Below are 288,358 nucleotides of genomic sequence, written 5' to 3'. Positions count from 1 at the left end.
AATTAGGTGGCTAGAACATCATTCAAAGGGCTTTAGGAGAAAGTTGTAGGTTTGGTCTATAGGCTGACTTTCAGATATATACAGGACTGACTCACAAAAGCATTATTTCACTAGAGGCTAATACTAGAGTTAAGAGTTCAAGAACACCCCTGGGGTTCTGATTTGGGCTTTGTAAAATTGGAAATAAGAAGCTGTCATGGAAACCCTATCTTAACATGGAGGAAGAAAGAGAATAGACACTTAAACATTGCCTCTTAACACTGCCTCTCTTAAACCTTCCAAATATTAAACCAGTTCACATAACAGGACCTAAATCAGATAAAGAATCTAAGTTGCAAGGGAGTCTGGAAAAGAGAGTTGACACCTTTCCAACCTAATAAGATGGTCAGTTAGAGGATGAGTGAGCCCTTACTCAATTTTTATCAAAAGTGGAAATCTGGATGTCACCAAGATGGTGACGTAGGAGGCTCCTGAATTCCCTCCTCCCATGGACACATTGAATATACAGCTGCACACAGCATTTCCCTCTGAGAGAAATCTGGAAACTAGCTAAGTGACTCCTACACATCAGGCAACTGAGAAAAACCAGCATCAAAACAGGAAAGTCTGAGACACACTCTCAACAAAAACTCCACCCCCATCACAGTGCCATGAAATTGGGAGGGAACTCCCAGCTCCCAGCTTTTCCCTGAGGAGTGAAGGATTTGGGCCATACATCAGAGCCCCAACTTTTAAGGCTTCCTTCACCCAAGAGATGGGCCCCCAAATCACCTAAGTCTGAAAGCCAACAGGGCTTGCATTCATGAGTCCCATAGGACCATAGCAATCGAAGAAGCAGTTGTTAACAGGCATGGGTGCACTGGCCGTGGCTTTCCCCCCAGGGCTCAGTGCAGAGAGAGCAGGCAAAAACATCCATCTCCCAGTGTTTTTCTGGAAGGAATTTGATTACATACTTACCAGGCTGGTAACTGAGGGTTCAGCTTCTAATCAGACTTAATCTAGCTGCAGACTGTGATCCTTCCAGGAGCCCAGAGGAGTCAGTGTACACTTCCCCTGCCTTCCCCTGTCTTTCCCTTCTGTCTCACTCCAACCATAAAACCAAGACGCCACCTTCTCCCTGGAAGGAGCTTGTCCACGCATTTGATGTTCCAACTTTTGAGGCAGCCACTCCAGCGAGGCCTGCAAATCACCAGCTCTGATAGCCAATAGGGCTCAGCCTTCACAAGCACTACAGGACCATATTAAACAAACAAAATAAAGCAATTTTCAAATGGGCAAACAGACACTTCCTGCAGCTGTCCCCCCAGGGCTAAGCACGGAGGGAGCAGGCAAAAATACCTCCCAGTTTGTCTTTGGAAGGGATTTGACTGCATACCTCCCCAGCTGCTGCTTGAGGTTTGGCTTCTAATCACAGCGTGTGCTAACTGGGATCCTCTAAGGACCCTGAGACAGCTGGTGGGCGCATCCCTTGATATTCCCCCCCCCCCCCCAGCTTCCTCCAACAATAAAACCAAGTGTCCATTTTCTCCCTGGAAGGAGCTTATCCACATATGTAGCACCCCAACTGTTATGGCCGTCACCCAACTCTTATTGACTCCCAAATCTACCACTAGCTGACAGGGATTGGCATTCGTGAGTCCCAAGGGACTACACGAAACAAAAAAGAAGTTCTGGTTGGGCACATAAACAATTCCAGAGACTATTCCCTCTGGCTCAGCACAGAGTGAGTGGGCAAAATACCCGCCTTCCAGTTTCTCCTTGATAGAGGCTGGACTGCATATTTAACATCCTGACTTTCCCAGCTGCTGCCTGAAAGTCGAGCTTCCAGTTAGCCTGCACTGAGGAGCTGAAGGGCCAAGCAATTAGTAGTCATCCTGGAGCCTGAACAGGCATAAGGACATTTCCCACGCCTTTGGGAAACTGACAGGTCTTGGCATATCCTCAACTCCTGGGAGCCACTAATTACCAAGACGGTGCCTTAGACGATCACAGAGGTTTGAGAGGCAACAAGGAGCTCTGTTCTGGCTAATTGGCAAGGTTCATCTACACAAGGCCGGTTTGTCAAGATGGAGAGAATTTCCTGTTTTATCTAATGTACAGAAACCAACACAGAGTTAAGGAAAATTAAGAGACAGGGTTATATGTTCCAACCAAAAGAATAAGATAAATCTCCCCAAAACCAACCTTAATGAACCAGATAAGTTATTTACCCAATAAGAATTTAGATAAGAGTTCAAATTAATAGTCATAAGGATGCTCACTGAGGTAAGGAGACCAATGCATGAGCAAAGTGAGAATTTCAACAAATATTATTTGAAATATAATTTCAAAAAATATTAAAAAGTACCAAATAGAAACCATAGAACTGACGAATACAATAACTGAACTGAAAAATTCAGTAAGGGGTTCACTAACAGACTAGACCAAATTTAAGAAGATTTAAATCCTGTCATGCATCTTCTGCTATCACAATAGTATGAAACAAGAAATCAATTACAAGAGGAAAACTGGAAAATACACAAATGTGGATGTGAAACAAAATGGCTCCTGAACAACCAACCAATCAAAGAAGAAATCAAAGGGGAAATCAAAAAATAACTTGAGATAAATGAAAATGGAAACAAACATTCCAAACTTACAGGTTGCAGCAAAAGCAGTTCTACAAGGGAAGTTTATAGTAATAAATTAAGAAAAGATCTCAAATAAACAACCTAACTTTAAACCTCAAGGAACTAGAAGAAGAACAAACTCAACCTAAAGTTAGTAGAAGGAAGAAAATAGCAAAGATCAGAGTAGAAATAAGTAGAGCCTAGAAAGACAATAGAAAAGATCAATGAAACTAGGAGCTGTTTTTTTTGTTGTTGTTGAGAAAATAAACAAATTGACAAATGTTTAGCTAGATGAACTAAGAGAAAAAGAGACAAAATCAGAAATGAAAGAAGAGACATTGCAATTGATAACAAGAAATACTAAGGATCATAAACTACTATGAATAATTATATGCCAACAAATTAGATGACCTAGAAGAGATGGATACAGTCCGAGAAATGAACAATCTACCAAGACTGAATCATGAAGAAATAGAAAATCTGAACAGATCAATTACTAGTAAGGAGATTGAATCAGTAATCAAAACCTCTCAACAGAAGTCCAGGACCAGATGGCTTCACTGTTGAATTCTACCAAAGATTCCAAGAAGAATTAATGCCAGTCCTTCTTAAATTCTTCCAAAAACTAGAAGAGGAGAGAATACGTTCTCATTCATTTTATGAGGCCAGCATTATCATGTCACCAGAGCCAGACAAAGACACTAAAAAGAGAAGAAAATTACAGGTCAGTATCCCTGATGAACATAGATGAAAAATGTCAACAAAATATTGCCAAACAAAGTTCAACAGTACATTAAAAGGATCATACACCATGGTCAAGTAAGATTTATTCCTGGAGTGCAAGGATGGTTCAACATATGCAAATCAATAAATGTGATACATGACATCAACAAAATAAATAACAAATGTTATATGATCATCCCAATAGATGCAGAGAAAGCATTTGACATAATGAAGTATCCTTTCATGATTAAAACTCCCAACAGATTAGATATAGGTAGAATGTGCCCCAACATAATAAAGGCCATATATGACAAGCCCACAGCTAACTTCGTACTCAAAGGTGTAAAGCTGAAAGCTTTTCCTCTAAGATTAGGAAAAAGATAAGAATGCCCACTCTTGCCATGTCTATTCAGTGTAGACCTAGCCAGAGCATTTGAGCTAGACAAAGAAATAAAAGGCATCCATATTGGAAGAAGTAAAATTGTTTCTCTTTGCAGGTGACATGATATTTTATACATATATATATGTGTGTGTGTGTGTGTGTGTGTGTGTGTGTATATATATACACACACACACACACATATAATTCTAAAGACTCTGCCAAAAAACTAATAAAAAAATTCAGTAAAGTTACAGGATACAAAATCAATACACAAAGATCAGTTGTATTTCTGTACACTGACAAAGAACTATGAGGAAGAGAAATTAAGAAAACAATCCCTTTTACAAAAACAACCAAAAGGAAAAAAAAATTTAGGAATAAATTTAACCAAGGAGGTGAAATATCTGTACATAGAAAACTATAAAATATTGATGAAACTAATATATAAAGAAAGAAAGCAGAAATAAATGTGTTCATTGTCTTCACTGACTGGAAGAATTTATATTGTTTCAATGTCCATATTATCCAAAGTGATCTACAGATTCAATACAATGCCTATCAAAATTCCAATGGCATTTTCCACAGAAGTAGAAAACAAAACATTTCTAACATTTGTGTGGAACCACAAAAGACCCCAAATAGCCAAAGCAATCTTGAGAAAGAACAAAGCTGGAGACATCCCACTTCCTGATTTCAAACTATATTACAAAGCTATGGTAATGAAAACAGTATGATACTGGCACAAAAACAGACACATAGATCAGTGAAATAGAGCAGACCACCCAGAAATAAACCCATGCCTATATAGTCAGTTATCAACAAAGGCACCATGAATATACAATGGGGAAAGTATATAGTCTCTTCAATAAATGGTGCTGAGAAAACTGAATATAGACATGTAAAAGAGTGGAACTGGACCCCTACCTCATACAACACACACACACACACACACACACACACACACACAAAATAGATCTACTCTTCAATAAGACCCAATACCATAAAACTCCTAAAAGAAAACATGGGGTAAGATGCTTGCCATTAGTCTTGGCAGTGAATTTTTGGATTTGACACCAAAGCAAAGACAGTAAAGCAAAAATCAACATAAAAAGCTTCTGCACAGCAATGGAAACCACCAACAAAATGAAAAGGCAGCCTACCAAACGGGAGAAAATAGTTGTAAGTCACATATCCAATAAGGAGTTAATATCCAAGATAACAAGGAGCTCATACAATTCAATAGAAAAAAAAAAGCGATTTAAAAATGGGCAAAGGGGGACTTCCCTCGTGGTCCAATGGTAAAGAATATGGCTTCCAATGCAGGGGATGCAGGTTTGATCCCTGGTCGGGGAACTAAGATCCCACATGCCACGGGGCAACTAAGCCCACACCACAACTATTGAGCTCACATGCCTCAGTGAGAGAGCCCACGCTCTCTGGAGCTCACGCACCACAACTACAGAGCCCACGTGCCCTGGAGCCCATGCGCCACAACTAGAGAGAGAAAACCCGCATGCCACAACTAGAGAGAAGCCCAAGTGCCACAACGAAGAGCCCACATGCTGTAATGAAAGATCCCTCATGCCTCGATGAAGATCTCGTGTTCTGCAACTAAGACCCAATACAGTCAAATAAATAAATAAATAAATAAATAAGGAAAAATAAATATTTTTTTAAAAAAATTTGTGAAGGACCTGAATAGACATTTTGACAAAGAATACATACAAATGGCCAACAGGTACATGCAAAGGTACTCAACAACAGTAATCATCAGGGAAATGCATATCAAAACCACAAGACAGCACTTCACATTTGTTATGATGGCTCTTATCAAAAAGACGAGATAGCAAGTGTTGACATGGAGAAAAGGGAAATCTTTTGCACTGTTAGTGAGAGTGTAAACTGGTACAGCCACTGTGGAAAATAGTATGTAGGTTCCTCAAGAAATTAAAGGTGGAACTACTATATGATCCAGCAGTCCCACTTCCAGGAATATATCCAAAGGAAATGAAATCATTATCTCAATGAGATATCTGTACTCCCATGTTATTGCAGCATTATTACAATAACCAAGGTATGCAAACAACCTAGGTGTTCATTGTTCATTGATGGATGAATGGATAAAGAAAATGTTATGTGTATGATTGTATGTATACATACATATATATGACATACATGCACACAGTTATAAATGTATACAATGTTATATATATATATACAGTGGTATATATATCAGTATATGTACACAGACATGATGTTATATGTATATATATGTATATACATGCAATGTTATGAATATTATGTATACATATACACACACAATGGAATATTATTCAGCCTTAAAAAAAAATAGGGAAATCTTGCCATTTGGGACAACATGGATGAATCTGTAGTGCATTATGCTAGGTGAAGTAAGCCAGACAAAGACAAATACTGAATGGTATCACTAATACGTAGAATCAAAAAAAAAAAGTCATACTCATACAAGCAGTGAATGGTGGTTTCTGGGGCTGGGGCCAGGGCCGGGGGTGGGAGAATCAGGAAGATGTTGGTAAAAGGGTACAAACTTTCAGTTATAAGATGAATTCAGTGTGAGGATCTAATGTATAACATGGTGAGTATAGTTGTTAACACTGTATTGCATAATTTAACCTTGCAGAGAGATTACAACTTACGTGTTCTCACAAAAAAAAAGTAGAAATTTATGCAGTGAGGACCCACCTTGTGAAGTTGTTTTGTTAAGGATTTGTCCTGCAGCCTTCAGTCACATGTGGAGTCATGTGTTGTTAAAATCCTACAATTTCTGTTGTAGATTACAGGATGCCTGGCCCTCATTCTGATAGTGATCCCACTCTGTCTGTGCCCAGGAAGTAGGTGACCAGTAGACTGGAGACAGGACTGCTGTGAAGGGCACTGAGCTCATTCTCAGGACCTGTCTGGTGTACCACCCAGATGATTAGCCTAGACAGGCCTTCCTATTTCATAGTAGGGATACTGACCATAGATCTGGCACATTAATAATCCTATACCTCATGTATGACACAGGACCCTAAGACACTTAAAACATTGGGGGTACCTCTACAGTGGTGGGATGGTAAAATAACTCTGGGAGGAGCCCTGATTTGTGCATTAAGTGTTTTCAGAATGTAAGTTCTCCCTCTGAGATCATGGCCAGCCGATGTGGAGCTATCAACATGACGCCATTGAAAATGGAAAGAGATGTGCATAATCAGCTCTTGAGGACCTTCCAGGGAGGGCTGCGGCACCTCAGGCTTCCTAGCAGAGTGGAAGAAGTGTTCACTTAGGTACAGCTTTGGCTTGCCCTGGAGGCAGACTGAGGCCTGTTAGGACACTTGCTCAGTGTGGTTCTGAAGCTATTACCACTACTGAGTAGTTTTGGAGTAAAGGGAGAGGGTTAGAAGGCTAGCAGTGGTGTTTGATTCAAGGTGTTTGGTACAATCTCTGTGACTTCTGTCTGAAGAGGGATAGAGGGTGTGTCAGTCTGGGGTTTCCAGACTGGCTGGTTGGGCCACCTTTAGAAAGCTGCTGAGTACACACCCGATTATCCTTAAATCTAGGACTGCTTCTTTCCTTCTCAGAATTTACATCAGTTCGTTATAGATATTCATTAGCATCTCTATCTGTGCAGTGCCTTTCCATGAAAGAGCCATGAATATTTGAACCCTATATGCTTTTACTCGTTATTGTAGTCCCAATATCTAGTAGTGGCACCCCAGACCAGCACATAGTGGGAATTTCCAAATAAATATTTGTTGAATTAATGAAAAAGTAAAACTGTGCACATTTTGAATACAAATAAAGTGATGTTTGACGTCTTTGAAAAGTATAAAATGCACAGAGAAGTTCAGTTCTGTCTAAAAGCAGTCTACCAATTGCTTGATTCACTTACATGCCCATGAACTGCCCCCAGATGGTCCTGGATTATATTACAATAAAATAACTAAATTATCCTTTTGGATTCCTTGTGAGCAGTGTTCAAATACAGATATACTTTCCATTTGTTTTGATAAATAGACAAATGTGTACCTTTTAAATCTTCCTTGTAAGTCAGGTGCCTTTATATCCGTCATCTTCAGATATTGTGCAACCAAATATTGAATGCAAAGAAATCTGTCCTGGGTCTCAATAAAGTAATATTTCTTTCTTTTATTTATGATAAAGGCCTTCATATTATTCACATCTAAGAACACAGTAAAATCTCAAAGGAATGAATAGTGAGAATGAATAATGATAACTATTACTAATATAAATGAGAAGTATTTTGGGTAATTCTTCAATTGTGGAAGGATTCAGAGGTGCCTCTTAGCAAGACACTGAACTTGAGAAGATGAAATCTACTTCAATGACTTTCTGCCCCCATTTCTAAATCAAGCTGCCAATTTCATATCTACAACTGAGATCATTCATTCAAAAATGTGTTGTATAACTACAGTCTCTGAAGTCCTCTTTGCCCACCTTTAAATTGCTGTGATGCATAGAGGGCTATGAATTTCTTCAAGGGAGATAGAAAAGAAATCTAACCAAAAGATAAGTGAAAATTAATTTCAAAAACACTTAGTGCAAAGAGCCAAAACTAATAAAGAACTCTGAAACAGTGGATGACAATACCTTTTTGATTGTCAATCTCATCAGTTCATCACAATTTAAATATTTTAAGAAAAATTCAAAACAGTTTTGGAGGGCTTCCCTGGTGGCCCAGTGGCTGAGAATCTGCCTGCCAATGCAGGGGACACGGGTTCGAGCCCTGGTCTGGGAAGATCCCACATGCTGCGGAGCAACTGGGCCCGTGAGCCACAATTACTGAGCCTGCGCATCTGGAGCCTGTGCTCCGCAACAAGAGAGGCCGCGATAGTGAGAGGCCCGTGCACCGCGATGAAGACTGGCCCCTGCTTGCCACAACTAGAGAAAGCCCTCGCACAGAAACGAAGACCCAACACAGCCAAAAATAAATAAATTAATTAAAAAACAACAACAACAATAAAAAAACAGTTTTGGAAAAAAATTTAGCCTTACACACTAGATCCACACCACTTGGTTTGTGGACTCAACAGTCTCTTTCTTGTGCTGTGTCCACTACCAAAGACAGTAGTAATTGATTAAGAAACTTTTCATTTGGAGAAAAACTGTCAAAATAGGTAAAAATCTTACAATAAAGGTTGACCTAAAATGGAAGCCAAGTTAAACTAAGGCTGGATTTCCACCAGATGGGAATATTGGGGCAATATTTTTACATATTAGATAAGGAGTTGATCTAAATGATTTATAAAGCACTCTTCCACCCTAAAATTGTCTCCACACACAAAAAGAAGTGATGGATGTTTCAGTCAGTGAACTGTATCATAGAGCCCAAGTGTACCATAAGGTTACCGGACTGTCTACATATCGTGATGTCACTTTGTAAGCTTCACAGAGTCATGGAATGTCCAACCCTCTATTTAACAGATGAGGAAACTGTGCTTACTCCTGCTTTGTATCATCATGTTGATGGCTTTTCTGAATGCTGATGTGCTTTGCCCACAGCTATAGAATCATACGCAGTTACAGTAGTAGATACAGGGCAGATCTCCTGCTTCTAACATAACTGCAGTTTTTCTACTACTTTTTCTACTACTCTACCTTGCATGTTAAGTTATGGCCCCGTAAGGAAAAGAGACCATGTGTATTTAACTTTCCATGCTTTCAGAAAATAAATACTCTTAAAATATGTTTGCTGCTCCTGTTGCCGCAGAAGGCATTTGTGTTCCTGAATTGCAGAATTAGGAATTTTGAATAAGGCAGACACACACTTCTCTAATACTGCACCTTAAAGTATCTTGTGTTATGCTGAAAGGTACTTTTACTGCACAACAACTTGGAGGCGAGGGCGAGCGTGAGAGTATAAAGTATTAAGCACAGGTAAGTCAAGAGGTAAGAAATGGTTATTTGTGAAAATCGCTGTAGAGAGCAACAGCCAGCTCGACCCACCACCAGTCCCTCCCATCAGGAAACTTGCACAAGCCACTGAGATAGCCTGATCCACCAGAGGGCAGACAGCAGAAGCAAGAAGAACTACAGTCCTGCAGCCTGTGGAACAAAAACGACATTCACAGAAAGACAAGATGAAAAGGCAGAGGGCTATGTACCAGACGAAGGAACAAGATAAAACCCCAGAAAAACAACTAAATGAAGTGGAGATAGGCAACCTTCCAGAAAAAGAATTCAGAATAATGATAGTGAAGATGATCCAGGACCTCGGAAAAAGAATGGAGGCAAAGATCAAGAAGATGCAAGAAATGTTTAACAAAGACCGAGAAGAATGAAAGAACAAACAAACAGAGATGAACAATACAATAACTGAAATGAAAACTACACTAGAAGGAATCAATAGGAGAATAACTGAGGCAGAAGAACGGATAAGTGACCTGGAAGACAGAATGGTGGAATTCACTGCTGTGGAACAGAATAAAGAAAACAGAATGAAAAGAAATAAAGACAGCCTAAGAGAACTCTGACACGACATTAAACGCAACAACATTCACATTATAGGGGTCCCAGAAGGAGAAGAGAGAGAGAAAATATTTGAAGAGATTATAGTCGAAAACTTCCCTAACATGGGAAAGGAAATAGGCACCCAAGTCCAGGAAGCACAGAGAGTCCCATAAAGGATAAACCCAAGGAGAAACACACCGAGACACATAGTAATCAAATTGGCAAAAATTAAAGACAAAGAAAAATTATTGAAAGCAGCAAGGGAAAAACGACAAATAATATACAAGGGAACTCCCATAAGGTTAACAGCTGATTTCTCAGCAGAAACTCTACAAGCCAGAAGGGAGTGGCATGATATACTTAAAGTGATGAAAGGGAAGAACCTACAACCAAGATTACTCTACCCAGCAAGGATCTCATTCAGATTAGATGGAGGGATCAAAAGCTTTACAGACAAGCAAAAGCTAAGAGAATTCAGCACCACAAAACCAGCTCTCCAACAAATGCTAAAGGAACTTCTTTAAGTGGGAAACACAAGAGGAGAAAAGGACCTACAAAAACAAACCCAAAACAATTCAGAAAATGGTCATAGGAACATACATATCGATAATTACCTTAAACGTGAACGGATTAAATGCTCCAACCAAAAGACACAGGCTCGCTGAATGGATACAAAAACAAGACCCATATATATGCTGTCTACAAGAGACCCACTTCAGACCTAGGGTCACATACAGACTGAAAGTGAGGGGATGGTAAAAGATATTCCATGCAAATGGAAATCAAAAGAAAGCTAGAGTAACACTACTCATATCAGATAAAATAGACTTTAAAATAAAGAATGTTAAAGGAGACAAGGGAAGAACACCACATAATAATCAAGGGATCCATCCAAGAAGAAGATATAACAATTATAAATATATATACACCCAACATAGGAGCACCTCAATACATAAGGCAACTGCTAACAGCTATAAAACAGGAAATGGACAGTAACACAATAATAGTGGGGAACTTTAACACCTCACTTACACCAATGGCCAGATCATCAAAACAGAAAATTAATAAGGAAACACAAGCTTTAAATGACGCAGTAGACCAGATAGATTTAATTGATATTTATAGGACATTCCATCCAAAAACAGCAGATTACACTTCCTTCTCAAGTGTGCACGGAACATTCTCCAGGATAGATCTCATGTTGGCTCACAAATCAAGCCTCAGTAAATTTAAGAAAATTGAATTCATATCAAGCATCTTTTCTGACCACAGTGCTATGATTAGAAATGAATTACAGGGAAAAAACGTAAAAAACACAAACACATGGAGGCTAAACAATACGTTACTAAATAACCAAGAGATCACTGAAGAAATCAAAGAGGAAATCAAAAAATACCTAGAGACAAATGACAATGAAAACACAACAATCCAAAACCTATGGGATGCAGCAAAAGCAGTTCTAAGGGAAGTTTATAGCAATACAATCCTACCTCAGGAAACAACAGACAGTTCAAATAAATAATCTAACCTTACACCTAGAGGAACTAGAGAAAGAAGAACAAACAAAACCGAAAGTTAGTAGAAGGAAAGAAAGAAATAAAGATCAGAGCAGAAATAACTGAAAGAAACAAAGAAAACGGTTGCAAAGATCAACAAAACTAAAGGTTGGTTCTTTGAGAAGATAAACAAAATTGATAAACCATTAGCCAGACTCATCAAGAAAAAGAGGGAGAAGACTCAAATCAATAAAATTAGAAATGAAAAAGAAGTTACAACAGACGCCACAGAAATACAAAGCATCCTAAGAGACTACTACAAGCAACTCTATGCCAATAAAATGGACAACCTGGAAGAAATGGACAAATTCTTAGAAAGGTGTAACCTTCCAAGACTGAAGCAGGAAGAAATAGAAACTATGAACAGACCAATCACAAGTAATGAAATTGAAACTGTGATTAAAAATCTTCCAACAAACAAAAGTCCAGGACCAGATGGCTTCACATGTGAATTCAGTCAAACATGTAGAGAAGAGCTAACACTGATCTTTCTCAAACTCTTCCCAAAAATTGCAGAGGAAGGAACACTCCCAAACTCATTCTGTGAGGCCATCAGCACCCTGATACCAAAACCATACAAAGATACTACAAAAAAAGAAAATTACAGACGAATATCACTGATGAATATAGATGGAAAAATCCTCAAGAAAATGCTACCAAACAGAATCTGATAACACATTAAAAGGATCATACACCATGATCAAGTGGGATTTATCCCAGAGATGCAAGGATTCTTCAATATATGCAAATCAATCAATGTGATGCACCATATTCTCAAACTGAAGAATAAAAACCATATGATCAGGGGCTTCCCTGGTGGCGCAGTGGTTGAGAATCTGCCTGCCAATGCAGGGGACACGGGTTCGAGCCCTGGTCTGGGAAGATCCCACATGCCACGGAGCAACTGGGCCCGTGAGCCACAATTACTGAGCCTGCGCGTCTGGAGCCTGTGCTCCGCAACAAGAGAGGCCGCGATGGTGAGAGGCCCACGCACCGCGATGAGGAGTGGTCCCCACTTGCCACAGCTAGAGAAAGCCCTCGCAGAGAAACGAGGACCCAACACAGTCATAAATAAATAAATAAATAAATAAATAAATAAATAAATAAATAAATAAATAAACGAATGTGAATTTCTTTAAAAAAAAAAAAACCATATGATCATATCAATAGATGCAGAAAAAGCTTTTAACAAAATTCAACATCAATTTATGATAAAAACTCTCCAGAAAGTGGGCATAGAGGGAAACTACCTCAACATAATAAAGGCCATATACAACAAACCGATAGCAATCATCATTCTCAAAGGTGAAAAACTGAAAGCATTTCCTCTAAAATCAGGAACAAGACAAGGATGTCCACTCTCACCACTATTATTCAACATAGTTCTGGAAGTCCTAGCCACGGCAATCAGAGAAGAAAACGAAATAAAAAGAATACAAATTGGAAAAGAAGTAAAACAGTCACTGTTTGCAGATGACATGATACTATACATAGAGAATCCTAAAGATGCCACCAGGAAACTACTAGAGCTAATCAGTGAATTTGGTAAAGTAGCAGGATACAACATTCACAGAAATCTCTTGCATTCCTATACATTAATGATGAAAAATCTGAAAGACAATTTAAGGAAACAGTCCCACTTACCATTGCAACAAAATGAATAAAATACCTAGGAATAAACCTACCTAGGGAGACAAAAGACCTGTATGCAGAAATCTATAAGACACTGATGAAAGAAATTAAAGATGATACAATCAGGCGGAGAGATATACCATGTTCTTGGATTGGAAGAATCAATACTGTGAAAATGACTATACTACCCAAAGCAATCTACAGATTCAATGCAATCCCTATCAAATTACCAATGGCATTTTTTACAGAACTAGAACAAAAAATCTTAAAATTTGTATGGAGACACAAAAGACCCCGAATAGCCAAAGCAGTCTTGAGGGAAGAAAACAGAGCTGGAGGAATCAGACTCCCTGACTTCGGACTATACTACAAAGCTACAGTAATCAAGAGAATATGATACTGGCACAGAAACAGAAATATAGATCAATGGAACAGGACAGAAAGCCCAGAGATAAACCCACGCACCTATTGTTAACTAATCTATGACAAAGGAGACAAGGATATACAATGGAGAAAAGACAGTCTCCTTAATAAGTGGTGCTGGGAAAACTGGACAGCTACATATAAAAGAATGAAATTAGAATACTCCCTAACACCATACACAAAAATAAACTCAAAATGGATTAGAGACCTAAATGTAAGACCGGACACTATAAAACTCTTAGAGGAAAACATAGGAAGAACACTCTTTGACATAAATCACAGAAAGATCTTGTTTGATCCATCTCCTAGAGTAATGGAAATAAAAACAAAAATAAACAAATGGGACCTAATGAAACTTAAAAGTTTTTGCACAGCAAAGGTAACTGTAAACAAGATGAAAAGACAGCCCTCAGAATGGGAGAAAATACTTGCAAATGAATCAACAGACAAAGGACTAATCTCCAAAATATATAAACAGCTCATGCAGCTCAATATCAAAAACACAAACAACCCGATCCAAAAATGGGCAGAACACCTTAACAGATATTTCTCCAAAGAAGACATACAGATGGCCAAGAAGCACATGAAAAGCTGCTCAACATCACTAATTATTAGAGAAATTCAAATCAAAACTACAATGAGGTATCACCTCACACCAGTTAGAATGGGCATCATCAGAAAATCTACAAACAACAAATGCTGGAGAGGGTGTGGAGAAAAGGGTGCCCTTTTGCACTGTTGGTGGGAATGTAAATTGATACAACCACTATGGAGAACAGTATGGAGGTTCCTTAAAAAAACTAGATATAGAATTACCATATGGCCCAGCTATGCCACTACTGGACATATACCCAGAGAAAACCATAATTCAAAAAGAGACATGCACCCCGATGTTCATTGCAGCACTATTTACCATAGCAAGGACATGGAAGCAACCTAAATGCCCATCAACAGACGAATGGATAAAGAAGATGTGGTACATATATACAGTAGAATATTAATTACTCAGCCATAAAAAGGAACGAAATTGGGTCATTTGTAGAGACGTGGATGGATCTAGAGACTGTCATACAGAGTGAAGTAAGTCAGAAAGAGAAAAACAAATATCGTATATTAACACATATATATGGCACCTTGAAAAATGGTACAGATGAACCAGTTTGCAGGGCAGAAATGGAGACACATATGTAGAGGACAAACGTATGGACATCAAGGGAGGAAAGTGGTGGGAGGGGGTGGTGGTGTGATGAATTGGGAGGTTTTGATTGACATATATACACTAATATGTATGAAATGGATAATAAGAACCTGCTGTATAAAAAAATAAATAAAATTCCAAATTTCCAAAAAAAAAAAAATTGCTGTGGAATTTCCCCCTTGTTTTGAAAACTTCTGAGAGCAGTTTACAAAGTCTGCCAGTAGATGAAAGATGCTTTTTAAATATTCTTTAAAAAATACAGTGCACTGAGAATTAAATCACCAGGCAGCTCCCAACTATAAGGCAAATGAAACTACAGATTGCAGTTATAGGATACATTTCATCCGGAGGAATTCCAGAGCACTTTATAACCTGTTTAGAAAACATTTAGGAATCAGCACACCTACAACTGGAACACTGCTGCCTGTGGGGCTATCTGGCAGCTCTTTAGCAAGACAGCTGAGCCACACTCGGACAGGGGCAAGGAGGCCCCAACCTGCCCAACCGCATGTCGGCAACTGATTCAGTGCTGTGAAGCTGGTATGACAAAGCATGGTCTTGAAATGCGAATGTCTAGGAAATTACATCAGGACCAGCCATATGGGAAATTATAGTATTTTTCTCTCATAGCATAATGAATAAAGCATGGGCTTTGGAGTCAGACCATCCTTGGAGCAGAACCCAGTTTGACCATTTTACTAGCTGTGTGACCTTGGGCAAGTTATGTAACTGCTCAAAATCTCAATTTCCTTATATGCATTACTTTATATAGTAAATGAGATGATATAAGACCTTAGCTCAGTGCTTGGGACATAGCAGATGTTCAAGAAATCTTCGTTTTCTTCTTTTGCTTACTGATTAGAAAAATCATCTTTTCCTTTTAAACAGTATTTTGTACCTAAATTTGCTTTCTTATGCTCACCACCATTTTAGATACACCCATATACACACATAGTATATAATGTACATGATATATGTATATCAGGATACTATTATTTTATTTTTTTAATTAATTTTTTTGGAGTATAGTTTCTTTACAACGCTGTGTTATTTTCTACTGTACAGCAACGTGAATCAGCTATGCGTGTACGTATATCCCCTCTTCTTTGGATTTCCTTCCCATTTAGGTCACCACAGAGCATTGAGTAGAGTTCCCTGTGCTATACAGTAGGTTCTCATTAGTTATCTATTTTATACATAGTATCAATAGTGTATATATGTCAATCCCAATCTCCCAATATGTGAATTCATGTATGTACATAAAATATGATGTGCAAATATGTACATGGAGAGACTTTCATTTGTTACTATTGCCCTGCACCCTGCCATTGTTAGAGGAAGGCCTGGAGAGAGAATGAAACCAGCAAACATGTAGAGGATGGCTTCCCTTAGGAGCAAGGGGAGGCTTCTGCCTTGTCAGGTGAGGCGGCTGAGTGCAGGCGCTCATAGTGGGTGCATGTGGTAGTGGGAGTCTTAGAGAATTTTTACTGATTGCTTCAATTGTCTAAATTTTTCAGTGAAATAGAAGCAAAATCAGCTGAGAGTGAAGGTAGAAGGTTTGGGATGTTTGAGGAGAGAGAGGTGGGTAAAAGAATCTCCTAGCAGTGGGAATAAATGGCCAGGGTAGATATGGCAGGATTTCTGGCCAGTGTTACAGACTGTCTCGAGGTTCGTGGTCATGATTCTAAAGTGAGACCAGTCAGAATGTTTGTATTTCTCTTTTGCCATGTTCAGCTTCATCGCTGCAAGCATGGAATAGGCAGAGAACTCGATTTAATCTGGGCTTGAATTTACTCAGGGTTTAGTATGGCCAAAAAAATATGACGACAAGAGAGGGGCAAGGGAGTGGAGTGTGTGCAGGGATTATAATAATTGGCCTTGAATTTAAGCTGTGACAGGAGGGGAAAGAGGACACCAAGGGTATGAGGGAGAATGACAAGATGGCAGAGTCAGTAGATGGGAGTCACTGGTAGGGTTGAGGGGTCAGGAGTCAGGATCCTAGGGGAAGATAATGGTCAGATGCCTTGCTACATGAAGTTGAGATTATCGAGGGTCGCAGTTTTAGCCGTGATAAGGTTTCGGGTGTGCCCCTCAGCGTGAGTGGCTGAGATGGAATAGAAGACAAGATAATTGGAAGGGAGAGGGTCACAGTGCTAGGACGCTACTCTGTTGGAAGGACTGTTAACTTATGTATTAAAATCACGAAGATTTACATCAGTAATAGTGTGAGAGAAAATTGTATGCATCTAGGACTTATATTAAGAAATGATGGGGAATGACCCAGGAGCTGGTAAAGAACAGCAACAGTAAGGGGGATGTCATCGATTTAATAAAATTCCATGAGAAGCAGAGCTCGTGGGATCTGATGGTCCTTCTTGACCTTTGTTGATGAAAATAAGGAGATCCGGGGGGAAATTAAGAATAACACATGATCTCACCACCCAGAGGTGATAGTATTTTAGAATCTGTTTTTGCAGATTCTTTTTATTTATTTATTTATTTATTTTTGGCTGTGTTGAGTCTTCGTTTCTGTGCGCCGGCTTTCTCTAGTTGCGGGGAGCGGGGGCTACTCTTCATCGCGGTGCGCGGGCTTCTCATTGTCGTGGCTCCTCTTGTTGTGGCTCGCGGGCTCTACACGCGCAGGCTCAGTAGTTGTGGCTCACGGGCCTAGTTGCTCCGCGGCATGTGGGATCTTCCCAGACCAGGGCTCGAACCCGTGTCCTCTGCATTGGCAGGCAGATTCTTAACCACTGCGCCACCAGGGAAGCCCTGTTTTTGCAGATTCTTAAAGATACTTATCCATACTGAACGGAAGGAATAGTAGAGTCAGTAACATGGAGAATCTGTGTGTCTGCTGCCCTCTTTATCTCACTGGAGGCGCCTACTAGTGATGTGAGGAAAACAGTTACGGGGTGATCAGATGGAAGAGGAACAGGGAAGAAAGGTTAGGCCACCCTCTCCCTCAAGGAGTTAGACATGGAAACTCCAGAAAAATTCATCCACTTTCTTGGTGCAGGCACAAAAAATATGTTCTGGAGCCAATCAGAGAACATAAATTGTGGGAATTTGGGACTAATGTCCCTAGATATGACTGAATATTCTTTTGCTACCTGTGACTGTTGATATTATTCTGTGTTATCAGATTTAGGAATTTTATCTGTTGGAGCTTTCATTCCCCTTGCCCCAAGTTCCCCCCACAGAGGCAGAGACTATTCAGTCCACTATCTCACATGGTGGAGAGCAAACTGGCTGAGGAGTAAAGTCCTGTTCTCCAGTCAGCTCTATCAGTAATAAAACTGATCTTTTGATCTCCATCTCATGAGCCTTGTTCCTCAAATCGTTCTGAAAAGTGGGAAGGGAAAAGAGGGAAGTTATGTGTTTGTCCATCCATTGCACACACACACATACTTTCTCCCTTATGTTTTCTGGCTTTAATGTCTTGTTTCAAAAGGTCTTCCCCGGGACTTCCCTGGCAGTCCAGTGGTTAAGACTCAGCACTCCTACTGCAGGGGGCACGGGGTTCGATCCCTGGTCAGGGTAAGATCCGCATGTTGTGCAGCATGGCAAAAAAAAAAAAAAAAAAAAAAGTCTTCCCCAAAACGAGATAATATGTTTTCCCACAATGTAGTCTAGCACATTTATGGTTTCATCTTTCATATGTAAGTCTCTAACCCAGCTCAAATTTCTTGTATGAGATAGCAACTTAAATTTATACTTTTAAAATTCCCAAAGCCATTTTTGATAGCCTAAGTTTTCCCCACTGGTTCAAAATTACAACATACATAGCCCAAATATTAGAAAAGGTCACCTTATCTTTTGGACATCAAATGAAATGGCGTTGAACTGGAAACCTAGAATTCCTCTACTCTTTGGATATTCTTGTGGAAATTTCTGTTCTTCTAGTCATCTTGGGCTTAAATTGAATGGTCTCAGCTTTTGTTTGTCTAAAAGAAAATTGTATTTAGTTTTTTTTTTTTTTAGAGGATGCAGGTTCTAGATTGAGAGTTTTTCTTTTATCACTTTAAAAATATTATTTTTCTGTATGTAATATTTCTTTTTGGACAGGGAAGGAGCTACTGCTAAGATTTTTCCCTCAATATTTGTCTTTCGGAATTGAAAATGTTGTGATTTGGTATGGTATTCCTAGTGTTTATCTTACTTAGGATTTGTTGAACATCTTGAGTCAGTGTCTATAGTATTTACCAAATTTCAAATTTTTCAAACAACATTTCTCCACATATTTTTTTCTATGCCCCTCTCTCCTTTCCTCTTGATTCTTCAGTCATATACATGTTAGAACATTTGGAATTAGATCACAGGTCGACTGATGCTCCTTCTTTTCCAGTCTATTTCTTTATGCTTCATTCGGATATATGTTGTTGATATTTCTCCAAATACTATGTTTAATTTGCTGTTAAGCCAGTTCAGTGATATTGTCACTTCAGACATTGTGGTTCTCATCTTTAGAAGTTCCTTTTATTTTTTAATATCTAACATTTCTCTAATTTTATCCATATTTTTCTTTAAATACTTAAATAATGTCATATATAAACTTGTGATATACTTTTATGTTTTTTTCTGGCATTTCTGGCATTTCTGTATCTGATTCCATCGATTGAATTTTTTCCTGGTGATGAGTTACATGTTCCTGCTTTTTGGCATATCTAGTAATTTTGACAGGATACTGGACATTATGATGATCACTTTGTTGAAGGTCTGGATTTTGTTGTCTAACTCGAAGGGCTGCTGGGCTTTCTTTTAACAAGTAATTAAGTTATTTACAGATCAGTTTGACCTTTTTGAGGTCTTTCTTTTAAGCTTTGTTAAAGTGGGTCTAGAATAGCCTATACTCTGGGAATAATTCTGTCCTACTTCTAAGGCATGATGCGGCTGGGTCTCCACTGAATGACCTGATGACCATTGAGGACTTTCCACTCTGGTTGCAACTGAGATAACTCCCTACCCACTGTGAGCTCTGGGAATTGCTCTCCTTCAAGTCCCTCATCATTCTTCATTTTATGTTGTGGAGTTTTACTCTATGCATGTGAGGCATAGTCCTTACCAAAGATTCAAGGAGAAGCCAGTGTAGATATCTGGGGCAAATTTTTCTGCGTACCTCTCTCTTTTTCTGGAACTCTGTCCACAAATTTTTTTTTTTTTTTTTTTTTTGACTAATAAAAATTTGAAGGGATTTTTATTTATTTATTTATTTATTTTCTCGGTGTGGTCTGACCTTTAATTTTGATTAAATGATTACACTATCCCAAGTTCACAGCTTTGTCCCCAAAGTCATCAACTTAGGTTCTTTTTTCTTTTTTTCTTTTTTTCCACACACACACACACACACACACACTGTATTTTATTTTCACAAGAGATAAATAGACTGACACCAAGCATTGTACATGGATGACCACAACAAAAGCAACAATGATTGCAATTACCAAACATGAAACACACTCATACTATGTCATAATATTAACATTCAGTCCAGTAATCCTCCACTGTAACAGCTCCTTTACTTTGCAGTGAAAATGGATTTGTATATTCTTTGCCTCTGAGTCCTTGTGGGGTTTTTTTTTTTTAATTCAAACAGAAAGTCACAAAAATTATACTCATCTTCATCAGTTCACTCAGTCCCATGTAATTAATTTTTTTTTCATCTTGATCTTTTGTTAGCACTTTTATGAGTTCATCAGTTTTTCATTAGAGTTCTGAAAATGCTTATTCATTCAGTTCAGCAGTACAGTCAGTTACCAGAAACCTGTACTTGTCTGAGTCTTTTCCATGAATTTCTTGAAGATGAAACCCTTTTATAGGAACATACTTGCAAAAGCATCAGAGTACACCCAGAACTGTCTGTAAATGACAAAAGACTTAAAAATGACCACGGTTAAAGATTTGATGAAAGTTCATAATAATGCAGTTGACAAGAAAATTAGTTATTTCTGAGATATACATTTTAAAGTAATAACTAGGATTATGACTTATAACATTATACCAGAACATATAAGATTTTTAGAAATTTCATGTAATGTCTGAAACATTTATATTAACATATTTCCATACAAATAACCCAATGAAAGTTTAGTATTAGTTGTTTTGTTTGTTTTTTTATACTGCAGGTTCTTATTAGTCATCAATTTTATGCACATCAGTGTATACATGTCAATCCCAATTGCCCAATTCAGCACACCACCATCCCCACCCCACCGCAGTTTTCCCCCCTTGGTGTCCATATGTCTGTCCTCTACATCTGTGTCTCAACTTCTGCCCTGCAAACTGGCTCATCTGTACCATTTTTCTAGGTTCCACATACATGTGTTAATATACGATATTTGTTTTTCTCTTTCTGACTTACTTCACTCTGTATGACAGTCTCTAGATCCATCCACATCTCAACAAATGACTCAATTTCGTTCCTTTTTATGGCTGAGTAATATTCCATTGTATATATGTACCACATCCTCTTTATCCATTCGTCTGTTGATGGGCATTTAGGTTGCTTCCATGACCTGGCTATTGTAAATAGTGCTGCAGTGAACATTCGGGTGCATGTGTCTTTTTGAATTACGGTTTTCTCTGGGTATATGCCCAGTAGTGGGATTGCTGGGTCATATGGTAATTCTATTTTTAGTTTTTTAAGGAACCTCCATATTGTTCTCCATAGTGGCTGTATCAATTTACATTCCCACCAACAGTGCAAGAGGGTTCCCTTTTCTCCACACCCTCTCCAGCATTTGTTGTTTGTAGATTTTCTGATGATGCCCATTCTAACTGGTGTGAGGTGGTACCTCATTGTAGTTTTGATTTGCATTTCTCTAATAATTAGTGATGTTGAGCATCTTTTCATGTGCTTCGTGGCCGTCTGTATGTCTTCTTTGGAGAAATGTCTATTTAGATCTTCTGCCCATTTTTGGATTGGGGTGTTTGTTTCTTTAATATTGAGCTGAATGAGCTGTTTATATATTTTGGAGATTAATCCTTTGTCCGTTGATTCGTTTGCAAATATTTTCTCCCATTCTGAGGGTTGTCTTTTCGTCTTGTTTATGGTTTCCTTTGCTGTGCAAAAGCTTTGAAGTTTCATTAGGTCCCATTTGTTTATTTTTGTTTTTATTTCCATTACTCTAGGAGGTGGATCAAAAAAGATCTTGCTGTGATTTATGGCAAAGGGTGTTCTTCCTATGTTTTCCTCTAAGAGTTTCACAAATTTCTTTTGTGTTGGTCTCCCTTAACACTGACCTCCAACTGGTCAACTCTAGAAGATGCTACATACTGTTTAGTTTTTACCTCTTTCTGTCCCTGGTCTGGAAACTGCCTGTTGCCCAATGTCTGAAAACAGTTGTTTTTCGAACATTTTTCTGGTTGTTTATTTCCAGAGGTTAAGTCTTGTTCTTGTTATGTCTTCACTGCTGGAAAGAAGTGAGAACTTTTCTATTAGTCTACTTATTCATTTGTGTGTGATCTTTCTGCTGTATTTGCTTTTCAGCTTTCTAACATGGCCTTTAGGAATTTCACTATAATATATTAGATCCATCTTCTAGTTATTCAGTCTCTGTATCTAGGTGTTCTAATTGGTCCTTATTCAAATTTTTATTGTTCTTTTTTCATCCTTATGTTTTTAATTTTTCCTTTACCACAGTAAATATTATTCATATTTATTTTGTGCTGGTTTTCACATTATCTTATCAGTTTAAAGGTGTTGTAATTTCAAGATCTAAATATGCAGGATTTTTCAAAACTTAGCTCTCCAAATTTTCAAACGATACTTATTTTCTGTCTATAGTCTAGGTCGATACAAGTAAGCTTCCTTTTCAATTCCCTGTGTTTATGTGCAGACTTTTTTATAATCTGCCTTTTGCTGAGTTTTTAGCCCTTTGAGATCCTAGCTTTATGTAGGAGTCTCAAGTTTTAGCTCCTACTTTGCAAGGGCCCACAGTCCTATCAACTCTCTTTGCATGAACTTTATAAAATAAGTCCCTCCCTGATTCATTACAGTAACAGCCACTTGGGCAGCAACAACATGAATTCTCATGCTTATTACCTTAGTTTTCAATTCACTGTTTTTTTCTTACACCTTGAGATTTTCTTTTCATCCTTGCAAGCCCTGTTATGAATTCCAAATTGTTTTTATTTTATTGTGTTCAGCATCTCTACTTACTTTGAGGAGGAAATGTTTCAGTTCCACAATCAAACTGCCTGACCAGAAATTCTATATTATTTTCTAAAGCATCAAAAATGAAAATTGCTTCTCAAGGAATCACATATAAAAATGAGAGTCATAATGGTCAAGAAAGATTTCCTCGCTCTTCTTTATCTTTGGAATTATCTGTTAATTTTATTTGGGGAGGAATATATTTCTTACCTTTTTTGACTTATAAAATATCTTACTGAAGTTGAACATGCAAGGGTGTTCTGTGTTCAGTTTTTGAATGGCACTGTGCAAATTAAGGAGTGATAAAATGTAATTCCTAGTTTGAAACAGTGGTTTGTAAATCTGACTCTATGTTAGAAAAATTTTTAGAGCTTGATGAACATAATTTGAGATTGTGATTCAGTAAATCTAGGGTGCAGCCATGTATAAATGGAATTAAGTCTTAATCCTACTTCAAACATGTCCTGAAACTCTCATGGCCTCAAAAATCTTGTGCCCCACCGAGTCTAAAATGTCGCTAACCAGCATCCAACTAGCCCTAGAATTTGTTGATAGCAAACAGAAAAAAACCCATAATATTTGAATCATAACATTTTTATTTAGGGCATGCAAACTAGTGTTTTCTGTCCTGCCACCCTCTGTGGTAAAGTGCAAGTTGGCATCATTTCATTTTTGGAAGATACAGAAATTTAAAATTTTTATCCTGCTGCTAACTGGAGCTAAATGTCCTGCTTGTTTGTTTTATTCACTTCAGCTTATTTTAAATGGAGAAAAGTTTAAGTTCAATATACACATGCTGAGTTCTACTTTGTACTTCTTTCAGAAATCTTCTTATTGTTTTCTAAATTGCTATATAGTGCTTGAATTTTTATTTACAATTTTCCATTTAATCTTTTTTTCTCAAGAATATTATAAACTTCTTGGGGGTCAAATACCACGAAGTAAATAGCCTTCAGTTTTACCACTGTGTCTAGTAGAGGACTAATACACAAGTACTCCATACATGTTTGATTTCATGGTCTTTATTTGACATCCATTTTTCACATAATTACCAACTCCCTACTCTCCTCTCATTTCATTTATTCACTTTTTCTCACTGTACACTTTCTTAAAACCCTAGATAAATGTCAAATCTGGGGGAGACCACACTAATATATTAAAAATAGTAGCCCAGAAGTAAGTACCTGTTCTGTTTATGAGTGAGTAGTTGGTATTGGATCAACCCATTGGCCAATAAACAACAAATAAGAAATGGAGTGTGTGTGTGTATTTAATGATACTGGAGAGGAACTAAGCAGGAGAATAGAGCACAAACCAAAACACTGATTTAAATGGGCTGAGGATACCCATATGAGGGCTGCCAGAGGGGTACAATCCCAGAGAAAGTGGAGCCGTAAAGAAGAGAGGATAAAAATTCATGTATAATTTTACCTTAACTTACTGACTCCTAAACTGCATAAACAGAGAAAGATTTTACAAAACCAAGAAAATAGCAGCAGCTGGAACTTGAAGAGTTTAGTGGAGATCTCAGTACTATTCAGGGGACATACAGATGGATATTCAAATCCTGTCAAATCAGAGGGTCCCAGTAAACAGCCATTTCCTTGAAGCCCCAAAAGGTCATATCCTAGGATTAAGAGCAAAACCGAAATAGGCCAGACCTATCAAAGACTAAAACTAACCTTAAAATATTAAGTGATCCCCCCCCAAAAAAAAAAAAAAATTAAGTGATCAACCTGAACTCCAAATACGTTTAAAAAATATTTTAATGCTTTTTTGGAGAAAGAAAATATGAAGAGCCTCTACAGTTTCCCATCCACAATGTCTAGCTTCCAATCAGAATTATAAGCCAAAAGAAAAAAACCCTGATAGGAGATACAAATATGATTCAGATATTTATATTTTTCAGAAAAGAATTTTAAAATGAATGCAACTAATATGTTCAAGAAAACAGAGAAATGTGTTTGTAGTTTCAGAATATTCTTGGATTTTATAAATGTAAGTCGAAGAGAAATTCAGTTTTAAAACAGAAAAACATAACTTTTGTAATTACCAAGAGAATGACTGTATCACTGAAAAACTTATAATGGAATAAAAAATTGGAATAATTTTTAAAAGCTTGATTTATGCAAAGGAAGGCAAAAAATGAAGAAACACATAATAATGTATGAAAACAAATAGCAAAACCATAGACTTAAACCCAAGTGTATGAGTAATTAATTGAAATTCTTTTGGTCTAAATACTCCAATTAAAAAAACAAAGGTTATCTTGCTGGCTAATAAGATAATTATATATGTTTATAGGAAATACACTTTAAATATGTAGAGAAAGAAATGTTGAAAGTAAAAGTATTGAAAAAAATGTATCATGAACACATTAACCAAAATAAAGTAGGTGTGGCTTTATTGTATAAGAAAAATAGGTTTTAAGGGGAAAATATTACCAGAGATAGTGAACGATATTTCATAATGACAAAAGTCAATTCAATAGGAATGTGTAACAGGTCAAATTTACATGCATCTAATACTGTAGCTTCAAAATATATAAATAAGGTTAGTAAAACAAAAAAGGAAATATAAAAAACATAATTAGATATTTTAATAATCAAAAGTGTAAATACATATAAGATGAAAAAAAACATGAGTAACCAACTTGACTTAATTGGCACCAGTTACGTTTATAAAACATTGTAGTATGCAATTGCAGGATAGACATTGTTTTCAACTGTGCATGGCATATTTATAAAAATTGGCTGTACACTGGCATCAAAGCAAATATCAACAGATTTCAAAGGATTAAAATAATTCACAGTATATTTTCTAACTAGTTTAGAATTAAACTAGAAATAAATAAAAAGGTAACTAGAAAATTTCATTTTTTGTAAATTAAGTAATATACTCCTAAATAACCAGTTCCACTCAAGAGAAATGACTGCATATGTTCATGAAGAGAATGTGTAAGAATGTACATAGCAGCTTTATTCATAATAACCCCAAACAGAAAATAACCCAAATGCCTTTCACTGGGTGAATGAACAAAATATGGTATATTCATGCATACCAGTTAAAAAGAACAAACTACTGCAACATGGAACCTACCAGACAGATGGATTTTGTAGATATATTGTTGACTAAAAGAGGCCAGACACAAATGAGTACACACTGTATAATTTCCTTTATATGAATTTCAAGGACAGGCAAAATTTATCTGTCATGATAGAAGTCAAAAATAGTGGTCATTTCTGGAAGAGGACATAGTAATGATTGGGACAGCACATGATAGAGCATTTGGAGTGAAGGAGAGATTTCTACATCATCTTCTAAGAGTTAGTCACAGATGTGAGTGTGTGTGTGTGTAAATTTACTGTAAGCATGTTATACCCTCTGTTATAGACTGAATTCCAGCAAAACTTCACAAGTTGAAGTCTTAACACCCTCAGAATGTGACTGTATTTGGGGATAAGGTCTTTAAGAAGGTAATTATAGTTATATGAGGTCATATGAGTGGGCCCTAACCCATTCTAACCAGTGTCCTTATTAGAAGAGGAAATTGGGCACGCAAAGAGGCACCGGGGTCATGTGTGCACAGAGGGAAGACCCTGGGGAGAGGTGGCAAGAGGGTGATCATTTGCAAACCAAGGAGACAGGTCTTAGGAGAAACCAACCATGATGGCACCTTGATCTTGGAGTTCCACCCTCCAGAACTGTGAGAAGAGAAATTTTTGTTGTTTAAGCCATTCAGTCTGTGGTATTTTGTTATGGCAGCCTGGCAAACTAATACAATCCCAAAATAGAAAATAATAGCTAACACTTTAAGTGTTTACTAAATGCTCATTTAATCCTCTCAACTTTTCTATGAGATAAATACAATTACATATTATCTTTATTTTACAGAAAATACTTAGAAAGGATGAGTAACTTGTCAAAAATCATGAAGGTAGTAAGATGCAGTCCAGTGACTTGACTGTATGCTGCCTGACTCCAAGTCTATATGTTTAATTCCTAGATTACAATATGAAGTTTCTCTTATGTAGGTAACTAGTAGACAGAAATGGTTCTGCAGAAATTTCCAGGAATGTTCTTGGGCATGGGTACCGTGGAAGAGAAAATTCCAGAGCACAGGGGATTGCCAAAAAAAGTCAAATTAAAAGGACCTCTAGTATTGAGCGTGTGGGTGAGGATAGCTACCCTGGAGGTACCCATCCTCTGGGTTAAGTGTCAGCAATAACGGAGAGACTATTCACACTTGCAAGTAGATCCTTGATTCATTCCATTCTAACTCGTTATGAATGTTTCCCACCATATCCGCAGACCTTGAGACTGTGTCTCATTTCCATTATCTTATATGGGACACTGGGTAGATGCTCAACAAATGAATGTTGAATTAAATGGAAAGGGCTGACAGATCGTCCAAAATGACCTTGCCCTCCTTTACACTTTTTCCTTGAAACTAATCCTACTCTTATCTCAGATCTCTCATGGTGGAAAATAAATCACAGGCTCACATCCTACTTCAAAAATTCTGATAAGTTTTATTAACGCTCATCAAATATGCTAAATCTGCCAAAGGTGCCTGTTGAAAATAAAAGTGTGATTCAGCAGTGAATTTTTGGTGCCATATTTTCTCTGTCCTTTTAATATCTTTATTCTCCTCTAGAGTTTTATTTTATCTCTGTGTCCTGCGTTCCCTTGCTCCCTTCCTCTCTGTGCAGTTGTCTCCTTGTCTTTTTCTTCCAGTTCTTCTGACTTACTCCCTTTTGGGGGCACTGTCACTGGTTCAGCAGCTAGAGATTGATAGTAATGTTTTGTTCCTGCACCGTAATTGCTATGTCAAGTCGGCAGGCGTAGCAGGCTGTCACAATTTTAACGCCGACTAAAGAGATTTGCTGTGTGCCAATTAATATGGGGGGGTGGGTGGGAGGAGGGATGCCTCAAGTAAGGGTGTGACTGTCTCTCAAGAAATGCCTCCTTCCCTCACTTTAAAGATGGAATCACTAACCATACACGAGCACACTCATTCACAATGGTCAAAGCAATGTATCTTTCATGATATTATTGATTTTGAATAATCTTTTCAGAACTTTTCAAGATAATGCTATTTAATTTTTACCAAGTTATTTTAAATGAATAAGAGGCTATAGTACTATTTTTCCTTATGGATAAGGAAACTAGGTCACAAGTATTTTCAGTGATCTTTCTCATCATCGTGTAAAGAATCATGGCACAGTTAGTATTTCAGAGTATTTTTCCATTAAATCAATTTCAGACTATAAATCTTTTCTCAACACACACACACACACACACACATACACACATAAACAGTTAATTGATGTAAAATTAATATAGAGAGCTTACAATAATTTGGCTGTAATATTAAAGTTTGTCAATAAAGATCTTTAGTGTGGAATTTTCCATTCCATTAGGCAGTGAGTCCCTAAGGTGGATATTTTTGAGTAAAGCACTGATAATATTTGACTTATAGGGAGCCAGAATATATATTTTAACCTAAGGGAAACTTAATTGTCTCTAAATATACTTTAAAATTTTGCATATGACCAGAAGTTTGGGTAGTCTTGCAATATGTCAAGAATATGTCTTTGCTTTCAATTTACATAACTGAAAAATATTGTGAAGGCTGTGAATTCCCTCTTAGAGTTGGAAGGAATGTTATGAAATGATCAAGAATAGCAAACAGCTCTTAGTGAGAAATCCAGGCAAGCTTGGGTCTGGATGGTACGTGGTGTGCACATCTCTTAAGATACCAAGGACAAAGCAATGATGTCGGGAAGTCGAACAGGATGAGCTCTTGAGGGCCCTTCCAGGTCTATCCATCTATGAACATAGCTCGTCAGTAATGCCTCAAATAAGTTCACATTTAGCCCATGGGCTTTAAAGATTTCTTCAAGTGGGTAGGTTTTGCAGTATGTGCTGTGGGTGTCTTAAGATAACATGAGAAAATGTAAGGCCCTCGGCTGCTGCTTATCTCTAGGCTCCCAGAAGTTAACACTTAGGGATTTATAGCAAACCCACTGCCCTGATGGAAACAAAAGGTCACTCATCTTGCTCAGAACTAAACCAGGAAGTGCTTAAAGTTAATCTCCCTAATAACATACCAGAGACAGCCATGTGGTGAACTGAAAGCTGGTGCAGAAGTCTCCCAGCAGTTCTGCCTTAAATTGTGTTGGCTTCCAAATTCCTGAATTGCTGAAGTTCAACGGAAATATACCCTTGTCTAAAAAGCGTCATGCATATTGCTTCTGGATTATTATTCATGGAGGTCCCAACAATCAGATTAGGTGTATATGAGTCATGTGTCATTAAACTAGCTCTACCAGTTCTCCAATGTCAAGGAAATACAAGTTTTCAAATTCAGAGAAATGTAAGGTTTGATTGTCTTCACAGTCCTGATCAAGAGGTTAAGTAGTTTATATAGAATATTTTTGCCATATAGATTTATTTTTGTGTGTGTCTATTTTTTAGCTTTATTGAAGTATAATTGACAAATAGAATTGTAATATATTTAAAGCATATATCATGATGATTTGATATACCTAGACATTGTGAAAGCATTCCCACATCAAGTTAATTAACACATCCATACTTCATATATTTACCTTTTTTTTTTTTTTTTTGGAGAAAACACAAATCTACTCTGATAGTAAATTTCAGTTATACAATACAATATTATCAACTATAGTTACAGCCCTATTTAGCTTCTAACCAGAAGTTTGTACCCTTTTATCAACGCCTTCACTCCTCAGGGAGAAGCTAGGTGTTGGGGGGTGCTTCTGGGATTGAATGGTGCTGTGCCGGTGTGGGATTTATGGTAAGAGTGTGTGTTAGCTTTTCTTACCTGTTTAGATGTGTTTAGAATTTGTCAGTTGTCCAATGTGTAGGAGTCACTTAACTAGTTTCTGGATTTCTCTGAGAGAGAGATGATCTGTGTGTTGCTGTATATTCAGTACATCTGTGGGAGGTGGGACAATCAGGAGCCTCTTATGTTGCCATTTTAATGATGTCCTCCTCCCCAAGTAGATTTAGATTTGAAAGAATCTGTAGAAAAAATTTAGTTCAAACTTGATGTGTTGCAGATGAGGAAATGAGCCTGGAGAGATGACATGACTTGCTTAGTGGTTCAAAAACAAAAATGGCGGTCACTGATCTGACTTCAGTGAGAGTAGAACATTTCTCCTGTGTCTTTATGTGACAAGAAAGTTAATAGTAGAATGAGATCATGGACTGATGACTTCTGAAGTTATGGATGAACAATGTTAGAGGCCACAACTCTTTCTGGGGGGTTTTCCCATTGAGACGACCAAGTTTCTAGAATTTCCCCCTAAGAACTTGGATGAGATGGAACAATATGTGGAGGCAGTATATTAGCGTGGTTGGGAAAAAATAGTCTATAAACAACCAGTGAAAGAGAGTTCTGGTTCCTGATCTTTGTAAAAAGTGTAAATAATGTAAGAATATATTCTTTCTTTCTCTATTTTATTTACTTATTTGGCTTCACCGGGTCTTAGTTGCAGCATGCGGGATTTAGTTTCCTGACCAGGTATTGAACACAGGCCCCCCCGCATTGGGAGCGCAGAGTCTTAACCACTGGACCCCCCAGGGAAGTCCCAAGAATATATTCTTTAAAAAATGTAGAGAGAATCACCAAACCCATTTAAAGTCTTTTAAACTTGCCCATAGATTTTTACAGTGTCTTGTGGCACATATTAACTCTTCTCTCTAGGTGAAGAAATGTGGACATGAAGTAAAATCGAAGGATGCTACAGTTTCACTTAGCTAAAGAACACAAAATGAGAGCATGAACACTGCTAAACTGTGCTGGGATTTAGCATTTTATCTGTGATGTTTTATCAAATCCCTGCCATTCTCCTGAGTAAATGAAAGCTTGAATCTCCTTACTGATGTCAGAACAGATTTTAATCAACAGTGGAGGGTTTGAATACTTCTGAATTTTCCAAGTGGAATGGTAGTGTGTGATCTCTAGAGGGAAGCAAGTGCTCTTGTAGCAATCTTCAACTCCAAGTCAGTTTAATTTAAGGGGTTTAATATCACAAAGGATTGAGAAGTCACGCGCTGAAGTAGTAGTGGTCCTTTGAGAAGATAACATGAACATTGTTCTTCTCAAGGCGCTGAAGTGATGATGAGAGGCATAAGTGTCCTTACATGCTATTAATGTGAAAAGCAAAGTATATTCAAGCTGAATTTGCAGTGTCCTTAACATGACAAGTTTATAGCCTCTCAGAGATTAACAGCCTGGCGGCCAAAAGTGCTTCTGTGTTACACACTGGAGCTCCACAAATGAAACAGGTGCTTTTTTGATTTAACCTGTGAGAATGTTAATTTGTTCCCTTTCCCTATTTATTGGCTTTTCACAGAATCAAGCAATTAACCACTTCTGCTGAGAAATGGCAGGCTGTAACATATCTTTTTCTCTGCCTCTTTTTAATATACACAGTAAATTACTAACAAAATAAGTATTTTATACACATTGAAAATGGCTAGCTGGAATGACCCATAGTGCTAAGCCGCTTCAGAATGCAGATTAAGTTCTGCACATTTTCAAGCTGCTAATCACTTTGCAGAATTTCCAGTGCATGGCACAGCTTCAGCTATGTGATTCTGTTTACTTTGTTGATGGTGTTTACCAATTACCAAACTGTTCTTCATAAAAAACAACTGGCCAGGAAGCAAACGTGTTTATCGTTCTGGCCCACACCTGCTGCAGGTAAGAGGTGAAAGTAACTTGCTCATTTTCAATTCTCTTTCTTGTCCGCAAAAGGATTGCTTAGACCTTTGCCTGATTGTTTTTAGGTCAGTTTTTAATATCTAATGTGTAGAGTGGGACTAATTGACGGATTATAACTCTAGCTTTTCTTGTGAATTGTCAAGTGACTCAAGGAAAGTTATTTTTGTTCTCTAGCTTATGAATTCTGTGTGCGAACAGAAGATACCAAGTATGTTGTACCCATTTCAACATAAGCTTGAAAACGAAATATAAAATTTTCCCAAACCCGAAGTGCTATATAAATGTTTAATGATGTTAGCACTGATTAAAAAGCCCAATAGAGATACATTAGTCTTGCTTTTGACCATCTAGTCTGCCTTATTTTGCAAGAAATTCCAGATAAATAACATTGCCAATTGCTCTTGATTAGACATTTATACAAGTAAGTACCTTGGTACCGCTGTTTTTGATTCATGTCTGAGTAGCCTTAGGGCCTAGGTATCAGTGATTAACTTTAATTTTCAGCAAAGATACCTTGCATTTTACATTGGAACATTTCTTCAGGGAAACGTACGGTTCCTTTTGAGAGTAATTTCACCACAGTCACTGATATTCTGGGTAAGTTGCTGCCAGATGTTGTATTTCATGCCCCACGTATTTACTCCATAAACAAGCTAACAAATGAGGTTTGAGTAGTTTACTGGGGGAGAAGGAGTGTCTACTGTGAAGGGAGATTTGGGGATGAGATTGGACCCTAAACTGTTGGGTGACAAAGAGGAGAGGCTCTCTGATGAAGAGACTGTTGGGGATGGTGGCGGTTAGCCAGAGTTTGCAGCGTGAGGGCTGGACAGATTCCACTTGTCAGGCAGGAAGTTTTTCCAGAGAAGGAAAATGGATCTCCCCAGCTCCCACAGCATCTTCCCAGAGAAGGACCCTCTAATGATGGCCACCTGCCTTTGAATACTTTTATTTGAAGCTAAGGAAACCACCCAAGTCCGTTTGAAATGAAATGATCTTTGTTTTATCTTTAGTAACCCATTAACTGAACACTTTGAAACTAATAGTCTGCCAAGATAATAATGTATGATGTTTTTTCTCTAATCACTAGTTTTGATTATTGGTTCTCTCTTTTCTTGTCTGGTCACCAGCATTCTAATTCAGTCTAGCCTGCCCACTGTCTCCCAGCCCTGGCCAGGCTTCAACCTCAGGGCTAGGAGAAGAGAAGGTGTAAGATCTACTCTTTTCTACTACTCCTATTCACACTTATGTTTCTGATTCTTCAGGACTGGGACAGGGGAGGAAGAGTGGAAGGAAGCAAAATTATTTTTGCTTCACAAGTGCTATTGTAGTGCATTTTTTATTTATTTCATCTGTGTATTAAGTCCCTAAATGTAAACACTGTCATTGAGTTATTGTCTTTTTTTTTTAATGGAGGTAGAGTTGACAATATTATATTAGCTTTAGGTGTTTGACATAGTAATATGATATTTTTATACATTACAAAATGATTACCACTATGAGTCTAGCTACTGTCAGTATACCAAGTTATTATTCCCTATGCTGTACATTACATCTCTGTGACATTTATTTTATAACTGGAAGTTTGCACCTCTTCATCCCCTTCACGTATTTTGCCTGTTCTTCCACCCCCATCCCCTCTGGTGACCACTAGTTTATTCTCTGTATCTGTGAGCATGTTTCTGTTTTGTTATGTTTGTTTGTTTTGTGTATTAGATCCTATGTATAAGTGAAGTCGTATGGTATTTGTCTTTCTTTGTCTGACTTATTTCACTTAGCATAATACCCTCTAGGTCCATCCATGCTGTTGCAAATGGCAAGATTTCATTCTTTTCTATGGCTGAGTAGTATTCCATTGTGTGTGTGTGTGTGTGTGTGTGTGTGTGTGTGCGTGCACACACACCCCCCCCCCACATCTTCTTTATCCATTCGTTTATCAGTGGGCACTTAGGTTGCTTCCATACCTTGGCTATTGTGAATAATGCTGCAATGCACATGGGGGGATGCATATATATTTTTGAACTAGTGTTTTTGTATTCTTTGGAAAAATACCCAGAAGTGGAATTGCTGGATTGTGTGGTAGTTCTATTTTTAATTTTTTGAGAAGCCACCATACTGTTTTCCACAGTGGCTATACCAATTTACAATCTCATCAGTAGTGCATGAGGGTTCCCTTTTTTCCACATCCTCAGCAACACTTGTTTCTTGTATGATGTATGAGGTGATATCTCATTGTGATTTAGATTTGCATTTCCTTGATGAGTAGTGATGTTGAGCATCTTTTCGTGTACCTGTTGGCCATTTGTAGTCTTCTTTGGAAAAATGTCTATTCATATCCTCTGCCCATTTTTAATCAGATTGGTTTTTTTGGTTATTGAGTCATATGAGTGCTTTGTGTATTTTGGTTATTACCCCTTATGGGATATATCATTTGCAATTATCTTCTCCTATTCAATAGGTTGCCTTTTTATTTTGTTGATGTTTTCCTTTGCTATGAAAAGGCTTTTTAGTTTGACGTGGTCCCATTTGTTTATTTTTGCTTTTGCCGCCCTTGCCTGAGGAGACAGATCCAAAAAAAATATTGCTAAGACCAGTGTCAAAGATCATACTGCCTATGTTTTCCTCTAGGAGTATTATGATTTCAGGTCTTACATTTAAGTGTTTAATTGATTTTGAATTTATTTCTGTATATGGTGTACAAATATGGTCTACATTCATTCTTTTACATGTACCTGTAGTTTTTCCTACACCATTTATTGAAGAGACTGTCTTTTCCTCATTGTATATTCTTGCCTCCTTTGTCATAAATTAATTGACCACATAAGTGTGGATTTACTTTTGGGGTCTCTAGTCTGTTCCTTTGATCTGTTTGTTTTGATGCCATACTGCTTTGATTACTATAGCTTTGTAGTATAGTTTGAAATCTGGGAGTGTGATACCTGTAGCTTTTTTCTTCATTCTTTAGATTGCTTTGGCTATTTGGGGTCTTTTGTGGTTACATTAAAATTTTAGGATTATTTGTTCTAGTTCTATTAAAAATGCCTTGGGTATTTTGGTAGGGATTGCACTGAATATGTAGATTTCTTTGGGTAGTACGGGTATTTTAAAAATACTAATTCTTCTGATCCATGAGCATACTGTATCTTTCCATTTATTTGTTTGCCTTAAATTTCTTTCATTAATGTCTTACAGCTTTCAGAGTATATAGGTCATTCACATCCTTGGTTAAATTTATTCCTAGGTATTTTATTCTTTTTGATGCAATTGTAAACGGATTTTTTCCCCTAAATTTCTTTCTGATAGTTTGTTATTAGTATATAAAAATGAAGACATTTCAGTATATTAATTTTGTGTACTACAGTGTTGCAATGTGGTAATTATTTTGTGATGTATACAAATATCAAATCACTATGTCAAATAAATGTTATTTATTCTAATAGTTTTTTTGGTGGAGTCTTTAGGGTGTTCTATATATAGGATCATGTCATGTACCAATAGTGGCAGTTTTACTTCTTCCCTTCCAATTTGAATGGCTTTTATTTCTTTTTCTTTTCTGATTGTTGTGGCTAGAACTTCCAATACTATGTTGAATAAAAGTAGTGAGAGTGAGAATCTTTGTTTTATTCCTGATATTAGGGAAAAAGCTTTCAGCTTTTCACCACTGAGTATGATGTTAGCTGTGAGTTTGTCATTTTGTTTTGTTAATGTGGTGTATCACGTTGATTGATTTGTGAATATTGAATCATCCTTGGATCTCTGGAATAAATCCTACTTGATCATGGTGTATGATCTTTCTAATGTATTCTTGAATTCAGTTTGCTAATATTGAGAATTTTTGCATCTATATTCATCAGGGATATTGGCCTATAATTTTTTTTTTGTGGTATCTTTGTCTGGTTTTGGTATCAGAGTAATGCTGATCTCACAGAATGACTTTGGAAGTGATCCCTCCTCTACAATTTTTTGGAACAGTTTGAGAAGGATAGGTATTAACTCCTCTTTAAATGTTTGGTAGAATTCCCCTGTGAAGCCATCTAATCCTGGACTTCTTTTGTTTTCTGGGAGTTTTTTGATTACTGATTCAATTTCATTACTAGTAATTGGTCTGGCCAGATTTTCTATTTTTTTCTTGATTTAGTCTTGGAAGATTGTATGTCTCTAGGAATGTATCCATTTTTCTAGGTTGTGCAGTTTGTTAGCATATCTGTGTAGTAGTCTCATGATTGTACAATTGACTTTTGAAAAACACTGGTTTGAACTGCATGGGTTCACTTATATGTGAATTTTTTTCAGTAGTAAATGCTACAGTACTACATGACCCACAGTTGGTTGAATTTGTGGATGTGGAACCACAGATATGGAGGAATCATGTATAAGGAGGGCCAACTATAAGTTGTACACAGATTTTTGACTGTGTGGAGGGTCAGCACCCTAACTCTTGCATTGTTCAAGGGTTAAATGTATTTCTGCAATATCAATTGGACCTTCTGCTCTTTCATTTGTAATTTTATTTGGGCCCTCTCTTTTTTTTCTTGAAGAGTCTGTCTAAAGGTTTGTCAGTTTTGTTTACCTTTTAAAAGAACCACCTCTTTGATATTTTCTAATTTTTTTTGGTGTCTATTTCATTTATTCCCACTCTGATCTTTATTATTTCCTTGTTTCTACTAACTTTGGGGGATTATTTGTTCTTTTTCTAATTCCTTTAGGCATAAAGGTATGTTCTTTGAGGTTTTTCTTATATCTTGAGGTAGGTCTGCATCGCTGTGAATTTCCCTCTTAGGACTGCTTTTGCTGCATCTCAGATTTTGGAAAGTTGTGTTTCTATTTTCATTCATTTCGAGATATTTTTTGCAGTATTGTTTATTACAGGATATTGAATATAGTTCCCTGTGCTATATAGTAGGATTCAGTCGTTTATCTATTTTATATATAGTAGTTTGTATCTGCTAATCCCAAACTCATAATTTATCCCTCCCGCCTCCTTTCCCCTTTGGTAACCATGTTTGCTTTCTATATCTGTGAGTCTGTTTCTGTTTTGTAAATAAGTTCATTTGTATCATATTTTAGATTACACATATAAATGATGCAATAATTGCCTTTCTCTTTCTGACTGACTTCCCTTAGTATGATAATCTCTAGGTCCATCCATGTTGCCGCAAATGGCATTATTTCATTCTTTTTTAAGGTGGAGTAGTATTCCTGTGTGTGTGTGTGTGTGTGTATGTGTGTGTATGTATTTGTACACACACACACCACATCTTCTTTATCCACTCATCTGTCAATGGACATTTAGGTTGCTTCCATGTCTTAGCTATTGAAAATAGTGCTGCTTTGAACATTGGGGTGCATGTATCTTTTCAAATTACAGTTTTCTCCAGATGTATGCCCAGGAATGGGGTTTCAGGATCATAGGGTAACTCTATTTTTAGTTTTTTAAGGAACCTCCATACTGTTTTCCATAGTGGCTGCACCAATTTACATTCCCACCAACAGTGTAGGAGGGTTCCCTGTTGACCACACCCTCTCCAGCATTTATTATTTGTAGACTTTTTAATGATGGCCATTCTGACTGGTGTGAGGTGATACCTCATTGTAGTTTTGATTTGCATTTCTCTAATAATTAGCAATGTCTATCATCTTTTCATTTGCCTCTTGGCCATCTGTATGCCTTCTTTGGAGAAATGTCTTATTTAGGTCTTCTGCCCATTTTTTGATTGGGTTGTTTGTTTTTTTTGTTATTGAGTTGTATGGGCTGTTTGTGTGTTTTGGAAATTAAGCCCTTGTCAGTCGCATCATTTGCAAGTATTTTCTCGCATTCTGTGGGTTGTCTTTTTGTTTTGTTTATGGTTTCCTTTGCTGTGCAAAAACTTATAAGTTTCATTAGGTCCCATTTGTTTATTTTTGCTTGTATTTCTGTTGCCTTGGGAGGCTAACCTAAGGAAACACTGCTACGATTTAAGTCAGAGAATGTTTTGCCTATGTTCTCTTCTAGGAGTTTTATGGTGTCATGTCTTATATTTAAGTCTTTAAGCCATTTTGCATTTATTTTTGTGTAGGATGTGAGGAAGTGTTCTAACTTCATTGATTTACATGTGGCTGTCCAGCTTTCCCAATCACTTGCTGAAGAGACTCTTTTCTCCACTGTATATTCTTGCCTCCTTTGTCAAAGAGTAATTGACCACAGGTGTGTGAGTTTATTTCTAGGCTCTCTATTCTGTTCCATTGATCCATAGGTCTGTTTTTGTGCCAGTACCACACTGTTTTGATCACTATGGCTTTGTAGTATTGTCTGAAGTCTGGGAGGGTTATGCCTCCAGCTTTGTTTCTTTTCCCCTCAGGATTGGTTTTGCAATTCTGGGTCTTTTATGGCTTGATATAAATTTTAGGATTATTTGTTCTAGTTCTGTGAAAAATGTCATGGGTAACTTGATAGGGATCACATTAAATCTGTAGACTGCTTTGGGTAGCATGGCCATTTTAACAGTATTAATTCTTTCAATTCAAGAGCATGGGATATATTTCCATTTCTTTGAATCATATTAAGTTTCCTTTATCAGAGTTTTATAGTTCTTAACGTGTAAGTCTTTCACCTCCTTGATCAGGTTTATTCCTAAGTATTTTAGTTTTTTTGATGCAATTTTAAAAGGGATTGTTTTTTACTTTCCCTTTCTGGTATTTCATTGTTAGTGTAAGGAAATGCAACAGATTTCTGTATGTTAATCTTGTATTCTGTTACCTTGCTGAATTCATTTATCAGTTCTAGTAGTTTTTGTGTGAAGGCTTTAGGGTTTTCTATACATAGTATCATTTCATCTGCACGTAATGACAGTTTTACCTCTTCGTTTCCAATTTGGATACCTTTTATTTCTTTTTCTTGTCTGATTGTTGTGGCTAGGACTTCCAATACTGTGTTGAATAGAAGTGGTGAAAGTGGGCATCCTTGTCTTTTTCCAGATTTTAGTGGGAAGGCTTTCAGGTTTTCATTGTTGAGTATTATGTTAGCTGTGGGCTTGTCATAAATTGCTTTTATTATGTTGGGATATGTTCCCTCTATACCCACTTTGGTGAGAGTTTTTATCATGAATGGATGTTGAATTTTATCAAATGCTTTTTCTGCATCTATTGAGATGATCATATGGTGTTTGTCTTTTCTTTTGTTGATGTGGTGTATCACATTGATTGATTTGCATATGTAGAGCCATCCTTGTGACCCTGGAATGAATCCAACTTGATCATAGTGTATGATCTTTTTTATGTGTTGTTGGATTCAGTTTGCTAATATTCTGTTGAGAATTTTTGCATCTTTATTCATCAAAGTTATAGGCCTGTAATTTTCTTCTTTTTTTTTTTTTTTGGTGGTATGTTTGTCTGGTTTTGGTATCAGGGTAATGGAGGCTTCATAGAATGACTTTGGGAGTGTTCTCCTCTCTTCAGTCTTTTGGAAGAATGAGAAGGATCAGTATAAATTCTTCTTTGCATGTTTGGTAGAATTCTCCAATGAAGCCATCTGGTCCTGGACTTTTTTTGCAGCAAGTATATATATATATATATTTTTTTTAAATTACAGATTCTATTTCACCTCTAGTGATCAGTCTGTTCAAATTATTTCTTTCTTCTTGATTCAGTTTTGGTGGGCTGTATGTTTCTAGAAACTTGTCCATTTCTTCTAGGTTGTCCAATTCTTTGGCGTATAGTTGTTCATAGTATTCTCTTATAGTTTTTTTGTGCTTCTGTGGTATCTCTTGTTATTTCTCCTCTTTTACTTCTTATTTTGTTTATTTGGGACTTCTCTCTTTTCTTTTTGGTGAGTCTGGCCAGAGCTTTATCGATTTTGTTTACCCTTCCAAAGAATCAGCTCTTGGCTTTAATGATTTTTTGTCTATTGTTTTATTAATCTCTATTTATTTCTTCTCTGATCTTTATTATTTCCTTCCTTTCACTGACTTAGGTTTTTTGCTTTTGTTTCTTCTTTTTCTAATTCTTTTAAGTGGTAGGTTACGTTGTTTATTTGAGATTTTTCATGTTTTATGAGGAAGGCCTGTATTGCTATGAACTTCCCTCTAAGGACTGCTTGTGCTGCATCCAATAGATTTTGTATGGTTGTGTTTTTCAAGGTTTTTTAAAATTTCCTTTTCCATTTCTCCAGGGACTCATTGGTTTTTTAGTAGCATGTTGTTTAGGCTCTAGATGTTTTTGTCTTTTCCAGTATTGTTCTTATAACTGATTTCTAGTTTCATACCACTGTGGTCTGAAAAGATGCTTGGTATGATTTCAGTCTTCTTAAACTTATTGATAATTATTTTGTGGCCTAGCATGTAGTCTGTTATGAAGACTGTTCCATGTGTACTTGAAAAGAATGTGTATTCTACAGTTTTGGGGTGGAATGTTCCATATATATACATACACATATATACATACACACTATATATATATATATATATATATATATATATATATATATATATATATATATATATATATACACACACACACACACACACACACATACATATATATATTTTATTTGCTCTAGTGTATCATTTAAGGTCAGTATTTCCTTATATACTGTCTGGATGATCTATCCATTGCTATATGTGGAGTGTTAAAATTCCCTACTGTTACCGTATTACTGTCAATTTCTCCCTTTATGTCTGTTAACATTTGCTTTATATACTTAGGTGCTCCTGTGTTGGGTGCATAAATATTTCTGAATGTTATATCCTCTTCTTGGATTGACCCCTTTATCATTATGTAATGCTCTTCCTTGTATTTTCTTATAGTCTTTGTTTTGAAGTCTGTTGTCTAATATAATATTGCTACCTCAGCATTCTTTTTGTTTTCATTTACATTGAATATCTTTTTCCATCTTTTCACTTTGTGTGTTTTTAAGTGAGTTGTAAAGTGAGTGAAATGAGCCTCTTGTAGGCAGCATACAGACGGGTCTTGTTTCTTTATCCGTTCAGCCATCCTGTGTCTTTTGACTGGAGCATTTAGTCCATTGATATCTAAAGTGATTGTCAATAGGTATGTCCTTATTGCTGTTTTGTTAAATGTTTTCTGGTTGCTTTTGTAATTCTGGTTTTTTTCTTCTTTAAATCTCTACTTTTGTGGTTTGATGACTCTCTTTAATGTTATATTTGGGTTCTTTTATCTTTATTTTTTTATGTATCTATGGTAGGTTTTTGCTTTGTGGTTACCATGAGGTTCACATCTGTTTGTCTGTCTATCTGTTTGTCTGTCTATCTGTTTTAAGCTGATAGTCACTTAAGTTTAACATAGTCTAAAAGCTCTAGGATTTTTTATTACCACCCTCCCAATATTTTATGTTTTTGACATCATATTTTATATCTTTTTATTTTGTATATCCCTTAAGTTAACTACTTATTGTAGTGATAGCTGATTTTTTGAATTTGTCTTTTAACCTTCATACTAGCTGTTTAAGTGGTTGATCCACTGCCTTTACTATGTATTTGCCTATATCAGTGATATAGAGATTTTTAAAATACATTTTCTTATTTCTAGCGATATCCTTTTCTCTTTCCCTTAAAGAAGACCCTTTAACATTTCTTGTGAGGCTGGTTTAGTGGTGATGACTCTTAGTTTTTACTTGTGTGGGAAATTCTGTCTTTCCTTCAATTCTCAGTGATAACCTTGCCAAATAGGGAATTCTTGGTTGTAGGGTTTTTTTTTTTCTTCCTTTTAGCACTTGAAGTATATCATGGCACTCCTACTGATCTGCACAATTTCTGCTGAAAAATCAGCCTTATGGGGGTTCCCTTGTATGGTTTTCTCTTGCTGCTTTTAAAATTTTCTCTTTTCACTGGGTTACTATCTGACACAAAAGATATTCACTGGCAGGGTTCCCTCATGCCTGGTCCAGTGGCATACAGCTCAAAGTCTTTTGATGCTTGGCTTATTGTGCCTTAGAGGCAGCCTTCTTGTGTCAAGATGGCTTAAGGTCAGCTGCCTCAACAGGGGTCTGCTTGTCTTGTAAGAATGTGTATCCTTGCCCTCCCACTGGTGAGGCTGCTTGTCAGGTGATTCCATTGCAAGTCCCTCTTGACCGTTTTGTTTTCACTCTGCTCAAATACTCCCAGATGGCACATCAGTCCATGGTGTAAGTAGACATTCAGTAGAATAAAATGACAGTTTCTTAATCTCTGTAATTGACTTTTTTCTGCAGATAACATTACTTGGATTAGGAGAGGTGGATTCAGTCCATAACATTCTCACCCATTACTCACTTCTCCCAGGTCAGTCATCTTCTGTGTATATATTTTGAAGGCTGTGGATGAGAGTTCTGCTACCAGCTTCTCAATGAGTCCTGCAGAGTTTCGCTAGGTGGGTTTGTAGAATATAGAGGCATTTAGTTAGTACCTGTTGTTTTCAGCATTGGGGCTATAGCCTCATTCTAGGGAAAATCTTCTTCTACCTCTGGTTTAGTATGAAGTGACTAAAGGAACCCACTAGTTATGCCACTTTTCTCTATATCCCAAAGACAAAATTATTTGTTGTGCTTGAACTAGATTTTAAACTTAAAAAAAAAAAAGCTTTCATCTATTAATAAAGTAGAGCTTCTGAGTATTTGGTCTAGGTGGTGGTCAATGCGGAAGAAAGCAGCTCTGGAGGAGCCCAGACTAACCTTGGTGATCTAGCCATCTCACCACCTCTAATCTCTACCTTCATTGTATTGGGCTTTGTGTAGCAAACACACAGGAAGAGTGCATGATGATAGTAAATGTTTTACGTTAAAAACTCAACTCTGCAATTTGTCAGTAGAATGTGTAGCTCATTACCTTTCAAAGTTTTAAATTTTCTCAGTTTAGCCAGAACAAACTTGTTACACTGTTGTCTACCTTTTGCTATGTGAAAAGATAGGATAAATCTGACATGCTTCTCTTTGCCATCTACTCTGGGGGTCCTGGGAGATGAAATGTGGCTTAAGTTCTTTAGGGTATGTGGTAATTAGAGCTGCCATTTATTGAGCATTCAATGGTACTAGACATGTTCTAAGTTCTTTATCAGTATTCACTCACTGAGCCCCCTATAAATCCTTTACTGTAGGTTTGGTTGCTATTCTTATTTTACAGACGAGGTAACTGATGCACTAAGAGGTTAGGACACCTGTCTAAGGTCATGTAACTTGGAAGGAGCAGATATAGGAATTGATCTTAGGCAGTCTGGCTCCAGAGCCTGCACTCTTAACCACAGTTACATTGCCATGGGAATATGTGAGTAGTCTCTTGAACAGACATGTTTGTCATAACCTCTTTATGAAGAATTAAGTATTCTCTTAGCCTCTCAAGTTACTAAAAAGAATAAATTTTTAAAAAGTTAAATCTTCAAATTAAATTTCAAAACCTCCTAGCTTTTACTTTGTGAATGATTTTTTTTTTTGTTATGAAATAACTTTTGCTCCCCATCCAAACAGTGAAGAAAAACTAAGGCATCTACTGTAATCACGTTAGTGAGTACGCTTTTATATTTCCTAGTCCATGGGTGAAGAAAGACGAATCAAAGAGATGGCATTCCACACAGGTAGTTAGTTGCAGAGCTTTACTAGCTTTCAGGACTGTTTCCACTGTTGGCTGCTTAAGAGTGCCATTTTCATTTATTCGAAACATTTGTTTACTATGTGCTAGGCTCTATATTAGGAGCTTGGGACACAGACATAGATTAAAGAAGTTCAGTCTAGTTGGGGCCATCTGTAGAATGAAGTAATTGCAAAAACCACATGGTAAGCATTAGAATATTGGTGCCGTGTGAGATGTAGATGACATGCTCAACTTGACATGTGGGATAAGATAGGAAATGCTTCACAGAGGAAATGATGGAGCTGGATTTTGAAGAATGAATAGTACAGGCTGGAAAAAGGGAAAGGAATATTCAGAAGGACTAGCAAGTACAAAACATGGAGCTCATTTGGGCAGTTGCCAGCTCAGCAGAAGTGAAGAGGGCCTGGAGTGGGAGATGAGTAGAAAGAGGAATGCAGACAAGGAATCCCTACCATAGAAAGTCATCAGGAGTTTTACATCGGTGTAACACTGGATTTGAATTTCAGAAACTTCATTCTGTCTTGCACTAGAGCCAAAGAGGTCAATTACAGGCTATTTAAAATTCTAGGGCAGTCAAAATTCAGACCCAAAAGAGGGTGGTGGCAGTAAGGATGAAAAAGAAGCAAAAATAGGTAGTTAAGAATACTGCCCAGATTCCCTTGAAAAAAATCAAACAAAAGAGGGATATGAAAGAAAGCCATGAAAATTAAATTTCCCTTATCCTGATGATTATTTGATGTGGCAATTCTTGTTAGACACACCCTAATTTCTCTGGGCATTTTCATGGATATTAGCATCTCTGACCTCCAGCAAGTGATTTCTAATCCTATGGTTCCTAGGATCTGAGAGTGACTGGCATGGTCCCTCACCTTCAGACATCAGTATACCCTCCCTAGTCTCTGCTGTGTTCCATAGGCCCTACTACTTCTCACCGTTGCCTAAGTAAGTGTTTTATCATGTGTGCTGTTCCTGTTTGAAAAGCTTTACCTCCGGAGTTCTTTCTTAACAGCAAAAACCTTGCTTCTCTTTCGGGCTGACAAAATGCTACACAGCCTTATCATTTGTCTAGCTTACCAGAAGGAACATATCATACCCTGCTTTACTTTCACAGTCCTAGAAGAGGCATGTGGTTGTTGAAAGGATTAAATGCTTTGTTTTTTTATTTTTCTTTCTTTCTTTTTTTTGCATCTCCCTCCCTCCCACCCTCCCTATCCCACCCCTCTAGGTGGTCACAAAGCATTAAATGCTTTGATACTAAGTTCCTTGCATATGTTAAGGGCCCAGTATAGTTCTTCAGCACTTACCATAAGCACATAATGCCAGTACAATGTGATAACTTATGTACAGTATTCATTGTATTGGAATTACGTGCTTGTATCTTCCATTTAATTGTGTGTGCTTTGAAGCACTACTATGCATGAGATTTTGCATGTACCAATGATTTCTCACAACATTCTGCTATGGTTCCTGATATAAAAGCACTTATTAACATGGTTTATCGCCATTGTTCTCTCCCTAATATGTACTGGCCACTAACAAATGATTAGAAAAATCAAGAATTTAAAGAATAAATGTTACTGTTGGTTAAGAATGAACAATTATATGGTATGTCATCAGAAGACTGTCAGCCTTTCCCAGATATGATATTTCTTACTCAGAACCTTAATATAACTTTGACTTTCAGTTCTAAGACATGGGAGTAGCTTATCTCTGTGAAATATCTTTAAATGATATGGTTTTGGTATTTAATAACTAAGTCATCTGGGATGGGTACTTTGTACCACTTTGGCCGGTTAGCTCTTAAGTCACATGTCTTTTGCTTAACACGAAGGAAAAAAATACAACATAGAAGTGCTGTGAAAGAAATGTTTGCATTCATTTGAAAAATAAAATACCAACTCTGCTTTTGTTAACATTCATTTTATAAAATACCTTAAAAGAACAGATAAAGTACTGGCGTTTACATAATAACCAGAATTGAAAAAGGATGAATAAAATATAAATTAATTGAACACATAACTATTTTGCCATATTAGACAAGTTTAAAAAAGGCATTAAAAAAATAAAATAGTAAATTGGGAAGAAAACCCTTCACTCAACTGCTGTCATTTTCTGGAAACTTTTCCTAGAAGCATTAAAATTCCAGGTCAACAGGCAGTACCTGTATTGTTGAAAACATACTGTAATTTGCTTCCAAATCTGTCAGCATTAAGAGAAAAGATTAAAATTTTAACCAGGTTAGATAATTCAGTGCAAATTAAAGCTTCAAGTTGAAGATCCGAGAGGAAAAATAATGTCCAAACTGTAGGAAATGCTTCTGGAACTGAAAGAGAAAAAATTCACATTATGAAGAAATCTTTGAAAGTGTTCTTGTGTGTGAAATACTGAGTTAACCAATGGGCCCTTTGAAGTTGCAGTTAGGGCTCTATTACTAAGACTATTTGCAATATAGGCAAGGGAATATGGATGGGGAGGGGCTAAAGGTCATCTTTGTGGAAGGAAGTTCAAGATCACCATAAGCACTGCTGATTCAATTCTAGAAAATTTGGCCAGGGTAGATATTACAGACATCAAGGGGAAAAAGAGATTGTGGAGATTAATTTACTGGACTATCTTTGAGAATAAGTATTTCTACCCCCAGAATATGTTGGGGGACAGGGGAGAGCAGGTTAACGTTGGCCACAATCTGTTTTAATTATATGAATTATATGTCATACTGGCTTTGAAAATAATCATATTACCAAGTCTTGAGACATGGGAGGAATGTCAAACTTTTTGGATCACAGTGAAACCAAACCTGGTTCATTTCCAACCATTAATGGCTAGTCACTTTTATAATTTAAAAATGTATTTTGGTTTAATTATTTCCTAAAAAAAAACTTCTGAGTTTGGTAAGTCGTAGGTAATAGGTAGCAATAGGTTTTTCATGATAGTGTTTGATAGAAAGTTTCCCTCTTTCCATTCCATACAAAATTTTGATTCGTTCTTTTTAATGATAAAACTAATTGTTGCTATTGAGCACTAGATACAGAGAGATTTTGGTGGAGGCTAGTAAGTTTTCTTCGCAAAATAGATTTTTAAAAATTCAGGCCTAAATTTACTATATTGTCACCAGTCTTTTTCTAATCCTCACTGGAAATTTTCACACATTTTTTGAAAATTGTTTGAATGAGAATATACTATGCTTCCTAATATTCGTATTTTACATCCTTCTCCAAGAATGTTATAACAATGTTATCACAATGAAGTGGCAACTTTTGGCTTTTAGACTGTACCTAAGATCAGCAAGTCATAAAAAAAAAAACACAGTGCTATTCCAACGTGACATCAGAAACTAATAAAATAAATGAAAAATCATGATGACATAACATGGAGTTCATAAAGCAATGGAGAATTAGCCAATGCAGTTTTTAAAAGTGTAAAAAACTGCCCTCATATACCTACTTACAGGAAGAACATCTAAAGCAAATTAAAAATTCTCTTCCAGGGACATGAACCAGCTCAGAATCAGCTGAAGAAATTAAAATACGAGCACAAACTATCCAAGGCCTGTGACTCCTCAGGTACCTCATGTCAGGAGATCAAACTGTCAAGTAAGGGCACATGTCAGCTCACGAAGGAATGCGTTAGTTCCCTCCCCAGGTCAACGCAATGACTACACAAGTCCTGACTGTTAATTTCCTTTGGCTCTGCCACATGTTTGGTTACATGCTTTCAAATCCTGAAGAAAGGTTCACTATCAGATGCATCTTTTTACATCACACTGTGTGAAGTTAAAGGAGTGGCAGAAACGTGCACAAACCTGCAATCAGTCCACGTTTAGAAAACCTTCTGTGGGTTCAAGCATTTAACACAGACCTGGTTTTGTCTAATTTCTTCACTAACTTAAGAAGAAAAAAAAAAAAAAAGCAGATTGCCTGAAAATTCTAAAGCGCTGGTGGAAACCTTCCAGGCTTTGTCCAGCAGAGACACTTTTCACCATCAAAAGTGCAGACAGAGGATAACAGAATATTACAATGGAATCAGTTTGTGATGGTTTGTGCTTTAAGAACACAGTGCCTGACAGCGTGGAGCACATCATAGATGCCCAATAAATATTTGTAGGTTTATTAAAAGTAATAACACGGTTTCTGAAGAACCAACCTCCATTTTGCAAAAAAGGCAAAACTATATAAATTTCTTATACCTGACTGGATGGAGCAATGTGGAGCAATGAATGAGAGAATTGAAAAATTAAATACGAACTCTAATTTGATGGGAGAGAGAAAATTACTAAGAATTTTGCAAAAGAAAAATAAACACTGCCACAGTAGCATTAGCACTTAACAGTGCGCCAAAGATGTAACATTTCCACTGCAATATGAACTGGTTCCTAAACTTTTTAGGTACCAGAGTGTAATCACTCAAACAGGAAATGAACTCTATTCCACTTTGGGAAAGGTATGGCCATAGTTTTATCTGAAAATTATTAATGTACTTCTGGGAGACGGCCCTCTTATTCAGCATGCCTCAAAGTAATGCGGCATAAATATCAGGGGACCTCATTATATAACTTCAATACGGCATTGTCATGTGCAAGTGTATTCTCCCACCTCTGCGGTAGTTGCTTTCTAATATTTTAGGTTTTTTTTTTTAGAGTCGTGACACCCCTGGGATGACAAAGATGAGAGTGTGGAAGATCACAAAGCTTACACAAAAAGGGAAGCTCTTCTATATTATATGAAAACCCCTTATAAAAGGCAGTTCACTGACCAAAAAATGCTTTATACATTTCAGATTTTCCCCATCTCTCAACAGTGATGGTTTCCAAAGAAAAGACTCAGTAGTGAAGGCCACACACTTTTTTTGCATTAATTTGATACGTTGAAAATCAGAACCTTTAAAGCATCTTGTAAATGGGAGAAATGGAACTGGACCTGGGTTCGGGGGGGTGGGACGGGAGCGATCACAATGAATATGTGACTTAGCTGTTGACGCAGACAGCAAGGGAGTTGGTAGAAAATGTTACAGCAGACCTGACCACTGTACAGAGGGTCTATCAAGAACACAGTACAGGTATCAAAAAAGTCCCCAAACAAAACTAAAAAACAAACTGCAACTTTGCCAACTTGTAAACAAGGAAAAGCATTTCACAGATTCAAAGTTCAAGGGAAGTAAACGTCTTTAAATTATTTTTGTCAGTTCAACCCTGATTTAAAAGTATGGCTAGCAAAAATAAGGAAGCCGCGGCCATTGGCATCCTGAGCAAGAAGCTGTCTTCTGAGAAGCAGCACTTCCGAGCCTTTCTCTTCTCAAGATGCCACGTGAGGAGGAGACGTTCTCTCTTGAATTCCATCTCACTTTTCTCCTTTCCACACATCTGGAATATTCAGCAATTGCTTCGTGTTCTGGTGTTTACAGTCCTGGCTGCTATAGATTTAGACGTGGGGAGACGGGAGGGGGGAAGGCAAATTCTCGGAGGATGCTACGGGCCACTTCGACATTATTCTGGGCTATCTCTAAGGCTCTCTTCACTTCTTCAAAGGCATAACCCTCTCCCATGAGTTTTGCAATTTTTGCATCGACATTTTCCAATGCTGCCTCAGGCCCGTGGGGTTTTCTGTGGTGAATTTCTGGTGCAGTCCTGCGGGGTCGTGGTTTAGGAGGCCTGGCTGGTGCTTGTGAACCATCTGCATACAGTTTTAAAGAGAGATATCATTTAAATAATGAGATAAAAATAAAGACATTATACATTAGTATGAGCTCATTATTTTATATGAAAACAGTTTTTCATTGTTTCTACAAAAAGCATTTTCCATTTTTCTATACTACGGTTGGATAGGTTATATTGTCCCCATTTTGAACGTCAAGAAAACTAAGGTAGGGTGTGTTGGAAATTTAACTGGGAAATTAACACAAATTTTTTCCCAATTTTACATATTGTTCTTTAAACTGTATGAAATAAAAGATACAGAAGGAAAAAACAAAAATAACTGAAAAAGAAAAGCTTTCACTTCGGCAATACAGTTCACCCTTCTCTACTATGGTGGAGGCATTTTCTTGGGAAGTTTCTACTAGAGGAAACTGTTACAAGCTCGTGGATACTCCTGGCAGAACATCCCCACCAGGTCCTACACCCCACCCATGTCAGAGCAAAACTTCTGAGAAATATGCTTTGTAGCATATTTTTCAAGTTAATAATGCTGTAAAGTTGATACCTTGCTGAAGCTAGGGGGCAAATAATGAAATAGTAGATGCTTTGAGTCTGCTATTAGTCAATAGGTTGGACAGAAGTAAACTCAGTGCTTTGCTGAAATACTTTATCCAGATTCCAATGTAGAACGCTTAGCCTGAGAAAAAGCAAAGCCAGCAGAAACATTAGTGGAGAACTCGCTTCCAGATCAGTCCCCTGATAATAGTTTCTCAGAGTTAAACCAAATGACATTGGTATCCATCAATGGAAAGTAATCTTATTAGGAGAAAAGAAAGTTAGTTAATAGACCATCATCCCATACAGATCACCAGGACATGGGCTAGTAACTTGAGGTGGCACTTTTATCATGGATTTCCATTTATCTGTATCTGGTACTTAATATCAAAAGCCTAGATTTTTAAAAAAGGTTAAAAGTTGTCAAATTTATTCCATGAAACATTTATGGGTTTAAGATAAAGTAGACGCCAACAGTTATTTAATGTTTTTCTTCTTAGACCACTGACAGGTGCCAAATTCAAGGACACAGATAAATGAAGAAGTGAGGCTAGAACCCTCTTGACTCCTGTCCTCATCCTGTCCCTCTTGGTCTCTGCTCCCTTGCCAACTTTCCTGATGGCCTATGGAAATATTATAAGCTGATACTTTCAATAATAATCAAATGTAAATCATAAAGAATTATCTGATACATTATTTCATATTTTTCTCGTAAGTATGATATTTTTCTCTGAGAAGGTAACTTGTAAAAAAAAAATATCATCCTGTTTGCAATTCTAGCAATATCAATATAACATACGCAAAACAAAAGCCTCCAGGATGAAAATATTTAGTTCTACACAAAATTGGATGATAGTCTTATTTTTAATTGTTCCTTTCTTACAGGATGATATCTAGTTTGAAAAAAATATTATAGCTGTAGATAAAGCTTACTCTGGTCATACATAAGAACACACAGTTTCTGGTTCTTGCTAAAGTCTACACTGTTTTGTATATCTGTAACTAAATATCTCAAATTATTATGGTCTAGTAAATTGCATTTCTTACTGTTTTGAGGTTTCATTTATTTTTCTATTAAGTATTTCCATTATGCCATGCAGAGAGGGACAATAAATTATGCTTTGCTTCTAATTACTTCCAAAAACTATTAGAGATTCTAGCAAGCTTTCCTTTAGTCAGTTACCACAGAATTTATACCTTTAAATATTGTCTGTTCTGACTTACTTTTAGGTGAGAAAAGTATCTAGAATTAAACACAGGTTTAAATTCCTTGTATTCTACTGGTAATTTTCGAAGAATTTTTCTAATGTTGTTATTTTGTTTCTGTCTAAATACTGAGAAGGGCACATGAGTATCAAGCATCTCTGAAAAGTACAGCTATGAATACTACTAAACTGGGAAAGATGCTATGGCAGCGAGAGACCCGTCTAATGGTATAATTGGAAATTAAGTCTTAAGATTTAGAACTTCTAGATGTAATAAACATGTGTCTTTGATCTTGGCAGATGGCACCTATCACCAGGAAAACCCCCCAAGAAATCTATCCACTCTGTGAGGCTGCTATAATTAATACTGGCCAAATGCAATGGAATTTGCAGATGATAAATTTTATTTGAGAAAGCTATTCTTTTCTTGAAAAAAAATAAGTACTAAACATAATTCAGGAAGGCTAAGTTAGGTTAAACCAAATGTTAGGGAAAACATACACACACACACACACACACACACACACACAAAATGATTAAATCAAAACTATCTAGCTAGAGGAGTGAAGGTATCTCTGATCTGTTTGAAATACCAACTAGAGGAAATGATTCAAACCATCTCTGGAAGGAATCACAATAGATTTTGAAGATATTTTCAGTAAAAAAAAGAAAAAACTTTGAAGCAAAGATTAATTTTTCCAAAAGATAGATTGTTTTTTTTCCTTTTAAATACAAAACTCATATATCCCAACTCATTTAATCCTAGTCCTCATTGCCCTAACTCAAAATCTGTTTCCCCAAAACAGTGCTGACATCTCTTTGGAATCTTACGAATGCCCAGAGTTGAACTGTATCATGTATTAGAGCCCACAAATGGAAGTAACATGAAGCTTTGTTGCAACTTTTTGCCACCTGTTACATACATTTCTATTTATTGCTGAATATTTATTCAATTTGCAATGTTTTAATTTTTTGTTTGTTTTAACTGGATAGTGTAGCTCTGCACCAGGTAACCGACAGCTGCAACTTTTCAAGCTGAGGATGGCGGTGAGGAGCACCGAGGTCGGTTAGATGCATCTCAGTTTGGCCGCTAAGATTTTGAGTGACTTTGAGGTAAGCAGTTTACTTTCATAATTCTCACTCTCCAAATCTACTTTTGTGTCTCCATTTTTAGAGGCATTACTTATCCCTTCTCAGTCAGGTAGTATGGAATTAATTAATTTTTAATGCTCGGTATGTGTGCTGAGGAGAACTTTAAAAAGAAAGGACAATGAATTGACATCTGTAATGATAACCACTATACTACAATGCTAGAGAACAGCAGTTACTATAAATTAATAGGAATTCAAATGTGGAAGAGGACAAAAACCTGGAATTTGTAGTGAGTGCCTAGTTCTGTATGAAACTTTTAAGCAAGATATTAATAAGAAAGATCTGTTACAACCTGAACTAATAGTAAAAGCCATTAAAAAAAAAAAAAAAAAAAGGCAATTTTCATGCCGGTCATTACAGCAAAGCACTTAAAGCCAATCCCCTTTCTAGACAACTCTTCTTAAAACTCATGGACAGCCTTCACTGTCTCCACTTCTTCTTTCTCACAACGTCTAAAAGAGGAGATACCAGGTCCTTATTCCCTTTGGAATGTGTAGATGCAAAGGAGCAATGAAACAGCAGATGACCCTCTCCCAGAGCTCTCCCAAAGCTGCTGTGTTGTCGTTCTGGAGTACACTGGAATGACTATGAATTTTACCAACACTATGGGGATTTCTGTACCTGAATACATGTCATCCTTAGAAATGTGATTGGAAGGACATGTGTTATTCTGGTGCTGCTGTCCGTGCTCATGGTATTTTTGAACTCCTATGAGCAAGGGCAACGACATCCAAATAAGTGCAAGAAGGTGTGGAGCCATAGGCTATAAACAGTACATCTTCCTGGAGCACTAATTTTACTCAAGGATATGAGAGAGTTAATATTTTTAAATATGAAAATAAATGCAGATATACCAAGTAAAATGCAAAGTTTCTATGAATTATTGAAATGACACAGACTTTGAAGCAATTTCCTGCATGCGATTGTCCACTTTTAGTTAAATCCCTAGTCCCCATGTCATTCGGCGTTAGCTCTTTGGTGGGGAGAAAGATTTGAGAAGCAATAGCTTGACAGCATATAAAAATGGACTATCATCAATCATACAATAATTTAAAGTGACGTTAAAAAAAATGTAATGATGTGGTAAGAAACTTATGATACTACGTTGTACTGTGGAGTATGATCTCCACTGTGTGAACATGTGCATGGACAAATCATCATTAGAAAGAGGGCTCCAAAATGGCAATAATGTTCCTTACTGATGACGGGGTTCTAGGTGACTTTTCTTGTTGTTGTTGTTTTTTTTTAAATTCTACCTTGTTCTCTAATGTGCATGTACCACTTTCATAATTTAAAAAAAAAAAAAAGCCTCAGATCCCATCTGTTGGCTTTACAGGTCTGAGCTGTAAAGCAGATCCCATCTGTTGGCTTTACAGGTCTGAGCTGCTCAAGAATCTAAGACAGAGATTGATTCTGCTGGTATAAAAAGTACAGAAAGTACATAGTGAGTGGCTTCCTAAAGTCATGTGAAAAATGAGCACAGTCCAGGTTTTGAAATCTCTACTACAAGCTTAGAATTCTTAGTACCCTCTTCTATCAATCACTACTATTCCTTTGCTACTGTCTTGATTTTATGATTGGCTATCATCTCCAAACTCAGCTTAGCAATCGTTGTTATATGAATGTGTGAGTTAAGTTTTTAAACCTAATTTTTGGCCTGACTACTGGTGGGATAACAACAACATAAATGGGTGCACAGCTTACTGATTCAAATCCTATCAATCAATCATTTACTAGCTGTGAGACCTTGGGTAAATTACTAAACTTCGTTGTGTCTCACTTACTTCTATAAATTGACATTAATAATACCTATTTCAGAGGGGTTGTGGGAGATAAAATTATGACTAGATCTGTATTGTATAGTAAATTTACATTTATTTATATTTTACATATAACATAACATATTACATTGTATTATAGAAACTACTCAACATTAATATACAATATATAAACTATTATATAAAATGTTTTACATGTGCAACTATATAATAATGTTAGGTATTACATTATCTCTGTTATCTGTATTTAAAACTGTATGTAATATTTTTTAAAATCTGAGACATAATCTCAAATTATTTAGTAATTCAATGATGATACTTGGGATGGACAGCAAGACTCTTAGACTACAGATATTTTCAAGTATAAGAAAAAAATATTGGAAGAATCGATATTGTCAAAATGACCATACTACCCAAGGCAATCTACAGATTCAATGCAATCCCTATCAAATTACCAATGGCATTTTTCACACAACTAGAACAGAAAAAAAAATCTTAAAATTTGTATGGAGACACAAAAGACCCCAAAAAGCCAAAGCAATCTTGGGAAAGAAGAACAAAGCTGGAGGAATCAGGCTCCCTGGCTTCGGACTATACTACAAAGCTACAATAATCAAGACAGTATGGTACTGGCACAAAAACAAATTAGATCAATGGAACAGGATAGAAAGCCCAGAGATAAACCCACGCCCATATGGTCACCTTATCTTTGATAAAGGAGGCAAGAATATACAATGGAGAAAAGACAGCCTCTTCAATAAGTGGTGCTGGGAAAACTGGACAGCTACATGTAAAAGAATGAAATTAGAACGCTCCCTAATGCCGTCCAAAAAAATAAACTCAAAATGGATTAAAGACCTAAATGTAAGGCTAGACAGTATAAAACTCTTAGAGTGTTCTGCCTATGTTTTCCTCTATGACATAAATCACAGCAAGATCCTTTTTGACCCACCTCCTAGAGAAATGGAAATAAAAACAAAAATAAACAAATGGGACCTAATGAAACTTAAAAGCTTTTGCACAGCAAAGGAAAACATAAACTAAATGAAAAGACAACTCACAGAATGGGAGAAAAATACTTGCAAACAAACAATGTGACTGACAAGGGATTAATCTCCAAAATTTACAAAGAGCTCATGCAGCTCAATATCCAAAAAACAACCCAATCCAAAAACGGGCAGAAGACCTAAATAGACATTTCTCCAAAGAAAACATACAGATGCCCAAAGGCACATGAAAAGCTGCTCAACATCACTAATTATTAGAGAAATGCGAATCAAAACTACAATGAGATATCACCTCACACCAGTCAGAACGGCCATCATGAAAAAGTATACAAACGATAAATGCTGGAGAGAGTGTGGAGAAAAGGGAACCCTCCTACACTGTTGGTGGGAACGTGAATGGTTACAGCCACTACGGAGAACAGTATGGAGGTTCCTTAAAAAGTTAAGTTAAAAATAGAGCTACCGTATGACCCTGCAATCCCACTCCTGGGCATGTATCCAGAGAAGAACATGATCCGAAACAATATATGCACCCCAGTGTTCCTTGCAGCACTGTTAACAATAGCCAGACGTGGAAGCAACCTACATGTCCATCGACAGAAGAATGGATAAATAAGATGTGGTACATATATACAATGGAATATTACTCAGTCATAGAAAAAGAATGAAATAATGCCATTTGCAGCAACATGGATGAACCTGGAGATTATCATACTAACTGAAGTTAGTCAGAGAAAGACAAATATCATATGATATCACTTATATGTGGAATCTAAAAACAAATGATACAAATGAACTTATTTACAAAACAGACTCAGAGAGAAAAAACTTATGGTTATCAGAGGGGAAGGGTTGGGGGAGAGGGATAGATTGGGAGTTTGGGATTGGCATGTACACTCTGCTATATTTAAAATAGATAATCAAGGACCTACTGTATAGCACAGGGAACTCTGCTCAATATTCTGTAATAACCTAAATGGGAAAAGAATTTGAAAAAGAACAGATACATGTATATGTATAACTGAATCACTTTGCTGTACACCTGAAACTAACACAACATTGTTAATCAACTATACTCCAGTACAAAATAAAAAGTAAAAAAAATTTTTTACTAGACCTGTATCTTACAGTAAATTTACACTTAAACTACTCAAAACATTAAAATACAATATAGAAACTATTATATAAAATATATTTTACATGTGCAACTATAAATATAATATATGTTATGTATTAAATTATCTCTGTTATCTGTATTTAAAATACTTAGCATAACATTTGTCCTGTAGTAAGTGCTTAACAAATTTTAAAATTGATTACTACATACAATCTGAGACATAATCTCTAAAATTATTAAGTAATTCATTGACGATACTTGGGATGGACATCAAGACTCTTAGACTACAGATTTTTTTCAAGTGTAACAATATTTGAGAATTAAAAGAAAAAATATAAATTAACTTATCAAGGCATAAAAGAAATCTCAAACACATCATCATTATGACTTTGTTACTCTCCTGTAAGTTGGAGCAATTATTTCTGGAACTCATTTATGTAAACTTGAATTGCTTCCACTACAGATATACTATTTAATTTTAGAAAGACATGTTTTTATACTATTGAATTTTAGAAGGACATGTTTTAGTACACAGTTTTCACTAAATTACAAATAAAATATCTTCATATACACTAAGGTAGGTAATTATGATTGTTAGGGCCAAGGTTATAACATAACTTTTTTAATACATCCAGAAAATGGTTATAAGAGAACTACATTAGTATTAGATTTGTAAGAAAAATGACCCCATGTTCAGCGGTTTTTAAAACTGAAGCTGTATGTAAGGAAAAACATTTTAGGTAGTTGAACTATGGTAAAACTCTGTAACGCTGCAATTTCCTTTGTTGAAACACAAAACAAAATCTTAAAAACACAGTTTATCTTAAAACATCACTTATAACAATACACAGTTCCAACTCTTATGTGAAATGAAGCCATGATTTCCAGCTGAGGTCTTAATATAAAATTCATTCAACATCTGGTCACTTTTCCTTTAAGCTAGTAAAGAAAAAGTAGTATTGGAATTAATTCCTTTTATGAGACCTCCTTTATTTTGTAGGTATACTTGGCAATAATATCTGTTACCAGTTACAAACACATTTAATAAATACAAGTCATATTCTGAAATTCTAGTGTTATTTTTAAGTATTACCTTGAACGTCCTTTTAAATAAGAATGTTAAAAATAAAAAAATCTCAAGAGCTCAGCTGCACTTCATCAGCATGAGCACAACATCATCATTACGACTTTGTATTCCAATATAAGTTGGATTCCCTGGGTTTTTAAAGAAAGAATGGTATTCAAACTGTAGCACATTATATCTTACCACAAGAGAAAAGCAAACTTAAAAATGTCTATAAAACTCATGCATAGCTAGTACAGACATGAACCCTATGTGAAGAAATAAGCAGACTATTAGCAAAAACATTTGGCCCATATAAGGTATATGCAAGTTTAACACAAGCCGGTAAAATCCACTTATTCTGATTATCATTATGACATATTCATATCATTAAATATTGTTACATCTACAAACTTCAGAAAATTATAAACTTTTATGGGGGGAGAAATAAAACATTTGGAAGGCTCTTTGTATATGTAGACATACATTTACATGCACACATCCTCTTTAGAAAAAGGAAAATATTTTCAAATCAATTAAAATTTTTGAGTTAGAAATATTCTTTTCATAGAAAGCTTATATACATAAGTAAGTCACCATCAATTATTCACATCAGCATAAAAAGAGGAGAAATGGAATGTACAAGATGCGGCAATTATACCAGAATCCTCAACGATCGTCTTAAAAAGGCCTTGATATCAATAAAAACGCTACTGCAAAATAAGCACTATTAGTATCCCAAAGGCACACTGCATAGTCTTAAGTTTCTGATGGAAAGATCTAATCCAGAAGGCAAGCTGAGTCCCTCTCCTGGTGTGAAATAAACTAGTGGACAGCTTGGTAGTAGCCCTGTGAAGCAGCATGTGAGCAAATATCTTGTTGGAAAAAAGTATCTTATTTTCTGTGGTTTGACTGTGTTTGTAAAGAGAGTTCAGGGAGTAGGCTGAAATAGTTGATGTTACAGCTAGCTGAGGCCCTCAGAGTAATAATCAGGACTATTTTATCACTCAGGTAAAGCCAGTTCAGGCTTCTGGTAAATGCTATTTGGGGATGTTTCAACAGGGTTTGTGACTTAAAGTTCTTCCTTGAAATTTCTAGTGTAATGCTAACTGGAATTCCTACCAGTTGAAATCATATATGTGAATGATGTTCCTCTGGGCTCAACAATACCTGCATGTTATGGTGCAAACTGTAAAGAAGCTGTGAAAATAGAGCATTTAGGCCACAACTCTTCTCATAACTTGAGTATATGTTTCTGTTAATCCAGAGCTGGTGGTACTGAATATGTTATTTTAAATCAGTCATGGCACTCTTCTCAAAGTTGTATTTTAACATTATTTCCTTAAGGGATTTGCTTCCTTCTCCTATATATATTGTCAGATACTGTCTCTCCTTCTTCTTGACTTTCACATTTTTTCATCATTCTGGAAATCTACCCTTTCAAATGGAAATACAGTGTTTCAGTGGGTACCCATGGATATATCTGAAATATTGGAATGACTAGAAGTAAATTGGTAAAAACAGCACAGACCAAAATTTGAAATGGTTAATAAAATTTTCTGTTTTTCTGAGTTATATTCAAATGTAAAAACTTAAAAAACTACAGAGGGATTTTTGCATCTCCCATGCATGTCATCAAGTACAGAACTACCGTGTTGATAATTCTCAAAGCAGCTAAATAATTACCTTGATTCAGAAGTTACAGAATGGACAGCTCTCACTATTTAACAAATCTGTGAACTGAGGTTTGAGCTTAAAGGCAAACCAAATCCAGCAATACATAAAAAGGATCATACACCATGATCAAGTGGGATTTATCCCAGGGTTGCAAGGACTTTTCAATATCCATAAATCAATCAGTGTGATACACCATATTAAATTGAAGACTAAAAACCATATGATCATCTTAATAGATGCAAAAAAGCTTTTGATAAAATTCAACATCATTTATGATAAAAACTGTCCAGAGAGTGGGCATATAGGGAACATAACCTAAACACAGTGAAGACCATACAGGGCAAACCCACAACTAACATCATACTCAATGATGAAAAGTTGAAAGCATTCTCTCTAAGATCAGGAACAAGACAAGGATGCCACTCTCGCCACTTTTATTCAACATAGTTTTTTGGAAGTCCTAGCCATGGCAATCAGAGAAGAAAAAAATAAAAAGAATCCAGATTGGAAAGGAAGAAGTAAAACTGTCACTGTTTGCAGACGACTTGATACTATACACAGAAAATCCTAAAGATGCCACCAGAAAACTACTAGAGCTCATCAATGAATTCTGTAAAGTTGCAGGATACAAAATTAATATACAGAAATCTGTCTCATTTCTATACATTAACAATGAAATGTCAGAGAAATTAAGGAAACAATCCCATTTACCATAGCATCAAAAAGAATACAATACCTAGGAATAAACCTGCCTAAGGAGGCAAAAGACCTGTACTCTGAAAATTATAAGACACTGATGAAGGAAACTGAAGATGACACTAACAGATGGAAACCGTGTTCCTGATTGGAAGAATCAATATTGTTAAAATGACCATACTACCCAAGGCAATCTACAGATTCAATGCAATCCCTATCAAGTTACCAATGGCATTTTTCACAGAACAAATAATTTTAAAATTTGTATTGAAACACAGAAGACCTTGAATAGTTGAAACAGAGAAAGAAGAACGGAGCCGGAGGAATCATGCTCCCTGACTTCAGACTGTACTACAAAGCTACAGTAATCAAAACAGTATGGTACTGGCACAAAAATAGACACATACATCAATGAACAGGATAGAAAGCCCAGAAATAAACCCACACACTTATGGTCAATTAATATATTGGGTTGGCCAAAAAGTTCGTTCAGATTTTTCTGTAAGATGTTATGGAAAAACCTGAACAAACTTTTTGGCCAACCCAATATAACAAAGGAGGCAAGAATATACAATGGAGAAAAGATAAGTGGTGCTGGGAAAACTGGACAGCTATATGTAAAAGAATGAAATTGGAACATTCTCTAACACCATATACAAAAATAAACTCAAAATGGATTTAAAAACGTAAATGGAAGATCAGATACTATAAAACTCCTAGAGGAAAACCTAGGCAGAACACTCTTTGACATAAACCACAGCAATATTTTTTGGATTCATCTCCTAGAGTAATGGCTATAAGAGCAAAAAACCAAATGGGACCTAATTCCTGTGTTTTTTTTTTTTTTGGCTGCACCACATGGCATGTGCAACTTCCTCAACCAGGGATCGAACCGTGCCTCCTGCAGTGGAAGCGCAGAGTCTTAATCACTGGACCACCAGGGAAGTCCAAATGGGACCTAATTAAACTTAAAAGATTCTGCACAGCACAGGAAATTATAAACAAAACAAAAAGACAACCTACGGAAGGGGAGAAAATCTTTGCAAATGATATGACCAAAAAGGGATTAAATTCCAAAATATACAAACAACTCATACAGCTCAATATCAAAAAAAAAAACCCAATCAAAAAATGGGCAGAAGACCTAAATAGACATTTCTCCAAAGATGATATACAGATGGCCAAGAGGCACATGGAAAGATGCTCAACACTGCTAATTATTAGAGAAATGCAAATGAAAACTACAATGTGGTATCACCTCACACCAGTCAGAATGGCCATCACCAAAATGTCTACAAATAATAAATCCTGGAGAGAATGTGGAGAAAAGGGGACCCTCCTACACTGTTGGTGGGAATGTAAATTGGTGCAGTCATTATGGAGAACAGTATGAAGGTTCCTTAAAAAACTAAAAATTGAGTTACCATATGATCCAGCAATCCCATTCCTGGGCATATATCTGGAAAAGACAAACTAATTCGAAAAGACAGATGCACCCCAGTGTTCATAGCAGCACTGTTTACAACAGCCAAGACGTGGAAGCAACCTAGGTGTTCATCGACAGAAGAATGGATAAAGAAGATGTGATATATATACACAATGGAATATTACTCAGCCATAAAGACAAATGAAATAATGCCATTTGCAGCAACATGGATGGACCTAGAGATTATCATACTAAGTGAAGTAAATCAAAGACAAGTATCATATGCTATCACTTATATGTGGAATCTAAAAAAATGATACAGAGTTATTTACAAAACAGAAACAGACTCACAGACATAGAAAACAAACTTACAGTTACCAAAGGGGAAAGGAGCAGGGAGGGATAAATTAGGAGTTTGGGATTAGCAGATACACACTACTATATATAAAATAGATAAACAACAAGGACCTACTGTATAGCACAGGGAACTATATTCAATATCTTGTAATAACCTATAATGGAAAAGAATCTGAAGACGAATATACATATATATATATATATATTCAGTTATATATATATATATATATATATATATATATATATATATATATATTCAGTTATATAACAATCACTTGGCTGTACCGCTGAAGCTAAAACATCATTGTAAATCAACTATACTTCAAAAAAAAAGTCAAAATACAGTTAATGAAAAAAATACTGATATAGGACAAAGTTTACATAGGAAAAACTTCTGATGTCTGTAATTATGAGACAAATATATTGTTTCAATTGCTCAAAATATGTGTATGTTCAGCATAACACAGATATCAGCTACTCTTCCCTCCTCCCTTCTATCCATCCACTCATCCAAGAAACATGTGCCTAGGCACTGTTCTGGACACCTGGGGATAAAGCAGTGAACCAAACCACGTGTGTATATTCAAAGCAATACTCTAGCAGATGAGATAGACAAGCAAATAAATGAATGAAAGGTGCTATGAAGAAACATAAAGCAAAAGAAGGGGAGAGAAAGTGACTGTGTAAAGTAGGGGGAGCTATTTTAGATATGGTGGTCGAGGAAGACCTCCCAAAGAAGCAAAGCAGCAGCATTCCATTAATAATGGTTATGAGTACGACTTGTATTTACTAAAATGGTACAAGCTTCTACTCAATGACTGGCAGTAGAGCACTGCATGATAGCCCTAAATAAGCTACGAAAATGAATATTTTGGTGCTAACACTAATTCTAAAGAGATTTCTTCCTTTAATGGAGAAATAAGAGAATGCAGCAGTTCACTATATAAAGACATCAATCCCATTTCTCATATCTGATAAGGCAAAACAAAAGTTAGAGAATGAATAGATTTTGAATCACAGAACATGCTTTACTGACATATCAAAGTTAATATTAAGGCTTAATGTTTTCTTTTCTGTGAGACAATTTTGTAAGCATTCTTCTCATAATACATGCTTTATAAGCAAATGCAAAGGTGATAAAAATACTTTCTTAGGCTGGCAGTGCTCATTAAATTATACACTGAATAAAAAGGTGCTCCAAAAAGCATTGTACAAACGTAAGGTATTATTATTACTATTATTAGCCAACTCACCTGAAGATGAAGGAAGCTGATCATAGTCCTGTGATGTTCTGTTGGATTTGACATTTTCACCTGGTAATCTCCTAGCAGGAGGCAAAGGAACCTGGCCACTTGCTGGATCAAAGAAGGGATCTTAAAAAGAAAGATAATTTTCAGATTAAAACTATTATCTCTTGGGCTTCCCTGGTGGTGCAGTGGTTGAGAATCTGCCTGCCAATGCAGGGCACACGGGTTCGAGCCCTGGTCTGGGAAGATCCCACATGCCGCGGAGCAACTAGGCCTGTGAACCACAACCACTGAGCCTGCGCTCCGCAACAAGAGAGGCCACAATAGTGAGAGGCCCGCGCACCGCGATGAAGAGTGGCCCCCGCTTGCCGCAACTAGAGAAAGCTCTTGCACAGAAACTAAGACCCAACACAGCCAAAAATAAATAAATAAATAAATTAATTAATAATAATAATAAAGGAATTCCTTAAAAAAAAAAAAAACTATTATCTCTGCTAACTGGCTAAAGAAAAAAATTAGAAATTCTCTATAAAGATCAGTTTTTGAAAATAAGAAAACATTTCATGACTGATAGTAACCATTTTCTAATTTGCGTATTTTCTAATTTATTCATCACTTGCTCAAATATGCTTTTCCCGTTTGTTCCTAAATAATACACACTACTAACTTTGTAGTTTTCAGATCTCTTATTTGATGGTAAAATTGTTGATGGTAAAAACTGCTTCTAATTTTAATTTTCTGTCCCAGTCCGTCCTGTACAATGAATAGAAACTGTTGTAAAGTCAAAGAAAAAAATGGGTTTTGAATTTTGCCTGTAAGAATATTATATCAGTTAATCTGTCTAAGCATTAGGCAGACATAATCTGTAAAATGTACCTGACATTTGGGATTTGTGAGGATTAAATGAATTCATGTCTATGAAATCTCCTGTACATATAATAGTGCCTTTTAAAATACTACATTGGGCTTCCTATGCAAAAAATTGTTAGTTGGCTCACTGAACAATAAATTCAGTTATTAAAAATTATGCTATTATTAACATTAAGGTTTGTATAAGTAGTAAAATGTGTTTTTTTTTTTTTTACCACCTTGACAGAGAGGGGGAGTCTGAAATAGTGAAAAATATGAATTGAAGACAAATTAAAGATTATTGTACTTCTTAATTATATTTATTAAAAGTAGAATAATGGCAGAAGCTAATGGAAGCTAGTGGCAGAAAAAGATTGTATCAGTGCTACTATATTAAATCATTAGGACTATAAACCTACCTGGTTTAAAATTAGTAGTATATGAGTTTAAATCCATAGAACTGATTCATTTTCTGAGTAGATGAACATTACCTCTGCAACCTCTGGTTCACTGATAATTTATCATCTGCCACCACTGCCATCTCGGGCTCCTCTGTTTTCCTCTCTCATAACACTTTCTTTTATGTCTGCCAGTATCTCCAAAGGTACTGTAAGTTCTTTTCAGGGCAGGGACCTTATCTTACTCAATTGTGTTTGAATTATATCTCCTAATAGAAACACAGTACCAAGCACACTGCTTGGTAAATAGCCTGCACTTCACAAATATTTGCCTTTAACTACCAAAATTAACTCAGATTCAGATTTTTCATAAACTCAAATTCTGTGAAATTTGTATTGCTAACATAAGGCTAAAATTGTAACTATTAAAGAAGACCTGATAAATATTTCATTGTTTTAACTTCCATTTGAGTTTGATATTAAAAATATGTAACAATTTGATTATTTGAGAAGGAAATACATGCCTATTTATATTAATTTTGACTAGTTGAAGCCCCTATTTGAGTACAATAATTATCTCCAGCTTTACTGGAGACGTTTTTTTTTTTAACCTAAGCAAGGCTACTTAATTTGCTTTCATTAATTTTGAGATTAAAATAAGTCTTAGATTCTGAGTTTTCAATAATTGAAAAGTCAATGGTTCAGCCTCATTAATTTTGCTGAAACATTTTAGGAAGGAATAAGAAGATAAATCAAATTCCATGCAACAAATGTTTGTTAGTCTTTTGATTTGGAAGGCTAACCAAAGGAACCAAATGTGGTGATTTCTGCATAAATTTAGAAATTTCCCAAAGATTTACAGTTAAATATTCAATAAAATTTACTTTCAATTCTTCATTCTAAAACATCACTGATAAACTATTAGGTCAGAGAAAAGACTGTCTTTTATAATTACACTTTTTTATTTCCTTAGGGGTAAATTTATAGGTTTGTTAGATATACTTATGCTATTTCTAGTCATCTATTTATTTAAGACTAAACATTAGATTCTGGATACATTATTGAGTCATAAATAGAGTACAAAATATACAGTAGTATGCTATTGCTCCATTAATCTGTTGCACCTAAAAGGTCACTAGGTACACTAAAAATATTACCAAAAATAGCACAAAATACTTAGTTCAGTTCTGAATCACTACAATGCTTCACGTTAAGTTTGGCTAAACTGGGCTTCTGTAGCAAGTTATAAAGTTGGAAGCATTCCTGCTTCGATGGGAAAAGATATTATATAGAATACAATTACTACAGAGAGTACAATAATTACCAAATTTGAAAATCAATAAGGTGTTTAAAAGTAAATTCTCCAAAAATTCATTAAAGTAAAATTTTATATCCACACTTAGGATTAAAACATACAAATTGAAAATACCATAGCAAATGTACAATTTATATAGTAATACATGTTTGAGAAATGAATGAATGAATAAACACAATGGGACTAGTCTACTCTAAAAAGCAAAGTACAAGTGCCTGTGATTTACAGTATGGTAATGCTAAATTCAAAAATTTTAAGACTTATTTTAAGAAGAGATTATTAAAAACTAAGGAAACACTGGGAGGAAAAGGTTTGCTAACTAACTGTAAAAGAAGTGGGGAACTACGCATCAATCAAAATTATGCCGTGTAAGAAGGAAACCTATCAAGTGGTTATCGCTGGGAGGAGGCTTTATGGAATTTTTTTCTTAGTTCTTTTTTTTCCCCCACCATCTGAAACACTTCCAATTTTTTACTCAAGCATAGGAAAAGAGGCAAATAAAACTGAACAGTTAAAACAATGGCATCTTTCCTCTGGGGCTGTCCAAAAGCCATCTGAAAGATTTATCAGCTATTCTGAAAATTTTAAAAGAATGTCAATGCTAGATCTAATTGATAGAAGAGGATTTGAAGACCTATTTAGGTGAGACAAAGCTCCTCACTCTTTAACTCACATTCATAAAACCCCCATATGTAGTGATCTGGCCACTGATCAAGTCCTCAAGTGTTTGTTAGAGAACTCACTACCCCTCTGAGATATAAGAAGTATTAATAATCCAGGAAGCTTCTTAACAGGAATGAAATTTCCACTCCTAATTCTTCTCACTGGTCAGTCTTTGTCTCAGGAGACATGGACGAAATCTAATCATTCTTTTACAAATACTGTGGTTGAAAGCAACTCTAATACATACTCAAGATCTTCTCTTCTCTTCTGTCGGTTAAACATCCTCAATTCCTTTAATCTACCATAGTTTACACGGTGTGGTTTTTACTTCCCTCTCCCATCCTGGCTGCACTCCTCCAGATATAGCCTAGCCCCTGGGTTTCTCCAACTTGAGCATGCATCAGAATCACCCCCAAAGGCTTATGAAAACACAGATTGCTGGGTCCTACTCCCAGAGTTTCTGATTTAGTAAGTCTTGGGTAGGTCTAAAGAATTGGCATTTTTAACAAATTTCTAGGTAGTGTTAATGCTGCTGGTCTCAAGACCACAGTTTGAGAACCACGGCTCTACCCATCAGTCCTTCAACACCTGCACACAGCAGTCTCCACACTGGCTGAGCCTGGGGGAGCACCTTGCCTCACTCGATCTCTGATTTGAACTCTGTGAGTGCAACCCTCAGAGGGCATGAGAGTCCCTGGTAACTACGTCATGAGTGTGCTTCATAAAGGTCACAGTCAACCAAACCCCTAAAAACCCTTTCCAATAACTGTTGCTAATGATCCAAGTTTTCTTTGTATTTTACTTATGCAACTGCATTTCTGGATCCCGTGGAAAACCTTCCTTCATCTCTAATAAAGTCAATTTGGCTGGCTTTTAGAGTTGAATTGTGACTTTAAGATTGGATAAGGACTTCGAAAGAGATTCCAGGTTAGAAATACAGTGAGGAAAAGGTTCAGAAAGGGCTGCCAAATACGTTGTGTATTTTGTGCACTGCACAAAGACATGCAGTAATGGGACTGAGCAGACTTTAATACAGCCTTGGCTTTGTTCCTGGAGCACTGGCCCTGGCACAAAGCAGAGGGAGGGGTGCCTATTTCAACCCACCAACACAAAAGAAATGCCTTTTTGTAATTTGGACAAAAGCACATATATGCTAGCAGTAGCCCTGGGTTTGGAGACAGTAAAGTGTAAAGCTTTTTTTGAGGACTCTTCAGGTTTTGTTAAGATATGACTGGCCTGTCCAGAGTAGACGGCTCATGTACAGCAGTGGGCATTACTATTTTGCCAAAAGAAATCTTGCATGAAGGCCTAAAATAGAAAACAGATAAAAGCGGCATCAGAGCTGTGCCCCTGCTTCGCTTCCCCCGCCTGATCATACAGGAGTCCTAAGGCTCCTTTGCAGAAACACAGGACCCTGTAGTTTGAAAACCACTACTATAGAGCAGTCACTGGGCTATAAGGCTGGAAAGGTGGACCCGACTCAGGTGTGCAGGGCACTGAATGCTGGAATAAAGAGGTAGCTTTGAGTAGGTGTTTAATACAACATCATGGGGATATCCAACCTTTGTCTTTAATTAGGGATAAAGATTTCCTCAAGGAAACCAAATTCTTCATAATGCCAGAAAAGGCTTATCATTACACTGGACTAAAGTTTTACAGATTAAACTAAACTATAGTGAAAATAATAGCAGTAAAGTGCTCATATAGTCCATTTAAATTTAGCAATCACCGTTGTTTACCTTGTTTGGTTCTACAGCTATTAAGTTAAACTTTTGTTTAGCATTTATAGAGTATTCTTTCATGAAGTTCAGTTCAGGATGAAGAACTGCTTTTGTGAATTTTCTATCACACTTCTTTAGACAGCCTAATGTGTTGAATACTTTGCAAAATGATACAGTCAAGTGCTTATTTAAAGCTGAAAGAACCTTTCATGTTCTACGATATCATTATGTTAAGAAGAATTAAAATATTTCTTTTGAAAAAGATGTGGTCTATACATGTGGCTTAAAATTGAATAAAAACAGTTGACTCATTGGATCTCATAAAGGATCTGACAACAGACTAGAAATTTGTCCTGTTAATTATATGAGACTGGAAAGGGGGGAAAAGTTGCCATTTTTTCCTCAGAAGTATTTATTATCGAGGGCTATCAACATTACTTGAATGGAATTAGAATACTTCCATGCATAAAAGGAGTTCAAGAGAGAGTGAGTCAACAGGTTCAGATGACCCTGCTCTGGTCCCATGTTAGCCTCACACCACAGGTTAAGGATAACTGCTACTGAGCCTACCTGGCAGCCAAGCAAAGCTATATATGAAATAAATCAGTTTATACAACTTTCATTCTAATGAAAGGGGGCCTTTTTATTTTGAAGTAATTTTTTTAGTAATCTTGAGAAAAAACTTTTTGAAGATTTTTACAAAAGCAAAATGAACAATGAAATTATAAAGAACTGAAATATTTTACAATTAATTCTTTTGATAAAAACAGGTGTGTGTTTGTGTAAAAAAGTGTAAGAATTAAGTCAAGCCTGGAAAGCTTGGCTTAATTTTAAAAGAAGGCACTACAATTAACTTTCATTTAACGGGGCTTAAATTACATATATAAAAGGTGATAGGTACCTTATAGGAATCTGGCTAGAAATTATCCAGAAGTTTGCCTTGGGAAAGGTTAAGTTTACTAAGATTTAGAGATATTCATTTTTTAAAAAAAATTTATTGGAGTATAGTTGCTTTACAATGTTGTATTAGTTTCTGCTGTATATATTCATTTTTACATGTTAATTAAAGTCCATGTATAAAACAAAGATTTGAATAAGTATAAGTGAAAAAGATAGCAAAATGTTAGCGTGTATATGTAGCTATATGAATAAGAGCCTAATAGTTAGTTATCCATGCTTTCTGCTTGGATTAGAAGGGTTATGAACCTTGCTCTTTGATTGGTAGCATTCAGTGAATTAATGTGATCCATGAGGGCAGGGAGGCATCTCACAGAGTGGGTGACACAGAGGACAATTCAATATTTATTGACGAAACATTATTCCTTGAAAATAAACTACTTTTAGAAACTGAAGCTATATATTCCAAGTTATATGTCTATAATTTTGTGGGTCATATCTACAAACTGCCTCAAACTTCTAAATTATCAAACCAAATGGAAAAAAAAAAAATGAGAAAAATGTTAAAGATGAATGATAATGGTTAAGATTCCCAAGTTTTCAAAGAAGCATGTAGGTGGCCAAAGGACAAAGGGAGTATTCTTAGAAGGCTTTCGTGATTTATCTCATACACAGATGTAAAGCAGTTGTTAAAAAAAGAAAATCTTTACCCTATGTTTAACCAAACCAAGTCGAGGAGGCAGACATTTCAGAGTACAGATCACAGTATCACCAATAGGACTGACGGGAACAATTAATATCAGCAGATTCAACATAACTGAAATTGTTTTTCCTGATAATTCTGACTAGTGGAGGGGATGATTTATTAAGTCTTTTTATTTCTACTCCTCACTTGAGTTTTTTTTAAAAAAGCTATGTATTAATTTTTCCTTGAAGACCAATAATTTTAGTAGATACATTGAGGCATTAAAAATAAAAACAGTAACAAAACAATAAAATGCAGATATTTCAGAAAAACGTATCTATTAATGTTACAACAATATAATTTACCAAGATATTATGTTTTCGAATAAAATTATGACCCTAAAGCATACTTAGTAAAAAATTTTAAACACATTGTTTGAAAAAAATATTGCACTCAGAATTAGGAGAAAGTCTAAATTTGTCTCCATCACTTTTAGCCCAAACACAGAGCACTTCTGGTTCTCACCTTTTGTAACATACAGGTGTTATTTGGACCTGATAATCTCTTCAGCGCCATTTCTAAATTCTATGATTCCTTGTTGCTTTTGCCATTTTTGTAATCCTTTTGGCATTAAACCAAACAACTAACAGACAAACCTATCCAACTGCTGTTTTCCCCACCCAGGGATTTTTCAGCTTGGGAGCTAGAAACCAATGAATCACTAATGCTTATTTGACAGTATCATCTTAGAAATATTTTTGCTTTCAGTGAAAAGGTTTGCTTGGTTTTTCCCTCCTACCTGAAGGAAGGAGGAAAAGGTCCTGTCCTGAGGATGGTCGGCTGCTGGAGCCAGGAGGTTTTGAATGTTCGATGAGACTATGCCTTGCGGGAGGTGGGGGAGGTGGGAGGGACGGGGGGAGGGCATCAAAAGCATCTTCACCTGCATTGAAAGAAAGGTCAGTATCAACAGCAGAACTTCATTAATCAAACCACAGTATCAGGCAAAAATAATGATTTTCTCTTGCTGCTTATAAACAACTTCACCTGCAGTGTTTACCCAGCAGTTCACTGACTTTGTTAATGGGAGCTGATTATTTTGTAGGAGGTGTTTGGAGAGAAACACAGGCACACAAACACACATGTGTGCATACAGACTTTTTCGATCTCTCAGCCCTTTCTATTAAAAAGCAGTATTTCAGGTTATGAAACAGCTTATTACTCACTTGTAACCTTTATAATAAGACATTGGAGGTTTGAACTAAATATATTACAGATCACATCATCAAAACAATTTTTGTGTAACAATAAGAGTTCACAGCCTCTAATTAGAAAATCACACTATGCACAAAAATTTAATGTCACAAAATAGTTTAGATTATCTTTTAAAAGTTTGCTCCACGGCATTTTAATTCATTTAAACTAATGCTCCATATATTTCATTGTCAAAATATACAGAATATGCACCTGCAGTAGAGGAATATGATCTTTTTCTACTTATCAGATATCTCTAGGGAGAAACAGTTAAATATATCAATAGAACTACCTCTTGTGGTGGTCCCAAAGCTAGTTACTTATATTTGCATAGTTCCCAACTTTAGTAACTGTAGAATACTGCAGTATGCTTTTATGTCTACTTGTGTTTCCCCTGCCACGTCTTACTATCCTATTCATATTTTCCCTCATCTTGATTCTTTAAAAAATAAAATTGCAGTGTATGTATTTTTGTAAGCAATCACAAATACTTTGTGAATGAAACAGGGTATAAATACCTACATCTTCTAGTAATAAAAATTCTCATGGATTTAAATACATTGACTTAAATATAAAGGTATATTTAAATATAAACGGTTTCACCACTCATCCAGCTTGCCTTGCAAAAAGTATTCAAAATTTTTTCTCTAATGATCATAAATATTTTTCTAATGTAAAATATATGAAGGTATAGGAGAGAGAAAGAAAGAGCTTTGTTATCATTCCAACCTTCAGCTATTTCCTACATTATCTATCTCATTTATTCAAATCCTTTATCAATCAGCCCCTAAATGTCAGGCACCATGCTAGGCACATGGATAATGTGAAGATCAGAATCATAAGTCCTCGACCCCGAGGAGCTTAGATTCCACAATGAGATCTAAGAAAAGTTCACAAAAGGCTCACAGGTGAATAGGTCCCAGAGGGAGAGAGAGATGCATTGTAAGAGGGAAGAGGAATGCAGAAAGTGGCACTCAGCAAGGTGTTACCAAGAACAGGAAGGCCTGGGCTATCAGGGCCTCAGAAACATTTGTTCATCAAACACAGGGATGGCGTCTACTAGGCAGAGGAGTGAACAGCATAAATAAAATATGAGATGTACATGAAGAGCCCAAGGAAGGATGAGTTAAAAAGGTTGGAACATTTATCTGCATTGTCCAATATGGTAGTAACTATCCCCATACAGCTATTTAGTTTAAATTTAAATTAACTAAAATTCAGTTCTACAGTCACACATATAGATCTTTTATGTCACCACATAAAGTTCTATTGGACAGTGCGGATCTAGTCATAAAGACTTGGGGAATAGGTCAAAAACAGCATACAGGAAGAAATGGAAGAGAAAAAGACTAGGTAAAGAAGGAAGTTGGGAGGTGCTTGTAATCCACGTAGGTGAGAGTAAAGCACTGAACTGCAGAAAGAACAGGAGCAAGACATTCAACTGTATAACTAACTGGAAACACCAGTTGATGGTGTTTTTGGGAAAAAAAAAATGGAGAGGTTCATTTCTAAGTAGCCTAATGATTCAGATAAGCTTATAAATGAACCTTCATTATACATTATTTTATGCTATGGTGACTCATTATTGTAAAGCCTTAACTTGTGAAGGTTTCTTAATTGTCTTCCTCTAAAAATAGGGTGAGAAGCTTCCTACCTAGAATTAATGAAATAAACAGACACCTGCACTGGCCAATTTTAACATAAATACACACCTGTGTGTACCTTCACACATGTACACACACACACGCATTAAGTGTACTTCATGGTAAAATTTGAAACAAAGAAATTGAGATTCTTTGGATGTGTTCTAGTTGCAGTGATTATAAGACAGAATTTATTTTCAGCTCTCTACAATAAAGTATATAATTTCCCATAATGTAATTAGCTAAGTGAAAGTGGGTCATTTTATATTGAAAGAAAAAGTAAGTACGCATTCATTAAGAATTATACTTAAAGAAAACCTCAGATGAATACTCCACATCTACTAGAACACAAGCACCTGGGGGAATGAACAATGCCCTCATAAGATTTTGTAGACTGCATTTAGTACATGAAGAGACAACTGGATAAAACCCTAACTGATGCCAGCTATTTACACCACTGCTTCAGTCATCTAAATGGAATAATGGTCACAGGAACTGAGAGCCACTATCACCTGGAGATTCCATTCTAATTCAGACAAATTCATAACCTAGTGAGTCTACATTGCACTGAACTAAGAATTCTGATAATTCAGATATTAATTGAAAGAGGTGGCAGGGAGGCTTGCTTGAAATTGTTTTAAAGGTTTCAACCTAATGGAGGGATGAGAAGATCATAATCAGAGGGCGTCCTGTTGAGTGAAGAACCATGCTTTGGATTGTCCCGAGTTGGAGGCCTGGCAGGTGGTAATGGCACTGGATCAGAGGCTGAATCAAAAACATCTCCTAGAGGATAACACAAAATCTTAATGTATTTTCAGTACAACAATGGCATGGAATTTTACCTTTAAATTCTGACCATTAAGACACAGAATACAAAGAGAATATGTCTTATACATACCCTTTAAATATATGCCTAACTCAGGGATGTTTGATTTCTTCATCTCTGAAGACGTACCGTGTGTTCCATTCAATATACAGTGACCATTATCACAAGACCTGAAGCAGAAATCAAAGGACAAAAATCATAAGGATAATTACTTTCCATTTAAAAGTCATTTGGGGGTGGGGAGATGATGGGAACTAGCAACGCTGCTCATGTAATAAAGTTAGGATATAAATATAATTAATTTCCTTTTCTGGAGAAAGTAAAGTAATATTATCTAGATACTTGAATACTTTTACAAAGCAGAAGTAAATATTCCATGGAAGACAAAGGTTTTTTTCTTTTTTTAAGTGAAACTAAGAATTACAAGGGCCACAAAATTGCTTATACCCTAAACACACCTGTGGAATTAACATTTCATTTTGGAAGATTTCAATGTTACCTTACCAAGGTTTTGAAGAAGAAAATGTAATATGCAGGCAAAAAATATGTAAAAGTCCCAATGACATCATTACTGGTTAACGGTACTTCGCAGTATATTTTTATTTCTGTAAATTAAGCTTTCCTTATTATAAACTAGAGCCTGTCAAGGAAGGAGAATTATTAAATATTCAGAAAGTCCATTAAAATTCAGATAGGCATATTCAAAGACCTAGAGTCTGGAGTATAATTTCACCACTGCCATGAACAAAACTGGCACTTCTGACAACTGTAGAAAAATGACTTTAGCAAAGGCCTTGGGAACACAACAAATATTTTAATCTGGGTGTCTGTAAAAGGATAATACTAAAAAAAAAAGTATTTTTATTGTCGGTATTAATGCTTTCAAATCATACTGTGAACACAATGCACAAATCCGGGGGCACAGGAAGGTAGCAGCAGGAAGAGAAGGCATGGAGCATATTTTGTCTTCAGAATATAGCTGTGTAGCAACTGACTATCTGCTCACCAAGTTACTGTGCTCACAAAGAGCTATAGAAGGCAGAGTTTATATTTTACCTTCCCCTGATTTACTCTGAATTCTTGGGGCAAAGTAAAAGTACGTACATAATGGAGGAGATATTGGACATTTGAATAGTTATTGCAAAGTGCTTCATCTGAAATGCATTTCCATTCTCTCTCGTGGCCACATCTCTTTAAGGGGCCAGAGATGGTTCATTTAAAAATAGTTATAATGTATTGAATTTTCATAGTAATGATGGATTTTTACTGAAGTGGAATTATTCATCTATGAATAATACGGTTTATGAATCTATGAATAATATGGTTTAACTTTTTCCATATACTGACAATTTAGTTCTCCTGATGTTCCAAAGAGAGGAAAAACATAGAAGGAAAGGATGTGTCTAAGTTTAAAGAGTGCTTTGTAGAGGACCTAAGAAGATACTTCATCCATTGACTTTCAAGAACAAATTAGACAGAAAATTCACTCCAATTAAGATTAGGGATTGTCAACATTTATTACTTCTCTGTAACTGTAGAAAGATGGTAATGGTGGTCATAAATCAAATTTATTTTCAGGATTTGGGAGGCCTGCCACCAAAAATCTCATCCAGTATGATGTGACAATTAAAATTTAAAGTATTACAATTATACCACTCACTTATCCAGTGATGAAAAAAAAATGAGATCCCAAAGAGACCAAAAAAGCTCATCTTATTTCAGTTTTTAAAAATTACTACACATTTATAAGAGCCAAGGGAACTGAAAATTGTAAAAATTTATACTTGATGTAAAGGAATAACTTTTTTCTCTAATAAGAATAGTAGACATTTGGTTCTTCCAACATAACAAATTATTATCTCTCAGTTATTTCTCTGTCTTCTCAATGTTACCAACAAATGTCCTAAAGACCAGCAATCAGCAAAGAAACGTTTGGTTCTTGCTTTGAAATATGAAGCCCTGGACAGCAAAGTGTTAATAACCATGGTTAATAATTCTGCATAGTGTTGATAATTCTAACCTTGTAACTCACTAAGGCAGATCTCTGGTTTAAATGGAGCTTTGCTTCTCTTTTCCAAGTACTGCAATACAATACTTGAAGAAAGGCATTAAAACATTTTTTAGACTTTTCATCTGAAAAGAAAGGAACACTCCACTCATAAAGTGCTTTCTGTTGATTGACTTGACCTCAAAAGGAAATGGCACACTAAGTGAAGATGACATAGATGACTGAAGTGTTAAACAGCTCTCCTGTTCCTCAGTCAGTAAAGAGATACTGAAAGGCAAGAAGGCTGGGCCGCCAGCAGTAGCTGAGCCCTCTTCTGTATGTGCCAAGCAGAGCTCCAGGGATGTAATTAGACAAAGAAAACTGGAGCTCAGAAAATAAGTCTGAAACTGAGATTTGACTTACTGAGTACTTCATATATGTCAATTAGATTTAAAAAAACAGAAGAATAAGATTATGATTTACTAATTCAATTATATAAACACAGAATTGTCCTTCTACTTAAAGACAAACTAATATTTCAATACACACCACCCATTTTTAATAACTCCTATACCTCCATGGGGCTGCCACTTCAAAGACCAAGGATGTCTCCATAACAGTGAGACTAAACAACTGACAAGAAGAAAACAGAACACAATTCCTCACATTCTTGTTTGATCCAAGGAAAAGTAAAATAGTACCTGATAAAAATAGCTAAGGGAAATAATTTTTTTCAGTTCTTCGAGATCTGAATATAAGTAGGTAGCACATCAAGAAAGAAAATCAATATAGATTATACTAGTCCTTACTTCATGAAGAACAATTCTAAGGAAGGTTAGTATAATACCTTATTTTCTAAGCACTAATTTTTCTTCATGAGATATGTGCTTAGAACTGATAAAATGCATTGAAAATAGCTTATTGAAAATTCATGAATTAATCACCACTATATGTAACCTACAGCAAAGTTTTATACTACAGTACAATTTGTTTTTTGGGGAGAGGGGCAACAAATTATTCCATTAGACTTACTAGTCAACTAATTTAGTCAAAGGACTTCCTAATTAATAGAAATCGCCATCTTTTCATTTTCTCTGAAAGGTCATGGAGAAAAATAGTATTATAGGGAGAGGAGGCTTCGAGCAAGAAATCAAGGGTTTTTATTAAACAGATGTGATTCAGTTGTTTAAAAACAAATGCCATAAATGATAATGCTTACTGCAGACGTGAGGTGATAAAAAATGGCCCATATTCTTACCTAGGAGGAGGTTTTACATTATGACAATGAGATGGTTGTGAATTCAGGGAAACAGGATGGGATGAAGGAATCTTGTATTCATCGTCATCTTCCTCTACTGGGTCTCTTGTTTTCTCTGAAAGGGAATTTGCTAATGGACCAGTACACCTACCAGAGGGGAAAAAAAAAGTCCAGTCTAGTTTTAGCATAATAATTCAGGACAGGCAAGTCTGATGTGACATATTCAAATCAAAGAAACTACTTTGTCACTTGTGTTCATTTTTCAATTACAGGGTAACATCAGAAGGGCTGTTCTTATACTAAATACAAATGAAAAGGATTTTTAAAACTTGATGAAATAAGAGTTTTCATACTTATAATTTTAAAATGGCACAATGAGAGAAACTAGTAACCTGTCAAATAAAATAAAAAGGTCCTGGAGTTGTAAGTGAATGCATAAAATTATTTACACCAAAGCTATTAAAATATTAACATTTTGTTCTTATTTACCTTAAATTGGTAAATTAAGATGATATAGGACTTCCCTCGTGGCGCAGTGGTTGAGAATCTGCCTGCCAATGCAGGGGACGCGGGTTCGGGCCCTGGTGTGGGAAGATCCCACATGCCGCGGAGCAGCTAGGCCCGTGAGCCACAACTACTGAGCCTGCGCGTCTGGAGCCTGTGCTCCGCAACAAGAGAGGCCGCGAGAGTGAGAGGCCCGCGCACCGCGATGAAGAGTGACCCCCGCTTGCCACAACTAGAGAATGCCCTCGCACAGAAACGAAGACCCAACGCAGCCAAAAATAAATAAGTAAATAAAAAAAAAAATAAAAAAAAAATTAAAAAAAAAGATGATATATATGCAAGGTTATTCTATATATTAATGAAGTATTTATAGAAAGTTCAACTGTCTCTCGTGAATATTACTTATAGTTGAAAAAATCCAGTTTAATTAAGTGAAACAATTCTTTCTCCTGTGAAGTTACAATTCAGATAGTTGTTGTTGGGACAAAAATTAACAAAGATCTAAAAATGACTGGAACAATTAGAAGTAGATAATAAGGGAACTTTATAAGTCTTTAAGGTAGAGGCCATTATTTTTATGGCTTAAATTCCCTGGCTAAGTAAAAAAGAATGCAAATATGTAAAACAATTACCTAATATCAAAAGAAATTCCCAAGCATTTTACTCATCCATTGAGTAAACAGACAAAGCCAATTAATAACAAAACAACAAAAACGTACTTTTTTTTTTAACAGTTGTTGCTAATGGAGTTTATCCTAAGCTGACGCCAGTGAGAAACACCAAAGTAGAAACACACAAACCTACCCTGACCAACTTTAGGACAACCAACCTGTTTGCAGGACACTGGAGGTACATACGGATCCAAACCTTTTTTTAAATCATGAACCTCAAGACAAATCTGTTTCGTTAAATTTTTTTTTTTAATCTTTGTGACTGCAATTTTGAAGCACCTTCTGTAGAGGGAGCAAGAGGCCTTTGGTATATGAACCATCAAGCCTGAAATAACTTTTGCATTTTTATTTCTCCTAACTAGTTCGAATGAAAACAACTTTAAGGGCTTTTCTCTGTGCCCACTGCAAGAAGACATTTTGAAAAACCTAAAGGTTTTCAAATTTCAACTATATATCTGAGTCTCTAGGAAGTTCAGAGATGAAAGAAAAAAATCTCTCCTAAGATTTTTCAAAAGTGTGTTTTTATCCGTCTTTGAAGACTTTTTCAATACCGATTTTTGAATTCTGTTTGAGCGACCTTGGAATTCAAATGACAGTTTAAGGTGAAATGAAAGCACAGTGATACAGCGACAGAAAGTCCACTGTCACCACCCAGAGCACAATCTAATAACCTTATTAATAACTTAAGGGTTACACCTACTATGGTGTAACCTTGGAAGATGTACATCCCAAATGAAGGCCAGTGAGTACACGGACTGCAAAATGGTGATTTGATGGGAATTAGAGCAGGGATTTCAAACATTACCTTTTCATAAATTCTTATAAACATGGATATAAATTTAGCTAAATCAAGGGCCAGAGTGGGTTCTGTTAGCAAAAGAAGTAAGAAAAATACACATCCTTTCTATGTCCTACTATATTGTCATGCACAAGGAATTTTTTTCCTTTGCAATTTAAGCATATACTGTATAAAAGAAAAACACTGGGCTTCCCTGGTGGCGCAGTGGTTGAGAATCTGCCTGCTAATGCAGGGGACACGGGTTCGAGCCCTGATCTGGGAAGATCCCACATGCCGCGGAGCAGCTAGGCCCGTGAGCCACAACTACTGAGCCTGCGCGTCTGGAGCCTGTGCTCCGCAACAAGAGAGGCCGCGATAGCGAGAGGCCCACGCACTGCGATGAAGAGTGGCCCCCACTTGCCACAACTAGAGAAAGCCCTCGCACAGAAACGAAGACTCAACGCAACCAAAAATAAAAATAAGTAAAAAACAAGGGTATCTTTCAAAAAAAAAAAAAAGAAAAAGACTTACTGACCAAGTATTCAACAACCACATCCATGTCAGGAGTGTTCTATCTGCCTGGTGCAGCTTAGTTCCATAGATTTAAGAGTTTTCAAAGAAGCACTGCACTATGACACAAGAATGGATGATTTTTGAAATCACGTTTGTTCTGGCTGATTCTATATTTTATCTTCAATGATAAAGAATTTAATCAGGGTAATTTCCCCCTACTCTTTAGCTTTGCTGCAAATCAACAGATGGAGTATCCTGAAGAAAATGAAAAGCAAAGCTTATCTAATATTTTATGGAATTATAGGGGCTTACTGCTAAAACTTACTAGTCGCAGGTAATTAGCTTAAATGGGTTTTAGTGACTTATACTAGAAGTGAAGAAAGTCTTCGAGTGGCATTTGTTGCGTATCTAAATCTGAAAAAAATGCCTGGATATCTTGCTTATCACCATTTTAATAAAGTTCTAAAGAGTCATATTTTATCTAATTATATTTTTAATGCAAACTTTTTATATTAGTATAATATTCTAGTTAAAATAAGCCAAATTATAAGAATATCATTCCAGTGACTTTATTCAATATTATATAAATTTTTGTACAAAATTGATCTTATTCAATTCTGAAGGGAAAAATAAAAGCAATTTCTATCATGTAAAGGGAATGTAAACTATGAACTTTGGGTGGTTATGTATAAATGTAGGTTCATCATTTTTAACAAATGTACCACTATGGTGGAGGATGGTGAAAATGAGGAAAGCTAGGCATGTGTGGGAGCCAGGGGTATATGGAAATATCTGTACCTTCTCCTCAATATTGCTATGAATCTAAAATGGCTCTAAAAAAATAACGTCTTAATAAAAAAACAATAAATGAGGAAGGTACAAATAGATGAAGAATTTGTATATAAAATACCAAAAGAGAAATCTCAATTTATTTAAATAATTACATTATTTGTAATTACATGCGGGATTTCTTTTTCCCTTCACAGACTCATTCAAAAAGTAGGTTCAGTTTTACTTGCAACTAGATACGTGGTAAAAATAAAGAATTTTCATTAGCAATCATGTATGTTTACTTTTGGTAGTGGCGAAAGTATCTCACGGGACATAGGAAAATGTTCAGTCATTGATTTAGCTCATGGGAAATTTTTAGGATACCAGAGGAATAAAATAGATCAATTTTATTTGGCTGGTTCCACGTTAAAACTGCTAAGTAAACCATCCTACCATTTACACCAGTACTTCATTCCCTTTATATTATCATCAGACAGTCACAGAGTGTTCTGCACTGCGGCTGTCATTCCTGAATTAATACACTGGTAATGCACAAGGACACATAGTCTTAAAGATACACAGCCATCCTCCCCACAGCCTTTGCCTCTTGTTAAATTCAACGTGTGTTATTTAAACTTTAATGAGGAATACATCCACTATCTGCATGTGCACACTTGAAACAAACCAAGAATATATTTTCCAATGCTCTTCTTAATTAGTGATTTTTGCATTTTGAAGCTGAAGGCTCACAGATACAGTCCTCTACAGCCTTCTACATTCCCGGTGTGAGAGGCATATCATCAGAGGGGTGACCTTCTGCATATCCCACTGGCTTTTCCTACATAACATACCTCAAACATCTCCCTTGCCAAGTACTTTTCTTTCCTTCATTTGAGCAATTCCTGATACCTTGACTAGTTCAACTTTTCCAGAAATAAAGCAAAGTAGAAATATCCATCTTTACTGTCTATAGATGAACCTCCTGTGACGTCCCACAAAACAGTAATTTTCTTTGAACTTTAATCTTTTATATGTATTTGGTTAAGTGTTCATACATTGACATTGTGTTTTCTATATATTCATCTATGTCTTTCTTCTATTTCTGTCTAATTGGAAAATGCTTAAGGGCAGACCCTGAGTCAGCCAAGGCCTGGCACGGTGTGTGTCCCACGAAGCACTCACAGCTTTTAGACAAAAAGAACGAGAGGCTATTAGAGAAATACATGACCAAACTGTTAGGGGAAAGAAAATCATTTTTAGGATACTTTCATAATGTAGAAAAATATTTTAAATATATTATTTTGCTTGCCTTCTACATGTAAAATCTTATTTAATAATCTCTGAAAGCAAGGTTTTGAAAAATATCTTTTTTTTTTTTTTTTTTTTTAAATTATTATTATTATTATTTTTAAATTTTATTTATTTATTATTTATGGCTGTGTTGGGTCTCCGTTTCTGTGCGAGGGCTCTCCCCAGCCGTGGCAAGTGGGGGCCACTCTTCATCGCAGTGCGCGGGCCTCTCACTATCGCGGCCTCTCTTGTTGCGGAGCACAGGCTCCAGGCGCGCAGGCTCAGTAGTTGTGGCTCACGGGCCTAGCTGCTCCGCGGCACGTGGGATCTTCCCAGACCAGGGCTCGAACCCGTGTCCCCTGCATTGGCAGGCAGACTCTCAACCACTGCGCCACCAGGGAAGCCCGAAAAATATCTTTTACTAAAACCGAATCTTCAGAGCCTGCCATATACATTAGTCCATGTTTCTTGTACTAACTATCCTAACAGGCAAAACACCCAACTTCGAGAAATCATAGCCCAGAGAAGTGGTAACACAAAATCTAGCTGTATTTGAAATGAGGATTGCCCATGTGCCACCTGTAAGCCATTTCCCCAGCATCTCAAGAGTGGGTTTTATAAATATACATACTAATTTTGAGGATTCTTTCATGACATCCAGAAGAATCAGTGTGGTATATTATTAGGCTGAATATAAGCTTTAATTTTAAGTTTTCACTTATAGTTTAAGTATAGTTTATACTTTAAGTATAGTTTTCACTGACTTGTTTTTAAGCTGGAGAAATAAATTTGAAGTTAATTTTTAAGTTAACTTATTCAAGGCCAATATTCATTTCTAACACTTTTAGGGAACTGCTTTAGAAATCAAAAAGACAGATGTTGAGGAAACTCATTTTTTTTTGAGGATCTGATTTTCCAATACATGTTGAACATTAAAGACTTCACGGTGATATTAAATGTGGCTTATAATTAAATACTTATAATCGCCGATAACTGGACACAACCCAAATGTCCCTTAGTAGAGGGATGGATAAACAAACCATAGTGTGTTTTACAATGGAATACATACTCTGAGCAATAAAAAAGGAACAAACTATTGATACTCTTGACAACCTGGATGAATCTCAAATTCATTGTGCTAATAGAAAGAACCCAAACTCAAAAGGCTCTATACTATATGATTCTATTTATATGACCTTTGGGGAAAAGCAAAATTATGTGGACACAAATCAGATCGATAATTTCCAAGGGTTTAGGGTAACGGGAGAAACTGACACAGGCCTGGGGGTTGTTTTTGGAGTGAAGGAACTGTTCTGTATCTTGACAGTGGTAGTGAATACATGACTGTGCATTTGCCAAAACTCACAAAACTGTACGTTAATAAAGCATGGCGAATTTTACTGTATGAAAATTATGCTTTAATTTAACAACTGGAAAATTTTCATTTTAAGGTTAAAAATTCATTTTAACTCATTTAAGATACGGCAGATAAGCATCTTTCACAAACAAATATGCTTAATATCCCTAGTGGCCTTCAAATCACTTGCCTAATTCTATTTGAGCCTACAGAGAAATGTGGACAGAAACAAGGAATGCTTGAATATGGTGGAATATGTCAAGATGCTCTCACTTAATGTGAAAATAGAATCTCATTCTAACCCTATGCATTTTCTATGAACAGATCAATATGTTCATGGAGAAGTGGAGAATATATGGCAAATTATGCCTCTATGGGACAAAAAAGAGACAGTATAAGGAATATAATTTAGATTGCATATTTAAATAGGATCCAATGGCTCACAATTCTGTGTAAGGCTACCTAATTATTTGTGATCATAAATCAGTTGTATGGTAAATTACAAGTAACAGATTTGTCAGACTACGGGGATTAGTGTTAGTATCAGTATTCGTCTTAGATTTTAGTCAGAGAAAATGAAAGATTAGTGGAATTAGTGGCATTCCTGCACCCAGATTATAGCCATCCGCCAAATGCCATCTTCCTACAAATGATGAGAGAGGGATTACAATTCTATCTGAATTTAGGAATTATAATACTAAAATAAAAAGGAGAAAAATAATACCCATAGTATTTATTTTGTACCCTTTCCACACACTATTTCTCTTTCTGTTGAGACTAGTTTAAAATGATATGCTTGCAGCCCTCAATTCTTGTCATCAGTGCGTCCACAAGCAGGTTCCAGGGATTCACCACAAAGGTCAAAACCAAATGCACAAACATGATACACAATGAGAGGAGAATGCCATAGTGATCATAATGAATAAATTGAAAAGATGGACCCATCCCACACTATCCCATACACATCGTGTCAATTGTAACTTACAAAGGACTGCCATCTTCAATATTAGTTCACCTTTCTATCTACCCAAGGTAAAACAAACAAAACTAGTGCAACATGTTGGCAAACCTTGAAAATACTTTAAGGTGTTTGTTTGAATGAAAGCTGGTTCAAAAATTAACAAAAGAGCATCACTGTTCATTCACTAGGGTTAAGAAAAGAGTAGCTCTTAATTACAGCTGGATCTTCCATTTAAAGTTCTCTACCATGTTTGTTTTCTTTAAATCAATGAAATTAATTTCTTATCATTGAACATAAACAGAATTAATGTAAAACTGAAGTGTGTATTGTCTATACAAATCCTCAGGTGAACAATAACAGAACATGTTTCCCTGCTCTTCTGCCATTAAGCATAAACAATGAAGCCTGGCGTGCACAGTATATAAGATGAAAAATTTCCATCAAGCTTCTTTCTCTTAAGTAAGTTTTTAAAAATTACAATGTGATGTTTGCTTTAATAGCTCCTGTGGCATAGTGCTTTTTTCTCTTCTTTCTGTTTTTCACTCCCCAGTCAAAAACAAAGCAAAACAAAACAAAACTTCCCTTCTCCCAAGGATCTGACCACCATTTCGGTCAAATTGGTCATGTTTTGTCTTTTGCACCTTTCTGTCTACAGACCATTTTGGCCACTATTTATTTAAAAACAACCACTCTCACATACACACACGCAGGCACAGATGCTGATGCTGTTTGGCGGTGTGGACCTCTTAGATCACTCACTGGAAGGTGGCAGTAGTTGCGGCCGCATTCACAAATCCACATTTCTAGTTTGTTTTAGATTATGATAATAATAGATAATGTTTATTATAATTTTTACCACACAGAAATGTTCTAAATACGTATTCTACAATATCAACATTTCAGGGGTAAATGATACAGTTTTTTAAGGTGATATTTTCATATATAAGTTCCTATATTAGAAAAAAAAAACTTCTAGGATTACATTTATATGTCTAAGAGTATAACAAATCTAATTAAATTTGGGCACTGGTCATGTAGAAACGATTTTATCAGCTTTAAATAGTACCTACTGAAGTATTTACTTGAATATAATATAAAGGTGAAAGCTTAGATGGTATGTCCAACTGTCCCCTCAACATCACTATTTGGATGTGTGTGTAATCGGCACCGAAACTCAACAGATCCTTAACTCTTAATTTTACCACCCCTGCCCCATTCCCACACCTGCTCCTTCTCCAGTTTCCCTCCCTCTGGTAAATGGCACCAACCCATTCACCCAGTTTCTTTAAGCAAAAACCTATATAAGAATCAATCATCCCTGATTTATTGTACCTCACAGACATCTGATTTATTAACAGGTACTGTTTGTTGGATCAAAATAAATACAACCCAAAGTGGACTGTATAACTCCATCGCCATCACCCCAAAGCCCTGACCACCTCTTACTGGTTCACCACATCAGACGACTACACTCTCCATTGGTCTCACTTCAGCTGTCCTAAAGACAATTCACATAGCAGCCAGTGACCCTCTTTAAAAACACAAACCAGCATTATGTCATCATGTTGATCAAAACCTTCGATGGCTCCTAAAACTAACCAAACCAAAGTTCTTATCGTGGCCTTAAAGGCAATATATGATTTAGCTCCTATGTACCTTATTCAACCCCAGCCCTACTGTCCCTCTTGCTGTTCTCCAGATATGCCAAAGGGATTCACTTGCCTCACTGTCTAGCTTTTATGCTCTTCACCCAGGCAGTCTCATGGCTTGCTCCCTTCTTTCAGGTTTCTGTTCAATATTACCTTTCCTGATGACCTCATCTAAAGTATAAACCTCCCTATCAATCACTGTTTATCCCTTTTCCTGCTTTATTTTTCCTTCTAGCACTTACCACTACCTGACAGACAATATACTATGGTTATGTGTTTACTTGCTGTTCTCCTTAACTAGAGCTCAAATTCCAATGAGGATGAGATTTTTATCTTGTTCACTCTGACTCTCCCGTCAGTACGCAACTGAATGAAAATAGGATAGTTATTTATCTCTTGTAAAAATAAAATACAGTGTGTGTGTGTGTGGAAAAAAATAAAATAAAATAAAATAATTTAAAAAAAAAAAAAGAAAATAGGATAGTTAGGCAAAACCTGGATACTCTAGTCACTGAGCTTAAACTATCAGCACCTTATCTGTTTAGAAAAAAATCTATAACAACCATCAACACCACCACCTCCAACAACGAAAAACCCTTTTTACAAAAATATTAAGTAATATTGATTCACACGTATTTGAAAGTTTAATATGTCAAAAGTACAAAAGGTCCATTTCTAAAAGACAAGGAACAAGAAAAATAATATTCTTCTAAAAAATGACATTCCTCAGCATTCCAGAACATTATCTTACCTGAAGTAATTATTCCATTATTACAGTAATTCCTTTGCTTATTGGCCAATATCTTGTGTTAAGTAAAAGAAATATTTTTAACTGTTTCAGGTTTCCTTTAGTTTAATTTTGAAAAATCAACTTATTTCAAGATAGATAAATATAATTTAGTAAAAATTGACACTACAATAAAAATAATCCACATAGATTTTTTCATTCTTCCCCTAAAAAATTATGATTACCCGTATTTCAAGCTTTTAAGAATCTATATTTAGAGCAAAGTGTCAATCATCTTAAGTAGAAGCCATTTAGGAAAAAAAAATAAGTAAACCTATATGCACTAGTACAGTTTCAGCTTACTTTTACGACAGAATATATTTTTAAAATAAATTCTATATTCTTCTAGGTCTCCAGATAAATTACACAATAAAAGTCATATAATTGCAGTCATACTGTTTTACAAGAAAGAAAACACTATCACAGAGTAGCCTCTTCCATCAATTTAATGGGAATCAGAGCAACATCAAATAATTTAACAATTACACTTCAGTAAATATTAATAACAACACAGTATAGCTTTAAAGGTAAATATTAGCTTTGACATTACTGAATTCAACACTGGGGCTCTCAACATTTGTGAAAACTATCAAAGTCTATGTTGGGTAGCAATCTGTTATTTTGCTTTGGCCTAATTTTGAAACATGTACTAAGACGCTAACACAGAAACGATACACTTGAACATCCAACATCCCTATTTCCCTGAGTGACATTTTGCTAAGACCTGTATTCTATGCCCCCCCAGAGCTGAAGATCTATTCTCACTGTACTCTGGTTATACACTCAAATGAAGCTGAAGTAGACAAAACAAAAAAACAAAACAAACAAAAAACCCAGAGCAGTAATCCCAAGTTATACTGGCTTCAAAAATGGGATGCAACCAACCAATTATAAATGAGCATTCAAGTTGCCAAGTATTCATATGTGATTAATACTACAGATGAGTACCCCTTAAAAAAAATTGCATGGAACCTAAAAGGTTGAGGCTCAAGAGGATTTTAGAGGTCATTTAAGATAAACAGATCCCTTCATTTATCAGATGGAGAAAGTGAGGCCCAGAGAGGTTACCTTGTTCAAAGACAGGCAAATATTAATATTGGAGTCACGTCTGGGACCAAGTCTGATTTTATTTTAATGGTCACTTCAGAATTCCATGCTGGTTCCATGATAAATACAGTACAGCATAAATGATTAAGAAAAATGCTTATTAAAATATTAAGTGACAAAGGAGAGCATGAAATTATCTCTACAATGTAATCTAAATCACGTAAAAAAAAAAAAAAAAAAGTCTAAAAAGAAAAGAAAGTCAGAATGTTAAAACTCTGGGGGAAAACTGGACAGCTACATGTAAAAGAATGAAATTAGAATACTCCCTAACACCATACACAAAAATAAACTCAAAATGGATTAGAGACCTAAATGTAAGACTGGACACTATAAAACTCTTAGAGGAAAACACAGGAAGAACACTCTTTGACATAAATCACAGCAAGATCTTTTTTGATCCACCTCCTAGAGTAATGGAAATAAAAACAAAAATAAACAAATGGGACCTAATGAAACTTCAAAGCTTTTGCACAGCAAAGGAAACCATAAACAAGACGAAAAGACAACCCTCAGAATGGGAGAAAATATTTGCAAACGAATCAATGGACAAAGGATTAATCTCCAAAATATATAAACAGCTCATGCAGCTCAGTATTAAAAAAACAACCCAATCCAAAAATGGGCAGAAGACCTAAATAGACATTTCTCCAAAGAGGACATACAGATGGCCAAGAAGCAAGTGAAAAGCTGCTCAACATCACTAATTATTAGAGAAGTGCAAATCAAAACTACAATGAGGTACCACCTCACACCAGTTAGAATGGGCATCATCAGAAAATCTACAAACAACAAATGCTGGAGAGGGTGTGGAGAAAAGGGAACCCTCTTGCACTGTTGGTGGGAATGTAAATTGATACAGCCACTCTGGAGAACAGTATGGAGGTTCCTTAAAAAACCAAAAATAGAATTACCATATGATCCAGCAATCCCACTACTGGGCATATACCCAGAGAAAACCATAATTCAAAAAGACACATGCACCCCAATGTTCACTGCAGCACTATTTACAATAGCCAGGACATGTAAGCAACCTAAATGCCCATCGACAGACGAATGGATAAAGAGGATGTGGTACATATATACAATGGAATATTACTCAGCCATAAAAAGGAACGAAATTGGGTCATTTGTAGAGACGTGGATGGATCTAGAGACTGTCATACAGAGTGAAGTAAGTCAGAAAGAGAAAAACAAATATCGTATATTAATGCATGTATGTGGAACCTAGAAAAATGGTATAGATGAACCGGTTTGCAGGGCAGAAATTGAGACACAGATGTAGAGAAGAAACGTATGGACACCAAGGGGGGAAAACTGCGGTGGGATGGGGATGGGGGTGGGATGAATTGGGCGATTGGGATTGACATGTATACACTGATGTGTATAAAATGGATAACTAATAAGAACCTGCAGTATAAAAAAATAAATAAAATTCAAAAATTCAAGAAAAACAAAAAAAAACCCCAAAAAACTCTGGGCATTGATATTTGGGGTATGTAAATGCTTATATTTATGTATTTGTTTAATTTTTTTCTTTATTTTATATACTTTCCATATTTTCTACAATGAATAACTGCTACCTATATGTCAGAATAAAAAACAAAATGGAGAGATAAACATGCCATTAAAAGCCAGCACTTGTAATTTTAACTATGGTTAATTTGCAGCATGCAAAATAGAAAACTAATTTGCTGTTAAGGATGCATTGTTAAAGTATTTCTCTGGTTAAGTAAAGCAACTGCATTGTTTGAGGGAAAAAAATCAAGAGTAAATGGGGTGAAAGTATATCCAGGTACACATACAAACTGAAGTGTTAGAAAAATATCAATAAAAGGCATTTTACTATGAATTTGTTGTTCTTTATTTATAGAAAAACAAGCAGTTAATACTAAATATAAACGAAGCAAATGGTAACCTCTGCCTTTTATCCCACTTGCCAATATGAATTTAATAAACAGAAAGTAAAATTTTAATCTCCAGTTAGCAAGATTTCATGTACTTTGTTTTTTGATGTTCTCTGAATTAGAGGTAATTGAGCTTAGATGTTTTAATTACATATACAAATATCCAGAGTTCATTTGGTGCTACAATATCATATGTTATTAGTGATGTACAACCTACTACACAGAATATATATATTTGCTTCTGACTTCTGTGTCTGCTACATTATCTGGCAGCTCCAAGAAAAGTGGCCACTAAAGAATGGTCCAATGCTTAGTTTCCCACTGCCCCCTAAATGATGTCAAGTTTCACACTCATGCTTTTTCTCATGCACACCCCTTCCCAACTGTGCCCATCCTCCATGACTCAGGAAATTTCCATCCTCTCTATAAGACATCCTTGACTTACAAAGTCTATAATAGTCTATTCTCCAAGCTTATATAAAAAACTAACAAGTTAGATGCATACAGTTTAGTGGCTAATGTTCTCTTGTGATTTCATGTACGTTAACTTTATTTTAAAGTAGATGGTAAATTTCTTGGGAGCTGGTATCTAGCTTATCGTTCTTTTGCATCCAGTGACCAGCAGAGGAAGGAGTGAAGATGCTCTAAGACTTTCAGTTAGAAATGAGGGTCTTAGCAGATGATAAAGTCAATCCACCAAGCAACCAAGTGCTATCAGTATACCATTAAACAGCAAACATAGTAAGGTGTTAAGGGAGAAGCAGAGATTACGAGAAAAGGGTTTTGCCCTTAAAACCTTATAATCTTTTTAATGTGGAGAGGCACTTTAGTATTAGAAAACAGTAGAGCAAAGTACATAATTAAATGTGTAGAAAATAAACGCTAGGAGGAGGAAGAGAATCAGTCTTATTACCATCATTATGACTGAAGTCACAGAAGTTTTCATACAGAAATAGAGCCTGAGACATGGATCTTTAGAATAAAGATTCTGAAAACTTGGTGCACAGAAGGGAACAGCATGAAAGACTCATAAAACCAGAAAAAAAATCAAGACAAGATTAGAGGGCAAGCATTAGGAATTCCTGAACGATATTTTAATTGGGTAAAATTCTGTGGATAGCAGGAGAGCATAGAATTAATTTAGAAGGAAAGAAAGAACAATGTTGGGCTTTGAGTAGGAAAGTGATCTGGGGAAAGCAGAATTTAAATCAGAATTTAAATCAGAATTTAAATTACCTGAATAAAATATACTGGAGGAAAGACAGGCAGCCCGATTTAATATAGAGTAGGAAAATGGCCATCAGGAGACTTGGTTTTATCCAGGTTTGATTTGGATAGACACTATCCCTTAACTGTCTGATATGCTTCTTGTGTCCCCATTTTTTCAAACGAGACACCTAGTTTAACTCATTTTTCTAGCTTTAAAATCCATTGATATTCCATTCTGAGATCATATCATATGATCAGGTAGAAGGCTCTTTCAGTTGTCCCGTTATAAGCCAGAATCAGGGCAATGGGGAAGATTAGCTGAATATGAAAAACTTTAGAAGAACAATCAACAGGACTTAGTGGCGGAATGGATTTGAGAAATGAGAAAACTGGAGGAACCAAAGATTATTTTATGATGTCAAACTGGGTAGTGGGATAAATGTGATACCTCTAAGGAAGAGACATGAATTGGAAAGGAGAGCTCATTGTGCTACTTGAGCCTCTTCTTGGAGGCAGGGAAGACTTAGCTTTTTCTCTGTTGCTTTATGTGTAATCCCAGAGTGTAGGTAAGTCTCAAAAATGCTGTAGTTATCAGCAAAGAATCAGAAAGGATCTCAATTTCTGGTACTTTAGTTTAAAAATCCAGCTGGTTCATTTGTATTGATGCATATTCACCCCTGTACTTTCTGTACTGAGAACCTCAAAACCACTCTTTATAACAACTTTATGCATGGACAGTTGATCTCCAAATTCAGTAAAACTCACTTGATGCTGGGGAGAAGGGTGGCAGCTGGAGGGGGAGGAGAAAGCCGGGGAGGAACATCATATTCTTCACTTCCCAGGTGACCATTGGAAAAGACCTAAAGGAAATCAAAGGGTTAGTTTAGAATTTAACTTCTGGAGGACCTTAAAACAATAGCAGTTCTTAGACAATCTATAATTTTGAAGAGAATATATAATTTCAGTTTATTTGAACAAGTGAAATATCATATAATATACTTAGGAGTTAGGAGCACCATAGTGATTATTTACCGCCACCCGAAAGTAGCACCATTTTTCATGTGAAAAAATAAAATACAACCTGATTCTTAAACATACTGAGAGCAGATGCTATAATTTCTATAAATCTATAGATAGCTAGATAAATAGTAAAAGTCCCCAAACATGATCAGTTTTTATTGAAAAGTTAGCATTCTCTGTAAGGATTCAATAAAGAAAAAAGCAGCACTGGTGCAATTCTTATTTCAATTCCTCCCAAATAAGAGTGTTCTAAATTATATCTCTCTGGGGTTAACAGAACATTTCTAAACTTCTTGATAAAACAATACATGAGTATAATCAGAAATGCCTTTGTTCTTTCAAGGCTGAAGCTTCAGCACTGCTGGTAACTAGAGACCTGGTCTGGCTTTCAGAGTGCAAGCAATTTTACACATAATTTTTGGTGTGTGAACAACACAAACCAAAATTGTTACCTTGCTCATAAGGTACCATAGAGAGCCAGTGTTTACTCAGAATTCGGAAATTCTGGTTTCCAGATTGCTCAGTTACATATGGGAACTGTCTGAGTAACTGCTCTTAACTAATCCAACAACTTGCGATGAAAGCAACTTAAAAGAAAAAAAGAGTAACTTTGCAAAGACAGATTAAACATATTTTAAGACCTTTAATCATTAGGGTTTTATCATGAAGCTCTTTCCCAAACTCTTTACTAGTTCATATTTAAAAGGTGTAGGCTGATTTCTGGCAAAAAGGATGTGATGTAACTTGAATAGTTCTAGATAACCCAATCAATGACCTACCAATTTCTTTTTTCACCCCTCAGTTCTAAAATGGTGTTGAAGCTTTAGAGTGCAAAATGGAAAAGGCCATATCCTTCCCTACCAACTTAAGAAAAGGAACATGTTTAAAGAATCCATTTGAAATATATCAATGTTTGCAATTTAAAGCTACACAATATAAATTTTATAGCATTAAAGTATCACTCTAAAAATAAGTCCTGTGCTATAGCTTTGATTTCTCGTTAGATTCAATACACTAGAGATACACTATGACAAAAATACCTCTTAGGGTTTCTGACTATGGACCAAATAACAGAACAAGGCAGAGTTTTTTCGATTTTGCTAGAGAAAAGAAATGTCTCAGTAGATATTAATTACTGTACAGTTCAATGAAAACCTCTAACATAAAAAAATCCCTTTTAACCAACAAATACATGTGTCAAACCGCAAGTGCTCATTGTATAATGGGCATATAAAGTCATCCTTAATTTGAGTCCTGTGCAATTGTTGCCAGAATGGATACAATGTGTGATTTCTGCAATCAAATCTCCTTGATGTTTCTGTCATAAACACATTCAAAATTCATTCTGGGAAATGTAATATGGGTTTATATGCAATTATTTGTTTTAATAGGAGCAAGTATCTAATGTACTGTTGAATACCTAGTAAAATTTCAGCAATTATAAAATAAAAGAGAGCTATGGGAATAACAATTTCTGTTGTATTAGTTCTACATGAATCTTTTTCAGGACAAAGACTCTAATTTCCTCATTTTATAGGACATTCCTTCAATGCTTTACACACAGTAGGGCTCAAATGAACATTGACTGCTGACTGACTTACATTATACATATGTGCATGTGTCTAAAGTACCTAAAAATGCAGGTACTAAAATGACGTTCATGTTTCTGTTCATCTAAAGTGGCTGGATGACAAGATTTACGATTATTTCATTCTGAACTCCATGTTCCCACCTGCATCCATTTCATTAGACAAAATCATTTTATCTAAAACTACTTTAGAGACTGCAGTAAGTCACAACTTTTTGAGCCAAAAATAAATATTTTACGTCCTCTGGAAATCTGCAAAGCCTTTTGCAAAAAGGAGAAAACAGTAGTTCCTCAAATGTGTAGATTGATAGTATCAACTGAAGCAGTTCACACTGAAATCTCACTGATTCAGGCCTTCTTAAACTCTCAACTAAGGAAACATCTTTTTCTTCTGCCTTCCTAGTTCACTGTTGCAAATTTACCACACTTCCATTGGACATGCTACCAGCTTAAATATTCTGATCCTATCATTCCTCTGCCAAAAAAGTTTTCAAAGCTCTTTTTTGTCTACCAAGTTAAAGATAACTTAGTATAGAATATGAGACACTCCACTCCGTAACTGCTTTCAGTTTATATTGCCATAGTTCTACCTACCGTACTTACTCTCTCTGTATGCCCTAGAGTCTGTCCAAAATTGACTTCCTGCACTGTGCTTACCTTCCCACCTCCATGCTATTCCTTCCTGTCATGTCTACAACACCACCACCTACTGATCTTTTAATGTCTACAGATCCCTCTTGCATGAAGCTTTCTTTATTCCTTCTTCTACCCTGCCTCTCAATTGGAATGTTTCTTCCCCTAGGGCATCCCGCATTATATATTCTGGATGCTTCTCCTATGCCTCATCCCTTAATTATATACCTGTCTCATCCTCACTAGACTGTGCTTGATTCATTTTGTATTTGCCACAGTGTCTTGAACATCCTACTCATCTAACTGAAAGAGGCTGAAGGAATAAGAATACATTAAGGGGAATTTATACTACCTGTGGAAGAAGTATAATCTGAGTTATCACGAAGTTTATTATAAACTCTAGGTTACTCTAGGTTACCCTGGATTAATATTTTTCACGTGCCTCAAGATAACATTTCATCCTAATTTTTAAGTTTGAAATATCTTCTTATGATCCAGATATTGTCTAAAAATTAAGGTTAAAGCATTTGGGACCCTTGAGATGTAGGGAAAACAAACACAATTGTGATAATCTTAGCACAATTAAGAAAAATATTTTTAATTACAAAACCCCAAACACAACCCCCTTCCCCCATCCCACACATGTAAGCCCACACATACACTACACCAAAAATATCGCTATAATTTATCCTTCAGCAACATTAGATTAAAAATGAAACCTGTGTACACAGAGGACTTATTTTCTGAAAGACAACACCTGAGATTCATAGATAAGTTTAAGTTCATTCTTATAAACACGTGCCTCTCCACCAAAATAGCAAAAGCCGCAATCTCAAAAAGAGGAATCATTCTATGTATTTATCTAGCAACATCTTCAACAGACTATTGTACACAAGGTCATTTTAGAATAATGTCACTTGAAGTAACATAAGTCAGAGATCATTTTTATCCCATAAGAAACAGTAGCATTCTTAATCTTTTAAGAGGAACAAATAAAGATAGTTGGACACAGTGTTAGTATCTAGATATAAAGAGTTAACATTTCAAGTCTCCAATGATATTTTAAAACATTTTAGTGCAATAAAATAATTAAACAAACCAACAACAATAAATAAATATCTAGCCAACAAAGTATTAATTAAGGAACAGGTTTATAATGTGGCTAGAATTTGAGGGAATGGAAACAGTCCTATAGGAAAGAAATCTCTTACCAATAAAATAAAACGAGGTAAATAAACCTAACAACTCTTAGCTTTCAGGTTCATGTTAAAAAGTAAAGTATTACCTTAGCTAACCTTGATTAGGCTAGGTGGGAGGGAGAAGAGAAAAGGGAGTAAGTGAAAGTCACAGAAAATTCTTACACTTCATTTTAATTATGAATTAGAGGGCTTTTTTCCTTAGAGTTCTTTACAGTTAGCAAATAGAGTAATTAGAATTTAATTTATCCTTGCTTCCCTTACCATTTATCTAGGGAAGATGCAAATAAAAAGGGCAAATGGTTCTAATGGGCGACGGGAACTGGCACACTGACAGAGGACACACAACAAAGGGGAGCAAGTCCTCACCCTATTTATAGAATGTTTAGTTTCATGAATTCCCCTTATGGTATTACATATGTACACTTAATGTTAAACTTTTAGCACTCGTCTCAGTTTTCTTATCTTTAAAGTGGGCAGATGATATTTAATTTGAGATATTTCCTTTAATGAAAACAAGTCTGAACGATAGTTGTTACTATTTGACACAAAAATGTATTTGCTTACATTTGGAGAGACTGACGGGTTATGTGAAGATAACGCATCAGCCTCCAAGTATCTAAATCCCTATACCCTTTATTCCCATGATAACATTTTAAAAAAAATTTTTTTAAAGACTACACGCTAGGTATGGAGGGTGAGACTATATCGTAACACTTACATTTTCGTTAATACACAAGTCTTTTTAAATCAAAATCACTTCCCCTTCTTCTTCAACCCTTCCCCCTTGTCTCCCTCTTATTGTGAATATGTGATCTATCTATAGAAAATGACTACTTTTCTAAAAGAGTAAAAAATCCTATTTTAAACAAGAAAGTTACATTTTACCTTTGGCTGAAGGCCAGTGCTGGAAAAATACATTAAAAGAACTGTCTACGCTCCTAGTGTACCACAGAGATCTTCTTCCTCCAAGCCCTTTCCTGCCCTACCCCGCCCACCTCCAACCCCAGCATGCATATACTCTTTCGCCTCTGTCATCAACCTAACTGTAATAACTCAGCAACCCAGTTATTGAGTGTTTGCAGAGTATTCATTAGGCACTATGCTAAAATAAGAGCAGAGAGGAAGGGGAGAAAGAGATAATGATTTGGGTCTTAAATTAAAAAAAAAATAAGGACAACTATTTTAAATGAAAATGAACTGTTACAACTTATACTAAGACTCCACATCTAGTTTGGTTTTATTCCATAACCAAGGGGTATGGGGGCTTAGATATTGAGAGGGTAACTATTCTCCTAGAAACTAGGTCCTATTATTATTTCATTTCATAAAGTAAGGGAGATAAGTGGAATTGGGGGCATAGATGTAGTAAGTTGCTTGCATCCACAAAGCCAGTGAATTCTAGAGCAGGAGGTAAAACTGAGGTCTGATTCCAGAGCCTGGTGGATTTATGTTGATCAGATTTTTAGTTTTGTTACAATGCAGCTATCAGGTTTGCCTTATCATTTTTACTTCTGCCTAAAGGAGTTAAACAGTTCCTCTTCTATAAAAACATTCTGTTAAATTTGTAAGGGGAGAGAACATTGGGATTCTGGTTATCCTGAACACTAGGAGAGTCTTGTATGTAGAAAGTGCATACAAATATGTAATTAAATCAATCTGGATTGAGGAACTACAGAGACGTAAGTTAAGAAACAAACTCCAACCCAGGATCATGCAGAGACTGAGAATTACAGGATCCTAGATGGACGCAGTCTTCCATCGGTCGAAGCTAGCCTCTAAGTCTCCCAACAGTAAAATAAGAAGAGGAATTGGGCTTTTTCTACTTTATGTCAGTTGTGATATACCTTGTGGTCTACTGAAGTGGACCCATTTTTCCTTCAAAAGACAATAAAAGAGGAGAATAAGGGGAAACATGGTCTGTTTTATAGCATTTAATACATTATGTATAAATCCTTCTTTATAATCTGCCTTAAAAGTCAAACAACTATACTGAAATGAGAAATCTTAGATGTCTAATTTTGGTTAAAATATTAATCTAGTTGTAACTTGAAGTTAACTTTGAGAATATAAGCATTGCAATGCTAATACACACAACATATGAGATTAGACCTTCATGAATTTTAATGAGCCTAATTTAGATAGAACTAAACAAATTCAGCTTTCAATAAGACATAAATTTTGCACTTTACTCAATGTTCTCTGGGATATTAACATGTATCAATGATCAGGACATGAAAGTTCACATAGGAAACATGTAAAGGAATCTTTGTAACTGAAATCACTACTAATACTTCATACCTATAGTTAATATAATAAAAATAAAATTTCATACCTATAAGCTAAGAAATTATAACCCCAATTTAAAACCACCACCATCCATACAAAAATTAATAGCCTGTATTCTAGGGCTTAGAAAGGGCAGGTGTATTTAGTGCTAAGACTGTATAACATATTATCTAAGAAGAACCCTGAAACAAGAGGTCTGCAATGAATTGCCTAAGATAATTATTATATTTTAAGTATTTCTGAAGTCCATTCAGGAAATAAATTGTAATATGTTGCTAAGATATAACCACTCATGTCGGAGCTCTTCTGAACACTCTCCTTAAGGCAAGTGTGATCATGTATGAATGAAAAGCAATAGAGACTAAAGGGAAGAAAAAAATCACTGGGAAAAAAAAAAAGGCAGGTCCTTCTGATCAAGATTCTAGGTTGTAGAAACATACTTTTGAAGATAAGCTCTCCATTTTCAGAGAACATTATAAAAATGCTTTTATAAGTGCTTTCTCTTCCATTTACATCACCTTTGCATGACCTTGAAGAAAACCTTTACAGATCTTCATATTTATAATAGATGAAAGCCTGCAGGTACCAACAAGGCACCAACAAAGAGTTACGGCAAACCACCACCACTCTTCCCCTGTGTTTTGAGTGCCTGAGTAGACAGTTTTGACTCTTGCTATCCTGGCTGCCCTAGAATATCAGTAATAATTAAATCTTATACAGAGTTTTCCTTCACACATGTGCATGTGCACGCATGTGTGTACACACATACAGGAATTTAGTACATGTCATTCTTCACACTTCTTTGTTTCTTGATTAACTCACCAACTACAAACTATTATTTTGAAGGAATAGTCTACTCCCCTAAAATAACAACTTAAGATCAAAAGAGATGGGAACACTTAAATATTACAGTCTTCAAAAGAGGCAAAGCCTCCTTCAGCTGAAGGAAGATGGTGACGATCTGATCTGAGTCAAAAATATCATGGACACAAATACCAGGAAACATTACAGGACAGCTCTGCCAGGGGCCCACTGAGGGTTCGAAACTCAGTGATTTCTGCTGCTGCCTCTTCGGTTCCCTGTATGCTTAAATTCTTTTCCGTACATATAAATGACAGTGGTAATATCCTTCATGTTAGAACTCAACATGTGTGACAGTCTTTCAGTTTTATAGAGAAAGACCTTGCTTTCCAACAATGAACTGGACCCGTTGTTTTTATGTATGTGAGAAGTTCATTCTACCTGGCTGCCTAAGGTGTGCTGTCCCAGGTAACAGTAACTCCAATGACTGATTGATGATATGCTATAATCATACAACTTTTTTTTCAAATTAGATAGAAGTAAGAGAGTCAAATAAAAAAGACTGCTGATTCTCCCATTGACAACATTAATAGGAAAAAATTTTGCAGATGAAATAAGGGAAGGTGAACTAAATCTCTGGCAAATTGGTGTCTTCATATGAAAATTAAATCATTACTTAGAACCTTCTTCCTGACTTCTGTTAGTTTCAAGTTTTAAAGAGCTTCTGATTATTTATAATTTGCAGATAATTAAAGACCTGCAGGGAAGTGTCACACTAGGTGACAAAAACACCACTCAACCTTTTATACTACCTCTTATCAGAAGACTATAAGCAGATTATTTAGCTTCAGCTTTGAGTATTTCTTACCTTGGCTGCTTCTAAAGGCAAATCATGGCGTCTGTGTTTCCGCATAAGCACTGGGTCAGAGCCCATTCTACTGTGCCTTCCATTTACATTTGAAGTCGCTGTGATTCCAGGCTTTGGAGAGGCATCCCCTAGGAGGCGACATCCCACTGACTGATTAGTCCCAAGCACATCCCGAGGGCACCAGGCTTCCAGAGGCATCGGCTGGTCTCTGGAAGGCACACTTTCCATGTGAAGGAAGTGACGACTCAGTCTATTGTCAGGGGGGATTGGGGGAGGTCTCTCAGGTGGAGGAGGAGGAGGGTCTCTTAAGGGAGGTGGTGGTGCTGGGAGTGGTTTATCTTGTTTTCTCACCATGCAAGGAGAAGACTAAAGAAACACAAGAGGAAAAAGAAATTAAAAGAGGTTCCACGCACTGAAATGACTTCCAGACTAGTATACTATTGCTTTTGTTTTCTAAGCCATAGTAGGGCTTTATTAGATTCCTGTGCCATCTTTTAATGCGTTTCTTTTATCACCAACTAATGAAAGTTTAAAAAATTAATGAAAAACTCAAATATATCTCATTAAGATTTCTTTGTAGAAAATGAATACGTAGACTCAAATGTTAGGATTATAAGGACTACAGGAAAACGTAGCAGAATATCAAAATTATATGGTGATTTTGACTGGTTGACATTAAAATAATAATGAGTCATTAATTATTTTATTTGCATGTTTCTGTGATTTAGGAGAGACAGCAGAAACCATCAAAGTTGTTGTTGTTTTACTTTTTAAAAGAGCACCTTGATTTGTAATATCTTTGGAAGACTGAAAATGTTGGTTTTGTTATTTTTGTGTTCACCTCTATAATACAGAGCAAGTGACAAGGGAGAAATGTGCTCCAGTTCTTTAACAGTTAATACCAGAATAGTGAAAATTCGCAAATAATAGAGCAGCATTATTTACAGACCTTACTTGAGTTTTATGGATCTTAAAAAAAAAAAAAAAAAAAAATCAGTCTGATTCTTATGTGGAAATATGAAGGTATAAGCTCCTGAACTGAATCTATGTGACTTTCACAGTTTTTATTTTCATTTACATAGTTCATCTGATGAATGATTTGTGCTTTTATTGTTTGAAAATATTAGCGAAGAAATGTGTGTTTACATAATTCGGACTAAATAACATCCTAAAAAGTCTTAATATGATCTTAAAACCATGCTAATTATAATGTAGAAAAGTCCAATACTATTAAAATACTGTGCTTCCAAATAGTTTTAGACCATAACGCATATTACCGAATGGGATTAATATTTAAAATCTTGTATTTAATAAAGCAAAATATTCCGTCTTCAAATTTGGAAAAAAATCTGCACAGAACTAAAACTGTGGACTTAGATGTACAGATAGAATTATGTCTTTAATATTAAACAGTAATGCAATTACTTTGCAAATACTGTAATTAATTCTTGGTAATTAATTCCTTCAGGTATAAAAGGTACATATAATTCCCTCTTCTGAGTCACCGTGAAACGTGGGTGATAATCTATCACATCTTAAGCCCTATGCAAATATACTCCCATAACATTTTTCTTGTCAAGACACTATGAAAATGAGTGTAAGATATCATTTAATAAGAGCATGCAATTTATTTTAATACATATAATGACCTTTTAAATCCATTTTACAGAATAACTATACTTACTCTGCTGTTTATTTTAGCAAATCAGGGGGCTGTTACAGACATGTGCTCTCTCTGAATAATTATGTAACTTTTATAGCAATTAAGCAAGGAATATGATAGTGGACTCACTATAAACAAAACGAGAGCCCCATCAAAGGTGTTCGTAAACAAGAGCATAAGAAATATGAGTAACGGAATTTTAAAAACCTGAGCAATCAATAATCATCACATAAAATTATTATCTATGTTTCTAATAAAATTGATTTACCTTTGGTGAACCAGTTGGGCTGCCACAGGGAGACCGAACTACGCCTTTCTGAATTAGATCCAGGCGAGGAGGCACTGGTGGCAGGCTTAAATGTGGGATCTGGAGAGGGTCTGGATGTGGCTTTCTTCGCTGTGCAAGGGGAGAGGATCCCGGTGATGTGACTGGGGAATTCTGCCTGTCAGTGCACTAGAATATAAAAAGAGAATGATGTTTGTTTGATGTGTAAAGTACATACCTTTCAGTTCTTAAGACATTTGGTTTTGAGAATGTATCTGCCATTGCACATCTGTTAAAATAAACTCACTTAGTTTACTCTGATTAGTAGATGGAAAGAGCTCACATTGTCCCTCAAGAGCAGTATTATGTAAAGAATAAACGGATTAGTTTTTCCTACATATTGTAGAAAGGGCCTAGGAAAAAACCAGCAAAAGGGTAGTTTAAAAACAATCAAATGCAGGCATTCTTCTAGAAACCTGTCTACATTTTATGAGAAACATGCAATGCAGTAATGCACATTGCTCTTGGTTATCTGTATTATAGAATTTTCTTAGGTCTTTGGGTTTATAATACATTCTAGAACTTAGAAATCATTTTGTTCCATATAAAATACGTATCCAGTGCATAATCTACTTTCCTACAAACCAATTAAATCAGACAAGGTTTTTAAAAAATTTGTGTATTTAAAATAAACAGGTTTAAGACCAGATATTTTCCCCCAAGCCTTCACATGGAAAATAAATCCTCAAGTTAAATGTTCTTCTTTAAAAACAATTAAATCTAGGAAAGTCTGTACTTCTAAAAATCTGATAGATTTCTATTCTATTACAGGGTTTCCATGTTATCTGGTAGATAAAAGAGCACCAAAAAGCCATCAACAAGTACTTTGATTTGTATGTATGTGTGTAACCCTTTCTGTTTCAGAAGTGTGTGTGTGTGTGTGTGTGTGTGTGTGTGTTTGACATAACCTGATTCCTATTCGATATAAAAGCCATCCTAATTAACCAGATAGCCTCACTTAGGATCACAATATTCTGTTCTGAAATATCAAGCAGTTTCCTTTTCAAGGCTAAGTTACTACCTACCTCTTTGGAGACCTAGGCTTAATTTTTATACCTACTACATTAATCTAGCATGCTTTGATATTCATCTGTTTCCTAGTGCTAGTATTTATAAGGAGTTTTAAGCTTGTTTTTAAGCCATTTCCCCCTAACATTACTTACCTTTGTAAGAGTAGTCAATGTCAACTGACAATTTAATTTCAACTCTAGCAATAGTGAGAAAGATTTAGCCATTCTGTCCTTAACTGAGATGTGATAATAAATTTGTGTTCGTGTCCACACTTAGTTACGTCATGTAAGGTCTTTTTTTTCTAATTTACTAAAATTGTGGTTTGTCTGATGTTTTTCTCATGATTAGACTAGCATTATGTGTTTCTGGAAGGAAGGTCATGTTGGTAAAGTAACACTTTAACCACATCACGCCAAGGGTCTACACTATCAATGTGATTCATCACTGTTGATGTTGACCTTGATTACCTGGCTGAGGTATTGACTGTCAAGGCTTTACACAATAAAGTTACTTACTTTTTCTTCCATTTTCCTTACTGTACTCTTTGCCAGGAAGTTACCATGTGCAGCCCACACTAAAGGAGAGGGGACTTATGCTTCCCCTGGTAAAGGCTTTTTAAAAATAAATTTGAGTGTCTAAGCAGAAGCTTCTAGACCACACTTCAGGTATACTTGAATATTGCCACGACATTGCTAGACTGTCAATTCTTTGTCTCTCTCAATAGATGCCAAATAACTTAAAATAGGTCAATAAATTCAGATGCACTTTCACATGTAAATTTTAAGACCCCTTTCTTATTAATTTCATGATTCTTTTTTATATCTCTTACCTACTTAACTGAAGGAGAAAAAGCAGAAACTGTAGAGTCATAAGCTGATTTTCATGCAGCCAGTATTCTTAATAAAATAACATGACTTTTACCCCAAAAGTCATGGAGCCTCACATGGTCATGAATTTGAACCTTACGGAGTAATACCAATCCAAAAATGATCACGGACAGAACAGAAAAAACTCCTTGTGTCAAACTAAGTGCATCACAGTTCGTAGCAATCAGATCAGGAGATGTCACAGGACATCTAATTCTCCACAATTCCCATTAAGGGTAAATTACATTCTCTGAGAACTAGAAAAAAATGTTACCTGATAAAAATCCTTTATTGATCTGGTTATTATTCTTTACAAAAAAAGACTCAAGAAGCAAAGCTATCCACGTGGTTCCTATCCTGTAAAGAAATAATTTTTACATAGATATACAGAGACTACATAGCACTGCACTGTTTCAGTTACTTGCAGAGAAATTTTTCACTGCTTGTTGCATTTACTGCAAAGACCTATGCTCCTCCAAGCATTTTTCTTCCACCACTCCCTGCCTGCTTCCCTAATTACCTGGAACAGGAAGGAGAATCCTGACAGAGCCAGCAGCCCACCATCATCATTAGAACTTGACTTCTGGTTTAACTACTAATTTAATATTTAAGCAGTTACCATATTCCTAGTGTGTTTAAATAATGGGATGGACTTGAATTGAAGTGGGTGAACTGTTAAGATATTGAAAGGGTATACTGAAAATCTTCGGACAGACATCCAAACCTCTGTGTGTGGTGCAGAAGTAACCCTGAACTTCTAGTTACCTCCAGACAAGCATACTCTCTATAGCTTTGTGAATGTAATCTGAAGCAGAACTTGCTTAAGAAAATTCATAATCCGCCTGCCAATGCAGGGGACACGGGTTTGAGCCCTGGTCCGGGAAGATCCCACATGCCGCAGAGCTATAAGCCCATATGCCACAACTACTGAGCCTGTGCTCTAGAGCCCACGAGCCACAACTACTGAAGCCCGTGCACCTACAGCCCGTGCTCCGCAACGAGAGAAGCCACCGCAACGAGAAGCCTGCGCACCGCAAAAGAGTAGCCCTGCTCGCTGCAACTAGAGAAAGCCCACGCGCAGCAACGAAGACCCAATGCAGCCAAAAATAAAATAAATAAAAAATTTTAAAAAAAGAACGGTTCATATTGTATTCTCAAGGTGATTTTATACTGCCCTCCCGAAAGACTAATTCATTTTGAAGCATTACAGTAACTGTAAGTTGGCTTAGTCAGAAGGATTTTATGGAGAATAGGTGAAGAGTATGTGAAGAAACAAAAAATATTTTATCTTTATTATGTGGTCTAAATTCACCACAGCTTATTCATTTTCCAGAGTTCTCCTAAATTACAGTAAAATCCCCATGTAAGAGTAGATAAATTTAACAGTGCCCTTTAGATAATAATGCATTTTTCTTGCTGAAGCCTTTTTGTTGTCTCTGTGAACAATTCTGCAACCAGAATATTGAAACTTTGCGTTAACTTTCATTGCTGGTAAAATTCAAATGCTAACTGTGAACATTTGTAAACATTTTTAGTAGATGGTCACATTAAAGGTCACTTTTAATTTATCTGAGTAATCACCAAGTATATTTTTTTCCCTTCCTATTTGAAAGTCTAAGGAGAAGAGAAGTCTTACACAATGCTTCACATGCCCACTCATGTTATGTTCTTTGTCCCATTATCTACCATATTCTTTTATTTACCCCTCATTGATTTGAAAGAGCTCTTTATATATTATGATAGTGAACCCCTATCTTTTTCAATTGTGGGGAATAATTTTTTCTCAGTTTGTCTTCTAATTTTTTAATGGTAGAGATTTTACTACTGCTCTTCTGATTTTAATCTTCTAGAGAATAAATACAATGAATTAGTATTAAAAAAAGGCAAATTAATCAAGGGATTCTTAAAAGGATCATACCCTTTTTGCCACTGCATTACATGAAATCCTTTCTTTGTCACTCCTTCATCTCTATCTGTCCACTCTATTAGATTAGGTCAAGGAAATGGAAAGCTAAGAAAAGATTAACTAGGAAAGCATAGGAAGCAGAAACCAGGATGTGGACACAGAATTAACTTTACAGAATTTATCGCACAATATAAAGAAAATCATTTATATAGAGGTAACTGCAAGAACTGGGAAGGATGGAATCATAGTTTCAAGTTATAGGATAGCTGATTTGAATAATTCCTTTATCTTGATTTTAGGTAATTCTCGCTTTTTTCTAGTATTACACTTGCTCTCAGAACTTCAGAATATATGATCTTTTTTCGTTTCCGCGCCTGTCTTTCAAAATACAAAAGCTGGGCGCCTTGATTCCTGCCTGTATTATCATCACACCAGCTTATTTGTCTCACTAACAATTTCTCTTAAGTTCTTTAAAGCTGGTTGTTGATAAGTAAGTTTAACAAGCTGAAAATCCTGGTGCTCTAGAAATTTAAAGACCACATTTGATTCTTTTATGTCTACATATTCACCAATTTTTCCAAACCCTTTGCTTCGTGAAATGAATAAATGCTATTCTTTATTTTTTCTGACAAAATTTACAGAATTCTTTAGCACTTAGAATAGAGGGCAAATGACTACCATAAGGAATAGAGAAATCTGAATTTGCAATTTTAACAGAAAATCCTGAGAGAAAAGGCCCAAGAAGTAAGTAGTCAAAAGCCCATCTCAGCATGCTCCGCAATTACCAATAATAATCAGGGACTCATTCTATTTTAGTCACTCTTCATTTTCTCCGTTCCTTTTATAAAGAGCGATTTTATAACAGCCTTAATAAGATCCATTATTATGGAAATGGCAAAACATTTGGTAAGAAACTTCAAACCCTGCCAGGCCATTATTAAAAACAGGACAAGAAAAAACCTCTCCAATTACTAATAAGATGAGAGTTCTGACAATCCCAGAGATAATCAAAGTCAATTTTATAATATTTCTAAGAAGAGTTTTACTTAATGAATTTTCATATCTGAACAAGGTAGATACATGTATTATAAGGATGATGAAAAGGACGACATTTCTCTAAATGCACGAAAATTAATGAAGGACATTGATAAAACTTTTATCACATAAAATATATGCTAAGTAAAACATTCTAATAAAATAGAATTAAAATAAAATATTCTAACATTTTCCTGCTACTAACTATCCTCTTGGTTCTTCTTCTCATATTCATTTGTGAACATAACAAAATCAAAAGACTTTAAAATAATAGCCTATGCAGAATATTATTCAGAAGTTATCCATTACAGAACCATTTACATGCACACATATTCATGTGTAATTTGTAATATAAGTATAAATGATTTATGTTGTCTATTTTGGAGTACTGTACCATTGTTCCCTTTTAGATAACAAATGCTTATATGAGGAACATGGTGTAAGAGTAGTACAATCATTTCATACTTATCCACAGTCACACTTCAAGAAGTCTCAATGTGTAGGAATTTAGGGAGAAACTTGGAGTGAAAAAGAAAAGTTCTCCCAACTTAAATCTATAGATTGAATGCAATCCCAATTAAAATCCCAGCAAGTTATTTTTTAGATATGGACAAACTGATTCTAAAGTTTAGATGGAGACAAAAGACCCAGAATAGCCAACAGGATAGTTAAGGAGAAGAACAAAGTTGGAAGATGGACACTACTTGACTTCAAGACCTACTATAAAGCTACATTAATCAAGATTCTGTGGTATTGGCAGAAGAACAGACATATAATACATCAATGGAACAGAAATAGATCCCCCAAAATATAGTCAACTGATCTTTTGACAAAGGAGCAAAGGTACACAATGTAGTAAAGACAGTCTTCTCAACAAATGGTGCTGAAGAACTGGACATCCACATGCAAAAAAAAAAAAAAATCTAGACATAGACGTTATACCCTTCACAAAATTAACTCAAAATGGACCACAAACCTAAATGTAAAATGCAAAATTATAAAACGCCTAGAATATAGGAGAAATCTAAAAAATGACCACCAAATACAAGGTCATCTAGATACAACATCAAAGGTGCCATCCATGAAAGAAATAATGGGCAAGCTGGACATCATTAAAATGAGAAATTTCTGTTCTGTGAAAGAAACTATCAAGAGAATAACAAAAAAACAAGCCACAGACTAGAAGAAAATCTTTGGAAAATACACATCAGAGAAAGGACTGTTCTCTAAAATATAAAAAGAACTCTTAAAACTCAACAATAAGAAAACTAACAATCAGATTTTAAAATGAGCCGCAGACCTTATAAGATACCTCACCAAAGATATACAGATGGAAAATCAATATATGAAAAGATGCTGCATATCATATGTCATCAAGGAAATGTAAATTAAAACGAGATACCATTATACACCTTTTTGAATGGCCAAAATCCAGATCACTGACAACATCAAATGCTGATGAGGATGTGGAACAAGAGAAACTCTTATTCATTGCTGGTGGGAAGGCAAAATGCTACCGCCACTTTGCAAGAGTCTGGTGGTTTCTTACAAAACTAAACATACTCGTAACATACAATACAGCAATCATGCTCTTTGGTGTTTACCTAAAGGAGCTGAAAACTTATGTTCACACAAAAAACTGCACACAGATGTTTATAACTGTTTTATTCATAACTGCCAAAACTTGTAAGCAACCAAGATGTCCTTCAGTAGGTGAATGGATAATAAATAAACTGTGGCCCGTCCAGACAATGGAATATTATTAGTGCTAAAAAGAAATGAGCTATCAAGTCAAGAAAAGACATGGAGGAACCTGAATGCATATTCCTAAGTGAAAGAAGCCAATCTGAGAAGGCTGCATACTGTATGATTCCAACTATAGGACATTCTGGAAAAGGCAAAACTATGGAGACAGTAAAAAGATCAATGGTTGCTGGGGGTTTTGGTGGGGGAGATGAATAGGCAGAACACAGAGGACGTTTAGGGCGGTGAAAATACTCTGCATGATACTATACATGTCACCATACATTTGTGCAAACCCACGAATGTACCACACCAAAAGTGAACCCTACTGTAAACTATGGACTTTAGACAATAATGATGTGTCAGTGTAGGTTCATCAATTATGACAAGTGTATCAGTCTGGTGGGGGATGTTGATGAGGGGGAGGTTACACATGTGTGGAAGCAGGGGGTGCATGAGAAATCTCTGTACATTCCCCTCAGTTTTTTCTGTGAACCTAAAACTGCTCTAACAGTCTCAGAAAACAAAACCAAAGACCAACCAACCAAAAAAAAAAAAAAAGGAAAAGTCATCTTAATGGAAAAATTCTGCTGTATTTCTCCCTCTAGGAACAGTAACAAGGAATAAGCACCTTGCTAGCTTACTAAGAATATGGATATTAAATTTGTGTGTAAACTGAGGTTCACTATTTTAAATTATTATTATTGTTGACATTCCACTAATAACTTTGGTAAAATTTTTAGACACTACAAATTCGAAGCAATGAAGAGAAGGAAAATGGTTAGAAACTTACATACGGAGTAAGAGCTGACTTCTCTTTGAGGTTTGACAGGGAGGTGGTCAATAAAACTGCAATAGGGTCTACTTTAAAGAACTGCAAACAGCCTCGCAAGTGGAATAACCCCAAGGGCCCTCTCCATTAAAATGTTAAACATTATTAGCTACATAGAGCTATACTGCTTCTCCCTGAAGTACCTTTTATAAGAGGGACATAATCTCCTAGCCTGTGACCAGCCTCTATAACCCTGACATTTCTTTTGAAGTTTCATATTTTACTTTAAACATTTACATGAGTTCTGCATTCTAATCCAAATATATATGTGATTTTAATTCAAAGTTATGTTTCCCCTGTCTGCGTGCAACCTCCCCTTAAATCCTGTAGCAAAACGTAAACCTGAAGAAGTATGTCACGTTGATTATAGTGGCTTCTTATGCCCTTTGGTTCATTCAGCCGCATAACCAATTTTGAGAAGTCAGGGAAGAGTGACATACAATTTAGAAATATTTCCATAAAAATGGCTGAGAAACAAGAACACCCTGGGAATTAAGGGAATTAACTTTAGCCACTGAAAAATGCCCTCATGTGAAAGCCCTGTTGCTGGCAAAATACCAGTTACAGTTGCTTTGAACAATAAGCCATTGCTATTTCGTTACTTAAGTTCTTCATCCTACTTTAGAGAATATATACTTAATCATTTTTTTAAATTAATTTTTATTGGAGTATAGTTGATATACATATACATATATCCACTCTGTTTTAGATTCTTCTCCCATATAGGTCATTTACAGAGTATTGATTAGAGCTCCCTGTACTTAATCATTTTAATTCACTTATGTAGAAAATAAGACTATTGTAAGCTTATCTAAATTACATAGTCCTTAAAATAATATGCCAGCAGACATGTTGGCAATGTTGCATTTTCTCTGAGTTTTAAATCTATAAGATAGTTGTACAGTAAATTTAATGTGGTCATGTAATGTAATCATAATTATGTATACATTAATACAGTAAAGAAATAACAACCAACTCTTGCCAAACCAATCCAGTTGTGGTGTCTATTTCTTCCTAAACAATGACAGGTAATAGTATCTAAAAGAAAAAATACTTCCATAGACATCTCAAAAATACTGATATTTAATTCTCAGAAGCACAGCAATATCATAGGAGTCTTAAATAACACTATATAAAAAATAATGTTAATAACAACTGATACTTAACATTTACTATGTACCAGCACTGTTCCAGTGGCTTTACATTCATTAACTCATTTAACCTCAACTCTCAGAGGTAGGGTTTCACAGACAAGGTCACTGAGGCACAGGGTGTTAACTAACCAATGCAGACACATAGATACTAAGTAGCAAAACTAGAACATGAACTCAGGCTGCTGGACTCCAGGGACCATAGCTCTCTGAAGAACAGTAAAGAACAGTGTCACCACTGATCATTCAATGAAAAAAAAGAAAAACAAAACTTTCTCAATGGCATATAACATAGGTCAGGCACTATGCAAGTCTCTGAGAATGAAAAGAAGAGCAAGGCACGGCCTCTGCCCTCCATGAGCTCACAGTCTACACCACAGGAGGCCAACCCAAAACTAAGTACAAGAGTTCAAGTGCTAGCTTCTCCTAAACTACTACATATTCAAACTATTTTTGAGGAATATGTGACAGTGTCTTCAGGGTCCCCTATATCAGGGGTCCCCAACCCCTGGGCTGAGGACTGGTACCAGTCCGTGGCCTGTTAGGAACCGGACCCCACAGCAGGACGTGAGCAGCGGGCGAGCGAGTGAAGCTTCACCTGCCGCTCCCCATCGCTCGCATTACCACCTGAACCATGACCGCCCCTGGCCCCAGTCCGTGGAAAAATTGTCTTCCACGAAACCGGTCCCTGGTGCCAGAAAGGTTGGGGACCGCTGCCCTATATCATCACGTTGCACTTGGACAAGGTAGTTTTTTCCTTTGATATTCACATACTAATATAGAAAATGCTACTATTCTGCATGGAGAACTTTAAGAAAATCAGTAAACAAAATGCAGTTAAATGGCAAACAATGAACCTGTGACTTTGGATTGCTCACTGTCATCCATGACTCTGCCCGTGTTGCACAGCGGGAGAGGTGAGGACCGTCGGCATGTGGTCCGAATAATTCTTCTTAGGTGGGACTGTCCCACGGTTGCAGGATGTTTTGCATCTCTGACCCCATCCACTAAATATCAGTGGTTCCCTCGACCTTTCAGTCATTGTGACAACAAAATATGTCCCCACATATTTCTGAATACCCTCAGGAGGTAGAACTGCCCATACTTGAGAACCATGTCCTACATTTCAAATGCCTTGTTATTTTTGAACTTCACTTTTGTTGTAGATTTTGTCCTTACTGCTCCAGCATGTACTTGAGCCCTGTGGTTGGAATCTAAGTCACGTTAAAAAGGTAACAGTCGCCTAAGAACACTGCAAAAACACTGTGATCTTATACACATGAATTCTTTCCTCAGGATCAGGAGTACTATGGATCCTTTCTTCACACATTATTAGGAAAAGCAAGAATTAGATGATATATTAAGTTTTCAATTAGTAATATGTATTTTAATTGGTGATGGCAGCATTAGGAGAATGTATAAAAAAAGATAAAGGAAGAATAATTCCTTTGACCTCTGGTCACACCTGTTTTTCCTCTTATATGGTCATTCATTAAAATTTTAAATATTGTTTCAAGAAAATATAATGTTTAAGAGCAAAGGAATTAATCTCAGTTCATACACTAGGTCAGCCTGTCAACATATCTTGTATCAAATCTTCATTTGTTTGTAATTTATGTGTTTCATGAATAACATTTTCTATCAGAGTAATTGCTAAGGAACTGTTGAGATTCTGTACACCTTTGGCAAAATGAAACAAAATTCTGAATAGCAATAGACATGTTTTCTTAGCTTTGATCTGACTGAAGTCAAAGAGAAGGATGTGATCTTATCGATCACACCCTGGACTTCCTCCAAGGGCTCACTCAGATCCAATTATCCTAGAAATTCTGACAGCTTGATAACTCAGGCAACGGTACAATTTCAAGCAAAACCTGCAACATCTTCTAGTGAAACTCATAAAACAGCCTATATCTAGGAAAGGCAACCAATACACTTGTATTATAGATTTATAGGTTCTATTTGCTTCTGTACGATTAGCATTACTAAATAAACTTATAAAACAGACAATAAAACTACATTCTATATGTTCAGTATGCTACTATTTATAAACTCCAGCTGCAGGACATCACCATGGCAACAGGAATATACAAACAGCTCAGTTCTCTATGCTATGATGGAAGCATTACTAATTTAAAGAACGCAATATGCTTAAGACAGACAGAAACAATTTCACAATATAGTCATCAACCTGCTCATAAAAGAGGAGAAAGACAGAGATGAGTATTTGAAGTGGCAGATAAAAGAAAATTGATTCCTTCTGCTGGACCATGACTGACAGTCACTCGTGGAGTTGAGAGAATGAAATCTTTTTAAAATGAATGAATGAATGAGGCAACAGAACGACTGAAAAAAACAGAATGGAAGAAAAGCAGGTAGAAGCGCTACTGTGTCAAAGTGATCTGTGATATCTGTTCATAGCCTCATCGATAAGACAGAACTGAATAGAATCTATAATTTGGTATTTTGTACAGATATACTCAGTCTTCAGATTGGAATGAAAAAGGTGCACAGAATCAGGCCACTGCCCTCACAGACGATGTGAACATGCATGTGCATTTGTTATTTCACTTAATAAATGCTAGGTACCAGGAAACACAAAGATAAATAAGATATTGGCACTGGCCTTAAGAATTACTAGTCTAATGGAGAAGACAGTCCTCTAAATAAAACATAACAATTTAGTGTAACTCCTGAAATAGAAGTACCTATAAAGTATTATGGGAGCATAATACTATAGCAATGTTTTTCCCAATTATTCAGAAAGAATTGATGCTTGTATCTACAGTAAAATTTAGGTTTTATTGAAAGTTAAGTGGCAGTGATTTACAAAATATTATAAAATTCACAATCTGTTTAAAATTGACTAGAGGCAGATCAGTGCATATAAAGACATTTAATTGAAATGTGATGCCTCAACTTAAATGATTACAGGTTCTTTAAATTTCTCCAATCTCTAACTGTCATAAGAAAGTATAGAAATGACACTGACTCGAGTGAAAGCTTTGTTAAATGACACTGCTGACTGCTGGGACGATAATGTCTGAGAGCAGCACCAGCCTTCTCTTTTTTGGGTAAACTAAAGAGAAGATCATTGTCAAAATCTCTCAGCTCCCTCAAAAAAAAGCTCACCGGTGTGCCAGAGGGAACACAACATGCATGGTTTGAGAGTGCGTGAGAGATCAGGGAAAACCACCAGTCACCTCTGAATGTCCTGTGCTCACTTTATGTTACCAGTGATTCCCTTCAATTGTCAGTGCTACTACTGAAGCAAAGCTCAAGCTTCAACTTCATTCAGTGGAAATCAGGCTGAAACTGCAACCTTTCCCAAACTCATATAGGGTAAACTCCATTTTCCCCAAAGCAGTAAAGTGTACCAAGTTCTTGAAAGAATTACCCTTAAGGCCCGGCTCCCTGTCCCCTGACAGCAATCACTGAAGGAAGAAAAGCCCATTTAGTAAAGAAAATTGAAATGCCTTTTTCCTAGCTAGAAAACATTACCACCTCATTCACTGGAACTACCTGAGCTGTTGTATGTTTCTCAAATACTTTTCTGTCATTCCCTATTATCCATGCATTCAATAAACATTCTTTAAATGCTTTAAGGTGCCCTAGACCTGGGGCCTGAAATGTTTTTCTTAAAGGGCCAGATAGTAAATATTTAAGGCTTTGCAAGCCAAGATGCAAAATCAAGGAAATTATGTAGGTACTTAAAAAATCATTTAAATATATAACCATTTAAAATGTAAAATTATCATTAGCGCACAGAAAAACAAAAACAGGGCACAGATTGCTGATTTTAGTGCTAGATCACAGTCAAATATTCAGACCAAGCTAAGACCATTAGGCTACTAAATTAAAAGAAAAGGTCTTTTGCAACAAGACCTAGCTGCTTCTAATAAGAACCTGCAGGAATGATCTAATAAAGCTCTGTCCAATATAATTATCTACTGGATATTAGTTATTTCTATTATATCTATCTATACTAGATATTTCAATACCTACAGAAAATGTTCCACATCTGTACAGTTCAACAGGGTAGCCACTAGACACAAGGGGCTGTTGAGCATTTCAAATATGTTGAGTGGGACTAAAGAACAAAACTTTAAAATTTTATTAAATCTTAATTATTTAAAATTTACATTTAAATAGCCACATACGGCTAGTATATGGAAAAACGGATGTAACAGTTTTTTATACATCAATTAGCAGGGCCTAATTGAATTTGCTTGGGTTTTTGGCGACCAATTAGGGCATAAATATCTTTACAGGTTAATACCAACAGATCACAGTTCAAATTATTCTTAACTTCTGGTTAACATTTCATTGGAAGTTGGTAACTATTCCTGATATACATTATATTATAGACCTTCAGAGAACAGAGACTTGTACTCTATGAAGTACAATGTGTGCAGCAGGTTCCAAAGAGGGCAAAAGAGGTGTGTTGCATGACGGCTCATAACTGCAGTTTTGGAGTTAGGAAAAAAGCACCAGTTCTGCTTTAGAGTAGTACTGGGATCTTAGGCAAGTTATTTTACCTCTTTCTTCTTCAATTTCCTCCATTGTAAAACAGGGCAGTAACAGTAGCTTCTCTACTGGATTGATGTCATGATTAAATGAGATCAAGGACTTATGAACACAGAACAGTGCCAGTTCATTGAAACCGTAAAGGTTACTACGTTATTAAAATAACGTTATGTGACAAATATTTTAGGATACAGTCCACAATCTGACTTGGTAGAAAGCATTTCATCACTCAGCATGTAAGAAAGCTACATATGGAGTGTTGGATATAGCACTGTATTTTTATCCAGCAGACACAACTCTGAATTCTGGCTTTACAACCTCCTAATGTAGCCATGTCACATGACTAGTCTGAGCCTCATTTCCTTATCTGAAGATGAGAAGAATATTTACCTCTTCAAGTTGAGAGAATAAAATGTGAAGAAGTTTTGCTCATATACATATTAATGTTGGTTACTGATTGAGCTCATCTTAAAATCAAGTCTCAATTCCCTGTTTCAATTTGAGATTTTTTTTTCTTGTTCATCCTTTAGGGTTACTGAGGAATAACTACGTCCTTGCTTCCATCTCTTGGGCCAAAGGGATCACAAACTTCAAAAGTAAAAACTGAATGTAGTTGTCAGCATTAGAGGATAGAATCAAGAGTAGTTTCTCTTGAGAGAAACTATGACTATGAGAGTTAAATTATGACATTTATGAAAAACCAGTGAGGTGAATAATAAAAATCACCCCAGACCAAAGTAGAATTTGAGAGTACCCATATTGGTGGTATTAATATATCTCCATATGTAGAAATTTGTTATTTAAAAATCCTAAGGAGGGCTTCCATGGTGGTGCAGTGGTTGAGAATATGCCTGCTAATGCAGGGCACACGGGTTCGAGCCCTGGTCTGGGAAGATCCCACATGCCGCGGAGCTACTAGGCCCGTGAGCCACAACTACTGAGCCTGCACGTCTGGAGCCTGTGCTCCGCAACAAGAGAGGCCACAATAGTGAGAGGCCCGCGCACCGCGATGAAGAGTGGCCCCCGCTTGCCGCAACTGGAGAAAGCCCTCGCACGAAACGAAGACCCAACACAGCCATAAATAAATAAATAAATAAATAAATAAATAAATAAATAAAAAATCCTTCCCTCTACAATCAATCAATCAATCAATCAATCAATCAATAAAAAATCCTAAGGATAAGTACCTGGTGAGCATGGAACACTGGAACACAGAAGATGCAGGAGGCCAAGAAGTAAATTTTGACACAGCCGTAAAGAACGGGTAACCCCCAAAACACCTCATCTGTTTCCTGCACCAAGTGCTTCCCTACCACAGAGATGGATGCATATGGCAAATACAATCTGCTGCCATTACACTTTGTCATCGTTCCACCTAGATGGCAAATAGGCTGCATGTTACCTGCCAAATCCTAATGAATTGCAGTGGAGGTTCTATAAGGCTGTGCAGGCCAAGTCTGAACTCAGCAGGAATGGGAACCATGATTGATTAGCCATGCCTGCCGTTAAGTCAGAAGGAAGCGGGGGGGGGCACCTTCATACTGTGTGTGCAGATGCTTTCGCAACACTCGTTACCATTTCTCTGATTTTAGGAGCAAAAAACTTCTGAGTGTAATCTGAATTTCATGTATCTTTTTGTACAGAGAATAGCCTGCTAGCTCAGGGTCCAGCTCTCTTGATCATTATGTTTCTGGTTTGTTAATTACTCAGTTGGCATTCTGGTTCACTGACTAGTCTCTTGTGGGCTCGGTTACATAAACTCCAACTGGGCAGCAGCATCCATTCCCAGTGAACTGACAAAGTTAATTTTTTGAGTCTGCAACATTGATAAGCGAACCCCAGACTATGGTAAATTCATAAAGGTAAATCTTATGTGACCTCTTACTAGCCAAACAGAAGGCTGGCTTTCCTGATAAGAAGAATAACTATCAGACACTTCTTTTAGACTTCAACAAAGACTATTTTTCATCAGTTTCATCACTTCTAATTTTAATAATTTTCTTTCTTAAATTTTTCTTCACAGATGGGCTATTGCCAGTCTCAGCTGATGTTTGTCTCTATACGAAAGCTCTCACCATCTCTCATTTTGGAGTTTAAAACCAGCAAAAGCACTCTGATTAGTCTAGTTCTTTCTCAGCCTATGATTCCATCAGCCTTTCAACATTACTTATATCTTCACCTTTCTTTTGATTCCAGAATCTTTCTTTCCCAAACCCACACTCCGTCATACCCAACTTGCGACAGCATCATTTCTTTTTCATGTCCACACAACAACTGAAAATATCCTATGTTTTCTAGCTTTACCTTTCGAACATTAGCCAACCGATTCATCATCAAGGACTCCTCTCGGTCATCGTCGTCATCCAAGTCCAGCATCGGCATTCCGAAGGGGTCGATGATGCTACAGCACCTGGAACCTTCATCTCTTGGATCAAAGGGGTCCACGATTATGGGCTCCGTTCCTTTTATTTCGCAGCGACAGAAGGGGCAGCCCTGGCCATCTGACTCCTGGACAAACACAAAAATTGTGCTGATTGGTCTTTGTTCAAATAAAACACTACTGAGAGGGGCCAAAGTTCTACTATAAAAAGAAGTTGCAAAAAATAGGTTTTCAGGTAGGCAGTGGGGGTGGAGGAAGATCTACCTTGAAGGTGGTAGAGTAGAACAGGGAGTCAACAAAATATATGTTCAGTATTTAAAATTTCAAATTTTTGAAGAAAAATTTCTTTACAAAAACCTTTGATTTAGGATAAATCAAAAAGTTAGGAGCTTAACTTTATTTTACTGAATGTTCATTTACAATTTTAATGTATCAAAACTTTAGAGTCCTGCAGAAAACTGGAAATTGAATCATGTCCCTCTTCACCAAAAGGCACCAGTGCTAATTAAACATTCTATAAAAAGGACATTTTGATAAAAATTCTTTATAAAGTAGTAGTATCAATTAGAACAATCCATTTCAAAATCAATTCTGGAAAAGTTCCTGTGCACATAACTATGGCTACATATTTCCATTTTAATTGCCTACGTCTTTCAAAGCCTTGATTTATAAGCAATCAGTGGGAAAAAATAAGTTTATTTTCAGAAATCATCATCTGTCCTGAGAGCCTGTCATCCTGACACAGCTCATATGGAATGTAATAATACGTGAGATATCAAGTTTTGCCCCTCATCTTGCTTTCAAACTAGATACTGCAAAAAGATTTGTGCAAATACTTTGGGGCCAGAAATTCATTTACTGGTGATTACTGAAGTTTTCTGAAAATCTCCCAATTCCGTTTCTCAAAAACTAACTACATTAAGAATTCACAGTTGGGAGGGAAACAGGACAAGACTGTTTTCTTGCCCTGCAGATAATGCTGACTTTTAGAGATAGATGGTATATGATATTCACCACCATATTTTTGTTTCTCCATTATACCCTGACTTTAGTAGTATGTTATTTTAAAAAACTGTAAAAATTATAAGATCATTTTAAGGCAGAAATGGCATGAGGGCCATCACTTTTAGAGATGAAACTATGAATGAAAAGAGCTAACATCTTTAAAGAAACCATTCAGTACTTAAGATTGTCCCATGCACTTGGTATGATGGGAACGTGGTGATCTACCTGCCCTCCAGTGATACTCTGATCAGTGGTGGAGTAACACTCTCTCTCCTTTCACTGGACAATTACTTAGCATACACTCTGTGGCAGATTCCGTGGTACGTAGTTTATTCATTCCCAAGCATCACTCTGATTAACAAACTGAACATCTCCTTCGCCAAACAAATTGTCAAAAAAAGAAAAACAAATGCTTTCTGGATTGGTTAATGAAAAGAAACTGCAACAATTCCTTATTCATCTACTGCTACATAATTTGGGAAAGAAACTTGGAATGGTAAAATAGTTGAACTAAGGTGGTATGAAGAGATACAGACAGGCTAATACAAAATCCTTTGATGTTTACTGCCACGTGTGCTCAAGTCTGGTGAGCTTCAAGGCAACTCAATTATTTGCTCCATCATTTTACAGATGATAAAACTGATACTTAATTCTCCCATCTTACACTGATTATTTTCTAACACAGTAGGAAATATTTAAGGAAAGCTAAACCTTTCTCCTATCTTTTGATAACAAGAACATTAAATGTAAGTACATTTTCAATATAGGTTGTCATCCACGTAAAATCCCCTTATTATAAAAGTCAAAATGGACCCATACTGTGTGTCTGCAGTGAATTTTCCTACGGATCTACATAATTTCAAACAGATAGTTCTAATATATAAGAGCAAGATGAGAAAGAACTGATGTACCCTGCATCATTAATGCATGAAGAATGGAAAGTGGTATTCGTGGCCCTAAGCAGAGCAATACAAAGCTATAGTAATTAAAACGGTATGGAACTGGCATAAAAAGAGACACATAGATCAATGGAACAGAACAGAGAGCCTAGAAATGAACCCAAGGATACATGGTCAATTAATTTACAACAAAGGAGCCAAGAATATACAATGGGGAAAGGACAGTCTCTTCAATAAATGGTGTTGGGAAAATTAGACAGCCACATGGCAATAAATAATAAATAAATAAATAAATAAATAAACAAACTGGACCATTATCTTACACCATACACAAACATTAGCTTAAAATGGATTAAAGACTTGAAAGTAAGAACTGAAACCATAAAACTTCTAGAAGAAAATATACGCGGTAAGCTCCTTGACATAGGTCTTGGCAAGATTTTTTGAACCTGACAACAAAATCAGAAGCAACAAAAGCAAAAATAAACTAGTGGGATTATATCAAACTAAAAAGCTTCTGCATAGCAAAGGAAACCATCAACAAAATGAAAAGACAACCTGCTGAATGGGAGAAAATACTTCCATATCATAGACCTGATAACAGGCCAATATCCAAAATATATAAAGAACTCAGACAACTCAACAGCAAAAACAAAAACAAAATAACAATCTGATTAAAAAATGGACAGATCTGAATAGACATTTTCCCAAAGATATATATATGGCAAACAGTTACATGAAAAGATGTTCAACGTCACTAATTATCAGGGAAATGCAAATCAAAACCAAAGTGAGATATCACCTCATACCTATTAGAATGCCTGTTATCAAAAAGACTAGAAATAACAAGTGTTGGTGAGGATGTGGACAAAAAAAAACCCTTGTGTACTATTGGTGGGTATGTAAATTGGTACAGGCAGTATGGAAAACAGTATGGAGGTTCCTCAAAAAATTAAAAAGAACTACCATACAATCCAGCAATTCCACTTCTGGATATTTACCTGAAGAAAATGAAAACACTAATTAGAAAAGATATATGCACACCCCATGTTCACTGCAGCATTATTTCCAGTAGCCAAGATACGGAAACAACCTAAGTGTCCATCAGTGGATAAATGGATAAAAAATTGTGGTACATATATACAATGGAATATTATTCAGCCATAAAAAAGAATGAAATCTTGCCATTTGCCACAACATGGATGGACCTCAAGGGCATTAGGTAAGTGAAATAAGGCAGAGAAAGACAGATACCATATGATCTCTCTTACATGTGCAATCTAAAAATTAATTAACTCAAGACAAAAATAAGTTCAGATACAGAGAACTGGTGTTTGCCAGAGGTGGGGGAGTGGGTGGTGGAAGAAATGGGTGTACAGTTTTTTTCTTTAGTTTAAGTAAGTTGAATGCCACTAAGTAAAAAATTAAAATATAATAGAGCTGATGTTCCCTGTGTCTTTAATGCATGAAGGATGGAAAGCTGTACTCTGGGCCCTAAGTAGACACTTCATGCATTTATACATTTTTTAAAAAAATTATTACATAAATTTTCAAACATAAACAAAAGCAGAGAAAAAAGTGTAATGAATCTGCATGTACCTATCTCCCAACTTCAACAATTATCAATTCGCACCCAATTTTTTTTTGAATTTTTGAATTTTATTTATTTTTTTATACAGCAGGTTCTTATTAGTTATCCATTTCATACATATTAGTGTATATATGTCAATCCCAATCTCCCAATTCATCACACCCCCCACCCCAATTCACACCCAATCTTGTTTCAGCTATATGTTTACTTGTTCCCTCCGCCCCTGGATAATTTTGAAGTACATCCTACACATTACATAAATTCATCTGTAAATGTTTTAGTATGTGTACCTAAAAACCAGAAAATCTTTTAAGACCTAACTATAATACAGTTATCATAACTACAATTAATCTATTCAATCTAAATAATTAAGTCATATTATTTTTGAGTCCAGTGGCTAGATTGCATAAGCAACTGTATTCCCCTTCAAAGGCTTCCTTAGAACCTCCAGGGTCAGTTTGCATGCTGTTTGGTTAAGGATGACTTCTGGTTTATGTGATCTATTTCCTGATAAAGGGTAACTGGAAAGATTGTGTTTGGAAAGGGAAGGAGGTGAAAGGCAATAATAGCATCTTGATGGTACAAGAAAAAGACAGGGAACAGTTCATCTCAAACTGAATTTAGGTTTTTCGCCATCTCTCCTACCTTAAAGTTTAATGCTATACAAATTACTGATGTGAGAGTAGCTGCTTTATGAGTGTATGTCACAAAATATATTTTCTGTTAAGCTTTATCTTTGTTGAGCGTTTACATTACTTACCAGGATCAAAATCCAGCTGCAAGGTACTTGCATTTTGATTTGAAAACATAGATCACACAACATGCCTCCTCTAATATGACTTCACCCACCACTTTTTCTGTAAACTGACTACTGTCATATGCAAATTAAGTTTGACCATATTGTCAAATTTGGTACTCAGAATCTCAAATTGTGGTGCTGTTTTGGTACTCCACCCTCATTTCTGTCAGATGGTTGATTAAACACATATGAAGAATGTCTTCGATAGACACCTAACTCATCAGGATTGTGCCTCAATAATTAAAATAATGTTTCTGTCAATATACACTTAATGCAAGATCACAGAACATATGTTAATGAAGAAGAAGGACCAATAAATAACTCCTTCTCTAGTCCCCAACATATTCACATTCTGAGAAAGTTAAGAGGAAGTACTTGGACTCCATCCGTTCTAATTCACTCAGTAGACTTCACTTCCTCAAATAAATCCTCCCAAACCAAATGAGACAGAAGTTATCAGTGAGTTCTACACCATCTGAAACTTAACTATGTAATATGCTCATGATAAAACTACTCAGACTCATTTGGCAACCATAAATAGTGCAAGTTAATGATATTAAATATAACTTTAGGTAACCTGAGAACAAATTAACATTGACAGAGAAATAGAAAAAAAATTTAAGTTCCCCCCAAAATTCCCATTCCCCAATAGCACCTTATGTAAAAATCCAAATAAATATTGTCACTATCATCTCATCATCATCATCATCATCATGTATCAGTCACCTTCCATAGTATTTGTTTAAATGTTGTCCAGATCAATATTATCTCTTAAATAAATACTTTCTTTTAATTTTTTAAAAGATAAACATCATATATAGTACAATTTCTTTTGCTCCCAAGATGATTAATTATTTGAAGGCACACTTTAAGGTCAATCATTTCATGCCTTCCCACAAATACAATATAAATGGAGGGCCCTAGAGAATACATAGGACTTCATGAGTCTCATTTTGGAATGCAGTTTATATTTTTACTATATGTGTGCTTCCCATCTCAGTAACTTCTAATGTACATTACTTTGCTATACTTCACACAGATCTGAAGTTACCATAAATCTCTTTTTCTAAACATGAAACAATTATAGATAAATAACTAGATAGATACATATACACATACATAGACTGAGAGTAGCTTGGGTCCATACTAAGCATTTTCAGAGCACAATATATCCCACAAAAACTTAGTAACTTCTTGCTATAAAGAATGAATGAGGATAGTTAATAGTGATCTTAGAATAAGTAACAGTGAGAGAGATCTTTGGTTTTGGTGTTCTTTTATGGTGGGCAAGGGAAGAAGACATTGACAAATCTAGACTCTTATCGTTTTAATTTGGAAGGACCATGAAAACAGTGAATCAGGAAAGAAGCATAAACATTCTGTATCTGGAAGCTTGGATTGGAATCCTATACCGACCAGTTGCAGCTGTGTGACACTGGGTAAGCCATTTCATCCTCTTTGTAGGGTATAATGAGAGAATGCACATTTTAAGGGATATCTTAAAGATAAAGTGAGGTAAATTAACTCAAAGCCTTCCAAAGTGCTACTTAAATTCCAGTTGGTATAATTACTACAAAAATAGTCTCAAGAACAAAGAAAAGAAGTAAGATAGCTGAGGAAACATACCACAGCCCTTACAGGACTCTCAAAGTGAAAGAGGAGCTCCAACACTTTATCACATTTATACAAAAAGACATAACATATAATCAAGGACAAATACTAATTTATAACATTCTTAAAGGCAAATATTTTTTTATTTGTAGTACTAAGGTTATGAAGCTTCACTGAGGCTAGAAATTTAAAGGCTGGTTGCTTTTGAAAACAGATATATTAAGATTACTTCTTAGTGCCTTGAATGTGATTCTTTGAGCTGGCTTCTCACCTCTCTTAGACAGTTACACATTTCTTCCCCAACCATGCTCTCTAAATATGGTACACCTATAAATCTCTTTAATCACATGTCATATTAAAATCAGAGCTTATTAATTTTCATCTACTGACTTTTTGCGAAGTATTTTGAACGCTCCAATATCTTTCCTTTAAATTATTTTGAAAAAATATGCAGGAGGAATAATTAGAGGAAAATTAATTTTGCTTTTAATTGAATTAAAGTCCTTGGCAATAATTCAAACAAAGGCTGCATATCCAATTGGCATATGTGTATCCATTTTTATTTTGGAAGGAAGATTTGAAGAACGCAGTTTAGAGTCTGTATTCAGCAGATATTTTCTAGATTCCTGGAAAGAAAAATAGAACAAAAACAGTTCCTTACCTTACACCTTATGTGATCACCCTGCAATATCACTGATGCATAATATGTTATTACAGAAAAGAAGACATGGAGGAGTTCAAAGTAAAGAACATGTTTTGTTAATATCCGTGTAATAGTGTGGAAGTGAAAGAAAACTCTCCAAGTTTCATTGCCAAGGATGGAATAGAAATGCCGAACCCAGACTTCCCTGGTGGCGCACTGGTTAAGAATCCGCCTGCCAATGCAGAGGACACGGGTTCTAGCCCTGGTCCGGTAAGATCCCACATGCCACGGAGGAACTAAGCCCGTGCGCCACAACTACTGAGCCCGTGCGCCACAACTACTGAGTCCGTGTGCCACAACTACTGAAGCCCGTGCTCCACAACAAGAGAAGCCACCACAGTGAGAAGCCTGCGCACCTCAATGAAGAGTAGCCCCCGCTCGCTGCAACTAAAGAAAGCCCACGCGCAGCAACGAAGACCCAATGCAGCCAAAAATAAATACATAAATTTATTTTTTTAAAAAAAGAAAGAAATGCTGAACCCAGAGTGATACTACTTCAAAGAATGCCTCTAGAGAGGTGATTACTCAGTTTACTTAGTATTCTGTGCAAACTCAGACTTGCCAGTTCAATTTATTAAATAACACAGATGTTTCAGAAGGAAAAAAAAGTATCTGACACCTCTTCAGAGGCATGACTAATGGGCCATTATGACAGCAATTAAAGAGTAACCACTTGCAGCCCATAACAACTAACTGACACCTCTACTGTGCATTTCTTAGGGTTTCCGTTAATTACAAAGTTTAAATCTCCAATGAATTTCAATTAAACCAAAGTAGGGCATCAAATGGAAGGAAAAGTTGGTGAAGAACTACTTGCTAAAAATGCACAATGGTTGATTGAACACATAATATTTTATGGTCAGGATTTAATATTTCCTATTGGACCTGATTTATCAGAGCTTCTTGGCAGACATGCAGCCTTTAAAATCCTTTTCATATCAGCATGCCCAACCAAAGTAGTAGAAAGTAACAAAAATGTCTCAAATCCATAATTAAATTTGAAAGATAACAGGATATTCATTTCAAGTGATTATTAGTACCATACCCCTCGATAAAATTTTTAGATTTAATTTTAACTTCTTGAGGGTAGGGACTGTGTCTTTAGTACAGAACCTGGGAAACAGAAGCTGCTTAAAGAATGTTTGCTAAATAAATGAAAACGAATGGATTTGAGATCTTGGAGCCCGATGGATGAAATATTCTATGTCAGCTTCTACCAAGCCAGTTAAGGGAAACCAAATTATCATTGTGCACAATTACGTTTGAAAACTTAATTTTTTCTCTGATAGAAAAAACAAGCAAGCATATAAAAACAAAAACACTGGCTTTAAAATTAGAAAACAGACTCTAGCCTTTTACCATTTTGAATAAGGAAAAAGTTGAAAAAAAAAGACACATATTACTACATGTACTCATATCCAGAGACTTACTACTCACATAACATTTCCAATTACATCTACAAGCTTAGATACAATGTTTGACAATACAGTGCAGAACTATGGAAATGTTTCATAATTTTGTTTCTTTTTGTCCTCATATTGACCATCAATTAGGTTAAGTCCAGTGAGCAGCTCATTGGGGCTAGATGTGAGGTTTTTAGTATAGCTAATGTTTGTTAACTGTATTTTAAATGGATTAACTTCATAAGACTTATTTTTATTAAATAACAGGGGCATTTTGCAATAACGTATTTAAATGACTGTCAAATACTGCTGTTCATACAAAAATATGAAAACTGCCAAAACAGATCTGTTGGTTGGCAGGAGGCAGCACTGTGTGAAACCTATATGAAAATGTAGAAATATTCAGTTTATCCAAAAGTAGAAATGTTCAAAAGTTGAAGCTTCTTTAACCACTAAAATCCCATTGAGATGTAGAGACTACGGAACATCACTTAGAAATTCTCAAACACTGACCTAACAATTTTTTTCACGGTAGAGAAAACTTGAATCAGGGATCACTGTGCATGTTTCTTGGTGTAAAAAAGCAATACATAGAAACATGGTCTTCCTGCCTGTAGGTTAGTGCCAGTAATATTGCAAGGAATTAAAAAAAAAAAAAAGTGCAAAAAAACCAAAATGTGAAAAGTTGAAGGGAATCACCCAGCAGCTACTAAATGGAACAAATGGATCTGAGGTTTAATATTCTTAGGAATCATTCTCGGATCTTAAGCATGATAAAAGGTCTTTGAAAAGTCCACCGATACTTTGCAGAGGAGAAATGGACAGAACTGAGACATTACAAGGGCTTTTCACAATTGATCTATAATATCAGTGTCTTTTTATTTGTTGTACTCTTAGCCCTAGTCTTCTCTTTCCTTTACATTATCTAGCATACGGTCTATAGTTATTTACCGAATAACTACCAACGTGGAGGTAGCATGCTAGGGGAGAGGAATGCTAAAACAGGTAAAGCAATCCACATCCTAGAGGAAAAACAGGTAAATATGTATTGTAAATTCTTATAATACAAATACAGGGAGGTAAGAGCTTACAGGGACATATACAAGATGTATCAGAAAACTATTTACTGATCATGAACTGTCTCGTGTGAGAAGAATTTTAAAGATGCTGAAATAATGCCTTTGCATATTTTTCATTAACTTATATGCAAAATTCTATAATTACATTACGATAATAACATTATTCACTAGTGATATGAGTGTGATTTATTTTGATTATTTCAACCTTCTAATAAGCACTTTTGAATCTGTCAGTTTTTTACTACTTCACTTAGTCAACTACTACTTTAGTACTACTTTTTCAGACAGCTTCTCCTAAAATTTTACTCAGAGACAGTTTTTAGCACTTGGCAATTTATGCACTTCCTCAATCTCTAAAAGTAAAACTAAGAAGTACTGTACTTCAGACTAAAAAAGAGAAAGAAAGAAATTGCAAATGTTAATTTACAAATATGACTGGACATATCTTAATATAAGGCCATTAGATCAACATAAAAAATCATGAAGAGAATCAAGGAATTGTTTAGCTACAGGCAAGAGAACTGCACCATCTGGAGACTACAGAGTAATATATAGAAAACCTGTGGTGATGTAAAGGGCAAAGGGTTAATAACATAGCCATGACAACTGGGAAATACTCCTGTGTGTTTTGCACATAACATACCTATTGCAAATAGTTCACAGACTTATCACTAAATTAAATATATAGCACTGGCCCTAAAGTTTTGAAAGATAAATTTCATTTAAGAAGTATACAGAAAGTAAAATAAGTAAAACCTCCTTGCTTTACATTCAGCCCTACTCTTTTACTCACCCTGAGCCACAAGGTAAACAACTACTTTGCATGACACTATAAACAATAATCTTTACTAATCAAAGGTTCTGCCAACCTAATGGGAGCTTCCGACTTTTAACCCTCTTAACTTCCAAATGCTAGGTAAGTTTCAAGCTGAAGATGCTAAGTCCTGCAATATGTATGTATTTGTATGCTCCAAGCCGGGGGGCCCCCAGAGAAGGGGCTGAAATACGCAGGCCGTGTATGGAGGTAGAGTACTGGGAGTTTGTACCCGCCTAAAATTCTGGTTTTCTTTAGGGAGAAAAGCAAACTTTTAGTTTCTTCATACCTGTGAGAACCATACTACCACACTGAGGACATAAGTCAACCTAAAGGGGTGACATACACATTTGGCCCCTATCAGTTTAATACTTACCCTGAAAGAGTTAATGGGTTTCAGGTACAACAAATCATCCTAAAGTAGTCCCCTCCCAGTCAGCCAGGCACTGAGTCAATAACATCTCTATAATACTTTCTACTGATACATTTGAAACCCACTTGCAAACCGACAGTTTTGTCTTCTATCAGTGTAACTAAATTTATTGAAACTCATTTATAAAAAGACACTGCCACGTCTGCAGTACTATTATTGCTAACGTAACTTGAATAGCAATCAGGTGATTACGTTGAGAGTTCGCCGATGCCATACTTAGCGTCCCTTTTCCTCCAACTTCTCCCTGTACTACACAAAATTCACAAAGGGATAAAGGGAAATTAGGGCAAGGATAACAAGGAAAACCTCAGGTAAAATATAAACCAAACGCATATTGAAAGAGAGAAGTGTAGGGATGTTGAGCAAGTTTTACCGAGGTAGCCAAGATGTCTGGGAGTTCAGAAACGGCTTTGAAAATGTAAATCAATTGTAATTCATTTCCTAGTTCTTCCACTTTTTTTTTATCCATTTTTAAAATGTCCCCAAGGAAAAAAGAGGCCCTCTTTGTAAGACTGTGAAAATGTTGAGAATCATTAATATTTTATTATCAAGTAATGAGCTCAACAAACATCAACGCTCCTATGAGTCTGCATTGCCCCTTCCTGATCCTCTGAAGCCATCCTTCCTCAGGCAATAAACAGGTTCTGGGTTGGAGAGAAGGCTCAGGAATGCGGTAGGGATGCCGATGATACACTCAACTGAAAATCTTTTAAAAGGCTTGAAATTTTAATTATTTGTTTTCTAAACCCAATCAGCAATACTGACTTCAATACTGACTGTGTTAAACAGAGCAATTTAAAAATGACTTGAGCAAAATATTCTGTGAATCCTCCAAATACTCAAAACTAGAAATCTGTCCAAAGATCTATTTTTAAAATCTCCAAATTTTATTACAGATAAAGAAATTTTTTTTTTAAAAAAAGCCCTTGGGGAAACCAATTATTCCCTAGGTCTTAATTTAAAACCTCAAATCAATTTATATTTATTGAATGCCTACAGAGTGGAAGGCAACTCACCTTAAATTCTGCTTCTGTAAACTGGAAAATTTAGTGCCTGTTTCTGTGGGAACTAAAGGTATTTGCGAAACTTTTTCTGTCTGATTCTACTTTAGCCTTACAGAGCAACTGTAGACATATGTGAGACAGGAGCCACACCTTCTCAGGAGAAGAGAGGTGTTGAAACATCAACGTAAGATTTATCTACTAGGGTTTATTGCTTCAGAATCTGACCTACTATAAATAGAATCTGACCTATGATAAATAATATAAATATGGTTAGTTGGTAACACTGATAAGTTACATTCTGAAATCAACAGTGTTTCAGAAGTAGAACTACTTACGATTAATATCATAAAATTAAGTTATACATGCAAAGGAAACAAAAACAAAAAGAAATCAAATCATATAAATGAAAGATTCAAACATGAGATTTTTTTCTAACAACCATTCAAACAAAGCATTTATCAGTATTACTTCCTGAATCATTAAGATGAAGAAAACTGAAAAGAGAAATATTCACAGGGAATATAAGGAAGACATCAATGTTGCTAATTAAATCTTGATTATACCTGCCAGGCTGTAAGGCAAGAGGTACACATCAAATGCCCACAAGGCTCAATCTTGACGTCTTTGTCGTTCTCGGCACAAATTTTACAGAGCTGAAAAGTGGAACCCATTTCACAATATAATTCATATTGTTCCTGGAATTTGGGGGGAGAAAAAAGGCAATGTTAATGTATTTTTAGTATGAAGTGATAATACTGAATTTTCTTAAATACAATGACTTACAGTAAATTCCTCACACTTGATCCTGTCAGATCATGTTGCCATTTAAGACATGTTTTAAATTGGTCATCACAATTTGGTCTACAAAATTAAACAGATTTTATCAGCAATTGCATAAGCTTTTTGAATACTTTGGATTATTTAACATTTTGTACTGTTCCTTTAGGAAGGTACCTGCATCAATAGAGTGATTTAAGAGACACAACTTATGGTTTTAAAAGGCAATAATAAATAACTTTATTTTCTTTGTAAATGCCACGTACTCATCTAATTTTAATGTCAAATTGCAATATGGCTGACCATTAATCTTATTTCTTAGATAGCTATCTGTAGAAATTCCAGAATGGAAGTAAAGCAGCATTTGCCAAGGCCTTTCTGCACGCTAGGTACTGTCGTCCACATTTATTATGTCATCTAATCTCCAAAGTATAATAAGATACACTGAATTTAAAAACAACAAAACAAAACTGAGGGTCAGTAAGTTTAAACTGTTTTCTTCAAATTCTATATTAAATCTCTAATTCGCATATTCTTTTCCCAGTCTAACACCATCAAGAAATCTCATCATTTCAGCAACCAAAAATTGTTTTATTCAACATCTATTCTCTTGATTTACTAGTTTAGAAGCTTTTGGCACAGTAAAACTCTCAGTGTTCAAATAACGAAAAGATCTGTCACGAAGAAGATACAAACATATTGGTAAGAATAAAACAAAGTATGAAAAAACAGTGTTATTTAATAGGGATACAAAGAAAAGGAAATATAGAAATAAAAATTTGTTTAGATAAGGCAATGTTTTAGTCTAGTAAGTACCTACTACATACACGGCCCTGGACAGGATGAATAAATGACAATATTTAATCCCTAACCTAATGAAAGATCTTACAATCTCGAGAAAAAAAAATATATATAAACACATACACACAGATACACCTGCACACATATACCCACACATTCACATATAAATTGTGTCTACCATGATATATGTATGTGTGACTATATAAATAATCTTAAAATAAATTAAGGGAAAAGACAAGAGAATGGATCAAGATGGAAAAGAAGTCTAAAGTAATCCAAAATAAATTATGTATCCTTGAAACCCCTAAAGTAATAGACAAGTATCTATATTGGTTATGAAATCCAAAGGGCCAATTTATAATTATAAAAAAGTTAAAATAGGCTAAAATCACAGCTGCAGAATTCAATACAACCTAAGGTGTAAGCTAATCAAATATTTATGAGTAATTTAAGAGAATGATGCTACTCCTGAATATGAATTTTTAAACAATTAAAAAAAAAAAACAATTTTTAAACCATGGATTTATAATGAGGAATTGTCTCGTGTCTTTTTACATATATTAGAAAATAGGGAATCACTACATAATTTTTAAAATGGCTTTCATATATTTTAAAAACTGCCCACACACAGTACCCATGTCGGGAAGTGTGTTTCCCATAATAATATCAAGACCACTGAGACTGAAATCTGGAGAACTAGAAATAAAATTAAAACTTAGCTGTTGTCTTCCCCAAAACCTATAATTTCTTTTTCTTACAGTCTTATTGTTATACAAAGCAGAAAATATCTAAATTATAAAAAATTTTAAACTTAACTACATGTGAAATAAAATATTCAAGTTCTCTCTCAGTTAAAGACTATTGCCAGATTGGTGTTTTCCTATTTTTATTCCTTAAAAGCACATTCATATGTTCATATATGGTAATTTTTTATTTATTTACAAAATTGTACTTAATATAATTTTACAAAATAAAGTGTTACGTAATTAAGCTTTACATAACTTTTTCACATAACAAGATGCAGAAGTTCCCATGTGAGTACGTAGAGCTACCTTCCTCCTGTTAAAGACTTTATGGTATAATGCAGTATGAGTATACAATGGTATTTAACCTATGATTGAATATTTTGGTATTTTGTAATATTTCATTTTTATGAAAAATGCTAAAGTAAACATCCTGGTGTATAGATCTTCATGTGTATATGCAAGTGATATGTATATGGAATCTAGAGTCAAAGATCTTTAGATTTTGATAATTATTGAATATCACCCTCAAGAAAGGCTTTACCAAGTTATACTCCCACTCATAACCTATGAGGCTGCCAACAATCGATTTATAAGAATATAATCATTGTCTACAATAGGCTTCAATTACTCATTTGACTCTAAAAACTAATGCATATAATTAACCTAATCTTCTTTGGAGTTTTCTAAAACTATAGCTCTCCCCTCATATCCATCTACCTACCTATGGATTTATCTATCTGTCTCCCCACATAAATGCCAATATTATATTGGAAGCAAGAATATTAAAAGCAGAAACTTTTATCCAAAAAATGGAGAAAGTAATGCAATTTCTTTCCAAACACTCTTAAAATTCCTTAAATATCTTTTGCATTAAATACCTGCACATGATTTTACGTATAGTATAAGAATCTTATTCATTTCAAAGGCATCATAGATACTTATTAATTATAAATGTCTCCAGAAATTGTCCTTACCTGTGTAACTTTTATATGATCATGGGGTGTAGGTTCACATAATCCAGTTAAGTCAGGATTATAACTCCTCCCATCAGGATAAAGATAGCTGGGTTATAAACAGAAATTTTATTAACATATACAAGTCTTAATTGCATTTAAAGTTATTTAATCAGATTCTTCTATATTCAAACAGACATTTGGATGTTTCCTTTTTATGTAACTTACATCAAGAACTTATTCTATCACTGTTTCCATAATACTACAAGTTATTTTTAGGACATTTAAAATCTAGGAATCTTTTTCATAAAGGAAATATACAATGAATATGGACTCAGCCATTGAGCAATCATTTTCAAGTAAATACCTTTACTATATGTATAGGTAAGTTAAAAATTTATTTTCCTGGTTACTCACATTCTATTCCAAAATACTCTGAATATACACCTATTTGCAATTATTACGTCTCTCATCTGAAGCACAGTTAACATTAACTGTATCATTTTACACAATGTTTAGTACCACAAGGAAAGAAAAATAGAATTAAAGCCCACAATTTTCCCACAAAAGTTATTCAAACACTTCTGTGGTGTTTTCTTTCTCCAGTTTCCCATCCTCTTTCTTTCTGTTTCACCTTCCACTTATCCTGACACATATACACACACACATACACGTTTACTGGAGAACTTTAAAAATGTTACAATTCCATGTTTCATTTACTTCAAATCAAGCTACAAACAGAATGGTTTATAAACATAAGGTTCCATTGTTAGAGAGAATTAAAATAAGAACTAAAAGTTATAGTGCTGTCTTGCTGTACTAAACCAGCTTTTTTTTACTCATTCAGAAATTCATTAAGAAATGAAGTTTATTGTGTTGGTAAACACGTATTTTAGATTAAGAAAGCAGTAATATTACTGCTGGATTTCATCAATTCATTACGTTACAGTTGATTTTGTTTACTATCTTTCTGTTCTAGATTTTTGAATGAAAAATTAAGAACACAATACTACAGTGGTGAATATTTTAAAGGGCAAAACTATACTAAAACTATTCTGTGAAGTAACAAAAACTATTTATCCTTAAATAAAGAGTCTATAAGAATGTAAGTAAGTATTTAAAATTACCCAAGTAAACCAGGAAAAAATGAACCTAGAGGATAGATAATTCTCATATGGTAAGGAGCATATCAGTGAGTGTTGGTTTTTTTTTAAGATTTAGGGAAAGGAGTTGACTACATCTGACTATGATACAAATTTAGAATGTCATTATAGGGTTGGGATACAATTCTACAAATATTAAATGAGTGATAAGCAAAAGTTGGTAACTTTCTTTTTTTATACCCTAAAGTGGCCAGTTTTAAATATTATTATATATTTTGTTCATCACACTTCAAAAACGTAGAATTCTAGGAAGAATTGAGAAATGAAAGATTACAAAATGACAATAAGGTTGCTAGAGGAAAGGTTAAATGGTTCTATTTAATGTATCAGGAGCTTTCAGTGATTACTGTCCTCAGTACACCGGGGTGCTACTGATGAGGCCTTTCCAATGGCAGTGAAGGAATAAGGAATCTTGGCTGGTTATCAAAGTAAACTTCTTTATCACTTATGTCCTACAATATCAGATTAACTATACGGAAAGGAGAGCTGACCCTGATAGTTAGACCAGATGATATCCCGTGTTTTTACTGATCTTAAGGAAAAAAAGCAAACAAACAAAAAACCTATCTAATTAAAATGCTAATATTTTAATCTAATCTGAAACCTAATCTGATCAGATTTTAATGTAATCTATCATTAAATTTCAAATTCAACTAGCTAAACCCCTCTGAAGATGTGTGTGTGTGTGTGTGTGTGTGTGTGTGTGTGTGTGTGTGTGTGTGTATGTGTAAATATTAGCAGCTAATTTGCACAGGAGTTTGGAGGCTAGACTACTGATTATGATATTATAATCTGTTAGTTTTGATTGACTTTTGAAAAATAGATGTAAGGCATTATAACAATATAAATAAGCTATATCACTAATCGTTAGAGAAATGCAAGTCAAAACTACAATGAGGTATCACCTCCCACCAGTCAGAATGGCCATCATCAAAAAATCTACGAATAAATGCTGGAGAGGGTGCGGAGAAAAGGGAACCCTCTTGCACTGTTGGTGGGAATGTAAATTGATACAGCCACTATGGAGAACAGTATGGAGGTTCCTTAAAAAACTAAAAATAGAACTACCATACGACCCAGCAATCCCACTACTGGGCATATACCCTGAGAAAACCATAATTCAAAAAGAGTCATGTACCACAGTGTTCATTGCAGCTCTATTTACAGTAGCCAGGACATGGAAGCAACCTAGGTGTCCATCGATAGATGAATGGATAAAGCAGATGTGACACATATATACAATGGAATATTATTACTCAGCCATAAAAAGAAACAAAATTCAGTTATTTGTAGTGAGGTGGATGGACCTAGAGTCTGTCATACAGAGTGAAGTAAGTCAGAAAGAGAAAAACAAACACCATATGCTAACATATATATATGGAATCTAAAGAAAAAAAAAAAATGGTTCTAAAGAACCTAGGGGCAGGACAGGAATAAAGACGCAGACGTAGAGATGGACTTGAGGACATGGGGAGGGGGAAGGGTAAGCTGGGACGAAGTGAGAGAGTGGCACTGACATATACACACTACCAAATGTAAAATAGATAGCTAGTGGGAAGCAGCCACATAGCACAGAGAGATCACCTCGGTGGGTGCTTTGTGACCACCTAGAGGGGTGGGATAGGCAGGGTGGGAGGGAGACACAAGCGGGAGGAGATATGGGGATACATGTATACATATAGCTGATTCACTTTTTTATACAGCAGAAACTAACACAACATTGTAAAGCAATTATACTCCAATAAAGATGTTTAAAAAAAAAAAGCTGTATCAAAATTACTCCATTTACAGATGTGCCCACTCATAACCTCTTTTTTATAAATTAAAACTCTGAAGCACATTTTCTTCAAAACAAAAATCCTCTTATCATAGTGAATAGAAAGCTACACATATGAATCTTTGATGCACCAGAGGTAAGGTATAAACGACAGAATAGCAAATTTATGATAACTAAAAAAAAAAGAGAGAGAAATAGACATTTGGTACCAGTTTGCCATACAGTTCTTATGTAACTATTTCTTGAAAATTCACAACTTTTATCTCTTCACATAGATCTCATCACATTTTCTTCTTTCTGTTTTTGCAATTACTTTGGAAGAGTAAAACTTTTTGCTATTGGAAAACTTAAACTATTTGCTCTTCCTGGTGGACTTTCTCCTGCTAGGCTTCTATCACAGTCCATGCCGCAGCAAGCAGGAGCACGTGTGTCTCTACGTTACTCAGCAAGGCAAAGGACAAGAAAAGGCAGTGAGATGGAGTGACACTGAGAATACCACAAAAGGGTGAAGGGAATGGCATATGACTAAAATGAATGAAAGACACATTTACTAGGAAGGGACCCATCAGATTGTCTGAACTTTATGTACGGAGAAGAAAGGCATTCTTAACCTAAAAAACAAAGGAGAATTTATCTATTTCTAAATTTAAAAAAAAAACAGCTTAAGATAAACTGAACTTAGTTATTAACATACAATTCTGGAATATGGACTTATTATTGATGTGAGTAAAAGAAGGGAGACATGAAGAGAAAGGAAGGGAAGGGATGAGAAAAGGATAAGAAGAAGAAAAAGAAAATGTGGTATTACCGGTGAAAATAAAAAGTAGAACTAGCAATTTAAGGGTTACATGAGGCAATAGGAGTCAGTTATTTTAAAGAATTATCCCAATATATACCGTTTTACATCTAATTTTAAACTACCTTCAGTTAATAAGTTCTTTTCCTGTGAAAGATACAAAAACTCATTGTAATTTGATGTTGGAATTTATTTGCTATGTTATACACTTAAATTCTATGCTAGCAACTATAGGTGGAGTCTAAAAGAATACAACAAACTAGTGAATATAACAAAAAAGAAACAGACTCCCAATACAGAGAACAATCTAGTGGTTACCAATGCGGAGAGGGAAGGGGGGAGGTGCAATACAGGGGAAGGGGAGTAAGAGGTATAAAATAAGCTACAAGGATACATTGTACAACACAGGTAATACAGCCAATATTTTATAGTAACTATAAATGGAGTACAACCTTTAAAAATTGTGAATCACTATACTGTACACCTGTAATTTATATAATATTGTACATCAACTATACTTCAATTAAAAACAACAACAACACAAAAAAAAAACAAAGAACAAAAGGACAAAAGAGAGGGAGCAACAGAGGGAGGAAGGCGGAGAGAAGGAAGACACATTTCAGAGACATACCAGCACGGTGCTCCCCATGGACATGAAGTCCCAGGCCCATTTAATAACCAGTTGTATTTTTCTGAGAGAGAAGAGCCGATGGATGGCTCTTTGGGGGGTTGCTTTCGTGAGCTGTCTGCAGCAACCCCATAAACAGGGGAACCCCTTGCAACTTCACCAATGGCCCCAAAACAGAGCCTGTCAGAATCTGCTCATGAGCCCAACAACAGGATTAAGAGGCCCTACACTGTCTGGGAGTGCAAATTGGGAGCACAGGAGCAGAGCTAGGTAGGGAACAATCAAATAATCAGTCCACTGAGTCCATTCTCCAATTGTACAGTATACAACTGTATACTTCTAATATTTGTAAGACAATATTGAGACCCGAAGATCGTTTAGACCATGCTAGAAAAAAATATATCCAATAATTAGGTTACCTTAAAATGACTATTTTAAGAGATGAACAATAGAAACTAAGGAACATCCATTTCTTAGTCTTGAAATAAAAACCAGCCTGAACATCAGCCTCACTATCCATTCCCTCCATCGCAAAGCGGTCTCTATCTTCCACATCTGTGAGTAATAAGCACCCCCAACTCCCATGTCTCATACTTACAATCCTTCCCTGCTGCCGTCGATCAGGGCTTGAAATAAGGGCTTGTTGTGCGGTATGGTCTGTAAGATATTTCCATCCCCTGTCACATAGCCGATGGCCCACTGTCCCAACCTAGTGCAGCTTAACCGGAAAATGTAGCTGTGAAACATAAGAAAATTACATTTAATCACATTCAAAATGTAAGCTAACTACTACTAAACAAACTGTTAGATTTTTCTTAAGTGAAAGAATATACAGAATCATTTAAAATTTCTATCTTCAAACTTATTTTTACACCATTTTCCTTCTCCATTTGTTGATCTGTAAAAGAAGCAATGATAATAATTCCATTTAAGTGGTTTCATCTTTGAAGAAAACTGGGTTTTTAAAGAAAGGAAGAAGTTGTGATTTTTTTTTAATTAATTAATTGATTTTTATTTTATTTTTGGCTGTGTTGGGTCTTCGTTTCTGTGCGAGGGCTTTCTCTAGTTGCGGCAAGTGGGGGCCACTCTTCATCGCGGTGCGCGGGCCTCTCACTATCGCGGCCTCTCTTGTTGCGGGGCACAGGCTCCAGACGCGCAGGCTCAGTAGTTGTGGCTCACGGGCCTAGTTGCTCCGCAGCATGTGGGATCTTCCCAGATCAGGGCTCGAACCCGTGTCCCCTGCATTGGTGGGCGGATTCTTAACCACTGTGCCACCAGGGAAGTCCCAGAAGTTGTGATTTTTAAATATTAAGAACTTCATATTGGTTTTGGAAACTTTGGAAAGGACTTTTCAAGAAACTCTAAAAACATATTCCCCTAGAGAGCCGGAAAATAAATATCAACCTGTCACCTATTAGGATCCTTAATCGTAATCACACAAAGTAATTCCACACAGACTTATTATGACTGTCAGTTGGATCCCAAATAAAGTACATCCTGAAGAACTCAAATGTCCTTGTAATAGACCCAACTATTTTCTTTACCATGAAGCCAAAGAGATGAACCACTTTCCAAGAGAAAGGACCACTTAAACACATATCCAGCAAATATTTGTCCAAATCATTTGATTTGTTCACTGAGTTTTCCTAAACACCCTATCACACCTTACCTGTAACAGTTTACCACAGTCTAATCATTTCATCTTTAACTACCTAAAACTTAGAAGAAATCATTGTTACAGGGCGAGAAGGGAAGGAAAGGAAAACATCCTTTCAGAGGGTACCATCTTAAGAGAACTATTCCAATAGCAATGAGACCTGGCTTTTGCTTCCAACACTGTCATTAATTATCTCCATGATCTTGAACAAGAGAACACAAAAAGGACTCAGTTACTTTATTTATTTAGAATTGGACAAGATAATTTCCCAAACGACTTCCGTGTTAAATTTGCATGATTCTGTGATTCCAACCATATTACATCTTTCAAATCATACTCCGGAAGCAAGAAGATACTTTGATGCCAATCAAGGGTGTAAAAGTTATGGAAAAAATCTGGTTATGAGATCCCTGAATGAAACAAAATGACTCACCTAAGCCACTGTCAACGTGCACAATATCTGGCCTGCTCTTGTGGTCACAATGAGAACCAGCTCAGTCTAAACCAACGACTCCCAAGGAGCCACACTGTTTTCTGTACCCATTACCTCCTTCTAATATACCATATAAATTCTTAAAAATAAAAAAGGTGGGAATTTTTCATTATGGCAGAGAAGAAAGTAATCATCAATGACTGTACTCAAAAAGACTTTGCTAAAGGACAAATGACATTTGCACTACAAATCAAATAAAACGATATTAGAAGAAAAAGGTAGATTTAAAAAACCACCAAATTCATTCCTAAAATGAAATGACCCCTATATGAAAGTCAGTGCACTCACAAACACTGGGATGGATGGTGTCTCCTACTAAAACATGAGAGTGAAGGAGGGCAGATCTCCACTGTCAGTACCGTCGCACCCAGCACACGGCTTGCCACAGCACGAATGTCTACTATGTGCCTCGTGCATTTTTAGACCGCATGTGGGGAAAATGCCTGCACCAGGCGAGAGACAGACTTTCTCCCGCCCAGATTTACCATTAATAAGGTGTGTTCTCTCGGTCAAAGCCAGAGGGGCTGATCACACAGCCAAGCTCTGAGTTTCACTCAATGTCAACATCAAGCATGAGGTCTTATGGAAGACGTTCTCAAGGACATGAAACTGGTTTGGATTGTTAACAATGGGCTTATATGTCTATGTACTTACATGTGTTTATCATGCATGTATATGTACACTTACATGTACTTACATGCATTAATATGTATTTATATGTAATTATGTGATTATCATAGAACCAAATTGAATGTCTTGAAATATACCCTAAAATAATGAATATGAAACTGATTTATTTTGTCATTAGCACAATATTCAAGTATTTAAATATACACATCTAATTTTATACATAAACATGTGTCATGAAAACAGTTAATATGCTAATATCCTACTCCAGTTTGAAACTCTGAGACTTACTCTCTAAATTCATCAAATTACATACTACCATATCCTCTTTCACTTTATGAACACTAAATTTCAGAACAAGCATACTGTACTAATTTGAAGAACTGAATTAAGAAGCACTGTTGGGCTTCCCTGGTGGCACAGTGGTTAAGAATCTGCCTGCCAATGCAGGGGACACGGGTTCGAGCCCTGGTCTGGGAAGATCCCACATGCCGCGGAGAAACTAAGCCCATGCGCCACAACTACTGAGCCTGCGCGTCTGGAGCCTGTGCCCCGCAACAAGAGAGGCCGCAATAGTGAAAGGCCCGCGTACCGCGATGAAGAGTGGCCCCCGCTTGCCGCAACTAGAGAAGGCCCTCGCATGGAAACGAAGACCCAACACAGCAAAAAAAATATTAAAAAATAAATAAATAAATAAATAAGTCAGGAGCGCTTTTAAAAAAAAAAGAAGCACTGTTTTGGTCTATTAGCATTTCCCTCCCCTCATCCCCATGGGTGTTACTGACTTACTTAGGAATGAACCACAGAGGACTTTTCACCTTCACGTACATCACATAATATTACTGCCAAAAAGTCTTACCTTCCGGGTTTAGTGCTGTATTTCTGTAGCCGTGCTTTTACTTCATCATACGTGAGAAATGCCATGTAACCCGGATGTGTTACAGCTAAGAAATTCCAATTCCGTAAAATAGAGCCCCAAGGCTAAAAATATAAATAAATTAAAAGATTACGTAGAGAATATCAACTATCAATTACACAACAACCCATCATTTAATACACATACTAAAATTCTCCTGGATATTTTTAAAGTGAATATGAGCTCACGGGGTTTAGGCCAACTTCTATTACCTAACAGCAAACATGCAATTATATATTTTCTTTTTGGAGAAATATGATTATGCAGAAAACAGATTTCTTAGGAATAAAATACAGAAAGCAAAAAGGAAAACCACATAATCTCTTCTCTACAAATTCTATTCCCAGTACAGCAGTTGTGATCAGTTTGAAACATAAACCACATCACTCTTCTGTTCAAAACTCTCTAACTTTGAGTAAAAGCCAAAGTCCTTATAAATGGCCTAGAAAGACCTTCGCAGGGTTGAGCCCCAGTTCCCTTTTTGTCCCCATCTGCTGTGACTCTCCCACTTTCTGCCTCTCCTCTAGACACGCGGGCCTTGTTGTTGCTGGCCTGGACATAATTATATTCTCTCACCTCAGAGCCTTCGAACTTGCTGATCCCTATACCTGAATTCTTTCTCCAAATATCCATGTGACTGCTTCCTCTCCAAATGTCACTTCCTCAATGTGGCCTTCTCAGACCAGCCTATTTAAAATCACTAACTCTCATCTCATGCCTCATCTCCCTGTGTGTCTGTTTTGTTCACTACTCTGCATTTAGACATCTCACTTTGTAGAACAAAAAAATCTACCATGGAATGTAAATGATTTGGCAAAGTCTACACATTGGCCATAAGCTACATGAGAACAAGGAACACACCTGCCTTGCTTCCCAAAGGGAGACCAAGCCACTAATGCACAGTGTCAGAGCATAGTGATCCGGCTGGGGGAATAGCTGAAGAGGTCCTCTACTGAGTGACTTGTCTGCAAGGCCTCGACTCCCATGGTAACAGACTTACTGTACTCACATTTGGTTTATCCGTGTACAATCATAAACTCAGAAAAGTTTATGGTTTAGAGGTGAGCTCTGTAAAAATCTTTCACAGAAATAAACACAAACACACATGCACGCACACATACAGGGTTTGTATTGTTCTCTCTTGAATAGGATTAGTTGTCCCTCCAGTTACCATGGCAAGAGAAAAAAGGCAGCCAGTAATAGACAGCTTTGCTTGAGGGTGTGAATGAATCATCTCTGCCATATCTTTAAGGCTGAAGCTACATTTATCCAAAGGAATTGGCAGCATACTCTGATGTGCCACATTATTAACTCAAATCTTCTACATAAAAGAAAAAAAAAAGGTATTTTGTGTTGCCAAGTGATAGTTGTTGAAATAGTTATCCTAGACATGATTATTGGTGGAGGGCTCCTGCTTTTGTTTCTTTTGAGACTTGTTCCTTGTGATTGTTAAGCAAGTTTCAAATTTACAAGGTGCAATTCTTTAAGGATTGTATCCCTTGAGATGAGGATAACAAGGGAAAGAATGATTTAGTAATGAAGGGTTTAACCTTTTCCAAAATAACAAGAAAAATCTTTAGGGTATTTCCCCATCACACTAAAATACCTAATTGGGGAAAAATGAGCTCTGGAGAACACTTACTATGAGAGGTTCTGTCTATGTACTTGAAAAAAAAAGAAAAACAACATGTTTTTAATTTTCTTCTTAAGGGATGACTAAAAATTACATAAACAATACTTGGAAGAGTATTAGCATATGTTTAGAAAAACTGAAAAATTACTATTATAGTCACTGAGTTTTGTTTTGTTTTGTTCTGTTCTACTTCCTCATCTACAAAGGACAAGGATGAAAAAAATACAAAATATTTGGGTCACTTCCATTAAAATCCACACAAATTAATGAAAGAGTTGTTTTACAAAATGCTGAACTTTATAGAGAGCCAATGCACAGATCAAATACAAGTGAAAAAAAAAAAAAAATGAAACTGGAGTCTTGAGCCAAATGCTGCAGTATTTAGCAACCATTTCTTAGTAATAATCCAGAGGGCCAGATTCTAACTGCAACAATATTTATGTAATAGAAAGAGTCTGTGTACTATTTTTCTCGAGCATGCAACCCACAGTCAGAAACACGTGGTAGTTTTGTATTTTGTGTGTGTGTGTGTGTGTGTGTGTGTGTGTGTGTGTGTGTTGTGTTTAAAGTATTTTGCCAACTAATGGCTTAAAGGAGGCAAAACAAAGTGATGGGAGAATGATTATTTTCACAATTTGTTTTTAGATTATAGGAAATCTTTTCTCACACACCAACACGAAGTTATTTGGAGATTATTAAATGACTACAGAAATTAATAAAGTGAATTAAGAAGACTAGTCCCTCCATTCTCCCAAAGGCCACTGTGTTCACCATTTACAGACTTACAACCTACATTGGAAGTAGGGCCTCAGATGGTCTGCCCAGACACTCTCTTAATCCTCACTACAATAGATGAGTTTCTTATTCTTCTTTTTCTCCCTGTTCCACAATGGTATATATTCCACAGTCAACAGTATATTACCTCAAACCACTCATTCCTTATCCTGCACCTACTCATCCCATTTACTGCCCCATTTCTCAACAACCCAGTCTTCTCTTACAGTGGGGAAATGGAAGGAGAAGGGAGCAGCGGCCCCAGGGAGAGGGAGAGGAAAGCAAAAGCCCTGTCTTTCCATTCCAGGACTTGAGCACTTGCCAATCCCAGCATCTCTGAACTACCTGGAGGGGAGAAAGATAAGGTTAAAGGCAGACAGAGGAAGGTAGCCATTGCAAGATCTTTCCAATGACTCCCAGCACTTGCTCAAGTTCTGGCAAAATATGAGGATGAGGGAAGACAGGAAAAAGGGGAAACCAGAATCCACCAGCTTCCTGCTTCTTTCATTTCCTAGGCAAGTCTCAACTTCATCTCCTCACCTCCACCAACACCATCTGCAAACCCTTATGCTAGTTTTCTATGTCAAACCTCAATCCTGACGGTGTACCTTGCCCCCTTTCAGATGCCACTCCGTTAAATACCCTATTCCCAACAATTTAAAGCTAGAAGGAGTCACTGCCAATTAACCACCAATATCACAGCTGCAGCAGAATATATGTTCATGCAGTTACAGTAACCACAAAACTTACATCTTTCATATAGAATACACAACTATAACAAGAAAATATTATTCAATTTTTAAAGTTACGTGAAAATAAAAGATGAGTAAAAGTTAATACATGTACTTTCTGTGCACACAACCAATTTTATTGTATTTTAAAGCACATATATGATTACAGTCTAAGGATAATGAAATCAGGAGAGGTGAAGAATCTCAGAAACACACAGGGGCTAACAAGAGTTCTTTAGCTACTGCTGTAATTATGAGTTTTAAAAGACACTAGGCGTTCTTTGGTTCACTAGTAAGGTTTTGGTTTTGTTATCTAATACTTTTCATAGTAGCTCTACTTAAAAGATTCTTTTCCTCTCCCATCCCCATGAGCATAAATAAGATATATGGGCCTCAGAGTGTTGAGATTACTTGGGCTGTTTTAAAGTGAAACAGCTTATAAGAAAATATGTACACATATTAAGTAGCTGTTTGGGTAAGTGCTTAACCAACATTAAGCTGCCTTCATACCTTTGATATATACTATATGCTCTGAGGCATTCTAGTATTTCACATCCTCACTAAAAAGTCATCCAGGCTCCCCACAGAAAATACACTCTTCCTAGAATAAACAGCTGGGCTTAATGTATGAAAATAACTTTTGTTCTCTTCCTTCCCAAGGGGAAGAAGCAAAGCATCTACTATTAGAATGTCCTGGTATCATGTTAAATAAAATGAAGTGTTTGTAAAATTACCAGAAACTTTTAAAGAAAGGAGAGGTTCCATTATAAAATAATCAGTATCAGATAACACAACCTTTTCCTAAAATGTATCTTAAACTCATTGGAAAAACATTAACTGACAACGTACATATACCAAGGGAATAATAATAAAACTACTGTAAACTGAAAATATCCAAAAGCATACTTCCTGTAGTCATTTATCTAATTTCCTATTCTATACGTCTAGGTAGAATTATGACTATAAAGTTGTAATAAAGTAAAATGTATTCTATAAGTATTGTTGACAAGAGTTAATTTGCCCTCTGTTAATGGATTCTTTCATAAATTAAAAGTTAATCCCATGCAATCTTGTTTTCTTACATAATTCAGTTACCCGATCCTTGCAGGCGAGTACCAAGCAGCGTCATAAATCAGAGAAGCAAAATTCTTACAACATGAGAAACATGAAAACCAATATTATACTCTAACATTTGTTGAAAGCAGGTTTCAAACAGAAAAAATTTTACTGCAGACTAAACTAATAAAAAAAATTGTGTCAGAATATAAGCAAGCCTGGTTTTTGATCAATTAACATCACTTGCTATATAATTTATATTATTAGAATCATAAAGATTTTAGGTGGGCTTCTCACTCTGTGACTACTTGAAATGAATCTCATAGATGATATGCAATTTAGTGGCAGAGGCAAATTCAAAGCATATTTCAAGTCTTCATGTTTAGGGTAATTCTATCAACACATACAAAAATACAAAATAATGGCACCCAGCTTTTATTATGTGACACCTGCTTCTGAATAGCTATGTGAAGACAATTATAAAAGAATGATTAAAAACCAAAAACAATAAACAGGAAGGTTAATCTCAAAGTCAATTATATTAGGGGAAAAAAACCCAGGAAAACAAATCTAAATTTCCCAAATGAGAGATTTGCTAAATTAATGACAGACTATTTTGATGGAATATTCTGTAGCAACTGAAAATTGAAAATTATATTGATGAACATACTTACTGACATGGAAAAATGTTTGTGATATACGGATGAAAGAGCAAAGCAAGCTATAAAAACAGTACACATCACAGTAATCTCCTATACAGAAAAGGATGAATTTGCTATTTATTTCCAGGTTTACTATTTTCCCTTCTCACCTAATGAATGTGGGAGGCAAAGGGGAGAAGAAGTTGGGATACAACCTCAGCAAATGTCCACCTATAAAACCTGCATTCTATCAGTTACTGGGCTAAAATGAGCAACAAAGTAAAGTGAGAAACTAAATAGGGACTTTAAAGTAAAGCTCCTTTACATCATTCTTCTCAAAGCTAATAAGCAACCTCCAGGCTCAGAACACCGGATCCTCCAAACTTAAACTCTAAACTTACAGCAATGACCAAAAAAACTTGCTTTAAAATTGTAGACTACCAAAAATGAGACCATTTCCCGTATGTATGCATGTGTGTGTGAAAAAGAGAGACACATACACACACGCAGAAGGGAGGGAAGTGGAAGAGAGGGCAGGATTAAGCAAATACAAAGCTTACCTGAAATAGCCTGGTAAAAATATCAAATTCAAAAACTGAAATGTAATCATTACAAGTTAAATCAATTGTTGATTTTAGAGCCATTGCTTCCAGGCCAGAGCTAATTTGATGGACCTCATGAAGGCACTGTCTGAATACTTTCCATGGTACGATAGTTCTGTGCAAGAGAAGAAAAAAAAAAAAAAAAAAATTGAATCAACTGTCATTTAAGACATACCTTCCATTGAAACAGCACAATTCAATCATACCATTAATATAATTGCATTTGTACTAAAAGACAAACAGTTGAGAATACTGTTCATAATTCAGAACATATGTAATGGGTTTTGCTAACCGGATTATTTTGATTTGCTAAGAATGTGACAAAAATGTAAATCAATTTTTCTCTCCTTGCCTATCAAGATATTTCTAAAAGTACTTCAGAAGAAGGTAGTAGGGTCAATGTCCTGTAGGTCTGACCTCTTCATTTGTGTATGCAAGGTTATGTAACTTTGAATCAAGTTAAATTCTTCCCCTCCATTTATTTTCTTAAAATAATAACAAGATGATGGAGGATTCATATAACAGTAAGAATTCTTTGTTCATTGCATAAGAAAGTTCAGGTGGAAAGTCATTAAGACATTTCTGCCACCACCCCGATAATGTTCTACAGAGATGGAAAGCCACTTTATCTAACCTTTCATATTAATGCAAAGGGAAATTTTAATAACTTTTAACCAACCCCACTGGCTATCACATGGAAACTTATTTATTCAACTTATTCATTAATGTAATCTTATTAAATACCCCATATCAGCATTTTACTATATAATGCACTTACCCGGTTCAAAAATTTAGAAGAGCATAGAACGGTACCCAGGGGAAAGTCTCCCAACCCATCCTCTACCTGACCAGTTTCCAACATTCACCCACCTCTTCCCCACCATGAAAATGAGTAACATCCATCATTCGTTCCTTACTTTTCCTCCTTTTGGAATGTTAAATGCCTATTCCTGAACAGGTGGAAGAAAGCAATCATTCATATTTTTAAAATTTTAAGCTGCAGTTTTCATAATAGGACAGCACAAAAGCTGTATACACCCTCTTCTAAGATTGCAAATATTTAAATCTTAGGTTTTTCTTTACTTATATCTCTTGAGAAGTAAGACTCAGGCTGAATGGACAAAATTGGACCCATCTGATACTAATCCTCCCAGTGAAGCATCACCATAAATGTAAAACTTTCCTATTCATTCAATCATTATCTGCTGCAGTGGCTGTCAAACTTGAGCGTGCATCAGAATCTCTGAAGGGCTCGTTAGCACAGAAATTTCTGATCCTCAACCCAAGATATTCTGATTCAGTATGACTGGGGTGGGGCCTTGGAACTTACAGTCCTAACGAGTTCCCAGGTGATGCTGATGTTGCTGGGCTGGGGGCAACTCACTGAGCGTCACCAGTCTATGTGATCTATTAATTGCTAAGGCAGGACACTGTGGAGAAATACAATTATGGAAATACGAGATACTGTCTCTGCCCTTGAAGAACACACTCTTTCAGGGTAGAAATGAGACCTGTAATGCTAAGGAATACAGAAAGGGTATCTAAGGAAGTGCTGGAGGAATTCCAGAGAAAGAGTGATCTGTGGCAAGATGAATAAATGAATGGTGAAACAGGCTTACAATGCTATGCTGTATATATAAGAAAGTTTGTGTTTGATATGCTATTAAAAGCAAATGATTATGAGGCTGAATACATCAAAAGGCTTTTCTCTATGTACGAAAAAAACAGGAAACCACAGAGAACCGAAGAGAGACACCACATCAGAAGCCATTTAGAAGAAACACACATCAGGCTCTGATTAAGGTTAACAAGATGCTGCTGTTTTAAAATAACAATGAAAACTTTTGATAACATTAGAAGGCTATTGATTTATGGCAAAGTGTAGATATGCAGTTATGTCCAGCTTCATTATAGCTACCTTGGAAGTAGTGCCTAAGAAGCAGTTTTCTTTTCCAAATTAAAATTTCAAATATTCAATACACAAAAGAAACATGAACCATAATACTCAAAGTAAAAAAACAAAAACCCAGTAAACAAAGAACTACTGATTTAAGAAGGGTATGTGTTTTCTCTTTTGTATAGAAATGTTCAGAGAATTTTGTCTTGTGTATGTATTATAAAAAGTAAACAGACTGGCCAAACAGACACCTTTCGATATCCATTACCATAAAAATTATCCTCATCCTAATATTTAAGGTGCATGCAGATCATAAGTCTTCTGAATAACCAGTGATTTCCCTGAGCAAATTATTAAAAAATGAACAAACTTCTAAAGTTGTAGTCTAATTTACCACTTTGGAACGACAGTTTACAAAGGGGCAAGCTACATTTGCATATTCCTTGTGCAAACGAGACTTTCCCCCAGTTCCCTTGTGATAAACCTAAAGTCCAAACAGGCATTCACCGGAACCTTAATTAAGGGTAGTAACAGGGATTAAAAAGAAAGGGCATTATTTGGTTAACTTACTATATATAAAACTTTGTACAATAGATACCCTTCCCTTGATCAGCTGAGGCAAATACCCACCACGGAAGAAGGTGGGAGCAATGGTGGGGCGGGCAGGTTCATGAGTGAAGAAGAGAAATAGAGTACAATGATTTCTGGAAAAAAAAAAAAAAAAAGTTCTAAAACTGTTGCACTAAGGATCTAACTTTTTAAAGAGGATTTCAAGTTGCTACCACATACTTTCCTGAGGTTTGTGGGTGGAGGAGGGAAGGCAGAGGATGACTGTTCACACCTTCAGCTAACTGTAGCAATACCACAGAGTGGTGGTTTCTATAACCTCTTCCCCTAGATATGAACCTAGTGAGAGAAAACGTTAATGGCAAATTGTTTTACAAATATGTAGGAACTTCAGTGTGCTGGCAGAGATCTAGGAAAAGGAAAGAGACAGAGAAAGAAAAGGAATAGAACATAAACGGTCCAACTAAGCTTCAAGCTCCCACCAATCCAGAAGTATTTTAATTTGTCCTTTTGCCACTTACAATTATAAATCACTTTAATTACACGTTGAATTAACTTTAAAATCCAATGAAAAGCTCAAGTAGCCATCAATCCACAAAGAATTGAATAAAAGACCAATGGGTAGCCTGGCACCTATAATAATAATGTGAGTTCAGGATCTTTAGACTTCCAATAGGAAAAAAAAATGAGAGCTGCCATTTATTGATGACTTACTATCTGCCAATCACCAAATTAAGTACTGAGTTTGTCAAAATAACAGTGTGAGGCAGATAATATATTTATCCTCAAGATAGAGATGGGGAAACTGAGGCTTAACGAGGTTAAGTGATTCACCCAAGAAAGACCTTATATGTGCCAGGCATTGTACTAGGTTCAGAACAAAAATCTAAATAAAGCCACAGTCTAATAAGTGGAAAGATTTGTAAATAACTTATGTTGTGTCATGTGCTCAGGTTATCACAGAAAAAGATTCATGTGCTATGGGAACCCAAGGGGATGGAGATCCTCGCAAACAGGGACAGTATCTTATTCATCTTTGCCTAAGACAGAAGAGTATGCAACTATTAAACTGTGTCTAGGCAAGGCAAGGGAGTGTTTCACAGAGGAGGAACCTAGAAATTTGAGTGTACTACCACTCTCCTACTAAACAGAAGTGGTTTGATGACTTAAAAAAAAAAAGTGATAGTGTATTCACACAATGTCAGGAGAGATAATAACTTGCTAAATTTTAAAACCCTGCAGTTTTAACACAAACGAATAAGGAATTGAGACAAAAATGTAAGGCAACTGATCCTCAAAAAAAGGGCAAAACATTTCCATGAAACCACAAGTTCTCATAAAAGGCTATATAGGTTTTATTTTGAACTCATATGTAAAAAAAATCCATATAATAAAGGTGTGAATCTCAACAAAGGCTAGGGTGTTTGGAAACAGGAACTTTTGTGTACTTCTGGTGTGAATGAAAATTTACACAACATTTCTAGAAGGCAATTTGGCAGCAAGTTTCAAAAACCTATATACATTTTAACCCAGAAAGAGCCTACTTCTAGGGATTTCAACAAGGAAATTATGTCAAAAAAAAAAAACAAAAAAACACAGCAATGCAAAGACTCATCCATGTCTCTTCAACAGTGTTGTTCATAATAGCAAAAAATTAAAACAAATATGTTCGATAGTAATAATATGACATATATCTATAGATTAGAATATTTTACAGCAATTAACAATTGTATACGGAAAAAATATTTATTGTCATGGAAAAGTGTCCATGGCATTAAATGGAAACAGCATTTTTAAAATTGTATGTCCTTGGGAATTCCCTGGCTGTCCAGTGGTTAGGACTCCGTGCTTTCACTGCCAAGGGCCCCGGGGACCCTGGTTCAATCCCTGGTTGGGGAACTATATCTCACAAGCCACGTAGTGTGGCCAAAAAAAAAAAAAAAAAATTGTATGTCCTTTATGATCCAATGCTGAAAACTATCTGGAATGTCTGGAGAGATCAACACAAATTTTAATTGATGATATCTAGATCATGGTAGGATTACAAGCAATTTCTTTCAGAATATTTCTAATATGCTCTAGTGGCTTAAAGGAGTAAAAGACATACTAAAACTGTTTAAAGTATATTTTGCAATCACAGAAATAACCAATTAAAAACAAAAATTAGAATAGTATTTGCCTATGAAATGGTTTTCTATCTAGGAAATACAGAAAGATTTACAGATTAAACTATGAGAAGAAAAGAGAATTCAACATGGCTGCTAAATATAAAATATGCAAAAATCAGTTGTATTTCTATATATAAGCAATACATAATTAGAAAATAAAACTTAAAAAATTTACCATAGCATCTGAAAATATCAAATAAATGGGAATAAAGCTAACAAAACACAAGCAAAAACACAACATAAACACATAGACATACTTGATCAGAGATGTAAAAGACGTAAAGGGACGTAACGCTTTAACGGACTGGCAGACTCAATATGGTAAAGGTGTCAATTCTCTCCAAATTGATTCTCAGATTTATTACAACCCCAATCAAATATTCCAGGAGACATTTTCATAGTAGGAATTGATAGGTTGATTCTCAACTTCATAGGGAAATGCCAAGAGCCAAGAATAATCAAGCCGAACTTCAGTAAGAAAAACACTGACAAAGTTATACTCTTCATATCAGTTAAGACAGCGTGGTATTGGCACAAGGAGAGACAGACAATAGACTAAAACAAATTTTGGAAACAAATGCAATCGTATCTGGATACTGGTTATGTAACAACTATATATAAACAGCAGTAGGGAATGGATGATGTTTGCAATAAATGCTGCTGGGTCAAATGAATATAAAACATATGGAAGAAAATGAATCTTGACCCTGAACTAATACCATATGAAAATCAATTTTAGATGAACCTTAGACCTAAATATGAAAGATAAAGCAATAAAGTTTTTTGGAAGAAACAGAAGAGAATACCTGCATTACAGGCAAATAATTAAAACAGGACCCCAAATGTTCAAAGGATAAAGGAAAAAATAAATTAAAAACCTGTGTTCATGAAACAATGTTATTAACAAAGTGAAAAAGAAAGCCACATATTGGGAGAAACCATTCACATAAAGATAATCAACAAAAGATTCACATCTATACTACATAAAAACTTCTAAATATTAATAATTACTACTCAAAAACTGGGCAAATAATTTTCACACTCACACAAAAAATCAAAATATTCAATAAACACACAAATAGACACTCAACTTCATTTGTCATCATGGAAATGTAACTTAAGAACAAAATGAGATTCCACTCATCCCCACCAGAGTGGCTTATTAAAAAGTTTTAAAATGGGGTTCCCTGGTGGCACAGTGGTTGAGAATCTGCCTGCCAATGCAGGGGACACGGGTTCGAGCCCTGGTCCGGGAAGATCCCACATGCCGCGGAGCAGCTGGGCCCGTGAGCCACGACTACTGAGCCTGCGCGTCTGGAGCCTGTGCTCCCAACAAGAGAGGCCACGATAGTGAGAGGCCCGCACACCGCGATGAGGAGTGGCCCCCGCTTGCCGCAACTAGAGAAAGCCCTTGCACAGAGACGAAGACCCAACACAGCCAAAAATAAATAAATAAATTAAAAAAAAAAAAAAAAAAAAAAACAAAACCAAACGTTTTAAAATGACAAATGATACATAAAATGTTGGGAAGGATATGGAAAACAGGAACCTTCAGGCACTCCTCATAGGTGATTAAATTGGCAAACCATTTTGGAAAACTCTTTGGTGGTTTACTAAAAGCTACTAAAGCTAAAACTATGCATAAACTAGGAGCCAGCAATACCACTCCTAGATATACATACAACAGAAATGTATACATATGTTTTTAAAAATGTACAGAAAGTGTTCATAGCAGCACCACGGATAAAAATCCAAAGGAGGAAGAATCCAATGTCCATCACCAATGGAATGAATATGTAAATTGTGGTATAGCCATACAATGGGGCAAGGAGAATGAACAAACTATTGTTATATGCAAGAACATGGATGAATTTCATAAACATAATAGTGAAAAAAGCCAGATTTTTTTCAGAGTGTAATTGTATGATTTCAATTATGTATGATTTCATGATACTAGAAGTCAGGATACTGTGGGCAGGCAGTGATTGCATGGGACTTGCTGAGGGGTTGGGAGGAAGGGGGACTCGGAACCATACATAAAATACTATTACCTTATTTGGGTGGCATTTACACTGATGTGTTTCACTTTATGAAAATTCCTCGTCTTACATTTATGATTTGTGTACTTTTCTGTATGCATATTAAGCTTTAATTATATACTAAACTTAAAAAATTTGTACAATTCTAAGATTCAAAGAGAGCAAGAAATGTGGGAATGGACAAAGCATCCGCCGTCGTATAAACAAGGAAATTAATGTGTTTGTTGGTTGGTTTTCGGTTCTGTTGCTGTGGTACTGGTGGTGGTTGTGATGGTGGTTGTTTAAAATCTATTCTAGTTCAGGGATATAAAATGTCATCTTGACTTTAAACAAAATGAAAATCTGTTCTATCTATATTAACTCATTCCTATTTTCAATTTCATCTGAATTTTGTTCAGAAAATTCACCTTGATCAACAAAGATATGTTCAGTGGCAGTACCTTTAAGTTGCTTTTGTTCATAAGATAATAAAACATTCATAAGCTATTTGATATGTTTTGATTTTTATTATGGATGCAAATGTTAGTATTGTGATTCCTAAGTCTGTATACAGTTTGTATACAGTTATTCCTTAAATCCAATCTTTTTTTGGTAATGACTATTTGTTAATGGATATGAAACAAGCTATTAACAAGCTATTAACAAGCTTAACAAGCTATTACAGCTGTTGCTCTTCCATAAGAGAAAAACAATTGTTTTCCAGCAACCCACAGAAAGAACGAATCAAAACCACTCTGGTCAAATAGCTGCCTTACAACTCATCATAGATAGGATGGTAACCACAGTTACCAAGGATATTCATGATTAGATCTAACCATTCTTCCTCATAAGTGAAAATTCCTTACTCTCATACAGCAAGATGCTGGATATTTGTGATAGATTTTTTTTTCTTTGTCAAAAAAGTTTATAACATTTTGTCTACAGAGTAGACAAGCATGATTTCCCTGTATAAGGGACAAGTATTCTCATTTTCACATTCTGAAACTTAAATTTAGAATCAAACATCTTTTACAAGATTCAGAAACAAGGAAATAGATTCTTTAGTATCATCCTTGCTTTTTTTCAGTAAACTCACTCGTGATCGATTTGATGCTTTCTAACTTCTCATGTGATAGATCTGATGCTTTCTAACTTCTGGTCTCACAACCTAACTTTTGAACATCATAAACAGTAAACTTACTCTAACCAGGAAATTACTTTATACTTTGTAATTACTTTAGTAATTAATGGATATTTGCTCTTTTCTTTCTAATGACAACTGTTCTTCAGGAGATTTGCTCTGCAGGTTCAGTGATGCTTGGTAGGTTCATAATACACACAAGATACCATAGCAAGACGCCTCTGATCTGCTGAGGTCAGATTAAACAAAATTAGTAAATTATATACCCTAAAATTAGAAAGTTCTGCCACAGATCTTCCTTTTAGCATTAAGAGCCCAGCCTGTCCTACAAACAAATTAAAAAGTCTGTAATAAAAGAAAATTCCCCAGAAATCTCTCTACATAGGTCAATTACATTAACAAGCAATGGGTGAAGTCTGCTAGATATGCTAAGTTAAATTAAGGCAAAAAAATATAGAATTTCCAATAACTAAAGCCTCACAGGAGAAACTATATACATACTATTGTGCATAAAGCAGATCCCCCAAAATTCCTTTTTATTAAGAGAAACTACTGATGACTGCAGATAAACAAGGCAAAAACAAAGCTACAAAGAAAAACAATTATTGTCACTTCCTACTGATAATCAACATTCAGAATAAGGAAAACAGGAAGATGAAGCATTAGCAGTCTATTAATGAAAAATAAATCCTAAATATTAATTTTATGAAGCTTTATTTACTTTGCTTTTAAGTCACAAACAGTTTCTCCACCAGCAGAACATGTTTCAAAAGAACTGTGAAGAATCTGAGATTCTACCCTATTTTTAAGCTAACAAGTTAGCCTATCACAGTTGCATGGATGCTGGCAGAAGATAGAGTATTTGTGGGTCAGGGCGTCAAAGCCAAAGGACTTCGTTGCTCACGGGAAGCAGTGGTCAGAGTATCACCATTTTCTTGAACTTGTTCCCTGAGCTCTAATTCCCACAGGATGATGCAGAGAGAGTCAGGTGACACCTACACACACAGTGATTTTTGTAACTGGAGAGGAACTCGGGGCTTAGGGAACTCAAATATTTTGTAATGGTTAGTAAGTATGCCTGTCCCTGGATACGCAGAGAAATACTATCTTTACATTACAGGGTTGTAAACAAGCATCGTCTTTGCTTCAGAAGGAGGAACTGCCTCTCTTCACCTACCAAGGTAGAGACATCCCACAGAGAAAGGAACAAACGTGCTAAGGGACTAAGAACCAGGACCTTTTTGATTCCAGGGGCACATTATTAAATACTTAATAAGAAAATAATTATTTCTCTGAATACAATATAAGAACTTCTGAGAATGGGAATGTAAGTGGCTTAAAACCTGTTTTAATTAATTAAATCAAACTGATGAGCTGGCTAGAACTAAGAGATGGAGAAATGTGAAGTCTGCTTTTTAAAAAAAAAACAGGGCTCTGCACAGGAGAACTTTCTAAATGATATTTTAGAAACACAATTTCTGGAAGTTTTAGTGATTGGCTTAATATTCCAAATTATTTAAAAAACATTAATGGTCTCAGCAAGTGGCATGAAAGTATTTTCCTCATTTGGTAGAGCAGCTAAAACAAAACAAAACAAAAACCAATTACTTCTCAAGATGGGGAAGTAAAATAAGTAGCCAAAATCTGGATACAAACAGGTTAAACTACAGAGGACAAGGTTAGAATTTTATCTTATCATTAGGGAGCTTAGAAACTTCAAAATAAGAAAAGATATTCTCAGACTACCACCTAGATGGCTGGTGATTATGCACCACAAGTCTTGGTGGAAGGCCAGACACCTTAATCTACCTACTTAGTGTACAGCAAAATCCAACGCACCTATTCAGTGTACACCAAAAACTCAACACATCTATTCAGTGCAACATGTGGAGCCTATTAAGACTGGTTATAAAGGAGACTTTCAGAATGTTAAAGAGAAAATTAAGTTATGAAAGCCTGTTGTACCACATCGTCTGAAATCTTTTTAAGTCTTTATCTAATTGATCTTTCAATACTATACTCTTGATTCATCTCCCCCTTTCTTTAAATCCTATCTTCCTTTAGCAACTGTAATACCACACTCCCCAGGTTTTATGCCTACTTCCCTGGTGATGCCTCCATTCCTTAAATTTCCTCTGTGCATACATCATTCATCAGAATTCTTTAAGGATCTGTCCTCTTTGTTCTCCCTGCACACATTCTCCATGGTCTACATCAATCAGTCCAATGGCTTCACACAACTTTTAGAGATTACAAACTCAGATATCTGGAGACCAGGCAGATAATGTATATGAGTAAAGAGGTCCAGGTAAGGACTGCAATCAATTGGAGGGGACACATCTAAACTGGGCAGCTGGCACCCAGGTCTAGCCAACTGTCGCCGCGTCAGAGTTCCTATCTAGTGTTGCCATCACTTCCAATTTCTCGTGAAATTCAATACAATATTTTTGTGTAAAAATCAATAATTTTAAAAGTTACCAACTGATTTTTTAATGTAGATACTGTCTGAGGCCAAGGAAAACATTCTACAGGCTGTCAATCTGCAAACTCATAAATGTACTGTCAATCCTAAAATCTCTGTCTTTAATTCTATATTCTTTTCCTCAAGGTTGTACATCTAATCTACTAATAAATATCACCACATGGATTTGTCTGGACTCACAAAACTGAACATATGCCAAACTGAATTCATCTGACTGCCAAATCTCTTCTTCCTACTTTTCCTGTCTCAGTAAATGGTACCCAGTTGTTCAAATCGCAGATTGAGGCATCACATTTGGCTCATTTTTTTGTACCTCATATATCTTAATAATCAAGTACAGTTAATTTTATCTTCATATAATTCTCAAATTCATGCACTTCTATTTATTTATTTGTTTACTTAGTTTATTATTATCTTCACCTAGTTTTCTACAACAGCCTCCTACCTCTCTCTCTCCTATTTCTCTCCTAATTTATCAGTTTCTAAAGTGGGAAGTGGAATGGGGGGAGGGTGGGCAGGGCAGTCATAGACCCCGGGGGTATACAAGATGACCCTATTTAGGATGAGAAGAAAGGACTGAAATTCTACTTGCATTTTTAATTCAATTTTAAAAATTTATATTATAATGTGTCCTTTATATTATATATGAGAATATACATTATTTGTATAGTAATATGTATTTTGTACATATGTGGGTATGTAGATGATATACATAGATAGATGATGTATGCTCAAAAAGTAGTTAATAATAAGGTAGTAATAAGGAATATGATTGAATGGGTTTAGAAACCACTGCTCAAGTTCATTATCCATACTTCAGCAAGAGTAGCCCACCTATACTCCAAGTGTGACCACTTCCCTACTTAAAACCCATCATGGGCTCCCATTGTTCTCAGGGCTCCAAAGAACGGAGTTTTAAAAGTGCAACTCTGCATATGGAAAAAGAAAGTCCAAATGGCCAAAAATGGACAGAGCTTTCAAAGCATAGTCCAAGAGAGAGAATAACAATTTTGAGTACTTTGGTCCTTGAGGCAGGGGAATTCCTATAGTGGGTCATAAACCACCACCCCATATTTAGATTCCATGTTCACTAAGGAATGTTCTGGATATGATATAGCTCCACATATAATTTACCTAACAGTGATGAGGACATTCCCATCTGCTTGACAGTAGCATTAATCATTGTAAATTAATAAAACCACTATTCTGGATTATAGATCAGTTTGTGAGCTCAATAAAGTATGCTCAGTCTCTAAATATATGGCTCTAATGAAATCAGGTTTCAAGGCTGAGAACCAGAACCTAATTCACGGTGATTTCACTGAAGTAAATGTCACTTACTGAGGAGTTCAACATGAAGAAAAGAAGGAAAAAGAGAACAACAACAACAAAAAATGCCATTTATGGAACCCTGAAGTTACTCTGCATCTTTCTTTGGAAAGACAGCAGACACCATAAGAATTCCATCCCTCTCACAGCATTCTCCCCTGTGTACTCCTTATTAACACATGTGCAACCCATACAAAATACCAACTCCTCCATGCAGCCTGAGTGTTCCTCTGATGGCTCTAGTAAATAATTCACTTACTATTTGTGACATTCCTTAAGCACTTCTGTAATGGGACAGAAGTGATTTTAAATATTTATCATCTTTGCATATACTGCCCTCCCCAAATTGAATACATACTGCTTGGAGGTAGAAAATTATAATTTTACATCTTATTTGCTTTTTTCTGTCTTGGATCTTTATTGCAGTGAGTTGGACAAAATAGCCCTGTCATTTTATTTTCCTTATGTATGAAATAAAGATACTTTGCTTTTTTGAAACAGGCAGTAATAAGAGTTGACTAAATAACAGAAATATTAAATAGCGATTTTTTTAGTTCTATTTCAGTTCTTTTTTTTCTTTCTTTCTCTCTAGATCTCCTGCTGCACATTTTTCTTATAAAAGTTCTTCATTTCTATTGTGCATCCTTTAATTAAATATGACTAAGTTGCCTTTTCTTTGATTAGAGGGAAAACTGATCTAGCTAATATGCTAAAAAAATGTATCTTACTCACTGCAAAGGTAAAGAAACCATTGTCCTTTGTTTCTTATTAAAAGTGAAAAGAAAACACAGGAAACCAAAAAAGGTCCCTACCACTTCCCCAGGAAATCAAAGGTAAATGTAATGAATTGAATTTTAAACAGATAGGTTTTTTTTTTTTTTCCCATGGTCAGCAGGACAGTTTCTTATATTCTACCTCACTTTTACATAGGGATATACACAATTTTAGAAAACTTTTATTAACTTTTTCTGGATTTTGCTTTTAGATTTCTAGGGACCATGGAACCTCTATCATGCAAAGTTGAATATTAATGATATTATTTGTAGAATTAATAATAAATATATTCATGGGGCTTTGAGCAAGATTAAAGGTTTAAACTGGTTAATTATTCCACAACACAGACTGCATACAAAGTGCCAGACACTCTCCTACCTGCCTGAAATGTAGATTTTAGCTCTTTTAACCTTCGCAACAACCCTACACAGTAGGTATTCTTGTTATTACCATCCACATTTTACAGATGAAGAAACTGATGCATGAAGAAAGCACGTAGCTTGCCCAAAGTCACAAAGCTAGTAAATGCTGCAGTCAGAACCTGAACACAGACGACCCGCCTGCAAGCCTGCACTAAGCATGCTGCCCCCAGAACAAGCAAGCAAGCAAATGCTGTACACCTCCCACGTGCGCCTACTCACACACATGCCTCTGCTCCTCAACTCATTTGAATTAAATGAACAACAGTTCCTGAAAGTCTCCAAATGAGACATTGTGCTGATCCACCTTGGGAAACACAAAGATTGATTAAATAAGCCTTATTTCATGGGGCTTATAGTCTAATGGAAAGATAACTAGACAAATAACTTTAAAAATCAATGAAAACTAATAAATATGGAGGATGAGCAAGAGCTTATGGGAGTTTAAGAACTAAAAGATCCAGTATAATAATAAGGGACAGAATCATGAGCAAGATGAACTTTGAGGGATTAGTGAGAACTTTTATACCAGAGATAAAAATCTTCAAGTGGAAGGAACAATGTGGGCAAAGACATAGAAACCTGTAGCTGCTAAGGTGTCAGGAAAGAGCCAAATAATCCCACTTGCCTGAAGAACAGGACATAAGTAAAAGAAAAGAGGACTAAAATGGTAGAAAAATACATCATGAACTCAACCAATAATTACTGAGTGTCTGTTATGTATACAGTACCCAAAGGACTCATCTGATAGCCATTTAAAGACTAATGTTTAAACTTTGTACTCAAAACGGAGCTAATCTATGTGAAAGCATCTGACAGAGTTTGACATATAATAACTCTAATAAATGTACCTGTTTTTACTAATTTTTGGATAAAAAGTCAACAGGAGCTTTATATTTGAGCAGGAAAGACCCATGTAATAAATACATTTGATAATATAAATATATTTAAAATACAACATAAACACAAAACATGGGGTAAAGTTGAACATGTGGGAGGGTATATATTAGAACCCAGAAAAGGAGACTTCTGAACTAGACTTAAAGGAAGGGTGCCAAGATTCTGGGACTGTAGAAAAGAAAGAGGAGGGAAGAGGGGCATGCCAGGGGGAACTGTAGGAACTGATGATAAAAAAAAAAATCAATTCGTAGATAATAAGTTATTGAAATTTTTGAGCAGACAATAGACATCATCCAACCACTCACCCATCCATCCAATTATTCATCCAGTCTGTTAACACTTATTAGAGCTCACATATTCCAAGAAACACGCCAGGCTCTGAGAAATAAAAATCAAGGAAGCTTCGTAGTCTACTGGGAAATGCAAGCATGTCAGCAGTTCACTGCAGTCTAGTGTGCGAGATGTGAGCTCAGGTACTTGGAAGAACAGAGCAGGCATGCCCACCTTAGGTTAGGGTTACTGAGGAACGCCTCCAAAGTGGCAACACTGGGTAGGGTGTGACACTGGGTAGGGTGTGGGTAACTGGTTTCCCAAGAGGAGGGTGCAGTTTAGGGAAACAAAGACAATGAGGTGTGGAAATAAGTATAGAGTATGAGGAGGTTGTTTCTTTGAGGATGAACTGAATAGAGAGATGAAGCTAGAAAAAAAAGTTCCTAAAGCTTGTCATATTAATGGGGTTATAGACTTTAACCCAGATTCAGTAATGATGCATAGAAGCGTTTCAGGCAAAAAATAAATAAATTAGAATGAATAGTTCTGCTTTTTAGAGCTCACTGGCCTCATCAAGAAAATCAGTGGGATAGGTTGTTATTAAAGTTAGGGAGACCAGACAGAAAGCTGTTGCAGTAGTCCAGGGAAGAATTTGAACTTGAACATGAAACTGAAGAACAGAACTTGAAGTAAAGTAAGGATGGGGAGAAGGTGCATACAAAGATTCAGGAGTTAGAATGGTTCTTGTTGAATTATAATTTGGTTGGAAACGCATGTCTAAATCTCCTCAACATCAAGAAATGCTTATAGTACGAGGAGCCTAGAAACTGCTACCTGACTTGCTTATTAGAAAAATGACTGTCACCCAGAGTCTAATCACATTAATGGGTCTTTTTTTTTAACAGTTAATAATACATGTTTTGAGCCTCATGCTTAAAGTTTCTGGATTATAAACTTCACCCTCTAACCCAGAGTTTGGTGTTGGTCTCATTTGGCAGAATTTACTTAGACACATTCACTCAAAAATGCCACTCCTCTTTTCCACATATTTCTACTATCTCCTGGTCAACAGACTAAGAAAGCAAAAGCAGAACTCAACTATTAAAACATTCAATAACTTCTCATAAAAATCTACCAGCTACAGGACTTCCCCAAATCTAACAACTACAGAACTTTCCAACCAGTTTACCCTGGCACATGATATGTTATTGATCCCCTAAGGCTCCAGACAGGCAGAACCTCTTGGCAGCTGGGCTTGGATCTTGAGCAGAGGCTGGCCCTGCCATGACTTCAAAAAGGTTGAGAAGCACAGAAATGAAGCATTAGTCACATGACACCTAAAGATTTTTGTCTGCTGCCTGTTCTTTAGGTCTGAATCCTAAAATTGCCTTTAGGAGTTGTATAAAGCCCTCTGAACGATAACTATTTCCCAATTTTAACTCAATCCTAATATTTTTTTCTTACTGACGGTTCTTTTTGGGAAAAATGTCACAATAATACTCCTTAAGTTAAAACCTGCTTTATAAAAATCATAATCTGTTTGGCTGTTTTTAGAACTAATCGCTCAGTGGTTCTGTTTTTGGAAACAATAATGCATTCAAGTTTAAAGGCACCGGTTAGGTCAGATGAAAGCATTCTCATATGCCCTCAATATGTAGATAAATAACAGGAATACTTCTGTATGAGAACTCAGTTATGCAAAAATGCAAACTAGTATTAGAGTATAAGGAAGATAAAAGAATTCAACCTTTTAAAGGGCTACATCATTCATTCGTCCATTTATTCAATAAAATACTGTGGAACTATAAGGTGAAAACCCACAGAGAATATAAAGATGGTTTCTCCAGTGATCTAATAAAAGAAGCATTAATTTTGATGACTACAGAAATATGTCTGAATTCCAGAAGGAGCTTTACATTTGGCTCTCAACCCCAAAATAAAAATCTTAAAGACAAATTAAGAAGCCTTCTCAAGTAAGCAAAGACAGAAGACAAAGGTACAAGGGTTTAGGAGGTAGGGAGAGCGTTTAATCAGCATTTCAAGAATCCCCCATTTGATTTAGTAGTGATTTCAGTCACGTAGCAGTTGGACAGAAATTTCAGCCCCTTAATGTCTATGGTTATAAATAAAGGGAAGTAACAATGTCTCAAATGCATAATTCTTTGTGGTTTGAGGTGCCGGGCAAAACAAACTCCTCTCTTGAAAAACATGTGAGCAATCTTTTGTCAAAAGGTCCATTTTTTACTGACCTTTTGACAAGCAAGCAATTTTTAACTCACCAGGATTTTCAGTTTTCAAAAAGAAGTACCGCAAGCAATTTGTCTGATAGAGTTTCTTAAAATTTTAAGATAGTTTATTTTGAAGGTTACTCACTCTTTACATTAGGCTCAGAGTGTTAATATATGAGCTGTAGCTTCAAGACATCCTCAGCTGTTACTCCCAGAACTCTGCGGTCCCTTTCTGCTTTCTACTATTCACAAATATTTAATCCGCACACTCCTGGCTGTTAGTCTAATTCAGATGAGGATGAACCTTTTCTTTTTTTAAGTCCTCATTTGTGAATGGATATAGGAGCATTACAAAGAGCTAGATTTCTGGAACACAGAATGTCTTGTGTTAAAGGCAATAATAGTATTTCCTCCTGTAGTGCCTAAAAATAATTCAGAATACATTTTATTGAAGAAGTGGGAAAAAGGCTTTAACATTTTTGAAGTAAAAAAATTACGCATCTAATCAAATGTGCATTGCTCTGTGTATGTCCTAATCATGTGGTAGCTATAGATAAACACAGCACGTCATAGAGAAAAAAAAAAAAAAAACGGGAAACCCAACGTTACAGTTAATTCACCAATGTCACAGGACTCAGATCACTGAAAGTGTATGCCAACATTTTACATCGTATTTCATCAGCTACTGTATAAATATAGAATTTAACTACAGGATGAAAACAATAATCTGTGTGTAAGCAATCACCCCTCCTTAATTCTTAGCTACAGTTCTGCCTACATTCAAGGACATTCTGAGGGTGTTCTCTCATCAAAGGGGACCCTTAAAAGAAACTGAAGAAACCATCTGTCTCCTGATGCTCAGTTCTTAAGCATCTTACTAAGAGATTCCTGATAAAAGTTTTGCACGTTTTATTTAAGTTATGCAGACTTCAGATATTTAATTCCTATTATTTACCAAGCTCACCTGGGTTTGTGTCTGGATAGGAAATACCTAAGGAAAACATCTTTAGCTATTTTTGTGAGATAATGCAACTTTGTGATAACATTATCCTCATTTCTGTATCTTGTTTACACGTGCATACTTTCTGCACAATGACACAGAGAAAACCTGAATGCCAGTGCTGAGGCCTTTTCCCACTTCAATTTCAGATCTTCGTCAAGCTCATACTCTACCTCCTAGTATAGAAAGCAGTCTCCAATGCCTGCAGTCCTGAAGTAAGTGTCCCCCCTCTGGATTGTCAGAACAATTTATTTAGGCCAATTTTTAAAGTGCCTTTCCCTTTCTGCCTTTTATTTTCTGTATGTGTTTTATGTGTACACTAAGTTATAAAAAGTTATGAGCTTCCCATGTATACTCTGTCTTACAAACATCTGCTTCTTAGAGCTAACTATTTAACTCAATGAATGCTCACCAAATAAATAAATGTCATATAATATTTACTTGGTAACAACAAAATTATTCCGTTACTGAGGTATACTTCTGGTGGCTAAATAGAAAAAATAGCAATCAAAACACTTATCAAAAACACTGCAGTATATTCTCAAAATACTCAGGTAAGATCTACACCATATGGAACTGGAGGCAGGTCTAGTCATTCTTCAAACATGGATCCAAATTTGTACTTACTTGTCTCCAAAAAACTTTCTCCAGAATTCAGCAGCATCTGCTTTCGTGATACGAAAGTTATCTCCCTGGAATTGCCCATTGGGAAAGATTGCTTTGATTTCTGCCAACATGTGACTGAAGATAAGGGATAGTTTTGTAAGATTTCGTCTGTAGATACAAAGAGGGAAAAATGAAGGAAAAAGTAAATATATAGGCATGTAAGATTTAACGGGAATATATATTATTAAAAATGAAATTATCAACCTAGGTCAACTCAATAAAGCCCTTAAAAACAATGTTCGTAAAAACTGTACATTTAAATTCCTAACAGGGATTCTATTAGTCATCCATGTATTCATTTAATATAAACATCAACAAGATGAATTACATGAGGTTTAATGGGAGAGACGGACACCTAAAAAACTCATAATCAAATATAAATGCTAAACAAAAAAGACAGAGTGATTATTTCTACACGGGGAATAAGGAAAGATGTGTCATTTAAGGCAAACCTAGCAAGATAAGCAGTTGTTCAACAGATGAAAGACTTAGAGTGGAGAGGAGGGGAAGGAGGAGAGGTTAGGAATAGAACTATTTGGAGAATATCTAGATTCAGCATGGCTAGAGAAGAGCAGAAAGAGAGTGGAGGAAACGGCTTGAGACAAGATGAGAAAGTTTGGTTGGGACATGACAAAAAGAGGCATCTGAACCAATGAACAAAGTTTTTGTCAAATACACTTGCCACTTCTACCTAAATATCAGAGTTTCTGATAAGTCTCAGATATGTGCATATTTTAGAAGCTCCCTGGGTAATTCTAATGTAGTCCATAAAACGCTACTGCGATAAGGAATGGGAAGCCAAAATGGACTAAAAAGATTAAGGAAATGATCAAATCTCTGTCTTAGAAAGAAAAAGTTATGGTAGTATGAAAACAATGGTTTGGAAGGGAGGGAAATGTAGGCGTTGTCTCTATTCTAATTCCCATGTTAAGTTCTGGGAATTCTGACATGATTTAGAACATGCTTCAAACCGTGACTAACACTTTAACAGTTATCACCTACATTCCTTCTTAGCTTTTCATAAGTTTACAACATTAATTATGTTAATCAGCCCAAAACTGTTAGTGCTAGATAGTAAGGAAGCAATTGAAAGACAAAATACTACAGAACTTTTCAGTTTTGAGCTGACCTTGCCTCTTTATATTCCTGCTTACTCAGAATCACCAGAACGCAGCAGGCACATATCTCCTGTCGTTCCATTTTGAAGCTTCAACTGCTTTGTGTGTGTGTTGAGGGGTCAGGGCTGGGGGTGGGGAGGAGGCACTTGCATTAGCACTCAAAGTAAATACAGAGGAAAACTAAAGAAAGCCATCAAATCTGCAATGCATATAACACCATACAATGTTTCCATAGGACTTTGACACTGAAAGTTGTGTTTATTTGCCTTTTTTTTTTTTTACTCATGTATCTGTGTTTAATGACTCTCAAATAACAAGCAAAAAAACATGTTAGGTACCAAAAAGATCATAAAACATGCACCTCTCCGTAAAGTCACTGAAAGGAAACATGTAACTTCCTATATTATATGAATACGGAATAAATAAGGTGCTTGTGATAAAAAGTGGGAAAAATAGGAATGAACAGAAAGCAATAAAGTATAAAGTAACTGACATCTCAAAAAATTCATCTCTATTGGAAAACCAAAAAGTCCCAATTTCCATAACCTTTATTATCCATGAGAAGATTTATGGGAAAGAAGGGTCAGAACTTAGGCCTTATTTTAGTGCTGACTGGCAACAACAAACAATCTGCAAGATCATTATGGTTAGGTTACGCAAAATGTTTCATCGTTGGGCTTCCCTGGTGGCGCAGTGGCTGAGAATCTGCCTGCCAATGCAGGGGACACGGGTTCGAGCCCTGGTCTGGGACGATCCCACATGCCGCGGAGCAACTAGGCCCGTGAGCCACAATTGCTGAGCCTGCGCGTCTGGAGCCTGTGCTCCGCAACAAGAGAGGCCGCGATAGTGAGAGGCCCGCGCACCGCGATGAAGAGCGGCCCCCGCTTGCCACAACTAGAGAAAGCCCTCGCACAGAAACGAAGACCCAACACAGCCAAAAAAAATAAATTAATTAATTAATTAATCAAAATCTTTAAAAAAAAAAAAGTTTCATCATCTTCTTAGATTCAGCCACACTTCTGCACAACTCAGCCTAATTCCAAGGTAAAACTTCTTTAATTAGTTGAATCTTTGATCTTCTCATTTATGTCAACACACCCTCATCTAGGTGATGGGAGATTTAAGAAATCCAGTCTTAGGAAATGAAAAGTAAACTGATGAACTATATCCAAGGAAAGAATTGCAGCCAATATAAACTGCAACTGACTTTTGAAACTTGAGTTTAAGGAAAAACATAAAGTCACTTTTGAAAATCTGCAACGAATTTATTTCTATAATTAGGCAAACGAGTTAATTTTCTACCAAACTTCCAATTGATACATACAGAAGAAAAATGAAAAATCAAGATGGCTGTAATTAGGGAAAACCAACTGTTCCTTATTTTCTGAATTGGTTGCTCTCCATCCCCTTGTTTCTCTGTTCTTTAATCATATCCAAATGTTTTTCATTTTTATTTGTTAAATCTAAAGCCTGAAGCACAATACCAGTGATTACCCATCTTGGATTTTTGATCCACTGGCTATGTAGGCACTAAACTTTAAAACAGAAATAGTAACATTTTATCTTTATAATTTACAGTCTAGAAGCTCTAATAATCACTATATAACTAATCACTGTTAAATTATAAACTGTGTGTATAGTCCAATTTTCTTGTTCCTACAAACAGATCACCACATTTTTATTCGACTTTTTGCATAAACTAAGGCAATGAAAAGATCTATTTTGCCTTTAGTCTTTAAAGAAACACAAATTCAAGTTGTTAAAAACATGTGAATGCGACAGTTTTGTGTTACTTTATTTTTCACATATACCAGAAAGCATATTTATATTTATTTTATATCTAATTTTTAAAAACACACACCATACATATGTAAATGATTATTCTGGAAACCCTTTATCTGAAATATCGATTTACAGAGGTTGCAATCCACACCAAGAAATGAAAAGAGCTTATAGTTAATTCTATTATCTGACGTCATTTAAATTTACTGTCATAGCAAATAGGTTTGTTTTTTATATGACTGTGTGGGAGTTTTTTGTTTACTATATTTTGCTTTACATTAAGCTTTAGTTCCCCACCCCACTCGGCACTCTTAGATACCCATTTTAAAAATAAATAACCTCCAATTTTGAAAATAAAATCCAAGGATACAGTCATCTCTAATCATCTAGACATAGAGGGAAGAAACGCAACAACTCCACATCTTCTTTGTAGATGAATTTTTTTCCTATCATGATATTTTTCCATACTTTGCCAATTTTCCCTAAGCCCGCTTGATTGCCGCTCATCATAAGACCAAAAATGATGACTGCTTAATAAAGGATTTGAAGCATCCTAATTAAGATATGTATCTATTACTAAATGCCCCTACCCCAGAACAACTAAGGAAATAAAATTTATCTACAAAGACTCAATAACCTTAAACATAACTTTAATTTACAAGAAATTTTGCAATACTTTCACTTTCAATAATACTTTCAATAATACTTTATTTTGACTAATTATTACCACATTATCTCCCATTAACCATCAAAAGCTAAGCCATTTTTAAAATTTGTTTTGTGTGAGATTTTTTTATAAGAAATAATTTTGGAGTAAAAGTATTCTGATACACCAGGTAAGCAAAAAGTATCTTCTAGATGTCAATACTGGGTAAACCAGTAAAGATGTTAATATACAGAGGAGCCTTGAGAAAGGGGAGGCAGAGAGGAGCAAAGACAAAGGATAGGGAGAAGATGAGAAGGAAAACTATCTGCATTTTTTTAAAAAAAAGTGTAATGAATGCATCAGCAATGTCAAGAGTATCACCTAAGAAGCAAGGTGCCTCTTTTATCCTGAATCGGGTCACCTAAAACTGTCCTTCTTTAAAACAGTATGAATCAATTTCTCCAAAATTCAAGTTACATTACTGCACAGAATGTGAGGTCGGAATGATGGGGCATCACTCTTTACGAGTAAGTCTTAGTAGCTTAAGTGGCTACAGCCAACATCATCAGGAGGCTGAAGGTACACAAGATTTGACGTAGGATGACACAATCCCACCCTTAATAAACTTATCACACAGTAGGGGAGAAAAGGACATGACTACATTATTATCATACAATATAGTGGGGGCAATGCGCCAACGATAGCCAGCTTGAGATGAGGCATTTGAAAAATGAATAAAAAATACATCAAGACTTGATTAGTAGCCTCCACTAAATGTAGGAGACACACAAAGAGAATAATCTAATTAGATCGCATGTAGTCCTTGACTCTTCTCAATTCAGGAAACAGCTGTGTCATAAATCAAGGAGGAAATAAAAAGCTTTAAATGCTGAATTAGTGAAAAACTTTAAATGACACTTCATATCAGTGAGTTCCAAAGTTTCTGAGAACGTACTGTTTCTGGTAGAAGAAATGGGAGCCCATTTTTTATCCAAAAACTATTAATAATTCAATTTTTACATTTAAAAGCTAGAACATGTGCTTCTTAATCTTTACAAGGTGGAACAAATTCAACATAAAGAGAAAGGCAGGACACGAAGAATATAAACAGTGGCGTTGAAAACGAGACTCACGTCCAGTTAAAGAGCAATTACCATTCACTCTATTTCTGATGTAGTGCCTTCCAAGATGGGTTTAGGGCGTTACTTCACACTGTTTTTGACCTTGGGAACATTTTGATTCCTAAGAAAGTGAGGATACTAGGCTGATGCAAGCCTTGCCTTTCATTTCCCCCTCTTGGGAATAGAGACTATTATTAAGATGACTCCTGAGAGTCTTAAATAAAACTGGATCTTATCCATTCTCTTGCCTAAGTGCTTTAAAGTTTTCCATACATCTAAGAGGAATACGAGGCAGATTTTTTTTTCAACTGAAGTATAGTTCACTTACAATATTGTGTTAGTTTCTGGTGTACAGCAAAGTGATTCAGTTATACATATATATACACATTCTTTTTCATACTCTTTTCCATTATGGTTTATGACAGGATATTGAATCTAGTTCCCTGTGCTATATATACAGTAGGACCTTGTTGTTCATCTATTTTATATATAGTAGCTTGTATATGCTAATCCCAAACTCTAGTTCATCCCTCCCCAACCCCCTTTCCCCTTTGGTAACCGTAAGTTTGTTTTCTATGTCTGTGAGTCTCTTTCTGTTTCGTAAATAAGTTCACTTGTGCCATATTTTAGATTCCACATATAAGTGATATCATACGGTATTTGTCTTTCTCTGACTTACTTCACTTAGTATGATAATTTCTAGGTCCATCCATGCTGCTGCAAATAGCATTGTTTCATTCTTTTCTATGGCTGAGTAGTATTCCATTGTGTATATATACCAGATCTTCTTTATTATCCCTTCATCTGTTGATGGACATTTAGGTTGCTTCCATGTCTTGGCTATTGTAAATAGTGTTGCAATGAACACTGGGGTACATGTATCTTTTCAAATTACGATTTTCTCCAGATATATGCCCAGGAGTGGGATTGCTGGATCATATGGCAACTCTATTTTTAATTTTTTAAGGAACCTCCATACTATTTTCCATAGTGACTGCACCAATTTACAAGGAATACGAAGCAGATCTTAATAGTCCAAATCCCAGTGAAGACTCAGAGTCTACCCCAAGTCATAAGAGAAGTAAAGTGTGAACAGAAGCATTCTAACCTGAGACACAGGCAGTAGGACAATTTTTTAAGCTGCTCCATGTTACTCCATTGAACTGCTCACTTTAAAAGAATTTAGCAAACTATGTCAGTCCAAAAGCTGCACTAAAATAGGTAACCAAGGAAGGTCTTTTTCCTTTCTTAAAGGACAAATCATCCACCACTAACAAGGCTAGGGAGACCAAGTGCAAAATTGTGGCTGGGAAAGATGAACCCTGGGCATCCTTTGATCTCTGCAGTATACTCGCAAACGTGTTGCCCACAACGGTCTATTAAGAGCAGCAGGCCATCTTACAAAATAAGAATGATGCACTCAGGGTAAATAAATTTGCTTTCTAAAATAAACAGTTTTGAATGGACAATTTACAAATGCCTTACCTAAACCCAGCTAAAACATGAAATGTTCCTATCACATTCAAATGTAATATCCTTTGACAAGTTCCCAGGAGATATTCAAAAGATATACTGTCTAATTCTTCAACTGCTGTGTATTAAAGACATTGGCCCTGAAATTTGATAGTGCATGTTGGGTTCATATCCTTACTCTGCTGGTAGTCTTGAACAAGTTACTAAACCTCTCCCTCTGTATCAGTTTCCTCATCTCTAAAAGTTTTAAATAGAAATGCCTGTCTCACTAAGTTGTTGTGAGGAGTAAATAAGATATGAAGGTAAGAGCCTAACACAACTAATTTTTAAAACCCTCAATAAATAAGAGTTACTATTAACTCTACCTGCCACCTCTGTTTAAAAGTATAAATATCCTAGTAGTCTTTCTTCGTTTCCCCATATAATACTATTGTTACTTAAACTGATGGCCATCTTAAGGCCATCATTCTCACCTTATTAAGATCATCAATTGTCATGGTGGCCTCTTATAATTCCACAGCAAACAATGGGCGAATATTTGATTAATCCATTCATTTATTCTGCATATCTTGACTGAGTGTCTACTAGACTATGTCTAGGTAGGCACTGATGATACAAAGGTGAAGATGACACAATCCTACTCTTAATGAATTTAAGGGGCTTAGGGACTGCCAAAGGTATAGAACAACATAGTGGGAATAAAACTGAGATAGAAGCAGAACAAAGGTGGTAATCAGTGAGAGAGACAGAGGAGTCTACAATTTTGGGGGTGATGGATGCAGTTCTGACCAGAAAATGGCCCTGCAATGGGTAGGAACGGTACAGTGAAGATGAATTAGGCGAGGAATTAGAAAACTCCAAGGGTGAATGGGGTCTTTCATGGGGATTTTGAAATTTCCTACGATTATGACAGCAGTTTGGATGAAGAAAAGGACTACAATAAGCCTTATCTCAGTACATTCAATAAAACTTCCCAAATAATCTTTTTAAATGTTAGCTATTTAAACTTTGCAGCAATGCAGAGTAGGATTATCCCTTTGATGATTTCAACAAATAATTTTATATGGAAAATTTATTATGAGAAACTACGACAGTATGATATGATCACTCGTACTTTCATCTGGTTTAAAGGTTTAACAATATCTACTTCAATAAAGAAGACACTTTTGTCTTCAGTGTTGGACTTCTTTTGATTTTTAAACCTAATCTGTAACAAGTATCCTTTTATAAAATAAACCCTAAAAATGTAGACTAGTCTATTACTTGAGAGAGAAAAGAAAAAACTATTCCTTCATTTCTATTTAAGATAAAATATCAATACAATAAAAATTCTGTGAACCATGTGGAAAGTTGCCATTGCAACGATTCAAATAGAAGCAGCCAGAAGTAATCATAGTAGAACTTTGTTTTCTTTGAGTTTCTTTGATAGGTTCTTTTTCAAAAGAAAAAGAAACACTGGAAGTTTAAACTATACTTTTATGACCTGGGGTACTTTGATAAAAGAAGAGTCTCATCATCAAATAGACAAACTTGACCCTGAAACAATTTTTTTTTTTAAATCTAGATTCATTTTTGTTCTTTGCAATTCCCAGTAGATCGCCATAAGAAAAATTACATACAGTGAAGTAGCAATCTGAATTACGTCAATTAAGTCGGTACTTATTGCTTCTAATGAAAATTCTTAATTATTTTTACTTGCTACATTCCCTAGTCCACTATTTTTATTTTTTGTCACATTTACACTTCAGAGATAGCTTTCACTTCTACTCATTAGAATATGGTTCAAATTTTTCCTACAATATTTTCTTCGAGGATTTCTCCTGTCCATGGGACCAAGCTACCTTCCACCATTTCTCACACCACTTCTCTGTTCTCTCCTCGAGCATTTGAATGGCCTCCTGCTCTTCCTGACCTCTCCGGCTCTTAACCTCGGGTTAAGCCATATCTTCCTCCTTACTGATTCAAAGTCCCAATGTCTCAGCCTGTTGAACTTTCACCTGCACCAGTTTTATGTCAAAGTACGGCCACGGTATCTTTTCCATCCCCCTTCCAGGATGTCATCTATCAGGCTATTAAATGCCACCACTTCACGTTACCTGCCGCGGCAGGACGTTCTCTCTGAAGAGTACCACAGTTATTGTATATACATATTGCACTTCACCTCAATCAGAGCAAAAGTCTTTGTTGGGGAAGAAAAAGCCTTATTATACCTGTAACAGCTTCTTACACATAATAGATACCCAATAAATGTTAATGTCAATGACCAGTAAAATATTTAAAGAAAAAACACATAAGAATTTCCTGACCCAAACAGTGCTAATGAACAGATCGATAGGAGCAGTACATAAGAACAGTTTACAGAAACACTACATAGTGAAGCATCAACTTTCCAAACTTTGATGAAAAGGAATTTTACCAAAAGCTGCTTTAAGAGAGAACTAAAAATCTAGTGTTTGACTCTAAATAAGAAAAAACAAAAATCTTTGCTCTGTGAGTTGTAGTATCTTTTCTCTCCCTCTCTATTTTTTCTTTGTTAATTGCAAAATATAACAACAGCAATGAAAGGAAATTAATGCTGTATGCCCCATGTGAAGTTTCCAGAATCTCAGTAAACTGAACACATTTGTCATACTTTCTGAGGAAGCGTAAACATAGTTTCCATCGCATTACCTGTTCCCTGACAGTTACTTCCTCCTTTTGACTCTGGAAATTTTCCTCATTGATACCTTTGTCCCACTTCAACCCTGCTCCCCAGGAATGGAACAAGTGAAAAACAAATGAACCACAGAGCAAAGAGGTAGCTCACTCTCTGGTGCTCATGTTCTGCATTACTGACAAGAAAACTAAAATCATGACATTTATTCCACCTCTTCCCTGGGGTTAAAATTACTTTATTCAAACGGTTGAGGCAGATATAAAAATAAACATAATTTGGCCAAGCAATTCTCATTTATTTTTGGTATAATCTGACATGGATACCACATTATAACACAGAGTGTGTGTGTGTGTATGCATGCACACACACAAATGTGCTCAATAAAAGTGTGACATGAAAAAGGCAAGACAATAAATAGTATGCCCAGTACTGTCTTAGTTCTATTAAAAAGCTAAATATCACACTACAGACAAATAGAAAACAAATACAGGATATACACAAAAAGACATAAACAGTAGTAATCTCTGGATAGCTTATAAATGGTTTTTCTATTTTTTTCTTTAAATATTCCTATTTTCAAAAATATTACTGACAAGCCATCATACTGACCTTCTCAGGCAAACCTGCAATGTGCCTGAAGGAGAGAGAGTGACTAGATTTCCACACCCACTGCAACAGCCCATCCTCTGACAGGCCCCAGTGGCACCCAGGTTCCCAGGCTTGGCTTTCAAGTCCAGAAGGCATTTCTGGTGCAGTCACCCCAAACCTTTTACTTGACCACTGAGTCCCAATTTTCTACAAAGTATTAGCCCTTCCACCATAGAACATTCACCGATGGCACATAGTATAATTTCACTTTTTTAGGATATAAAGCAGGGAATACAAAGGTCAAAGAGTCCAGTAACTGATAAATTAAATGAGGAATCATCCAATTCTGCTTACATCTCATTATCCTTAAAGCTAGTTGGTGACATTATCTCCTACCTTTACAATAATCTCCTAAAAAAAAAAACCCACAATTCAAGTTGAACTATTTTTAGGAACAAGAGAGTCCCTGATAGTTATTATAGATAAATTAGCACATCACATATATTCTTTGTCATACAACAGCATAAAAGAAATGTATAGTGACATATGACCAGAGTAACCCACATTTTCCCTTCAGCATACCAGATACAGATATGACACATGATAGTGGTTCAAGACAAGTGGGCTAATTTAGATGTCTGCAGCCTCAGAAAGAAATGCTAGGTTTTTTTAAGCAGTAAAGACTGACTTACTTTTCTTTCAAAATTGGGATTTTTTTTTCCTTTCAAAATGAAAAAGAGGTAAAATAATCATAGAAAAACATGGCTGTAATAGTTGTTAGCAGTACAATTTCTCTGGACCACTAGAAACTTCTTAAACTTTCTGAATGTAGCAACAACAGGTATATTTTTTAAATTTGAAAAAAGGTCTAAGATTTTCTTAAACTGGCTAAAGTTAAACTGGATGTAGCTTATTCTGTAGCCGAGTGGTGGCGGCAGGACCCTGTAGACAACTGGTTTCTACATTTCCAATATCAAGCCTCAGGAAGGAAGTACTGGGATATGGTAGAGGAAAGCATGGCACTGGGAGCACAGGGGTCTAGACACAGCTCCGCCTGTCTCATTACTCCATGGTAAGAAAAGAGCCGAAAGCTTCTCTTATCCAAAGTTTTGTCCTCTATAAAACGAGGAGACTGTGGGTACATAATTTGAGGTCCCATAACATTCCATGAGGCTGTCATCACTTTTATTTCTGGCTGGTAGGAGGTGACTAGACAGCTCAGGCACTAAAAAGCCCATATGCTTTAGGCAAAAATTATGAATCCATTTCACAACCTAAAAATCAATACGAAGTACAAGCTGCTACAAAATATTTTCAGTGTACAGACTTTCCTCAATCTGAGACTGCAGAAATCCTAAAGTCAGGATAGAAAAATCTAACATTGAAAATTGAAATTATAGTAAGTATAAAAATTCATTAGTATATTTGGAAGCCTTAATTTTTATTTTGTTTATTACCATATAGGCATCTCTGACTTTTTCTTTCCTTTTCAACAAAAGAAAATCCCTGAATAACACTGTCTTTCAAATCAAAACCACAAAGCAGCAGAAATAACAAAAAAATAATAAAAGGCAACTTAAAAACTCTGTTTTTCATGTTAATGAAAAGTAAACATTAGAACATATGAAAAACGTAGACTACTAAAGCAGAGTATGCTCAGTGGGAAATTTATGGTTTAAAAAGTTGATTTTATTTATTTGTCCTTGGTAAGGAAATGTGCTAATAGTAAGCATAGGACATTATCACGTCTAAGAATTTTAACTTTCATCTCAACTGAGAGTTTAGAAATATCTTAATTTAGGGAGACTGTAATGTTTACCACATGATGGCTGATCAATAACGTGTATCAAATCCCTTTACTATTTTAGTCTGCAAATGAAATAAGCCGCACATCAATAAAACCACCCTTAGACACTGGCTTTGGAGTAGAAAGACAAACATATCTAATCTGCCCACACCCTGAAGGCCAAATATTTCAAGTTAAAACTCCAGCTCTAGAGTCAAATTAATCTAAACTTGAGCTTAAACCACTTAGTAACTGAATGACTTTGGGTACTAAGTTACCCTCTAAGCCGTAGTTCCTTCATCTCCAAAACATGAATTACAACAGTACTTAAAGAATTCGTGGAGGGGCTTCCCTGGTGGTGCAGTGGTTGAGAATCTGCCTGCCAATGCAGGGGACACCGGTTCGAGCCCTGGTTTGGGAAGATCCCACATGCCGCGGAGCGACTAGGCCCGTGAGCCACAATTGCTGAGCCTGCGCGTCTGGAGCCTGTGCTCCGCAACAAGAGAGGCCCGCGAACCGCGATGAAGAGTGGCCCCCACTTGCCGCAACTAGAGAAAGCCCTCGCACAGAAACGAAGACCCAACACAGCCATAAATAAATAAATAAATAAAATTTTAAAAAAAAAAAAAACCAATTAATCCGACTTTGACTTTGTCAGTACCCATATAACACTTCAATCCTGCCAATACAAAAAAGAAAAAAAAAGAATTCGTGGAGGATTACAGATGGCCAAAAATTCTTTGCCACTCTTCCCATCATGCAGTGGAGTCTATTCCCCCTCCCCTTGTACCTGGGCTAGGCTGTGCGTTGCTTTGACCAGTAGAATGTGGTAGAAATTATACCGTGTAAATTCTGAGGCTAGGCCCTAAAAGATCTGTGGTTTCTGCCTTTGCATCTTGGAAAATGATCTTGGAATTTAGTGGTCATGCTGTGAGGAAGCCCAAGCAGTCATGCAGAAAGGCCCTAGTGAGTCCCCAGCTGCAAGGAAGCAACAAGCGCTAGGCATGTGAGGGAGGCCCAACACCCCAGCCAACACAACATAAAATAGAAGCCAACCCACAAAATCATAACAAGTAATAGTTGTTGGTAAATTAAGCCTCTAAGTTTTATGTGGTTTGATACACAGCAGTAAATAATTGGCTTAGGAAACTGACACACAGCAAGCATTTGATAAATTTTTATCATTATTACTAGTATTATTAGTGCTACTAGCTTACTATCATTATCATTATTGTCAACAATAGTAGCAGTTGAAAGGCTAGGGCCCTCTTCTCTCTGTCAATATGAATAAGTAAATAACTTAAGGATAAAGGATCAAACACTATTTAAAACTAGCCTTCCTACTTAAAGCATTTTTACACTGGAAATTATAAAATTTACATCTTCTGTATTTTCTCGGATACTAAAACAAACTAACCAAAAGAGGTTTTTAGAAGAAATCTGGACTATACTAACTGGAAAGTAGTCTAACTCAGATTTGCATCAGAAGGAATTTAATTTCCAGAACATACTTATTTAGATAAGCATACAGTGAACTGAACTGTGAAAATACCATTAGGTTAATCCACTGAGAAATGCAAATCAAAATTACAATGAGATATCACCGCACGCCAGTCAGAATGGCCATCATCAAAAAATCTACAAACAATAAATGCTGGAGAGGGTGTGGAGAAAAGGGAACCCTCTTGCACTGTTGGTGGGAATGTAAATTGATACAGCCACTATGGAGAACAGTATGGAGGTTCCTTAAAAAACTAAAAATAGAACTATTATACGACCCAGCAATCCCACTACTGGGTGTATACCCTGAGAAAACCATAATTCAAAAAAAGTCATGTACCACAATGTTCATTGCAGCTCTATTTACAATAGCCAGGACATGGAAGCAACCTAAGTGTCCATCGACAAATGACTGGATAAAGATGTGGCACATATTACAATGGAATATTACTCAGCCATAAAAAGAAACGAAATTGATTATTTGCAGTGAGGTGGATGGACCTAGAGACTGTCATACAGAGTGAAGTAAGTCAGAAAGAGAAAAATACCGTATGCTAACACATATATATGGAATCTAAAAAAAAAAAAAAAAAAAAGGTTCTGAAGAACCTAGGGGCAGGACAGGAATAAAGACGCAGACGTAGAGAATGGACTTGAGGACACGGGGACGGGGAAGTGTAAGCTGGGACGAAGTGAGAGAGTAGCATTGACATATATACACTACAAAATGTAAAATAAGAGAGCTAGTGCGAAGCAGCTGCATAGCACAGGGAGATCAGCTTGGTGCTTTGTGTCCCCCTAGAGGGGTGGGATAGGAAAGGTGGGAGGGACACACAAGAGGGAGGGGATATGGGGATATATGTATACATACAGCTGATTCACTTTGTTATACAGGAGAAACTAACACACCATTGTAAAGCAAATAAAGATGTTTAAAAAAGATATTTAAAAAAAAATCCACTGATTTATACCGACAACAGACTTAATTTCTACAAGTCTTAAATGCTCAAAGGTAGAGAATACCCTTAATATTATATGTACATAAAATGTAAGCAAAGACCTGAAATGTTTATAGACTGTATAGCAGTCTTTTAATTGAGCTGCCATTTAAATAATCACATTTTCTAAATACGACTTAACATAACTAGATTTGAAATATGTCTAGATAAGAAATCATCCTGGATTTTGGCTTGTCTAGTTCTAATCACTGAGGACTCTGTTTAAAAACAAAGTCAATTGCTTTGGGTAGTATAGTCATTTTCATAATATTAATTCTTTCAATCCAAGAACATGGTATATTTCTCCACCTGTTTATGTCATCTTTGATTTCTTTCATCAGTGTTTTATAGTTTTCTGAGTACAAGTCTTTTGCCTCCTTAGGCAGGTTTATTCCTAGGCATTTTATTCTTTTTGTTGTAATGGTAAATGGGAGTGTTTCCTTAATTTTTTTTTTCTGATTTTTCGTTGTTGGTGTCTAGGAATGCCAGAGATTTAGATGCATTAATCTTGTATCCTGCAACCTTACTAAATTCACTGATTAGTTCTAGAAGTTTTCTGGTTGCATCTTTAGGATTTTCTATATATAGTATCATGTCATCTGCAAACAGTGACAGTTTTACTTCTTTTCCAATTTGTATTCCTTTTATTTCTTTTTCTTCTCTGACTGCCGTGGCTAAGACTTCCAAAACTATGCTGAATAAGAATGGCAAGAGTGGACATCCTTGTCTTGTTCCTGATCTTAGTGGAAATGCTTTCAGTTTTTCACCACTGAGTATGATGCTTGCTGTGGGTTTGTCATATAAGGCCTTTATTATGTTGAGGTAGGTTCCCTCTATGCGCATTTTCTGGAGAGGTTTTATCATAAATGGGTGTTGAATTTTGTCAAAAGCTTTTTCTGCATCTATAGAGATGATCATATGGTTTTTATTCCTTGATTTGTTAATGTGGTGTATCACACTGATTGATTTGCATATATTGAAGAATCCTTGCATCCCTGGGATAAATCCCACTTGATCATGGTGTATGATCCTTTTAATGTGTTGTTGGATTCTGTTTGCTAGTATTTTGTTCAGGATTTTTGCATCTATGTTCATCAGTGATATTGGTCTACAATTTTTGTGTGTGATATCTTTTTCTGGTTTTGGTACCAGGGTGATGGTGGCTTCGTAGAATGAATTTGGGAGTGTTTCTCCCTCTGCAATTTTTTGGAAGAGTTTGAGAAGTATTGGTGTTAGCTCTTCTCTAAATGTTTGATAGCATTCGCCTGTGAAGCCATCTGGTCCTGGACTTTTGTCTGTTGGAAGATTTTTAATTACGGTTTCAATTTCATTACTTGTGATAGGTCTGTTTATATTTTCTAATTCTTCCTGGTTCAGTCTAGGAAAATTGTACCTAACCTTACAATTCGTATGGAAACACAAAAGACCCCTAATAGCCAAGGCAATCTTGAAAAACAAAAACAGAGTTGGAGGAATCAGGCTCCCCAACTTCAAACTATGCCACAAAGCTACAGTAATCAAGACAGTATGGTACTGGCACAAAAACAGATATATAGATCAATGGTACAGGATAGAATGCCCAGAGATAAACCCACACACATATGGTCACCTAATTTACGACAAAAGAGGCAAGAACATACAACAGAGAAAAGACAGCCTCTTCAGTAAGTGGTGCTGGGAAAGCTGGACAACTACATGTAAAAGAATGAAATGAGGACACTACCTAACACCTTACCCAAAAATAAACTCCAAATGGATTAAAGGCCTAAATGTAAGACCAGACACTATAAAACTCTTAGAGGAAAACATAGGAAAAACACTCTTTGACATAAACCACATTAAGATCTTTTGTGACCCACCTCCTAGAGTAACAGAAATGAAAACAAAAATAAACAAATGGGACTTAATTAAACTTAAAAGCTTTTGCACAGCAAAGGAAACCATAAACAAGACAAAAAGACAACCCTCAGAATGGGAAAAAATATTTGCAAATGAAACAACAGACAAAGGGTTAATCTCCAAAATCTACAAATAGCTCATGGAGCTCAATATCAAAAAACCAAACAATCCAGTTAAAAAATGGGCAGAAGACCTAAATAGACATTTCACCAAGGAAGACATACAGATGACCAAGAGGCACATGAAAAGATGCTCAACACCACTAATTATTAGAGAAATGCAGATCAAAACTACAATGAGGCATCACCTCATGCTGGTCAGAACGGCCACCATCAAAAAATCTAAAAATAATAAATGCTGGAAAGGGTGTGGTGAAAAGGGAACTCTCCTGCACTGTTGGTGGGAATGTAAATTGATACAGCAACTATGGAAAACAGTATGAAGGGTTCTTAAAAAACTAAAAATAGAACTACCATATGACCCAGCAATGCCACTACTAGGTATAGACCCTGAGAAAACCATAATTCAAAAAGAGACATGTACCACAATGTTCACTGCAGCACTATTTACAATAGCCAGGACATGGAAGCAACCTAAGTGTCCATCAACAGATGACTGGATAAAGAAGATGTGGCACATATTACAATGGAATATTACTCAGCCATAAAAAGAAATGAAATTGAGTTATTTGTAGTGAGGCGGATGGACCTAGAGTCTGTCATACAGAGTGAAGTAAGTCAGAAAGAGAAAAACAAATACCATGTGCTAATGCATATATATGGAATCTTTAAAAAAAATGGTACTGACGAACCTAGTTGCAGGGTAGGAATAAAGATGTAGGGCTTCCCTGGTGGCGCAGTGGTTGAGAGTCTGCCTGCTAATGCAGGGGACACGGGTTCGAGCCCTGGTCTGGGAGGATCCCACATGCCACGGAGCAGCTGGGCCCGTGAGCCACAACTACTGAGCCTGCGCGTCTGGAGCCTGTGCCCCGCAACGGGAGGGGCCGCGACAGTGAAAGGCCCGCGCACCGCGATGAAGAGCGGTCCCCGCACCGCGATGAAGAGTGGCCCCCGCTTGCCGCAGCTGGAGAAAGCCCTCGCACGAACCGAAGACCCAACACAGCCAAAAATAAATAAATAAATGAATAAAGTAGCTATAAAATTAAAAAAAAAAAAAAAAAAAAGGAATAAAGATGTAGACATAGAGAACAGACTTGAGGACACAGGGTGGGAGGGGGAAGCTGGGGAGAAGTGAGAGTAGCAGTGACATATATACACTACCAAATGTAAAATAGTTAGCTAGTGGGAAGCAGCAGCATAGCACAGGGAGATCACCTCGGTGCTTTGTGATGACCTAGAGGGGTGAGATAGGGAGGATGGGAGGGAGGTTCAAGAGGGAGGGGACATATGTATACATATGGCTGATTCACTTTGGTGTACAACAGAAACTAACACAGTATTGTGAAGCAATTTACTCCATTAAAGATCTATTAAAAGAAAAAAAAAAAGTCAAGCACTATTAAGAATCCCTTAAAAAAAAAAAAAAAAAAAGAATCCCTTACTTATCAACACTGAAGTGTACACACTGATTTTTTTTTAAGCATAATTCTTTTGGCTTCCAGCTGTACCTATACCATCACTATAATAATCTTGAGAAGACATTTAAAGATACTGTTGAACAGATTATTGTACCTGTCTATCCATGTAAATAAATTTACTGAAATGGTTATTCAACAGATATATTGCTATACCCAAGACTTGTAAGATTCAATTTATACACTTAGCATGAGAATCAATCATTATTCCTCTCCTGGTGATACCTATCATTTAAAGCTGAATAGAAATAAGAATACCCAAATATTTAAAAAGAAACCATTTTTAATATTTCAGTTAAATTTTAGAATGATGAGCAAAGGAGCATGTATTAACTTATGAAAATTTTATTTCCTGCTTAATGAAGTATTTCTTAAGGAATCAAATACTAAGAGAAAGAAAAGCTACAAATAATCCACAAAGATCAGACTGTAAAAGCAGCACCAATTAATCTTTTCATTTTCTGGCATATCTTACTTACGATGGAGCTCGCTGCTTCTCTAAAAGTCTAGCTTACTTGCACAAAAGTCAGTTCTCCCTGTTTTTCGGAATAATTTTATATGCATAAAAATTGTGATCTGCATATACGAAGTTCCAGTGACTTTAAAATAAAGTTCATTCACTCAGTAAATATTTTTTGAGGCTCTGTTATGATCTGCCACTACGCTAGGCAATGGGGATAATGAGATGACCCTCCAGGCGTTTATAATCTAAGTGGGTAATCAAGATATAAAAACACACAGCTACAATGCAGTGTAACTGCACAAATGACGTACATTCAAGGTGCTTCAGCAACACAGGAGCCCAGGGGAGAGTGTATTCAACTCTGGGCCTCTTAAAAAGGGTTCAGAGAAGCAGGGTAAAGGGAAAAGAGCGTGCCGGATAAAAGCAGCAAGGCTGGTAGACAAATGCATGGGGGTGTAGATCAGCCTGGCCATATGACAGACTGCAGGGTCAGAAGTGATCTGTATTCACGGAAGAGACTGCAAGGGCAGCAAGACCACGCTGCAGACACCAAATCACCTCGCTCTGCAGGCCTGCCCATTATACCAGCACAGTCCCACCACCTACTCAGGCTGCTCAAGGATGCAGAAGCCTACATACCCAACCATGACTCCACAAGGGAGCACTATCTCCAGGGGGAGTTTGAAAAAGAACACCACTTTCGATAAAATGCATCACAAGCTATAGCTGAATAACTAGGAGTTCTTAGGTCTTCATCCAAATTTAAAAGCTTTCATTGAAGACTTCTCTGTTGTAAGAGAGTAACTGAATTTTGAGGGTTTCTTCCCTGTGTCCTTAATAGAGTATAATCTAGATTTAACAAATTAAGAAAACCAGCAAAAGAAAAGCTCTCAGAGAGGAATGCTCCAGAAGCCTATGTCTTAGAAGCAGATGTTCTCCTTTGGCAAGCTCTCTGCCCCTGGTGTATTACCGTTTGAAACCGACTCAGAGATCACATTGCGAATGCACATCTGAAAAGATGTGCTTTCCATTTCAGAACACCACAGTAATTCCCTCACTTCCAGAAATGATTCAGCAGATAAATATTTAGTGTAGTAAAGAAATATATCCTTTTTCCATGATCTAAAGTAGAACACTGAGCTGACCAACTCCAACCCCAAACACAACATTATCAATAACCCATCAAGTACCATCATCAGGTGACATTCTCAGAGTGAATTCTCTGGGTAGGGAGACTGCCAAGGCTCTCAAGTATAAGACCCATTTGATTCCACTGAAAGCACTGCAATCCGTTCTTTAAAAATGGACAGTAAAAAAAAAAAAAAAAAAAAAAAAAAAAAAAATGGACTGTAGTTAAGCAATACATTTTCCATTAAGTTTTATGGAGCCTGACGCGTTTCCTGTGTCAAAATCTGTCACAAAAATCTGTTTCTCAGACATCTGTTTAGTATAACACACATGTGAATATGGTACTGCATGGAGATGTCTGCAAATAGCAATGCATAGCCTAGCATTTGGTTTCTGATCAGAAAGAATTTCCAGTAGGTTGGTTGGTGGATTTAATTTGGATCCTATTAATATCTATTACTAATCACTGTTCTTCCCATAATACACATACTATACATACCACCAGGAATAATAAAGTATTATCTTCTTCACTGTGAATAGCATTTTCATAGTCAAGCGTAAAGGAAGACTAAACACGAAGAAGAATGAATGATAATAGTGAGCCTTAGATTTCAGTTCCGCAGTCAAGACCCAGGGCAAGAACAAAAATAAATATTGCTATCTAACAGTTATACTCAAAATCCAGTCCTTGGACCAGCAGCTTAAATGTCACCCCACAGCTTGTCAAAAATGCGGACCCTCAGGCCCCATCCCAGAACTGCTGACTCAGAATCTGCACTTTGATAAGCCCCCCAGGTGATTCATGCGCATGTTTAATATCTGAAAAGCACAGGGTTAGCAGGAAACTCAAGAGGTACTTTATTTTTCATTGTTCTGCCTCTAGGTAAAACTGCATCTAAGGCAGCCTCAAGATCTAAATACCTTCTTGAAGCGGAATCTGCAAAGAGATTCCACTCTGTTGTCCCACACCACATACTATCCATCAGTCCCTCCCCTGATGCTGTCAACATGCTGGGAGTCACAGTCATCGTTACTGGGCTGGAACATCATTGTTTTAGAGTGATTCAGCTTCTCTTCCAGGACAGACGTCAAGGTTAATTGCTGATGGGACTTTCATTTCTCATCCCTCTTGCTCAATAACCCTAAAGAACTCAGCCCTAAGTCCTTGATGGCCCCAACCTGGGACAGCCTGTACTTTTCACATTTGTAAATATCAACATCAGACTGATAATAACCTCATCACCACACCCCAGCTCACCCCGCTCATCTCTGCTCTACCCTGGGAGAAGAACTAAATTCTTCTGATTGGTTAACACGTTGTCAGAGGTCAGGGAGCGGGCTTGCTTCCTCCTACTACAGGAAATAGAAGACGACCACACACATCACTGGATCAGCCTAAGTGTGGCTCACCTATGCCTACTCTTGAGAAAGACCAGTTCTCCCTTCAATAATCTCCCTCTATCACCATTAACCTTTGAGATCCCTAAATGCAAGGAATTCATCTGCTGTGTTTGGTTCCACCTCCTTAAGAACAGCAAGGGGGAGGGGGGGGGGGGGGGGGGCAGGGGGAAAAAAAAGTCAGACCCGCCAGCTGAGAAATAGAAAATATCTTCTCCAAATGCCACTAAGGTGCTATTTCCTCCTAGAACTGAGTTTTCCCACTGCTATGTATCTCCTTGTAACTTAATAATTAAAGAGCAATCAGGGCCTGCCTGCCTACCCACCAGCATAGATATCCCTGGAAAACGTCAATCAGGGCCTGCCTGCCTACCCACCAGCATAGATATCCCTGGAAAACGTCAATCAATCAGGCCTGGCTAACTGATTTTATCATGAGAACCTCTAATCAGGGAGAGAAATATCTTGGCACAGCCCGTGGTGGAGTGATCAACGCCACGCCAGAGGCTGGAACAAGGCCAGGGGTGTGGGAAGTGGAAAGGAGCAGCTGCGGAAGCCTAAGGGAGATGCCGCTGCATTCTGGCACCTGAGAAGAGGAAAGCGAAAGGCAGAGGGAGACTCTCGGTAGAGCAGCTTCGCGTGCCCAGCGCTCTCGAGAGGCCAGTGAGGAGTACTAAATCGAGGACAAAGTTAACGAAGGGGCTCTGAAAAACTGATGCAGAGGAGCTGGCCTTACTCAATATAAAAGGGGTGCTGGAGGAAGGTGTCCTATCCATGGCTGGTTCCTAGATGCTTTTATTTAAAAGAATACATTTTCTTGAAATGTTTAAACTGAAACGTTCAACAACGCTCAACAACAAAAATAGGGGAAACTAACCTCGGATTCCTCTTTATTTCACCAAAAGGGCATTAACACCAAGCCTATCATCTTTTTGACATTAAAAAATATCTTCACACCACAAGAACAAAAGGGGAATAATTTCAGAACAAAAAGGGTATTCCTCTAAACTGGATAAATTTAACTTCCTGAAAGACTCACTAAAATGCCTGCTGTAACTTCCAGTTCCACTGGTAACCCGGTCAAGAGCGGTCCAATCATGAAGAGCGTAAAGGTTTCACCCCACTGTACCTCCACGTGCCTCTAATCACAGCTGAAGAACTGAGCTGGGGACACACTACAAGCTTTGAAAAAAAAAATGAAACAAAAAGTGAAAAAGAAGCTTCTCACAAAAATGAAATAATATGGACTGCTAATAAGTAGTTATTATTCACCTATGAAATATTAGCTGATTTTTTTTTCCAACTCTGGAAATGACCTGCAAATACAGATTACACATGGGAAAAGGCCATGAGGAAAATGAATGGACTATTAAAATATACAAAGCCAACCCTAAAAGTAAGACTGAAGACAACCATTCCCACTTAATTCATTTGATTTGAATGAAAGTTTAACATAAAACACAAAGATTCTATGGACGTGAAATTCCAGGTTACCAAATTATTTGGAGTAAAATTTAGTGCTGTAAGTTAATTTCAAGTATTCTGTTAAGCTTCGTGATAACTGTTACCATGTTAAACTAATGATTTTTCTTCCTTTACATGGGTCTTATGTGAATCAGACAGGCGTCCCCAACCCCCGGGCCATGGGCTGGTACCAGTCTGTGGCCTCTCAGGAGCCAGGCCACACAGCAGGTGGTGAGTGGTGGGCAAGCGAGCAAAGCTCCATCTGTATTTACAGCCGCTCCCCATCATTCGCATTACCACCTGAGCTCTGCCTCCTGTCAGCATTATGGTGAGATGTATAATTATTTTATTATATATTACAATGTAATGATAATAGAAATAAAGTGCACAATAAATGTAATGCACTTGAATCATCCCGAAACCATCTACCCCCACCCTGGTCCATGGAAATACTGTCTTCCACAAAACTGGTCCCTGGTCCAAAAAGGTTGGGGACTGCTGAATTAGACTATTACTAAAAGTCATCCCTGCTTACTAAAAAACCCAAATAGATTTCTGCATATCCCAATACTACTTAATTGTTGTGAAAATGATATAATCAGACATTAACCTTACTGGGTAGTTTGGTTTTTTTCTGCCTGAGTTAGCAGCTATCACAAAAGCATACCTATATAATAGTCTTTTAGGACATTTCAAAATAATCACAGATATGTAGAGATGAAGGTACCTTAGAAATCATATAATTATTTCTACCTTCTCATTTATAGAAATGGAATTGCAACTTGAAAAGTTTGTGACGGGCCCAATGTCACAGACCAATTAGGGGCTAGAATTGAATCTTCAAACTCCTAGCTAAATGAAACCACACATACATTTTCCCCCAATATAAATAGGCAATACTTTCTTGTGAACTAACCAATTAATCAGCCATAACTCATTTTTAAATGACCAAAAAAGTTAATAACAGATACCACATAAATATATTAAAATATGTTAAAAATATACACATATATTCTACTAAGACAGAATCCATGCATACCCTAGGACTCTGCAATTTCACTCTTTGGTATGCGTATCCATCAGAAATACATGCATATGGTACACCAAAAGACATGTTCTAGAACCTTCACAGCACTACACTAAAGCCAAAACTACTCAAATGACCATCAATAGCAGGATGGATAAAGTGTGAAATAGTCGTAAAATGGAACACTAAACAGTAATGAAAATGAACAAACTGCAGCGACATGTAGTAATAAGGATGACTCTCAACTCATAATGTTGGGCCAAAGCAACCAGACTCAAGAGTATCTACCATAAGATTTCACTTCTTAATATTTACTTATTTAGATTATATAGGGATATACTACCAACTAAGGGATATAGCTATCCATAAATACGTGAATAGATATGTGCTGAGTGTGTATATAAAAAATGTATATCTATATATTTCCCCCCCATGCTCTGGGTAAAGGAGAAAGAGACTTCTGCTCTTTTCTTTACATTCACTCCCTGAAATGTAAGTTTATAACCTCCCCACTGGCTACTTTCCAGTCCAAGCTTACCCCCTGTTAAAAACAAGACAACAGGCCCAAAGTGGAGTCACTTATGCTAAATTCCAGATCATCAAACTGAGACAATTACAGTTTTTGGCTCTCCCAGGAATGGAATCTTAAACTAGTCAATCAGGAATCACCTGATCAGCACTAGTTAGGTCATCTGCCTGGTAGACCCCTGCCATCCCTCAAAGGAAAGTAACCTTGTAATAACCAACCCACTGTTTTTGCCTAGTATAACCTCCTTGTTCCTGCTCCCATCTGCCTGTAGAAGTCCTTCCTTCTGAACAGCTCCTTGGAGCTCCTTTCTTTCTGCTAGATTGGATGCTGCCAGATTCAGAGTGATTTTGCTCAAATCGACTCTCAAAAATGTTAGTATGCCTCAGGTTATCTTTCAACACCCCTAAAGCTAAATGTGAAACTGCCAGAATCCATAAATTGAGGTGAATAACAGAAAGAAAGCTGTCTCACCATGTTTTCAACCTGCCATTGTGGGTATCATAATACTTTTGTCTATTTGTTTATGACAAATCTTCCTTCCACTGAAAAACCCAGCCACCAATTTCACATAATGAACTCAAGATTTCAATAAAAATTCAGTTTTCCCATAAAATGCTTCTGAATTTCTAATATAAATAGGCAAAACACTGTAGGTAAACTTAGGCCTAATTTAAGTTTCTAATTTATAAATTCAGATATCAGGACAACTGGATTTTCTTGGTATGAATCCTTCCTCAGGTATCCCCTAACGCTGCACACTGAAGCCGAAAAAATAATGCAAAGTGGAAGCCTTTTCCTTTTCATCAAGCTTTTGAAGCTCGAGCAAGGCAGTTCCCCGGTTGTACCCACTACAATGGGAAAAGTGCAGCAAGGGCTAATTGTGGAGCTGTGCTCAGGTGCCAGGTAAAAAGCAGATCCAGACCACCTCATTTTGGTCATTCCAAATTTTAAGGTGACACCATTATCAGAAGCAGGCACACATTTAGTTTTTGTAAGATACAAGCTAACCTCCAGAGTAATCTCAGGAAATTATAAAACATTTCCTTTTCAAAAATGCAAATTTAAACTAGTTATATTAAACAAAGAGATGTAAAGTGCTAGTTAACTTTTTTTTTAAAGTGGAGTTTTAAAAATACACAGATATTCCATAGCACTGTTTGAAATCTGTTCATGTGAATGTATCACCTATTCAAAAGTTAAAATACATTAAAAAATAAAAATAAAATGCCTTCAGATGAATTAAACATGTCTGGTTTTTGTTGTCTCTAAAACAAGACAGAAGCACATGGAGTTCAACAATAATTTCTTTCCTTCAAAGTTTCACTAAAGCATGATTAAATTTAACCCTATCCAGAGATCTGAAATGTTGGCATGTTACATTATAAACACTCAGAGAAATAAGGTGTTAGGCAAAACCTTCAGATCTCCCGTTACAAGTCATTAACCAAAACATCTGACCCTACAGATCACAATAAAAATAGAAATGTTATCACAAATCAAACTGCTTGGGGGTTAAGAGCAGGCTGAATGGGGATTTAAGTCTCTTTTTTTTCCCCCATCTGTAGTCAGAACCAAATGTTAGAGATTGAGATTAGGGGTAAGGAAGGAAACTTCCCCTTTTAACCCAAGAACTACCCTTCCCCCCCATCCCCCCCCACCCCGTACTGCTTATTTTGAGTGACATGACTTTATGCAAACATACAAGGTTTCAAATGAAAAGTTGCAGCCTAGATGTCAAAACCTCCTAACTGTTAGTGAATGTGTGCATGTAGGGAGGTCAGGAATTTAAGGACGCATCTATGGTTTGGTTTCGTTTTGTTTGGGGGATAGTAGGTTATCACAAGAAAGCCAAAAATTGATTAAGTTGGACTCCTCAGAAGAGTACCACATAGTGGTAGGGCTAAGCAGCAAGGAAGCACCCACTTCCTCTAAAAAAAAAAAAAAAAATATATATATATATATATATATTTGAAAGATTTTATATATATATATATATATATATATATATATATATATATATATACAGTAAAAGATAAAATGAGAACTCCAGGGTGATTATTTGTTGCTAATCTGTCAAGGTCTAATAAACAACATGACTAGATGGAAAAATGAAATGTACAAAAATGACCAGAGTAATAAAGACGGAAAAGTAGGAAAGAAGAATAGCAGTGGGAGAAAGAACACGTGACAATGAGCAAGAACAAAGAAAGAAAACAGTTCCCGCAACTGAGACATTGAAAAAAAAAGAAAAACACCAAAAAGGAATTGACAAAATAAACACATTAAACACAATAAAGGGTAGGGAAAAACAAACAAGGATTTAATGTAGAAGTTATAAAAGAGAACATTTAAGCATGAAAAAGCTAACTCTTGACAGTCTTTCCATTTTTTATTAGCTACGTAAAATAGGCATATTGGTACACATTTGTTAAATAGATGAGGCAATAGTTGCATCATGAAGCTTTAGTATCTTATACAGACTAGTCCCATCCACAATTAAAACACTTGAATAATCAAAAAAAAAAAGGCATTTCAGCATTTGATCACAAATAATATTTGTGTTCTGTTATCTCTGGGTGGTAAGATTACATACACGTGATTTTATTTTATTGTTTTGTTTATACTCAACATTACCAAATTTTCTATAATGAGTATGTATTCACCCTATAATCCAAACAAGAATCAAATATACTTTCAAACATTCAGTTTTGAGGTCTGAGGTGGCACCACATGAAAAAACGTTCTCCTAGCAACTGAGATTTTACTACATACCTTGAATTGGTGTCTACACCAATCACCCCTCCCCTCCCCTCAACCAACTTGGAATCAGGTGCATATAGTCTTAAGGCTATTGTTATAACTGATAAACCTACTCCAAGGGAGCTCCTCACCAAGACTCCAAAATGCACATCCATATAATCATATTTTTAAAAGAAAAGAAGTATGCTATATTGAAATATTTCAGAATTTGAACCTGTCATTTATTGTACCTATTGTTCTTACAGAGCCACAATTTTTTAAAATGATGTCCACAAAGACCTTATTTCTGTAGAAGGCAGGAATAAAACAGTTCTCCATTATAAAAAGAGCAAGATGCTAACAAATAATCACAAAGGTAATTCTTTTAAAATGTCCTTTTTGTTTTCAAAGTATATCTATCTTGTACCTTTAGACCATTAATAATCCATTAAGATTAATAAGACCATTAATATTAATAAGAATAAAAATTAACAAATATTTATTGAATCACAAAGCAGCTACAAATTCCTCATTCCTATATTCATGTACCTTTGTGATGTGACCACTCCTTCCACAAGAGGGGAAATCTTTTCCTCCACCCCTTTAATCAAGGCTTGGTCATGTGACTTGCTTAGGCCAATGAGCCATTAGTTAATGCAACAGGGCTGTAAGCTCCTGTGAATTGGTGGGTCCCTTCTGTTGATGCTGGGAACCATTATGCAATCATGTGATCATGCCCAGGCTATCCTCCTTGAGGATGAAAGACACATGAAAAGAAGCTCCAGCCATCCAGCTGAGGCCCCAGACACACAAAGGGAGGCCATCCTAGGCCATCTAGCCTCAGCCGAGTAGCCCAGACCACAGGAACCATCCAGTCAAGCCTAAGAGTCATGAGAAATAATAATCATTCTCTTAAGCCACTAGGTTCTCAATGCAGCAAAAAGCAAACTGATAGAGATACTAAGTACTGAACAAACACCCTAATAATATCTATAAAGCATCTAACATAGTACCTGGCATCTATGATTGCTTTATAAATGCTACCATCTTATTCTTTATTCTAGGGCCTTCCAAGAATACAGAAAGGTTTGGTAATCCTCACCACATAACAGGGAACTTCAGAAAATCTGGAGGCTTCTTAAATCACTGATGACTGAACTCCACTTCCAGAGTCTCTGATTCAGTAACTCCATGGTAGAGACTGAAAATCTGCCTTTCCAGCAGGTTTCCCAAGAGCTGCTGCTAATTCTGCATGTCTGCAGATCACATTTTGCAAAACACCACCCTAAGAATTTACAGTCTCCAACATTCATTCAACAAATACTTCTTAAACACACCCTATGATCATGGAGGTGCTAGGCTACAGACTACAGAAAGACAACAAGTGTAATAAGTAAAGGAAGGTACAGGTGTTATGGGGGCTACAGGTGCACCCAGTGAAAGGCTTGTTTGTGTGTTTGGCAGGTAATCAGATGTGGGCCAAAGAGTAACAGCCACCTTAACACTTTCCCTCTGCCCTAAGAGTATCAAATACACATTTGTTTCTCAAATATATGAGACTATACAGTTAGCCTATATTTTGTCAATATTTCTTTTTCCCTTCTGTGACATTAGAAGTTATACTTCTAAACCACTGCTCTAATCTTTACCTTTGCTATTAACGTTACTAATAAAGTACACTTCGTAATGTATATTGTAGTTGTAACTCCAACCGTACAGGCCTGCACAACCTTCTCTTAAAGAATGACTCATGTTATAAACACAATCACCTATACCTCCTGCTACAGCAATAATGACATGGGGTTAACCTGGCCTAAAGCATTTTCGGTTGGATTATCTCTTTGCCTAATTTCCTTCCAGATAATGTGCACAAGTTCTAGAATACATGAATGTGTCTAATTCTTAGCTCTTAATTTCTCTTATGGCATAACTGAGGTAATGACTGAATCTTGGCTATGAACTTCCACATTTCCAGTGTTAAAATAGAGAAAATATTTGTCATTTTCTGGACTAAGTAGCCAAGGAACATAATTTTGTGGGTACTTCTGACATACCAAAAACTACACTTCCATAAAAATATGGGATGTCCTGGTAAAAACATTTGACTGCAAGTCCAAAGATCAGAATTCTGGTTCTGTCCTGTGGATCTTGGACAAGTTACTTAATCGCTTTGGTATGAGCCTCAGATTCCTCATCTGAAAAAAACAAAAAAAGGAGTTTGTGACCAGTGGTTCTCCATGTGCCTTTGTGTTACAATCACCTGGCTGTTTTATCAAAGCCCATGCCCCAGGCAATCTCCTAGGACAATTAAATCAAAACTTCTGGGGCTGGGACCCGTATATCAGAGTTGCTTAGGGCTCCCCAAGTGACATCGATGTACAGCCAAGGTTGAAAACCACTGAGTAGGAGGCTCTCGAGGTGCCTTCTAACACTCAGTGGTTCCCAAGGTGAGTTGCACATCAGAATCACCTGAGAAGCTCGTAGAGCCTGCCTCTGGCAGGGCCCACTCCAGGCCAAGCCAATCAGAGCCTCAGAGCGTATCAGGCACTGGTGCCGCTTTTAAAAGCTCTGCAGATGATTCTGATGGATCACAGTGGTTGGGATTCACTGTCAAGACTCACACTTTTAATTTACAGAAAAATTAACTTTAGAATTCTTTAAATGGCAAGCTCTTATCTGATGATAACAGGTATGTTGATAAAAACCTCGAATTACATACAAACTTCTAGGAAAAGAAAATATACATGAAACCACTAACCCCAATCCGAAACTATGAGCCAAGTAATATCCTTTGGACATCTACTGGTAATTCTGAAAGAAATCCCTGATATGATCTGACTTACTGGGAAATTACAATTATAGCGTATTGGCCTAGAAACAAAAAGAGCAAGTGTAAAGACATAATTTGGGCTTTAGAAAACTACTGCACAAATCAAATTCAGTAAACGTATACAAAAACAACTTGTGAAAGACAGTCAAATGCGTACTTTACGAGAAAATAACGTTGACCCATTTGGCTTATTCAAGTACCTAGAGAGAGAGAGAGAGAGAATGCTACCTCAACATGTTAAAAAAAATCCTGGGAAGAGATTTAAAACATTTAGACTTCCTGAATGTGTGACTAATGAGTTTTCATGAAAAAAAAAATTTTTTTAATCACTCATGACTTGAGCAGGTTAAAAGCTAAATTTTAGAGAGGATTACCCTCTCTTTGGCACTGAAATATTGGGTTATTAATCAAATTAATCTTTAAAACACCCAGGAAAATAACATAAGAAGAAGCAGCAACCAGTATTAACGCATAAAAAGCCTATAACTTTAATAGCTTGCAAAGCCCAGGTACAGGAGACTAAATGATATTTAATCACTGTATTAAATACCATACTTATAAAAGGGGAAAAAGACAGTTATTTTTAATGAGAAAGCATATCATATTTTTAAGACTTCAGTGTATTACAGACTATTTAAAATATGTTTAGCTACTTAAAGGATAATGAACTCAAAGGTTAAAAATGAGTAATCCTGTAACAAATGGCTAGTCAAATTAGTCATTTAGCCTTTTAAGTACTTATTAAACATTAAGACAGGTCTGAACAATTCTAATTTTCATTTTATAAAGAACTTTGTTGTGCTTAACCACATCACTGAATTCATTTACATGAAATGGTCTTCTTCCTCTACCCCATGTAGTACGGTGAACTGCCAGGGGACTTCCTAAAACAGGCTGGGCCTGGCCCACTGCTCGTCTTGAAGGTGCCTTTGCAGTGTGTTGTTGTTTGGGAATGGCTAGACACAACTCTAAGCTAACCTAGTGCTAACAACAACAGCAACTTGTTAAAACTCCTAAAGGTAAGAATTAAAAATAGCATTGACTCAAAAACATGTTTCAGAATGACGACAAGCTCAGGACTCCACCTCTGTCAGCAAGACACCTTAAAGCTGTAACCGAGGACAGAATCCTGAAAGATGCCAGGGATGTTTGGAGTAAGATGACGAGGTTGCCTGGGTTGTAAGAGGGAATAGAAACAGTTTTCTTCAAATATATAAAGGGAAACATACATATCTGAATCAGAGATGATAAAAAAAGCAATTTGCCAAAAATAACTAGCTGAATCATACGAAGAATTTTCAAGATAATCCTGTAAGCAAGCCACTAATGTGATACAACACCTCAAGGAGAAACTCCCACACCCACAGACGCCCACATCAGACTTGTCATTTTTTGGCCCCTGCCTCTAGTCTCATTCTTCACCACAACCTACACACACACACACACACACACACACACACACACACACACACACACACACACACACACACACACACACACACACACACACACACACACCACACACACACACACACGATTTGCAGTCACCTAAATGGTTCTGTTTCCTTCTCACATCCAGTCCTCTCCAGCTGAAACAGTTCCCAGTTTGCTTCTTAGTCTCACTAATTCCTCCTTGGCCTTATGCAAAATTGTTCATGAGCTTATATCCAGCTTTTTGGGGAAAAAAAAAGAATCCATAGGTCTCTACTAGAGTTTTAAAGGTGTCTGTGAGCCAAAAGAGGTTAGGAACCAGTGCTCTTCAGAGCTGTCAACTAAAAAGTTAAGTGAAAGTTTTATTATGTGCAGGTGCCAAATACCAAATTAAAGTCCCAGACTTTAATGTCTGTCACCAGTGCAGGTCCCGCAGAGTTTCCAAGAGGCTCACAGCCAGGACTAAAAGATGAAAAAAGTGTTCAAATCCCAACAGTCTACCAATAAAAATCATGCCCCTGTCCTTCTGTTTTGGGAGGGAAGGTCAGAAAGAGGCAAGAGGGAGATGGTTAGCTGTCTCCATCTAGACATACCTTCAATCACACTCCAGGATGCAGCTGGCCCAGCTGAAGTAGCTCAGACATTTTACAGTATCAGTGGATTCTACTATTAAATTACTTGCTTCCTAAAACATTTAGAAGACACTAAAATTTGCATTTAATAATGGGAAAAAATTAATGAAGGTAGCAAGTATTAACAGATGAATAAGTTAATATTTTCTTGGAACTTATAAATGTATATGCATATATTTTAATATAGTATTTGATGTCACCAATTTAACTGCTTTATTCTAAAAACAGGACAATTCATTTGCTTAGATACTGAGGCAGGTTACATTTAAACCTGTAGTGCTGATGAAAATTAAATTAGAGAAATCAGCAAAGTCTTCACATCAGCCAAAGCTAGCAAGCACTCCATTATAAATAGCACTCATGCATAGTCATTTGATGTACAAATTTTGGTTACTGAAGATATTCACTGAGCAAGCAATTCCAGGTAATTTGCTAGTTGTGATTATTGTAATGCATAATTTTTAGTTGTGATAATTACCCAAGAGATTTAGAATATACAATTTATAGAATAATTATGGAACCTCTATTTATTCCTTTAGGCTCAGCATTTGAGGAGAGAAAATTTGAGGCTTGAGATTTATTTTTCAAGCCCCCACTAAGATACCTTTGTATGGCAGTATGTATGTCTCTGACTCCCCCCCGTAACTGCTATTTGTTGTTAAATACAGCTACTTTCAAAGTTCCAAGGTACCATAAAGACATTGAGTTTATTTTCATGCAGTGAACCACCTCCTCAAGCTTCTCAAAGCTCGGAATAAAGGAGCCCACCTCAAAGCACTCTGTTCACACCTTCTATCTTTCTGGAGTGGAGGGTCAAGTGGCCCACAGTGGAGTTGTGGCTCAGCTGTGCCCTCCTCAGCTGAGTCCTAGAATTCTTTCAAGTGCTACTTTTTATTATTTGTTCTCTTATTCCAATTGGTTGGGGGTGGGGAGCAGTAGATTCTCGGTGGAAAATAAAATTAAAATAATCCGGAAGTTGACTTATATGACAAAGTTAATATTAAGTTGGGTACATATTCTTAAAGATAATGGAATAAACTTAAATTTATGATGTTATACCCCTCGAAGTGGCCACTTATTTTCTCATTATACTTTTTATTAAACTTACATTTTCCCCTTAAAAACATATTGCTGACCCCACTACTGGGCATATACCCTGAGAAAACCATAATTCAAAAAGAGTCATGTACCACAATGTTCATTGCAGCTCTATTTACAATAGCCAGGACATGGAAGCAACCTAAGTGTCCATCAGCAGATGAATGGATAAAGAAGATGTGGCACATCTATACAATGGAATATTACTCAGCCATAAAAAGAAACGAAATTGAGTTATCTGTCGTGAGGTGGATGGACCTAGAGTCTGTCATACAGAGTGAAGTAAGTCAGAAAGAGAAAAACAAATACCGTATGCTAACACATATATATGGAATCTAAAAAAAAAAAAAAGAAAAAAATGGTTCTGAAGAACCTAGGGGCAGGAGGGGAATAAAGATGCAGACGTAGAGAATGGACTTGAAGGCGTGGGGAAGGGGAAGGGTAAGCTGGGACGAAGTGAGAGAGTGGCATGGACATATATACACTACCAAATGTAAAATAAATAGCTAGTGGGAAGCAGCCACATAGCACAGGGAGATCAGCTCGGTGCTTTGTGACCACCTAGAGGGGTGGGATAGGGAGGGTGGGAGGGAGACGCAAGAGGGAAGAGATATGGGGATATATGTATATGTATAGCTGATTCACTTTGTTATAAAGCAGAAACTAACACACAACTGTAAAGCAATTATACTCCAATAAAGATGTTAGAAAAAAAAAAAGAGCAAAAACTGGAAACAACCTAAAAAAAAAAAACAAAAAACGCATTGCTGGCTTTAAAATATTTGAACCCAGGAATAGTTACTGGAACTAGCAAGATATTCAATTACAGGAGTACTTTTTAGGTTAATGCTGGAAGTTTCTTCCATTCATCCAAGAACCTGTGTTTTTTCTCTTAAGTTAAACTTTACTCCATTATATTAATTATTAATTAGAAACGAGCAGTTCTCACATAGCACTCTGGTCGCACACTTTAAGTCCCTGCCTCCAATATTGTTAATATGTATAAACTGCAGATGACTTTAAAAAAAAAAGGGCTTCCTAAATTTTCTCTATCCTATGGGGACAGTCAACTAGGCACACGCGCTATTCAGCACTTCAGGTGTGGTTAGTCTAAATTGGGATCTGCTGTAAGTGCAAATATGTACACACTGGATTTCCAAGAATTAGCATGAAAAAAACAATGTTAAATATTAAGAATCTGTTATATTGATTACATGTTGAAATGATATTTTAGGTTAAGCCAACTGTATTTTTAAAATTAACTTTATCTTCCTTTTACTTTTTTAAAATATAGCTACTAGATAACTTAAAATTGCACATGCCTTGCATTATATTTCTATTGGACAGTGCTGTCCTTTGAGCTCATCTGCTCCCACCTTTTGTTACATCTATTGCTTTGTTTCCATTTTTCTTTAGTTTTCATCTAACAGTCTTTGAATCCACTTAGATATTCCTCTACTATAGAACAGCTGTTCCTCTATCCTCACTCCATAGTGAAAGAGCATTTCATCTCTAATACCCTTCACTTCCAATACCTAAAAAAATCACCACCACTATTATTCGTCAGATGGTCGTCCTCACCACACAGTAACTTCCATATCCACCACCACAATGGTTCCTCAGAGGTCAGACATCTCATCATCTCTCATCCAAACGACAGCCATGTACACACTGGTTCCCCTGCCTCCAGTCTATCCCCTCTGGTACATTTGTATACTTTCACCATGATCATCTTTCTAAAGCACAGGTCAGATCACTTCATTCACCTCCTGGAATAAAGGTCAACCTTATGATTTTTATGAAGTTCACATTTCTGAGCATGGCATTCATTCTCTCTAGCCTGAACGGATAATCCTAGCCACATTTTTCATTACATCTCTCCTTAAAATATTTAACTGAACTTTTTATATTATTATTTAGAATTCCCTGGAGTACCAGGTACATTCAGAACCCCTTATCTTTATACATACTTTAGACTGCAAGACCCTTCCCTCACATGGGTGCTGAAAAATCCCACTCATCCCTTAGTGAAGCTATCTCCGGTTCCCAAAGCTGCACTTAATCACTCTACACTCTAAAGCCCCATACCCCTTTGCTAGTATAAACAGTACAGCATTTATATTTTTTCTTCCCTTGAATTATATTCACATATCTGTCTCCTCTGCTGTGAGTCTTTAAAAAAAAAGAAGAAGAAGAAGAAGAAGAAGAAAAGAATAAAACAGAGGGAGGAAAGGAGGGAGGGAGAGGGGAAAAAAAGAAACAGAAAAAAAAAGATTATGAAGGATGGGAAGCAGGTCATGTCAACTATGTTCCTATACTACCTATTCCCATGATCTGCACATAGCAGGGACTCAATAGGATAAATGTTTGCTAAATGAAGAACAATATGAATGAAATTTCTGGTTTTAAAAACTTAGAAATTCAAAGAGATTTTAAATTCTCACTTTAACGTGGCACTCTCTACAGCATGCGTTGAGTCAATGAATAAATAAATTGCTTCTCTATACGCTCAGGTAGACAGACACCTTGTACCTGGAAAGGTTTCAACAAACATAACCATGTTTACTGCACAAATGAAATTTTAGGACAATGAACACAGTCCTCCAAGGGAAGCTACCTATATTCTCAAATATCCACCAACTCCACTTCAAAGAAAGCAAAAGTAGAACTTGATACTTTATTCATAGGGTCTAATGAACTGACTCATTAAAACATCTCACAGAAGGCAGAGATAGAAAGTCTGAGATCCCTATCTGTTATCAGCAAGCTGATATTCTTTTTAAAGGTCATAAAGATATGATGAGCCTTAAACCCCTCACTAAGTTTCGCCAAATAGCTGGCTAAAAAGCAACTCAAAAAAAAAAAAGATATGCCACAGGAAATAGCACACGTTATACCAGGGTGTTTTTAAGTTAAAAGTTAATGGGTAGAAATTTCCAAAAAAAGAGATGCAGAAAAAAAAACCTCAAAACTGTTAAAATATAAATCAATAATACAGAATTGTTTAGAAACTACATCTTAATTTACCAGAGTAAAGAAACTAAATATGGATTTGTTTAAAACATTCAGTCATCTGCCAAAAAAAATTTTTAAAACCCTGTTTTAAAGCAACTCATGTTCATTACAAACCTACAAGTGGAACCATATGAATTACTAAGCTACTTTTTGAGCGACTCAGAGACACAAATCTAGATTCGTTTAAGCTTACTCACTAACTACAACGATGAGTTACTTTGGTTAAAACAAATACCGAACTAAACATTTAAGTCAATTAATACTAAGAACAGTCCATCGTACATGTATCTAACAGAATACCATTATACAAAGAGAAGCTTTACCTTTTCTAAGTAAATTTCTATTGATTCATCTAAATTTCACTGAAATAAATTTTACCAGATCAAATTTTACAGAAAGATTAGTCACTTTTTGTCCTAAAGATTCTACTTTTCATTAAAAAATTATGATGGGTAAAATATTTTCCATTATCAGCAATTCAATTATTGTGCTAACTTGCAACATAATCTTATAAAGAATCCTGAGGATTTGGCATATGTTCAGTAAGCATTTTTAATAGTTCAATATATAGTTTTATTTATGAAATAACAATGTTCAGAGAAACATACAATTAAGGGAAAACAGAGTATAGATAGATTGCACAAAGCATAATAAAATTTATAACAAATACAAAAAATCTTACTTGTTTAAAAAAAAATTCGTAGGATTTTTTTTCTCAGGATTATGCTGTTAATTCAAAGATTATTCAGAATAACTGCTTCTGAGGTAGACTCTAATAAATCAATATCGAGCTGGAAAGGATTTTGGAGATCATGTGGTACAACTCCATGAATTTATAGATAAGTAAAAGGACCCAGGACACTTGCCTGACATCACACAACTAGTTGAACTGGAATGCCAATCTCAAAACATCTCAATCAGTACTTGTTCATTATACTATCACTGTGGATATAATAAATATGCCACTGCTTTATGTAGTAAAATCAGAAAACAAGTCCCCAGGAAGGAATCTCTGTTTATAAAACTTTTCCCAAAAGAGATTATTGATCCTTTGGTCTGTTTGAGCAGTTTGGCTATTTAGGTTTCTGTACTAACATCTTTCTTCTACTGAGTCTTCTAAAACCAATAGGAAAAGGATTTTTCACACAAATTTAAAAAGAAAAAATTTAATTTTCCATCCCTTCTACAAAAGTTATTAAAATTTTCATCTAAAATGGTGTTTTTGTTAAATTCTTAAGGACCCTAAAAAAGAAAATTTATTTTAAATGACCTTACCTTAACATGAAAACTATAAAAGACTAAGCTAAATTACTAATTTTATTCTCCCCACCTCAGCTTTATGTCCTGCCCAATCCCTGTCCCATACGCTTTAGAAACACTTGTTTCTCTAAGGATCAGTATGTGCATTTGTCTTGCAGTTTATTTTAGTGGTAAATTGTTCAAGTAATCATTCATTCACCAGAGATCCCATTAGGGCAAACTTCGTGTTTTCATAATATAAACTTTACAACAGTTTCACATTGTACCCTATCCGACTATACTCCGAAGTTTCATGAAGGAGTCATAATCTCCATTTCTTTTGTTTTGCCCCACATGCTTTGTACAGAGTAAATGTGCACTAGCTGTTCTTAGTTAAAAGTAACAGTCTGTCTTAGATTGTACTCTTTGGGCCACCAACAATAACCCATTAGTTTAAAGCACTTTAAAGGTAAGAACAGCATTAGTAGACATTATTCATTGCCAATATTTCCAAATATTAAATTATTATTATTTGTGGTTATTTATTTAGTTGGTTTTATTTTCTTTAAAGAAGTTAGTAACTATTGATGCAAATGCTTTCATGTAACAATTTAAAAAATCATTTTAGGACAAATCCAAGACTAAACTACACTCCAGTACTAGGCTCACTGAAAGTAGACTAAGAAAAATTCCTAAAACTAAGTAACGTATTAGCTAATGTAACTGTAGCTTTTAGATTATAAGATCAGAATCAATCCTATCTGCCAGCAGATAAATGAAAACACAAAATAACCCACCATTTAAGTAGATTCTTTGACTCATTCACTCATCAAATATTTACTGAGTTTGGCCATCTGCCAAGCACACTTCTGGGCAATAGTGATACAGCAGTTAAAGTACGTAAGATAATTGGATAAATGAATGAATGGAGAGTCAGATGAAAACAGACAGACAAATAAAAAATAACTTTGGTTTTATTATACTGCTACCACAAAATCAGAGGTAGTTAAAAAAAAAGAAATATATAAGCAACACATATCCATCTACAAAGAGCTCAGGAAACAAATATATACAAAACATGAATTCAATTATAGGAGATTATTAATATAGCCCAACTGGATGACGTGAATGGAGTACTGTTACTTGAAAAATATTACTTGTGTCAATAGTCATTTGACTTCTATGTGAAAGCGTAAAAGCTGACAGCGTTAGCAGGAGACCATACAACCAACTCAGTGCCATGCTTCTGTTGCATAGCCATTCGTAAGCCTATGGACAGTGCCTTCAGACTTTTTCTTATTTTTAAGCATACATGTAGTCTGTCAAGAATAACAAGCCAAAAAATCACCTATGGCAAAACCATGGAAACAGTAAAAAGATCAGTGTTTGCTAGGGATCTAGGGATTGGCGGCCCAGGAGTGGCGGTGGAAGAGGGGATGAGTAGGCAGAGCACAGATTTTTAGGGCAGTGAAAATACCCTGTATGGTATCATAATAATGGATACATGTCGGGCTTCCCTGGTGGCGCAGTGGTTGAGAATCTGCCTGCCAATGCAGGGCACATGGGTTCGAGCCCTGGTCTGGGAAGATCCCACATGCTGCGGAGCGACTGAGCCCGTGAGCCACAATTACTGAGCCTGCGCCTCTGGAGCCTGTGCTCCGCAACAAGAGAGGCCGTGATAGTGAGAGGCCCGCGCACCGCGATGAAGAGTGGCCCCCGCTTGCCGCAACTGGAGAAAGCCCTCGCACAGAAACGAAGACCCAACACAGCCAAAAATAAATAAATAAATAAATAAAATATAAAAAGAGTGAGAAGTAACTTAAAAAATAATAATAATAATAATGGATACATGTCATTATACATTTGTCCAAACCCAGAGAATGTACACACCAAGAGTGAATTATATAATATAAACTATGAACTTTGGCTGATTATGACATGTCAACGTAGGTTCATCAGTTATAAAAATTGTGCCACTCTGGTGGGAGATGTTGATAATGGGGGAGGCTGTGCATCTGATAGGCAGGGGATACAGGGGAAATCTCTGTAACTTCCCCTCATTTTTGCTGTGAACCTACAAAAGTAGTCAATCAAAAGAATAATAATAACCTCACCACTGTCTTGTATATTTTAAAATTCCGACACATCTAATTAAAAGGTCTGTTTTATGCTCACTGCTGTTTACAGTTATTAGAGTCATAAAATCAAGGACTGGGAGATAGGAATGTGTACAAATCCCAGGCAGACCCAGCAAACTGCCAAACACTGTTCTTATTGTTTTCTTTGCAAATCCTGGTTGGTTAACTGCTTTCTCAAACAGATGAGGGGTCAGACAGGGCAAAGGCCACATACACTGTTTAATGGTTTGTAGCCAAACAATAAAGCAATGGTAAACTACACAGTGTGATTTTAATGCCTCATTGTTATGCACCTGAAATGAAGAGATTCAGTAAAAAATGAAGATGGGACATTTAGAGACGGAACCAACAGTCTCTAATAACAAAGCATAAGCTAGCATATCAAAAATAGCAAGTCTAAAATTCCTAAAGAAACATGTTTGTAGATATTTGAAGAAAAAAGAAACTTTTAAAACTCGCACTAGCTTCAAGAAGAAGACATATGAGCTAATGCTACACCAAGTACAGAAAGCATACACCCAGAAATATACTTTAAGTCTTGCTGGGAGCTCTACAAACTAAGTGACGCTGGTTTTGCTATAGATTTACGCCCGTTTAAAATCAATGATTGCCTGGAAATTGTGCCAATCCAAAGACATTTTCTTTTGGGAAATGTTTTTCCCTCATTTTTATTCAATGAAATTAATGATATAGTATATATTTCTAATTATATTCACTATAGTATTCTCTATTTTATTACTAAAATAAAAGTTTCTTAGCCCAAAAATCTTTAAAATGTTTTTCTTACAAAAAAGTAAAACATTCAGTTAAAACACCCAGAATTATTTTTTTGTGAATCAATTTAAAGCAGTTTAATATTTTTATTTTAAATTCATAAGAATCACACATTCAAAAAGACAAGCTGTATTCTATAGTCCACGAAGAAACCTATCCTAGTGAAATTACAAAAACAAATTAGAAGCTATTGTACAGGTGTAACTTGAACTCAGGGGAGAAATACCAAACCTGGCAAAACTTTATTTCTAAACCTCAAAATTGAAAATCAGGGGAAGCTTAAACATTGTGTCTATCATACCAAATGGTTGAAAACTTAACTACCCTAATCAAAGATATTCCAGTTTGACAAAATAATTCATAGTTATAAGCTGCTGGTTTTTTTTTCTACAATCATACAATGTAGAAAGGATTAAATAGACTTGCTTGCAACACAGGAAGAAATCTGATTTTATATCAGATTCCAACACCAAATCAAACTCATATTCATTTCTTTATACTTCCTGTTAGGATTAAGGGCCTGCTACTTCCAGGAAATGCTGAGGTTTCCCACTGATCAATTTTAAACATTAAGCACTTCACAGGTATAAGTTTAAAACACTGCTTAATGCATTAAATATGTATTTTCTATAAAATATATAGTTCAGAAACCACATGTTTGAAATCTATTAAGCCTCCACTTTGATTACTACTTTATATTATCAAAGCAATTAGTTACCAGAAGAAAAGCTTTAGCATATATGTATGTGATTAAAAACATTTCTTTTTTATTCTAATCCAAATGATTAAAAAGTAGTTTGAGGAAACCTTCATTAGGCCTTTCCCTGAATATCAGAGGACTCCTGCTGGGCAAAAATAAGAGTAGGACTTTAATTCCAATTTTTGACATAGATCCAAGTTGATAAAACTAAATGTTTTGAGTCTGTGTGAATATAGTTGGCTAAGAGGCATAGTTAATATCTTTCAATATATAGGAAGATTAGTCCAATTCTGGCACTAATGCTAATGAACAATCCTGATACGTGCAGAATTCTATGACAGAACTCATAGCCTGGTGGATGGATAGCAACATGGAGTTTAAGAATTATTTTGTCTACTGGCTTGGTGACCTTGAGCAAGTCACTGTAACAAGTCTATAAACTCCTATTTTCTCATGTTAAAAATGACTTGACTATGCATGTGCGCACATACGCATGCACAGACACGCACACACACACTCAAATGAGTGTGTGCATAAGTGAAGAAATTTGAATGAGCTCCATGGATGATGCCAATTTCCTGCTATTGATATTGTGCTGCAGTTGTGCAAAATGTTAACACTGGGGAAGACTGGATGAAGCTTCAAAATAAAAATTTGGAAAAAAAAATTTGCCTAGATAAATTCCAATATTCTATTTAGCTCTGAAATTCTGTAACCTTACAAAAATCACTTCCTTTTTTTTCTACTTGGTTTCCCTCCCTTTCTTCCATTCCCCTTTCTTAAACTTGTTTGTTTGTTTGTTTGCTGTTTTAACTTAAGCCTACCAGTAATATCTATACTACTACTTTGCTGCTAGTGGCACCCAGAGTAAAATAGGACAGTAGGTAAAAGCAGAAACCGACAAAGATGACTGGCTGATGATAAATGTTAAAAGACTGTGGTGGAGATAATATCATAAACCCATCCACTCATCCAACAAATACTTACTGAGCACCCTTTATGTCTCAATGTCGGTGCTAGTCAATGCAGTGGACAAGAGTGAATAAAAACAGACCTAGACATATCACAGTCTTCAAAGAACTAACAGATCAGTATAAGAAAGGCAGGAGTCAAACTATCAGGCGAATGAAACTAACACTTCAACCATACCAAGGACTATTCAAAGGAATTCGACCTAGTGAAGTCTGAAACATCCTTCCTGAGAAAGATCAGATCAGAGGAAAAAACTGGAGTTATTGATACTGAAAGGAAAAAATGACTGCTCCAGGTAGACGTGAAAGCTCTGTGGTAAAAGGGAACAGAGCGATTCCAGGGGACTTGACAAAAGGGTCGGTGTGGATGCAGCAAAGAAACAAGGGGAAAGCTGGTGCAAGATGAAGCTAGAGGGGTAACAAGGGACAGACTTGGGAGGCCCTTACAGGTTATGTTTAAGATTTGAGACCTATCAAAGCCGTTGAGATTTCTTCCTCTTTGTTCTTCCTAGTCCTATAAAAATTTTATGTAGGAGACTGCTAAGCTTCCCTTGACAACTGGTTTAAATAAAATCAATATCTTAATTTCAGAGTCCTAATTTCAATTTAGTCATCTTACGCAGCTCACTTAAACAGTCTATCAATTTTCCTATCTATAAAATGTAAATAAAGTCACCAAGCCCATTTATGTCTCAGAGATATTGAGAGAATTAAACGGAAAATTGCATTTTAAAGGATGAAGCAAAGAATAAAGTAGTGTATGAATTCAAAAATATTTCAAATACTATTAAAACTAACCTACCAAAACAATATTTTTAAATGGGTAAAACTCAGCTAACTCAGCAAATTCAAGAAGGAAACAATGGTAGGTCATTTTCTATGGAAGGAAGAAGGATGATAAAATTCTTAAGAAAAAACTCTAGAGAATATTTCACTATATAATAACACATTCTTTCTGAGTAACAGATATAAACATAAAACAGGAAGAAGTCAAATTAATTAGATCAAACAAAATCCCCAACATGGGTATCTTGGGGCTTATCTCTGTTGGCTTGTTTCATGGGCGAAAATACTTTAAAATATTGGTAATGACAGTTATGGGAACAAAGGAAAACTTGGAGACGATACCTATTGATTTTTCTGAGTTTTTACTAAATACAAGGTAAGCTCTCCTTAACCACTTTATTACATTTACAACATAATTTTTATGCAGAGATTTTCTGAGTAAAATTATAAAAAGCCATCATTTCTCCTCCTTCCAAACATTAGCATTTTGACTATGAAAATATTAGTCCAAATAACAATTACAAACTTGTCTTTCAAGGTCTGTTAAGGTTATGTCCCCAAGGGCCAAAAACAATATTGCATTTATAGTTTATCATAGAAATATTAGAGAATACATAATTTTGTGAAGAAAGACTCACATCTGAGGCACAAGTAAGCAGCTATACATACAGAACCAATTATTGGAGGATAATTGGTAAGCCTATATCAAAAAAATTCAAGAACGAGAACTCCAAGTTGGGTATTACTCAACTACTTTTAGAAAACTGTAACTGTTTCCTTGTCTTCCCCACTCCTGGGAAATATGCTTTTTTCCTCCTTCTCATCAATGGAAGCATTTCAGTAAAGAAAATCTGCCTTATATGCTGCCTGCAAAGCCTATTAGACTCCCCCATGAAGAAAGATCCTAGAATAGAAAAAGATGATTGATGGTATATTGAAACTTAAATGCAGTTTGGCTTAACATGCAGTTCAAAAAAGCACTTTTGATTTTTTTTTTTAATTCTCTCCAGTGAAAATGAAAAGAAAGATCATCTGGATTTAAACTCAAATAGTCGTGCCCCGAATTTGAAAAATGAAGGAGTGAGACTCAAAATCAGAATAGGATTTTGGACAGGATTAAATTCTCTCAACCAAAGCTTTTATGTGCTTTATGTTTATATGTTCACAAGAGATAATAAGAAAAATATAATTTGATAAAAAACAAAACATTAGATAGAACACAGATATGAGGACTTGTCAATATATCTAAATCAATTAACAAGCATCATGGAGGTTAAGTAAACTGTTGGTTTCATTTAGTTTTGTTTTATGCAAAGTAGCATATTTAACTTGATTTAAATTTTTTAACAAATCTGATCTAAGTTACTTATCGTGAGACTAAACAGACTTTGATGCCATTAGTATAATCTTTTAATCAATGAATTATCTGCCACCACTGACCATATTTGAGGAGAACAGTATAAATGTATAATATGTGATGAAAAGATAACTAAATACTTTCATGGAAGCGTAAAGGGATGTGGTACCAAATTTCAATGATTCGTCTGAAATCACTCTTGTACCCATTCCTTCTTTACCGAATATTCTCATTGCCACTATCGTACATTTCGGCTTCAATTATGTCTTATTTGTACTACCACCAACACTGTCTATAAATGTGCTGATTGCCAATTTCATCAACTCAATGTATTCTGCACAGTGGTGTCAAATCTTCATAAACACACCTCTGGTAATGTCACTGCTCTTCAATTATTCCTCACGTCCTAATGAATATGAGACATATTTCTTAGTCTAAGATTCAGGTACCTCCAAGATTTGGTATCAGCCACCTGCAGAGCCAAATTTCCTACCCCTCCCCACAGGACCATCACAAACCTTGTTTCTGCTCCACTTGTGTCTTGCACAGTTCAGTCCCTCCATCTCCCATTCTCTACCCACTAATATCCCATCTGTTTCTGAAGATGAAATCAAATGCTCTCCACAAAACTCCATGATCAGGCCAGCCTAGCACAAGAAATCTCTCCTTCTTCAGGAGTTCTTTATTTATATTTCTTTCAAATCAATCTCCAGCACCCTTCTCCACAAAATCATAATATCTCTTGTATACCTACATTATTTCCCTGATTTGGTAACTCCTTCAGGGCAGTCTGAGCTTTAAATCTAGGGAGAATGCTTCACACACCCATAGGCACCTATGCCTTTATTGAATGATTGATAAAAATATCTTTTTTCCCTTTGAGTGTAGTAGTGAAAAGAGAGATAAATAAAAGCATCCATCTCATTCAAAGGATGACAAGAAATACCACAGGAAGAAAGGCTATTAATGGCTTTATATTAAAATGGAATATCAATGATAACTTTTATCAGTTCCACTGAAACATACAAAGGTTGCATGGTGTCACCTGACTTAGTCTTGGTTTCCACTTTGCTAAACTATACAATTAAAAAGAGCAAGCTGACTGTCTCAAAGCCACTTGAAGCAAACCTATCAATTAATTTCACCTAAACGGTTTAAACAACTACTAAGCAGGTTTGCCCAATCTTCATATTTAGCACTTAAGCTTTTCTTCCTTCAAAATTTAATTTTGCTATGTTAAGCTCCTTAGTACACCTAAGGTTCCAAGTGCATTAATGGAACTCTTACAAATACTATTCATTATTCCCTATGCTAAAAAATACATTTAAAAAATATAAAAGCACTCCAGAAAGTGGTCTTCAAAAAAAAAAGAAGAAGAAGAAAGTATCTTTTAGAAGTACAGAAGTAAATTGTGCATAAATTGAATTCTACTTTATGTGTTTGTGCACATGGGCTGTTTGTTTACCCAATGTCAAGCTAAGTGCTTTCAAGAAGCAAAGTCTGTATTTGAATGTTGAATAATCACCTCCTTAATCAATTCAATCAACCACCAAGTTTACTGAGTACCAAAATATGGACCCAGTACTACTGAAGGGGATACCAAAAATAAATGATCTTCTCCAAAGGGATCCAAATTTCAGTTAAAGTGACAAGTCTACCACAACTGCAAGCAATGTAAAACAAGGTATACTTTGGCAAACATCAGTATCCAGCTTTTAAGAGATAAAACTGCTTCAGAAAAAGGAGAAATCAGAAAGGTCTAAAGACTCAAGGAAGAGCTGGAACAGGAACTGGGTGGGCATGATGAAGAGATTCCAGATGGGTGGGAAGGGAAATCATGACCAAAGGGATAGAGACAAAAATTAGCATGACATGTTGCTAGGATCATGAGCAAATGAAAAAGAGATGGAGACAAGTCTGAAGTAGTGAGAAATGAGATAGGATATGTAAAGTAAACCAGCTTACAAAGAAGGTGTTTAATCTTCTGCAACAAAGGCAAATGACTCCAATGGAGAATGAAGTGTTAAAAAAGACTTCTTTAGCTTTAGCACAATGGAGGAACAAGATATTGGAAGGCCAGCCATCAACAGTGATCTAGCCATGAGTGAAGGAAGGCTGAAATAACTCAGCTGCAAGAATAGGGAACAAGAAGCAGCAGCAAAGAGTATTTTTAAAAGAGAGGATTCAATAGAACTCGGGACTACGTGAAGAGGGGAAATAGATGAAAAGGATTAGTAGTCATAGATGACGCGAAGCTTGATGACCCTAACAGAAGCAAGGATGTCGGGGTGTAAGAGGAGGACTTCAGGCCCATTAATTTGAGATTATGTTACGATTTCCAAGCATACATGTTCATAGGCAATATGGAACTAGAGCTAAATTGAACAGAAAGAGTGAGAGACAAAAAGAACCATAAGCATGACAAAGGTGGTTGAGAGTTAAATGAAATCACCAAGAAAAGGGTAGATTCGAGTCAAAGACTGAGCCTTGGGGAGTACCAGCATTTAGGAACCCAACAAAAGGAATGTAGATGGAATAGTTTAGAGTTAAGAAAGGAATTGAGACAGATAAACATTACTGAAAACCAGAGACGTGAATATTTCAAAAAGCAGTAGGAGGTGCAGCAGGGGCCAAGCCACTGAGTTGAACCATAAGGTCAAAGGAAATCTTAGAACAAGTTCTGAAAATGGGAATATACCGAAGCCCAAATCCAAGAAATAACAGAAGGCGTTGTTTAGGAAAAATTAAAGAGCTGTGTGCACCACTAGTTTGGCAATAAAGGCAAGCAGGAAAGTGACTAATGCAAGTTTTCAGGTTGATGTGAGAAAGAAACTGGTATTTAGTAAGCATTGTGGATGTCTGAGGTACTATATAAATATACATAAAGCAAGGAACACAGTCACAGCCAATAAAAATCTAATTTGCCTTATTAAAGTTTTATGTCTATCAGTTTATCATTTTAAGTTATTATGCTGAAACTTGTTTCCAGGAATAAAAATACACTTGTGAAAATAAACAATTATTATTTCAAAAGGTCTAATTAAATTATCCCTTGTTTAAATATTCTGGTTTCCAGAAATCCATGTGCTTTCATTTAAATATGTCACAATACTACTAAAGTGGCTTTTAAAAAAATACCACAAACTTCGTCAGAATTAGTGAAAACTTGTTCTGAAAAAACTTCAGACAATAATTATTCCAAAGAATGGAAACTAATAAATTGGTAAGAATAAAAATGATTTACAGGTATAATCTTGTAAAATCAGACCCTAGACTTAAACAAACACTTAATTCCATAATAATTCAATACAGAAAATAAGCCATTAATTTTAACAGTTCACCATCATCAACAATCAACATTTATTAAGATTATATTCCCGTACTGACAAAAGTATGGCTGAGACATAAAATCTCCAGGTATTTACAATGTAGTTAGGGAAATTGGAAAGACATTAAAAAGGTAATGGAATGCGTTCATGATAATAGTATTCCTTATTGAAAGTAAGAAAGCAATTTAAAAATAAAGCACAATGATTACACAGTTTTTGTACATCATAAGAATGCTGAGGAACAGCACTGACATTTTTGAAATTAAGGCAATAAATTAAAAGTCAGATTTAAATTAAAAGCAAAAAAAAAGATGTATGATTTTGATTACTGTTGATAATAAATATACCATAAATTCAACTGTGCATTACCACTGAATTTAATGCAAATACTGTTTAAATAATTCTAAACACAACAGAAGCTAAGAATTCTTTAACTAATAAATTAAAATATGAAAAGCCTATAGAAGTTTAGAAAAATGGATAATTGTGAAGGTTACTTTTATTTAAACAATTATAAACAATGAAGTATACAGCTATTTTAAGCTACTCTATCACTTTAAGAGCTTTAGTAGTCCATGAAGTATAGGGTAAGGTATAGAAAAATTAAAGACCAGAGATTTAGATTTAGAAAAGTGAGGATCAGCCCTGTGCTACTGACTTGTAAAAAAAAATTTTCAGAGAAACCTGTTATGTTCATGAGCAAAAGGAAAATGAGAAAGTTTGTTTCAACTTAACTCTGCCTTAACTTCATAACTGCACCTGTCAATCGGCAAAACAGGAATCCTTCTACTTACATGTAACCAGTAACTCCATTATGCTTTCAACATACTGGGCAAAATGTTAGATATAACTTGACTAAGTCTAGACTCATATATCAGCTAAATACAGTCAACCATTATGAAAACCACTTGAAAAGTATAAATTTAAATATTTAAAGTAGAGGCATGAAGTTTCTCAGAAAGTCAAATTAATAGACTCAAAAATACATAACGGGGTGAAAGTAGGTAATATTACTTGGTTTCTACACTCCTGAGAGGTTTTACAACTCAACGTCAGAACTAATCAACAGTATAGTTTTTTGTTGTTGTGTTTCTTGTGTCTTTGTTTCCTTGCTCCTGAAAAGTTTCAACTTTCATTTCTAGAAACACAAGGTCATTTTCACTAAATGTCTATACTGCAAAATTCTTTAAATGGATACTACGTTGCCTTTCAGTTTTACTCACCCTACCTATAGAATAGCAAACAATTCCAAAATTCTGTTGACACACTATTTTCCTATTATTACATAGAAAAAATATTCTTAAAATGAAAATGTTATCTTTATACATGAAATCCACTGAAGCTAACTAACTATATTAGGGTTCAGAAAGAAGCAGCCAGCAGAAAAAGTTTACAGCAGTAGAAGCAAGGTTGGTGAGGAGGGGTGGGAGAAGTGACATTTAATTCGACTCTAAGAAAAAAAAACTGTCATACATAAATGCATGCCTAAGATATCAAAGTTCATCCTCACCAATCAGCAGTTAGTTCTCTCCCCGCCGCCCCGACTCACCCCCTGCTTTGGTCTCGCAGTAATGCAGGAAAACAACGTACTCCAGCTTATAGAGAGAACATCAACGCATTTGTTCTAAACCTGTCATCATAACTAAGCTATATGACTCTCACACGTACACAAAATTTAAAAATGTGAAACCTCAACAAGTACAGAAAGAAATTCTTTAGGATAATTTTAAAGAATTTTGTACCATAAAAATCAAGAAAATACATACAGAAAAACCAGACTTTGCCCCACTAAGAAACTCAACAGAACTGATAAGATGAATATTCATATGGCTTAAAAAGTCCCAGAAAGTTTGTTTTCCATCTTTGCTACTCCCCATTCCATTTTGTTCTTTGCTAGGGGAAGAGAAATTTTAACTTCAGAAAACCAATAATCCAACTATTTTAATAGAGGTTCATAAGATCCGGGTTAAATTTTACCTATTCCTTAAAGGTAGGACATGAAGTGATCACCAGCATTTAAATTTTTATACAAATGCCAAATAAGAATTAAATATTACATTGTTTCTATTTTCTTAATTTTATGGGATTCAGAAAATTGATCTGGGTAGTCATTTTGTCCCTTACATACAAACACAAAATAATTTAGGTGCCTCGTTAACATTATTCAAAATCCTAGTCCCTTAAAGATCAGTGACACATAACCTACTATTCAAATACTAGATATCTGCCTAAGAGATCCATCAATATTTCAGAGCCAAACAGTTCAAAGGTTTACACATTCACCTTCCTAAAAGCCAAATGCCAGAGAAAATGACTAACCAATAAGCCCTTTCTAGTTCTACCAATAGGCAGTATCCTATCCCAAAGAACAATCTATAGACAGGGTGCTGAAATTTCACAGAGTACAGATTCATATAAATGTTACTGCAAAGAAAGAAAAGAAAAGAAAATTTCTGCAAGGCAGGTAGAAAAAGAAACTGATTTACAAAGGTCAGTGGCACTTCAGCATGCTAGTATGTGTTTGTACTGTCCTCCGTGAACATATGAGAAGGTGCTGCAATCATCTAACCGACGACACTGCTTTCTCTAGATTCCCAGGAATTAATACACACACACACACACACACACACAGGATTTGTACTAACTTCCCTTCTTTTATTCCTCAACTAATTTTTCAGTATTTCAGTATTTCTCTGTATCTTTACTCGACTCCTTCTTCCCTCCTAACTCAGAGGAAGAAACAGAGCTTCTCATTTCCAAGGTCATGACTCCATCCCTTCTCACCTCTTTTCATGGTCCAAATATAAAGAAGCATAGATGTGAACCTGTCTGTCTGTATACACATTCCTGTTCACATCATGTCACCATACTAAACACATCTGTCTGCGTCTTGTTTCATTTTCTTTTTATTTCTGTAAAACCTTTAAAAATTGTTCTAGACCAGCAAATATAGATACAACTCTATTTTTACAAACATAAATTTCCATCGTATTGACGGATAATTTCTTTAACTGATTCTTTGTCATTTGCTACTATAAATTACAATTATCATTTTTATTTATAATTATTTTTATTCACATGCATTTACATATGAATAGATAGTGTGTGCACACACATGCACATAGTCACAGGTGTTTGACCTATTTAACAACAAATTACACTTTTGAATGGGATAACGTAAAATATTTCTAAATGCAAGAGGCACAGGAAAACTGCTCAAGAAAAGCTGGTAAACACGAAAGAAATAAAATGCCTTAAGAGTTCTCAGGCCTACTAATTCTTTAACAACTCCAATAGCTCAGGTCCTATGCTCAGGGTGAGCATGAGACCAGGCAAAGATGCTAAGTCTTTCCATGGTTAATTTTGGAATGAACTGGGACTCTCAATTTTGAGTACCGTGAATATCTCCTCCCCTTGAGAGTGAACTAAAATAATGTTCTCACTCAGTTACATTTGCTGGGGGGTGGTATCTCTTCAAGGAACACTCAGAGCCAAAGTAAGCAAACAAATTAAATCTAAAATAGAGTGAGAGGATAAAAGTAGGACCCTTTCAGAGGAGGATGGAAAAATAAACCTCCCATGTGATAGGATTTAAGATTTTCTTCAGAGTCTCCTCTGCTATTCTTAGTACCCAAACAATTCTATCCATTTTGTTTTGCCTCTCCATCTTGTGGTTTCTTTAAAAAGCAATATGTGTTTAATCAACCCATAATATTATTCATATATCTTCACCCCGTAGCACTGTCTGTAGACCTGACTAATGGTGGTTAGGTACATCAGCATTTTCCGATTTATAACTTCACTGCTCCTTAAATCAAAGACAACAGAGTTGCTTCCCCAGATTGGAGCAAGGAAAGCTCTCCTGCCTTGTCCCTCTCGTCACATCCCCTGTCTTGCTGACATGCTCTATTTGTGCTGCCTGTGTTCCTGTTTATGGCTCAGAAATGTACTTGTTTATAGAACCCGTTCAATGCCCTATTCATCTCCAGAAGCTAAGTGTGTTGAAATTAAAAGGCTGTGCTTGAATTTGGTAAGTGAAATGATAGAGGACAGAAGGTCTAAACAGCTTTATCTTAGGCCCTTATAAAAGGCCCTAAAATTCAAACATCGCCTCTGACATTCTTCCTGCTTCTACCAAAAATAGATGGCAAGTTTGAACTTCACTGAAACAGCTGTTTCTGGCTACGATCAGTGTCACTGACAAATAAAACCACACAGAACAGAAGGCTCCCTGGCCTGATCTCGTCTCTGCTTCTCTTGGAGACCTTCCATTCACACCACAAAGGGGAAAGGGCGAGAAGGACGGTTTCCCCTCCAGAGAGAACCACTAGGATTTGCATTTCTCTTGCTACCCCAGGCCCCCTTCCAGGCCACAAGAGTTCAATACAGACATTTTCAGATCCACAAACTACTTTTACGTTACAAGAAAATCTTGAGTTCAAAGTAATCAGTTTAAGAAACACATGGAAGGTTTCATGTTACGTGATTAGCTTGTATCCTACTTCCAAATCAATCAGTCTGTTCCAAATCCCCCCCATTCAGCTGCCTGCACACTTTGATAAACAGGTTATTACTGCCTTTCTTAACTGGCTTACTCTTTCACTGCCCAACATGGACTGAGCCATGAACCTCAGCGATCTTGACCTTTGAAAGGAGGATGCTTTTCTGTCTTGGTCACAATTACCCTCTTTGTTTCAAGTTGCAACTAATCTCCTCCTGTGCTGAGCTCGATAACTTGCCAAGGTCTCCTAAACTCTGAGTCCAGAAATTCTCCCCAGCTCAGGGTAAAAAGCACCCTGCAGGGTGCCGTTGAACTTCCACACTCATCATTTCTCCATTATTCACCTTCTTCACTGCCTCCCCCACCCCAACTCTGGCCCTACTACTAATTCTAAAGAGCTGGCTCTCCATCTCCCCACCAGGCTTCACTTTCTTCTTTAAAAAGAACCAAGTAAGCTTCTTTCTCCCCATTTCTCCCCATATGGTCTCTGTTCCTACTTTACCTTTTGAAGTCAGAGGTTCCCTGAAACTCCCCCTCTTTCATAACTCTCCTCCCCATCATCAGTCTTCAGAGGAGTATGCAGTTAATTGGGAATCTGAAAACTTAAGCCTACAGGTGTTTTCTTCCTGTGTTCCCCAAACTCCAGGTTGGCGGGTTGTCAAATCCACTGGAACTCCCTCTACAGTCCTGCTCACTCTTCAGGGATGAATGTGAGGTAGCTCCAATCTTCTCTCTTTAAAAGGCAAGTTTATGTGTAAGGGGCCTTGCAAAGGGTACAGTTTGGGGAGGCTGTAACCACAGCCTTGAATTCAAATGTCAAACACCTCCTCTGCTTATGCATGTACGATGGACAACAGGCTGGTGTTCTGCTGTCCAAGCAAGGCTACTGTAGTTAACAAACATGTATCTAGAACCTAAACCACGCTGTACAGCAGGGACTGGCACAATATTGTAAATCAACTATTCTTCAATAAATAAATAAATAGAAACTAAACCAACTGCCACATATTTCTGTCACCGTAAGAGAGTTCAATAGCACAAACACAGCCTTGGCTCAGGGCAACTGTGAAGTAGACTCAGGCTGTCTTTAGTGAATTCCACCCTCCACTCTCTGGGCCCCTTTCTTCTTTGTACCCTTCCCTGGTGCCCATCACCTAGCCCATTCTTACTCACAACTGGCTTAAGGTAATAACAACTTAAAAGAGGATTTTTATACCAACTGTGGACGTCCAGGTGGTGGAAATGGAGGAGAAGCTGACAGCTCAGCCTGATACAGTAACCCTGATGGGGTAGCAAGGGCACTGAGAGCAGGGGCAGCCCCAACGTCCTTGCACTTCACACCACCCCTGAGAGGGAGATTCCACTCTTCTACCATCTCCCTCTCAGACTCACAAGAAGAGGACCTATCTCCACACTTGGGAAAATGTTAGGAAATGACAGAGCCATGCCCACAATCCTAGAGTGTAACCATCTAGCCCCTTATCCTAGAGATTACTCTTCTTCACAGAACGTATCCCTAACTGAGATTCTAGCATGTTATGTGTGATGATTTCGTGGTCTGCCTCCCCCACTAGAATGTCTACTCCACGAGGATGGGAGCCACAGTCGGTTTGTTCACCAGTGAATCCTCGTGCCTGGAATAACTGGTGCCCTGAGAGCCCTCACCAGACAAGAGCTGGATGAAGGGACCAATCTAGTCATGGTCATCTCTTCCTTTCAGTTTTGCAGATAATGGCTTATCAGACACTATGCTGAGATTCAAACTCATGGCGGGAAAATAGTTTACTTAAATCAATCTTCCACTCCAAGTTCCCATCTCCTCATCTCCTTGAACCCTGAGATGGGGAAGAAGGGAGGAACTGAGATGGAAAGGAGAAGGAGAGGAAGAGGGCAAAGGGAAGAAGGAAGAGGAGAAGAAAAAAACATTCAAAGCAAAATGCAGATACTGTTTAGTTTTCCAGGTATTTTCTGTCTACTGTCTAATCCATATGGAAGAGGAATCAGGCTCAACAATTCATAATTATCCTGTGTAACTAAAACAGGGCCAGGACAGAGAAGGTGCTCAACAAATGACATTGAAGGAACCAATGAGTAAATAAATGAATTCATAAAAGTTTGAGAGTAAGGTAAATTAACAACAGCAGATCTTACCGCCATGTATCTCTTAACTCAGTTTTCAAATTAAAAACAACTCCTTAGTAAAGTGTTTTAAAGGTACAAAGTACTTGCCATTAGTTAAAATTCTTATCTGTTTCTCACTGACTGTTCCTGATGAAAATGTGTGAAGACAACAGTATAAGAAGGTACGATGTCACTAATCCTAGGCTGATACTAACTAAGCATTCACTCTCCAGTAGAATAAACAATGTACCACATCATCAAGTGAACCCCAGTCTTTCCACTCATATTTCATTTCAAATCTGAATGGCACCATTGAGCGTATTTTGGTAACATATAAATTCATAGAAATTGGACAATATCAATTTAATAAGATTGAAATTCCTGAGGAGACTGCTTCGATTTAGCACCTAAACAACAAATCCAAATGCTTTGGAAATTTAAAGCCAAGCACTTTGGGCTTTTAAATGGCTCCAGCATGACCTGTCCCCAGTTTTATTTATGGAGACTCAAGTTCATTGTACAACTCAATTAGGACAACAAGATAGTAGATACTTCAAAAGAAATCCATTATCTCCTTGACTACAGAAATAAACGCACATTTACTACATATGTAAAATGTTCTCTACTAAGTCATTCATAAAGAAGTAATAAAGCCATGTGGTACAAAATGTAACAATACAGTACAAAACATGATCTAAATTTTAAAAAGATAAAGTATGAAACAAGATACACTAACCTGGAAACATCACAGCTCCAGTATACAATCCAACAAATTTCCTACTCTGTTCTCTAGTCTTTATCACAATCACACAAACTGTTTTGGAGTAACCTTTCACATGAATTTTAAATGGTGCCACTTCACTGCTGAAGAACCTACAATAGTTCTCCACAGCTTTTGTAAAATCAAATCTATATTCCTTAACTCTCCATTATTTTGTCCCCAACTTCATTCACGTTTTCATCATCTTTTATCATTCTCTCAAATAATATTAAAGATAAAAGCAGCCCACATTAATAACAACTAATGGTCTTGAACTGTATTAGGCAATTAACCAACATTTTTCTATACACTATACTTTCAACCACTCCACAAGATGGATATTATAATATCCTTCTTACAAGTAAGAATATTGAGATACAGAGAAGTTAGGTAAATTATGTAAGTTACACAGTTAGTAACTTGGAGAGCTAGAGTTTGAACTCATATCTGTCTGGCTAATGATTAGTGGAATCCAAAATGGGTATGGAAATGAATGAAGCCTGAAGACAATCAAGAGACCAGAGAATGCAGTAGGAATAACGGAGAATACCAATGAAATTTAAGAGCAGATTTCATGGGTACAAGGAAATAAGAAAGGTAGAAGGACTAGGGGTGTGTTTGCAGAATGAGATTTTGGAATTAAGGATTCCTGAGGGTAGCATGACTTGGCCAGGGGTACACACGGTTGAGTGGAATAATGATAAGAGCTCCTGAGAATGAAGTCAACCAGGTGAGAATTACAGCTGCCTAGAATGAAGGTAACATCTGAAGTGCAAACAAGACTGTGGGGCAAAGTTCCCTTTAAACAGTGTGGAGTACACTATGAAGACGGATATTGACATCTTCAAGGCTGTGCCTTCAACGGGAGCTGGAAGACTGTAAAAGCCTTGACAGGAAAACTGTTTGAAAGTAAAGAGAAAAGCAATGGTCTGTAAGTGGCTCCAGAGAAACAGGAGGTTTTCAATATTGCTCCAAGGATCAGGATATAGACTATAGTGCGTGAAGGTTTTTATAGATTGATATGGAAGGAAATGTTCCTTCTTTTCCATTCATATATAAAATGAATTCCAAAATGTGAATGAGTCATAGGCAAGTAAGATTACATGTGGCCATTCCCTGGTTTTCTTTAAAATGCAAGATGCCTGCTATTTGCATGCGGTTATAGATACGCATACAGAATGCGATGGAATTTGGCACGGCCATAAATATAGAGACTGGAAAGGACATCGGCAGAAGGACATGTTCACATCCAATAAGTCAGAACTTACTCACAAGGCCGCATCAGGTCCACGCGAGCCCAGGAAATACTCTTTACTATGGGTGGATAAAAATGGGGGAACATACAATGAGAGAAAGGAGCAAAATGAATTTTCAGAACACATAACAGTCTTAAATAGAGATGACAATGGAAACTACAAAATGATTTTCATTAGATATTAATTGAAGTTTCACTGAGTGAATTAAGCCAAATTAGAACACCTTTCCTTAAAGGAAAAAAATATGAAGAGAGATGCCAAACTACGTTAAAGTTAGGATTGTATGAAATACTAAACATCTTATACACGTTCTTATAATATAACACTGCCCTCCTTTCAGCTTTCCCCACCTAGAGCGTCACATGTAATTTACAATGATTCTGCAAGGACAGAGTATTTTAACATAATGAAACATAACTAAATTGCTTGAGACTGAACCAGATCATTCAGTGAAGCTATATCACATCCCCAGTGAGAGGATGTAAGTTGCCTTTTGGACTGAAAATGACAAACCAAACAATGCTTTCTGAAAATTTCTCACTCATCATTTTGAAACTTTTTTTTCCTAGTACTCATCTCCCACACAGAAGGTGGTTCCTATAACATTCACAATTTCTTGTAAGTGGTATTATTTAGTCTAAAAGGTTGTAAAGCACGGGGCATTTTTCCATCCATTATAGTATAAGCCTGCAAACCCCCCAAGCAAGTAACTGAATTTCACCAGTGTGTGTGTGTTCAGAAATAGGGCCAGGCACCTGGTCTCTATTAAGATCCTAGAGCTCTAGTGAACTTGGCCAGGCAGAGCTGCACCAGAGCCTCCCCGGACATCAGCCAAATGGAGAAGGGGAAGAGAAAGACTTGGGGACACAGATAAAGGAAGGAAGGTATAGTAAAGCAGACACAAAGACAAAAACACAGGAAATCTGGACCATCGATAGACAATATCCTGTTTAACCCTCAATGCGTCATAAAACCCAACACAGGGATGGTCATAAATTCGTTTAACATACAATAGAGTAAATGTATAATATAAATCACAATAATATAACATTAAAGAGTCTTATTAGCATGATTCCAGCGCTTGCTTTTAAATAAGCAAAGCAGAGTTAATAAAGCTTTATTTCAAATGGCCATGACTTCACTTATTACTACTAAACAAATTTGGAACTTAAATCTCAAAGTAATGCGGCAGAAACCGTGAACACTTTGAGCACGGAGGTGACGTTTAGCATACAGTTTTGGCTGGGTGTGACAGAGATACAGAATAGTAGCAGCTTCCACTGACGCGTCTCTCCCTCTCACCTAGAAGTATGGCAGCTCTAGTCTACGAGGTGGTCAGTGACTGAGGTTCCTTCTTTCTTGGAGTTCGGCCATTCCTATGCCATAGCTCTCCTCCCCGTGGCCCAAGATGACTCAGAACCACCGTAGTCAGCAGGGAGCAGGAAAAGGGGGGAGAGCAGGGCATGTGGCCTCCCTTTAAGGACATGATCTAGAAGCCTCACTTCTATTCACATCCAATAAGTCAGAACTTACTGACAAGGCCGCATCAGGTCCACGCGAGCCCAGGAAATACTCTTTACTATGGGTGGATAAAAATGGGGGAACATACAATGAGAGAAAGGAGCAAAATGAATTTTCGGAACACTTAACAGACTTAAATAGAGATGACAATGGAAACTACAAAATGATTTTCATTAGATATTAATTGAAGTTTCACTGAGTGAATTAAGCCAAATTAGAACACCTTTCCTTAAAGGAAAAAAATATGAAGAGAGATGCCAAACTACGTTAAAGGTAGGATTGTATGAAATACTAAACATCTTTTAAAACTACCACCAAAATGAATATTTTCCCATTTTAGTTTCAAGCTCTTTTTAGCATAGAATAGAAAATATACAGATATGTATCAATAAGCTTAAATAACATTACTCTTGACCCTGAGAGCCTTAAGTGGATTTTTTTTTACACCATGAAGTGATTATTAAGCTTTCCTTTTTACTCTTTGCCTAGCTTTTTTTTTTTTTTTTTATCTCTTGGATGACATTTACACTGATAACACCAGGCTGCAGTAACAGTCAGGACGGTGGGACGGTACCTTTCCTAGCAGGATGCAAACAAATGAGATGTATTAAAATAAATATGGTATACCCACCTAAAAAATAAAATAAAATAAAATAAAAAATACCAGGGCGAAATACCCTCTACCTTTCTTTCCGTGATAAATTTAGAAGCAAAAGATGATTATACAGAAAACATAAATTGAAGTTTCTTAAATAAACTTTCTCATCTGAACACAACCTACGTGGATCTTTAAAAATAAGCAGCAGGTCTAAGGTATCTCAACCCTGAGTCCAGAAAAGGTCACAGGAAGTTTTACACCACTTTCTCCAGGCACATTTCAAGATCTCACCTACATCAGCAGTAATGAGGTAGTTCAAAAAGGTGAGAAAACATTTCAACCACAATGGAACAGAAGCTTCTAGGGAACTTCTATGCCAAATTTCTAGACCAGAAAATTTAACATGAACAACGTGCTGCAATTCTTTTTAAGTTATAGTCTTCCTGCAAACAAAGAACAATTTAAGTAACAATCAATTTTTTTCTCCTATCCCCCTATATATATAGTAACTGCTAAAGAGACACTGTAATATCCTCTAATGTAATGATAAAATAATGTTTTAAAATATCATTTTTGTAAAGCTCATGAAATATGCCTACTTCAGGAAATAAAGGGAACTTTTTCAATCTGGTTTTGGAGCTTATGACAAACACTTTAGCATCAAATACTCAGGTGAAATAGATGTAATGAATACTGTTTGTCTATACGGTTGTTTTCTCATAGTGAAGGCAGAAGATCAACTCCTACACACAAAACTGCAGCTGTCTTCATGATATGGAAGATCTCCTTCTAAAATCAAAATTCTCTATCTCTTTCTTCTCCATTTCTATGGGAATAAGACCCAATATCAGTAGTAATTCCTAACCCTGTGTCACTTCACAATTCTCCCAACTATCTTTAGGGTGAACCTAAATTCTAAAAAGAATATCCTTTCAAAGTTAGTTAGCATTTACTTTCATTTAAAATTTCCTGTCACTTAGTCTAGCATAGTACATAAAAATTTTTAAGATACATTATTATGATTTTGGAAATATTTCTTCACATTTATTGATCATTCCCCTGTAGGAGAAATTCCTGCTATTGAAAGTCATTACAAGAAGGGCAAATTATTTATTACTGCTGAAAATTTAAATCAATGCAGCCCTAATAACAGTATTTGAAATGCTATCTTCAAATACTGACAGTTTTGACTTAAAGGGATATCTCGTTTCATATGTAATTATGTAGTTAGCACACCTGTAAACCCAAGAACTCTAACAATCAAATGTAGTTGACTTGCCTCCATTTTCACTGGAACACTTAGGAATTCTACTGCTTTAGATGTTAAGAAAAAACTAAGAGAGCAACAATGTACAGTTATAATCTGTACTTTCTACTCCTCCTCCATAATGCATTGTTGTCAACATCAAAACAACTTTTAAGACTATCTGTGGTATAATCACTGTATAATTCGTCAAAAATCATGATGGGAAAAGCCTTCTAATAAAGCCACTGAGGGCTTCCCTGGTGGTGCAGTGGCTAAGAATCCACCTGCCAATGCATGGGACATGGGTTCGAGCCCTGGTCCAGGAAGAGCCCACATGCTGCGGAGCAACTAAGCCCGTGCGCCACAGCTACTGAGCCTGCGCTCTAGAGCCCATGAGCCACAACTACTGAGCCCGTGTGCCACAACTACTGAAGCCCACGCACCTAGAGCCTGTGCTCCGCAACAAGAGAAGCCACCACAGTGAGAAGCCCGAGCACCGCAATGAAGAGTAGCCCCCGCTCGCCGCAACTAGAGAAAGCCCACGTGCAGCAAAAACACCCAGCACAGCCAAAAATAAATAAATTTATTAAAAGTAAATAAATAAAGCCATTGAATACGTGTCCAAAATTGCCTAATAAGGTTGGCCCTTGTCTATACGTCAGACATTTAGACCCTTGTACTTCATTTCCTAGAGGAAGCAACATTTCCTATCAAAGGCTTTTCCTCTGTATGTAATACCTCCCCTGAATCAGCTATACAAGGATCTGAATGTTTTTCTTCTGAGAGGGAATGTGATGGTAACCTTGATACAGGATCAATCATATGAAGCATCACATAATAACAGGAAAGACCAATCAGATCTTGATGAGAGAGGACACAGATGAGAACTACATTTTTTTTTTCTTTTAAGGAACCATCTCCGTATCTAAAAGTTTGTTTCAAAACAAACAAGCAAACAACCCTGCAGTCTAAGATTAAATTTTAAAGTTGAAGTTATAAGACAGTAAAATATCTGATTATATCATTTCAGAGACAAAACCATTTTAGGGTAGCAAAGTAAGACACACACCTGCATATAATCAAACACTTATCTCATGAGGAACCTAATGGGAAGTGCAATGTCTACTGGAAATTCAATTAGGGCACAATGACGAAAACTCACCACACTTAAAAGTCAAACTCTGTTCTCAAAATCTGGGTCGATTCTTTTAGGTGTTCATTGAGTGCCCAGAGTGCATATGGCATGTGGTCTAGTACAAAGCTAAAACAAGTGAAGCACCAAACGTACTAATCAGTAACACCAAACTTCAAAATGAACAGCTAACAGTGAATATCCAAAATGCAAAACTTAGTCATTTGAATATGAAATTGTAAGGTACACTATTAATTTCCATTCTTTCTTTTCTTATTGATGTATACTCTCCCCTCTACCCCTCATCAGAAATATAACCATGCTCATGGTTGAAAAATCAGAAGAGAAAAAGAAAAGTATAAAAAGGTAACCAAAATCACCAGATTCCCACCCTGCTGAGATACCTAATACCTCAGAACCCCAACACAATATGCTTTCTCACACTCTCAGCTAGGTGTGACCTCCCACTCCTTTAAAATGTCTTCCATGACACTCTTGCCCTGCCTGTATCTAACTGCTACTCCTACATAACTCCCCACTCAAGTCTTCCCTGACCCCCAAGTCAGCTCAGGTGCCCTGCTGTGAGTCCGGAGGACCCTAAATGTCCCTCAACTAGATACAGTACATTGAAGAACCAAGATAGAACTCTGCTTCTACATTACCAACTACCATGTTCTGACAAACAGTAAAAGCTTTTTCAAAAAACTCAAATTCTAGCACTCAATTATTCAGAAAATGCTTCAGGATTAAGAACTTCAATTATACCTTGAAAGACAGGTAACACACTTGGGAAAAGAAAGAAACCATCAGCATTCAAAATACTAACTGGGTGGGAAAACCTATTTTAGATAGGGTGGGCAAATAAGACCCATCTAAGGAGGTGATACTCACACTTGGATCTTTGCCCCTCCTCTAAAAATGTGAAGACTCAGAGGAAGAGCTTTTCAGGAAGTGGAAGCAACTTGAAGAGGCAACAAGGTAGAAAAGATCTTGGCACAATCCAGGAATTGAAATCAGACAAGTAAGCCTGAAGTTTAAATGTTATTCAAGAGTAAGCAAGAGAGTAACATGATTTTCTTTTTAAACTGTTTCAAATTAAGAGAACCAAATAAACAAAGCTATAAAGAGGGAATACTGTATGAGATACTGAGTAATGGTTGGAGGTACAGAATATGGTTCAGAAAACGAGCAGGAAACCAAAAAGCTACTCAAAGTGTTTCAGGTTGATATACCTGGAAACAAGGAACCAGTAAAAAAAAAATTGTTAAAAAAATAATCTGGCATGATATAATTATTTTCTTAAAAGACAGCAATTCTTTCAAAAAGGTATAAAGTAACACTTGAATGCTATTCACCTGTTTCATGAAGAGAGATGTGTGCCAAAGACCCCTGTATATATTCATAATATTATGTTCATTAACTTCAGAGTTATAACCAAGAAACTACCCCATAGTGCTTTTGTCACAGGGATTTTGAAAATTTATTTAATTTGCATCAAGAAGAAACATAACATGGATGCATCAGGTTCCAGTTTCATGCTTCTCAGTAAAACTTCTAAATATGCTAACTTTAAGCAGTAAAGTACAACAAATAATTAAATATGTGGAAAGTGGTTTCACTTGTAAATCTGATGTTTTTGTGCTATTTGGTTCTATGCTAAAACAGATTCTGGACCCTGGTTCTAATTATGGATCAACAGGCAAAAAGAGTGATGCATGTGGCTCCAAGGCCCTTTTCATCCTTTCTAGAATGTCACATGAAAATATAATCCTCAACTGATTAAAAGAAATATCTCTGGGGCTTCCCTGGTGGCGCAGTGGTTGAGAATCTGCCTGCCAATGCAGGTGACACGGGTTCGAGCCCTGGTCTGGGAAGATCCCACATGCCGCGGAGCAACTAGGCCCGTGAGCCACAGCTACTGAGCCTGCGCGTCTGGAGCTTGTGCTCTGCAACAAGAAAGGCCGCGATAGTGAAAGGCCCGCGCACCGCGATGAAGAGTCGCCCCCGCTTGCCGCAACTGGAGAAAGCCCTCGCACAGAAACGAAGACCCAACACAGCAAGCAAGCAAGCAAGCAAGCAAGCAAGCAATCAATCAATCAATCAATCAATCAATCAATAGAAATATCTCTGGACCATACAAGATTAACAAGCCCAACTTAATTCAATTTCTCCAGCTTAATAACTATTAAATTTCTCCTTCCATTACCAGGAAGAAAATAAAACTGAATAACAGCAATAAAAAAACAATGTCCGGGGCTTCCCTGGTGGCGCAGTGGTTAAGAATCTGCCTGCCAATGCAAGGGACACGGGTTCAAGCCCTGGCCCGGGAAGATCCCTCCCACATGCCGCGGAGCAACTAAGCCCGTGCGCCACAACTACTGAGCCTGCGCTCTAGAGCCCGCAAGTCACAACTACTGAGCCCACGTGCCACAACTACTAAAGCCTGTGCGCCTAGAGCCCGTGCTCTGCAACAAGAGAAGCCATGACAATGAGAAGCCCTCGCACAGCAACAAAGAGTAGCCCAGGCTCACCGCAACTAGAGAAAGCCCACGCCCAGCAACGAAGACCCAACACAGCCAAAAATAAATAAATGTATTTAAAAAAAAAAAAAAAACCAATGACAGCTCCTGTCCATGTACAGGTTTAACGATGCCTGCAAGTTTCATGATGCTGCTTAAATAGCATATAGGTTGAGATCAGTGTATATTCACCCCTCATCCCTTTAATACACAGGTATTGAGTACCTACTATGTGTAGGAACTGGAGTAGGCACCAGGGAGAGGGTGGTGAAGAAAAGAAAGAACCCTATACACACTTTATGATAGGATCTGGAAAGAAGAGAATAGAGGACCATGACAGAAAATAATGTACAGAATAATTTAGAGTGATCGGTCAAGGAAGGCGTCTCTGAGGAACTGACATTTAAGTTACAATCTAAAGGATGAGCAAGAGTTAGACAGAGAGTGGAAAATATTTCAGGCAGAAGAAGCTGTGGATGTGGAGCTTCTGCAGGCCTGAAACACTGGAAAATGGTGAGTGGCTACAGCAAAAAGACCTGAGGGGGACTGATTTGAGATGGGGCTAGAAAAGCAAAGCATGAAGAAATATGAAAGATAAACCACTCGTATGAATAAACAGTGCTTTGCGTAGTGTTATTACTCAAAGGTTATAGCCATCAGTTTCCATTCATTTCCACCAGATACTCTTGTATAATGAGAATAGATTTTGAGGCTAGCTAATAAAAACGACAATTCATTCAGCATGATGGTTCTGGAGAACGTTCCAGACTCTTGATTCAAGAAGAAGAGTGAAAACAGACCAAACATTTTTCTCTGGGACCAATAGGCTTATTAACTTCCATGACCAGTTAAAACTAAAGACAAAATTGGAAACTTTAATGCAAGATAAAAATTAGTGATTTTTACCCCTTTTACAACTCATTTGGCTTTCAAACACTCAGGAGGATATTTTCTTTCTGCTTGTAATCAGTATCGTTTTCTAAATAAGAAATGCTGTTAAGATCTGTTTTCGGTACTGTAAGTATATATGTTTGAGTTTAATTCTGATTTAAAAAAAAAAGTAAGACATTCTTAGGCATTGTCCTTACAATTCAAATAATTTTATTAGTCATCAAAATTTCAAAAATCTCATATGCTTCTCTTTTAAATCTACTGACATCAGTAATGAACAGCTCAGAGATTAGTTTTCTTTTTAAATCTTGGAGCAGCATAAATTTTAAAATGAAAATTCTACGCTTTATATAACAGTTTCCTCTGAAATACTTAATCACTGAAGACCAGTATCCCAAAAGATTTAGAACTTGATAATTAAGTGAAACCTTTAATTTAAAAAAAAAACTGAAAAGTTACTATTTTTCTAGATCTTAAGATTACCAGGTCCAGAATAAACTGGCTTCCTCAAATTATCCATTAAAACAGTCCTTCTGTTTTACTACTGATTTTTTTCTCTTTTTTTACCACAAAAGAGATCTTTAACTCTACATCATCATAAACTATATCAACCAAAACACCCTCACTGTACATTAAAATGAGCTCAAAAATTTGAAAACAAAACATTAAGGACTGGGTTAACCTCTAATAATAAAAGAACAGACTACATAGGGAACATCAAGCCTAGAATGTCAGGACTCTGCACTTCTTTTACTGTATTGACTTCATCTGGAGAAATAGTTCTTAAAACTCCATAATATGCAATGGTACAGCAGACCTTCTGATGGTAATTTTCCAAGGCTTTCACTCAGAATCCAAGACACTATTTCCTACACAGTCATACACAGTAGGTGGTACTATTCAGATAAGCAATGTTAAGTGCTGCTTAAATCGACAAAAGAGCTGAAGGAAGCATAAATATATTCCTAGCAATTGAAGAGAAACCAGGAGGTTAATATAACTAAATGGGAGGGGGGTGCTACATAATATTGATATCATGTTGTATTTACAACAAACTTTAGCACAAAATTCACTATATAAATTAATTACAAACCCAAAATGAGAAGGAAACAAAAAAGACTCAATCATGTTAAAAAACAAAACGAAACATAAAATGTATGCAGTCTTTTTCAAAATTCTTATCTTTTCTCTAAGTGTATACCAATCAAAGAAAGTCACTTTTCAATTTTAACTTTACTACTACCATATCATGAGAGGCTCTACATTCTTCAGAAATGCTGTCCTCTTGAGGGGAAAAAATCATCTACTGGACCTTTCTTACTCACCGAACTGTGAATACATGCTATCCCCAGAGCTGGTGAGTTGTACACTTGTAACATTTTGCAACTGAAGGACAGTCTGCCTTCTGCCTATCACTTGTTAACCTCTATGAACTATCAGCACCAGCTCTTTATTTTTATTTTAATGGTGAGAATGTTTATCCAAGATCTTCATATTATTTGTACAGATGAAAAGAAATATGTAATTCTACAAAGAATAACCTAAAAAGGCATCATATATGAATTTATTTTCCTATACCATGAATAGCTCTAAAAACCAGCTTCAATCTAAAACAAACAAAAAAAAAACCTCTGAAGTCATATTTCACAGAAATTCTTTGTGAAAACTGAAGAACTGAATTTTGAATTATCTGTAACAGCTACTATCTCATAGTGAAGAAAATCTCCAGTAGAGCTATGGGAAATTAAAAATAATCACCATGGGGACATCCCTGGTGGTCCAGTGGTTAAGACTTCGCCTTCCAATGCAGGAGGTGTGGGTTCGATCCCTGGTCAGGGAGCTAAGATCCCACATGCCTCAGGGCCAAAACACCAAAACATAAAACAGAAGCAATACTGTAACAAATTCAATAAAGACTTTAAAAATGGTCCACATAAATAAATAAAACAATCTTGTTTTAAAAAATAATAATAATCACCATGAAGAAAAATGAACACGAGCTTACTAAAAAAGGAAAGATATCAGTATGAATTTTAAAATGTTTAAACCAACTTAATTCTGAACTCCAACTAGGAATTTTAGATAATATTATTTAAAATTACATAGAAAAATAGTTTTATTCTAAGGCACACTGGGACCCAGAAAACTTTTCACACTCTTAAAAATATAACCTACTAGTTCCCCATGAACTCTCAACTACATGCAGTAGATTCTGCTTCTGTCAAAGCTTCAATGACCTGTAGTGAATTGGAAACTTCCTAAAATAACATATAATTAAAATTATTTACAGTAGTCTGAGATTGTAATACAGCAAATAAAGTCCCTTTCTCACCTTGTTTACTTGCCATCTGTCTCTTTCTTAAATGTCAAGTACTGAAAATACGAAAGAATTCTAGTTATTTTACTCCCACATAAATGACAATTTACAATAAATGCCTACTAAGAAGACATTAACTTGCTGTGGGAACGATGCCACACCTATAGCAGAGGAAGTAAATAAAGAGCAGTTACATAATGGAAAGTTGTCAGGGACAAAAGACATCCACACTGATCTTTAAATGTAATGGGTACTTTGGGTGACTAGAGGAAAATATTGTTTGCCTTTTGTGTCTCATCTACAAAACTTTTCCTTCCAACCATAAAGTCCTGCCAAAGATGTACTAGGACCACCATGTTGCACAACTTCCTGGAGTGTCATTTCTCTTAGGAAACAGTAAAAGGGTCAAGACAGATCTGCCTAGGCCACCTTCCCTCTGTCAATGGTTTCTGAAATCAGAAGACCCATTCAGATGCTACCAAAGACTTCCTCATCCCCCATCAAAAAAATCTACTGTGGTTATCTGTGTCTAAAACCACCTCCCTGGAAATGAAATGTAGATTTGGGAGTGTCCCCAATCTTGCCAAAATAAATAACATTAAATTTTATTATGTAAGAAGAACTATTAAGATAAATTGAAAAGAACTCAAGGAGGGAGGTTCCCAAATTAGTTTGGGGAGATACGGTGAAGACATCACAGAGGCAACACGAAACAAAAAAGAGGATATAATCTTAAGGACCAGGTTTTGACCTCCACGGTTATAGGAAGAGGAAAATTACTTGGCAAAGATTTCCGGGCAGGTTTCAGTATTAAAATATGGCCTGAGAAATGGATGGGTCATGGCCAATCAAAATGGTAAAGTTGAGATTACTGACATCCCACACTAGTTAACTTACAAAAACACACAAAACCACCCCCACCTTGGTATAGTGAGTCAAAACAAACTGCTGACAAATCCTCACAGCTATGTGAGGGGGCGTAACAATGATACACAGTGAGAACACACATGTCTCTGTTCTCCTTTAAAGTCTGTTTCTAAGTCTGCATGGTTGATGTAAGAGAACAGCAATTCCTTTCTTTAAAAGCCCTGTCTACATATTCAAAATGTCTCAGATGTCCCTCAGAGCTGGTATGCTCGTGCCCCGCCCCCCAAAAAAAAGTTAAAAAAGCTTTCAGCTTTACAGCAAGAATACCAGACCTAACTGTCCAACCCTGTCTTTTAAAAGGGAAGAAAAAAAGATGGTGGTTAAGGAAATACATAAATACCAAAAAAAAAAATCTTAGCTGAAAATTGAAAACGAATTTTCAAGTTTGAAAATCCTTATCTGTTGTAACAGGGAACTCCATCAGTAACAACACAAGATGATCCCCATAATAAGACTTTTTTTCATTTGTGCACATGTATTTATGCACTCCCTGAAGAGTCGTGAAATGATGTAACGACGATCTGCTGCACAGCAAGTAATGAAGAGGATGAAGCACTTCTGTCAATAATATATACCAAACGAAACTGGACTATTCATGTCGAAAGCATAGAGTTTTGGAGGATTCCCCAGTTGCTGAAAAGTTCTGTGCATTCAGGGTCATAAATACAACACAGCATAAAAACAAAAACAGTCTTTGAAGAAATGTTAAAATAAGAGGAAGTGAAAACATTCATAAGAGCTCAGATGGAAAACTAGTATGTCAATAGGAAAGCTGTAAAATATGTTCACTGCCATGTGTAGTTTGTAGGAACAGGCAGCATGGTGGCACTATGGGTTTTTCAGGGGTTTATTTCATAGGTACTAAGGGTAGCCATAAGGACACTCCATTAAAGTGATTCCAAATCGCAGTAATTTCACCAACTTTATCCCAAAATGTCACTGCATTAAGGATATTTTGCATACACACAGAATTAAAAATTGGGAATTCCCTGGCGGTCCAGTGGTTAGGACTCCACGCTTCCACTGCAAGGTGCACGCGTTCAATCCCTGGTCGGGGAACTAAGATTCCACAGGCCAGCCAAAAAAAAAAAAAATTAAGAATTGCTGTAAAATATAACCATTCTATGATAAATAATAGTGGTATTACTATGCTTATGGACATTTTTTTTCCTTCTAAAATCAATGGCACTTATTGCCAAATCTGAAAAAGTTGATATTCAGAGTTTACCTACAAATTCTAAAAGCTAAGCCTTTGGACACTTCACCAGACACTTTCCCATGTAACACTTTCATTTTCTCGTGTTTCTAGGCCCTAGTAGCTCATAAACGAGGAATAAATCAGAATTTTCAAATCATCCTACAGTAATTCTAGAGAAACAATCCTATATTTTCGTGAGTGTTGGCCACCTCTGAAGCACTGTTCTTGATACTGTGGGAGATACAAAGGAGAAGTGATTTTTGCCTTTAAACAACGTATAATGAGACATTTAAAATGATCTGTCTTATTACCATTTGAAGAAGATGGCAATATTTGATAATATACGGTTGGTTAAGGGTCACAAGAAAGGTCTTGATAAATGTCAGAGGGAAAAGAGATATTTTGGCTGGAATGATCAGAAAATGCTGAAATAAGATATGAATGGGGCAGAGTGGGAGCTTCAGCTATACCAATAATAAGAAAGAGGGTCTGCTAAATGGGGGAGGGGAGGGCATAGGAAGAGGAAGGGGAAATGGCAGGCGAAAAGGCTGGCATGCAAAGGTAAATTCCAAGGATAGTGATTAGGCCAATCTGAAAAGAACATAAAAAAAGAATTTCAATCCTTCTTTTCCAACAAAACTCTTCCAAAAGCCTTTCAGAAACTTATCTGTCTTGGGATCCTTTAAAATGACTTACAACTGGGAGTGGTCACCTACCTACAGTGGTGATAAAGGAAGCTTAGTAGAGTGAAAAGAGTTCTGAACAGATCTGAGCTTTAGCCTCACCTGTGCCATTTCAATGATCCGAGGTGACTGCATACATAAAATGAGATGATTTGACTTGGGGATTTTAAGAGCAGGCAGGATATCAGAAATAGCTAGGGTACTTTTAAAAACGTGGAAACTCACATCCCAACTGGTAAAGGCAGAGGTATTGTAGGAAGTCAGGGACCTATACTTAACTATTCTAGAGCATTAGAATGCATCATTCGGTCCATGGGCTATGTACAGAAGCCCTTAGATTAGATGATTGCCAAAGACATTAATGACATATTTTGTGTACCTTGTGTTTAAAAAAAACAAAACAAAAAAACCCTACAAAAAAAGTTTAAATTTATCGCACTTTAAAATTATATACAAATTAAATACATCATACTGACACAAGATAGAAAATAGGGGTCTAATAAAGATTTAGCTCTCAATCATTGACTCCCTGCCATTAACATTTTATTGTCCTCAGAAGATCACAATGATCAGTAATTCATAAAGCATCACTAGCAGAACACAATAGAAAATCAAGAGGAAGAAAATGTTTATGTTAAAAATGCCAAGTTTCTAAGACTGCCATAGAAGATTATATCAATAATGCAGGGGTCAGTAAACTTTTTCAATAGAGGCTCACATAGTAAATATTTTCAGTTTTGTGGGCCATATAGTCTCTGTGGCGACTAGTGACGTCTGTCACTGTAGCCACAGAAAGACATGTCCATGTACCACTGAAATTTTATTTACAGAAAGCACAGGCTGGATCTGGCTTACAGGCTGTAGTTTACCAAATACTGGTAAAGTGGGTGAAAGATTGTGATAAATTACCAACTTTACGACTTCAGTTGCTTTATAAAAACAAAATTTTTACTTATCTAACTCTGTGGAGAATAAACTAAAATTAAAATTATACAGGGGGGAAAAAAAAAAAAAAACACAAAAAATTTGGTAAGGAGAATTCTCTGTTTCTTAGGACTTGAATCCGTGCAAACCTACTTTAATCTGATAAATGAGACCTGGCTGACAAGAATAGAGATCTTTAGTCAAATTAAATTTTTCTAAATTTTTCTCGAAAAGAATAAACGTGACAGCTCCACATGCTGTTACAATCATAGAAAATCAATATACCCCATAAAAAACCTTTAGAACAAAAACTGAAATGTTCGCAGTGTCCGCAAGATGAGTTAACATTTTATTTTCATTAATATATCTCAGCAAGGAAATACTTAGGTAACCTTTCCTATTTCCTCAAAGGAAAAGACTTTGCTCATCTGGAGAAATTAAAAGTTTTAAAAGTCACAGGCAATATTTCTCTCTCTCTCTCAAACACACACGTAAATACAACAAAAAAGCATGTTTCAGATAAACAGTCTTGAACTTAACTAATATAAGCTGTCTTGCAAAAAAAAAAAAAAGTTCCTTTTACTGACCATCTGACATACGATATCAATACTGGTCTAATGAAGATGAGAAAACACCTCATTTTCACCAGTATAAAATATGCTAATTGTTCGAATGAGTCTTCCTGAGACAAAGTTAAAAAGGGTTTACAATGCTGATACCCTTCAGCTGCCAACAGCCTCAGGCTCACACATGCCGACTGGTAATAAGACATCATTTAGAAATACATCACACGTGAATATATAAAATTCCCATCAAGTCATGTAACCTCCAATTTAGCTTCTCCAGATAGAAAATGGAATTGGAATACCTACCACACATTTCTGAGGTATGTTTGATAACAAAGATAATAATACAAGGCTTATAAAACATAATTTCAATCTTCCTTACCTATTGAAACTAATTATTTGCTTTCAATTACTTGGGTCTGAACATAAGTTTCCAGTCATCAAAGTTTAAAAGAGAATGAGGTATTATTCAATGAAAAAAGGAAACAGAATTGTTTTCTCTTTTAAAAGATAATGAGTTCAAGATGAAACTGTCTTAGTAAATTTGTTCCTTCTTTTAATTTTAAATATTTTTCCCTAGAAAGCCAACAAGAATAGAAAAAATTTATATCTAAATGTTTTCACTATTGTTCTGGATATCACATTTTTCAGGCCTAAAAAGACCTAAGAGAATCTGCTGGAGGGAACAAGTTGGTAGAAGGGTTCCTGGATAGCTTTTCCATCAATAATATAAAGAGGACAGGCATACATACTGTTGCCCTTCTCTCCTCAGTCTTGTAGCCTTAAAAAAATATGGAGCTGCAGCAGGAATTCTACAGACATTAGGTGACTAGAATGAGGACAAACCCAACACACTAAGGAAGGACATTACAAAGTCAGAAAGAGCTTAGTCTCTGACGGCACTGCTGAGAATTATATATCCCTATATATGTAAACTACTGTTGCTCAGGTATTATTACTTTTATCCAAACACATTCCTAGTTTATGCAATTTATATACTCAGCCCATGTTGATAAAACCCTTTTAAAATTGTACTGTCCAAAATTTAGATTAATACTTTAAAAGGCAACAGTTGGCAAACCACAGCCCCCAGGCCAAATTTAGTCTACCACAATGTTTTTCTAAATAAAGTTTTATTAGAACACAGCCATTCCAATTTATTTACATACTGTCTGTGTCTGCTTTCCTACTATAAAGGCAGAGCTGACTGGTTACCAGGGACCTGGCAAAGTCTAAAATATTTACTGTCTAGCTCTGTACAGTTTGCTGACCCCTGGTTTAAGCCACTCAACATGCCATGTTCAGAAATAATTTACTCTTGTTTTCTAAAATCCTTGAGTTGATTCTCTAAAATCTTAATTTGAAATCATACTTACAATACTTTATATCTTAATAGCAAAGACACAAAGTGAAAGTGTAGTCTCCTCTATGCCACCAACATGGAAAATACCTCCCACATTTTTTTTTTTTAATTTGCAATACAGAAAACTTCGTAAACATAGATTTAATGATGATGATGTAAGTCGTAATTAACTATTTTAATTAATCATCCAGAGCTTATCACAAAAATAAAAGAATAAAACAGGGATTCTTAATCAAGGGATAATCAGGGCTACTATTAATATTGTAAATTAATTAAATATACATATTCATAGTACTAATAATTTCTAAAGAGATGGCATTTTATACATTGAAATCAGTAAGAATGTTATAACAAGATACTTATAAATTCATTTATTTCAATTTATATAAAAATTTTATTATTGATGAAAGTCAATTTCACCATGCTTTTCAATATATGCATAAAAATTAATCAATAAATTAATTCACCAAGCTTTTTATTATAAACCTGAAAAAAAACTGCATAATTATTTGAGCTACAGGCCCTTCAAAAAATAATTTTAAGTCATTTGTTTAGCATCATCTTCTACCGAGCAAAGTTTTTCACACTTTCATGACATATACTCTATTGAGTTTCAGTTTTCTTTCCCTTCCATAGTATAAATTGTGCTGTACTCGGTCACTGTTATGGGTGAACTGTGCCTCCTAAAAAGATATGTTGAAATCCTAACCTCAACCCTACCTAGGAATGTAACCTTATTTAGAAATAGGGTCTCTGTAGATGTCATAAAGGTAAGATAGGGTCATTAGGCTAGGCCCTGAGTCAATATGACTGGTGCTCTCCTAAGAGGTAAATTTGGACACACACACAGAGAGGAGAACACCAGGTGATGACAGAGGCAGAGACTGAAGTTATGCTGCCACAAGCCAAGGAGTGCCTGGAGCTATCTATCAGAAGCTACAAGAGTCCTGAAAGCATCCTGCCCTGGAGAGCTGGAGGGAGCATGGCCCTGATGACATCTTGATTTCAGACTTCTAGGCTCCAGAAGTGTGAGAGAATCAACTTAAGACAACATAAACTTCAGGTTTGTGGTAATTTGTTACAGCAGCCCTAGGAAACTCATAGTCACACATCTGTGATTACATGTGATTACATCACATGATCAGATGTTCAAAGTAACACATTTCAAAAATAAATCTAAATTGTCTCTGAGTTTAATCTGTTCCTCAGTGGTTCTACCAAATAAGACAGGCAGCCTCGATCTCTCTTTATGATTTAAATCTACAAATGGGTACTCTCTGTAATGACCTATGCGTACCCTGCTATAATTAACACATCTATAAACAACTCATGTATAAATGCAAACTCCAACAAGAACTCATGCTCTGACAATATAATGAGCTTAAAGAGACAAAGATTAATATTAAAATGGGTTTAGAAAACTGAATATTCCTGAAGCACTTTATTTCAAAACTGTGAGATATAAGTACTATTTTATGACCTACCCAATTAGTGCTGGATGCTAATCTGTTTGGATTCCTGGAAACTCCACTTCTATGTTAAATCACTGGGGAAAAAAGATGCTTCTTGGACTAGATTTCCAAGCATTCCTCAGGCTATAGAATTATCACTGCAGCTTGTCTGTTTTATAAACAAACTTCAATTTAGATGCGTAAAAATCTGCCAAAGGAGCTCTCTTTAACTAAATAACAAATCTGCCACTTGAAAGACATCATTCATCAACCTTCTTTGTGGGAGTATTGTTATTATGAAACTGAAAACAGGCATTCTTTCTTGAGTGCTTCAGGATTTTAATTATCAAATTTGAATGTCACCAGATATTTACTGAAAGGAAAACATCAATTTTAATAAACTGCCTTAAGACTGAAAAACATAAAAGGTATTCAACCATAAAGTGCACTTGAGTCTTGTGAGTTGGCTTACTGTCTTACGATACAATGGTTATCACTCAGCAATTTATGAACCTTTAATCAACTCTAAACTGCAGGGAAAAAAATTCTCCAATTTTAAAATCAAAATATCACGTGTATATAATATATATTTTGACCTGGAAGGAATTTAAATGAATTGCAATAAAATTTTTAATGCCTAATAAACCAGGTGTTAGAGACTGAATGGTATTAACACAGGGTCGGGAAAAAAAGTAAATACACAGCAAATAAATGGATTAATTGTAAACACTTTATTTAAAACTTAAAAACAGTGGACAGCGGATTTAGTCTTAAATTTGAATATCTCAATAGCAGAATAATTTGTGTTCTTTCATATTTTGAAAATATATCCCAAAGAGGAAACTGCTAGAGAAACCCTTCACTTTTGACTTACATGAAAATCAACACATAAATGACTTTGCATCCAGTTAGCAAAGCAGCATGGATGTCGTTGGCCATAAAGTCCTTAAGAGTCAAAGATTCTGCAAGCTCTCACCTGCCCACCCTGACAGACTCCCTTTGTTTAACTTAGAAAACATTTGTCTACAAAACTTTCTTGTGGCCTCTACTCTCATAGTGTGTTAAAGAAATAAGCCCCTTCATTTCCAAACTTTAGAAAAGTATATTCACATCTCTCAGACGCTTTAAATATGAATGAAAGCATTCTTATCAAGACTAAATAAACTCTATTCATTCGTGATAAATTAATCTCAGGAAGATATTCACTTTTTCTAGAGAAAATTCCATTTCCTACTTGGCAGATATATTTCTACTTAAAAGGATTGATTACTATTTTCCTCTGAATCCAGATTATATATTATCATTTTAAAATGTCACAAATTAATCTTCTACTTCCTCTGTTCTTCCACTGAAAAGAAAAAAAGTGCCTAGAATGCAGATACATATAGAAAAAATTAAATAGCAACTGAGTATGTTTATATTAAAATACTTGTGTTCAAACCTATCAGTAACCTATTTTGACTTACTTAGAAATCATATTTTTCTACTTGCAACTTGTCCCTTGTCCTCATGAAATGCAAAAGAACTGCAATTTTCACCATTAGTAAACAAAAAGAGAAATAGAAAGATTAGGTTAATATTTAAAATATAAAATTGTTTTTTTAAAGGAGTATAAACCATTCCCTCTCTTGCATCATTAAACAATAGATAATTCATAGAATAAATGGAATGCATTCAATACTGTACAAATTATTTATAGATAACATAACTTCCCTAAGATTAATTCTCCTGCAAATGGTTACTGTAATTAAAAAAAAAAACAGTATTTTTACTAGAAACTACTATTGGATTTGCAAAACTATTTAATAGACTGATGGAGCAACAGTAACATTTAGTCTGAAACAAACCACATCTTCATTTGTTGATGCTGAAATGTCTTAGCCAACAAATATTGTGAATATCCAGAAAATAATTTAAAGACTGAAAAAACACTACTGGAGTCAGGAAACCAACCAAGGTTACAAAGAACCCTTGGAGGAGAAATGGCATCACACCACGAGATTCCTGCACTCTTTCCTCATGTCCTTCTCACAATGCACAGGGCTGCCCAGGAGAAAATGTGGAACTTGATGTGGGATTATAAACAAGGCCATTAACCTGTGAGATCCCATGATAATTAAAACTATTACACAGAACCCAAACTGTGTACACAGGTCAATCTCTTCGTATGGTTAAACTGAAAACCCACAAGGAATTTCAAAACTGCTTCCTGTGACCATGTAATCAACAAGTACTCATGTTTATACCAATTTAAACATTTCAATTAATGCACTATTCTTTGGCCAAAGCAATGTTGTCATACAGTGGTATGAGGAATGCAAGCAGGTTGGTTTGCAGCTTTGTGTTTTGTTGTTGCCCTTACTGTTATTATTGTTGTAGCTGATGTTGTTTTGTTTCAACTTTTAACTTAACCATTTCTCTTTAGTGTATCAGTTTCAAAATGTTCTTGGTACACTATCTCATGAATTACAACACAGGCATAAACAGCAAGTAGAGTGATTTGTAGTTCTTTAGAGGGAAAGGCACTTTATTAATGTAGCAGGCTATATGTTTTTCTTTGTTCAGCCAAATGGTCAATAGAGAAAAAGATTTTGCTTGATGCTCCTGAAGGATTTTAAATAAAGGCTAGCATCTTCTAGAACTAATTTTTCAATGTCAAACTACTTTTTTTAAAAAAATATCATTTAGAATGAGTATTATTATACCAGCTATGCACACTATGATTTGTTTTCTACAACACATGTGCATAAAGAATGGTCCAGGGGCTTTCAAATGATATTAATATTAAGACAACATCTGTGTATTACTCTTTGGCATGAATTTTTTAAAAGCCTTTATTTTTTTCACAGCCAGGTTATCAAACTCAGAGCTATTTTTCCACCTCAGCTGACTTCTGGTTTTGTTCCAGTGGTTGCAAACCGGAGTGTGGGAGGGAAAAATGGGTTGTAGCACTCTGGTTCACTGAAGCAGTTCTAAAATATGGAAAATCTGATTATCGTTATGCCATCACCTCTGGGTGTTCTTAAAAAACACAGTGTCCAACACCAGGGCTTGAAGAACAGGAGATTAATACATAACTTTTTATATGAAAGAGTAAATATTTTTCTATTAAAATGGTCAACTGACGAAACTGCCAGCCACATCACTGAAGAAAGGCATCTCCTGTCAATTTCATATTTGTCACCTGTAACTACCTTCACACCCACTTTGACTTTTGCCCCTAAAACTTTAAGCAATATGTTATAAAGTTTCTCCTCTTCTCTGTGCTTGAAACTATAAATTGTCCCTTCTCTACATGATTCCTGAAGCCCACTCCACACATACACTTGAAAACGTTATGTGTGCCAGAAATCACTGAATTACTCTTCCCAGAAATACCAGCTCAGAATGGTTTAGACACTGCTGGAGAAGCACCAACTCAGTGTGAGGTTCAGCTGTTTGGGGGGGAGGGGGAACTGGGGAAAAAGTGATACTGGAGAAGGAAGAGGTTTACTATAAACGTCAAGCGAGGCATGCAGGCTGCCTCTACCAGGAATCATTATTCCACCCATTCTCAAAGCAAGAGGCTTGCATTACGCACTCTTAATATCTATTTCCACAGCAAATAAACTTACCTAACTATAATTTCTACCTTTCACCCGCTACACAGGGAATACACTGCATGCCATTTGCTATATCTATTTATTTTTCTATTTATTATATTTATCACATTTGTGTGAAATTGCCTTAAAAATTCAGGCTACTCATATTTTAGCTATCAATCAAAGCATAGCTAGTTCAAAACCGATGCCTGATTTTTTTCGCACTTGCCCTTACATTTAAAACAAATCCACAAAGAAGTTTATTTTTGATACAACAGGAACATTAAAATAAACATTTTGATTCATGTACTCATAAAGTACAGAATCTCTCAGGGAAATGCTGGTTTAGTCAATGAACTCCAAATTACTATTTCTAGTATTACTGTCCTTCATTTTTAGCTTAAAAATACTAATGTCCCTAGTGACATTATTTACAGAATATAAAAAAAAAAAGATTGTTCAGAGAATTTATAATATTCCCAATTAGCAGTGTGTAATACATGTTAGGTAAGAGTCATACTACTAAAAAGAATATTCAATTGCCTACCAACCCTGAGAACATTCTAAGAAGTTTCTTTTATATTCTATAGAGCAAAACATCCAGAGTTCCGTGTACAGTGGCACGTTTTAGCCTCAGTTACACTTGGAAATCTAAGGGAACACAGAAGTGAATGTTTAAAAATATATTACTACTAAAAGAAACATAAATCAAAAATTTGTCTTGTTACAGTGTACCAAGAATAGTACATTATTATGAATTATGATCATTTATCAAATGTAAGTTTTGCATAAACACAGTGGCCACTGAACATTATCAGAAAATTGAACATGGATGAAAGAAAAATCCAATTAGAAATATGCTATACCAGCATAGACGCTAATAAACTTTATTTTAGAATTGAATTTAGGACAGTGACAAAATTTACTTGGGCACTTAAAACACAGAATTTACAGAGTTGCCTCATTGTGATCAGTTAGCATTATGCAATGTGTCATCATCTATGGAAATCTACACACAATCAACCAAAATTTATAAAGATTCCACCATGATATGCTCCCACATAAAAAGCCAAAAAAATCTAAATTTATTTATGAAATGGTAGTTATAAGACATTTCCTGAGTTAGAAATGTTTCAAGTTTCTAAAAAAGATGTAACAGTGAGATACAAGTTTACTCCATCATAGATTACTACATCCAATTAAAACACTTACACCACTCAAATTCCTAGTCCTAGAAGTTACACACCTTCTCACTGATCTAATAACTTAAAAAGTAAAATTTCATGGATTACGTTGCTAGATCAAGAAGAATCTCAGGGCTACCAAATGTGAATAAGAAGCGTAAAGATGTTTCTAAAACAAGTTAGTTTTATTAGATCAACGGTAAAACTACAAGGCAAAAATACAGTTTTAAACATAAACCTCTGGCTTCCCATAACCTTGGCCATTCTTGGGAAGTCTATAAGGAGAAGCAATCACTATGATATTTCTGTTCCTTACTTCTGGAACCTTGTGGCAATTCAAAATTCCCATTAACAGTCCTGGAGAGAGTCTTAGAGCTTGAAGCTAAAAGGCAGCTGACTGGAAGGGTCACCACCCTCAAGACGTTATAAACTGTGGTCCAAGAATATTAAGTGATAAGCCCACAGTTACATAATTGGTTAGACTCCTATGATTATGTTAGGCTTCATCACTAATTTAGAGAGCAAATTATAAATAAGTAAACATTTATGCCATCTTACCTTTGGCAGAGGGTTTTACTATGCTTGAACTTGACGGTTTTACTCACTCTAGGTATTTGTTTGGCTGCTATTTACAGACAACTTCAGAGTCTACATACCTAGATAACTGAATTTTCTGTTATACAATCCTATGTTTCATTAGACTATATGAGACTACTGTTTCTGACCTGAAACATTAGAGATTTCTTAGAGGTTTTTCCTACATCTAAGAAAACTAAAATCCAGAGACGTTAAGAGTCTTAAACTAAAATTCACCTCAACTACATTAAGACATTATATATTTTAATTAATATTTATTTTCCAGTCTGGAAATCTAAATAGACTATCACTATCAGTGAATATTCTAGATAGAACTTAAATGTCCCAGAAGTGGAAAACTCTATTTAGTTTAAGATAGATCATGAAATTTAACGTTGAAATAGCCAAACAACAAACTTCAATGAAGAGTCTCTAAGTCAAAAATCCTGGCTATAAAATGAGGATTCAGTTGATGTCACTTCAGTCATCACTGCCCCTGCTTCTCACTTAACAGTCAAAGTATAGGAACTGAAGTTACATCTTCCACCCACATCTTGCACACCTACACCTCCAATCAAGACTACGTCCTGAAGACACTGTCCAACACCAAATGCTGGTGGAATGGAGCAACAGGAACTCTCACTGCTGGTGAGAATGCAAACAGTACAGCCACTTTGGAAAACAGTTTGGGAGTTTCTTACAAAACCAAACATAGGCTTATCATAATATCAAGAAATCATGCTCCTAAATACTTGCTCAAATGAGCTAAAATCTTATGTCCACACAAAATCCTACACACCAATATTTATAGCAGCTTTGTACGTAACTGCCAAAAATTGGAAGCAACCAAGATGTCCTTCAATAGGTGAGTGGACAAACAAACTGTGCTACATCCATGTAATGGTGTATCATTCGATAATTAAAAAAAAAATCAACTATCAAGCTATGAAAAGACATGGGATAACCTTAAAGGCATATTGTTAAGTAAAAGAAGCCAGTCTGAAAATGTTACATATTATATGATTTCAACTATATGACATTCTGAAGAAAGCAAAAACTATAGAGACAGTAAAAAGATGAGTGGTTGCCAGGGCTTCAAGAGGTGTATGGTGGAGGCAGTGGGGGAGGGAAGCAGTGAATAGGTAGGACACAGGGCATTTTTAATGCAGTGAAAGTATTCTACATGATACCATAATGGTAGATATATGACATTATTATACATTTGTGGAAACTCTGAGAACCGTGCAATACAAAGAGTGAACCCTAATACAAACTATGAACTTTAGTTAATAAAACTGTATCAATACTGGTTCATCACTGTAACAAAAGTACCACCTTTTGCAAGCTTTTAATAATCGACAAAACGGCAAATGGGGGGAGGGAGTATACTGGAGCTCTACTTTCTGAGTCATTTTTCTGCAAACCTTAAACTGCTCTAAAAAATAAAGCTACTAAAAAAAAAATAATAAAAAATAAAGCTATTAAAACAAAATAAGAACACTGTCTCATGAACTAGCTATTGACACAGATAAATTTGTGTAAACCTTGTGTAAAACTACAAGGTTTAAATAATATGAAAAGCGAACACACAAATGCAATGATATTTCCCCCAAAACAAACACATGGTAACATTTATCCTAACTGTGAAACAAAAAGCAACATAAATGACCTTAACCCTTAGAAAAATAAAATGTGAAATATTCTTACCTGTCCTGCGACTGCTCTTCGTACATCCTCTCCTTGCCTTCTTTAAAGAGTCTTATTGCTCTTTTTGACTTTTTCATTAGACTATCAATGTAGATTTTAAAATATTCATTCTCACTGAGTTGGGCAAGTTTCTGGTTGTCGTCATATTTACTCAATATAAGTCTCAAATGCTGATATGTATCAGGTAAAATATCAAGTATATATGGTGGGCTATTCTTCAACTGAAGTTTAGGATTTTGGCACAGTCTGACCTAAAAGAAACAAAGACAGAAATAAAACATTTTCATATGAACTGCAACACTTTCTTACAGAAGAGCTGAGAAAATTAACAAACTATGTACTATTTCTTTGCCTTCCATAATATACATTTTGATTTTTAAATTATGATCAGCAATCTACAAAGAATCTACATTCCCATCTGTTTTCATACAATTAAATACTATTTTCTTCTCTTCTCATTCAGTTTTTCTATGTCAGACCTTAACTTTCAACCCCTAAAGTTTTCATTCTCTCTTCAACATCCCATTGTTCATGGCTTAACAGAACACCAATGTGCTAATTATTATATAACACTAACAGTCTCTTTTTTAAACAAAAATGAGGGAATGGGCCTCATCTGCTGGCCCATTTTAACATTTCACATTCAGAGATTACTTTCCCAGCTAAAGCTCTTTGATAGATTTTAATTTATGTTTTGGTGTATTGTTCCCAAACCCTGAGAAGACTAAAAACAGGTGCTCTTTTAATAACTGAATTATTAAGTAGTAAATGGGTGTCAGGTCAGAACAAGTCGTTTCCACCTCTTCACATTACATCCCAGGCCTAGAAACACACGTTACATAACGGTTCAGTCATTCCATCAGGTGCCACCCAACGACTGGGGCGTTCAGGGCTGCCTGCAGAACCATACCTTCTGCTAGCACGAAAAGGTAGTAATTCTACTACTACATTCACTTCTTTCTACATGTTCATGTGATTTAGTCATAAGTAAGTTTACCCATCTCTCATTCTTACCCCTCCAATCACAGCATAAAGAACCATCCAATTAAACGACTGTTTAAATAAACTCATTGGGAATTGCACAAGTGTGTACATAGTGTAAAGGCGCACACTCTTACAAAAGGCAAAATGCACACATCAAAGCAGAGTTACTGAGAAGCTCATGAAGCGTAAGCTTGAGGGTCCCTCAGACACTTGGCCCTCTTCTAAAGGTCTCGTCATAAATTTTTTTGTAAAGTTTTCAAGAGCAAGATATTTTACATACAATTAGTTAAGATTTCTGTCTTTTTCCCAGTACAACATCCTTTCTGTCAAACTTAACCTTCTGTTGGGTGGCACTGAAGGAGCTGGGGGCATTTTTGGAGTCTGGCTAATGGGAATTTGAGCTGAAATACACTAGTTTGGCTTTAAGTGGAAGGTACATGTAAGGAAGGCAGTCACTTCTGGAACTAGTTAAATCATTGTCAGCAGTTGTGATACAAGAATGGCTTCGGGAATATTTCAAGTGTTCATGGTGCTGACCAGCCGAGCACAGGAGCAGGAAGGTCACGTTTAAATTTCGTAATTTGAATGTGTCCAATGGTACCCAGAATTGGAGGCATACGTGGGCAATGGAAGAGAATCAAACCATAAAGTGTACAGAGGGCTTCCCTGGTGGCGCAGTGGTTAAGAATCCGCCAGCCAATGCAGGGGACACAGTTTCGAGCCCTGGTCCAGGAAGATCCCACGTGCCGCGGAGCAACTAAGCCCGTGCGTCACAACTACTGAGCCTGCGCTCTAGAGCCCGAGAACCACAACTACTGAAGACCGCGCGCCTAGAGCCCGTGCTCCGCAACAAAGAGGAGCCACCGCAATTAGAAGCCCGCGCACCGCAAGGAAGAGTAGCCCCCGCTCACGGCAACTAGAGAAAGCCCGCGTGCAGCAACGAAGACCCAATGAAGCCAAAAGTAAATAAATAAAATAAATAAAATTTTAAAAATAAATAAGTAAAGTGTACAGAGTCTAGATTATTTCTCTGATGTTTGCGGACTTAACCATTTCTTTTAATGGTCTTTCTTTTCATACCCAATTTTGTATTTGTACTTTTTTCTTTAAAAGGACCACTCTAAATTTCAGGTTCCACAAAACACGGATCCACTTTTGGGTACTGATAAAAGTGCCCGGGCCAAATGAAAAAGAGTTGAACATTAATAATTTCAAGAACCACAAACACAAATAAATCAAGGAAATGACAAATGAAAAAGTACTCTTAAACTTACTTTCTCACTTGCTTCCTCTGAGAAATGACCGTATCTTCTGTGGGGGAAAAAATCTGGTTCAAACTATCAAGCATCAGCCCCTAATTTAAGACAACCATGTCTCACATTAACTAAGGGCGTTCTATCTCCCTCCTCTCTGTACACAGTGCCTAAAGCAGAACAGTCTAGCATACAGTACAGAACTAATAAATGGATGTACAGATGGTTGGTTGATTGATTCTGAAATTCTTTATATGTATTTTTACACACAGATGTTATTATATTACTTCCTTATTTCCATGATTGAACTATATAATAGTATTTTCTCCCCTAAAGACAGATGAAGTCCCAAATATATCAATGATTTAACAAATCCTGCTTGAAACAAGATGGTTTTTCAATTCTTAAAACTAAAAGATAATACCACGAGTATACACAAATTTCAAAAATATCACCACCAACATCCTACAGCAGGCCGTTTAATTTCAGCAACATAAAACTTGGTACAACATGTCGCAGACTGATAAATTATTAACTTGTAGTTAGGGGGCTAGGCAGTTTTAAATTCACTTCCTCCAACTGGTGAATTTTTTAACTGATAAATAAAAAATTTTTCAGACATTCCAAATTACTGTTCTTTAATAGATTCTTTTAAATGTTACAGATTTTTAATTTACTATTTGCTACCTGGCCTTTTTCTCATTTGTTTTATTTAAATTATAATTCTATCTGAGTATTGATTTATTCAGTAAAATTGTTTGAATAACTACTATATACCAGGTACTGGGCTTAGTGTCAGGAAATTATAGATGACTAGAGCATACTTCATGCCTCAAGGAGTCTGGCAGAAGAGACCTAGTTCTCTATAATTAACTTAGGAGCAATGTAATTCTTGCTCTAAGGGATCTTAGTAAAGATCCTGTCCAATCCATTCATTTTTCAGATAAAGAAACTAAGAACTACAAAGATTAAGGGACTATTGAAAAATCATTAATCCAACACAAGAGCCTACATCTTATGAATCTCAGGCTGATCTTCTTTCTAACTATATCACAATTTAATCAGAATTAGGCATATAATTAATGATCCCTGGCTAAACTCATTTACATTTTTATTTTACTCCATTTGCGAATTTACATGCACTTGAGGGCCCATTTGTTAATTCTACAAACGTTTATGTGTCAGGCATTGTTTCGGGCCCTATGGAGTACAGCAATGAATAAATCACACACCTGTCCTCAAGGAGTGTTCTAGTGAAAAAGACTGGTGGCTTAGAAAAGAATGGCAGGAGAATCAGAGTGCTATAATGGAGGAGACTACAAAGTGCTAGAGGAGGAATGAAGCAGACACATCTACGTGGCAGGGCCATGAAAAGCATACCTAAATTTGCAAAAGGAGTATTCCAGGCAAAGGGATGTGCAGAGGCTTGAGAGGCCCCAGAGAGTAGGGTGTGTGAAGAGCAGTCAGTGCAGTCATTCTAAAAGGTGGGGGCACTGGAGCCCCTGGGTGAGTGGAATGAAGAGATCTTCAATAGGCTAGAGCCAGTTCATCAAGGCCTTTGTAGGCCACACAGTTTTCTAAACCTGCACTTGGGCAAGTGCAACATAAAATGCTGAACTACTACAGTATGCCGCTGACTGTGCAGTTCATCAGTTGGATTAGTATTAAACTCTGTGATTTATGACAACTCTTGCCGAAAATGAATAACCCTATGCCAGGACTATGACTTCCTAGCAGGTCAAATTCAATTCCATTCAATAAATATTTATTGAGTGCCTGCTATGTGCAAGGAACTGCGAAAGCCAGGGCGAGAAAAATTGCTTTTCTAAAACCAGTATTTTAAGGAGAAAAATCAAGCTCACCATTTAAGGTTCAAGTTCAGATTCGAATGACTCAGACTTCTTCTAGAAATATCTAAGTCACTGCCTAGAATGAAAGCGGGTCCCAACACAGGAGAGCTTTCACAAAGAACACATCTACAGTCACATTATATTATACACTGATGGACTTTTTAGGGCACCAACTGGTACATTAAAGGATTGGCTCATTACTCTTTGCTTTTGAACTAAAAGGTAAAACATTTAGTATTGGAATTGGGCTAAAAATTCCATTATAGTCATTGGCTCAAAGGATTTTAGAGTTAAAGAGGACCTTGGAGGTCACCAAGACCAACTCCTTCCTTGTGACATAACAATACTTAAACACAGAAATGGAACCTAGTTAAGTTTACTGCTCAGAACCCTGCTGTCTGGACTTACAAGTCAGGCACTCTCTCCATAACAGCAGACAACTGCCTGATGTATTTCTTGAAAATGTATTTAAAGATTTTTAAATAGACCTCTCTGTATATGTCTATATATGCATCGTCTCACAATCATAAAAATATATATTTCATATTTAATATGGCACTACATGTGTATTTCAGTAAATACATGAATATGTATTCATATACATAAAATATATATTCAACCATATCAAAGCAAAGGCGCAAATATAAACACAGGATTTACTAGGGCTACTAGAATCTTTAAAGCCATTAATTATTCTGGAACACTCTTGCATTTAAACAGTTTCCTGACTGTGCTTTAATTAAAATTTCCAGCCAAAAGGTAACAAAGAAGTATTAGGTCAGCTAACATATTTTCTGCAAACAAGGTTCAAACCAGCCCCTGAAACCTATGAAAGAAATTCTACTGAAGCAAATGGAAACTTCAACAGTAAGGAATTGTGCGCATACCATAAAAGACTTTCATTATAAAACACACCTCACCTCGTGGAGCATTCAGTTATACTAAATCATGTATTGTATCTGCGAAACGAAACATCCCATTTTTTAAAGACAGTATGGGAAGCCTGAAAGAATCCCTTGTCTGTGCTCCTCAGGTAACTACTGTAAGAGATTCCTTATTGCAGTTACTTAAAAGTATGTCATTATGACAAAAAAGTGTCTGTGAGTTCTTTGGGTTCTTTACAGTTTAGTTCAGCAAATCACACCCTAAGTATATAAAAGCATAAAAACTTATACAGCATAAAATTTTAAAAATATAAAAATAAAACAGAACTCTTTCTACATAGAATATTAATTGGGCAAAACAAGAAGGTTAGCATATAACTAACTGGTTATGAGTCTAGAAATTAATCATAGCAGGATTTGGGGGAAACTACCAATTCTTTTATGGTTTTCAAAGAAGGTTTCTTTAGAAAGACACCTTTAACCTTTATAACCTTTTATAACCTTTATAACCTCTTTATAACCTTTTTATTGTTATAAAAAGCACCATTAAATAACTGACTAGTTGTAATTAAGATGTCAATTGTGTATTCATTTGTTCACTATTCATTTGTTCACATATCTATCTTACTGGTCTATCTCCATCACCTAATGTAGGATCTTGCATATAGTAGATGCGCAATAAATATTTCATGGAGGAAAGGAGGAAAGGAACAAGTTAAGGAGGAACCTCTCAGAAGTAAAGTAATATTACAAACAGGATATCCATACCTATATTGAATAAACCTGTCTACAAATGAATACAAAGCTTGGAAAAGAACTTGATCATTTCAAATATAGGGGGTAAAGATCCTTTTGATTTACTTCTCTTGAAAAGAGGAAGATTCAAGCAGCGTGCTTGAATCTTCATACTATAAACATAGGCATCAGAATCAATCAAACCTGGGATCTAGCCCTGCCAGTTACTAGCTTTACAACCTTGGGCCAGTTTCTTCTTCTGGAAACCATGAAAACTTCTAAAGATGTTACACATTCTCAGAAGAGGAAATGTAAAGTGCTCTGCACAATACCTGACACATACTGGGCACTGGCAACTTTTTAGGATTTCTTCTCCTTCCATATTATACCACAACATGGCAAAATCCCTGCAGATTTTGCAAAGATATTAGAATTAGACCAAGGGCACTGGCCACCTTGTTGGGGATCATTAAGAGTTCTTTTATTTAGTTCCTAAAGTTTGTTATACTACCTGAAATCCTTAAAAAGTCTCCTGTTTTGTACAGAATAGGAGCAAATAAGGTTAATAAGCCCAGGTCACTACTCCTGATTTGGAATCAGTACATAGGTACTCAGCTGATCTGGAATCATTTAAAAGGTAGAATACTTAAGAACTATTTTTTGTAATTCCTCTTAGAAAACAGTGTGAGCTTAACAATTATTTAAATGTTAATATGTTAAAAAGCTAAAAATTTAGTCAGATATTTTCAAAATGCTTCTTTAATTACTAGGAGAAAATCAGCACCTACAAATACATTTTAAAAAATCTTAAATATATGCCCAAGCAGAGTAGATAAAAACAGCATTGTGGCATCATTTAAGTCACAGCATGTTTTTAAGGTGATCTTAATATAAAGGCTCAGGACTGATTTTCATTTCAATTTTTTACTTATTTATGCACTTAATTGCTATAAAACTAGTTTAAATATATATTGTTTATTCTACAATATACAATTTTAAAATATGATTTAGACATTACAAATGTTACAAGTTAAATCACTTCTTGACAGCCCAACATAAAATTTAAAAATTCCCCAAAACTTCTCTGTATATTTCCTTACTTCCCTCTTATCTAAGCGGAAGTTACAGTTATCTACCAAGGATTACCCTTCTACTTGTTATTAGCCTCTCCTTCTCACATTGTAATCCAGGATGCCACTTTATCAATTATTTTTTCTTCCCTTACATCTTAAATCACTCCCTACCTACATTCCTTCCCCTAAATCCGTGAACTTCTCCAATAGCACCTACACACAAAGTTATGCTCTGCTCAAACCCTCAAGCTATCTATCAGAACTTTCTTTCTTTGCACTAGTTGTCCCAGTTCTAGAACAATTTTTAAATAATCCACATACTCGTTTTCATCTAGCTCTCACAGAAGCAAAACTACACTGAAAGATCAACAATGGACTCGACTCAAGAAATTCAATGACTTCTTACACTTTCATTAGGCTTGGTTTTCTCCATTTGAACTTGGTTTTCTCAGACTTTGAAACTATCTCCTCATTAAAGCTATCTCTACTCAGGAAATCAGTATGCTCTCATTCTTCTCCTATCTGTTTCATCACTGTTCTTTGCAGGATTCTCTTTCCTTCACTGCCATCTAATTATAGATACACACCTGATACAGCTGAGAATTCCAATCTCTAACTTTTTCTCCACCTCTCACCTTCTACTCTGCCCTCCAACTCTCTTGTTGTTCTATAGCTTGAAATGCTGCCTCTATGGGCATATCTACCAAACATATGTCTCTAGTTTCAACTTCTCTCTTTAACTGCACATTCAATTTTCTGACTTCAAAATGGATTTCACTCTAGCAAGTCAAACTCGACATGGCCAAAAACAAACTTATCATGCACCAGCCCCCAAGCTTCCTCTTTTCTTCCTATGTTCCTTATCTCATTAAGTGCATCACTGCCTTAGAGTCAACTAAGCTGAAAACCTCAAGAGTCACTTTCACTTCAACTTCTCGTTCATCCTCTATCTCTGAAGGGTCACCAGGACCTTAGACTTTACTCCAAAATGCCTCCCACGTTTGAACCAACACTTGCTATATCTACTGTCAATTCTCTAGCTCAGTCCTTCATTACTTCTTGCCCAGTCTGTTTTAATTCCTCTTGATCATTATTTCTACTTTTAAGGGTTTCTTTTTTTCTCTTAATTCATCCTTTCTAGAGTCAAGACAGTAATTTATCACAGCATAGCCTTGACTTTCTCTCACTCTGCTCAAACATCTCAGTGTTTCTTTGCCTACCAAATAAAGTCCAAATTCCTTGACAAAACAGTCAAAGCCTCTTCATCTTTCTCTAACTAACCTTCTTTCACTCAGCAATCTCCCTTTACTCATCATTCCTTCTGCCTGATGTGTCCTCACTTCACTGGAATCCAAAGCATCCTCTAAAAAATAGCTGGATAATACCTCCACTATGCTGCATTCTACACCAACTTTTCACCCCAGCAAGCAACACTCACATCTACCAGATGCTGTGTTACAGCACTTTATTTACACCGTGTTACAGCACTTAAGTACACCCTACAGGATAACATGGTTATCTATGATTCTCTATCTTTCCATACTTAGGATATGATAAATGAATGATGAAATAAATAGCACAGAAAGCAACTCTGAAAGAAAGAAAGAATTTGATTCAAAATCTGAATGGTTAAAATTCTACAGGAGTTAAAAGATAATAACTGATTAAGGCTTCTGCTAAAGGTATGCTCCATATCACACGGATAAAAACCCAGGCAACTCTTGGGAGGATTCCTTTAAATCTTTTACTTTATCCAAAAGCTTTACCTAGAAGTGACAAGAGGCAAACTTTGGGATCACTTCATTTATCTAAGCACAAATCAGAATCTAACTCAGTAGTAAACAAAATAACCCAGACACGTAATGTGTTACCATCTATCAAAGTCTACTAGGGCCCATGATTCTGCTAATGTAGAACAACCTCACTAAGGAAAAAGAAATATGTGAAGAATAATTCAAATAAATGATATTCCCTGTTCCAAGGGCCCAAGGACTGATATTCTCAAACCGAACAAACACAAACAATAGGCATCCAAAATCCGAATTATATTCCACATGCAATATTTTTCAGAGGTATGAGTAATTCAACTTAGAAAAGAATACTTACTCTTATTTTTTAATAGCTGCATATAATTTAAGCATTTTTGATTGACAAACTTTAAAATGTATTATGGTTGAAGTGAAATTATAAAGATAGAGAATAAATTATATTCCAAGCTTGACAAATGTACTAAATGTACTGAGGGTAAAAGGCAGGAAAAGGCTGTTCGGTGTCATCACTTTTTAAATGTTTTTAAAACTCTTTCAGTAATGTAATTTCAAATGAATGACAAGGACAGCAAGACAAAAGCGTAGGCAGGTACTCAACTTGCTTTGCTCTTTGGCATCAATTAATTACTTTTTAATTTCCTGAACAGCCACGTACGCTCAGTACATTTAGTATCTATTAGATGGAAAATTGTTTCTTCCACTTTCCATCACCTGGCTAAGATGCTTGTGAAAACCATGCTCAGGAACCTCACATTAATAAATCATCATTCCTACCATACTGATTAGCAATCATTTCCTTACCCTCACCACAGCATTTCCAACAAGAGTACAATAATGCTATTCCTAAAGGCAGTGGCCAGCAGAATCCAGACAGACAACAGTCTGAGCAGTGGCCAGAAAAACCAGACAGATGTTCTCGACTGCTCCCACTGTACTTTGTATAGGTCTGTATTACAGCCCCTTCCATACTACATGGCAATTATCCACTTACATGCCTGGCTCTGATGCTGGTCTCTGAGTTCCTTGACAGATCAAGGGCAGAGTTATATCTTGTATAGCTTTGCATCCGCAGGTAATAAGCACTTCATAGAAACACAGTAGGTCCTCAAGAAATGTTTAAGTGTTAAGAACCTCCATCTCTGTAAGAGCTTTGGGACAGACTCCACATTTCAGGTGTATTTGAACCTTCCGGTGTATTCATGAGTAATAGTTCTGTCACTATATCAAACAGGCATCTACTGACCTGAAGAGTTTGGGGTCAGCTATTGACTTACACTGACACGTAGAACTAAAACCAGAAAATATGTCTAAATGAGATGCTTTGGGATATGCTACTATTCTTTTTCTCAATAAATGTACTCTGCTAAGTCTGTGCCACCGATGTTTTCTTACAAAACACTTTACATCTTACAAGGAACACAGCTGAGCAATTACTCCCTCCCACTCTCAGTGACCTTGTATAGAAAGCCTGCCCTCTGAAAACATAACAATTAGTTGGAACTGGAATTTCAGTTGACTTTTAAATTCTAGAGGCCAGGGAATGGTGTAACTACACATTTACTAGATATTTCCCCTACAGTCTAAGACTGCTTCTTTGCCCTGTGAGATGTTATTTTACTTTATAGGTGGCTGAGACGACATACTGCACTTGGAGCCTGTTTACAAATTTATACTTCTAAGATTTGACCTTGTTGCAGAGGCTTCATAAAGAAAAAATGCCAAATGCTTAACCTTGCCTTTTACATAACTACCAGTTAGAGTTGAACGTTACTATTTTCCGTTATTCGGAAGCTAAACTCCTACTATTGCAGTTATTTTACAAAACAGGTAATGTGTCAAGGGATTAACTTTTGGACTAATAATAAAGTTCTTGATGTAATCACCAGGACAGTGTTGATATTATGAACCACTTCCTTCACCACTGACAAGGAAGGAAAGACAAACACATGTGGGTGATTCTTCTGCACTACACAATTAAATAAAATAGACTTTCCAAATAGTAATTATCAATGCTTTTTTATTACTGGGAGATAGAGTGGCAATAAACATACTGGACTCTTTTAAAATGATTTATATGGTTTCCCTCCACAAAGCCCACGAATGCATTCATAAATGAACACAACAATTTTCAGCCTTGACAAATAATGAAGACAAATAGGGAAAGCCACACAATGCACCTCTGGCCAACCCCCATACCCGCATTCCACTAAGTAGAGACTTTAGGTAGTAGATTTCCTTGTGAGTCAAGTTTCTCAATTAGAGAGGCTAAACACAAACCCACAAAAGGGTTAACAAAACAAACAATGGCAGAAGCTTAACTATCAAATAACCATCTATTTTACCATAACCCATGGTGAAATAATTAAAAGAGGATAAAACTTAGGTTAACAATCGGTTAGAGACCAAAATTACACACACATTTTTTAATGTTTCAAAAATAATGACTCTACATTACCTACAGTTTACCACTTCCTTATATAAATCTTTTTCATTTGATGTTCTAACATTTACTCACAATTGTACAAATTCTGACCACTCAAAGAAGGGGTGGGGAGAGAGGAGCAGCTCCCTGGTAGAATCTGACCCATTTTTGCACACTCATATAACAGATAAGTTAAAGAAAAACCCTGAATCTCCTTCTCTTACGCCCAACTAACGGTTCAGGCATGAGAGTGACCTTAAATTGCTTACTCCTTAGAAAAGCAAAGGCAGCTAGTATTGTGCCTGTCAAATATATACAATTTTTCCAACTGCATGCTTCTCATTCTTAAGTATCCAATGTTAAAATCAAAACCTGACCTCAAGCAGCAAGTTGCAATGTTCTGACACTATGACATCATTCTGTCTGGAGCACTTTAATATCACAATTTGAATAAATTGGCAGAAGCTTAAATAGGTCACACTGAAGCCTAAAACTAAGGATATTTATCTAACAAAAATATTCTGGCTCTGCCTTTAGCATCACCAGCCATATAATGCCAGGTCCATTGTTCATCTACCCATCTGTGCTTTTCATAAGGATAAATGAAAATAAAGTAAATCTTATCCCCTTCCTGTATTGCTAATACCACTGACAGTGGCTTTTTGCGGCAAATATTTGAACACTGTTACAAACCAAAGTGAAGTTGACTGCTACCATATGACTTTGTGAAGGCTTTAGCACACACCTACAAAGAAATATTTTTTTAAACCTCCATTTCTGCAGTTATAAAGACATCAAGAGCCCTGCATCAACTAACTTTATAATTAGCCCCAAATATCTATGAAATAAAACCATAAGGCGCTACAAACATTTACCAATATATAGGGTACAGTACTATTGCTTCAAGAGAAAAACTATTAATTTTGCACAGCAGCAAGCTACATCTTAATTATATTTATTTCATAATCCTACTTAGTAAAATAGGACACAGCTACAGTTTTCTCCATAGACCCCTGTGAAGTATTCAGGTTGTCTAGAATTCTCTGGGCACTGACAGCCAGCATGATTTCTTCTTATAACATTGTAGTTCATCTGAAAGCAACATGCAGAAACCACAGAAGTTTCTGATACTCTCAGTCCCACCACCTCCATCATAAATTTTCCTTTCACAATAAACAATGTGCAATCAAAAAGGTTTCCTGTTTCAAAATGGAATAGATGAAAGAAACTGTAACTCTATCATTAACAACAGCAAAAAAGTTCCTTAATGAAGATGAATTCTCAAAGATGAAAATGGAAACTCTCAAACACTGCTTCCTCACTTAAGGACTAATCTGGTTCTTTCCCCAGTTATCATTCTCAGCATCATACACTGTGGTTGTCATGAGTGGTCCGTCAGAGACTTTTCTTAAATTACTTGTATACACTCTTTTGTTATCTAACAGCAAGACAACCTTACATAAGATGTAACGAACACATCCAAACTATTCTATGCCATGTACCAACAAAGAGCAGCCAACAGTAAAAACTTTGCATATCTAAGTCACGTAGAGGAACTTTGAACCTTGAAGAGTAGGACAAAAGGTAAAAAAACAAGTCTTAGCTCTGAACCCAACTTTTCTAAACACCCAGAGCAGATATAAGAAAGATGGTCAATCCAAAGCAAAAGATTATTGCTACAACAATAACTATTATTAAGTAACAGTACAAATAAAACTGGAGAAACCAGCCACATCCAGGGTCAACCCTGCTGTGTACAGACACGGTCAGACAGAACTTACCACTTTGTCCATGAGTTTCCAAGTTTTCTCCACAGTCCTGCGATCTGCTGCTGCTTGCTTAGGGGGTCCAACTGCATCTTGAATAGCGTCAATAATACCCAAAATTCGTCCTTTTCGGGGGTTTCCTCCTCGACCACCAGGGTTTCTGCCATTCATAGAATTTGCCATCTGGAATCTTAGTTCTCTGAAAGGGAAATTAAAAAAAAAAAAAAAAAAAAAAGTTAGTTGGTGATGAAAATATTTACCCAACAGAAAACAGGTTAACTTGTACCCACTACATCTTCCTCCATCAGTGAGAACAAAATCCAGGGCCCCAGATTCAACTTTTCAATAGTGTGTGAATTTACACTCTCAATCTTTACACACAACAAACAGGTTTAGTAGCAATGACCTTAGATTTGTTTTTGGAACACTAAGAGTTAAATATGCAAGTAGTGAAGGCTTGATTAATACCAAACTCATAACAATAAAAACTTACATAGATTTCCTCCAACTAGATAAGAACACACTGTTCTGTTTTTCCCCTCCCTGCCTTAATCCCAATTCAAAAGACTAGAGCTGAAGCCCCCAGAAAACCTTTTGGGAGCCTCCCTCAAAAACCGCACTTTCACTCTGTTAGATTTCGTCAAGTTATATAAACGTAAAGATAATTCTACAGGAGCTTTAAGGGGCAAGTCTGCTGTCAACAACGGCTTAGGACTTGGATTTTACCCGCTAAAACCACCAACTACGGACTCATGAACATGGACACACGAACACACAGTTCTTTAACCAACGCGGTTGAGGAGTTGCGCCCAAGTTAAGAGCCAAATAAACCAACACACAAATAACCCATTTTAAAAGAGAGACTGAGAAACTGACAAGAGCGGGCACAGAAAGGAGGAGAGAGTTCACTTCTTTCGCTCCTCGCCTCTTGTCTCATCCAAGTGGGGTGGGGGTAAGGGGTCCAAAGCTTTGTTTCGGGACATCTGTGCCTCCTCCCGGCTCAGGCCCCTCCCCTGCCACTCTCGGATAACAGCCGGGGGAGGAAGGTAGACAGAGAAAGGACAAAGTATCGCCTCGCGCCTCCAGCGCCCGCTGCCCTGTCCGTCTCGGGCGCTCTGCGCTCGGCTCCCCGGGTTGTCTGCAATCCCAGCCGCCCGTCTCCCTTTACTCCCTCTTCCTCCCTCCCTGGCCCTGCCCAGGTCCGGGCTTTAAATACCCCTCTTCAAACTGTGACGGCGGCGGCGACAGCAGCTGGAAGCCGGGGCTGTCCCCTCTTCCTCTGTGGCCCGCGCCTGGCTGCCCCAGGGCCCCCAGGGCGGAAAGCAGCGTCAAGCCTCCCCGGCGCCCCCTTCCCTCCTGGCCTCTCGGCGCAGTAGCTGCCCAGAGACACGCGTGTGCGCGGGTCCGACTCTACGCGCACGAGCCCAGGGTGCGTGGGCAGCCCGGGCAGGGAGTGTGTAATCGCCGTGAAAGCCCCGCTCCCGAGGAAGGAGTGACCCAGAGCACCGGCCTTCGAGACAGGGAAACGCAACAATTACCGTCAAGACCAGTCCACGCCCGCTTTCCCCTCCCGCCCGACTCTCGGGGAGGCCGCGGGACGCTGCAGCAGCACTAGCCGGAGGAAGAGACCACTCGCTGGCCACCCCACCCCTGTAGGATACACACAGAGAGAGCCAGGCGCGGGGCGGGGCCGGGGGCGGGGCCGCGCGCGACTGGGCCAATCCCGAGCACCCGTGCCCTGCCCGACAGCGGGCGGTGCCAATGGGCGGGAGGCGCCCGTCCTCCTCGCACTACCACCCGGTCCACGTCTCCCACAGTACACAATGGCCCCAGAGGAAGGCCCGCTCGCCGCACGTCCCAAATGGAAAGGGATTCGGAGGGAAATGGCGGGACTGGACTCACCCAAGAACGAAAGTGGAAAAGGGAAAGGAAATGGAAGAAAGGATGCAAGGCACTAGGGAATTGACCAATAAGGAGTGGGCGGGTGGGCGTGAGCGTTGGGAACCGGAGCCAAAGCGGACTCCGGCTAAAAGGCGGGACTTCCTGCTTCGTTCACTTTCCTAGTCTTTTGTTTCATAGCAACAGAGTAGTGGCTGAGAGGGTGTTGCTTCTTTACTCTGGGCGGATCCGAGGCTGAAGAATTCATCTCCCTAGGGCTGCCAAACTCTTCTACCCAGGACAGCAGCCAAACAGGTCTAAGGCATGGCTTCTTGTTGACTGTCAAAAAAAGAGCAGTCACTCAGCTTCTAAGATGAAGTATAAGCCTTTCATAGAACAGACTAGACTAGGGTTAACACCTGATTGCCAATCAGAACTTCCTAAATTTCTGAGTGTGTTTCCCTTTTACTGTTAGTTTTAAAGAATTGCTGATCAAACAACATCAGGTTGATGCAAAAGTAAATAGTTGACACCGCTGGCCAAATTGTCTCTACTAATCGTGCCAGGGCAGTGAAAGAACCAGACTATGTGGGTTGCTAATGTATACAATGTACCTTTTTATTTAGTGCAAGTTGTGTGTAAATGACTGAAGAGGAAACAGCTTTTGTATTTTGTCAGTCACCTTTACTCTGTGTCTGCCATTCTCTCCCAGCATTTGTAATCTCTCTGTGGCTCCATCCTTATGTCTTTAGAAACGTCCACATCTGGCTAATCTTAAAAGGAAAAAGCTACTGTGCTGGGATCCTTCTTTCAGCAAGATCATATATTAAACAAATGCCTTCTATTTCTTTCTATTTAACTTCAGCCCCACCACAGGTTCTACTAACAATTGCTCTAGATTGTCATGCTTCGGAATTTTCTTTCCACCTCAGCTGGTAGTGTTGAATACACTTTACACCTTGGGCTTCTCAGATGTTGTAATATTTTGTATTCAAAAAATATTTTTTTTAATTCTTTCTCTAACCAGTTAACCCGATAAAATGTTTCTTAATGGCTCTAACCACTTTCTACCTAAATAACCATTTTAGTACTGTGGTTAGTAACTACTGTCAAGGATCCTGAGTTGTTATAAACATTCTTTACAGCCCTAAATTCAGGTGGTTAAGATTTTCATTTGATTAAAACAGGCAAAACGTGCTCTTTGCAACTAGTCAGGTGATAAAATGTGGTTCAGGAAGTAATTTTGTTTCTTTGCCATTTTTTCTATGCCAATAATTAAAGAGTAGTTCCTTGTTTTCACATTGCGTTTATCTACATAAGTACTGGCCTCTCCATATCTCCTCCACCCATGCCTATCTCCTTTACTTATAGTAACAGTAGCTAAATTTACTAAAGGAAGACTGCAAGAGGAAAAAACGTATTGGGTCACCTTTTAAATAAATCCAAAAAGAATATATGTATAGAAGGTTTTTCAGCACGTAGGAAAAGAGTAGCTTAAGGAAATATTACAACTAAGTACATTACTCATATTCATATCTAGATAAATGCAGAATAAGTAAAATACATGTTATAGCAGGTGGCATTCCTTTGATGTTAGTTTTGCAACTGAAAGAGATGACTTAATGAGAAAATAGCACTGCCTATGGTATGAAGCATATCATATTGAAACAAATTACAAGTTTTGTGGGATATAGTTTTATATATATGTGTGTGTATAAATATATATATACATATATATATTAAACACATACACACACAACACACATACGTATATATATAATACCCAGGATTTACAGCTTCATTCTCCACTAGCTATTTTATCAAAGCCATCTTGAATCCAGGTCAAATTCTGGTGTAGTAGAGTTCCCATTTGAACCCTACTAGGATTCAGGATTTGCTTATGTCTGATGAACTGAGGGAGTAGTAGCCCTCCCTGCAAACTATTAGCATGAGTTGATGTATGTGGGAGAATAAAGACCTGTTGGGATGAACCTTCATATCCCAGATGCTTCCAATGAAGACACAAGAGCTAAAACATAATAAAGGACTGCATGCTGAGGGCTATAAATAAAAGCACAAAGAAGTGTTTTCATAGGAGACTTTGTGATACTCAGAGCATAAGTAGTAGTACTTCAAGGTGACAGAGTTGGCTAGAGAAATACTCTCCTCATTTCTGCATAGAACAAGTCAATCTCCAACATGGTGCAGTTTAAGGTGAATGCAGTATCCTTCAGCAGCATGGTGATTTGTAACCTAGAGGGAACTTGGGTACGACACCTTTATAGGAGAGGAGTGTTCTCCTGGAAGATCCTGGCATGAGGGAGAATGGTGAGACTCCTAACAAAGAGCTTTCCAAGCATCATAACAGCCAGTAAGTGAATAATATAAACAAACTGATTATAAGTTTATGTGAGACCCTTCCCTTAGGACTCCCAGAAAAAACTGGGAGACATTGTGGCGGGGGTACTGAGAAATTCTGTAATGGCAGATATGAACGCTTGTCATCTGAGCATTAATATTAGACATTAATATATATAGTCACAGGCTGGTGCCATTTGAGAAAATGCAGATTAGAGTCCTGTCTTTAAACACAGGAAAAGTTTTTTAAAAAGAAGACACCTATTTGGGCAAATATTTATACTTTTTTCATTTGGTTCAATTTTTCTTCTTTTCTTTTTTCTACTTTCTCCAAATTCACAGGTGACCCATGCGATATGAGGCTAGTTGACTAAGTAACAAAGCCTTCCTGTAACTTATTTGATCTATAAATAGCTACTCAAAAACTATTTGTTGAATGAATGAATTGACTGTTTGAGGATATTGTATAGGAAGTATAAGGTTGTCCCTGTTTCTGTGCAATGGAGTGTCCACTTTATTCACAATTTCAAGCAAGATGTTACTCTTCCTACCAGGTAGATTTACAATGCCCCTCCAACTCAAAATCAGAATGACACAACACAAAACAGTAATCTCCCAGGGAGACTGTGGACACAAATTCACAGGTTAAAGATAAATAAGTGGATTATTACCTAGTCATATTGGGGTATAACAAGTCATCCCTTATTAAGGGTAATAGATTTCCATCTTTCCTTAACAACACATACCAATAGCTAGCAGTGAGGTATGCTGATCTATGGATTCACCAGATAGAACCAGAATCTAAGTACTAGTTTGGGATCAACTGGAATTCTTGCTTAACAACAAAAGCAACAATAAATAACAATGCCTTAAACAAGATAGAATCTTATTTCTCTCACACGTAGAAAAAGTCTGAAAGTAGAAATTACAGGTAATAATGGTGGCTCCACAATTTTTTCAAGGACCCGAGTTCCTATCTTTCCTCTGTATCATCCCAGCACCTTTTTTCTCACCCTCAGATCACCTTATGTTCCAAGATAGCTATTGGTGCTGCAGCTATCATCACTTATTTTCAGGTTAAAAGCTAAGAGGAAAGGTAGAAGGGTATTACAAACTTCTCCCTGAATCAATTTCCTTTAAGTAATTTTCAGAGAACTCCCACAAATATTTCTCTTTAATAGCTCAAGGCCAGGACTCAGTCCCATGGTCAAACTTAGCTGCTAAAATATCTGGAAAGCAATGTGCTCTTTATTATAGGAAGCAATATAACCAGCTAAACATTTGAATTTTGTTTCTAAAGAGAAAGCGGTGAATAGATGTTTGGCAAGAAACCAGCCAATACTATCACAAAGGTCTTGTTCAAGAATTAAACTTATGATTAATAAATCAGTTCTTGAAACAAAAACTAGAGATTGCAGGTGGTATGAGATACCAAAAATTTGAAATACCAGATACCAGATACCATATATATGTTTTATATATGTAAATTTATTTATTTATATATGAGATATTTATATATATGAGGTACATCTATGTATGTGTGTATGTGTATATATATGTGTGTGTATATATATATATATATATATATATATATATACACACACACACACACAAACACAATATATATACATTCCTTAGAAGAAACCAGCATCTGCTATTTGCTATTACTGGACACAAATATCATTAAAGTTTATTATATGTAAATAAACATAGTAAATTATATACAATTCTCATTACAACATGTGAGCCCAGTAATCCTGAACAATTTCAACATCACAGGGTGCAGAATGAGCAAAATTAAGTGAGCAGCTTCCTTAATACATTTCTATCCTAAAGTTTATATCAGACTAAATAGTTGCATATTTGGAAAAAATAACATCTGCAAAATCACTTCCTTGTGATTTTCTTTCCCAGGCTATTGATTCTCAGATTAATTATTTTCCAGACTGTGATTTATTTGGCAGGTATTTCTTTGGGATAAAATGGGTTTATACCAAAGTGTTAAATATAGCTACTTTAAAACTTGGAATAAACCTACTACTTTGTCTCAGTTCTGTATTCTTTTGTACCCCATTGCATTCTTTTTATTTCACAGTACATTTTCCATGTTCCCTAACATGCCTTGATTCAGAAATATATGGATAATTTTCTTTTCCCTCAAGAGTTTGTGTGAAGAATGTAAAATGTGATAGAATTTGTCACAATAATTTATCTATAGTCCCTACACATTTTGATTTATACCACATTAATACAACATTGAATTTTTATTTTTCAATTAAACAAAATGTAAATTCAGAATTTCAAGGCTGAAGGGCATCTCATTACTGATCACATCACTCAGTTTGGCAGATCTGGAAACTGACAAATTTATTCAAGGTGATTGGACCCTAAAAAAATACAGACAATAAATTCAAATTCACAGATTAATGTGTAGTATAAAAACCATGTAATTATGTGAGAAATATAACTGCTAATCAGACCAGTATTAATATAGACCAGTTATATATTCATTTTTCTCCTCAAGAAGCCAAATTAAGACCAGAAAGTTCCAAAATGAATGTATAGATCAGAAGCAAATTACCTGCAGGAGTAAGTCTAATAATGTCAATAAAATTCTAATATATTCTAGACCTACAGAAGGTCTTCTCTACTGGTTTCACAGTTTCCCATTCTCAAGGTACAGTAATTATCCTTTTCTATTTTAAATCTCTTGATTGTTTCAGGACCCAACATTTATTAGTATCCATTTTTATTTTATCAGCTGTGACTTCTAACTGCTCATTCACTCATTTATTCAACAAACCTTTTCTGAGCATCTAATATATGCCAAACATTATGCTAGACACCAGAGAGTACAAAGATGACCAAGCACCAGTCATTGTTTCCAAAGAGAGAGCAGGCATATAAAAGATCATTATAAACTTAAGTGGTAAAAACAGTAATTTCTTTAGGCAGAAATCATTATGAGAAACTGAGGAAAGGCACTTAACCCAGCTTGGAAAAAGTGATTACAAAGCCGAGACTTATGAAATGAATAGGATTAACAGTTAAACACGAAAGGGTCATTCTAGTCAGAGGTGACCTCATGAGCAGGGGCACAAAAGAAAGAAAACAAATATGTATGTACAGGGAATAAGTGGGTCCATTTTGTGGGAAGCAGAGAAAGGTAAATAAAAGGCAAAAAGTGGCATGTGATGAGTAAATTAAAATAAGGCCTCAGGTGCCCAATTGAAGAACTTGGATGTGATCCTTTTTTGATGGGAAGCCATTAAAGTGTTTGAAACCAGGGGAGAGTGTTCTGGATTAGAAAAGTAAGGGAGATGACATTGTGACATTTATATTTCCAAATGATCACCCTGATGGTCAGATTGATAATAGATTGCAGAGGGATGAGACTGAGGCAGGGTGGCCAGTTAGGACATATGCAATAAGTAATGATGAGGACCTAAAATGAGGCAGTGGTACTGGAGATAAAAAACAAGTGACATATTTGAGAAATATTGAGAAAAGTAGTTCCCATCTACCCATTAGAAAAACAAATTTCTGGGCCCCATTATCAGAGATTCTGCTTTGATTGAGCTAGTATAGCATTGAAACTTCCCAGGTGATCCTAATTAGCAACTGAGGCAGATTAGTTAATTAACCAGATTAGTTATCTTTGTAGTAACTGATAATTACAGAAATATGAAAAGTGCAGAAAATGGAGGAGTCAGGAATGATGGTCAAAATTCTAGCTTTAATGACTTGGCAAAAGATAGGCTCAACAACTAGCATAAATAATATCAAGGGACAGTCTATTTAGGGAAAAGGGAGAATTAATTTGCTTTTTAAAATTCGAAAATGTCAGGCATCCACTGAGTAAGCAGAAGGATATTTTAGTTAGATGATGGGACATATGTGATCATAGGTTTGGCAACACTGACAAGTGAGAAATACCTGAGAGTTACAAAGTCATAAAGAGAGATCATATGGGATAAGAAGAGTTGAAAGTTGAACCCTGAGGATCAACATTCAGAGAAAAGCAGAGAAAAAAAAAAATCACAAAAAAACAGAGGATCACAAAAGAAACTAGTTGAGTGTGGTATGCTGGAAACCAGGGGAGTACAGTATTTCCCTGGAGCAAACAACAATGCAGGAGAGAGGTCCAATTAAAAAAAAAAAAAAAAAGATTACAAAACATCCATTGGAGTTAGCAACTGAGAGATCATTTGGGACCTTGGTGGGAACGACGTCAATTAAAGAATGGACTGATAGGAATGGGAGACGAGGAACTGAAAAGTAGAGATTAGTCTATTAAGAAATCTGTATAAGGATGGAGAAGAGAAATGAGAGAAATTTCAGAGTGAGTGAATATGCTGAGAGATAAATTAGAAAGAAAGACATTAAAGGACACCTTATCCTATGAGAATGAACAAAAAAAAAAAAGACCTCTGAGGACAAAAAAGGTACAGATAGGGAAATATATAAATAATAATATCTATAAAACTATATACACATAGTTTTGTTATGAATACATTTCTAGAGATGATTAGAGGTGGAGGTTGATCATGCTTGATGGCTTCCAACTCTTCTGGATGAAATAGTAGACAAAATTGTCATCTCAAATTGAAGAGAACTGGAGGAGAATGATGATTTTGAGTCGAAGAAAAGGAAAAGTACAAGAAAAAGAAAGACTGAGAATCTATTCTGAATACACAGTGGAGTTTGGAGACGATGCATTGGGTAGTGGTGCCAACCTGGCAGGATCTGTAAGTTTCTCTAGCAGGGCACTGGGGAAGTAAGGTTGTCGCTTCGAAACACGTTTGTGTTTTGATTGAGCAGGTGCTGCAGAAATACAAGAATGGAAGAAGTCAAGGCTTTTAGTGAAATAATAGTTCAGATGATCAACTATGGGACTCAAGATGGGTCAGGAAGGAAGCAACAGCACATAGAAAAGAAAAGAAAGTTATCTTTTTAATATGGTGCATTAACATGCCTCAGCCTACCAGGAAAGCCATGTCATAATAATCCAATCCCAAAAGAAATTATTCCACTTGTCATGCATGTGTGCATGTGCTTGTGTAAAATTTTTACATAGCTATGTATGGCATTTTATATTATTTGATATACTTTTATGTATAGTTAGATGTATCTAATACTACATTTCTTTTATAGAAATTTTATTTTCCAGTTATCAAAGTGAAATAGGAAATAAGATACTTTCTCACATTAATAAAATATTGATTTTAAATGTCTGTGGTAATATATTTTTCACAAAATAATGAAACATTAAAAAACAAAACTATTAAATTCATTTTACTCTTTGTAAATGTGTGGGTTGCCCCAGATTACAAAAGAAATTTTAAAAACCCAGGAGGGTTATTCACTTTTTATCCATTTGTATATTCTAACCGCTAACTAACTTTGTATGTGCCCTTTCACGCTATGTGAAACAGGAATCATCTAAAAAAGAAAGTGGCTTCAGAAGATGACATACAGAAACAGAGGACACACCAAGGACAACTTTCTTGACTACTGCATGCCCTACTACATGACATTTTAATTTCTTGACCAATGAGTAAAGGGCGTATATTCATTAGCAGGATTCATTTCCATTAACTGGGTGCTGCATGTTGAAGAATCAGAAAGGGTACTAATCAAGCCCCAGCTTTCTCAAACCATCATCTAAAAACATCAACAGTATTAAGTCCATCATCAAAACTCTTCTTTCCATCAGCTGTCTGCGTTTCTCAACAGGCATGTTATCAGACTATATCAGACTACACCACTTATGAACTAGATTTCCAGTGTTTTCAATCAGAACTGGAACTCGGTATGACGGAAATCATCTGATCATTTTCAATGGTTTCCCATTGAGCACTCCATCCTAACTTCATAGTGTTACCCCCTTCACATTTGCCTGCATCACACATAAACACACACACACATACACACACACACACGCGTGCACACATCTTTAGGTGGCCCAGCTGAACGAGCCTGCTTTACTTAACCAATCTCAAGTTTCTAGGACTCAGCTATCTGTGCTCTTTAATGTCAGTTTACCTCCATTATACACATTGTATTGATTGTGTTCAGTTTTGTTTTTTTTTTCAGGGAAGCTCCATTTCTCTCTCTCTCTCTCTCTCTCTCTCTCTCCTTCTCTCTCTCTTCCCCCTTCTATGCCCTAATTGCCTGGTGAAAAGCTACGAGAAATTTTCTCACATAGTAGCTCAATGTGTTATCTTTTTCCAAATAATGACATTTGTTTCAGGATAATAGGATGTCTTCATTGGGTAGTGTTTTATTAAGTGTCGGGATTGGGTAGGGTTGATGATTTTGGTTATATGCGCCTCACCACCAACACATCAGACACCTCCCTAGCAGGAAGTCACTTAGACCACTTACACACACTCTTTTTTTTCCCTGTCACATCTTGTTTTGGTTTTGCCTGTGACTAGAAGAAAGCGTCTATTTCTGATATTAAAAGGGAAGATCATGAAGGCTTCACATTGCTATTTAATCTTTGTTGTTAATGAAAAACCAGACGTATTTTTAAAATACGGTTTCGTGACCAGCAAGCAAGGACGAGAGGCAGAGACTTCAGCCAGGAGATATGTGCAGCTTATATTTTCTATACTAATGAAAAGGAATATTCACATGAATAATACTTACTTATGAAATATAGATCAAAAGCTCTCTTACCAGCTGCAATTGCATCTAAATAATGAGGAAAAATGAATTCAAAAATAAAAGGCAGAATTTTGGAAGGCATCCTCTGGGAAGGGACTAAGGTGATGAATACGATTGATTTCCTACTTTTCTTCCCCCTGTGCCTGCTCTCCCAACGACCTCTTTCCAATTTTCCATCTTACTCTCACAGGTCACCAGAAGATTGCTAAGAAGGCAATCAAAATTGTGAACATTGATTTTTTTAAATGTACATAAAAGGATAAATGATAGGATTGTTTGAATTGAATGTCAACAGCAGAGAGAGAGAGAGAGAGAGAGAGAGAGAGAGAAGACGTAACTACCACCTGCCAAAGTTAGTCTATTCATTTCCTAAAGGAGCATTAGAAAAAAATGTTTATAAAAATTCTTAGGGAAAATAACCACTTCATCTCTTCTCAGTGGCTAAATATTGACTGTCTTTTTTGCAGTTATAAAAAAGGAGAGAGAGAGAGGAATGAAGAAAAGCAAAACTGTAAGTCTCTTTTCTTTTTCTCATGTTCTTCCTTACTTGGTTTTTAAAGCATTAAACAATTCTACTGTTGCATCAGTATATGTAAAAAATAGCTAGAGAGTCTTTGCTCTGGGTCAGGTGCAAGGTAATTCTTGCACGAAATGAGCTATTCCTTGGCAGATTTAAAAAATAACAAATTGAGATGGCTCATTCAGCTTTGAAGCAAGCTTCTTATCTAAATTCTGATGTAGATAGCTTATCCTGTGCCTCTTAGCCATAATGCACCTGATGGAAACATTTCCTCCTACCTATGGATATTAACAGAGAATTATCACATACATTTTTAGTCTAATGTTGTAGGAAATAAATGTTATTGTGGAATTCAGATTACAATATGCACAATTAAGCCATTTTATTGGTAGAAAATGAACAGGACTATATTATGTATCTGGAGTTTCCCTCATACACACTATAAATTGGCTGCTACTAGTTTGATCAATAAGTACTGTATATAAATATATGACTACAGTGCCTACTACAAAAGTAAGAAAAAATGGGTGTTTAACTTGGGTAAGACAGGGAAGGGAATGCCTTACGGAGAAAGTAAGCTAGATCTTCCTTTGAAGGTCATGTTATTGAAGGAAGAACATACAAGTTGGGAGGTAAAGATTAAAGGTTGGGAAATGGAGCATACACCGGAAGCATAACAATAATCAGATTTCTGTGTCCAAGGGAAAGAAAGGTATCAGCCCCTATGCCAGAAAGTTCACATAAAAAATGACAAAATTCAACAGATGACAAAATTCAACAGATACCAAAAACTAAATTATGGAAGTTTTAAATGATATAATTGGGAGTTTATACTAATTCTGTAGTCAAAGGTAATTTGAAAGGTTACTGAAGAGGGTAAAGAGAAAATAAAATCAGTTTCTGACATTATTGTGAAATGAGGGGACTAGTAGCAAGGCTCTTGTTAGGAGGCTGTTGACCTGGTTTGGATGTGTCCAGTTTAGAATCTGGTATGGTGCGGTAGCTCTAGCAAAAGGAAGAAATTAGGAGGAAGAAGGTTAGACATAATTTAAAGAAGAAGAAGGATCATGACCTTTGACTCTAATTGAATATGATTTTAAAGGGAAGTTAAAATAACATATCTGCACATACATGTATTTGATAAAAATAGAGAAGTCAGGAAAGGGAACAGACTTGGGATTAGAATGAGTTCATTTTTATACATCTAGGCTTGAGGCTATGTTAGGTGATAAAAGAGGTCTTTTTCATACATGCACCCCTACATTCATAGCATCACTATTCACAGTAGCCAAGTCATGGAAACAACCTAAATGTCCATCGACAGATGAATGAATAAAGAAGATGTGGTACATATATACAATGGAATACTACTCAGCCATAAAAAAGAACGAAATAATGCCATTTGCAGCAACATGGATGCCACTAGAGATTATCATACTAAGTAAAATAAGTCAGAAAGAGGAAGACAAATACAATATGATATCGCTTATATGTGGAATCTAAAATATGGCACAAATGAACCTATCCACAAAACGTAAACAGACTCACAGACATAGAGAACAGACTTGTGGTTGCCAAGGGGGAGGGGGGTGGGGGAGGGAAGGACTGGGAATGTGGAATTAGCAGATGTAAACTATTATATATAGGATGAATAAACAATAAGGTCCTACTCTATTGCACAGGAAACTATATTCAATATCCTGTGATAAACCATAATGGATAAGAATATTTAAAAAAAGAATGTCTATATGTGTATAGCTGAGTCACTTTGCTGTACAACAGAGATTGACACAACATTGTAAATCAACTATATTTCAATTTAAAAATTTTTAAATTTTTAAAAATTTAAAAAAATTTTAAAAAGGGTCTTTTTGTAGAGGTTCACTGTCTTCTTCTATTGATAAATCATAATATCTACCAATATCCGCCTAAATAATCACCAGTTTGATAGATGGGGAAACATCTTATGATAGAAGAAATTTCTGGATTAAGAAGATACAATGCTTCAACTCCATATTCACAACCCCACTTAGTGATGTAATAAATAGCCTTTAGTTAAACATACTAAGGCGGAATTCCATTCCCATGAAGACACTTCTGAATGTGAAGAAGAAAGCTTTTCCTTACACAGGGCCAAAATCTGTGTACCCTGAGATACCTCAGTGACCTCAGTCCTGCAATTTGGGACCGTAGAGAAAGATGCAAGTTTCCTTTTGGTTGAAAGCTCATCACAGTATATCAATTTGACAACATAGAGTCCCCTGAACCTTCTGTTCTTTAGGATAAATGCCTTTAAACTGGTCCTCAAGTTATCTGATTTTTATCCTTTCACCTTTTGGTGTTTCTTCTCAGGCCATCCTCCACTTTATTTTTTATCTCTTAAAATAATGAATATATGTAAATAGGTAAAATATCGTGGTAAACTATGGACTTTGGGTGATTATGGTGTGTCAATGTAGGTTCATCGACTGCAAAAAATTTACCACTCTGGTAGGGCATGCTGATAATGGGGGAAGCTATCCATGTGTGAGGGCAAGGTGGCCATATGGAAAATATCTGTACCTTCTTCTCAATCTTGTTATGAACTTAAAACTGCTCTAAGAAAATAAAATCTGAAAAAATGGTGTTCAGATATGAATACTGTTGCAAATACGGTCCCATTACAGAGGATAGTTGGACTTAGCCATTTTACAGACTATGAGATTATTAAGGCAGCCTCTATGCCATTACTGTGGTCTGTCATATATAACTTCATATATAACACATAAAGAGGTGTGCTGAATTTGAGAAGAATATTCTTATTCTGTATGTGTATTTTAGGTTTCTGTTTTTCCATACATAGTGGCTTCTAATATGTAATACTTAACTAGTTAGGGAAGCCTATCACTGTGAAAACAAAAATGTTTACTTGAAATCTGAAATGGAATGGATGGATTCATTCCAAAGAGGCCTTAATGATGTTCGTATCATAAAATCCATGTTAAAAATAGAAAAGGAGTTAAGCACAGCCATTAAAGCACAATGTGTGAAAATAAGTATTTAATACATGCTAGCTTTTCCAAATAGTGAAAAATTTGGGGAGGGGTGCTGAGATTAAAGGAAACTTCTTTATATCAGTGTAATTTTAATTAATAACCTAACATGTTAAAAGACAAAACTGAATCAGATTAGTCCAGAAAAAGTGTGAATGAGCTTGAATTAATCACTTCTGATGGAACAAAAAAAAGACATAGCTGTGGAGGATTGAGCTATGTAGTGACTAAAGTTAATTGTAGGGACTCCCCTGGTGGTATAGTGGTTAAAAATCCGCCTGCCAATGCAGGGGACACGGGTTCGAGCCCTGGTCCGGGAAGATCCCACATACCATGGAGCAACTAAGCCCGTGTGCCACAACTACTGAGCCTGCACTCTAGAGCCCGTGAGCCACAACTACTGAGCCTGTGTGCCACAACTATTGAAGCCTAAACACCTAGAGCCCGTGCTCCGCAACAAAAGAAGCCACCGCAATGAGAAGCCAGTGCACTGCAACAAAGAGTAGCCCCCACTCGCTGCAACTAGAGAAAGCCCGTGCGCAGCAACGAAGACCCAATGCAGCCAGAAATACATAAATAAAAATAAATAAATAAAGTTAATTGTAGAGGTTGGTGGTTCTTGGACTTCAATGTAATCTACCCTGTTCATAGCCAGAAACCAGATTCATTTATAGTTTCTGATGTAAAGACATTAGAAGTATAGACGCTGTGGTGGGCAGAATAAGAATATTGATAACAGGACTTCCCTGGTGGCGCAGTGGTTGAGAATCTGCCTGCCAGTGCAGGGGACACGGGTTCGAGCCCTGGTCTGGGAAGATCCCACATGCCGCGGAGCAACTAGGCCCGTGAGCCACAACTACTGAGCCTGTGCGCCTGGAGGCTGTGCTCCGCAACAAGAGAGGCCGCGACAGTGAGAGGCCCACGCACCGCGATGAAGAGTGGCCCCCACTTGCCGCAACTAGAGAAAGCCCTCGCACAGAAACGAAGACCCAACACAGCCATAAATAAATAAATAAATTAAATTAAATTAAAAAAAAAAAAAGAAATACATGGGAAAATTCCAGTAGGTTCAATGAATCTGGTTGATTTAATTAAAAAAAAAAAAAAAAAAAAGAATATTGATAACAGGCCCTGGAGATGGGCACTTACAAGTAAAGATTCCATAGGGTGCTAAAATTTCATTACCTTTGTCCTAAAAGTAGTCCCAGAAAATAGTGGACTACTTTCCCCCTGTTAATAAAAAAAGAAACAGTGTCTATAATTTCAGAAGGGGAAAAAAAAAATGGCACCAAGACAATGGCCACCATATTTACCCTAGGATACAGAAGTCAGATTTTTCTTTCTGATCCCAATGAAATGATGAATAATTAAAAATCCTGCTCCATTCCCCAAACAGTGGAGGACCTGTACTTCTAATTATCTTCACTCACGAAATATATCGTTACAGGCTTACAGAAGCAGAATTTTCAGGTGAAAACTGGGTATAATAATAATGCAAGCACTGACTATGTCAATAGTCATAATAACATTAACTTATTTTTTTATAAGTTTTGAAGTTTATTTGCAATTTAGGGAGACAAAAAGCATTATACCAAACCCTTATGGTGAGGACCAATTTATCAAGTTGGACCTCAAGGGGCAGCAAGGGTAAGAAAGAGGGTTAATTTGACAGTAAACTGTTAAAGACTAGATAGAAAGGCAAATGAAACCATCAGGAGAACGTTGCCTCAAAATATTTATCTGTCTATCCATCAAACTATAAAGTCAAAGTGGAGAAGAAAAAAAGAGAGTGGTCTTAAGTTAAAAAAAAAAACAAAACTAAAGTGTTCCTTTCTCAAAGTGTTGATATTTTTAATAGACCAACAATTTTGGTTGAAGCTATTTTTCTCCCATAACTGAATGTCTTTGAGTAGTAATGGGAAGAAAAGCTTTTAAAATTCTTTAATTTGTCTATGTTAAATAGCTGAATTGACCGCTTAATTTTATTTATTTATTTATTTATTTATTTATTTATTTATTTTTAACATTAGAATATATTTTGCATTTATATAATAAAATATAGAAGACAATAAAAATAAGTGAGCACTGCTACAAGCAACAACAGAAATGGCAGACATAAAATGATATACATTGTACGGTTTCTTTTTAAAAAATCCAAAACTGGGCAAAACAAATTTATGGTGAAGATAATGGTTACTTTGGGGGCAGAAAGCAGGGGTCATGACCAGGAAATGGTATAAGGAAGGCTTCCGAGGTGCTGGAAAAGTTCTGTTTCTTGATCTGAGTACTGGTTATACTAGTGGGAGTTCAGATAACTCACATAAGTCATTAAGTTTATAGTTACACTTAATGATTTATGCACTTTTCTCTGTCTTATAACTTATTAAGAAAGCTAAAACAAAAGTCTTATTTAGTTCATTAAGATCAACAGTTGGCAAAGAATTATTGAATATTATTTTAGACACCTACAAAGTTCAAGGAACTGTCTTAGGTGATCAAAGATTCCAAGTCCATTCCACTATCAAATGATTGCTTAATTTTAAATCAAAATGTTATCATTAAACATTGACATTTCAATTTTATTTAATGAATATTTATTGAACATCTTTTATGTACAAATGGAGGTATGCTGGTATACAAAGGAAACAAGAAAAGGTATTGTATTCAAAAATTTTTGGTGTCAAGTAGTAAAAACCCAACTCAAATCAGTTTAAGTAAAATTAGGAGGGAAGGGGGTACAGGGAATGGTGCTTTTGACTCAGGCCTAACTGGTTTCCAGGAGCTCGAACATCCATTGTGCTGGTCCTGTTTGTAAGCAAGCTCTCCCCAGGTGGTAGCAAGTTAGCCACTGGCAGTTCTAACCTTTCCTCATTCTCACAGCTTATTATCCTTGTGAAAAGAGTCTCCCTTGCCCAGTTAGTTTGAGGAAGCTCCCAGAGAAGGCTCTGATTAGGTTGGCTTTTATCAATAGTCCATCTCCGAAACAGTTCCTGCAACCAGAAAGTAGAAGGGCTAAAGTGGGGGCCTCACTCCAGCAGCATGGAGTGGCAATGGAGTGGGGAGGTCTAGATGCTAATTAGACAAAAACTAAGTGTTCCCTCAGATATCTCGTGGTTACAAGAAGTCTATACGTAAGATGAATAAGATCTCATTTTAGCCCTCATTCTACTGACCACTGCTTTCTTCTACTTGCCCAGCTACTCCTTGTCTTCTGCTGCCTCCTCCTCTTGAGGTGATTTCTAATGTGGAACTAACTAGTGTTCTACCCTTTATTCACCTCCTGCCCTTTCCCACCCACAACATCTCTTTAAATGACCTCACCTATTCTCATGGACTTAAATACCATCCATATATCCTTTCTAAATACCTATCTCCAACTCTGACCTCTCCCTGCAACATCAGACTCATATATCCAAATATGTGTTTAATATTTCCACATGAATGTTCAATAAACCTAAAACAGAACTTTTGATAATCATAGACTCTCAAACCCACTTCTGTTAACAAACGCAAGTTCTTGTGCCTGATACACAGTGAGGCCAAACAAACTGAAACGTCGGAGTTTGAAGCAGAGAAAGGTTTATTGCAGGGTCAAGCAAGGAGAACCAGTGGCTCGTGCTCAAAAAACCCCGAACTCCCCAAGGGTTTCAGTAAAGCACTTTTAAAGGCAAGGTGAGGGAGGGGTGTCCCAGAGTGTGTGATCAGCTCCTGCACAATTCTCTGATTGGTTGGTGGTGATCAATCCTTAGGTGCCAGAAGGCCTGGGGGCTATGTGCTCATGATCATCAAATAGTTAATTTCTTTCATTTGGTGGTGGTTTTAGCATCTGAAAAACTCAGGAAATATGCGTCAGATGCTATTATCTAGGTACTTCAGAGAGGAGCTAAAGCAGAGGATGTGGGGGAGGGGTCTGTCCCCGGAAGGCCCCATAGGGTCCTGCTTGGTTACATTTCCTCCCTTGAGTCCTCCACCCCCGCCATTAATCAATACCATTGCAACTCATGCAACTACTTAAGACAAAAATCTAGAAATTATTCTTGACACTGTTTCTTTCTTCATCCTTCAAATCCACATTATTGGCAAGTCATGTAAAATCTACTTTCAAAACTTACTCCAAATTCATCCTCTCTCTCCATCTCTGCTATTAATAGCCCAGCCCAAGAAACCACTGTCTTTTGTCTTGACTATGAGCATCCCAATTGATCTTCTTTGCTTTCCAATATCTTGTTCTCAGGAGAACAGCCAGAGTATCTTGTTAAAATGTAACTTAGTTTACATCACACAAAACTCTCATATCTCATTCAACTTCCCTTCTCACTTGGAGTAAAAGCCCTCACCTCTAGTATTACCTACAAGGCCTACTTAATTGGGCCCCCATTATTTCAGATTTCATCTTAGACCGTTCCTATCCCTCACCCACACTAGCTCATTCTTGCCTTAGGGGTTTCATTGCAGTTTCTCCTTTTGCTTCTTCTTTCCCTTCATCTTCTCAGAACTGATCCCTTGAAAGTCAGCTATCAGTTTAAATGTCATCTGTGCAAAATGTTGTTGTCTAGGAAAAGCTTACCTGTTATTTCTCTACTATTCACTCAATACTTCTGTACTCTTAAGTGTGTGGGAGTTTTTCCACATCAGGCAATTCTCCAACTGTGATGGACACCAATTGGCTGTCCTACAATTCAGTTCTGACACCATATACCTGGAGACAGCATCAGATCCCACAGGTCAGAGGCTCAGTCCCGTTAGACTGCCCCACCTCTCCCCCACCTCAGACGCTGGTCATAAATCTAGGTTGATACCTGTACTCCTGACTGGCTAGGTATCAGATGTTCCCGTGACCTCCCCTCCTCAGGTTTGATTAATTTGCTTGAGCAGCTCACAAAACTCAAGAAAACTGTTTACTGATTAGATTTCCCATTTATTATTACAAAGGATATTAAAGGATAGGAATGAACATTCAGATGAAGAAATACATAGGGTGAGGTCCAGAAGGGTCCAGAGCCCAGGAGCTTCTGTCCCTGTGGAGTTTTAGGTGCACCAAACTTGTCCACCAACCCAGAGCCCTTTGAAACTTCATCCCTTTTGTGTTTTTAATGGAGGCTTCATTAAGTAGGCATGGTTGGTTAAATCACTGGCCACTGATGATTAAGTTACTCTCTATCCCCTCTCCCCATCTTGGAGGTGAGAAGGGGTGTAGGCTGAAGCTGATCTAATCACTTCTAATCACCTCTAATCACTTGGTTTGTTCCCCTGGCAATCAGCCCCCATCCTTCCGGACTTTCCAAAACTCTCCCCATTAGCATAAATACGGCGCGGTTGAAAGGGGCTTGTTCTGAATAACAAAAGATACCTTTACAGCTCTAATCACTTAAGAAATTCCAAGACTTTGGGGAGCTGTTTGCCAAGACAGGGCAAAGACCAAATATGTATTTATTATAAATCTCAATATCACAGCTGTTCTCCAATTATTTAATCAAAAATGGCCACCCAATCTCACACTACTACAGGAGGCTGCAAATTTTTTTTTTTCTGTAAAGGACCAGATAGCAAATATTTTAGGCTTTGCTGGCCATATGTTCTCAGTTACAACTAATTGACTGGTGTTGCAGCAGGAAAGCAGCCATAGATAATATGTAAATAAATGCATGTGGCTCTGTTCCCATAAAACTTTATCTGCAAAAAGAGGTCAACATAGTTTACCAATGCCTGCTCAATTACATCAAACTGTTTTGATTCTCTGCTTTTTATTTGTGCACTGTGTTTTCCCTCATTCAAATTTAAACTCTGAGAACAGCAGCACCATCATTTATCTCACTCCTTGTTACTTTACTAACACCTAACAACTGGAGCAGAGAGGGAGCTTGAAAATACTTATCGAATGAATGAATGAAACTGGTATGTTAAATTTAAAACACTACAGAAAAACCAAACACCACCTCAGAGTGTTTACCTCATTGTTCGTTAGGACAGGAAAGATTAGGAAATTATTACTATCAATAGATGATTTTACTGTTTAAAAGTCTGTATTTATCCGTTAGGTACAATTATAACTCGTAATGACAGAAAGACAAAGGGAAGTTCAAATTATGTTTCCACAATACGTATCTTACAGATTCTATTTTTTTTTTTTTTTTTTTTTTACTTTACATTAAGGCACTTCTCTTAGGCCAATGGTTCTCAACCTAAGGTGATTCTGTACCTCCCCCACCCCCCTCCAGGGACCTATGACAATGTCTGGAGATATTTTTGATTATCACAACTTGGGGGTTCCGCTAACATCTAGATGACAGTAACCAGGGATGTTGCTAATTATGCTACAATGCACAGGACAAACACCCACAGCAAAGAATGATCTGGTCCAAAATGCAATAGTGCTGAGATTAAGAAACCCTGCCTTAGGTTTATTTCCCATGGAAATAGGTCTTTGTTTTCAGGGAAATTTTTATGGAATTTAAGAATGCTACCTAAATCTGTAGATGAGTTTTGAAAATTTGTGAGAAGGCAGGTTGTATTTCTTTAAAGCCATAACTTTTGTTATGAGATGGAAAGCAATTCTGAAGGGTACATTTCACTTGGGGGGAAAAAAAAAAAAAAAAGACAAACCTCACTGTCACATTTGTATTCCAAGAACATTCAGCCAACCTGATAACCTCCTTAGAGGGTTCAGATTTCAGACTGCCTGCTCATGGGCTCACACAAGGTTAAGTGCCTACTACATTTCATGATATTCATTGACCAAATGACAACAATGACAGTAAATTTGAGCTGACATCCTATGGCAGCAACAAAACAGGAAAGGAAGGAAGGAGCATTCCAAGGGCACGAACAATACAGCAAGTATCCTTTTATAGTTTCCATGTGAGCCCGTGACTTTGTTGTTATGCGCTGATACCGTCCATTGTTGAGTTAAGCTGGCCGTACGCCACAATATCTCAAGTTAAGCTCAGACAAACAATAGCTATAGTCTCTTGATACTTAATGCTAGAGGTAATTTTTAACTGTCTTCTAATTTTTTTAGATCTCAGTAGAACATAGTAAGAATCTGTTGGTCTGAATACAGACCTATTATTGAGGAATATAACCCTATTTCATAACCATTGACTCACAGTTACCTAACAGTAGGGGGGGGGAGTGTGTGTGTGTGTGTGTGTGTGTGTGTGTGTGTGTGTGTGTGTGTGTGTGTGTGTGTGTGTGTGTGTGTGTGTGTGTGTGTGTGTGTGTGTGTGTGTGTGTGTGTGTGTGTGTGTGTGTGGAGTGGTGGGGAAAGGGTGGTTAGAAGACAAGCCAAGGCAATGTTTGTACATTTTGATGCTGTTCATATCATTAAATAAATAACAGGGATTACACACGAACACTGTGGGTAATTATGTCTTCATGAAACTAGATGGTTTTTCATTATTCAGACTACTCCTACCTCCGTGATTTTTCCTCCCCTGCCACCTTCTCGGGGATGTCTTCCTTCTGTTTCCTCATGTAGATATTTCCTAAAGTTCTGTCTTTGGTCTCCCTCATCTCATTCTGTAATCTATTTTAGGATTTTATTTATTCTAGTGGCTTCAACTAGAATTTTTCACCTACTTCAGGAACATCTATTCTTTAATTTTAATAGCTACAAATACACCTATTTGGAAATCCTCTTGGTGCCTTAAACTGCATATATACAAAATGCAGCTCATAGTTTCTTCCTCTTATGTGGCCTTTTCCACTGATCCCCATCTCATCCATCCTGTTGGGTGATACAAAAATACAGACCTCGCCCCGACCCTGCCTTCTTCCTAATGCTCAATTTGCAAACCATCATAAAATTCTACTTTTTATCTCTGAAATATTTCTTAAACGTGCTCACTTCTGCCCTGTCTCCTACCCCGACTGTAGTCTGTGTTACCACCTCATCCTCTGATTATGATACTTTCATGCTTAAACATTTTCAATGTCATCCTATTGCTTTTAGGGTCAGAGACCCTTTAACACAAACCACAAGGACCTGCATGGATAAGCTCTTTCTTGACCCTCTTGTCCAAGATCATGCCCCCCTTCTCTCACTGTCTCCACTACAACGACATGGCCATCTTCCTATTTCTCACACATGCCATCCTCCTGCTCTCCACAAGGTGCTGTAGCAGTGATGGTAGTTGTTTTTACCACACACACACACACACACACACACACACACACATACACACACACACACACACACACACTAAGTTTTAGAAGGCCCTTTGCTGCCCTCTTTTTCTATTTTGCTCCTATCACCTAGTCTTCAGATTTCAGACTAAGAGTCATTCTAGTGGGAGAAGCACTCCCCTAGAAACACTGAAATCACTCCTTTTACTGTAGCCTCAAATGTAACTAGGTATCTCTCCTTCACAGTGCTTGTCACATTTGTTACACGTTTAAATTTATATTTGTTTGTATTATCAAATAGCCCAGCAGGCTTCCTCAATAGAGTATAATCCATCTGTTCCTGTTCAGTATTTTATCCCCAGCACTTAGCTTGGTTTCTGGCACATAATAGGATATCAAATATTTGTTAAAAGTATGAATAAAAATTAAGCTCATCTTTTCAACACATCAGTTCACCCCAAAACACTTACATTTCTAAATTCTCTCATTCTGTTGGTGTTCCCATCATCTCCTAAACCCAAGGCCCAAATTTTCAGACTTCTTTGGCTTCTCTCTTTCTCTCTTGCTACCCACATCTAATTGTTTGCCAGGTATCATTGATTCTACCTCCAGAGCACATTTCCCACAAACCTTCTCAATGCCATTACCACTACTTCCTGGTGCAGGTCCACCCCATCCTATCTCTGGGCTATTGCAAAATCACCCTGTTGGGTTTCAGATCTAATCTCTTCTTACCTCAATTTTTCTTCCAGCCTTCCAAAAACACTGTTCATGTTGTTCCTGTGATCAAAATGATTTTAGGATTCTTAACTTTCTGTTCAATATAGCAACCAGCATGCAGGTTCTCTATGATCTTGACTCAATGAACTTGAAACATTAACTTGAAACATTCTCTTTCTAACATCTTATATTCCAATCAAACTGAAATATTTTGTGTACCCAGCACATGCCCCACGTTTACCACGTCCAGGACTTTATCTCTTATACTTTCCTATTACTTCTTGTCCTTCAAGTACAAATTCTACTTTCCTTTTCTAGACTACCTTTTTACATCCAGGGACTCTTTCTGATTTATCATTGCATAGACTACAGTGATTCACATCAGGGCTTTGGACATAAATAATGTTCAACAGATATATTTAATGAATTATTTCATTCCTTTCTCTTTTTTCTATGCAGCTTTAGTCTATAAAGGGGAAATATTTTCTTATGTATTTTATATTGTTCTTTCAGAGATTTTCCATGCCTTTTTTTTTTTTTTTGAAAAGGCAGCCCCAAAATAAGATTTTATGAAGTCTTTCTCCCTTGCCTTTTAAGAATGCTTCATTTAAGAAAAAACTGAGAAAGTAATAAGAGGAGGATTTTAAAATTATGATCTAGGAACAATGAGCACAAACACTTGTTAAAGATTTGTGCTTTTCTCTACTGAAGGGTGACATGCAATTCATAAACTGGTCAAAGACTGGATAGGGATGAAGTTTATCTAACTTAACAATATATACTGTCAGTAGTAAAATAGTAGCCCTAGAAAACTTTACATTGGCTTTTACTGCAATATTAATCTTTCATTTCAGGAAATACCTTAACTGTTTTTGAGGACGTTAAACACGAGTGTTCTAGACACTTTAAGCTAAGACAGCTTACCACAGTATTGACTGTATTTATTTCTTTGGTAGTCAGCCTAGAAACTATGATTCTGAATTGCTAACACCATAGATTTTTTTTCTTTTCTGAAAAACAACTGAAGTTTTCAAAATAGTGTTTTTAATAATTAAACTCTACCAAATGCTTTGCCCATATTTTCTAGTAAGACCGTTTTACATTTTAAAGCAGCTTTTGTCTTCCATTTAAATATTCTTTCTAAATAAACCATATAAGTATATATTACAATTTTTACTAAGCAGATATTCACTTCTTTCTTTATCTTAAATTTCTTATATAGTTTATTGCTTCAAGCCATAGGCACACACACACAGTATATATAGTATAAAAGATTTATAGATTAAAAGAAGAATATAAACGTACATAGTATGAAGTTTAAATACCATTTTTAAAGCACTGTCACATATGAAAATCATGGTGGTAAAACCACGAACTAACCAATGCATGGAAATCTTTCTTTTTAAGTGTCAAGCCTTTTCCAAACAGAATTTAAAGCCACTGAAGACCTTTCTGTGGAGTAAACTTAATGTGCATGTGTGGAAGTTTCTAAAAATAAAATAATCCCATTTTTGCACCATTTCAAATTTAACTCTTGTGGTCATGAAACCTACAGTGCAAGTCATCTTTCAAAATTGAGATGTGGTATGGAAACTGCCCATTACCCGTTAAGATGCCTTAGTATATGGCAAGAGGCAAGTTTATTTACTTAAAAGTGAAACTACAGCAAAGAAATCCTATATTATTGAGTTTATTTTAACATCAATTTAATGGTTATTTATTAATTTCTTCTCACTTAGGTAAAGGTAATTTATGAAATAAAAAACATTATTTAAAACATTGATGACCAGGAAATGTTGAGGAAAAGACCTTATTTTTGTAACAGCTGAATTGAACTAATAGAATATCTCACTCAATAACAGCAGTGACAACTATTATTATTACTTATGCACTTGGCAGCATTTTATAGTTTTTATATTTTAGTTTATGGAACTTATGGAAGTTTTTTGTAGCATACAGATTTGCCTTGGGTATAAGTAACTAACATCTTGACACTCATTAGCTTGCATTCTTGAATATTTACCATGTACTATGCAAAGTATTGTGCTTGTATTTTCTCAGATAATCCCCTAATTCTTACAACACCACTGTGAAGTAGGTGCTATGAACCCGCTTTAAAGAAACTGATGTTTAGAAATTAAGTAGTTTGCCCAAATCACACAGCTAGTAAGTAGCAAAACTTGGATTCAGACTCAGGCCCTTTGGAGTCCAGAGCCCATGCTTCAAACTCTCTTACAATATTGCCTCCCTAAACTAGGCTTTCCTGACCTAAGACACAACATTTAATCCTAACAACAATGACAAGAAGCAGAAAATATTATTTCTATATTAAAAATTGAAATTGTGCCTCAAACAAATCAGCTTCCAACTAAGTGTTGAAGATACAAATCAAGTTTTGTCTAAATTTAGAACCACGCTGTTTTCACTATACTAGTCCAACTGGACTTTCAGCTGGCATGGAAATGGTCTCCCTTGGTTGTCCAATAAGGTAGTCACTAGCACATGTGGCTGGTGAACACTTAAAAGTTGGCTAATGCTAGTGAAAAACTACGTTTTAAATTTTACTTTATTTATTTTTTTGACTCCCATCGCCCATTTCTCCCACCCCCCAACCCCTTGCCTCTGGCAACCAACAATCTGTTCTGTATCTTTGATTTGAGCTTGTTTTTGTTTTTTAAGATTCCACATATAAAAGAGATCACTTTATATATAAAATAGATAACAATAAGGATAACAATATAGCACAGGGAACTATATTCAATATCTTGTAATAATCTATAATGGAAAAGAAGCTGAAAAAGACTATAAAACTGAATCACTTTCCTGTACACCTAAAACTAACACAACATTGTAAATCAACTATACCTCAATCAAAAAACAACAAGAACAAAAAAAGGGATCATACAGTATTTGTCTGTCTTTGTCTGACTTACTTTCTTTTAAAGGTTGGGCATGCCAAGATTTATTTATTTATTTATTTGGCCACAACGAGCAGCTTGCAGGATCTCAGTTCCCTGACCAGGGATTGAACCTGGGGCCACGGCAGTGAAAGCCCAGAAGCCTAACCACTAGGCAATCAGGGAACTCCCATGACTTATTTCATTTAGCATAATGCTCCCAGGGTCCATCCATGTTGTTGCAAATGGCGAGGTGCCATTCTTTTTAGGCTGTATAATAGTCCATTGTATATATATATCACATCTTTATTCATTCACCCATCAGTGGACATTTAGATTGCTTCCATGTCTTGGCTGCTGTAAACAATGCTGCAATGAACATGGGAGTGCAGATATCTTTTCAAGTTAGTGTTTTTATTTATTTTGGATAAATACTCAAAAGTGGAATTGCTGGATCACATGATATTTCTATCTGCACCAATTTACATTCCCACCAACAGTGCACGAGGGTTCCATTTTCTCCACATCCTTACCAACACTTGTTATTTCTTGTCTTTTTAATGATATCTATTCTGACAGGTGTGAGGTGATAGCTCATTGTGGTATTGATTTGCATTTCCCCTGACGATTAATGATGTTGAGCATATTTTCATTACCTTCTCAAATTAATTAAATTAAAATTAAAACAAATGCCCTATGTGGCTAATGGCTACTTTATTGCACAGCACAATCATGACTACACTCAATTATACTGACCTCCTAAGCAATATACAGACACTTATGGAAAAAAGTTAAATGAACTTAATTTTTAAATAAACTCAAATTTAAATAAATTCAGTTCTTTCTCAGTAGTTAATTCTTTAACTCAACATAAACTGGTATTTCCAAGTAAAGTAACCCAGCCATATCCAATGTAGAACTCAAAAATTTTTTTTCTCAGTTCTTGCTCTAAGGTGCCTTTTTTCCCCTAGTTGCTTTACTTTAACTTCCTTTACTTCAAGTTCTATTTACTTTAACTTCCTTTCAAATTACTTAAAAGTAAAAAAATTATATATATGCAAACTTTAAATCACGTTGAAAAATATTTTTTTACCATGCATCCTTGCTAGTCTCCCCCTTTATTTTTCAACACCTAGAAAATGTGAAATCAGTCTCCAATCTTTCTGCAGTAAATCTGTTTCATATTTCATTCTGTGACATTCACAGATCGGCAAATCCCAATTTAGAAGAATAGAAGTCAGAGATAAGGCATTTCAGTCAAAAGGGGACTGAATTTAATGTCCTGGTTCCTAGTCTGGGCAAACAACCCAAGGAACGAAGCTTCCAGTTTTCCACTCTTTCAGTAACGTGAGAAAATAATCCAAACATCTACAAAATTAAATGTTTCCCCAGTGTAAGGTCTACAACAAAAGTTATTGGTATTAGAGCTGCCTCAGTACCAGCTTAAGCTGCCTACCTAAGATGAAGGAAGCTGAAGCAGCTCCCCTTACTGCTCTTGCAAACATCACAGAACCCAGGGTTACACCAAGATGTTATGTCTTAGAACTCGTCTTAGAATCTGGTGGGACGATATCCGGACTTCTGAGAATCAGCAAATAAAACAACTTCTCTTTAAGCCTGTAGAATTCCTACCGATCATCTCTATGCTACTTCCTTTCCTTCTGTCTTACTCTGCTTCCAGAATCCAGAGTACTCCCAAAGTCACCTGATCAGTAAAAGGTATTAGTCTATAGGAATACACATTCATACCCGCTGAAGAGCTTCTATTACGCACATTTCCCTGATTTTTCTTAGAATTCAAGTACCTTAGTGGAAACTTTGATTAAAATCTGATATCACTGTAGATAGCATTATCTATCTTCATGATTCAAAAACCAAGCACACTTCTCCCTGTCATAATCACTTCCTTTAGGTTCTTTTTTTTTTTTAAGATTAGGATTAAGCAAAACTTTCATAATATAGTTCACATATCAACAGATGGAGATAATTTCAAAATTATTAGCCACATTTCTCATCACTCACCTCTCCTGACCTCATGTAGATTTTATTATTAAATTAGATTGATTAGAGGTAAACTTTATAGGTTTTTTGCTTGTGTTAAAATCCTGACTCTAATTCTTGTAAACTGTGGCCTTGGTCAAGTTGTTTTAGTCCTCTCACCCTTGGTTTTCTTTTTCTGGAAAATGGGTTTAATAATGGTACTTACTACGTGGAGCTGCTGTGAGAATTAAATGAGATAATTTATGTGAAGTACTTAACACAAGACTTGACATACTAAAAATACATAATAAATGGTATTATTATCTTTCTATTGTTATGCATGTAAAAACATGTAGGGAAACTAAGGATCACTAATAAGAACACATTTTAGTCTACTTAAATGTAGAGCAATACACGGTAATAATATTCCGTGGAAACAAGGGAGAATTTAAGTTGAGGAAAATGACCAAGTTTGAAATTTTACTTTTTACTTTAACTTTACTTTTACTTTCTCATAGTTCTAAGATTAAGTTCTTACCCAAGCTAACAAAGAATATTTAAGTATTAGTTATGAGAAAAAAAATCTTTGTGAGCATCTATAAAGAACTGAACCTAAAAACAGGCAGCTAATCACTGAAAACACTTTTCCTACTACTTAAGAATAATCAAACATGAATCAAAAATAATTACAATTTTTTTGAGCCTTTACCTGGAGCTAGTTAATGCCAATTTGTATATTTTCAAGAAAGAAATAATCCTCAGTGAATAAACCAGAAATGCAGCACTACTTCTTATTGACCAGAAAATTCTCCTTTCTGGTTTTATTTTTTATATGTGTTCAAAGAAGCCTTCTTAAAGTCTAAACCAAGACTCCAGAGTCAACATGAGGTGAAACACAAACCTCTTGACCAGATGTAAGGGGTAATTAGACCGGACTTGTGTGTGTAGTTAGGTCACAATCAACAATAACGATAAGGCCTATTTTGGCATACACCCTAAACTCAGAGGTTATCTCAAAGCTGCATCTTCTTGATAAATTTCAGCATACAGTCCTGCAACATCTTCATCCAATTTTGTTTTCCAGACTTTCACAGGACAATCTATACTTTTATCTTTGTGAAAATACAGTCATGATGATACTATGAAATATAAGCCTAACTTGTTCAGTCTTATTTTCTAGAATAAAACAGGAAAAAGCAGGTTAAAAAAGGCAACGAAAATGGAATTATAAAATAATAATGTGTATCTTTTTTTTTTTAACATCTTTATTGGAGTATAATTGCTTTACAATGGTGTGTTAGTTTCTGCTTTATAACAAAGTGAATCAGCTTTTATCTTTTCTATTTACATACTAATTTACTACACTGTGAACATTTCGGCACATATTGAATGTAAGCAATCAGAATATGGCAGGTTCTTCAAAACATATAGCCTAAGATATATAAATACAAAGGACTTTGATAAAACTTGAAAATACTATTCAAAGCAATAAAATCCATTTCAGGACTGACTTAATAACCTATCTGGAAATCAAAATTAAGTTTTCATAGACTCTAGGTTCCATCTTCATTAAATTAGCTTTTTCAGAAAAGTTTAAAAAATGGCAATAAATTATTTCTGAAAACCATACAACATATTAAAAGACAACTTTGCAATACACTTGCAAGCATCTAGGAGAAGTCAAAGTAAATTATTCTCATTTGGAAAGATTTCGCTGCATGCTTTTGTCTTAACTTTAAATACAAAATTTAATATGAGATTGTCAAAATGTTAAATATGGCTCTTAAGAAACACAATACACCACTTGAACCCTTCTCTTTCAGAGAACTCTGACTTTTGTTTAAGGTAATAATGTGTCCAGCTAAAGACAGACTCCCTGGCAGTTGGAAGTGGCTTTGCAACCCAGTACTAGACTAGATGTAGGAGAAGACCCTAAGGGAAGGATTCCTTCCTAAATAAAACGGCAAATCTTGCTAGGATAAAGCACTTTTGCCACTTGCATTTTCCATTGCTTTCTGCCTGGAACATGATGGCTAGAGGTGTAAGATCAACTTACAAACATGAGGATAGAAACGTGTATCTTTCACATGGTGGAGACAGGAAAAAGGAGCCTGAGGAGTTGACGACATCATGAAGCTACTCATCAGTCTGGACTGCTACCCTCAGACAACTTGTTATGAGAGAAAAATGGACATCCTAACCGATTAAGCCCCTATAGGTTGTGTTCTCTGTGGAAAGCAGACAAATGCAAACAATGGATTACAAACAGTAGAAAGTGACAAACATTATAAACAGTGACATTTAATTATTTGGTCAAGATCAATTATAGAATAAAAGATGACAATGGGGAAAAATGGAAAAGAGAAATAATGATTCCATATTTTTAATTTGTGTGTGTTGTGTTCTCTAACCAGTCTGTTATAAAATATAACTTCAGCATTTTTGCAAATTTTCAGTCATTCCAAAATGTGTTTTAATGGCCTAATGCAGGCGACTCAATTTACAAGTAGGCAGTAAACCCTTTCCCAATTTCCTCAAATCCAGAGCAGATTGACAGAAATTATAAAAGTCCTTAGGTTAAAACTATCAAATTGGAACTACTGGCCTATAGACAAAATTGACTTTTCATTCTCTGGTAATTATCTCTTTACATGATAGATAAACATATGATATAGCAATCGAATTTCTAGTATTTGTAAATTAAAAGCATTTGCAAACACTTACTAATGAAGAAATAATTTCACGTGTGATAATTTCAAAAATGAGATTGTAAAAGAAGCATGAGGTGTTGCTTCATGATACATCAATATTACTTTGATTTTTTAAACAAAATCCTTATTCTTTGGTTTATATTTATACAAATCCCATTTTGATACTGTATGTAAATGAAATTTACTATTTCCTATGAAAAATATTAGAGGTGAAGAGACATAAAGTGGAAGAATGCAGGGTCCTTGAATCGCCAGATGGAGGAAAGTCACTGATGTGGGAATGATAGACATTAGAATCAGAATATTACATGAATAAGAAACTTCTATGATGTTAAGAGACTAAAAATTGGAAGTTTGTTATTTGTTAGTCGATTATCAAAATGTTTCATAAAAGTGATTTAATAAAAGTCATATTTAGCAAATAAGTTAAAGTAAAATTCTGATTTTTCTGTGGATTAGTTATGATATTCTGATATTCATGCATTTTCTAATTAAATCTCAAAGATAAAGTTTAACATCATTACATTATTTCTTCCATATGTTTTAAAAACTTTAACTTCTATGATATTCCCTTATAAAACCCAATTAATTTTTGTCGGTTTGAAATTTAACTATTGAAGCCAGAGAATACATTACAGAAGCTATTATAATTCAAGAATCTTTTTTTCTGCAAATGAATGGTCACAACGGAAATTTACAATTTAAAAACTAATTAAACGGAAGGATGTTCTAGTATTCGATGTTCTAGTAATTTTGCTGGTGAGCAAAATTCTGTTAATATATGTCAGACCATATTTCATTTGACATTTGCCTGAAATTATATTATCTGTGATTACAATTATGATATTATGACCAGAACCAATAGCTATTTCTTTTATATAAATAATTAGAATTTTATTTTAAAGCTTCTGTAACTCAATTCTGAAAAATAAAGTGGGTGCAACGTAAAAGTTGTGTTAGTACCAAAAATCTCAGTGGCCTTACTATTTTTTGATAAAAGTAGAGAAATATTTATTCTGATATATCTTATGATATACTTAGATCCTTGGAGGCAGGGATCTATTTTATCTATCTATTCACATATACATATAAATATGCTCACAGATACAATGTTTGGTCTTCCATCTGACCCCTACTCAGCGTATGGGTATGGAGCTTCTACAGTCTGTTTGCTCAACCAAACCCCACTTATACACTGTCTCTTTTCTCGAAATGAGCACCAGATTCATACATGACACTAGCAGTATGTCTGTGTTATGTGTTTATGTCTATGTGTTTATGTCTATATAAGTTGTGCATTTATATACGGAAAAGGATAGATGAGAACTCTTACTCACCATGTTTGGGTGTCCCACCTTCTTGGAGACACTTGTTATAGAAAAGTGAAAAACTACAGGTCTCTGCCTGCAAGCATCTTACAGCACTAACAAAAACATTTTTTGGTAATAATAATTAGTGCTTATCTTAAGGGTGTAATGATATATTTGGTTTTAGCATTAACAATTATTTTACTGTAGAGTTTTACTGCTTTTTGTGTTGAAAAGAGTCAATGGTTAAATTATGTTTACTCAAGGAAAAAGACTTGCAACTTGTCTAGTTGCTATGGGAACTGCATTCTTTTGTTCACTAAATTAACCTAAGCAAGAAAAGAAACTTCGTAAATGGTTAAGGCAATATATACTTATTAAATAAAATTTGGAAAACACTAAATAGTATTTAAAAAATGCAACCCATAAGTATTTCACCAAACATACTCTGTTAATATTTTGAGATGTTTCCCTTTTATTTCACTGCACACATTTTTTGTTGTGGTAGTGGTATTTGAATCATTTGTACATTTTTGCATCACTGTTTTCCAGTTAACATTGTAGCATACTTTTTTCACTAAAGTTATACTTCAAAAAGAGACACACACACAAAGCACATAAGATTATATGTTCTTTAAATATCATTTTGCCGTCTTGCATGTTAATGCCTTTAAAACAATCTGTGATAAAGTGCATTTATATTCCTTCTCCAACTGTTCTTTATAACACATTTGCTCTCAAAAATTACCCCATTCTGTAGTTCAGGATCCATTTCACTTTATCATCCCGTACCATATTGCCATATATGGGCAGGCTTTTTCAAGGTTTACTCATGGTTATGTGTCAGACTAACTTCTAACACAAACGTACTTTTGGAGAAATTATCTGTGGTGATTATGCCACATCTCTATTCCTCTCTGTTCATATATCCCTCTCTGTGATTGTTCTTTCTCCTTTGGCTCCAACTTTCATTCACTTACTCATTTGGTGAATATTTATGGAGCATTTAACAAGCCAGGCGTTGTGCTAGACACTGGGCTATAATGGTGAGTAGGGCACAGTTTTGACAATCAATTACTATATAATGTGATAAGTGCTGACTGGCAGAAATAAAAGGTATTTTGGCAGAAGTAGTAAAGGTCTGTCTTAGAGGATCAAGAATAGCTTTCTTGAGAACATGGCTTTATCAAATGGAATACTGCCAGCTTAGGATATAACTGATGGCCAGGAAAGGAAGATCTAGCTATTATAAAGAATTTCCTCAAATATAAATTTGGTAACTCAGGTAAATTCAGGAATTTACATTCTACAACTGGGATAATGCAAGGTGTTAAGAAAAAGGTAACCAATATTCAGTCAAAGATTAAGGCAGGGAAGGAGCTGGGCAAATTCATTTAGCCACAGATACTGCCTCAGAAAACTGCCTCAGGCATAGGCTGCCCAATGCGTAGTGCCTGATGGACATAGCAAGCTCCCATGAACATATGTGTTCATTGATATCAGGTGGTTTAGCCTAGTGGCTACAGTAAGGCAGCAGAATTCTGGATAAATGCTGGACATTAGGAGAACTTTCTATACATAGGAGAACAGCAGACAGGAAGTATGGAGACGGGACATAGACCTGGGAAAGATCCACATCCCTCAGCTTTGAATTCAGTAGGCTTCACTGCCAGATAGAAAAACATTGGTGTCTAGAAGAATTAATATATAACTGAATCTTAGGGGAGGAAACCCAGGCTGAATTCTAATAGCCTGGCTCAACATGAAGCATATGGAAGGCTATATTATCCAGAAGGGGACACATTTCAAGCATGAGCTATACTGAATTGGTGATGTGGTTAGGAATATTCTTTCCTTCCCAAATAAAGTATGCTTGCAGACACACTAAGTTCTTTTTCTCCATCTATAATCCTTCAAAATAGAGTCCCATACTATCAAGTTTTAGTATCAATATTATTTTCAGTAAAATGCTGTTAAATATTAATTCTCTGACAGTAAAGAGGAAAACTTAAGTTAAAAAGTATTGTCAGAGAAACAGACTGTCCCACAAGATTCCCAGTTTTATTAAATTAGAGGAGCCGGGATCTTTGGAAGGCAGCTTGTGGGGCTTCTGAGAAGTGTCGGGGGAAGAGCAGGTCTCTATACTGCTATTTACACTGGTCTGTGAGCTCTGATAGTAAGTGTTGATTTTGTGGATTCATGACATACAAGCTTAGGAACCGAGTAAACTTTTGAGAACAATTCTCTCCCTAAGTTCCATTATGGTACATCATTTTTGCTGATGGTCTTCAAAAAAGAATCTGAGAAGGACATGAGAAATTCCCACAGATTATTTATCTCAGGAATTCACTTCCTGACTCAAGAATCCCAGTCTATTAAGCAATAGGCAGAAGCTGACCAACGGTATCTACGACTCTTGTGAGCTGTCACATGCACGAACTTCCTCTGATCAAGAATTTCCCCTGACCTTGCAATCCTCTTGAAGTTCTTTATTTTATTATTGTTTATAAAAACGAGTTGCCCAATTAATATATGTTCAATATAAAACATTTTGAAGGTTCAGATTAAATGCAAAGAGGGAGGAAATATCTAACCGTAACTACATTAACTTTTTCAATTTAAAATGTCAGGGATCTAAGTTTTTTGAGAGTCAGTATTTGTAAGATTAAAACTGCCCAAGGCAGAGCAGAGAATCTGAGACTCCTATATTTTCGGGGGAAGGGGCGGGGTTGGGGGGGGGGCTCTTCTTTTTCCTATAAAATTATTCAGAGAAGTGAAATAGAATTGCTACTGACCTGAACAGCAAGTGGATTTTCTACTCTTGAGCTTTCAAGGGCCAGTATAGTTTCTCACCAAACCTATATAATGATTAGGAAAAGGCTATTTCTAATATTATGGCTCATTCATACAACGGATCATCATGCTTGCATTATGACAAAAATAAAGTAGTTCTTTATTCACTAATATGAAACAATATTAAAGATGTATTAATTAAAAACAAAAT

The 288,358-nt window shown here is 36.2% G+C and overlaps 1 protein-coding gene across 6 annotated transcripts; it reads right to left on the bottom strand.

The window, feature by feature from the left end:
• Window positions 1-45,430: 45,430 nt before the first annotated feature.
• Window positions 45,431-254,808, bottom strand: CBLB (Cbl proto-oncogene B). Of its 6 annotated transcripts, none has more exons than XM_068546811.1 (19): window positions 254,694-254,808; window positions 253,171-253,354; window positions 240,420-240,670; window positions 161,150-161,296; window positions 143,288-143,444; window positions 137,836-137,957; window positions 134,798-134,935; window positions 129,857-129,944; window positions 127,122-127,253; window positions 115,142-115,345; window positions 99,710-99,895; window positions 97,779-98,144; window positions 90,149-90,243; window positions 75,883-76,029; window positions 72,710-72,807; window positions 72,463-72,594; window positions 69,717-69,857; window positions 62,396-62,515; window positions 45,431-49,146 (listed from the first exon to the last, which is right to left on the bottom strand). In XM_068546811.1, the coding sequence occupies exons 2-19, from the start codon at window positions 253,336-253,338 to the stop codon at window positions 48,887-48,889; spliced, it is 2,952 nt and encodes a 983-aa protein (XP_068402912.1). In that variant the 5' UTR covers window positions 253,339-253,354; window positions 254,694-254,808; the 3' UTR covers window positions 45,431-48,886. The 6 variants fall into 6 exon arrangements, with proteins under 6 accessions (XP_068402912.1, XP_068402916.1, XP_068402913.1 ...); XM_068546815.1 differs by lacking the exon at window positions 254,694-254,808 and adding an exon at window positions 254,372-254,507; XM_068546812.1 differs by lacking the exon at window positions 254,694-254,808 and adding an exon at window positions 254,032-254,255.
• Between the last annotated feature and the right edge of the window lie 33,550 nt (window positions 254,809-288,358).

Source organism: Eschrichtius robustus, chromosome 6 (assembly GCF_028021215.1).
Source record: "Eschrichtius robustus isolate mEscRob2 chromosome 6, mEscRob2.pri, whole genome shotgun sequence".
NCBI lineage: Eukaryota > Metazoa > Chordata > Mammalia > Artiodactyla > Eschrichtiidae > Eschrichtius > Eschrichtius robustus.
The sequence above is the reverse complement of the archived record's forward strand: the minus strand, read 5'-3'. Positions and strand labels throughout refer to the sequence as shown.

What these genes read in the sequence shown, in the direction of transcription:
- CBLB (XM_068546811.1), bottom strand. Translation starts at nt 253,338, where the DNA reads ATGGCAAATTCTATGAATGGCAGAAACCCTGGTGGTCGAGGAGGAAAC. An exon ending in GACGGCAGCAGGGAAGGATT is followed by an intron (nt 129,945 to 134,797) that starts GTAAGTATGAGA and finishes TTTATAACCCAG; the next exon opens with CTATCTTTATCCTGATGGGA. An exon ending in TCAGCTTCCTTCATCTTCAG is followed by an intron (nt 49,147 to 62,395) that starts GTGAGTTGGCTA and finishes AACTGTATGCAG; the next exon opens with ATGGTTCACAAGCACCAGCC.